The sequence below is a fragment of the Schistocerca nitens genome, chromosome 8 (genome assembly GCF_023898315.1).
Source record: "Schistocerca nitens isolate TAMUIC-IGC-003100 chromosome 8, iqSchNite1.1, whole genome shotgun sequence".
Taxonomy (NCBI): domain Eukaryota; kingdom Metazoa; phylum Arthropoda; class Insecta; order Orthoptera; family Acrididae; genus Schistocerca; species Schistocerca nitens.
In genome coordinates, this window is record NC_064621.1 from 286,094,998 (window position 1) to 286,383,355 (window position 288,358).

General features: G+C 43.3%; 1 protein-coding gene across 1 annotated transcript; it reads left to right on the top strand.

Moving 5' to 3' along the window:
• The first annotated feature begins 27,288 nt into the window (after window positions 1–27,288).
• On the top strand, window positions 27,289–210,914 carry LOC126199526 (uncharacterized). Its single transcript, XM_049936447.1, has 9 exons — window positions 27,289–27,504; window positions 37,555–37,688; window positions 58,170–58,447; window positions 94,888–95,105; window positions 111,383–111,661; window positions 138,970–139,199; window positions 175,615–175,838; window positions 201,857–202,001; window positions 209,593–210,914. The coding sequence occupies exons 1-9, from the start codon at window positions 27,289–27,291 to the stop codon at window positions 209,954–209,956; spliced, it is 2,088 nt and encodes a 695-aa protein (XP_049792404.1). The 3' UTR covers window positions 209,957–210,914.
• Window positions 210,915–288,358: the final 77,444 nt, after the last annotated feature.

The following is a 288,358-nucleotide window of genomic DNA, read 5'->3' on the forward strand; positions in this document are numbered from 1 at the left end:
CAGTCCCCTAGAGCTTAGAACTACTTAAACATAACTAACCTAAGGACATCACACACATCCATGCCCGAGGCAGGATTCGAACCTGAGACCGTAGTGGTCGCGTGGCTCCAGACTGTAGCGCCTAGAACCGCTCGACCACTCCGGCTGGCGTGCAGCAAGGAGGAGGTTCCCTGCTGTTTTGGGGTGGCATTATGTGAGGCCGACGTACGCCGCTGGTGGTCATGGAAGGCGCCGTAAAGTCTGTACGATACGTGAATGCCATCGTGCGACCGATAGTGCAATCATGTTGGCGGCATATTGGCGAGGTATTTGTCTTCATGGACGACAATTCGCGCCCCCATCGTGCACATCTCGTAAATGACTTCCTTCAGGGTAACGACATCGCTCGACTAGAGTGGCCAGCATGTTCTACAGACATGAACCCTATCGAACATGGCTGCGATAGATTGAAAAGGGCTGTTTATGGACGACGTGACCCACCAACCACTCTGAGAGATCAGCGCCGAATCACCATTGAGGAGTGGAACAATCTGGACCAACAGTGCCTTGATGAACCTGTGGATAGTACGCCACGACGAATACGGGCTTGCATCAATGCAAGAGGACGTGCTACTGGGTATTAGAGGTACCGCTGTGTACAGCAATCTAGACCACCACCTCTGAAGGTCTCGCTGTATGGTGGTACAACATGCCACGTGTGATTTTCATGAGCAATAAAAAGGGCGGAAATGATGTTTATGTTGATCTCTGTACCACTTTTCTGTACAGGTTCCGGAACTCTCGGAACCGAGGCGATGCAAAACTTTTTGTGATGTTGTAAGTAGGCTGTTTATGTTTTCTTATTGGCGGCGTTACGTGGTGCTCTGTATGAGAGTCGCTGGCTGTGCTGTGTGCAGTCTGTGGCTGGTTTGCATTGTTGTCTGCCATTGTAGTGTTGGGCTGTTGGCTGTTAACAGCGCGTAGCGTTGCGCAGTTGGAGGTGAGCCGTCAGCAGTGGTGGATGTGGGGAGAGAGATGGCAGAGTTTTGAAATTTGTAAGACTGGATGTCATGAACTGCTATATATATTATGACTATTAAGGTAAATACATTGTTTGTTCTCTATCAAAATCTTTCATTTGCTAACTATGCCTATCAGTAGTTAGTGCCTTCAGTAGTTTGAATCTTTTATTTAGCTGGCAGTAGTGGCGCTCGCTGTATTGCAGTAGCTTGAGTAACGAAGATTTTTGTGAGGTAAGTGATTTGTGAAAGGTATAGTTTAATGTTAGTCAGGGCCATTCTTTTGTAGGGATTAGTGAAAGTCAGATTGCGTTGCGCTATAAAAATAATGTATGTCAGTTTAAGCACAGTCATGTACAATTTTTCTAAGGGGACGTTTCATATCAGCACACTAATTAATTAATTTTTCTAAGGGGACGTTTCAATGTGTGTATGGACTAAAAACACACACATCGTCATATAGTGTACATAAATGGTAATTGTCGTTTTTCTATGTAGCAGAACAATTTGAGGCTTTTCCCCAGTTTAACATGGCGACTCTGGGATCACGTGGTCTTTGCTTCGTGTGGTAGGCTCTGCAATTTAGTATTGAGCTCACTGGGCAGGCCTGCCGCCAGAAGCTCATGGCGGCCGCTCTGCTGGCAGAGCAGCCACACTTTGGTAGTGCGGGAGCCGGCTGGTGTGAACCAGCGGTTCTAGGCGCTTCAGTCCAGAACCACGCTGCTGCTACGATCGCAGGTTCGAATCCTGCCTCGGGCATGGATGTGTGTGATGTCCTTAGGTTAGTTAGGTTTAAGTAGTTCTAAGTTCTGAGGGACTGATGACCTCAGAAGTTATGTCCCACAGCACTTAGAACGATTTGAACCATTTTGAACCAGGTGCGGAAAGTTCCTTTGCGTCCCATGCTTCTGCCTGGCGTCTCTGCCAGAAGAACTGCCGCGGTATCCCAGTGCTGTAGGGCCTTTACTAATTACTAGTATACAACAAAATACACAGCTTTCAGGTATGATGTAATTTAAGGTCTGTGCTCGACTTAAATGGTGTAACGGCTCGTTTATAGCATTTAGTCTCTTCTGGTTAAAAGTACTTATTTCATGCAGGATGTAGTGCCTCATGAAACCTGTAATAGTTTTTCCATAAGTTTAATTTTGCTGCACCCAGCACAGCCGTAACACATTATTGGTGGGCCTATGGACTTCCTGTCGCTCTAGGACTCATAAACAGTAAGACTGCATAATAGCGTATTCCAATAGAAGATGCAATTATCGTTAGTACGTAAACATCCAGTTACGTGGTAACTTGTGTAAATACGCAGTTTGTCAGCTGAGCATAGCGAGCGAGCTCATGCCTGGCTTCGTGAGGTACATGCCACGGCCTGTCTTTCTCGTGGGCCTCAGTGGAAAAATGAACGTTGTGGAGTCTTTCCGAACATGCGGAGCAATATCTAGTTGTTTGGTTGATTTGGGGGGAGGGGACCAAACAGCGGGGTTATCGATCCCATCGGATTAGGGCCGGACGGGGAAGGAAGTCGGCTGTGCCCTTTCAAAGGAACCATCCTGGCATTAGACTTAAGCGATTTAGGGAAATCACGGGAAACCTAAACCAGAATGGCCGGAGGCGGGTTTGAACCGTCGTCCTCTTGAATACGAGTCCACTGTGCTAACCACTGCGCCAGCTCGCTTGGTGGCAATGTCTAGTCTGTCAGACATTTTGAAAGCGCGTTTGAACGTAGACCAATGAAACGGAAGAACGCCATCTACGTCATATGACGCCATCCCTCTTCAGTACAGGATTGCGAGACACCATTTGTAAACATGCAGTTTCTAAGCATCAGAAAATTGAGGCTTTCACGTACACCTGTCGTCAGTTGTACGATTTATTATTGTAAAATGATAGGTAACGTTGTACTGGTGATAAAAAAATTGTTGTGATTTGCGTGCTGCGAGAGTATGTCGTTTCAAGGCAACGGCACGTTGAGAATCCATCGAAAACTCTTTGTTCCCGCACAGTTTATCTTTGACCATCCCTTAATAACATATCTACGATTAAGGCTTTCAGGAGAGGGTACGATGCAACGTATGGTCATACACTGAAGAGCCAAAGAAACTGGTACACCTGCCTAATATCGTGCGAGCACGCGGGAGTGCCGCAACATGACGTGGCAAGGACTCGACTAATGTCTGAAGTAGTGCTGGAGGGAAGTGACACCATAAATCCTGCAAGGCTGTCCATAAATACGTAAGAGTACGAGGGGGTAGAGATCTCTTCTGAACAGCACGTTGCCAGGCATCCCAGATATGCTTAATAATGTTCATGTCTCGGGAGTTTTATTTATGGATTCTTCCGTCGCTTCTTGATAGAACAATTCTATATTGAGGGTTGAATAACACTTAGGTGGTTTTTTGTTCTACTGATTTTTATTTGTATGGACTAGTTTTCGGCTTATTAGGCCATCTTAAGATAACTATTGGCTATTGTTTACAAGGAGCTTGTGTTCTTACGAACCAAACATTCTGGACCAAAATACGACGCACTAAATTACGATCTTTAGTCGGAATTCTCAAACGGGTCTTTTGCCTTTTTGTTCTGTAAAATTGTTCTTTAACATAATAAATCACATTTTATGGTTTGTCAGTACCATGTATGACAACAATTCGAACTATTTAGATTACACATTAGTACAAAATTACAATTTTTTTGGTATTTATTGCGAACAGTTGCACCGGACACTAATTGTTGGCCGGCCGGAGTGGCCGAGCGGTTCTAGGCGCTACAGTCCGGAACCGCGCGACCGCTACGGTGTGCTGTCCTTAGATTAGTTAGGTTTAATTAGTTCTAAGTTCTAGGGGACTCATGACCTCAGCGGTTAAGTCCCATAGTGCTCAGAGCCATTTGAACTAATTGTTGGTTGTAAAACAGCGATGTTGTCTTTGGTGGTTACATTTTGTTATTAGAAAAATTGTGCATTACTAAATACCAGATAGTACATTGTTACAGTTAGGAACGTAAACAGATAAGAGATATTACTTTATATTGGGGTGTGGATTTGTTTACTATTGGGACACTTTGTGGTTAGTAGCAGGTTTACTGTATTGTGTAAAGTTTAAGAGTGGTGATGTTCTCAGTTGCAATTGGTCATTTAGAATCAGCTGGAGATTTAGGGCTAAGTGTTTGTTAATTTCAAGTGCTTCTAGTAGGCTGAGTTTTCTGCCTTTGTTGGCTATATGTAGCACTTCTGTGTGTGTTACATATTTGTGTCCTTCTTTGAGCACATATTCAGCAAAGGTGGAGTCTGTTTTATTTAAACTCCAGCTGCGGTCAAGTTTAGTCATCCTTGTTGACATGGCCCGGCCCATTTGACCAATGTACAGTTTTTTGTCCTTGCTGTTGAATAGGAGATTAGCTGTAGTGCCCCTTACATCAAATTATGTTTTATAGTTTTGGGATTTCAGTGTTTTGCTAGTTTGTCTGATAGCTTACCTAGATATGGAATAGTACACCAGTTGGTTTTTGGTGTGGTTGTTATTGCAGAGGGGGCATAAACAGATAAACTAAGCAACAGTGGGGTATACAAAATAACCTGCACTGACTGCAATAAACTGTACATTGGTCAAACGGGCCGGGCCATATCAACAAGGCTTACTGTTTATGGCCTTCGGTTCCAAAAGCCCATATCGATGATGTTTCGTTGAATGGTTCGCACGCTGACACTTGTTGATGGCCCAGCATTGAAATCTGCAGCAGTTTGTGGAAGAGTTGCACTTCGGTCACGTTGAACGATTCTCTTCAGTCGTCGTTGGTCTCGTTCTTGCAGGATCTTTTTCAGACCGCAGCGATGTCGGAGATTTGATGTTTTACCGGATTTCTGACATTCACGGTGCACTCGTGAAATGGTCGTAGTGGAAAATCCCCACCTCATCGCTGTCGGGAAATGCTGTGTCCCATCGCTCGTGTGCCGACACGTTCAAACTCACTTAAATCTTCGTTCGAGTGTAGCAACAGAAATCGATCTGACAAGTGCGTCAGACGCACAAACCGCAGCGCCTCATTCTGCCTCTTTACATCTCTGTATTTGAATACGGATGCCTATACCAGTTTCTTTGGCGTTTCAATGTAAATCATTCATGGTCAGTGTAGCGTGAAGAGCAGAAGCGTACCCTTGTAAGGTAAGAGTTGGGTACATCGCTGGTTCGCGTCTCATTGTGTCAAAAAAGATTCTTTACTACCTTCGCGTTTTCCAGCAGGTTCTGGTATTTTCTGATTAGTTTATTCTGTAGTATCCGATGTTATGTCAATATAAGTGCGCTCTTTGTAAGGAGGGAATTACAGTTTTTTGAACTTTCTTTTTCAAGCTTTGTACTTCGCATGTTGTAAAGATTCAGCCACTGAATAGAAACAGTGGTCAAGTAAGAATGAGCTTGGGGTTTTACTTAAAAAGTGAGGATGATGAAGCCGGCCGGAGTGGCCGAGCGGTTCTAGGCGCTACAGTCTGGAGCCGCGCGACCGCTACGGTCGCAGGTTCGAATCCTGCCTCGGGCATGGATGTGTGTGATGTCCTTAGGTTAGTTAGGTTTAAGTAGTTCTAAGTTCTAGGGGACTGATGACCACTGCAGTTAAGTCCCATAGTGTTCAGAGCCATTTGAACCATTTTTTGAGGATGATGAAACAATATTTAACTTATGAGGACAGCTACTGCAAATTTGTGTCGCGCTGTTTGTAATGAAACTTTTGCAAGTTGATGTCACTGACTGTCATACTTTCCTTCCTACTTTATAACATGTTCATGGATATTGTAGTTTTATGCTACAGAAATACACTCCTGGAAATGGAAAAAAGAACACATTGACACCGGTGTGTCAGACCCACCATACTTGCTCCGTACACTGCGAGAGGGCTGTACAAGCAATGATCACACGCACGGCACAGCGGACACACCAGGAACCGCGGTGTTGGCCGTCGAATGGCGCTAGCTGCGCAGCATTTGTGCACCGCCGCCGTCAGTGTCAGCCAGTTTGCCGTGGCATACGGAGCTCCATCGCAGTCTTTAACACTGGTAGCATGCCGCGACAGCGTGGACGTGAACCGTATGTGCAGTTGACGGACTTTGACCGAGGGCGTATAGTGGGCATGCGGGAGGCCGGGTGGACGTACCGCCGAATTGCTCAACACGTGGGGCTTGAGGTCTCCACAGTACATCGATGTTGTCGCCAGTGGTCGGCGGAAGGTGCACGTGCCCGTCGACCTGGGACCGGACCGCAGCGACGCACGGATGCACGCCAAGACCGTAGGATCCTACGCAGTGCCGTAGGGGACCGCACCGCCACTTCCCAGCAAATTAGGGACACTGTTGCTCCTGGGGTATCGGCGAGGACCATTCGCAACCGTCTCCATGAAGCTGGGCTACGGTCCCGCACACCGTTAGGCCGTCTTCCGCTCACGCCCCAACATCGTGCAGCCCGCCTCCAGTGGTGTCGCGACAGGCGTGAATGGAGGGACGAATGGAGACGTGTCGTCTTCAGCGATGAGAGTCGCTTCTGCCTTGGTGCCAATGATGGTCGTATGCGTGTTTGGCGCCGTGCAGGTGAGCGCCACAATCAGGACTGCATACGACCGAGGCACACAGGGCCAACACCCGGCATCATGGTGTGGGGAGCGATCTCCTACACTGGCCGTACACCACTGGTGATCGTCGAGGGGACACTGAATAGTGCACGGTACATCCAAACCGTCATCGAACCCATCGTTCTACCATTCCTAGACCGGCAAGGGAACTTGCTGTTCCAACAGGACAATGCACGTCCGCATGTATCCCGTGCCACCCAACGTGCTCTAGAAGGTGTAAGTCAACTACCCTGGCCAGCAAGATCTCCGGATCTGTCCCCCATTGAGCATGTTTGGGACTGGATGAAGCGTCGTCTCACGCGGTCTGCACGTCCAGCACGAACGCTGGTCCAACTGAGGCGCCAGGTGGAAATGGCATGGCAAGCCGTTTCACAGGACTACATCCAGCATCTCTACGATCGTCTCCCTGCGAGAATAGCAGCCTGCATTGCTGCGAAAGGTGGATATACACTGTACTAGTGCCGACATTGTGCATGCTCTGTTGCCTGTGTGTATGTGCCTGTGGTTCTGTCAGTGTGATCATGTGATGTATCTGACCCCAGGAATGTGTCAATAAAGTTTCCCCTTCCTGGGACAATGAATTCACGGTGTTCTTATTTCAATTTCCAGGAGTGTAACATTATGATTGGCATATGGACAAGGAAAGAAATGTGCGTTTTAAGAGAGCTAACGTAAGAATTTTACTCCTGTCCATTTCGGAAACAGTGTGATTTGCGACTCAGATAAAGGCGACAACTGCTGCTGGAGTGCGCTTCGATCGTCACCTTGAGGCACAGGTGCTATGTGCTCAAGTCGCATCGTTTCTGAGCGTTCACTAACAAATTATGTAATCTAAGATAGAGGGAGGGAGGGGGGAGTAAGAAAAAGGAAAGGTAAGGAACTAATAATACCTGCTGCATCGGGACTTTATGCGGAATCAGCGGTGACGAGTGAAAATATGTGCCCGTCTGGGACTCGGGCATAGGATCTCCTGCTTACTAGGCAGCTGCGTTAACCATGCGGGTACGGATCCTTTACACATCCCATGAATGCGATCCCCCTCACCCGCTTTTCTCTCCCGTCCTTTACCACCCCAACCCACTGCCGCGCCTGTACTCCCGCATCCCACCCACTCTCCACCTTACCACCCTCCATACCCTTGCCCAAGGTGGCTTCCCCCAACTCCCCCTCCCGGATGATGCCCTCGTCCCCTCCATCTACCCCTCCTACCAGATTTGATCCTCCCCTTCCTCCTCATGAGTTTTTCCTGCAGGGTTCCCTCTTTCTCTTCTCTCCCTCCTAACTTCCTTCCCCCTCCTCTCTCCCTCTCCTTCCCGGCTCCTCGGGCTTCCACCCCAACCCTACCCTCTCCCCTCCCCCTCACTTCTTCTCTCCCACTGGCGTCCTCCCCACCTCCCTCCTACCCTCCGCTCTTCCCTGTGGCAGCCCCCCTTTTCTTCTTGCAATAGTGTGTTCAGTGCGTCGAAGATCATCATCAATGTTAGTGCAATTGTGTCTCTTCAGTGTCATTCATCGTTCGACAGTGCACAGATTGTGTCTTCTTGTATAGTTTCACTTGCTTATGCAATTCAGTGTCTTTCGTTCGAACGTCTACGCTATTATCATTATGTGTGTCACCTGTTTTATCATATTCATATTTTCTGTATATCTGTCTACATGTTATCTGTTCTCTGGTTTTTTATGGACAAAGAGCGTCGTAGATAGGCCGCTGCTGGCGTACCTTTTGTACAAGGTTTTAAAATAACAATAAAGGAAAAAAAAGGTAACCATGCACCACCCAGACACAGTGTTTATCGCAAAAGCGCGGACTGTCTCGGCATGCTCCCCTGCTGACTCACACCCCCACCTAGCGCCACCTGTCGGCAGTCCCCGCCCGTACCCTCCATGCTCTTATTTTAGATTCCCGCTCTAACTTGAACTTATATATGCATCCTCACTGAAGGTTGCGGATTAACTGCTGATAGACATGAATCGATGATACAAATTCATGGTGTCTGTCCTTTTGGACATGTCTGTAAAAACCACGCATTGATATAATTCACTAACACGTTGAATTCGACACTTTCTACATTGACGTTAGAATGCTACTTCTGCGTGCCGACTTCTTAACTAGCATACCTGCAACGATCGCATCACATTTTATCACGTGTTGTTCACATTTCACCTATTAGCTCCAAAGAATTTTCGAGTCCCTCTGGACTGGTATGACTCGTATGTAGGTGAAAATAACTTCCATCTACATCTATTTGGATACTATGCAAATCACATTAAAGTGCGTGGCAGAGAGTTCATCGACCCACCTTCACAATTCTCTGTTATTCCGGTCTCGTATAGTGCGCGGAAGAAACGAACACCTATATCTTTCCGTTGGAGCTCTGATTTCCCTTACTTTGTTATCGTGATCTTTTCTCCCTTTGTAGCCGGACGTTGTGACCGAACGGTTCTAGGCGCTTCAGTCCGGAACCGCGCTGCTGCTACGGTCGCAGGATTGAATCCTGCCTCGGGCATGGATGTGTGTGATGTCCTTAGGCTAGTTAGGTTTAAGTAGTTCTAAGTCTAGGGGACTGATGACCTCAGATGTTACGTCTCATGGTGCTTAAAACTATTTGAACCATTTCTTCCTTTGTAGGTCGGTGTCAACAAAATATTTTTGCATTCGGAGAGGAGAATTGGTGATTGAAATTTCGTGAGAAGATTCCGCCGCAACGAAAAACGCCTTCGTTTTAATGATGTCCACATCAAATGCAGTATCACGTCAGCGACACTTTCTCGCGATAACACAAAACGTGCTGCCCTTCTTTGAACTTTTTCGATATACTCCGTCAATCAAATCTGGTAAGGATCCCACACCGCGCAGCAGTATTCTAAAAGAGGACAGACAAGCGTAGTGTAGGCAGTCTCTTTAGTAGATATGTTACATTTTCTAAGTGTCCCGCCAATAAAACGCAGTCTTTTGTTAGCCCTCCCCATAACATTTTCTATGTGTTCTTTCCAATTTAAGTTGTTCGTAATTATAATTCCTAGGTATTTTGTTGAATTTACGTCTTTAGATTTGACTGTTTTATGGTGCAACCGAAGTTTAACGGATTAATTTTCAAAAAATGGTTCAAATGGCTCTGAGCACTATGGGACTCAACTGCTGAGGTCATTAGTCCCCTAGAACTTAGAACTAGTTAAACCTAACTAACCTAAGAACATCACAAACATCCATGCCCGAGGCAGGATTCGAACCTGCGACCGTAGCGGTCTTGCGGTTCCAGACTGCAGCGCCTTTAACCGCACGGCCACTTCGGCCGGCGGATTAATTTTAACACCAATGTGGATGACCTCACTCTTTTCGTTATTCAGGGTCAATCTTTTCTAAATCGTTTTGCAATTTGTTTTGATCTTCTGATGACCTTACTAGTTGATAAATGACAGCGTCATCTGCAGACAACCTAAGACGGCTGCTCAGATTGTCTCCCACATCGTTTATGTAGATAAGGAAGAGCGAATGGCCTGTAACACTACCTTGGCCAACGCCCGAAATCACATGTGTTTTACTCCATGACTTTCCGTCAGTTACGACGACCTGTGTCCTCTTTGACAGGAAATCACGAATCCAAACTGAGACGATATTCCATAAGCACGCAATTTCACCACAAGCCGCTTGTGTCGTACAGTGTCAAAAGCCTTCCGGATATCCAGAAATACGGAATCAATTTGAAATCCTTTGTCAATAGCACTCAATACTTCGTGCGGGTAATGAGCTAGTTGTGTTTCACAAGCACGATGTTTTCTTAATCCGTGTTGACTGTGTTACCGTTTTACTTCGAGGTAATTCATAATTTTGAACACAATATATGTTCCAAAATCCTGCACCATATCGAAGTTAATAATACGGGTCTGTAATTTAGTGGCTTACCCCTGCTACCTTACTTGAATATTGGTGTGACCTGTGCAGCTTTCCAGTCTTTGGGCATGGCTATTTCGTTGAGCGAACGGTTGGATATGATTACTAAATATGGAGCTACTGGATCAGCATACCCTGAAAGGAACCTAACTGGTATACAATCTGGGCCGGAAGACTTGCTTTTGTTAAGTGATTTAAATTGCTTCACTACTTCGTGGATATCTGCTTCTCGTACGTTACTCATGTTGGCAGATGTTCTTGTTTCGAACTCTGGAATATTTAGTTCGTCGTCTTTGATGAAGGGATTTTGGAAGGCTGTCTTTAATAACTCTGCTTTGGCGGCACTGTCTTCGATAGTATGTCCATTGCTATCACGCAGAGAAGACATTGCTTTTGCCTTGCCGATAGCATACTTCACATACGACCAGAATCTCTTTGGATGTACTGCCAGGTTTCGAGACAAAGTTTCGTTGTGGAAACTGTTATAAGCATCCCGCATTGAATTCCATCGGTATCATGTATCCCTTCCCCTCCAGATTAACTAGCGGGATTGCAGAAGGCATATGGAATTCTGTCATTTGCTTCTGATCCGAAATCCCGAAAATAGATTCTTTCTTAAAAGAATTTTCTTTCACAGATAAGAGTAATGTGAATGTTTGAACTATGCATTGTTGGGTCTCTGAGAATCCGCCTTGGGCCGAAGCAGGAAGTTGAAGGCTGAATGTTTGATGTGAGATTATTGGAGACTACGCGATTGGTCCATACTTCACTGAAGAAACTTTAGCGGATGAAAGACACGCACAATTTCTTACCGAAGTGCTACAGGCTCCACTACAGGGAGTACAGCTCGAAATACGTAAATGTCTGTGGTACCAGTAAGATGGATGCCCGACTAACTATGTTCTTGTGGCTAGCAAAGCACTCAACCAGCTCTTTCCTGGTCAATGGAGAATACGTTAAGGCCTATCACGTAGCCTCAAGTTTGCTTGGTTTGACGCCAATGGGTTTTTTCTTTTGGGTAAAGGAAATCAATGTTAAGTTCCGACGATGCAAGAAAATTTAAAACACCACGTCGTTGCAGCATCTGCAATAACATGGAAGAAATCTCTTCAGTGTGTTCATAAGTCCTTGAGCCAGAGACTGCAAACGTATATTATAGTAGACGGTGAATTTTTCAAACATCCCATGACAAAAACGGCATTTTAAGGAAGTGTTTATTACATTCTTTAGCGATTTCTTTTTTGTTGCTGCTGTTGATATAATTTTAACATAAATGTGTATCTTGACTTAAACTCAAAATGCGAATTTAGTATTTAACAATAATTTCACTTTTCCTGTTTTACACATCCACTGAAATTTTGACGTGCACCTTTCTTTCAAAGCTCTGACGCAAACAAGATCGGAACTGTTATCGTAGTTAATTGTTGTGTCATCCTTAGATGCCACGTCCTTCGTCTTGAAGTTGGTTTGTTGGGCCAACCACATGTTGTCAAATATGATTAGTATCAGTTTTAAATTAAATTTTACTCCACTATTACTTTTTCGTAAACAAACTCTTATAGCTGCGTCATGCTGGAGTGCTCTTTGAGGCTGGTGCAACAGTTGCTGGTATTTATTTGATTTGAGTATAACAACACAAATTCCTGCACAAGTCGGCAAGCGGTTTCATGTTCGAAAGACATAAAGCATAACTTCTAAATACTGTAATTTCTCCGAAACTGGTAAACCGATTTTGGGGAGCGAAACGCCATTGTATTCATCTCTTTTAGAAGCACCGACACCAGCAACATGAAATCCTACAGTTCCATCTGAAAAAGCAAAGTTCATATCGACATGTCTGAAATTAATATATTAGGGGCAGTCAAATGCAAAACGAACGCCCGCCACAATGGGACTATGCAATGGTTCCATTCAAAAGTAATCACCACACATGTTAAGACGTTGATCCCACTGGGATACGTGATGCTCAATTATTGTTGCGTAGAAAGTGGTCGGCTGCTGGTGGATCCACAACCGCATCCGCTCTTGTAGTTCCTCGTATGTTGCAGTGGTTCCCAACCAAATCGCTGAAACGTAGCCTTCGTTCGATTGACAGTGTGGGGGCGAGCTTTATCGTGTAACATGATGATTCAGCCCGAGGGCACGCGGCAAAGTCAACAGTGAAAACATCTCACATCTCCCCCCGCCAAAGATATCCAAAGTTGTTCATACAAGTTACGGTAAAGTCATGATGACATTTTTCGACTTCAGAGGCCCACGACTCGTTGAGTTCCTCTAGTGCAAAACAACAATCAAGGCACAGCGCTAAGAAGACACTTTGCAGAAACCGCGACGCGCTATAAAGTCAAAAGGTCCAGGAATTCTGTCGGACGGAATCATCCTGCTGCACGATAACGCCCGCGCCCACACAGTCATTCGGACGAAGGCTACGATTCAGCGATTTGGCAGGGAAACACTGCAACATCCTCTACACATCCTCTATCAGTGTGTAGTTTTCAAAGCTTTGGCTGTCTGAAGAAAGACACGCTTGGACGTCGGTTTCAGTCGGACGAGGAAGTGCGAGAGTGGCTGTGGTTGTGGGTCCGTTAGCGGCCGACCGCGTTCTGCGAAATAGAAACTGATCGTCTCTTCTCCCAGAGGGGTAACTGTCGTAACGCGTGTGGTGATTACTTTTGATTGGAACCATTCCATGGTTCCATTGTGGCGGGTTTTCGGTTTTCATTTGACTGCTCCTTATATTATTAGTATGTACCCATTGCGTGATAAGCTGAACGCCAATGACATTTCAAAGTTTGTCCCGCGTCATATTGATCATGTTAGTTCAAGTATTTCCACTATATTGATTAGTGGTTGCTGTTAACGGAACAGTTAGTGTTCTTAATAAACAATCCATGCCCAAAGTGGTCACAGGGTTTTGTCAAAATTTACGTAACTCGACGAAAACTTCCAGGAGAGATGTCGTGCCTTCGGAGGGAGGGGTCGTAGGTACAATCAATAGCAAGGATGTACTGGCCGAGATGTCGCTGCGTGGGACAGAGGGGACCACGTGGCATTGTGGCTCCCCCGTTGGCAGCCCCCAGGAATCCACGCAACGGAGACATGAGGCTCTCACCGAGATTACTCCCTAACAAATGGTCGTAAGTTACTCGTAGCTGAAAGTCTGCCTTAATTTTCCGACATTGCGTGTTGTTATCCGCAGCCCATTTCGACACGCAAACGTAACCGCTCCCTCAGTGCTTTCCCGTCTGGCTGCGTTAATTTCCGTCCGCGGTGATTAATTTGTGGTTTGCAAGACAAGCAAACGATGTTCCAGCATTTCTTAATTATCGATAGCAACGGGGTTCTGAGATATATTAAAAACAGAGTCTTTTAAGCAACAATGTTAGATTTATTAGGCATTTTGCTATCATGAAATATTCCTAGGCTGCCATTACAGCCATATCGCAATGTTTTGTGAATTTTCTGATTGCTCCTCTGCTTCTGTGTGCCTGATGAAAGCCTTTCTAGCGAGGCCATTGTGGAAGTTTGCGTGCCAAATATCCTCTGAGTGTCACTGTTTAGTTTCGGTGAATCTGATGATAACACAAGAAATGTAATTTAGTGTTTATCATTGCTGTTATTGTTGATGATGCCGAGAGAGAAGAGAGAGAATGAAACTCCTATTCCAGGACATGGCCTACCCGTCTCGAACAGCATCAGGTCAGCCACTAGCTTCACGTCTTTTCCCAACGGACGGATCGTGTGATACGTCACACACCCCCTTCCCCCACCCCTGGTTGCTGCATAACATTTTCAGTTTAGTGTGATGGTTTATGTTAACATTTTCATCTTTATTTTTCTCGCCAACTAACCTTAGTTATCGCCTAGCTGTTTCCAGCCACGCGTTGCTGTGGCTCAGTCTGATTAAATGGAAAACAAAGAAAAGGGAAAGCACACGCTTCTAATATGTGTGGCAGTTGGATATATGTCCTAATCTCCTTCTCTCTCACGTCTACGTCCATCTCCTTCGCCCTCTCTTTGTCCTTCTCTTCCTCCTTCCCTGTTTCTCATCAAACACTTCCTCCCCCTTCTCCTTGTCCATTTTCTCCTCCCCCATCTCCTCCTGCCCCTCCCTCTTTCCTCTCTATCACCTTCTCCCCCCTCTCTGTCCATTTTCTCCTCCCTTATCTCTCTCCATCTCCAGCTGCCCCTCTCTCTCCCCCTCTTTCTGTCCAGCACCTCCTTGCCCCCTTTGTATGTACATCTTCTCGTACTCCTCTCTCTCCATCCTCTCTTTCTCTCAGCCCAACTCCCCTTTCCGCTCTCTATCTCCGTTTCCTCCCACCCCTCTGTCCATATCATCTTCCCCGCACAGTCTAACCTTGAGCCTTGTTTGTTGTTAGTGTATATTCATTTTCTGCAGTAGTGTTCTAATCATAAGCCGATAAGTCGTAAACAGAACTTTCCTGAGTGCTAACAACGTTTCATTATTAAGTATTTTATATACATTTCTGTATCATATATATTACAAATATATGGTCTATGTTACCCCCAATGCTCATTAGAGTACTGCGAAAAATTTAAAATAAATCGGTCAAGAACTTTTCGAAACTTTTGGTAATAACGTTTCCCCTTTATATATTACGTTTTATTTATACATTACATATATCAAAAATAGGTATATAAAACCATGCACGTAATCGAATGCAGTGTTGTGTCATAATTTCATACTAATCGGTGAAGAACTTATGAAGATATAAGGTTCCGAACACACAAATATTTACATTTTTATTTACTCGTTTTAAATAAAGAAAGATGGTAATGTTCGTTTGTACAAAATCGTAATCTGATGAAGTTCTTTACCGACTGCTTTGAAATTTTAACACAACGTTGCATTCTATTGCGCACCTGTTTTTCTATACCTACTGGTAATAACGTTTCCCCTTTATATATTACGTTTTATTTATATATTACATACACTCCTGGAAATTGAAATAAGAACACCATGAATTCATTGTCCCAGGAAGGGGAAACTTTATTGACACATTCCTGGGGTCAGATACATCACATGATCACACTGACAGAACCACAGGCACATAGACACAGGCAACAGAGCATGCACAATGTCGGCACTAGTACAGTGTATATCCACCTTTCGCAGCAATGCAGGCTGCTATTCTCCCATGGAGACGATCGTAGAGATGCTGGATGTAGTCCTGTGGAACGGCTTGCCATGCCATTTCCACCTGGCGCCTCAGTTGGACCAGCGTTCGTGCTGGACGTGCAGACCGCGTGAGACGACGCTTCATCCAGTCCCAAACATGCTCAATGGGGGACAGATCCGGAGATCTTGCTGGCCAGGGAAGTTGACTTACACCTTCTAGAGCACGTTGGGTGGCACGGGATACATGCGGACGTGCATTGTCCTGTTGGAACAGCAAGTTCCCTTGCCGGTCTCGGAATGGTAGAACGATGGGTTCGATGACGGTTTGGATGTACCGTGCACTATTCCTGTGTCCCCTCGACGATCACCAGTGGTGTACGGCCAGTGTAGGAGATCGCTCCCCACACCATGATGCCGGGTGTTGGCCCTGTGTGCCTCGGTCGTATGCAGCCCTGATTGTGGCGCTCACCTGCACGGCGCCAAACACGCATACGACCATCATTGGCACCAAGGCAGAAGCGACTCTCATCGCTGAAGACGACACGTCTCCATTCCGTCCCTCCATTCACGCCTGTCGCGACACCACTGGAGGCGGGCTGCACGATGTTGGGGCGTGAGCGGAAGACGGCCTAACGGTGTGCGGGACCGTAGCCCAGCTTCATGGAGACGGTTGCGAATGGTCCTCGCCGATACCCCAGGAGCAACAGTGTCCCTAATTTGCTGGGAAGTGGCGGTGCGGTCCCCTACGGCACTGCGTAGGATCCTACGGTCTTGGCGTGCATCCGTGCGTCGCTGCGGTCCGGTCCCAGGTCGACGGGCACGTGCACCTTCCGCCGACCACTGGCGACAACATCGATGTACTGTGGAGACCTCACGCCCCACGTGTTGAGCAATTCGGCGGTACGTCCACCCGGCCTCCCGCATGCCCACTATACGCCCTCGCTCAAAGTCCGTCAACTGCACATACGGTTCACGTCCACGCTGTCGCGGCATGCTACCAGTGTTAAAGACTGCGATGGAGCTCCGTATGCCACGGCAAACTGGCTGACACTGACGGCGGCGGTGCACAAATGCTGCGCAGCTAGCGCCATTCGACGGCCAACACCGCGGTTCCTGGTGTGTCCGCTGTGCCGTGCGTGTGATCATTGCTTGTACAGCCCTCTCGCAGTGTCCGGAGCAAGTATGGTGGGTCTGACACACCGGTATCAATGTGTTCTTTTTTCCATTTCCAGGAGTGTAGATGTAGGTGTAGATATAACGCTCCGGATTTTATGAAAGTAGTTGTTTACGTAAAAATCGTTCTTAAATGTGGCCGTCGCTATGCTACGATCCTTTCATTTATTGTCTGCTCACAGACGCCATAGCACAATAACTAGTCCATATTTATGGTTGTTTGCTCTTATTTAAAATATCTCAGTTAATTAAAATTCTTGCCTAATGTGAAACAAGCGCAGTGGTTGGTTTGGTGGTGCTGCATTTATTCCGTTGGGGAATTAAGCTATAAATTAAAATAAAAACTCTTACATTATAGGTGGACAGCAAGATGGCGATGACCATTACAGGGGCTCCTTGGTTTGAAGAAGGACCCCAGGGGCGCAGCGATACCTTTGGGGGATGTAGTTGGTGGTTACAAAAAATGGTTCAAATGGCTCTGAGCACTATGGGACTCAACTGCTGTGGTTATCAGTCCCCTAGAACGTAGAACTACTTAAACCTAACTAACCTAAGGACATTACACACATCCATGCCCGAGGCAGGATTCGAACCTGCGACCGTAGCAGTCGCAAGGTTCCGGACTGCGCGCCTAGAACCGCGAGACCACCGCGGCCGGCCGTTGGTGGTTACAATGAGACAAATGGTTCAAATGGCTCTGAGCACTATGGGACTTAACATCTGCGGTCAACAGTCCCCTAGAACTTAGAACTACTTCAACCTAACTAACCTAAGGACATCACACGCTTCTGTGCCCGAGGCAAGATTCGAACCTGCGACCGTAGCAGTCGCGCGGTTCCGGACTGAAGCGCCTAGAACCGCTCGGCCACCGCGGCCGAGGATGAGACATGTAGTTACCTCAGAATTCGCTTTTAAGACAGACATAGCTTCTGTAGAAAGACCCGTATGGTGTGACAATGGAAGGTATTGCCTCCCATGAGAGTCCGTTGTTTTCTTGGTGGGCCTGAGTCTTTAAATAGGATCCAGTAGTGTCACTCAGCCTCACTTTTGTCGGTGTTCTGGAGCAGTCAACCCTAATGATCCTGATAGTGGAATTAAAATTTGTTTACTCAGTCCTGTCGCAGGTGCTAGCTATTTTACTCAGCCCTGTTGCGAAACTGAGTTAAAATGGAAAGTGATGTATGTATTTTTGGGTTTACTCTGTCTCTTTGTGCAGAATGTCCTCCGCAGTCGTCTATTTTATAAAATTCACTACTATCTGGACCAAGTAGTAGAAATCTGGATAAAATTGCTTATGTTCGTGCTAGCAGACTTCTTTTCAGTGTTAGAGACCTAAAGAAAGATGGAATCCTACTCGATTTTACATACTGACCTACAACATTTCTTCTTTCAACATCAATCTGTTTATTCTTCTTAGTACTTTCAAGCAATTATCATTAGATAAGTGTATTACAGTCGTATCACAAATGTTTGGATACAAATATCTTGCACGGCAAGAATATATATTGACAAGAAAAACGACAAAGTATCTGAGACAGAATGACAACATCTTTTGTTCTTGTTTCTATGTCGCTATTCTTACTGTGAGCGTCGTTCTTCCCTGGTCGTAACGCACCTGCAAGCCGCGACGTCTAAGAACAAGCTGAGCAGATGGACGCGCTAAAGCCTGGCGTCCCGTCTCACAGATATGCTGCATCCATGTAACTACACTCCTGGAAATTGAAATAAGAACACCGTGAATTCATTGTCCCAGGAAGGGGAAACTTTATTGACACATTCCTGGGGTCAGATACATCACATGATCACACTGACAGAACCACAGGCACATAGACACAGGCAACAGAGCATGCACAATGTCGGCAATAGTACAGTGTATATCCACCTTTCGCAGCAATGCAGGCTGCTATTCTCCCATGGAGACGATCGTAGAGATGCTGGATGTAGTCCTGTGGAACGGCTTGCCATGCCATTTCCACCTGGCGCCTCAGTTGGACCAGCGTTCGTGCTGGACGTGCAGACCGCGTGAGACGACGCTTCATCCAGTCCCAAACATGCTCAATGGGGGACAGATCCGGAGATCTTGCTGGCCAGGGTAGTTGACCTACACCTTCTAGAGCACGTTGGGTGGCACGGGATACATGCGGACGTGCATTGTCCTGTTGGAACAGCAAGTTCCCTTGCCGGTCTCGGAATGGTAGAACGATGGGTTCGATGACGGTTTGGATGTACCGTGCACTATTCCTGTGTCCCCTCGACGATCACCAGTGGTGTACGGCCAGTGTAGGAGATCGCTCCCCACACCATGATGCCGGGTGTTGGCCCTGTGTGCCTCGGTCGTATGCAGCCCTGATTGTGGCGCTCACCTGCACGGCGCCAAACATGCATACGACCATCATTGGCACCAAGGCAGAAGCGACTCTCATCGCTGAAGACGACACGTCTCCATTCCGTCCCTCCATTCACGCCTGTCGCGACACCACTGGAGGCGGGCTGCACGATGTTGGGGCGTGAGCGGAAGACGGCCTAACGGTGTGCGGGACCGTAGCCCAGCTTCATGGAGACGGTTGCGAATGGTCCTCGCCGATACCCCAGGAGCAACAGTGTCCCTAATTTGCTGGGAAGTGGCGGTGCGGTCCCCTACGGCACTGCGTAGGATCCTACGGTCTTGGCGTGCATCCGTGCGTCGCTGCGGTCCGGTCCCAGGTCGACGGGCACGTGCACCTTCCGCCGACCACTGGCGACAACATCGATGTACTGTGGAGACCTCACGCCCCACGTGTTGAGCAATTCGGCGGTACGTCCACCCGGCCTCCCGCATGCCCACTATACGCCCTCGCTCAAAGTCCGTCAACTGCACATACGGTTCACGTCCACGCTGTCGCGGCATGCTACCAGTGTTAAAGACTGCGATGGAGCTCCGTATGCCACGGCAAACTGGCTGACACTGACGGCGGCGGTGCACAAATGCTGCGCAGCTAGCGCCATTCGACGGCCAACACCGCGGTTCCTGGTGTGTCCGCTGTGCCGTGCGTGTGATCATTGCTTGTACAGCCCTCTCGCAGTGTCCGGAGCAAGTATGGTGGGTCTGACACACCGGTGTCAATGTGTTCTTTTTTCCATTTCCAGGAGTGTAGTATTACCCGAACAACAATAATAATGATGAACCATTTCTCCAACAATATGGAGTCCGAAACGTAACCACTAATAAAAACGTTAGTTAAATGTCACGATCATCTTTCATCGCCTATAAGGACCGAAAGCGAACCCCATCATTCTCCGAAAACTTACGCGTTACGCCTCAGTAGTCAGAGTCCATGACAGAAGAAATCGTGCAAGGCGCCATATTGACGAAGGTATTGCTGTAGTCCTTACGCACTTAATAGTTGTAGTTAGAGCCTTTGAAAGTCTGGCATGACGTTTCCTATCAGCGAGTCGTAAATGGTCCGCGTTATGCATGCGATCGAGTGACAACCACCGCCCGCTGAATGCGTAACACGGCGAGATGCTAGAGCAGGTAGGCTAGGTATCACGTCATCGAGCTCCACCATTGTTCCTCATTGGTAGTATTTCTCTCTATCGCTCGTCTCAACCCTATAGTGGCTGCCTGACTATCATTTTGTAACTTTTATTTTTAACTGATGCTTTATCACATGTGAAACCTGAAGGTGCATATTGATAGTGCATCATTACTTCCTGACTTTGGTGCTTAGTAATCGTTTTACTGTTTGTATGTAAATCTTAAATGTAGAATTAATACCGGCCGGGGTGGCCGAGCGGTTCTAGGCGCTACAGTCTGGAACCGCGAGACCGCTACGGTCGCAGGTTCGAATCCTGCCTCGGCCATGGATGTGTGTGATGTCCTTAGGTTAGTTAGGTTTAAGTAGTTCTAAGATCTAGGGGACTGATGACCTCAGATGTTAAGTCCCATAGTGCTCAGAGCCATCTGAATTTTGTAGAATTAATGAGGCAAATTCGGGCACATGCCCATGACAAGCTTTGATAATCGATATTAACTGCTTGATTTACGCCTGTAAGTACGAGGGCGCGATGAAAATTAATACGTGAAATTAATATGTGAAAACTTTTCATACCTTCTCAATAAAACAAAGGTTATCAACAGTCTACATCTTTATTCTTCATGTCTATATATTTATTTCTCAATACAGTCACCCTGGCGACGAACACTTTTTCCGACAGACCAGTTCCTCGCCGCGGTACCGTCACTGTAGAATGGTTGACTTTGTTGACAGGGCCACATCACCTGTGCTTCAGCTGCTTCATCAATATCAAAGTGAAGTCTTCGAAGGTGTTCTAAGTTTTGGAAAGGGCTGAAAATCGGTTGGGGGCCAAGTCGGGACTATATAGACTATAGAGGATAGTCGATAATAGTGAGTCCAAGGTGTCGGATTGTTTCAGGTGCAGCAGCGCTTGTCTGTGGTAACATTAGCATGCCGAAGGACAGGGTCCTCCATGTGTGTACAAACTCTTCCAATTCGAAACACGATTTCACCACGCTACTTCTCACGCAAAGACATTGTTTTCATGACCCACCGCCATTTTGCATACTACGATTCGGAGCCCTCTAGCGGCAGAGGGCTACAAATATGTAGACATAAAGAATAAAGATTTAGAATGCTAATATGGCTTCTTTTATTTAAAAAGCCTTAAGATTTTTCACATAAAAACTGGAAGAATTTATTTTTCAGCACGCCCTTGTACGATAAAGTCAGATACTTACAAGGAGACACTGTACATCAAATTCTTTGGGTTCCATTTGTTAGAGGATGCAGTAGTAAGGCGACTTGTACCAGCACTGTTTCCTTTGGCGAAACACGTGAAGGTAATCGAAATTCATCGGCAGATTAGTGAAGTTTATGGAGAAAACACTATGAGTAATAAAACGATAAGAAAATGCGTTATAGTTTATTAATGCGGTGACGATGAAGTACGGAATGGAAGGCCACCTATTATACTTACAGTTTTTGCCGAAAGTAGATGCAAATTTTTAATATATCTTGCTCCTTCGTAATTCGTCTTTATCTAATGAGTTTCCTCAAGTTTCTTGAAGTCTACTTTATAAGAGTATCAATATTGGAGATAATTACTTGTAAAAGTAGATTAAGGTTTAGGCTTAGAATTGCATGACCCTTTTCCGAAAAATGCGACATGAATTGTGAAACTAGATGTAAAAGGAATTAAACTGTAGTAATTGGTTTCGTGGGGTCAACAGCGTAGTCAAACGACTTACATAATTAACAATTAAAATTGAGTATTGTTAGGGAACAGACATTTTTAAAATGAAGTGGAATTTTACTTAATTACATAAATGACAGCTTTGGGGAAAATAGAGTTTGTTTCTACATTTTAGAATTAACTGCAACAGTTTGGTGTAATTTGTAGCATGAAATGTTTTCTATATTAGGTACTGTTCTGAAAATGTCGTAAATTATAAGTAGTAAGATTCACCATGATACTTTTAGCTTAGTTGGTTGGTTGGTTGTTTTGGGGAAGGAGACCAGACAGCGAGGTCATCGGTCTCATCGGATTAGGGAAGGACGTCGGCCGTGCCCTTTGAAAGGAACCATCTCGGCATTTGCCTGGAGCGATTTAGGGAAATCACGGAAAACCTAAATCAGGATGGCCGGACGCTGAATTGAACCGTCGTCCTCCCGAATGCGAGTCCAGTGTCTAACCACTGCGCCACCTCGCTCGGTTTTAGCTTAGTCGAAATATTATTGTAAGAAAGAGAATTTGGAAGTTTTGAAACTTCCCCTTTGTATGTAAAGAATGACAGTGCTCGAAAAACTCTTGCGTTATTTGATTTTTAAACAGCTGAGCAAAACTCAACGTACTCAGTGTTCTCTTTACTTATTCTGATCATCACTAAACTGACACACAATATTTTAGCGCAACGCAATCTGACTTTCAATAATCCCTACAAAAGAATGGCCCTGACTAACAATAAGCTATACCTCACAAAAATCTTCGTGACTCGAACTACTGCAATACAGCGAGCGCCGATACTGCCAGCTAAATAAAAGTTTCTAACTACTGAAGGCACTAGCTACTGATAGGCATAGTTCGCATATGAAAGATTTTGATAGAGAACAAACAATGTATTTACCTTAATAGCGGTCAAAAGTCATAAAATATATATAATTTTGTGACATCTAATTAAACAAATTTACTTTTTCTGACGGACACACGTCCAGATCGTCCGCTCATAGTAACCTCTCAAAACTCTGGCATCTCTCTCCCCACATCCACCACTGCTGGCGGCTCATCTCCAACTGCCCAACGCTACGGGCTGTTCACATCCAACTGCCCAGCACTACACAAGCGAATATTCCAACAATGAGTCCAACCAGCCACAGGCTGCACACAGCGCAGTCAGCGATTTTCATACAGAGCACTACATGGCGTTACCAACATGAAAACCTAAACAGCCTACTTACAGTTTTAAAGGTAGTTAGAAAATAGTTAGTTGCCCACACCATTATGGAACCATCACCAGCTTGCACACTGCCTCGTTGACAACTTGGGTCCATGACGTCTTGAGTCTGCGCCACACTCGAACACTACCATCAGCTCTTACCAGCTATCGGGACTCGTCTAAGGAGGCCACGATTTTCCAAAGTCTAGGGTCCAACCGATATGGTCACGAGCGCGTGAGAGGCGCTGCAGACGATGACGTGCTGTTAAGCAAAGGCAGTCGCATCGATCGCCTGGTGCCACAGCCCATTAACGCCATATTTTAACGCACTGTCGAAACAGATACGTTAGTCGTTCAGCCCCACATTGATTTCTGCAGTAATTTCACGCAGTGTTACTTGTCTGTTAGGACTGACAACTCTTCACAAGCGCCGCTACTCTCGGTCGTTTAAGTGAAGGCCGTCGGACACTGTACTGCCCGTGGTAAGAGATAATGCCTGAAATTTGGTATTCTCGGTACACTCTTGACACGGTGGATCCTAACGATTTCCGAAACGGAATGTCCCATTCATCTAGCTCCAAAGAGCATTCCGCATTCAAAGTGTGTTAATTTCCTTCGAGCGGCCATAATCACAGCGGAAACATTTTCACATGAATCATCTAAGTATAAATGACAGCCCTGCCAATGCACTGCCCGTTTATACTCTACGTACGCCATACTACCGCTGTTTGTATATGTTCATATCGTAATCCCATGACTTCTGTCAGCTCTCTGTATTTGACATACACCCAACAAAAAGTCTTGCATCACTTCGGTTCCGAGAGTTTCGGGATCTGTACAGAAAATTGGAACACCGATCAACATAAACATCATTTCTGCCCTTCTTATTGCTCATGAAAACCACAGATTGCATGTTGTACAACCATACAGCGACACCTTCAGAGGTGGTGGTCCAGACTGCTGTACACTCCGGTACCTCTAATACCCAGTAGCATGTCCGCTTGCAATGATGCAAGCCCATATTCGTCGTGGCATACTATCCACAAATTCATCAAGGCATTGTTGGTCCAGATTGTCCCACTCCTCAACGGCGATTCGGCGTAGATCCCTCATAGTGGTTGGTGGGTCACGTCGTCCATAAACAACCCTTTTTAGTCTATCCTAGGAATGTTCGATAGCGTTCATGTCTGGAGAACATGCTGGCCACCCTAGTCGTGAGATGTCGTTACCCTGAAGGAAATCATTCACAAGATGCGCACGACGGGGGCGCGAATTGTCGTCCATGAAGACGAATGCCTCGCCAATATGCTGCCGATATGGTTGCACTACCGATTGGACTATGGTATTCACGTATCGTATTGTCGTTACGGCGCCTTCCTTGAGCACCAGCAGCGTAAGTCGGCCCCACATAATTCCATCCCAAAACAGCTGGGAACCTCCATCTTGCTGCACTCGCTGGACAACGTGTCTAAGGCGTTCAACCTGTCCGGGTTTCCTCCAAACACGTCTCCGACGATTGTCTGGTTGAATGCATATGCGACACTCATCGCTGAAGAGAACATGATGCCTATCCTGAGCGGTCCATTGGGCATGTTGTTGGACCCGTCTGTACCGCGCTGCATGGTGTTGTCGTGGTTGCAAAGATGGACCTCGCCATGGACGTCGGGAGTGAGGTTGCGCATCATGCAGCCTACTGCGCACAGTTTGAGTCGTAACACAATGTCCTGTGGCTGCACGAAAAGCATTATTCAACGTGGTGGCGCTGCTGTCAGGGCTCTTCCGAGCCATAATCCATAGGTAGCGGTCATCCACTGAAGTCGTAGCCCTTGGGCAGCCTGAGCGAGGTATGTCATCGACAATTCCAGTCTCTCTGTATCTCCTCCACGTCCGAACAACATCGCTTTGGTTCACTTGGAGACGCCTGGACACTTCCGTTGTTGAGAGTCCTTCCTGGCCAAAGTAACAATGCGGACGCGATCGACCCGCGGTATTGACCGTCTAAACGTGGTTGAACTACAGACAACACGAGCCATGTACCTCCTTCCTGGTGGAATGACTGGAACTGATCGGCTGTCGGACTCACTCCGTCTAATAGGCGCTGCTCATGCATGGTTGTTTACATCTTTGGGCGGGTTTAGTGACATCTCTGAACAGTCAAAGGGACTGTGTCTGTGATACAATTTCCACGATCAACGTCTATGTTGAAGAGTTCTGGGAACAGGGGTGACTTAAAACTTTTTTTGATGTATGTATTATCATAGAGATATAGAAAGCCTAATAAAGTCTTTTTTAGACACATTACAAGTGCACTATATGTCCTCCCCTATTGATTCTGCAGATATCAAGTCAATAAGCAAGTTTTTCCGATCTACAGCGCAGTATGTCCCTGTCAGGTTGTTCAAAAGCAGCATGTCCTGTCAATTTGTTCAAAAGCACTGTTAGTGCGAGCTCACAGTTGCGGTAGGTTTGTTGGTAGTGGATACATGACCACTGTATCTTTCACAGTACCCCACTGACGGAAGTCACGCGGGATTAGGTCGGGAGAGAATCCAGGCCATGACATGAACGCATTTCAGGGGCATTCTGGAGAGCGACGGTTCAGACTGGCGCCTCAGGCCATCTTAATATAGGTTTTCCGTGATTTCTCTAAATCACTTAACACAAATGCCGAGCCGGCCGGTGTGGCCGAGCGGTTCCAGGCGCTTCAGTCTGGAACCGTGCGACCGTTACGGTCGTAGTTTCGAATCCTGCCTCGGGCATGGATGTGTGTGATGTCCTTAGGTGAGTTAGGTTTAAGTAGTTCTAAGTTCTAGGGGACTGATGACCTCAGATGTTAAGTCCCAAAGTCGTCAGAGTCATTTGAACCATTTGAACAAATGCCGAGATTGTTCCTTCGAAAGGGCACGGTCGCTTTCTTTCTCCATCATACCCTAATCCGAGCTTGTGCTCCGTCAGTAATGATCTCGTTGTCGACGGGACGTTAAACACTAATCTCTCCCCCCCTCCTCCTCCTCCTCAATTTCAAGCACAACATACACTTTCTGCTCACTGCTACACTCACGTGGTAGAAATCTGAAGTGCGGCTGCAACAATACCTATTTTTTGAGTTTATCTATATGAGTGTTTAGCTTTTTGACAATATGTCAATTAATTATAGGTACAATAACCTTATGAAGTCGCTTCAGTGTTCTACAGTAATCTTGTATAGTGCATTACCGTGAAGGTGGCACGTAACAGACGTCAAACTGGCATAAAGTGTGCTATCTTTTTTATGTATATGGTGTCTATTCTTTTAGACATGTCTAAGAGGGCAGACTCCATTTGTTCTTGATCCCACAGTTGCATTTATACATGACGAAATTGAAACTCCGATATTAGCCGCAATCAGATTAAATTCAATGGCAATCAGTGAAAATTTATGCCGGACTGGGGCTCGTAGCAAGATTTGTCACTTCACGCGAGTAATCGCTTTGGCTATCTGAGCATGCTTCACTCCAACCTAGTTTCCCTAACCTCTACACACTGCATATGTAGGGGTCCCCTGTTCACTACCCTCATTGCTCGCAGCCTCACGCTGATTCTTGCAAGAAGTCAGATGAAGAGTGAATGAGCATTAATGCCATCAAGGTGCATATGTTTGTTTATATGTGTGGTATCTCTTCCTCCACATATGATCATTCAGTGCAGATGCACTCTTCGTCAGACCTCTTGCGGTAATCAATGCGAGGGTAATGGACAGAAGAGGCTACATGTGTAGTGTGTGACATGTTGGGAAATTGGATTGCAGGTGAAGTGTGCTCAGATAGCCAAAGCGGTTATGGCGACCGCTCGTGTAAAGTGGGAAATTCGAGCTCGAGTACCAGTCTGACACAAATTTTCACGGCCACCATTGAATTTACTTCAGTGTCACATTGCGGTTAGTGACAGAAATTCAACTTCGTCGTCGTAAAGTGTACCACTTGAGAAGGGGAGTAGACGTGAGAGCAGAGTGGTGTCGTTCACAGAGGGCGAGGAGGGCGAGTGGCCGATGCGGCGCGCCTACCGGCTGGAGGACTTCCTGTGGACGGGGTCCGGCGACGGCGCGCTACCCCCGGGCCCCGGCCAGGGGCCTGGCGCCTCCGCCGCCCACGCACCCGCCACCACCACCGTGTTCCGCACCACCACCGTGCTCACGACCGTCTTCCCCACCAGCACGCCCACCCTCGTGGTCGTCGTCGTTACCAGCTCGCCAGTAGTTAGCCCGGTAAGTGTGCCAGCGAATATCTCCAGCCAGAAATTATGCATGATAATCTGTCACTTGACAACGATAACTGTTGCGCAGCATCGAACGCAAACACAGCAATTATTTATTATTGTGCGTCTCTTACACTACTGGCCATTACAATTGCTGCACCAAGAAGAAATGCAGATGATAAACGGGTATTCATTGCACAAATATATTATACTACAACTGACATGTGATTACATTTTCACGCAATTTGGGTGCATAGATCCTGAGAAATCAGTACCCAGAACAACCACCTCTGGCCGTAATAACGACCGTGATACGCCTGGGCATTCAGTCAAACAGAGCTTGGATGGCGTGTACAGGTACAGCTGCCCATGCAGCTTCAACACGATACAACAGTTCATCAAGAGTAGTGACTGGCGCATTGTGATGAGCCATTTGCTCGGCCACCATTGACCAGACGTTTCCAATTGGCGAGAGATCTGGAGAATGTGCTGTCCAGGGCAGCAGTCGAACATTTTCCGTATCCAGAAAGGCCCGTACAGGACCTGCAACACGCGGTCGTGCATTACCCTGCTGAAAGGTAGGGTTTCGCAGGAATCGAATGAAGGGTAGAGCGCCGACCGCGGTGGCCACGCGGTTCTAGGCGCTGCAGTCCGGAACCGCGCGACTGCTACGGTCGCGGGTTCGAATCCTGCCTTGGGCATGGATGTGTGTGATGTTCTTAGGTTAGTTAGGTTTAAGTAGTTCTAAGTTCTAGGGGACTGATGACCTCAGATGTTAAGTCCCATAGTGCTCAGAGCCATTTGAACCATTTTTGGAGGGTAGAGCCACGGGTAGTAACACATCTGAAATGTAACGTCCACTGTTCAAAGTGCCGTCAATGCGAAAAATAGGTGACCGAGACGTGTAACCAATGGCACCCCATACCATCACGCCGGGTGATACGCCAGTATGGCGATGACGAGTACACGCTTCCAATGTGCGTTCACCGCGATGTCGCCAAACGCCGATGAGACCATCATGATGCTGTAAACAGAACCTGGATTCATCCGAAAAAATGACGTTTTGCCATTCGTGCACCCAGGTTTGTCGTTGAGTATACCACCGCAGGCGCTCCTGTCTGTGATGCAGCGTCAAGGGTAACCGCAGCCATGGTCTCCGAGCTGATAGCCCATGCTGCTGCAAACGTCGTCGAATTGTTCGTGCAGATGGTTGTTGTCTTGCAAACGTCCCCATCTGTTGACTCAGGGAGCGAGACGTGCTGCACGATCGGTTACAGCCATGCGGATAAGATGCCTGTCATCTCGAGTACTAGTAATACGAGGGCGTTGGGATCCAGCACGGCATTCCGTATTACTCTCCTGAACCTACCGATTCCATATTCTGCTAACAGTCATTAGATCTCGACCAACGCGAGTAGCAACGTCGCGATACAATAAACCGCAATCGCCATAGGCTACAATCCGACCTTTATCAAAGTCGGAAACGTGATGGTACGCATTTCTCCTCCTTACACGAGGCATCACAACAACGTTTCACCAGGCAACGCCGGTCAACTGCTGTTTGTGTATGAGAAATCGGTTGGAAACTTTCCTCATGTCAGCACGTTGTAGGTGTCGCCACCGGCGCCAACCTTGTGTGAATGCTAATCATTAGCATCTTCATCTTCTTCCTGTCGGTTAAATTTCGCGTCTGTAGCACGTTATTTTCGTGGTGTAGCAATTTTAATGACCAGTAGTGTAGTTTATTTCATAATTCACTTAACTTGCCCAAGCAGCGTTATGTATCGATATTTGGGTTCTAAATGGTATTTAATTTGCAAAGAATCGTTACAGAGCTACATCTTTTCATGCTGGCACATGAAACATTGGAGCACTTGTTACAAGTACAATCAAGACGAAAATTTTCACTTCCCTTTGACAGATGTTCAATGTTCCCTCCATGGATGTATGCAGACATTCGAACAGTAGTCAAAAACATCCCATACTTTCACAAACATTTCAGGAGTTTCAGCATTCGTTGCTGTTAATATGAGAGGCTGCTGTTCATAATAGTTGCTGCGTGGTGGGGGTGGAGGGGAGGGGGCAAAAAAATTGAGTGTTTAAAAAACCCATACAAAAACGTTATACACCATGATATCAGGTGACCTAGGATGACAACTGCGGAGTACGATATCCATACACCTCTTAGGGTCGATCTATCATTAGGCAGCTCTCTGTTAAGGTATACTCTTATATGTGGGCGCCAGTAAGGTGGTGTTCATTCCTGCTGAAAAATGAAATATTCGGTATGTTGTCGCAATTCTGAACAAACTACACAAACCAAATCATTTTTATAACTGAAGCAACAAAGAAACTGTGCGTATTCAAATGCAGAGATATGTAAACAGGCAGAATACGACGCTGCGGTCGGCAACGCCTATATAGGACAACGTCTGGCGCAATTGTTAGATCGGTTACTGCCGCTACAATGACAGGTTATAAAGACCTAAGTGAATTTGAACGTGGCGTTATAGTCGGCGAACGAGCGATGGGACACAGCATCTTTGAGGTAGCGATGAAATGGGAATTTTCCCCATACGATCATTTCACGAGTGTACAGTGAATATCAAATCTCTCACATCCCTGCGACCGGAAAAAGATCCTGCTAGAACGGGTCCAACGACGACTAAGGAGAATCGTTCAGTGTGACAGAAATGCAACCCTTCCTCTCGTTGCTGCAGATTTCAGTGCTGGGCCATCAACAAGTGTCAGAGTGTGAACTATTCAATGGAACATCATCGATGCGGGCTTTCGGAGCCGAAGGCCCATTCGTGTACCCTTGATGACTGCAAGACACAAAGCTTTACACCTCGCATGGACGTGTACGGTATGGAGACAACATCATGAATCCATGGACTCTGCGTATCAGCAGGCAGCCGATCAAACTAGTGGAGGCTCTGTAATGGTGTAGGGCGTGTGCAGTTGGCGTGATATGGGACCCCTGAGGCGTCTAGATACGACTCTGACAGTGACACGTACGTAAGCACCTTGTCTGATCACCTGCATCCATTCATGTCCATTGTGCATTCCGACAGACATGGGCAATTCCAGTAGGACAATGCGACACCCCACACGTCAATTGGTACACAGTGGCTCCAGGAACACTCTTCTGAGTTTAAATGATTCCGCTCTCCACCAAGCTCCACAGACATGAACATTATTGAGCATATCTGGGATGCCTTGCAAGGCGCTGTTCGGAAGGGATCTCCGTCCTCTCGTACGGATTTAGGGATAGCCCTGCAAGATTCATTGTGTCAAGCCACTCAAGCACTATTTCAGACATTGGTTGAGTCTATGCCACATCGTGTTGTGGCACTTGTACGTGCTCGCGGGGGCCCTACACGATCTTAGGCAGGTATACCAATTTCTTTGGCTCTTCAGTGTATATATACTAGCCTTTCCCCTGCAGCTTTGCCCAGCTATACATTCGACATATATACTGAACTCACCTCTTCCTCCTCCTCTCTGTGTCCACCTCTTCCTCCCTCTGTCTACCTAATCCTAACACCTGTACCTATCTCTCTCTCCTCTCTCTCCTCTCTGTCTTCATCTCCTCTGCCCCTCTTTCTCTCTAACCCTTTCCCTGACCATATCTTCCTCGCCCTCCCTCTAACCATACTCTCCTTCCCCTCTCTCTTTCCATCTCCTCTTCCCCCTGTTTCTTTTCCATCTGCCCACTACCCCTCTACACCTTCCACTTGCCTAAGGCATCTCCCTCTCCTCCCCTGTCTCTGTTCATTTCCTCCTCTCTCTCATTCTGTCCATCCCTTCCTCTATCCCTCTCAATCTGTTCCCAACCATGCTTATCAGCACATGTATCCCCTTCAGTACACTTCAGTAAAGCAGACTGGTACTTTTCTCACAACTTGCTTGTCATGCAATGGCAGGCCACACATCAGGGGTTGAAAATCATTTATTTACCCCTGACACAAAGGTCGCCATACTAAGCAGGTCGATAGTACTCCAACACAACACGCTTTTCAAGCAGGGAAGCCTACATGTCAGGATATGTAAAATCATATCTTGTGCCTTACATGTAGGATGCCCTGCAAATCAGGTTGATTTGGCATTCTGATACTGTTCCCACACAACATACGTGTCATGCAAAGCAGCCTATATGCCAGAAGCTGGAAAAAAACACACTGCTATAGGGGTTAGGAGGTTATAAGCCCCATACTGCTGCTACTTGTGATACCTGCTGTTCCCATGCCACATTTTCTTGTAATCGATTGAGGGGTTTAGGAGAAGACCCTGGACATACACATATACATTCTGATATATATATATATATATATATATATATATATATATATATATATATATAATATGGTCTTTGCCTTCTATGGGTACAAACAAAAGGGGCAAGTAGAGGACAATCAAACAAGCAAATAATCATAATACAAATAGGTCTGGAATATATGATGAATGCACAAGTGCAGTTGTGCCACTGTTACAAAGCATTTCATGGCGTTCTTTATGGTGAAAGAATGCATGTGTGGTACATACATGATGATGCATCAGAACATTTTCACTTTGTTGTTTCAGAATATGTACCACAAATTTTCAGTAAGAAGTGTATCGACAATACCATCGCCTCCCAGCTTCCCTGAGTTTATATCATTCGTTTTTTTTGTACGTGGATATTTAAAATCTTTGGTATATTCCAGCCCTATTGAAAGTGTTGATGAATTCTGGGAACACATGGTGGGTGGTTGTCAAGGATATGGAACACGCTTGGTATTTTTTAACATCTACAGGCATCAATGAGGAAATGTGCTGAAACCTACCTGTGGAGCAATTGTTGTAATGTAATTGTTCTGAAGTGTATTTATAGAATAAAAATTCGCTTCAGTTGCCAGTAATTTTTAAATTTATTCCACGAACAATCTCTAAGCATAAAGCTTCATCTTCAGGGGACATGGGTACATAAATCTGTGGCAGTCGGTGGTCGGCATGTCTTGCTGTCCTGGTGGATGCTGTGGTTGCTGGTCCTACGCTCCCAGGCGTCAGTTTGACATGTATGTGATCCCCCATGATTGACTGGCCCGACCGCCAAACATTTATGTTCCCGTAATTATTTGGTGCCACCTGAAGATGAAGTTTCATGCTTCGAAAGCGCTCTTGGAATAAATCAAGAAATTACTGGCAAGTGAAGCAGATCTTTATTCTGTAAATAGTGTCCTCAGTTGCGGTTATTCACTTGACTAATTATTTTGTCGTGAAGTGTGTATCTGCAGTTTGACTCCTCAGGGTCTCTATTATAAAGTGTTCATGAACTCAGTCATAATGAATTGTATTCGGGAAATCACTGGTTTCTGGATCTACATCTACATCTATACACCGCAAGCCACCTAATGGCGTATGGCAGCGGGTATTTTTTGCGTCATTGTCACTCCGCCTTTTTCCTATCCCAGATGCGTACGGTTCGCGGGAGGAACGGTTACTGGCAAGCCTCCGTGTGGGCCACAATGTGTCTCATTTTATCTTCATGCTATTTTGGGGAGATATAATAGATAGAAGCAATACATTGGTTGACTGTTGTAGGAACACACCTGTCGGATCTTGAACTGTGAACCATAACGTGATGTACAACGCCTCTCTTGGCAGCGTCTGCCATTGGAGTTAGCTGAGCATCTCAGTTACGCTTTCGCGCTTACAAAATGAAACTGTAACGCAACAAGCTGCTATTCTTTGGATTTTCTCTACTTCCTCTATCAGTCCTATTTGTTACGGATGCCACACTGACGAGCAATATTCAAGTATTGGTCGAACAAGTAAGTGTTTTTTAAGATACTTTCTTTGTTGATGGACTACATTTCCTTTCTTTCGGTGAATCTGTCTGGCATATGCCTTACCCGCAAATAATTTTATGTGGTCTTTCCGTTTCAAATTGCTTCGTACGCATACATGTAGATATTTTATAGAAGTAACTGCTTGCAGTGATTGTTCTGCAATCGTGTAATCATACAATAAAGGGTCTTTATGTCTGTGTATACGGAATACGTTACATTTGTTTATGTTAAGGGCCAATTGCCACTCGCCGCACCAAGAGTTGACCCTCTGCATAACGTCCTACATTTCGCTGCTGTTTTCTAGTCCTGCGATTTCTCTGCATACAACAGCATCATCTGCGAAATGCCTCTTGGGACTTCCGACGTTATCTACGAAGTCATTTATGTATATTGTCAAAACTAATGGTCCTATAACACTACCTTGGGGCGGGCCTGAAGTTACTGTACGGTTGTAGACTTCTCTCCATTCAGAATGACGGCCTGTGTTCTGTTCGCTAGAAACACTTCAGTCTAATCTCTCAGTTGGTCTGATATTCCGTACGCACTATTTTGTTCATTAGATGGCAATGCGGAACTCCTTCGAAAGGCTTCCGGAAGTCAAGGAACACGTGAGTACTAGTTTCTGGGTCTCATACACGAAAAGAGCGAGCTGGGTTTCACTCGATCGTTATTTTAGAACTCATGTTGTTCCTGCAGTGGTACAGAGGATATTTTCGATCTCCAGAAATGTCATAATACGCGAGCACAAGACATGTTCCAAATTCTACAACAGATCGATGGTTATTAGGACTATTTGCTTGTTTTGTTATCCTCTAGGGGGTCCTTGATTTCAAAATTAAATATCTAGAAAACTAAGATCGATAGAAGAGGACACAAACGGTACGTTTATTGCGAAAACTGTAAGAAATTTTGGCAGAAGTTATACCGAAGTTTGGAAATAGTTCGAAATTCTGTTAATAAATGACGTTGTAATCGCAGTACCTTGTGATTGTAAATAATGCGCCGCAGCTCAGAGTGATCAGTGTTTCCGTTGAAACGTGAAAGGAGTCTAGCGTACCGAAGGAAGAGGTTGCATACATTCCGTTGAACAACGTGTATTTATGGTACTGGAATACCTGAGGTTTGAACACAGTCGTACAGCAACAAGGTACAGTTTTGAAACACGTATTAATGTTTCAAAAGTATCGGATGCAAAAACCGTGCGCAAGCCGTCGCCAAATGCCAACGAATCTAGCTGGAAATATCGGCCCCATGCAAACGGTAATTACTCTCGAATATGTCGCCACCGTGAGTGCGTTTCAGCAAAATCCAAGGAAAAGTATTGCAGCAGAGATTGATTTGAAGCGTTATATCGCGCATAAAATATTGAGCCAGAGCCAACACATGTCTTCATTAAAAATTCAAAGCCACAAGGCCATACCCAAGGAGCTGTGCGACAGAGGCCTGACTTTGCGAACCAGATTGTCACAATGATTGATAATGAAAGATTTGATGTTAGCTGCATCTCGTTCAGATAAACCACACTTGCACCTGAAAGGAGTCGTGAATAAACAACACTGGCGATTTTGGGGTTCCGGTAATCTCCATATGGGTGAAGCCAAACCACTGTATTCTCCCAAAGTTAATGTTTGGGCAGCGGTATGCAGCAGAGGGATTATTGGTTCCTTTTTCATGCGATAAACGATCATTAGTGAAAGTTACGTTGCGATTTTGGAGCAATTCATCGCCACATAGCTATCGTTGGAGGTTCGACCAGTCACCGGGTGTTTCATGGAAGATGGAGACAGACCACATCACACTGAACAGGTGTTTCCCTTTCCTGATGAATATTTCAGGAATAGAGTTAATGCGGTGAATTACTGCAAATTTACTTACGCAACGTTGCCACCACATTCAGCTGATGTGACTACTTTCGTGGGACACTACGCTGCACGAACTTGAATGGGCGAGCTGTATGGTATTTGAATCCATTTCCCTTGAGCCACTACAGGATGTTATGGAAAATTTGACTGTTCTTTTGCGCCACCTCTGTACTGCCAGTGGTGGACATGTGATATGACTGCAAAGACTACTTGCAGAGGACGAATTTAATCATGCACGCTGATGCTGTATGAGCTGCACAGCGAACAGCGCCCATCTGTTAGCAACTTTTCCAACTATTCCGGAACTTCTGTATAGCTTTGTATAAAATTTTTACAGCTTTAACAATAAAAATACCTTTCGTTGTACTCGTACATCGAATTCAGTTTTCGGGATACTTAATTTTGAACTCAGGGACTCCTTCGTTCGTCACTCTGTATAGTAGTCAAAAAGCCTGTATTTTGATTAGCAGCAGCAGAATTAACTGTTATAGAGATTGTAATTAGTTGCATTCATATCACTTCAATTATATTAACTCCATTTTATTTTTATCCATTTTTCGCTGAATACCCGGTTTTGCCTGGGCATGTATTAATTCCGATCTTCTATAGTCCACCTCCTCCTTCTCTTTCTCTGTGTCCATCTACTTCTCACACCCCATCCCCCCATCCCTGTCCATCTCCTCAACCCCCTCTCCCTGTCGAGTGCCTCCGCACCCTCCTCCTTGTCCGTCCGTCTCCTCCTACCTATCTCTCTGTCCATCTGCTCCTCCCCCTCTGTCCGTCTGCTCCTTCCTCCCTGTCCATCTGCTGTTCCTCCCTTCCTTGTACTTCCCCCTCACTCCTCTCTACGTCCATCTCCTCCTCCCTCACCTCCTCACACTGTCCATGTTCTCCCAATCTCGATGTTCATCTCCTCCTGCCTCCTCTCTCTGTGCCTCTCGTTCTTTTTTCATTTTCTGTCCACCTCTTCGTGACACATCTCTCTCTCTCTTTCCCTGTCTCTCTCCATCTCCTCCTCTCTGTCCATTCCCTCATCTCCTATCTTCTCCTTCCCCATCTCTGTCTGCCCATCTCCTCCTACCCCCACCTCAATGAAAGGCTGGTGGTTCTTAGTCATGTAACTGATATGTGTATCGAATTTGGTTGAAACTGTTCCAGAGATTTAGGATGTACTTATTGTCCATGGCTTTGCCCGCATATGCACATGTCAGCTATATTTAACATACACTTACCATATTTCATACGTATTTGGACACACATTTCACCTATATCTGTATGGCATTACTCGCTGCTGCTTCATTTTCACGCATTTCAGTATTCATGACATGGTATCTACTGAGCTATATGTCGTAGAATCATATTCTTCTGTTGGTACATTCATGTGTCATGAATACAGTTAATAGTAAAGATGTAATAAATTAAAAGGTCATGCTTTATGTGGTAGTTGTGTAGTGTGTGTTGAACGGGGACCTAGAAACGATGGAGAGGCTTCGTCCCCGCCGTAGCCCTCATAACAGGCTACAGCAGTCCACTCACACCACCGCCGCCCCACACCGAAACCAGAGTTATTGTGCCGTTCGGCCCCTAGTGGACCCCCCCCCCCCTCCCGGGAACGTCTCATACCAGACAAGGGTAACCCCAAATGTCTGCATGGTAGAGTAATTATGGTGTATGCATACGTGGAGACAGTGCAGCAATCGCCGACAAAGTGTAACTGAGGCAGAATATGAGGAACTAGCCCGCATTCCCCGAGGCAGATGGAAAACCGCATTAAAAACCATCCACAGGCTGGCCGGCACACTGGCCCTCGACACTAATCCGCCAGGCGGATTCGTGCCAGGGACTGGCATGCCTTCCCGCTCGGGAAGCAGCGCGTTAGACAGCGCGGCTAGCCGGGCGGGCTCATGCGGCAGTTACTGAGACAGAGTAGTCGGCTACACTGCTTTTTCACCCTCACCCACGGCTCTTTGATAAGTAGATGGTTTTTACCCCAACAGCGATTCTTTCCAGTCAACATGCGACACGTATACCAAGTGTGGTTGAAATCTGTTCATTGTTTAGGAGGAAATGTGGAACATACACACAATAATATACGCGAATATATACATTCATTTTTATTATGTGTATGGAAACAATTGTTATTGTCATTTCTGTAGTAACTAAGACGTAAAAGGTACGATTTGTGTAAAACCTTACTGTGATATAGACAGAGGGCCTGAATGCCCTGATGGGGTGAAGAAAGTGTTGAAACGCTTGTGGTGTGATCAGCCAGCGACGAGCATCCGCCCTACCCCGACGCTGGCGCCGGGCGGCCCCTCCAGCTCTGCGCCGCCGCCCCCGCCGCCTCCGCCGCCCGCGCCCACGGAGCCCGACCCCGGCTGGACTGCGGAGCAGCGCTACTGGCTGCTCACCGTGGTCAAGCAGCCCCCTGGCCGGCCGCCGCCCACGCTGCGGGAGCTGGAGGCGCGCCTCGCTCGCCTCTACCGCATCGCCTTCGACAGGTGACTTCACTTCTCTAGAGTCCTCTGGCCCCCACTGTATCTGCAGTCTTCCTCCCATTCAGTCGATTCTTGCCTCCCGTATGGAGGTGCTCACCACCTGGGCGCTGTGAGCTGGAGTATTATTGTCGTGAATGACTAATCCTTCCTTCTTCTTGAGTCATGCATTGTTTTCCGATGAATCTTTTACTTTGCGGAATGTGGGATGATAGGGAAGGATAAACGTATCAGTTTGAAGTAAGGAGCCCTGGTCCGGGAACGACCTAGTCGAAGCGAAAATTGTTCTGATGCCTTTGGCGATGTGGTCCCCAAGGATAGATGAATACTATTGTGCTTTCCACAATGACGAGATCACACATGGAATGCCGCGAAACATTCCCCAGACCCTAACGATCCGTCCTCTGGCCGACGACAGTTTGCTTTCAGACGTCCCACGCCGTACACGCCTTTAACGGCCATATGTGCGATGGAGCATGAAACGCGATTCACCTGAAAAGGTCACCTGTCGCCCCTTACTGGATTTCCAATTGCGGTATTCCAGCCTTCGTCGCCAATGAACAACAGACAGAATAGATGCACAAACCAGATGCCTGCTGCAGAGGCCCATATATAGCAAAGTTCGCAGAACGGTTGTAGAGGAGACACTGTTGGTAGCCACTTGGTTCATCTGGGCGTTCATTTACTGAACAGTTGCAGGTCTATTCGGCCATACACATCTGCCCAGCCGTCGGTCAGCCCTGTCATCTATGGCCCGTGGTGCGACACATTTGCCTCAGCGCCATTTTGCCATGCACGGGATACATTATCCATGGCAGCACGCGAACAGTTTAGAAACTTGGCCGTTTCGGGAATGCTTACCCATTTGACCGAAAGCCAGTGATCGTGCTCTTGCTCGTCAGATACATCATTCCGTTTCTGTATTACAACAACGACTGCACTATTTTCCGCGTCCCCCCGACACGCTTTATACACTCTTCACAGCTAATGCTGCCATCTGCAGTCTGTGAGTGGTTGTTGCACGCTGATACCGAACGTAGGCGGTGGTCACGTTAATGTGTCTGTGAATTCCTAAGGGACCAAACTGCTGAGGTCATGGGTCCCACTTAATGTGCCTGGTCTTATATATGTACCAGTAATGTTGTTGCTAAGATTGCACGGTAGGGAAAACCAATGAGCACTTAGATGTAGAGATTGATGGTGTACTATATACTGACATCAGCAGTCCTGGCGTACAGTGTCTGTGTTTACAAGTAGATGTACTGACGCCGATCGACCCTAACCAGAAGTAGTTGTACCCAATGACGGAACCTGTAGATAGGATTTTCGTATATGAGCAAGCAAATGAAAGCCGAAGAGAAGCGGAAAGTCTGTACAGTAGATCACACATTGTTCCCAAGAGTGTTCCAACAATTAAGTGAGACAGAGCAGTGCATGTGGTATCACAGAACAACGACAGAGGAGGACGACAAACTACATGGTCCCCCGACTTAGAAAATGCAGTGCTTGCTAAAGTGAATGACGCGCCTCCAATAAATAATGGATCAGTTGCACGTTAAATTAATTTTTCCGAATACTGCTTGGCGAGTGGTGCGGGAATTGCAGCTACACTCTTACGATCCACAGAAAGTGGATGCTTTGACTCCTGCTGCCTTCAGACCTCATGTCGTTTTCAGCCAATGGTTCTTGCAGCGTCTTCAAGTCTATCCTCACTTACATGCGTACCTACGTTTCACGGTTGAAGCCTGCTTCTCCAGAGACGAGATACTGCCTGTATGCACGCCACAGAAAACACTCTTGCAAGGTGCCACATGTCCAGGATGACAGCGGCTCGGGACACCTGTTTAACAAGTTCAAATAGCTGCCCAATGATGGAGCTGGGTGCTCGCCATAAAGATTCCAAAAGGTTTTAGATGAGAAAAAATTCCAGGCCAGGTTCCACCCGTCAAATGGCTGACTGCTATTGGCTCGAATTCAGATAGGAGTCTGAGCACCAGCAGTCCTCAGACCAGGCTGCCGCTTGTGCCCCCATGATAAACCCACTGGGAAGGTCAGTATGACTGCAGCAATAGCGAACCCCGAACAGCACATTGTCCCTACAATAAGCAGATTCTCCTAACGTATGCTGCGCACGCCCATGTATCGTCGTTCTGCGCCACATCGCTGCCTCTATTCGGAAGCACGTCTACCATTTACCCAGCAACGGGACTTGACCGCAAAGCGGCTGTTATTGGTATCGCACACGCGCGCCTCAGATATGACGTGCGCATTTCTCGCTTTAGTTTTTTGTATTCATATTGATATTTTGTGTAGTCTGCCTTCACTATTCAAGATTAAAACTTGATCATCTGCAAATAGCATCGTCATTACGTAATAGTGTTGGTTAAAATCGTATGTTTAATTCTGTAGTTTAAAAAGCAATGGGGGAAGGCTGCAACACTACCGAACTCATAAGTTACTATTCTCTGTTTTTTTCTCGTAATCCCCAATTCCATTGATTCTTATATTATCAGGTATGTTCTGGATTACCTGTATAAAACTTACTGACAAGCCTTTTCTACTTAAAATCTTCCATAATAATTGTCTATTTACTTTACTGAAGGCCATTATACGAGGTGCGACAATAAAGTACTGAGCCTGATGTGAAAACAAATGTTGCTTACCGTTTTAAAAAATGGTTCAAATGGCTCTGAGCACTATGCGACTTAACTTCTGAGGTCATTAGTCGCCTAGAACTAAGAACTAATTATACCTAACTAACCTAAGGACATCACACACATCCATGCCCGAGGCAGGATTCGAACCTGCGACCGGAGCGGTCGCGCGGTTCCAGACTGAAGCGCCTAGAACTGCTCGGCCACAACAGCCGGCACTGCGAGGACAATCCTCAATATTGCTGTGCCCGCTTTCATAACGTAACATGCTTGCGCACCGACTAACTGTACTGCGATCGATAGCAGGATCTCCACACACCTTTTTCAGTCTCTTGTGGATGTTTCCCACTGTCTCGTTTTCACAGCACAGGAATTTTATGAGAGAACGTTGTTTCTGAGTACAACGGCCTTGCCCCAGTGGATACACTGGTTCCCGTGAGATCACCGACGTTAAGCACTGTCGGGCGTGGCCGGCGCTTGGATGGGTGACCATCCAGCCGCCATGGGCTTTTGCCATTTTTCGGGGTGCACTCAGCCTCGTGATGTCAATTGAGGAGCTGCTCGACCGAATAGTAGCGGCTCCGGTCAAAGAACACCATCATAACGACCGGGAGAGCGGTGTGCTGACCACACGCCCTCCTTTCCGGCTCCAGACTGTAGCGCCTAGAACCGCACGGCCACTGAGGCCGGCGCTTACCTTTCTAGTCAAGTTTAGTGCTGTCTCCTTCAAAGTAGCTCCCTTCTGATTCCACACACTTTTTCCAGTGCTTCTTCCATTGATGGTAACATTTTTGGAACTCATCTTCTGTAATATCCTCCAAGACCCTCGTCACAACTTTATGGACATCTTGTTTGAAAATGGAGTCTCTTGACCGCCATTTTGACTCTTGGAAATAGAAAAAAGTCGCACGGAGCGATATCTGGTGAATAAGGTGGCTGTGGTAGTACTGAAATTTGTTTTGAGGCTAAAAATTGCTGTACTGACAGAGCAGTATAGGATGGCGCATTATCGTGATGCAGAATCCAATTATCAGCAATGTTGGCACGGACACAAAGAACTCTTTTACAAAGTCTTTCTTCTGCAATCATTTTCACAGATAATCTTCGATCAGATCGTACGAGTTCACATACCCTGGCCAAGTTGGCATCCATCCGTGAGGTTGATGTTCGTCCACTGTCGTCTTCATCTTCAACATTCGTTCTGCCTTCACTAAACATTTTATGCCAACAAAAACTTGAGTTCTTGACATAACCTCCTCTCCAAAAGCCTTCCGAAGCTTACCGTAAGTTGTCATCGCGTTTTCACCCAATTAAACGCTAAAAGAAATGACATACCATTGCGCAATGTTATGCGGTTCCATTTCCGTGACGAGAGACACAAACATGTATTAACATATTACAGCACAACTCATGACTGAGCAGTTGCATCGATGTGCCGCTTGGACTAGAAGCAGCTTACAGACCAAGGTCAAAGATATTGTGCCTAGGCAAGGCTGCAGTGTTGCCACGTCTTGCAAAGAAAATCAGTCTCATTACTTTATTGTCAAATGTCGTACCAGGGTTACCCAGAAAGTAATGCACCGCATTTTTTTTCAACAATTCTTTATTAAACACAGTGAGAATTACACACATGAAAGAATGGTGTTTTATCTACACACGTTATTTTTCCACGTAATCTCCATACCGTTCTATGGCCTTCCTCCAGTACGAAACAAGGGCGTGTATGCCGTGTCGGTACCAGTCCTTGCCGCAGAGCCAGTGCTTCACTGTGTGAATTTCCTTTGCTGACTGACAGATGCAGCGCCAACTGCCGAGACATAATGCTCCTGTCCTCGCGAATGACAAGGTCAGCTCGCTACATGTCAGGTCTGACAGCCGTGGATGGTCTCCTCGACCGCTGCAAATCGTGGAGCACCGCCGAATTGCCCTCCGTGCCCAGCAGCTATCTGTACTTCTGTCGACAACAGACTTAGCACGAGCGTTTGTGAATATTCCCCACAGTTTCTTTCTCTGCAGTGAGAAATTTAATGACCGCACGTTGTTTGTAACGTACATCACTTACAGACGCCATTTTGAAACCGCTCTGCAGCTACGCTATCTGTCGGAAGTGACGGAAACTTGGCGCACTCACTCAGGAGACTTCAAGTAATGCATATGTAACGTTTCGCATTCGTAGCATTGTTAGCATTGTTTTCGGCTGAGAAAAAAATGCGGTGCATTACTTTCTGGTCAACCCTCGTTTAATCTACGAAAAGGATGTGTGTTTCTTATAGTCATTGTGTTGTTCTACAATTCGTTGTAGTAGAAATGTAGTCTCTGTACAACATGTTTGTTTTCTGAATCCATTTTGTGCCTTCGGTTGAATGCACTCCAGTCTGGCCTTCAGTGTTTCAATTGCTATTCTAGCATATATTTTATACTCTATCTCTCTATAATTTTAGGGATTTGAACTCTCGCCATTCTAGAATATTTGTTTCATGAGTATTATCTTCTACTATTTTGGTATTGCCTTCCTTATGCACCAGAGATATAGAAATCTAAGGAACCCTGTTTTAAATCCTACCGAATAGTATTTTATCAAACTTCCTGGCAGATTAAAACTGTGTGCCCGACTGAGACTCGAACTCGGGACCTTTGTCTTTCGCGGGCAACTGCTCTACCAGATACTGGCAGAAGTAAAACTGTGAGTACCGGGCGTGAGTCGTGGTTCGGTAGCTCAGATGGTAGGGCAGTTGCCCGCGAAAGGCAAAGGTCCCGAGTTCGAGTCTCGGTCGGGCACACAGTTTTAATCTGCCAGGAAGTTTCATATCAGCGCACACTCATCTGCAGAGTGAAAATCTCATTCTGGAGTATTTTATCAGTTCGATGTTAACACTGTCACTTCTTGTTGCCTTTTGGTTTTTCTTTATCTGCGAGCATTGGTATTTATTGTGATCTGGTTTTTCTCATTTCGTCCAATCATTCATTGGTCCACATTTTATCGTAATAATGAAGTTAATCCTTGTTCTTCATTGCATTGTTGTCTGCCACATCCTTTTCCATATTATTCACCAGAGGTGGAAAAGCTAAGCAGGAAGTTGCATCAAAATGGGTGTTATAATTCTGCAGCCAAGATTGAAAACGATGTGCACAGGAGACAAACTCTTGCATGTAAAACACCTAGTAAAAATATGTTCCTATCAGAGCAAAAAAAGGCGAATAAGCTGCTGGTTATTATAAAACTCCAACTGAAAAGTGGAGTACCAGTACCCCGTTGTATCTTCCTCAGCTCCTTTGAAGATATTCCCAAAAATTTAGGCATGTGAACATAGAAACCCTCTTCTTAACACACAACTCAGATCTCTCTCCCAGCAGCTCCCCTAACTCTAACTCGCTCACACCCATCAGCCTATCGCTGTAAGTTGCTCATACCTGTCCGCTCCCACGTGCCAGTTCTCACTCTCTCAGCCGAACGCATTGTCGTTATCTCTTTGTGCCCCTCTAACAACTATGTGTCCGGCCTCACAGCCGAGTCTCCGTTCTGTCCTACTACTACTGTCTCCTCTCACTGACGCTGTATCCTTGCTCTCTCCTGCCGCTACAGTCTTATTCGTTCTTTCCCATTACTGCTGTCTCTTGTCACTGCCACTATCTCTGTCTTCCTCGTTGTCAATGTCAAAGAGTCTGTCTATCATTATCGCTGGCTCTCACCCACTTCCACGTTCTCCTTCTCTTCGTTCCTCTCTCACTGGCACTGTCGGCTCCTTCACTCTCTTTCTAGCACTGTTGTGTCGCTGTCAACTGTGTTAGACTGCCACTGTATTCCTCTCTTCCCCCCACACTACCATTGTCCTCTTCACACTTTCTGTACTATAACCATTGTCTGCTATCTTCAAATATTTACTGCTTTTTCGTCTCTTTCCCATTGTAACTGTCTCCTCTCTCAGCATAAGAAAAGTGAATATGTGCGCATGTCAAAAGTTTTGGGTGATTTAAGGATGCTGAGGAAGGAAGAATGAGGTAGCTGGTAACTCACGATCAGTCAGAGTCTTTTGAGAAACAGGAACATATTCGCCTTTTTTTGCGCTTCGATAGGGGCATTTTTCTGCTGTGTCCCATCCTTTCCCTGCTACAGCAAGGCAAGTCATTCATATGAAAAGAAGTTGACGGGTCAGTAAAATTTTGATTGTTTACTGATGTGAAATTGAAATAACCCAAAACTATATAATTCTACACCTCGGACCAGATGTTATGTACACAAAAACGTCGCATGTGTTTCAGTACTATAACAACGTGGTGTTCCCAGAACCCTTGTGATGATAAGGGAGACCCTTTACCGCATATTTCTTCGTGCTACGTCTCTTTATAAACTATGTTTTCGCCTCAGGCCGGATTTTACGTGCGTATTTTTACGTGTATAAGCAGAGGAGCTTTGAGACTCTGTATCTCTGAAACGGATAACGATATCGAGAAACTTTTCAAGATTATTCGAGATCGGGGTCTTAGGAACCCAGTAAAAATTATTTGCTGTGCATAGCTGTCTTGGAATTCGCGGCTCGGTTTTGGTACCCAGAAACCATGTTTTTCTGGTTTTCTCAGGAACCGTCCATAAATTGAGTGGTGCCTACATAAGCCCCGTAGCCGACCGGGGTGGCCGAGAGGTTCTAGACGCTTCAATCTGGAACCGTGAGACTGCTACGGTCGCGAGTTCGAATCCTGCCTCGGGCATGGATGTGTGTGATGTCCTTAGGTTAGTTAGGTTTAAGCAGTTCTAAGTTCTAGGGGACTGATGACCTCAGAAGTTAAGTCCCATAGTGCTCAGAGCCATTTGAACCATAAGCCCCTTAAGGCGCACCACAGACCACATATAATGCAAAAAGATCCAGGGAATGCGTAATATTCCAACTTTGACCTTGTACTGTAGGATAGTGACACTAAGACGATCCTTCCGTCGGGTACCCAAATGGTCCCTAGCCCAAGGGCTACCCTCGGAAAAATCCCGTTTTTATGCGCGGCGTTTTGGAACATATTATGTAGTGGATGCTGTCGCATGCGCTCCATAGAACACCTGAATAATGACGAACCTCTCGCCAAGTTGTATGGATGGACAATTTGTTGAAGTATCGTGTCCTAGTACTGCATAGCCCGAGAACAACCCTCGAGAGCTGCGAGAGGCGTCCGACATCTGTACACGATAATACCTCAAAATATGACTAACCACTGCGCTTAACCCATGGCTTGCGTGCTTGAGACGTTAGTTGGTACCTGGCTGCCCATCACTCTACTACTACGGTCATCAAGCGTAAGATAAATCCGACACTCGTCAATGAAGAGAAGCCTGACGCCATTCGTCCAGGTTCCATTCTCGCGGTTCCCTTGCCTGCCTTCTTCAAGCATCACGGTGCTGGGGGATCTATATTGTCATTCGTAACTGACGCCCAGAACCAATTAGAACGCGAGGAGACGGTTGCATACTTTCTAGAAAGACACAGCCCACACAGTTACATCCAAAAGCAGAGCACACTGTTCTGCTGCAGGCTCCTAGGGCTCTCTACAACCCTTAACTTGCAGGCAGTGGTTATCAGGTACTGGTGTTGACCACGGGCGACCACTGCGAGAATAACTTTCAATATTTTGTGTCTCATGATAGTGGTATCATATTTTAATAACGCCCATTTGGCAGGCAACTTCCAGTGCTGACAAAGCTTCTGAGCGACATGCACACTGTGTAGAAGTAAATATCCTCGGAGTAGTGAAGCAACTTAAATCACTTAATAAAAGCAAGTCTTCTGGTCTAGACTGTATACAAATTAGGTTTCTTTCGGATATGCTGATGCATTAGCTCCATACTTAACAATCATATACAACCGTTCGCTCGACGAAAGATCCGTACCCAAAGACTGGAAAGTTGCACAGGTCACACCAATATTCAAGAAAGGTAGTAGGGGTAATGATTATAAAGAATCCGCCTCGACTGCAAATAGAAACCGGATGTTGACCTAGGTTTCGGCGTGGATAACCACGCCTTCTTCGGAACACACTAAAACTACGAACTGCCTAAAGAGGCATGGTCCAACATTGACGCAGAACGCCCAAAAGGGCAAAAGACTCGCAGTGCTTAGCTCAAACGTCAGAAGCGTGCTTCCTCACTCCAGCCAACTTTGTTTTTTCGTTGTGGTTTTTTATTACAGAGGCCAACCGGCTCTCTGACCGAACACGCTGAGCTACCGTGCCGACTACGTTCGGTGGGCCGCGGGCTCTAAGGTAAACTGAGTTGGCGTCGACAGCAATGCTGTGAGATTGTCGGAAAGGAACGCGTATGCGCAAATTGAGAAATCGTCTTCTTCCATGTGATTGGCATAAAATATGTTACGAGAATGATCCGATGACCGGGTCAAAGGCGCAGGAAGTTAATGTAAGTATGTATAATGTCCTAGCTCGAGGACGATTTTATAGAACTATAGAACGTGGATAGGCTGAAACTATATATGTGCGTTCCGAAGAAGGTGTGGTTATCCGTGCCGAAATCTAGGTCAACATCCGTTTTCTATTTGCAATCGAGGCGGATTCTTTATAATCATTAAATTATTCACGATTGCTGACGCGCTACAGTGTTAAAAGTTCTCACGTAGGAGGAGTAATCCAGTAAATTACATGCCCATATCGTTAACGTCGATATGCAGCAGCATTTTAGAACATATATTGTGTTCGAACATTATGAATTACCTCGAAGAAAACGGTCTATTGACACACAGTCAACACGGGTATAGAAAACATCGTTCCTGTGAAACACAACTAGCTCTTTACTCGCATGAAGTGTTGAGTGCTATTGACAAGGGATTTCAGATCGATTCCGTATTTCTGGATTTCCGGAAGGCTTTTGACACTGTACCACACAAGCGGCTCTTAGTGAAATTGCGTGCTTATGGAATATCGTCTCAGTTATCTGACTGGATTTGTGATTTCCTGCCAGAGAGTAGTAATTGACGGAAAGTCATCGAGTAAAACAGAAGTGATTTCTGGCGTTCCCCAAGGTAGTGTTATAGGCCCCATAGACGATTGAAAGGAGGGACATTGTTACGATCTTCCGCGGTGAAACAACTTCGGAAGACCGAATTCAGTATTTCGGCCTTCCCTCTGTTATCTTCCGTTTCGGTGCCGGTCCGGTCGCTGAGAGAATGAACAGATGAAATCTGTAGTAATCGTCGATTAGGTGACTCCATAATACATAATGAGAATTCTCGTCCCTCTCTTTTGTCATTCCCAATTCAATTGTAAAGGCTTTTGGAGATAGATCGTTCGACTGCCTCTTTTTATGCAAACAGCCACTGGACCTGTGAATGTCTTTCATACTAAGAACAGCGAGGGGAAAATGGCGCTGAGATTACGATTCTGCCGAACTGAACGAAATTGTGTCGATCGGAATATGCCACACTGGCACACTGCTTGAGGTACTTCCGAGAAGGACGGAACAAAGCCGAGACAGACCGAGCTTCGGCCCGCCCGCAGCTTGCACACTCGGCACGTGAGCGCTTGGGACGGTGTGGCCGGCCCTAGTTTAATAGGAATGAGCACTGCAGGAGAAAGGGGACGGTACAGTGTGTTTCAAAAATGACCGGTATATTTGAAACGGCAATACAAACTAAACGAGCAGCGATAGAAATACACCGTTTGTTGCAATATGCTTGGGACAACAGTACATTTTCAGGCAGACAAACTTTCGAAATTACAGTAGTTACAATTTTCAACAACAGATGGCGCTGCGGTCTGGGAAACTCTATAGTACGATATTTTCCACATATCCACCATGCGTAGCAATAATATGGCGTAGTCTCTGAATGAAATTACCCGAAACCTTTGACAACGTATCTGGCGGAATGGCTTCACATGCAGATGAGATGTACTGCTTCAGCTGTTCAATTGTTTCTGGGTTCTGGCGGTACACCTGGTCTTTCAAGTGTCCCCACAGAAAGAAGTCACAGGGGTTCATGTCTGGCGAATAGGGAGGCCAATCCACGCCGCCTCCTGTATGTTTCGGATAGCCCAAAGCAATCACACGATCATCGAAATATTCATTCAGGAAATTAAAGACGTCGGCCGTGCGATGTGGCCGGGCACCATCTTGCATAAACCACGAGGTGTTCGCAGTGTCGTCTAAGGCAGTTTGTACCGCCACAAATTCACGAAGAATGTCCAGATAGCGTGATGCAGTAATCGTTTCGGATCTGAAAAATGGGCCAATGATTCCTTTGGAAGAAATGGCGGCCCAGACCAGTACTTTTTGAGGATGCAGGGACGATGGGACTGCAACATGGGGCTTTTCGGTTCCCCATATGCGCCAGTTCTGTTTATTGACGAAGCCGTCCAGGTAAAAATAAGCTTCGTCAGTAAACCAAATGCTGCCCACATGCATATCGCCGTCATCAATCCTGTGCACTATATCGTTAGCGAATGTCTCTCGTGCAGCAATGGTAGCGGCGCTGAGGGGTTGCCGCGTTTGAATTTTGTATGGTTAGAGGTGTAAACTCTGGCGCATGAGACGATACGTGGACGTTGGCGTCATTTGGACCGCAGCTGCAACACGGCGAACGGAAACCCGAGGCCGCTGTTGGATCACCTGCTGCACTAGCTGCGCGTTGCCCTCTGTGGTTGCCGTACGCGGTCGCCCTACCTTTCCAGCACGTTCATCCGTCACGTTCCCATTCCGTTGAAATTTTGCAAACAGATCCTTTATTGTATCGCTTTTCGGTCCTTGCTACATTAAACCTCCGTTGAAACTTTCGTCTTGTTGCAACAACACTGTGTTCTAGGCGGTGGAATTCCAACACCAGAAAAATCCTCTGTTCTAAGGAATAAACCATGTTGTCCACAGCACACTTGCACGTTGTGAACAGCACACGCTTACAGCAGAAAGACGACGTACAGAATGGCGCACCCACAGACTGCGTTGTCTTCTATATCTTTCACATCACTTGCAGCGCCATCTGTTGTTGAAAATTGTAACTACTGTAATTTCGAAAGTTTGTCCGTCTGAAAATGTACTGTTGCCCCAAGCATATTGCAACAAACGGTGTATTTCTATCGCTGCTCGTTTAGTTTTTATTGCCGTTTCAAATATACCGGTCATTTTTGAAACACCCTGTAACTCACACCGAATGCAGTTTTTCTCCTCTGCAATGGAGTGTGTGCTGAAATGAAACTTCTTGGGCAGATCAAAACAGTGTGCAGGAGTGCTACTCCGTGTGCAGGAGTGCTACTCTTTCAAAGTTCTCAGGAGAGCTTCTCTAAAGTTTGGAAAGTGGACGATGAAGACTGGCAGATGTGAAGCTGTGAGGACTGGTCGTCGTGGGATGCGCTTGGGTAGCTCAGTCGGTACAACGCTTGCCCGCTAAAGACAAAGGTCCTGAGTTAGACTCTCGGTCCGACATGCAATTTTGATCTGCCAGCACGATTCAACGGTAATGTAACTTGTGGCGCAAACCGGGCAATTTGGGAGCTTGCTGCTCTCATCATTGCCACGACATTTCATTCCGATCGCCATTAAAGCTGTCAGATAATACTGATGCCTTCTGAGAACTTTCCTACCAAGTGCTGCTTAAGCGTTTAAGTTATATGAAAGTGATAAAATTCGCTTACCCAATATTTTCCTCTCACTTTTAACTCTAACTCTACGCAGTAGTCTGTACACAAAATCATCCCTACAGGCCACATGTCGACTGGCCCTAGAATCTCAGTGCTACCTGTTTGAAGCCGGAACACGCCGCTAGTTACAAATAAATTTCTGATCACACTCACGAAAAAAAAAATCGCAGCACGAAAAAGGAGTTTTGTGACATAAACGAAAGTTGGTAGGCGTGTTTCTAGATCTGAAAGATGATTTCTGTTCATTCTTTTCGCCAGTCCCATAAGAACGACGCTAGTAGCGCCACTACGAGGATGCAAATCAGGTTTGCTTTAAATACACGCCATAACGCTGGTGAGCGTTAGTTACCTTTGAAATTGGACGTGCCCACTTGATGTTAGTAAAGAATTCCTTTAAAGCAACAAAGACAGCATCATCAATACCTCACTGAGTTTGAACGAGGTGCTATAATAGTGTTACAATAAGCTGGATGTTCCTTCTCTAATATTTCAGGAAGGGTTGGCAGGAATGTAGTCACTGTACATGATTGCTGGTTGCGGTGGTCACGGGAATGTACGGTCGCAACAAGACTGAACTCCGGGTCGCCATTTGGGACTACCGAGAGGGAAGACCATCGTGTTGCGTATATGACTCTTGCGCATCGCACTGTATCTGCATCAGCATTTGGCACCACCGTGACCAACAACTGTTACATCGGTTACTTTAAGGAGAGGCTCGAGCCAGACGCCCTTTAACGCGAATTCCACTGATCCCAACCCATGGCAATTTGCGACTACAATGGTGTCAAGCTAGAGCTCAATGGAGGGCAGGGTGGAGGTCCTTTGTGTTTTATTGGGGAAGCTGGTTCTGCTTCGGTGCCACTGATGCCCATGTGTTGATTAGAAGCAGACCAGTAAAGGGCCTGCAACCAACATGTGTGCATGCTAGACACACTGCACCTACACATGGAGTTGGCCGAAGTGGCCGTGCGGTTAAAGGCGCTGCAGTCTGGAACCGCAAGACCGCTACGGTCGCAGGTTCGAATCCTGCCTCGGGCATGGATGTTTGTGATGTCCTTAGGTTAGTTAGGTTTAACTAGTTCTAAGTTCTAGGGGACTAATGACCTCAGCAGTTGAGTCCCATAGTGCTCAGAGCCATTTGAGCCACACATGGAGTTATGGTCTGGAGCGCGATTCGTTAGACAACAGAAATCACTCTCCTGGTTATTCCACGTTCCCTGACTGCAGATTTGTACGTCAGTTTGGTGCCATTCTTGGGTCAGCATTCTAGGGAGTATTTTCCAACAGGATAACACTCCCCCAAGTACCGCTGTCGTTACGGAACACGCTCTACAGAGTGTCGACATGTTGCCTTGGCCTGCTCGACTATCAGATCTGTCTCCAATCGAACACATATGGGACAGCATCGGACGACAACTCCAGCGTCATCCACAGCCAGCATTAACCACACCTGTACTGAATCACCAAATGCAACGGGCATGGAACTCCATCCCACAAGCTGACAGCTTGCACCTGTACAACACAATGCAAGCACGTTTGCATGCTTGCATTCAACATTCTGGCGGTTACATCGGTTATTAATGTACCAACTTTTTCCGTTTCTAGTGGATTATTTCGCGCTTACACTAACATGTGATCTTGCCTTGTTAATCACTTAAATATGTTACCTAGACAAATACAGGATGTATCAAAAAGAATCATCCGATTTAAAAAAATCATAATTGTTTGGCGAAGGAGACCAGACAGCGAGGTCATCGGTCTCATCGGATTAGGGAAGGATGGGGGAGGAAGTCGGCCGTGCCCTTTCAGAGGAACCATCCCAGCATTTGCCTGGTGTGATTTAGGGAAATCACGGAAAACCTAAATCAGGATGGCCGGACGCGGGATTGAACCGTCGTCCTCCCGAATGCGAGTCCAGTGTCTAACCACTGCGCCACCTCGCTCGGTATATATGTTATTTGAGACATGTGCGTGAACAACGTACTGTTGGAAAGAGGAAACTCGCGAGTCTTACAAGATTCCCGTTGGGTAGCAGCAGTGGTTGCCCACTTCAGTTCTAGTAAAAATGGTGTCGGGACAACAGACAGCGTTTTCTGTTCTACATTTTGCGCAGTGCGGGTCAGTAATAACTGTTCAGCGTGACTTTCGTACAAGGTACGGTGTGGATCCTCCTACAGCACACAGCTGAACAATTACGAGAAAAGGGTTGTTTGTGTAAAGCCAAATCGCCGGTCCGTCCCCGAGGCTCTGACACAGACGTCGAATGCATCCGCCATAGTTTCACAAGGAGTCCGCAGAAATCCGTTCGGCGTGCAGCTCGACAGCTCAACATGTTCCCGACTTCCTTCTGGCGTGTGTTGCGTCGACATTTACACATGAAACCATACAAAATTCACCTACTGCAAGCTCTTCGTGAAGATGACAAACAACAACGTGTGGAGTTCTGTAATTTCGTTCTTGGCAAGATGGGGGATGACAGTTTTCTTCCATGCCTAGTGTTTAGTGACGAGGCGACACTCCATTTCAATGGACAGGTCAACCGTCATAATGTGAGAATATGGAATACGGAACAACTACATGAAGTTGTACAACGTGACAGGGACGCTCCAAAATTTAAGGTTTTTTTGTGCAGTTTCACGTGAGAAGGTGTACGGGCCATTTTTCTTTGCCGAGAACACTGTTGCAGGAAGTGCAAATCTCGATATGCTTGAGCACTTTCTTCTCCCACAGTTGGAGACTGATTCGAACTACTTCATTTACCAAAAGGATGAGGCACCGTCAAACTGGCATCTGGAAGTGCGGGAATTTTTAAATCAAAGGATTACTGATCGAGTGATCTGTCGCACAGGACTAAATGATTCAGCCTTGCGTTATTGACTCAAGACATTCTCGTTGAAGTGTGGGAACAATGAGAATACCATACTCGCTTCAGTGTGGGAAAAATTTGAGTACCGCATTTACATACACTTTATAATAGAAAGAATCTGGACATCTGGCTGAAAATGACTTACAAGTTCGTGGCGCCCTCCATCGGTAACGCTGGAATTCAGTATGGTTTTGGCCCACCCTTAGCCTTGGTGACAGCTTCCACTCTCGCAGGTATACGTTCAATCAGGCGCTGGAAGGTTTCTTGGCACTGTTCACGGAGTGCTGCTCGACGAGAGGTATCGATGTCGGTCGGTTAGTCCCGGCACGAAGTCGGCGTTCCAGCAATCCCGAGGTGTTCTATAGGATTCAGGTCAGGACTCAGTGCAAGACAGTCCATTACAGGGATGTTACTGTCATGCAACCACTCCGCCACAGGCCGTTCATTATGAACAGGTGCTCGATCGTGTTGAAAGATGCAGTCGCCATCCCCGAATTACTTTTCAGCAGTGGTAAGCAAGAAGGGGCTTAAAACATCAATGTAGGCCTGTGCTGTGATATTGCCACGCAAAACAGCAAGGGATGCAAGCCACCTCCATGAAAAACACGACCACACCATAACACCACCACCTCCGAATTTGACTGTTGGCACTACACACGCTGGCAGATGACGTTCACCAGGCATTCACCATACCCAGACCCTGCCATCGGATCGCCACGTTGTGTACCGTGATGCTCCACTCCACACTACGTTTTCCACGGTTCAATCATCCAATGTTTACGCTCCTTACACCAAGCGAGTCGTCATTTGGCATTTACTGCCGTGATGTGTGGCTTTTGAGCAGCCGCTGGACCATGAAATCCAAGTTTTCTCAGCTCCCGCATAACTGTGATAGTACTTGCAGTGGATCCTGATGCAGTTTGGAATACCTTTGTGATGGTCTGGACAGATGTCTGCCTATTATACATTACGACCCTCTTAAACTGTCGGCGGTCTCTGTCAGTCAATAGACGAGGTCGGCCTGTACGCTTTTGTGCTGTACGTGCCCCTTCACGTTTCCACTTCACTATCACATGGGAAACAGTGGACCTATGGATGTTTATGAGTGTGGGAATGTCGCGTACTGACGTATGACACAAGTGACACCCAATCACCTGACAACATTCGATGTCCGTGAGTTCAGTTCTGCTCTCTCGCGATGTCTAGCGACTACTGAGGTCGCTGATATGGAGTACGTGGCAGTAGGTGGCAGCAAAATGCACCTAATTTGAAAAACGTATGTTTTTGAGGGTGTCCGGATACTTCTGATCACTTAGTGTATGCCGTGCATCTCAAGATGGCGTATTGAACATCTATGAAAAGGTATAAAAAACCTTTTTGAGTTTCCCGTTCATCGAAAAACAAAATTCATTGTATATGTTTATTAGTTTCTGAACCGTAAAATTACTACTGGTTCACCTAAGGTTATTAATCTTCATCAGTACACAAAATGTAAAGTGGAAGTAGGTGCCAAGGAATAACTGGTGAAATTACACACCACTTTGAGTAACATTCTTTATTGAAATTTGGTGCAATACTTTACGATATATTTAAAAAAATAACAATCATTTAACAAATAAGTCACAATTTACGATAGGAAAGGACTTTTAAATTATTAAATTATTATAAAAAAATTCACGCCAGTAAAAGGCAAGTACAGGCAAGCAATTTAACGTATACAACGCGACGCTATATAATACAGGGTGATTCAAAAAGAATACCACAACTTTAAAAATGTGTATTTAATGAAAGAAACATAATATAACCTTCTGTTATACATCATTACAAAGAGTATTTAAAAAGGTTTTTTTTCACTCAAAAACAAGTTCAGAGATGTTCAATATGGCCCCCTCCAGACACACGAGCAATATCAACCCGATACTCCAACTCGTTCCACACTCTCTGTAGCATATCAGGCGTAACAGTTTGGATAGCTGCTGTTATTTCTCGTTTCAAATCATCAATGGTGGCTGGGAGAGGTGGCCGAAACACCATATCCTTAACATACCCCCATAAGAAAAAATCGCAGGGGGTAAGATCAGGGCTTCTTGGAGGCCAGTGATGAAGTGCTCTGTCACGGGTTGCCTGGCGGCCGATCCATCGCCTCGGGTAGTTGACGTACAGGTTTCATAACTAACCTTTTTCGTAGGACTCTCCATACAGTTGATTGTGGAATTTGCAGCTCTCTGCTAGCTCTGCGAGTCGATTTTCCTGGGCTGCGAACAAATGCTTGCTGGATGCGTGCTACATTTTCATCACTCGTTCTCGGCCGTCCAGAACTTTTCCCTTTGCACAAACACCCATTCTCTGTAAAATGTTTATACCAACGTTTAATACACCACCTATCAGGAGGTTTAACACCATACTTCGTTCGAAATGCACGCTGAACAACTGTCGTCGATTCACTTCTGCCGTACTCAATAACACAAAAAGCTTTCTGTTGAGCGGTCGCCATCTTAGCGTCAACTGACGCTGACGCCTAGTCAACAGCGCCTCAAGCGAACAAATGTACAACTAAATGAAACTTTATAGCTCCCTTAATTCGTCGACAGATAGTGCTTAGCTCTGCCTTTTGTCGTTGCAGAGTTTTAAATTCCTAAAGTTGTGGTATTCTTTTTGAATCACCCTGTATTTCCAGCTCAGCTAAATTACAGGTGAATTTCACTCCATTCATTAAATGGCGGAGAATCGAACTTGTCTGCAACATATAAAGACAATCCTGTTTACAAAAGTTTTCAAACTAGAAAAACCAAAATGCATGAGTCATGCACACGGGGGGACATTCACAGTTAATAACATTAACATTTCCAAAACATGTATAAAAAAACAAATTTTACAAATTTCTGCCAGTTAACTTACGACAAACACACACGCTCGCCAGGTAGGACTTACGAACTTTTACAACGTTCTCCTTTCAAGGCAACAATTTCTACCCGTAAAGAAATGACAAACTTTTGCATGGCAAGAAACCACACTAATAACCAACTACCTGTATAAAACACATAAGCACGTTGAGTAAAAGCCTTAAAAGGTATTGAATTGAAAAAACAAATAACAGTTTTTGCTGACTAGAAACAATATAAAAAATCCACTACGGCGTACATTAACCTTGCTTGATTATAGCAAAATTACATAAACACAAATTTACGTAAGTTACAGCTTCCAGATGAGCAGGAATTCGTTATGCAATTCACTAGTTCTCGCCTCGAGGCAAAAGGAATTTTTCTTCTTTCTCAGAGTACCTTTTACACGTGAGTCTAGTAATACTAGTTATGGCAGGCGAGAGAATGGATCAGGTCTTAGTGCCTTGCATTTGAAACAGTACAGTCATTGGTCCCTTAGACTTTCATAGACATGGCAGAGTCTAACAGTCGAATAAACCCGTAGGTAAGCTGGGAGGGGAAAGAAGCAATCCGAACCACAGATTTACTCTGACTCCTCCCCTTTCGTCCTCAAAAGTGGACAAACGGACCACCCTTTCTAATATTACCACTTTCCCGCGGGTTGGCAGAGGAGAATGAATGGCGGGAAACCCCCCCCCAAAAAAAAAAAAAAAATATGGCTGGCGGCTGGTATAATTAAAAAGGATAAGTAAATTGAATTCAGTTAAACTTCATCAAATCTGTTAACAATCAGTACTCAACTTCTGGTGCGTTACGAGTCCCAGGACTGAACCAAAGCACCACCTTAGGCGGCACGGTAGCTCAGCGTGTTCGGTCAGAGGGTAATGTGCCCTCTGTAATAAAAAAAACTGTGTTAACAGATCAACAACGAACTTAAATTGAAGTCTTACGACGTCCGCCCCGAGCAGATGCAACGAACTAAAGCGAACAAAATGAATATTTAAAAAAATAAACCTCCAAATGCTCTGCCGAGCCGCCCGCTGCCAGCCGTTTGAACGGACGGAGGAAGGCGCGCCGATTTTCAGAACCTCCTCGCCGGTCGACAGCATACGGCCGAATTACAAATTAGGCCGCTTCCGGCGCCACGCTCACGAAGATTCCTTTCGCGACGAGCAGTTAACGCCCCATACAACGGAGCCGCTGCTCGCGTCGCTTACGCTGATGCCGCGGTCTGCGTGCTGTCCTTGTAGCACCAGCAGAGAAGTGGCTTCTTGATGCCCCCGACTGCCAACTCTTCACGAGAGACCGTACAGCCAATTCTTAAACCCACGCGAACAGCCCACTTTTCCCCTTTCCCGCTATAGGGAGACACCGAAGCCTTCAATTGCGACAACGGCGCCACCGCCAGAAAACTGAGGGCGACTGCTTCACGGTACGCGCTGCGGTGTGCTTTTCAAAGCTGACTTTACTACGGCTCAGTTTCAGAAATAGAGACGTGGCGCCGGCCGGGGTGGCCAAGCGGTTAAAGGCGCTACAGTCTGGAACCGTGCGACCGCTACGTTCGCAGGTTCGAATCCTGCCTCGGGCATGGATGTGTGTGATGTCCTTAGGTTAGTTAGATTTAAGTAGTTCTAAGTTCTAGGGGACTGATGACCTTAGAAGTTAAGTCCCATAGTGCTCAGAGCCATTTGAACCATTTTAGAGACGTGGCAAATCGGATGATTCTTTTTGATGCACCCTGTATATTTCCGAACTTTCACTACTCTACATTTTTTGGTGTTGCGCTCTTTTTCATTTATATATATACTAAGATGGTATGAAATGAACACCCTTAGCTGCTTACAGGCGTTGACATACGTCAACGGGGACAGATGAAAATGTGTGCCCCAACCGGGACTCGAACCCTGGATCTCCTGCTTACATGACAGACGCTCTATCCATCTGAGCGACCGCTCATACGTTGAGAATGTGGGTTTCGCGAGAGGCGTGCCAGAGATAAATCCCTGCAGTCGCGCTATCCTCTGTGTCGTCGGTGGCTCAGCTGGCACGGTAGCTCAGCGTGTTCGGTCAGAGGGTTTAGCGACTCTCTGTAATACAAAACTGAGTAAACGGATCAACGAACAACCTGAACAATTCTCATCGGACGTCCGCCACGTACAAATTCAACGAACAATATAGATCAAAATGAGATCAAAAAAAAAAAAAAAGAAAGAAAAAAAGATGGATAGAGCGTCTGCCATGTAAGAAGGAGATCCTGGGTTCGAGTCGCAGTTGGGGCACACATTTTCATCTGTCCCCGTTGACGTATATCAGCGCCTGTAAGCAGCTAAGGGTGTTCATTTCATTGTAATTTCACTTTTTCATTGAGTGTATTTTTCCACTTCGTACCTCTGCTGTCGTAGATTCACAGAATACGTAACATGCGAAAGGGTTCGGCAGGTAAGTGGCGTGTGGCTGTGCGCAGGCAGCAGGAGCGGCACCTGGGCCTGGTGAACGCGTCGGCGGCGGCGGCGGCGCCGGCGCCGGCGGGTCGGCTGCGGCGGGCGCCGGCCGGGCCGGTGTCGGTGCGGCTGCTGGAGGCGGCGCCGCTGGCCGGCGACGACGCGCCGCTGCGCCTCGTGTACGCCGTCAGCGTGGGCGGCCGGCCCGTGCCCGCCGTCGCCGCCGCCTACGACATGCGGCTGCTCTCCGACGCCGAGGTGTCCGCCGAGCTGGGCATGCCCGTGCTCACCAAGGCTGAGCGTGAGTCCGCGCCCCGGCCACACCCCGCTGCCGCCGCTATTGTCCGCAGCCTGGCTTCTGCACTCACACACCGTGCCGCCCACGCTTCTCACGACGCTACGAGGAAAATGCTGTACGCTTCACCAACTGTCACGTCTCCTGATTCACTGAGTAGAAAGCAACTGGCACTATTGCATCTCAAATGTTCAAATGTGTGTGAAATCTTATGGGACTTAAGTGCTAAGGTCAGCAGTCCCTAAGCTTACACACTACTTAACCTAAATTATCCTAAGGACAAACACACACACCCATGCCCGAGGGAGGACTGGAACCTCCGACGGGACCAGCCGCGCAGTCCATGACTGCTGCGCCTTAGACCGCTCTACTAATCCCGCGCAGCCTATTAATTTTTTCTTTAGGGTCACCAGTTCTCTGAGTAGTTTGATATGCTCTCCAGTAGCACTTACACCCCACGTACTCAATTATTTACTGGATATATTCAAATCTTTGTCTTTACCTACAGTTTTCGCAACTCTAGAGCTGCCTCTTATCGGTCGCTGTGGCCGAGCGGTTCTAGGCGCTACAGTCTGGAACCGCGCGACCGCTACTTTCGCAGGTTCGAATCCTGCCTCGGGCATGGATGTGTGTGTGGTGTCCTTAGGTTAGTTAGGTTTAAGTACGAGGGTCACTCCAAAAGAAATGCACACTATTTTTGTAAAAATACAGTTTTCATTCTGCATGTGTGAAAGTTTTACAGTGTGTAGATACATCCTTCCCGCTTGTTTTCAGACTTATTTCAACCCGTTCTCGTTAGTGCCGCCGTCACAGCATGTCTTCAAGATGGCTGCTACACTTGCCGTTCGTCAGAAACACATCTTCAGCCCACAAGTGGCCCGTCGGGACCATTCGACCGCCGTGTCATCCTCAGTTGAGGATGCGGAAAGGAGGGCGTGTGGTCAGCACACCGCTCTCCCGGTCGTTATGATGGTGTTCTTTGACCGGAGCCGCTACTATTCGGTCGAGTAGCTCCTCAATTGACATCACGAGGCTGAGTGCACCCCGAAAAATGGTAAAAGCCCATGGTGGCTGGATGGTCACCCATCCAAGCGCCGGCCACGCCCGACAGTGCTTAACGTCGGTGATCTCACGGGAACCAGTGTATCCACATTTTTTTTAATTTTTTTTTTAGATCGAAATATAGTGGTTATCTTAAAAGTGATTTTGTTGATGGTTAAACCATCTCCAGAGTAGGCTACTAGGGAAACTCTTATTTGTGAACAAAAGCAACAATGGAGTTCTTGTGAAGTAACTTGTTTTGCACATGCGCTGCGAGCGAAAGCGGGCCACTCTTACCAATCGGAAATGTCACGAATCGCCTCTTCGAGGGTGGGTACGACCCCTACCTTCACGACCGAACATGTAAATTAATGAAACTTCCTGGCAGATTAAAACTGTGTGCCCGACCGAGACTCGAACTCGGGACCTTTGCCTTTCGCGGGCAACTGCTCTACCAACTTTTTTTTTCCCCAAAAAGAAAGAAAAAAAATGATTTTAAACCAAATCACAAATGTAAAGGAACAGGGATGGTGTTTTTTTTAATTTATTTATTTATTTTCAATAAAGATCACTCTGTTAAACGGAACATGTAGATCATTTCAACGTAGAGTATGTGCATTACATATTGAGTGGTGAGAGAAGCGTGAGGTTCATCATCAGCTGTCAAATGTGCACACCGACTGCACCCGGCACATCCCAACTGCGTGGGGGGTCAAGGAAGACTGCCTGAAGATAATTGGCAAAGGTTTTCCGATAGTGTGACCATCTATGAACCTCATTGTGGGCTTGCTGCAAGAAATACCAAAAGTCAAGTCGCGACTTGGCAGCATCCCCATAGAGGTACGCGATCGTCCAACCTTTGATCCAGATGATCGACTGTGATTTAGTCGCCGGAAAGTAGTCACTCCCCGGATGTAAGAAGGAAGCAGGGGTAATATGTTGCGGGGTCACACGGAGGTAGCAAGCCACCATCTTTCTTCCTAGGAGCCAGACGTCCTCCACCGCGATACAAGTGAAGCGGTGATGGTCGTCATCCACTTGGTGACATTTCGGGCATAGTGGAGTGTCCACTAGTCCAATTGCATGGAGCCGTTGGTTGGTGTTGAACTTGCCACAGGCGACAGAGAACCACAGTGCCCGAACGAAGGTAGGAAGGAATTTTTGGTGCACATGTCTCCAAATCTTCGGCCAATGCAACCTGGGGTGTTTGAGTTCAATGACATTACGACTTATCCGTCGTAGCAGCCAAACATAAAAATCCTTCGCGCATGGCGGTCTCGTGCGCGGAAGCTCGTTTCTGATATAACTAAGTTTCACGATAAATGTTGAGACATGCGCAAAATGTGGCGTAATGTTGCCCACCGCCACCGGAGGTGTGAGGGACGCTGGAACCAGGAGATCCAGTAGGCGGGATGTAAGAGAATCACGTCCGCTACGCCATTGCTTGTACATCGTGGCTAGAAGGAGCGCCGTCGCTCGGCAGTGAACATTCGTAAGTCCGAGTCCCCCCTTGTCCGTAGGGAGAGTGAGCGTTTCGTATCGCACCTTGAGGGGCGATCCAATCGTCACAAAATAGCCTAGTGCTGATTGAAGTCGACGTCCGAGCGTGAGTGGTAGGGGCAGGATCTGCGAAATATGCACCATTCGAGAAACCACATAAGTGTTCAGGTACTCGACTCGCTGCAAAGAATCAAGGCGCCGTAGGAGATGTTGTCGGACCATGGTACGTGTTGTCTGTAAAATACGTCGGTAGTTAACTGCTGCAGTATGTTTTACAGATGAGGTAAAGTCTATGCCGAGATAGCGGAATCGTTGCACATAAGGAAACGGACTGATTTCTTCCGGCGTAAGTCCCCTTCCAACCGGCATTGCCGCCGATTTGTTCATGTTCACTGCACTACCCGCCGTCACACTGTGGTCCAACAACAGTTCAAGGACCGTCTTCACCTCTTCCTCAGAACGAACGAGCAGCAGGAGGTCGTCCGCATAGGCACGACATTTGAAGGTGTAGCCCCGTAGTTCCATCCCAGAAAGAGAATTGGTGAGCCTCCCAATTAAAGGTTCCAACGCTATCGCGAACAGCAGCATCGAAAGAGGGCAGCCCTGGCGAATGGATCGTCGAATTTGAATGGGCCCTGCTATACGCCCATTAACCTGTACCAAGGATTGTGCGCCCCCATAAAACCTTGTAATGAGACCAGTAAAACGGTCTGGAAAACCCATTTGTTCCAGTACAGCATACAGATAGTTGTGGCGCACCTTATCAAAAGCACTGTCAAAATCAACCGCCACCATCGCCGCTTTAAGCCGGCACTCCTCCGCCAGCGCTATCACATCACGGCATTCGCCAGTAGCTGTTTGCACATTCACCGATCCACCCGGTGTCGTCTGTTCTGGAGATAGAACGCTACGAAGTAACATACGACATCGGGACGCTAGCAACCGTGCAAAGATCTTATAGTCGGCATTAAGCAGGGTGATGGGGCGATAATGTGTGACCGTAATTCCTGGCTTCGGTTTATGTACTGGCACCAGGAGGCCTTCCATAAAAGCCGGTGGAATAGGCGCATCGGAATTTAACATCTCGTTGTACATTTCCGTCCATCGCGGTGCCATTTCGTTGCGAAATTCTCGATAGAATTCAGCAGGAAGCCCATCAATGCCTGGGGACCGATTCAACGCACCTTGTGCGATCGCATCATGTACTTCCTCACAGCTAATGGCTTCCAGTAAGGTTCCCGCGGTTTCCACTGTCAGTGTACGGGAGACGGAAGTGGCTATACGGTCGAGGTCATCGACAGAGGCTGCTTCTTCCCGATAGATGTGTTGGTCACTGGGGCAAGGCCGTTGCCCTCAGAAACAACGTGCTGTCATAAAATTCCTGTGCTGTGAAAACGAGACAGTGGGAAACATCCACAAGAGATTGAAAAAGGTGTATGGAGATCCTGCTATCGATCGCAGTACAGTTAGTCGGTGCGCAAGCAGGTTACGTGATGAAAGCGGGCACAGCAATATTGAGGATTGTCCTCGAGTGCCGGCTGTTGTGGCCGAGCAGTTCTAGGCGCTTCAGTCTGGAACCGCGCGACCGCTACGGTCGCAGGTTCGAATCCTGCCTCGGCCATGGATATGTGTGATGTCCTTAGGTTAGTTAGGTTTAAGTAGTTCTAAGTTCTAGGAGACTGATGAACTCAGATGTTAAGTCCCATAGTGCTCAGAGCCATTTGAACCTTTTTTTTTTTCTTTCTCCAGACAATGTACAGAGAATTAACGAATTGGTTACTGCTGACAGACGCATCACAGTGAACGAATTGTCACGCTACTTTGAGATAGGGGAAGGAAGTGTTTGCAGAATACTGAAAGTGTTGACGCTAAAAAAGATTTGTGCCAGGTGGGTTCCCAGGATGTTGACAGTGGCTCACAAAGAAACAAGAAAAACGGTATACAGCGAACTTTTGGAACAGTACGAGAATGGTGGAGATGAATTTCTTGGAAGAATTGTAACAGGGGATGAAACATGGCTCCATCATTTTTCACCAGAGACGAAGAGGCAATCAATGGAGTAACATCATGCAGATTCACCAAAGAAAAAAAATTCTAAACCACACCTTCTGCTGGAAAAGCTACGGGTATGGCTACGGTGTTTCTCGATTCCGAAGGACTCTTGCTTGTGAACACCATGCCAAGTGGAACCACCATTAAATTCTGACGCATATGTGACGACACTGAAGAAACTTCAAGCTCGACTGAGTCGTGTTCGACCACATCGGCAAAAGCAGGACGTTTTGCTCTTGTACGACAATGCACGGCCACATGTCAGTCAAAAAACCGTGGAAGCCATCACAAAACTCGGATGGACAACACTGAAACACCCGCCTAACAGTCCTGACCTGGTTCCATGTGACTATCATCTCTTTGGGAAGCTGAAAGATTCTCTTCGTGGAACAAGGTTTGAAGATGATGACTCCCTTGTGCACGCTGCCAAACAGTGGCTCCAACAGGTTGATCCAGAATTTTACCGTGCGGGTATACAGTCGCTGGTTCGAAGGTGGCGTAAGGCAGTTCAGTGGGATGGAAATTATGTGGAGAAATGAAAATATTGTTCCTAAAGGATGTATTACACACTGTAAAACTTTCAAACATGTAGAATAAAAGATGGCTTTAAAAAAATAGTGTGCATTTCTTTTGGAGTGACCCTCGTAGTTCTAGGTTTAGGGCCCGATGACCTCAGATGTTAAGTCCCATAGTGCTTAGAGCCATTTGAAGCATTTTTTTACCGTGGAACGCTGATAACGCATTTCCTATCACCCTGTCCCGTTTTCTTGTCACTATTTTCCATATATTTCATTCCTTGCCGATTCTGGGGAGTACATTCTCAGATGTCACTAGCACACCAAATTTTCAACACGCTGCTATAGCACCCATTTCAAACGACTCTATTCTCTTCTTTACTCCGATGACAGTTTCGAAATAATGAGGACATTTTGCGGTAGTCGGTAATTTTCGCAGCAAAAAAGTCGAAGATTTTTCCCTGATTTTTTTTCCCAGGTTGGACGTATCTCTGCTTATCATTTGTGGTCGGTGGCGGTGCACTTCGTTGGACGTCGCAAAATAATGAGATGCTAATTGTATCCTGCAGTCGAATGTAAAAGCTATACCGATTTTACTCAAAAAACTATAAGAAAATATAGTAATGGTTCTTTGCATATTCTTTAATACGATAATTTCGTTAGAGAGGTTAGTTGAATCTGTACTGGACTGTTGTTCAAGAGCTAATATTTTGCCTTTAACTTCCAGTAGATCTGGACTAGTTAAAGCACCAAATACAGTACGAAGGATACTCCCTCCAAAATCAAACCAGGAACGTTTTCGCCTAGTTAAAGTTTTGTATGGCAAAGCTTATAAAAACAGTAAATCTCTTGAAACTTCCTGGAAGATTAAAACTGTGTGCCCGACCGAGACTCGAAATCGGGACCTTTGCCTTTCGCGGGCAAATGCTCTACCATCTTAGCTACCGAAGCACGACTCACGCCCCGTCCTCACAGCTTAACTTCTGCCAGTATCTCGTCTCCTACCTTCCAAGCTGTGAGGACCGGGCGTGAGTCGTGCTTCGGTAGCTCAGATGGTCGCCGACACGGTAGCTCAGCGTGTTCGGTCAGAGAGCCGGTTGGCCTCTGTAATTAAAAAAACTGAGTGAAGGGATCAACAAAACGAACTTGACTGGATGTCATGTGACGTCCGCAACTTGCCCGCGAAAGGCAAAGGTCCCGTGTTCGAGTCTCGGTCGGGCACACAGTTTTAATCTGCCAAGAAGTTTCATATCAGCGCACATTCCGTTGCAGAGTGAAAATCTCATTCTGGAGTAAATCTCTTGTTCATAATTAGCAAATGTAGACTCTATCTGCATTTTGGCTGTGATCCAGTTATTACACTAAGATGTACCCATTTCGAAAATTGTATCATTACCTTAACAGAACGAATTAGATAAATTTGCTTCTTACCGAATTGAACTGCTGCTGGATTTCACTCAGATTGTACTTGAGTACAAGTTTGGCATTACTTGTTGAAACTACCATATTTGATCGGGGTTCAAACAAAACACCTGTACTCTGTGGTACTATTACTACAGCATTAGTAGAATACGCTATCATAGCAAACATTAGAATAAAAATGAACATGGTTAATTAGTTCTAAATACTAGAGTTAACAATGAACATAAAATAAATGAGTTTCTTGTGATAACCTGTGGAATAAAAGCTTTAGTTCCACTTGTGCATTCGTGTAATAGCTTCAATACTAAATTTTCACAATACATTCACATAAGCACAAGGCTGAAATAAACACACGCATTGCACTCTCACACACTACACACGTTTACGCAGATTGTAGGGGTGTCTGGAACAGGATCGCTCGGAACGTGGCGGTGCCTCGGCCTCGAAGTCTGGACTGTGAACTCACGATTCTCGCTTCAAGGGTTTGAGAACAGCAGGTCTGCCTCTCGGTCGGTCCTCGTCATCTTGCAATGCTACAGGAAATCTACCCAGAAATGGCTTTACACGATTGACATGAATGACAATCGAACGAAAGGGCAATTGGAGCTTAAGAGTGACTGGCGACAACACCTCCAAGATGGTCCTTTCCAACAGTTCTGAAGCTTTTTGACTTGATTCTTCTTTAACACCACGTTGCTCAGATACACAAGATCTCCATCTCGATGCTGTGGCACTGCTGCTTGGCGGTCGTGTTATGTTGCTTGCTGAAGAAAGGATTGATGATTTCGCTGTTCCACTCCCCTCCATGCTTCATTTAGCTTGCATGCTAGGTCCCTTACGTGTTCATTGCTGATGCCGGCAGTCGATCGTGCAAAGTCCAAGGGCGAATGCATCTTTTTTCCGTAGACGATCTCATATGGACTTAGGCCAGTTGAGCAGTGCATTTTGCACTGTAACAACTTACCAAGTATGGTAAACAGACATCCCAATTGTGTTTGCTGCTCACATAATGGATAACCATTTTAATAAATGTTCTGTGGACTCTTCCATTTCCTTCAGAGTGTGCTGGTGTAGTCCTTAACTGAGTTATTTGCATGAGCTTACAAGTCGGTTTAAGTAATTCACTCATAGAATTCGTTCCTTGATCACTAATTATACTTAATGGTGATCCAAACTTAAGAATCCATTCTTTTGCAAAAACTTTAGTTTCAGCGCTCTGATCAGTATAGATATCATGAGAAGGTATCTAGAGAAATGATCTAACATTGTCAATATGTATTTGTTTCCATCTTTAGTCTTAGGCAACGGTCCTACGACAGTCTAGTCCCACTCGTTCAAATGGTTCACTTGTCTCTGGCAGTTCTTGCAATGGTGCTATACTTTTTCCTACATTATTCCGTCTGTTACAGGAATCACATTGTGAAACAAACTCGAAACCGTCAGCTTTGCGGCTAGGCCACCAAAACATTTGAGCTGTTTTAATGTTTGTTGCCTTTTTACGGCAATGTCCTGATAATGAATAATCATGTTGTTCCCTCATTATTTGCTCTTTCTGGAATAACTAGGCGGTTTCCTTTACTAGTGATTTTGTACAATAATCCATCTATTTCAACAAAACGTTGATCATTTCTCCATAATTTGCATTGTGGATCTTCTTCTTCAGCTGCCTTTAACTCTTCTTGTCGACTTATTGTAACACAAACACCGACTTTTCGACTCATTGCATCAGCATTCACATGTTGTTTACCAGGTCAGTTAATAAACTTAAATTGGTACTCACTCAGTCTTAATGCCCATCTTGTTAATCTGGAACTTGGATCCTCTAAGCTCAATAACCATTTAAGTGCGGCATGATCTGTAACAACTGCAAATTCTCTTCCTGTTAAAAAAATGGCTCTGAGCACTATGGGACTCAACTGCTGAGGTCATTAGTCCCCTAGAACTTAGAACTAGTTAAACCTAACTAACCTAACAACATCACAAACATCCATGCCCGAGGCAGGATTCGAACCTGCGACCGGAGCGGTCTTGCGGTTCCAGACTGCAGCGCCTTTAACCGCACGGCCACTTCGGCCGGCTCTCTTCCTGTTAAGAAACATCTTTTATGTGTTATACCAAAAAACAAAGCACAAAGCTCCTTCTCAGTAGTAGTATAATTACATTCTGCTTTGTTTAATTGTCTGGATGCAAATGAGATTGGATGTTCATGACCATCAACTTCTTGAGACAAGATTGTACCTATGGCAAAATTGGATGCATCTGTGGAAAGAATAAAAGGTTTACTGAAATCCGGGTATGCTAACACTGGGGCTGTGGTTAGAGCAGTTTTAAGTTCTTCTATTTCCTTTTTGCACTCTGTTGACCAATTAAATGTGGCTCATTTCTTCAGTAGCTGTGTCATTCAACGTGCTATTTTCGCATAACCGGCTATAAATCGTCTGTAGAAATTTGACAATCCCAAGAATGATTGTAGTTCTTTCAATTTATGTGGTTCAGGAAAATTCTTTACATCTTCAATTAATTTTGGATCAGGTCGAACACCTTCACTGGTTATAACATGACCAAGATAGTTAACTTTACTTTGTGCAAAATGACATTTATCTATTAATAAAGACAGGTTTGCGCTTCTTATACGCTCAAAAACAGCTTGTAGTCTCTCAGTGTGCTGCTTCATGTTTTCACCAAAAATTATTACATTATCAAGGTAAACAAGTGCTTGTGTTGGGGGTGAGCCCTCGTAAAACTGAATACATCAGGCGTTGAAATGTGGATGCTGTTACAAATGAAGTTTTTGCTTGATCATCTGGATGCACTGTTAACTGGTGATAACCACTTGTTAAATCACATACTGAAAAAATTCGACATCTGCCCAAGTAATCCAAGGTTTCCACTAAATTTGGTAAGGGGTAAATGGCGGGTGTGGTCACAGCATTCAAAGATCGGTAATCAACACAAAAACGGAACTGTGGTTCTCCAGAAATTGATTTCTTCTTTACAATTACAACAGGAGAATACCACGATGGGTCTGAAGGATCTCTTGGTTTTATAAGTCCGGCTTGTGATTGTTCTTTAACCGTGTCTTCTACCAACTCTCTTTGACTAAATGGTATTCGATAAGGTTTCCGTGTGATTGGGGCTGCATTCCCTGTATGAATACTATGCTGAACTAAATGAGTGACTGGTAAATTTGCACGTTCTCGGAATAAATTTGCATACTCCAACAAAACAGGTGCTAAAATCGTCTGTTCACCAGCTGTCAAATGTTCTGTCTTCTTCCAAATCTTGCGCTTTATTTCATTATTAACTTCGTCTTCTCGTTGCAGTTTTGCGGTACTGTTACCAAAATCTGTGTTTATAACTGCAGCGTTTGGAATCTGTTTTACGTCACTTTTACTCGACAGTTCTGCAACTTTCGTTCATGACAAAACAACATCCTCATTGCTCATATTCGTTATTGCAACCGGGGCTTTTGCGACATTCTGCTGCTCTCGCCATTCTAACGACACCTACACTTCTAGCAACATAACAATGCATTGAATCCAGTAACTTACTTTTCTCGGATCGCTCAATTAATAACAAAGTTCCTTCCTTGCATCGGGGTGACTTAACTTCAACGTAGATTGTCTTTCGTGCTCCCTTGGGAATTTGTTGAGGCTGATCAATCTGAACATCGACTCGGACGGTTTGAACTGATGCATCGTTTGGGCGGTCTATTCCCACGACGTCAGTATTGCTGCTTCTTTGAGTACGATCTGAAGAACAGTTTCCTAGGTTGTAGTTGCTACGACCTAGTCTGATCTTTCTTTCTGCGACAAATATCTCTGCCTCGTTAGCAGACAAGAAATCAAATCCAAATACATAGTCATAACGCGTTTCGTTATTTGAAACTACTTGCACCCTTGTTGTGTATTTATCTTTATCTTTATTTTCACCTTCATCTTGTCTTTGGGCAAGAATTAATTCTACTTCAACTTCTCCATAGTTAAGTAGTTTTCCTCCGTTTAACCCTCGCACTTTTAATAACGGCGGTTTCAGTTTATCCCGACTATCTATGCCACACCACATCAATGAGGTCTGTGCTCCTGTGTTAAAAAGTAGTTTGATGTTTCTTCCACGATACAAGCACCTACCACGAAGTCATTTTGTTCTGATTTTCACTGGAACGAATAGGAATCACTGTATCTGGTGAGTTGCGGACGGAGTGGTGGCCCGTACGTCCCCGTACTCGTTTAAAGCTCTGCCAGATGGTCTGTTGTTCGCATTACTTTTCTTCTTGTTGCGACAATCTCTCGAAACATGACCCTGCATCCCGCAATGATAGCAGATCCGATTCTCTTTACAATCCTTATGCTTGTGACCCAGCTGCCGGCCGTTGTGGCTACGCTACAGTCGCAGGTTCGACTCCTGCCTCGGGCATGGATGTTTGTGATGTCCTTAGGTTAGTCAGGTTTAAGTAGTTCTAAGTTCTAGGGGACTGATGACCTCAGGTGTTAAGTTCCATAGTGCTCAGACCCATTCGAACCATTTTGTGTCCCAGCTTATTGCATCTGTACCATTGTACTTTTGTGTTGAAAACTCTGCATTCTCGTTTCTGCATCTCATTCGGTCGTCTTAGGGCTTCAACGAAACCAACAGCTGATTCTACTGCTTCCTGAAACGTTTTACATCGTGCCAATCTAACAACTTTGCTTACTTGAACTCTGCGAACCCATGAATGAATGTGTCCAAGGCTCTCTGGTCGGCTTCGAACAACTGAATGCGATTTTCATTTTCATCTTCTACTAACTCGTACGTTTGAGCGTATATGTTTCGAATTCTGTTGGCAAACTCCTCGACAGATTCGTCTCGTCGCATTCGCAAACTTTGAAGCTGCTCTCTGTAAAATCTGATCGTGTTTTTACGTTTAAATCTCTGAACAACAACCATTCAAAAAAAAAATGGTTCAAATGGCTCTGAGCACTATGGGACTTAACATCTATGGTCATCAGTCCCCTAGAACTTAGAACTACTTCAACCTAACTAACAACAACCGTTCTAAACTCATTGTAATCTTCTGTTTTCAGGCAAGTAGGCTCCACGCTAATGAAATCTTGTGCTGCTCCCTGAGTTCTTAATTTGGCAACCACTAGCTTATCGGAATCTGTCCAGGATCCCAACAGGGCGGCACCTTCATTTTTACGAAAACACACTTTCACATCATCTTCGGGTTTCCCGCTAAACACCGGTACTGATGGCAATAATGAAATATTCTTTATTCTAGTTGTACCTGTACTGCATGATCTATCAAATGACAAGTATTTCGGAATGTTACGCTCGCTTCTTTCTGCTTTTAACTGCCGTATCTCGTCTCTCAGTTCATTAATAACAGTTTGTAGATCGCCAACGTTACTCTGACTGGATTGCGACATTTCCCAGGAGACGATACATTTAAACAGTGGGAAGGTTTCACATATTGTGAATATGTATTAGCATCAGTTACTTGTGACAAATGAAAATTTCTGCCTCACGAGGACTCAAACAAGATTTTCCCGCTTGTCACGAGGGGTCGCCTTAACCACACTTTTTTTTCCGGTGAAGAGAACAACCCGTCACTATTTATTTTGCACAATTGGTTCCTCGTGGTAAGCAAACAACAATAACATAATGATATACAAAACAGGAGAAGATCGCCCTCCCGGCAGGACAAACATAAAGGGCGCACACCCGCGACTGCATACGATTAGTTACAAGTTGATCTCCTTGTCCTGCAGGCGAGGTCCGTGCACGTCGTCTCGAAGAAAAATGACATGTGGTCGCTGTCATTGGTCCTGTTCTGAGAGTCAGACACTCACTATGAAGTTACCTTCTCATACCCCAGCACGGGGAGAGTTCAAGAAAGCAGTGCCTAAAAAATTGGCGTAATATTGCCGATATCGCGTTTGGTTCTGAAGACGAGTTAAACGCTTCTGCAGAAAAACCAGAAAATCAAGTTTGCTGTTGTGACCATCTCGGAAGAGGATATCGACATTCCATTGACCCACGCCACGACATTAGTCGTAGTTCTGGGGGAAAGTGACTCATCCGGAAACAAAAGTGGCTATGAGACTACTGTATATGGGGTCGTGTTAAGATGAAATGCAAGCATTTTTCTCATCAACTGCCACGTCTCCGCAGAATATCCGCACTCCAGGCGTTGCACATCAGTGTCAAAATGGAGAGTTGGCCATGTTAATAGTATGGAGCCTTTGCTACGTCATATGTTTCTTGCCCCCACCCCCCACCCTCCCCCGACCCCTCCATGAACCATGGACCTTGCCGTTGGTGTGGAGGCTTGCGGCCCACAGTGACACAGATAGCCGTACCATAGATGCAACCACAACGGAGGGGTATCTGTTGAGAGGCCAGATAAACGTGTCGTTCTTGAAGAGGGGCAGCAGCCTTTTCAGTAGTTGCTAGGACAACAACCTGGATGATTGACTGATCTGGCCTTGTAACATAAACCAAAATGGCCTTGCTGTGCTGGTACTGCGAATGGCAGAAAGCAAGGGGAAACTACAGCCGTAATTTTTCCCGGGGTCATGCAGCTCTACTGTATAATTAAATGATGATGGCTTCCTCTTGGGTAAAATATTCCGGAGGTAAAACAGTCCCCCATTCAAATGTCCTGGCGAGGACTATCCTGGAGGATGTCGTTATCAGGAGAAATAAAACTGGCGTTTTGCTGATCGGAGTGTGGAATGTCAGATCCTTTAATCGGCCAGGTAGATTAGAAAATTTAAAAAGGGAGATGGATAGGTTAAAGCTAGATATAGCGAGAATTAGTGAAGTTTGGTGCCAAGAGGAGCAAGACTTCTGCTCAGGCGAATACAGGGTTATAAATAAAAAATCAAGTAGTGGTAATGCAGGAGTAGGCTTAAAAATGAATAACAAAATAGGAACACGGATAAGCTGCTATGAACACCGCACTCAACACATTATTGTACCCCAGACAGACACAAAGCTCACACCCACCACAGTAGTACAAGTTTGTATGCAAACTAGCTTAACAGATGATGAGGAAATCGAAGAAATGTGTGATGAAATAAAATAAATTATTCAGACAGTTATGGGAAACGAAAATTTAATAGCCATGGTGGACTGGAATTCGATAGAAGGAAAAGGAGGCGAGGAAAATGTAGAAGATGAGTATGCGCTGGGGGAAAGGAACAAAAGAGGAAGCCGTGAGGTAGAATTTTGCACAGAGCATAATTTAATCTTAGCTCACACTTGGTTTGAGAATCATGAAGGAAGGTTGTGTAGGTGGAAGAGACCTGGAGACATCGGGAAGTTTCAGATTGATTATATAATGGTAAGACAGAAATTTTGGAACCATGTTTTAAATTGTAAGACTTTTCAGGAGCAGATGTGAACTCTGATGACAATTTATTGGTAATGAACTGCAAATTAAAACTGAAGAAACTGCAAAAAGGTGGGAATTTAAGGAGATGGGGCCTGGATAAACTGAAAGAACCAGAGGTTGTAGAAAGTTTCAGAGGAAACATTAGGGAACGACTGACAAGAACAGGCGAAAGGAATACAGTAGAAGAAGAATGGATAGCTTTGAGAGATGAAATAGTGAAGGCAGTAGATGATCAAGTAGGTAAAAAGACGAAGGCTAGTAGAAATCCTTGGGTAACACAAGAGATACTGAATTTAATCCATGAAAGGAGAAAATATGAAAATGCAATAAAGGAGGCATGCGACTGGAAGTGCAAAATGGCTAAGCAGGAATGGCTAGAGGACAAACGTAAGGATGTAGAAGCATCTATCACGAGGGGTAAGATAGATATTGCCTACAGGAAAATTAAAGAGACTCTTGGAGAATATCAAGAGCTCAAATGGAAAACCAGCCCTAAGCAAAGAAGGAAAGCAGAAAGGTAGCAGGAGAATATAGAGTGTCTATACAAGGGAGATATACTTGAAGGTAATATTATGGAAATGGAAGAGAACATAGATGAATATGAGATGGGAGATATGATACTGCATGAAGAATTTGACAAAGCCAGAAAGACCTAAGTCGAAACAAGGACCTGGGAGTAGGCAACATTCAGTTAGAGCTAGTGATAGCCTTGGGAGAGCCAGCCATAACGAAACTCTTCCACGTGGTGAGCAAGATGCATGAGACAGGTGAAATACCCACAGACTGCAAGAAGAATGTAGTAATTCCAATTACAAAGAAAGCAGGTGCTGACAGATGTGAAAATTACCGAACTGTCAGTTTAATAAGTCATTGTTGCAAAATACTAACACGAATCCTTTACAGAAGAATGAAAAAATTGGTAGGAGTCGACCTCGGGGAAGATCAGTTTGGATTCCGGAGAAATGTAGGTACACGTGAGGAAATACTGATCCTACGACTTCTCATAAAGGTAGATTAAGGGGAAAAAAAGCTACGTTTCTACCGCTTGTAGACTTTTTGAGGCTAATGGAATGTAATCGAATTAAACCAAGTGTAGCTGAGGGAATTAGATTAGGAAATGAGACACAGTAGTAGATGAGTTTTGCTATTTGGGAAACAAAATAACTGATCACGGTTGAAGTATAGAGGATATAAAATGTAGACTGACACTGGCAAGAAAAGCGTTTCTGAAAAAGAGAAATTTGTTTATATCGAGTACAGAATTAAGTGTCAGGAAGTCCTTTCTGAAAGTATTTGTATAGAGTGTAGCTATGTATGAAAGTGAAATATGGACGATAAGCAGTTTAGACAGAAGAGACTACAAGCTTTTGAAATGTGGTGCTACGGAAGAATGCTGAAAGTTAGATGGATACATCACGTAACTAATGAGGAGGTATTGAATAGAATTGGTGAAAAGAGAAATTTGTGGTACAACCTGACCAGAAGAAGGGATCGGTTGGTAGGACACTTTCTGAGGCATCAAGAGACCGCGAGTTTAGTACTGGTGGGAAGCTTGGGGAGGGGGGGGGGGATTGTAGAGGAGGGAGACCAAGAGATGAACACAGTAAGCAGATTGAGAAGGTTGTAGGTTGCAGTAGTTACTCGTAGATGTAGATTCTGGCACAGGATAGAGTAGCTTGGAGAGCTGCATAAAACCAGTCTTTCGACTGAAGACCACAGCAACAACACGTTCTTGGTTGGCCACTATATATAATGTCATCCGGGCGTCCGAGTCGAGAAAGGGCTGGTTATTGAAAGCCAGACCACGGACCAATCTATAGTAATTTGACGGTGTTCCACCATATTCCTGTAATGTCCTCTCATCTTCAGGCAGTAAACATCACATGCTGTAGGGGTTCCGAGGCACGGGAGATGGGCGTGGATGTAACTTAAGTTAACGAAAAAGTCTTGACGAGGGAAAGCGATGAGGAAATATGCCCCACTGCAATGGGCAGTTGTCGGGAGCGGGCAGCCAGATCTTTCCATGAGGGTGCCCGAAAAGCTGTGTCGATGTCGGGTCCACAACTTTATCACCGTGTTGACATACAGGGGGCCCCTCTGACTTGGACATTGACAGATATCGCTGGTGGGTATCAGACCCTTGCTGACGAAGTAGCCAAAGAGCGCCATCAACCAAAGCCCGTCTTCGACATTGGTATAATTGTGACGAAATGTGGTATTCTGGACGCTAGGTGAACATTGATATAAGAACCCTTTTAACCATATTTAATGTCAGGAGCAAGTTGACTCTGACGCTAGCGCATATCCCTTGAAGAAGGCGGGTGAGCCAATCACGGCATTCCGCCTGTTGTCGCGTATGAAGACAGTCCTCAAACATTTAAGCGTGTCTTGTAGTCGGAAAGGGGCCACATTCCCTTCCTGGAGACCCCTGCCTATTACCATTGCTCCTGACGTCGCTAAATTCATTAGCACTTCAGCTTTCCGAGCATGCATCCAGTGGTGGTCCAGACCTCTATATGTCAGGCAACCACAATCCTGATGTGGTGTCCGAAAGAACAGACACCATGCAAACTTCGTAGCTGTAAAACATGCTGAAGAGCCAAAGAAACTGGTATAGGCATGCGTGTTCAAATACAGAGTTCTGTAAACAGGCTGAATACGGCGCTGCGGTCCGCAACGCCTATATAAGACAACAAGTGTCTGGCGCAGTTGTTAGATCTGTTACTGCTGCTACAGTGGCAGCCTATCAAGATTTAAGTGAGTCTATACGTGGTGTTACAGTTGGCGTACGAGCGATGGAACACAGCATCTCCGAGGTAGCGATGAACTGGAGATTTTCCCGTACTACCATTTCACGAGTGTACCGTGAATATCAGGAATCAATCTAATCTCCCACTTCGCCGAGGCCGGAAAAAGATCCTGCAAGAACGGGACCAACAACGACTGAAGAGAATCGTTCAACATGACAGAAGTGCAACCCTTCCACAAATTGCTGCAGATTTCAATGCTGGGCCATCAACAAGTCTCAGCGTGCGAACCATTCAACCGCACATTATCGATATGGGTTTTCGGAGTACTCGTGTACCCTTGATGACTGCACGACACAAAGTCTTACGCATTGGCCCATCAACACCGACACTGGACTATTGATGACTGGAAACATGTTGCCTGGTCGGACAAGTCTCGTTTCAAATTGTATCGAGTGGATGGACGTACACGGGTATGGAGACAACCTCATGAATCCATGGATCCTGCATTTCGGCAGGGGATTGTTCAAGCTGGTGGAGGTTCTGTAATGGTGGGGGTCGTGTGCATTTGGAGTGATATAGGAACCCTGATACGTCAAGATACGACTCTGACAGGTGACGCATATGTCTGATCACCTGCAATCACTCATGTCCATTCTGCATTCCGACACACTTGGGCAATTCCAGCAGGACAGTGCGACATCCCACAGGTCCAGAATTGTTACAGAGTGGCTCCAGGAACACTCTTCTGCTTTTAAACACTTCCGATGGCTACCAAACTCCCCAGACATGAACATTATTGAGCATATCTGGGATTCCTTGCAACGTGTTGTTTAGAAGAGCTCTCTACCCCCTCGTCCTCTTACGGATTTATGAAAAGCCGTGCAGGAGCCATGGTGTCAGCCCTCAGCATTACTTCAGACATTAGTCGAGCCCTGCAGGAGTCATGGTGTCAGCCTTCAGCATTACTTCAGACATTAGTCGAGTCCATGCCACGTCCTGTTGTGACACTACTGCGTGCTCGTGGCGCTCCTACAAGATAATAGGCAGGTTTACCAGTTTCTTTGGCTTTTCAGTGTATTATGTAAGTTGGAGGAGGAGAGGGGAGGAAAGAAAGGAGAGGGAAGAAATTGTTGATATCAGCTGTAGGACTTTGTATGGCATCAGCGACGACGAGTGAAAATGTGTCAGACCGGGATTCGGGCCCAGGATCTCCTGTGCCTACTAGGCATTTGCATTAACCACTGCTCCACCCGCACACAGTGTTCATCGCAACTACACCGGACAGTGTCGGTACGCCCCTCGGCCGACCCACATAAAACTAACCATATAACTGATTGGCCTCGATGGGCAATGATTCACCACATTCAGTGCGGATGCACAATTACGTCCTACTTCCTGTGGGAATCTCATAGTTGCGAGCATGGGGGACGTGGACAGGAGCTGCAGATGGGTGGCTCTAGGTGGGAATGTGGGTAGGCCAAGAGGTGTGCCAAGGTAGCCATTGCAGTCGCGATAGCCACTGTGTCCGTATGGTGCAATGGTTAACACAGCTGCCCACTAAGCACGAGACACCAGGCTCGAATCCCGGTCTGACGCACTCTTTCATTTGTCGCCACTGATGCTGCACACACTATTGATACGGCTGGTATCAGTAATTCCTTTCCTTTCTGCCCCTCCTCTTTCATTTTACATAACAATCCAAATGCTTGCACGTTTGCGAGGTGCCGGGGCTAGCAGTGTATTTAACACTAAATTCTTCTAGAATCTACATATGTAAATGATGCTCTAAGCCCCCCCAATTCTAACTCCGACTTTTGCTGTTGCACAAGGATTAAAAAAAAAAATACGCGAACTGACTCTAATCAACCCTGCCAGTGGAGTAGAAGAGAGTTTGGCACCTGCAATAATTTAATTTGATAAATAAGTTAAATAGACGAAGGTTTCATTAACATAGTGAGGAATGATAGGGTTGCTCTACCGATTAACAGAATGAAAGTTCTGTCCAAAATAACAATATGATTTATTAATACTAAACACAAAATAATAAACAAAAACACATGAAACATTTACAATACATCAAATTGGCTCAAATTGGATACTCAAACAAACGCTGTGAATGTGAAATTGTCCCTAAACTAGATTGTGAGGATTATGACGAAGTGGTATGTGGAGCCAATTCCTTGCAACTCAAATCTTAAGAGAAAACACATAGCCAACCCAACATTAATTGCTGCTGCCCAAGACAGAACAAAGTTAGAAAAAGACGAACAGGCGCGCTCTGCTGAGCTCTGATTATCACCTAGGAAAATCCCTGTCTGCCGGTGCTGCGGACATACATTACCAATCTGTCTTCTTAACTGCAAGAACACGATTTGGCGTACCGGAGGCGATGGCTGGTTGCTTAGACGTCCTCGACCGAAAGGCGAGAGCCGACTACCCCTGAGCACCCGTACAGGCCGAACACAGAACATTCCCGCCCTCACGACAGTGGCTGTGGTTAAACGTTCCAATCAGCAACTCGAAAACCGGCGGAAAATTCCACTCCATTGCCGGAGCACTACCATTCCACCAATGGAGATTCTTGGCGCCAATTTCTGCGCTGATTTTGCTACGTCACGGAGTTATGCCATGAGCAAGCCAATCACAGTTACTATTTTGCAGAAAGCGCGGGAATTTTCCCGCCACAACTGCCTGGGTACACAAGTCATTCCCACGCCTCGCTGGTAGCCCGCCAGAGAGTGTTTTCGCTAAGTTTCTGCGAAGTAACGGAACCTCTAGCCCAGCCGCTGCTTCAGCCCCCTCCGGGCGTGTCTTTTGACAATGTCGGCGTCTGGAAAGCATTCACACCCATCGGCTTACCCTTTCGAAATCAGCAGAGCCCGCCTGTCACCGGACCACCCGGGTGACGAGAGACGCTGCGTGGGAAGTCCGCGTGTGAAGGAATAGCAACTTTCCACCGCATGCAATTAGAGAGGAGAATCGTAAGATAGAACTATGAGAGGGGGCTCATGCCACCTCTCACGTTCTTGAATGTAAGCATAGGAAGACCAATTTTATTTTTTGTATTGTCATTTTAGCGCCGTCAGGCGTGATTTTATTATTAATGGTGACAGTGTCTGTGGCTGTGCAGTAACTGAATTTATTACAACACAGTGTCCCTCAGACACGTGTGCATGTCTAATACATTTATGGCTTAAAAGATTATATAAAAAAATAACATTTGTCTTTCTATACATAGTTTCACGAATGTACAAGCATTTGAACTGAGACTGTGTGACATATGGTGGTTTCGACCAGCACTGGGGGCATGTTCAGACAACCGTAGTTGTTAAGGCGATCGCTCGTGTCAAGCGGGAAATTCGAGTCCAAGTCTCTCTCCGGCACAAGTTTTCATTTGTCACAAGTAGTTGACGCTAATACAAATTCACAATATGTGAATCCATTTCATGATTTCCACCGATGCAAATCGTTAAAGATAGTGTCTGTTCCTTCAGACATACCTGCATGTCTGAAGGACATTGGATTGTAATAAATGCTGTTACTGCATAAACACAGACACCGTCGCCATTGAAAACATTAAAACAGGACGCCAGCGCGACACCGCAAGCCGGCCGCTGTGGCCGAGCGGTTGTGGGCGCTTCAGTCCGGAACCGCGCTGCTGCTACGGTCGCAGGTTCGAATCCAGCTTTGGGCGTGGATGTGTGTGATGACCTTAGCTAGGTTTAAGTAGTTTTATGTCTAGGGGACTGATGACCTCAGATGTTAAGTCCCATAGTGCATAGAGCCATTTTTTTTTTTCGACACCGCAAGTTCCGGTCTCTATAGTACTCCCTGGCTCCTATACGTGGCACCATGGACGCCACCAGAAGACGTCGTGTTCGCATTACTGTCTGCATTCAACCGTTCCCTCGGCAAGTCCTTTTTAAGACGCCGCACACTGACCGCCGCTCCCAGATCTCGGAAAATTGCAGTCAGAATTCATCGTTACAGTACGATGCTACTAATCTTAACAGATAGCCAATGACTGTATTGTATTTTGTAACCGCTAACTAGTGAACCAGTATGTATGGAGGACAATTCAGAAGATGACCTATCACAGCAGTGTTGAAGGACTCATAGCATTCGTAGTGATGCACAAGCAATCTTTCAACTTGTGCATATTGTAAATAAATGCGTGAATATTTTATTTATTTCATATATGTATAATGTGTTAAGCTACCTCGTAAACTACGGCCATAACAAGTAGTACTTGGTTCATGATCATGAGGAAAATCGTAGCGGTTAGTAACGAACAATCTGGTGATGATTAATACCCAACTAGCGATTTGCGGCTGGTCCCGGAGGAGGTTCGAGTTCTCCCTCGGGCATGGGTGTGTGTGTGTTTGTCCTTAGAATAATTTAGATTAAGTAGTGTCTAAGATTAGGGACTGATGACCTTAGCAGTTAAGTCCCATAAGATTTCACAGAGATTTTGAACTAGCGATCGGGATAGAAGTAACACAACATCTACTACTGTTACAACTTCGACTTTAACGGTGCATGTAATTCCCATTCTCATCAATATTACCTGTATTAACTAGTTGGATAACCGGAATCCTATTTTAGATCGTACGTCACGCTAAAGACCTCAACTTCGATATCACTTCATGTTCAGTGTTTAACTGTATGACTGCTTTATTTGCTCTACTGTGTTAATTCCACTTTCCTGTCATCTCAGCATTACTACTGTCGTGACTCTCCCGCTTCCTACTACCAGTTTTTCCCTATCGACCGACATGCTGATATACGAGGGCTAGTCGGAATGTAAAGAACGATAGGTCGCGAAATGGAAACAATAGTGAAAATCAAAACTGTTTTATTTGCAACAGTTAGCTACAACTTCCAGCTACTTATCTTCATAGTTGCCGATCCGACTTAGACGTTTGTCGTAGCGCTGTACCAACCTTCCAATACCTTCGTTATAGAAGGCAGCCGCCAGTGCTTTCCGCCAATTCTCTACGCTGGCCTACAGCTCGTTGTCTGTGCCAAAATGTCTTCATAGCCAGCGGCTCATGTGAGCAGATCTGAAACGCAGAGGGAGACAATTACGGGCTGTATTGTGGGTAATCAAACATTTCCAATTGAAAACGATGCAGGAGCATCTTCATTGCCCCTGAAGAATGCAGCTGGGAATTGTCTTGAAGAAGAAATCATACGACAGTTATGTAATGTTGGCTGCATAGCTTCAGGCGAAATTTCTCACCAGGTCCTCGTACTTAGCGTGAGACACTATTGTTCTATGTATCTTTATGTGCTCCCTGTGTGCTCAGAACTAAAAAGAAAGACGTAATGCGATCGACGGGCATACTAGAGACACTGCCCAACACACCTGTGCAAAACTTCATACGGTTTTCACTGTGGTTTCCATTTCGCGACCGATCGTTCCTAAGTTTCCGAATAACCCTCGTATGTTACGTTGCTCTTTATGGCCAGTTAAATGGGTTACGAGTTCACTTTAAAACGAATTCACCAAAATTATTTATAACCCCCTCTAACTTACAAATCATTCGACAGGAAATTATAAGCCTTCCGTTGTTTACGTTGTTAACCTTCGTATTAACACCACAGTTTTAAATCCGTCTACTAAAGCCACACTAGCGCTCATCCGACTCTATTGTATCTATTGCTAGGAGTCCGGGTGATCAGTGTTTCGTAAAGATTGTTCTTTATGTGCGTTTGAGAAAGTGAACATCCTGACGAAGAAATAATTATCCATGATCTGTATCGTTACGACCTCCTACCAGACAGTAGGATAACAAGTCATTCCGCCCCAACTCCGTGAGCTCACCACTGTGCTTTCTGGGACCGGCCATCTCTGCGTTGCGGTGGTATACACATACTACCAGTACACTGCAAGACTATCTCAGAAGGGCTACACGAGTCGCTGTGTCCGATTATTGTGCGTTTAAAATTAGTTGCGACTTTTGACGTTTGGCTCACCGAAGGTGACATGACCCCGTTGGCCGGGTAACATCAACGGTGAGCCGGCTTTCCCATACAAGCCGCCAGCAGTTCGGTTGGTAAAGCGTGCCTGTTGCCACACCGTGGATAAACAGTACCACGTGGTGTCACGCATTAGAGGCAGCTACGTTGATTAGCTTACGTTGTAAAATGATATTTTCTGGCGTTGAAGCGTTCTTTAGTCGTCAGGTATTCGTTTTGGCGCTGCATTAACAATAACAGCGCAGCGCCGGGAAAGTCTAAGAAATTACATGGTTTGTTATGTACGTAATCTGTGAATGAAAAGGTATAATTTGGTAAAATACCCACTCTTAAGTTATTGCTCAGTGGAGTATGGGAGACGCCACGAGTCACGTTCCACTAATTCTTTTGAGCAGGTTTACATACTGAAATTATTATTTTTTTACCTGGTTATTACACATCAGGAAAAACAGATTTTAAACTGAAATTAATCCACGTTTTTTAAGATCTATGACTGTATTACAAAATTTATGAAACGATTTTACATCTTCAGTCACTTTAATTTAGCAATATTTATTTGCACGACACGTTTCAGCAGCACGCTCGCGTCATCAGGTGCCATACAGTTACACATACACAAATTTTTAATTATAGATTTTTTAAAACTGTGATAATGTCTGTTTGCTTAATGTGCTAATGAAGCAGTACACAGAAATTTGTCACTGTCCAGAAAGATTTATTTACAGGCGTCCGTAATTAAAGTTTTTATTTCAAAACGCTGTAGAAAGGGAACCACTGCTCGGAATGACGTCATATTTGAACAGCATATTTTTCACGTAGGTGGAAACATCATCGAAGAAAAAAGATTAAAGAAAATTTAACCAACAGATAAAGCTGTAAGTGACAGCATATGCACAGTAACAGACGCACGGCACACGGCACTTCCTCATTTTGAGTCCAAAACACCCAGCATGACTAGCTCCATGAAGGATCGCACGCTACTGGGAAAGCTCTTTTACAATTACGGTGGCCGGCCGCGGTGGTCTAGCGGTTCTAGGCGCTCAGTCCGGAACCGCGCGACTGCTACGGTCGCAGGTTCGAATCCTGCCTCGGGCATGGATGTGTGTGATGTCCTTAGGTTAGTTAGGTTTAAGTAGTTCTAAGTTCTAGGGGACTGATGACCACAGATGTTAAGTCCTATAGTGCTCAGAGCCATTTGAACCAACAATTACGGTGATACTGCGTCAGTAACCCCGCAGAAGTTCCGGACACGCAAGAGTGTGAAAAAAGGAATTGGTCCGATGTCTGCTAAGGGTCTGGAGAAAATGGTTACAAAATTCGAAAAGACGGATTCTTTTGAAGTGCTACGTAGCAGAGAGACGAAAACAGTTGATCCGACTTCTGTCGAAGACGTGGCCACAGCATTTCAGGGCGGTTAGAGCGGTGGTGTGCAAGCTTGCAGTGCACGGGGAATTACCCGAACGTCAGACATGCCTACGAGCACGGTATATAAAATCCTACGAAACATCTTGCATTGCTATCCAAACAAAACCACCCATATTCAGAAGTTGCTTATTGATGCCGTGCCAGCAAGACAAATGTTCGCTCCGGAATTTTTTGCTCGCTTGGAGGTAGACAATGAATGACCATAGAACATTCTGTGGACAGACGAAGCCCATTTCCATCTCCAAGGACATGTCAATACACAGAATTACAGAATATGGGCAACGGATAATCTGCACGCTCATCAACCGGTACCACTACATTCTGCAAAGGTGACTTTGTGCCGGCCGCTGTGGCCAAGCGATTCTAGGCGCTTAAGTCCGGAACCGCGCTGCTGCTATGGTTGCAGGTTCGAATCCTGCCTCGGGCATGGATGAGTGTGATGTCCTTAGGTTAGTTAGGTTTAGGTAGCTCTAAGTCTAGGGAACTGATGACCTCAGATGTTAAGTTCCATAGTGTTGTGCTGAGAGCCATTTGAAACGGCTCCTATTACCTGTACCACCAGTGGAGTGGTAAATGCTGTGAGCGTTTTTTTTTTTTTTCCGAACCAACGTTATTCCAACCCTTTAACATCGTGAGTGTGTATGTAAGATCATTTTTATGCAAGATGGCGCATCAGATGCGGTACGACCATGCCGTGATGGATGGGCTTACCTCACTAACAGTGCTACAATTGTGCCTACTGAACTTGTGCAGTCATGCACATTGAACAATACGGATGGTATAATGTGCAAGTCAAACCATAGCGTTCATATTGCCATTCATCTGTCATTTGTAGCCGACCCCATTTACGTTCAAACGCTTACAGCGACATCTAAAGGTAAAATTGTTGTTTTTTTTCATGACATTTACCCCTTCGTCGATAACATGCTGTTCAAATTTTACGTCATTATGAGCAGTGGTTCTCTTTCTATAGCGTTCTGAAACTGGAACTTTAATCTCGGACACATTGTACTTTTGTGTGCACCATTAAGAGTGTTGCATATTTAGATAACCTCAGTTATATCTCTACTTACGTTGTTGCTGAATAAATCCTTGTCCGGTACATACAGCACAAGAACAAACAACTCCGTCATTTCACACTTTCACATACTATTGTTTACATTTCGGATATTCGTAACTACTAAGATAAAACCTGCCATTTGCTAAGACGGCACGTACACTAAGAATACAGGCTGTGAAACACCTATTGAAAACAGCATAATGCCATAACGCGCCGTGCACAATAAATTTTGGTAAATAAAAATGGCTGAACCTGAAAAATTATTTTGTGCAAAGATTTTTGCCAATAACGTTTTGCTATAGCGAGAGATACTTTTTAAAGCAGGTGCCAGAAATAATTTTTCATTTAGCTGTGTGACAACAGTATGTGAGTGGTAATGTCTCCGTAACAGAGATGACGTGGTTGCAGGAAATGAGACAATATGCGCTATGCTGCAAGTCCAGGAAGCTTCCGCCTACTGTTGCACGTACCTCATGACACGGGACGCTGTCGGGGCTCGGAAGGAAAACGAGAAAGTCATAGCAATAAGAAATTTTTTTACGCAGAGCCAGCGGAAATTACTGGTAAAACATGCATCGTCAGTCCAAAAAGTTTCGAGACTGGATTAATAAAAAGCAGAAAAGATTAAGGTGGTGGTTTTACTGATCAGGTGTTCTACGTAGCCTCTCCGCACTAGAGTGCAACTCTCAGAAAATTTGTACAACCATGTGAACCTTTCAGAGAAGCTCTCTTTCGGATATTGTTCAACTCATGCGTCACACTGGCTTGAACGTCGGTTATGTCGTCAAAGCGTTTATCCTTCGTGTGTATTTTTGCTCTTTGCATTCTGGAGAATGTCTTGAACACTTGATTTAGGGATGTTGCTCCATTGCGATTTACGACAGTGCGATTTATGACGTGAGGCACCACGACGGCGCGTCCACTACTAAACACTGCCTCCTCACAACTGACTAGTAGAATGCACATCTCTTGTTTACTGTTGTCAGTTGAAGATGCCACCGTAGTTACTGCGTTAACGTCGCTTATACACCAGGAATAGAATCAATGACGGAACCTTTTGGAGTGGTAATACATTCAAGTCTAGTAGCAGCTACTTTGTGTGCGGATGTATGGCGCCTGATTCTGTTGTTAAGATATATATATATATATGCATTCTGCAGTAGGGTACTTCTTTCCTCTATGAATAGTGAGGCCGATTATTATCTTACTGTGCATTTTCAAATGATAATTGTATGTTCTGAATGATTTCAATAAATAAGATATACAGCCAACCGATTGCATAAGTGTATTGTAAAAAGCTGGACTAGGTTTCAGTACCAATTCTGTTCGCAGATTTTATGTGAAGCATATTCCCCCTTTCTAGCATATTGTAACAACTTGATAAACTACTACTATAGTATTTCCTTTATTCTCAACTAATATTTGTAATTAACATCTCTTTCAGTTTATGCTACCTGTTGTCGTAGTCATTTTTATAAATATTATTTTTATGTCTTTTATACAGCCTTTCTTTTATACCACACACAGTTCACTCTGTTTAAAACATCTAAATATGTATCATACTGGTGTCTTACTGTAACAGATGCGTATTTTATACGGTTGAGCGTTTATCTCGCTATTAGCGCTCAGTAAGTGGCGCACTCTACACCACGTTTACTTGGCATCGCAGTTAGTTGCCACACGTACGGTCCAAAGTCTTTTCTTTTAACAAGTTGTACCTGTGTTACAATTTTTACTGTTCCCATGTAGTCTACATTTTCTGCTGTGTGACTTGATCTTCTTAGATCATCATGTTTGTTTACAATTTTAACGTCATGTAATTTACGTAAGTACCAGTTTTATTCCATGTACGCCATTTCAGTGTCTAAAGTATTAAGTATTTTAGACGTTTATTTTGTAGTATGTTTAAGGTCTATGAATCCCTCCTCTCCCGTCGCATCCACCGTCATCTGCACCAGCATCATCTGCTTCCTATTGCCCATCGTGGCTTCCGTCCCTTCTTCTTTGCTAATGATCAACTCCTGAACCTCACCCATTTCCTATTCCAACAGCTCAACAACCGTAAATCCGCCACCTTTGTCTCCCTTCACATAGAGAAAGTATACGACCGTGTTCGGCATTCCGGTCTTCTGTTCGAGCTCCAGAGTCCCATCAACTATGTCCGCCTTATTGCATCCATCCTTTCCAATTGCCTATCCTATGTCCACAGTAACAACAACCATTCCCGTACCTTCCACCCACTGCATGAGTGCCGCAATGTTCCGTTCTCTCTCTCCTCCTTCAATTCTTGTACACTGCTGGTATGACGAAAACACCTGCTCCCATCCACCTCTTTCAGTATGCTGGTAACGCCACTTTCCTCGCCCTCTATCATACACTCCAGAAATCCTAACGATCCCTCCAAATCCACATCACTCACTTTAACCCCACCAAAACCCAGGCAATAATTACAGAACGCACTACCTGCACCTTCCGTCTCCATGACTTTTACCTCACCGTTTTTGACCGTCCCAGTTAACTAACACACTAAAATACCTTAGACTAACCTTCGACTGGCAAGTAACGTGGAAACTCCACCTACTAACCATCCAACAGAAAGCCCACAATAGTCAAAAACTACTAAATGTCTGAACACGATGACTGCACCCGTTCACTGTTCTTCACACGTACAAATCTCTAATCCGCCCCATTCTTTGCTACGCAAATGTTGCATGGATATCCGCCCGTCCCAAGTTCTATATGTCCCTCCAGACCCTCAAACGCCATCCTTTCCACCTCGCTTTCCGCATCCGTTTACCTTCCTCCACAAGGATCCGTTACCAACTCACCACGTTCCCGCCTCTCCTCACTCATATTGAACACCTCCGAACAATCTACACCATCCGCAAACTTGATTTCAATGATCCTATTCTTTTCTCTGTACCTTACAATCTTCATACACTGCCGCATCTTTACCAACACAGTCCACCGACCCTCCACTTACACACCATCCACATGCTCTCTCAAAGAAACCCCATCTCCCCCTCCCAGATGATGAAGTCCATCGCAACATTTACCCTTCATATCAGCTATAGGACCACCCCACCCAACACATCGTGTCAGGGCTTCCTCTGCCGCCCATCTCCACATATCTTTACCCTTTTCTTTCCCTTTATCATTTCTTCCCCCCCCCCCCAACAACTATTAGTGTCTCCAATTTCCCATTTACTCCACCCCCTCTCCTATCCCAACTGCCACTCTTATCCCATCGCTGCAAAGCATCAGCCCTCCATCCTTATAGCACCACATTCCTACCCTCTTCACCGACCAACATTTTCCCCATCAAAAACTGCGCTATCCCGTGGCAGGTCCTTTCAATTTCTAGTGACAGGAAAGTGCTTCTTTTACATATCACTGTTTCGGCAACATGTTTTAAATGTTCGCTTGTTGTACTTCATTTTACCTTTTATTATTACTGGTTTTAACTAACAGTGAATAAAGGCATCCAACGTTTATCTCAAAATTTCCATTTCCCTTTAAAAAGTTTTAAAATCAGTGTATATATCTGCGTTATCTGTTGTTTTTTTTGTCTACTTTAGCATTTTGTTATCCATTGCCTGAAGAGCGGGTTGCCTGTACCTCTCACAGCCCACCTCCCGCCCATATGGAGCGCTGGGGGGGGTTAGGAAATAACAATAAAAAAATGTTTAAAAGGTTATAGGTGACTTTCCTTGTGGATGTGATATCCTTAGTGGATTGAAACTTGTCAAGACTTTTAAATAGACTTATACAACGAGTTGACTGTATGTCTTATTTATTGAAAATTTGTTGTTGCTGCCGTCAGGCATGTTTAAAATTGTGACATTCTGTATGTGTTTTTAGTCGACACTCTCGGCTTCTGTATGTATCTGCGTGTGTGCCCTCTTCGTAAACGCAGATGTTGATGCGAGCTAATGTGCTGACACTCAACGTGAACATAGCATCCTCCATACAGTCCCGACTTGATCTTTTCCGCTTTTTATCTGTTTCCAAAACTTCAAGAACACATTCGAGGGCTTCACTTTGATAACGATGAAGCCGCGCAAGCGGAGGTGAGGTCATGGCTCAAACTTTCTACAGTGACGGTATGGTCAAACTGGTCCCTCGTTGGAAGGAATGTATTCGTCGCCAGGGTGACAATGTTGAGAAATAAATATGTAGACACGAAGAATAAAAAAGTAGGATGTTAATAAAGCTTGTTCTTTAAATCGCGCCGGCCGCGGTGGCCGTGCGGTTCCAGGCACTTCAGTCCGGAACCCCGTGACTGCTACGGTCGCAGGTTCGAATCCTGCCTCGGGCATGGATGTGTGTGATGTCCTTAGGTTAGTTAGGTTTAAGTAGTTCTAAGTTCTAGGGGACTGATGACCTCAGATGTTGAGTCCCATAGTGCTCAGAGCCATTTGAACCATCTTTAAATCGCTTTAAGAGTTTTCAGATAAAAAGATTCGGAGACATAACATTTCGGCACCCCCTTTTGGTTTCGAGGGTAATGCCCATTCTTTATTCCATTTATTTCTTGTTAGTCGTCTAAATTTTTGTAGAAAGTCGTCTACCGCTACTTTAGGATGCTTTTCTTCGCCAAACTATCTGCAGTTCCGCTTCCTTTTGTCCGACAGTGGTCTTTCAGCTAATACATTTTGACTCGCCATTTATTGTTTTGAATCCATCTCAATACAACAACTATTGTGTGTGCTATGGGATGATTCACTTTTCAGGTGTTGTTGATCTTTAGAAAGTCATGGAGTGATTTAGAATAATGGATTTTTCCAGAAATATATTGAATAGAAAGAAGAGCTTCCAGGATTTTGTTTAATTCAACTGTGCTGATTGTGTTGTCCTTTGCTACTTTAAATTTTTGTACCATATTGCCTTATATAATTCTCTCAATATTTGCTGCCTGCGCCATCTTCATTTTTGGATCCATCTATATAAATAAAGGTTGTACTATGAAAACCAGATACTAGTTCTTCTATGTCGAAAGAATTTGTTGGTTTTAGAGTCAATGACAGGTCTAGTTCTAAGATCGAATTGTTGCAGTGGTATTCGCGACAGAGAAATTTTGTTGAGGATATGGTTCATAGTATCCATGCGTGTATATGAAATGGACGGCATGCTCTTGATCATCCAATATCTTTCAGACAGGCGCCTAAATGAGGGGTTGTGTAAGTCTTCTACCACTTTGTCCTGAGAAAATTGCGCACATTTGGCAATAAATTTATGGCTGAGTTATTTCCTTCTCAACTGTAGTGGAGGGTTCATTGTCTTCAACAATAAGAGCGTTGGCTGGTGTAGATGCCATAGCTCCTTCACACCGAAAAGACAGGTGTATTGGAAACGCGGCGCGAATTATCAAACCGAACATGAGATCGAAATGGATGTATTTTCATCACGCATACTTTGAAACACCGCTTCTGAATATTAAAAGCGTTGCCGACCAACTAGGACTGAGACAAATATTGCGACCATCACGCGCGCAACAAAAACTACAGTGATATTTCATAAACCATTATCAGCAGGCAAATATTATTTTTCAGTGCTGCCTACACTTAATCAGCTGTTGCTGCACGACTGTCGATTCTCAGTCTGAAGCAATTGTAATGAATAATCTAAAAACCGAAAAAAAACTGTAAATACTATTGTTGTAAACGTAGAGGATTCTCATACAAGTTATATAAAATTATGCGATACGGGATGTCCACATGAAACCTCTCTGATATCCAAATCCAATTTTTTTTTAAATGTCTGTTAGACATAGATACCCGCCGTTTGCGGCATCATGTACAGTAACTCAAAAATTTCTGTACAGAAATTAGTACACTTTTACGCAGGATCCTTTTTTAATCCGTAAAATATCTGAACGATACTGTATCTTAACCCACATGCGCACAAGCATGTCGGGGGTGATGGGGGCTGTTACACCCACAATTCTACATCTACATCTACATACATACTCCGCAATCCACCATACGGTGCGTGGCGGAGGGTGCCTCATATCTCTCCCTGTTCGACTCCCAAACAGAACGAGGGAAAAATGACTGCCTATATGCCTCTGTACGGGCCCTAATCTCTCTTATCTTATCTTTGTGGTCTTTCCGCGGAATGTAAGTTGGCGGCAGTAAAATTGTACTGCAGTCAACCTCAAATGCTGGTTCTCTAAATTTCCTCATTAGCGATTCTTGAAAAGAACGCCTCCTTTCCTCTAGAGACTCCCACCCGAGTTCCTCAAGCATTTCCGTAACACTCGCGTGATGATCAAACCTACCAGTAACAAATCTAGCAGCCCGCCTCTGAATTGCTTTTATGTCCTCCCTCAATCCGACCTGATTGGGATCCCAAACGCTCGAGCAGTACTCAAGAATAGGTCGTATTAGTGTTTTATAAGGGGTCTCCTTCACAGATGAACCACATCTTCCCAAAATTATACCAACGAACCGAAGACGACTATCCGCCTTCTCCACAACTGCAATTACATGCTTGTCCCACTTCATATCGCTCTGCAATGTTACGACCAAGGGGATCAACAAGGTCAAGTACTGGCGAGGCATACACAATGTCTTTCACATAATCCCACAGGAAGAAATTAAGGCGGGTTGTGTCCGGTGATCGCGGTGCCAATTGGTTGGTCCAACATGTATTCACCGCTATGGAAATGTTTGGTCCAGGAAGCCACGAACATGTAAACTACAATCCGATGTTGCATCATCCTGCTAGAAGATCAGTATTAGCTCAAGGGGAACGAGCTGAGAGACAGCAAATTCGACAGGCAATTCGAAATAAATGGTTCCTGTTACTGTATTATCGATGATGAAAAATGATTCAACTATGCCTTGTTTCATCAGCACGCACCACATGTTCGTCATTTCTCTGTCTCTGATATTTTTACAAAAATTATGGAGGTTTTCCGAACTCCACATGCGAATGTTGTATCGATCGTCAGATAAAACGACATTTCCTAGGTAGTTAGGGGTTTTGCCAATCAGGTCCAAAATTTCCAAGTTTCGCTTCAATGCTTGTATTATTTGAACTTTGTAAGTATGCAAACGAAGTCATTACGCAACACCTTGCGAGCTGTTGAGCGAGGGATGTTTAACTCTCGTGATGATCGGTTAACTGACTTTGACAGGTTTCTTTGGAAGATCTCCCTGGTCTCTTCTACCATTCCATCAGATGTGCGTTTCCTTCAAGAACTCGACTGTTTACATTTCTAGTGGTTAACATCTTACCATACCAAGCATTAACAGTCTTAACGTCTGGTGGCTTCCTTTGAAAGTCGCGTCCGAAATCTCTTCAGGCAGCAAAGTGTGACTTTGTTTCTGCATACCATACCACACAGAGCGCTCTCTCCTGAAATATAGATATTTCTGGTACCACCTGAAACAGAACGAAAGGAATTCTTAAAAAAAAATCCACAGAAAGCTTTCTGAATTGTCTCACACGATGCCGCAAACAGCAACACTGCAAGTTTGTTCTTTTTATATACAGGGTGGGTCAGATGGGCCTTCCAATGTCGCTTTATGTAACGTGCAATGTTATATCTGGTCTTCAAAATCCAGGCACGAGATTTTGCCATTCCCTTGCTCGCTACGCGCAAGCTATTAGTCCTACAGAAAAAAATGGACAGGACCTTTTTGTTGAAAATTTAACATAGTTAAATTTAGTGCTGGAATACATTTTCGCTGAAGGCCACGGTTTTCGAGATATTTAATGTACAAAAGTGACCTTCAAACGAACCTCCATCCCCTCACTCATCCCTCACCAGTCAGGATTTCTAGTATGTTGTACGTGGCACTCCCTGCTACCAATGTACAAAAATTTTCGGCTACAGAAACTATTCCCGACTTTCGACCTATTTTTTCTTTATTGGTTGGGCTATTACATAGTCAGCATACTAGGCTGTTGCGTTAAAATTATTAATTTAAATGTCCCCGTGAGGACAATGAAAGAAAAATGACTTTTGTGAACGTTTCGCTAAAACTAATTACGTTGACAATTCGATCCAAACTTAGAAGCACAGCAGTTTCGCAGCCAGAAGACCTGATGAATACAACTATGTAATTGTTTATTTTATTCTGTTAAAATTCACAAAATTGTTGGGTAAAATTTACACAATAGTCAGTTTCACAATTTGTAAATACTCGAGTATTGACTGAAGATCAAGAAAGGTCGAATGTGGGAAATAACTCGTGCAGTTGCAAATTTGTGTACAGTGACAGAAAGAAGTGCATGAGCAACAAACTAGAAATCCTACCAGGTGGGGCTGAGTGTGTGAGTGGGGGTGCGTTTGAAGAGCACTTCTGTTCGTTTTTCTTGAATTACTCGAAAACCACTACCTGTAGCGAAATACTAGCAGGACACCCACGTTCGAATCCCGGCCTTGGTACAAATTTTAATTCATTGCTTCGACCTGTATATATTATCGTAGATGAAACGTAACCCAGTGTCATGTATAACTTTGCTGGGTGCATAAAACGACATCGGTAGGGCAACTGAATCACCCTGTATGCATGACCAGATTCAAGGAACTTTTCATCTAGTGTGTCAATACAATGATCAGCCAGAATGCTATGACCACCGACCTACTATCGATATAAATCCGTTCAGGCGATAGCCGCATCCTCCGGCGAGGAATGACTGCTAGTCAGACACACGCTCGGTGAATGTAGTATCAGTGAATAGAATAGGGAAGGCGTGCGATTTATCTGCGTCTGACCGAGGACAGGTTGTGGTCGTCCAGAGCTCGACACGAACATTTCTGAAACTGCACGACTTGTCAGGTGTTCGAGGAGTGCTGTGAAGAGTGTCTTCAACACGTGGCGAAGCCAAGACAATAAGAAACAAAAGGAAATATGTGTGTGAATTCCTAAGGGATCAAATTGCTGAGGTCATCGGTCCTTATACTTACAACTTAAACTAACTTAAAGTAATTTATGCTAAGAACAACACACACACCCATGCCCGGGTGAGGACTTGAACCTCCGGCGGGAGGGGCCGCGCAATCCGTGGCATTGCGCCTCAAACCGAGCGGCCACTCCGCGCGGCAAAAGACAATAATATAATACATTTATTGGAATACAAGTTCCATATTTATCTTTATTTATAAACAATAGAGAATTTCTTGTGGTCGTAATAGGTCTGCGTTCTTTTTTTAATTCTATTTGATTATTTTTTTTTATTTTCGTGAAATCTTTGTGCTTTTTGTTAAACGAGTAATAGTTTTGTTTGAGTGCACCCGACTGATTTTTTCCCAAAAGTTCGATTCTTGCTTATTTATTTACTTTCTCTCAGTATTATACGCAAGTCCAGACGTCGTGGAGCTGGGCGGCCACCCGTCATTACAGATATCGATGTAGGCCGGGCACATTGGTAAAACAGGATAGGCGGCGAACTGTGACGGAACTAACATCAAACTCTAATGCTGGTCAGAATACAAAGTCACCGAGCCCTCCTAACGATGGGCCTCCGCAGCCGACGGCTCATGCATTTGCAAATGCTAACACCACGACATCTGGAACTTTGACTGAAATGGATATGTGACCATCATCACTGGACGTTGGCTCAGTGGCAGAGCGTTGCATGATCAGATGAATCCCAATACCCCCTTCATCATGCCGATGGGAGGGCACGAATCCGTCGTCCTGCAGGGGAACAGTACCTTGACACCCGTACTGCGGGACAGAGACAAGCGGGCGGCGGCTCCACTATGCTCTGGGGACCATTCACGTGCGCATCCGTGGGCCCCGGCAGAGCTCGTACAAGACACCTTGATGACCGAGGAGTATCGTACACTGGTTGCAAACCATGTACACCCCTTCATGACGGTCATGTTTCCCTACAGGAGTGGCATTTTTCAACAAGATAATACGCCATATCACAAGGCCAGGAGTGTGATGGACTGGTTCGAAGAACGCAGTGGCGAGTTCCGGTTGGTGTGTGCCCCTCCCCCGCCCCCCTCTCAACTCGCCAGATCTGAACCCGATCGAACACATCTCGGATGTGATTGAACCTGGCTTCAGAGCTCATCGCCCCCCTCCCAGGAATTTACGGGAATTGTGCGTACAGATGCGGTGCAAACTCCCTCCACCGACCTACCAAGGCTCCATTGCTTCTTTGCCACGACGCGTCTCCGCTGTTATCCGTGCCAGAGGTGCACATACCGGCTATTAGGTAGTAGTCATAATGTCCTGGCATATCAGTGTATGTTGGGTTGGGTTGTTTGGGGGAAGAGACCAAACAGCAAGGTCATCGGTCTCATCGGATTCGGGAAGAACGGGGAAGGAAGTCGGCCGTGCCCTTTCAAAAGAACCATCCTGGCATTTGCCTGGAGCGATTTAGGGAAATCACGGAAAACCTAAATCAGGATGGCCGGACGCGGGATTGAACCGTCGTCCTCCCGAATGCGAGTCCAGTGTGCTAACCACTGCGCCACCTCGCTCGGTTCAGTGTATGTTGATTTTGCCTCGTGATGTACATCCAATATTTCAAATATGGCGTTTCTTGTTTCGACAACTGCTGCTGTCAATGCTTTGATGTCGGATATTTCACTGTTTCGGATATCTGACTAAGCTTGAGCCAGTTTCAAAAAAATGTTCAAATGTGTGTGAAATCTTATGGGACTTAACTGCTAAGGTCATCAGTCCCTAAGCTTGCACACTACTTAACCTAAATTATCCTAAGGACAAACACACACACCCATGCCCGAAGGAAGACTCACACTCCGCCGGGATCAGCCACACAGTCCATGACTGCAGCGCCCGAGACCGCTCGGCTAACAAAGCGCGGCGAGCCAGTTTCCTGTGAACACGTCCCTACGGTAGTTTCATTCCACACGAACATTTTGGTTATACACACCGCGATTGTAGGTCCACAATACTCTCCGAGGAAATATTTTCGTGGTAGTCAGGTGTGATGTGGCCAGAGATTTCAAACACTGCAGCAGCGTTTGAAGAAGTGTTTCCATCCAGTTTCTTTCTGTCCATTGCCCTTTACGCCTTTCCTAAATGAAACTCTTTAGAGTGAGACCAGATGCTATAGTAAATAGTGTTCACTGTTGCGTGCGATACCCAATAACTGGTTGTCGTCTCTAGAATACGACCTTCTCCTTCCGCCGGAAAATCACTGCATCATCGTGAGGTAGTGTCGCGATAGGCCATCGATAGATGAGATAAATAGGGTCGGCGACGTCGCGGGCCGTCGCCGCCCCCGCACCCCCTCCTACCTCTTGCCCACCCCCCTCCCCTGTGATCGATGCGGTGTACGTGCACGTGTAAGCGTGTGAGTGTACGTGGATGTACCGGCGTGTGCAGCGTTCCTGAAGCCGGCGGCGGAGCCGCTGGTGGGCGACACGTGGCTGCTGGCGGGGGCGGCGGCGGCGGCGGCGTGCCTGCTGCTGCTGTTCGCCGTGCTGCTCGCGCTCGGCATGGGCAAGCGCAAGCGCGGCAAGCGGCGCGTCGTCAGCGACGCGCAGGCGCCCGGTGCTGGCGGCGCAGACAACAGGGCCTTCGTGGACTCGGAGGGCGCGCAGGTGAGTGTCGCCGACTCTTCCGCTCCGACCAACGCGCCGGTTACTCCTCCACAACACCTCCATAGGTACGTCAGTGTTCCTTAACCTCTTAACTTGGTATTTTCAGTGGCTAATTTCGCCTATCGCACCACGTGCTCCGTTCACTCATTAACACCTTTCACAAAAGGGAACGTCGCCAAGCGTTAACTGAAGTGACAAAACTCATGGGGTAGCGATATGCACGTATATAGATGGCGGTAGTGTTGCGTACACAAGGTATAAAAAGGCAGTGCATTGGCGGAGCGGTCAATTACGCTTAGGTGATCCACGTGAAGAGGCTTCCGACCTGATTACAGCCGCAGACTTTTGTACCCGGAATGATAGTTGGAGCTAGACACATGGGACAGTACATTTCGGAAATCGTTAGGGAATTCAATATTTATAGACCCACAGTGTCAAAAGTGTGCCGAGAATTTCCGGTATCACCTCTCACCATGGACAACACAGCGGCCGTCGGTCTTCACTTAACGACCGAGAGCAGCGGCGTTTCGGTAGAGTTGTCAGTGCTAACAGACAAGAAACACCGCGTGAAATTACTGCAGAAATCAGTGTGGGACGTACGAAGAACGTATCCGTTAGCACAGTGTGGCGAAGTTTTTGCGTTAATGGGCTATGGCAGCAGACGACCGACGCGACTACCCTTGCTAACAGCACGGCGTCGCCTGCACGCCTCTCTTGGGCTCCTGATCATGTTACTTGGACTCTTGATGACTGGTTGGTTGGTTGGTTGGTTTGGGGAAGGAGACCAGACTGCGTGGTCATCGGTCTCATCGGATTAGGGAAGGATGGGGAAGGAAGTCGGCCGTGCCCTTTCAGAGGAACCATCCCGGCATTTGCCTGGACTGATTTAGGGAAATCACGGAAAACCTAAATCAGGATGGCCGGACGCGGGATTGAACCGTCGTCCTCCCGAATGCGAGTCCAGTGTCTAACCACTGCGCCACCTCGCTCGGTTGATGACTGGAAAACTGTGGTGTGATCAGATGAGTGCAGATTTCAGTTGCTAAGAACTGGTGGTAGGGTTCGAGTGTGGCTCAGACCGCACGAAGCCATCGACCGAAGTTGTCCTCAAGGTACTGTGAAGCTGGTAGTGGCTCCATAGCGGTGTGGGCTGCGTTTACAGGGAATGCAACGGGTCCAATGAACTGATCATTGGCTGTAAATGGTTATGTTCAACTACTTGGAGACCATTTACAGCCATTCGTGGACAGGATGTTCTCAAACAACGATGGAATTTTTACCGATGACAATCCCCCTTGCAACCGGGCCATACTTGTTGGCGATTGGTTTGAAGAACACTCTGGACATTTCGAGCGAATGATTTGCCCACCCAGATCGCCCGACGTGAATCCCATCGAACATTTTTGGGACATAGTGGAGAGGCGACTTCGCGCATGAAATTCTGCACGTCAACAGTTTCGCAGTTATGGACGCCTATAGAGGCAGCATGGCTCAATATTTCTGCAGGGGGCTTCCAACGACTTGTTGAGTGCATGCCACGTCGAGTTGCTGCACTATGCCGGGCAAAAGAAGGTCCGACACGATATTAGGAGGCATCCTATGACTTTCGTTACCTCAGTGTAAATAAACTATCGTGATGAAATATAGCGGGTGTGTAGAGGGGGCAAAATAATGCATAATGTGTTGCGTCGTTTTTGCCCAATTTCACTTTTAAAGGCTAAAACACATCCAGAAAGGAAATTGGCATATTAGGTTTAGACGCAATATATTCAAAACGATGATACATAAAAATTGTTTTTTAAGGTTATTCCACTCCATGAATCGGTACAGCAACCTTTTTTCATTATTGTACAAAGAAAGTCTCAATTGCAAAACTGTATTTATTACAGTAAAAGTAAAATTACGGCTGAGACTGTTTATTTATAAAAAAGGTTTCATTTAAAATTTGATATTTTATTAACCTTCTTGTAAACTATGTAATCAACGTTCGTAATAACTTGAAATGTTGTAAAATACCCCACCATCATTAATTAATTTTGAAAAACGAAAACTTTTGTTGCAACATATATTAAATATGTAATGACGCTGGTTTTTGAGCTACCATTTAGAAAAGTAAACTGTACACACGAGTATTTTCAACATACCTAATTAAAATATCTAAACTTTCATTATTATTCTAATTATTTATTTTACTTATATTTGCTGTATGTTTTAATTGTTTTTTTTTCGTTTTAAAATTGTAGTTTTTTTGCTTATCGTTTAACAGACGTGTATTTTGTTAATTGAAAATTATACATAGCTCATTATTGTGATAGAAAATAATTGCCATAATGGCAATCTGTAAGGAAATACTTAAGACATAACTTTTTTTACATCATTCATATAAAGTTAACGAAATTTCATCACATAATACGCACGATGGAGAACACAATATAAAACGAAATTCGCCAGAACTTCAACTTGTCACAGGTGATACTCTGAATATCCTGATTTGTATCAGTCATATTTCAATACGTTGGTAAGCCTTTGCGACAATAATTGATTATCTACTGGTGACTGCAGCTTGATTATATTGTTTCTCAAGTGGAGCCTGACAGCATAATTATCCAACAGAACTAGATCTGAAAATGTCCTCACGAAGTTCTTCCAATATCGAAAGCCGTACGCGACCCGTAGCTGTACCTGTGCCGTCGAGCTCTTCGGGATCACCAACTTCCTTGTCCTCAGGTACGATGCTCTAAACGATTTTTTCACTTTGACGACACCAAGAATCTAGCAATATTACAGATTTTTCTCCCTCACGGGAAAGAAAACTTCTGTCAGATATCTTTTGAGCTCGCCAGACGGTTACTTAACAAATTTCGATGCTGTCATGAGAACATTTGGGGCTTTAAAAAAGAGATTCTCGATTTCTCGTCCAAACTCACTTTTAAAACTATGAAAAGGTGGTCATTGTGAGCTTATATCCGGAACAAGACACCTGTTCATCCGGTGATCCCAAAGGGCCAAACGGTACAGATACAGCCGTGGGACGTACGCGGCTTTCGATGAACTTTGTAAGACGTTTTTGAAACATAGTTCTGCTGAATGACTATGCTGCCAGTCTCACTTTAGAAACAATATACTCAAGCTGCAGTCACAAGTACATAATCAATTCTCTTCGCCAAGGTTTACCAATGTGCTGAAATATGCCTGATACAAATGAGGATTTTTACAGGGGCACCTGCGATCCTTCTGAATTTTGTTTTTTATTGTGATCTCCGTCGTGTATATTATGCAAAGAAATTTCGTTCGAAAAATTTTGTTTTAACCATTTCTTTACAGATTAGCTTTGTTGTAATGATTTTGTATCATAATAATGAGTTACTAATTATTTTCAATCAACAAAATACATGTATATGAAATGGTAAAGAAAAAAATGGTAAAAAATGGTAAAGAAAAAATGGTAAAGAAAAAGAAAAATTGGACATAAAAATAAAATACGTACATCATTATTTTGCTCGCTCTACACAGCAGTAAAGTTTCGTCAAGACCATCTATTTACCCTTGGAATTGTTTCCTTATTAGCTGATTTTCATTTATACTCCTCAGTCCTTATGTAGCATATACGTTACATCGACTTTTATTACTTTTTTCTAGCTTAGGAAATAAACTAACCTCTCTACGCCTGGTTGTAGCATACACTGACTGATCAGTAGTATACGCACACGCCTCTGTAATGCAGAATTGATCGCTAGATGTCACAAGAGATAGAATGCTCAACATAAAGGACGCTGTAAGTATTTAATTGTGAGCAGAGAAGCTGTAAAAGCAGAATGAATCTGTCAGAAGAGCTTAACGGCTTCGAACGTGGACTAGTCATTGCACGTCACCCGAGTAACAAGTCCTTCATGGACATTTCAGCCCTTCTAAAGCTGCACAAGCCAGCTGTTGCTTATATGATTGTGAAGTGGAAACGCGATGGAACAACCACAGCTAAACCACACAGGCGTTTTGTCACGGTCCGCGCGGCTCCCCCCGTCGGATGTTCGAGTCCTCCCTCGGGCATGGGTGTGTGTGTTGTCCTTAGCGTAAGTTAGTTTAAGTAGTGTGTAAGCTTAGGGACCGATTACCTCAGCAGTTTGGTCCCATAAGACCTTACCACAAAGTTCCAAAGAATTACGACTAGGCAGACCTCTTCTATTGTGGTTGTAAAAAAATCGCATGAAATCAACGTAAGGGATCACTCGCGAGTTCCAAAATGCTACTGGTGCAGTCCAGCTGTTTTTTTCGTTTTTTCTTTTTTAAGTCATCAGTCTTCTGGTTGGTTTGATGCCGCCTGCCTATAATTCCTCTCCTCTGCCAATTTCTTCATCTCAGAGTAACATTTGCAACCTACGTTCTCAATTATTTGGTGGATGTATTTCAATCTCTGCCTCCCACTACAGTTTTTACCCTCTGCAGCTCCCTCTAGTACCATGGGAGTTTTCCCCTGATGTCCTAACAGATGTCCCTTCTTCTTGTCGGTGTTTTCCATGTATTCCTTTCCTCTCCCGATTATGCGCAGAACCTACTCATTCCTTACCTTATCATGACACGTAAATGCTTCAATTCTCTTCTGTTCTGCACTGCCATACAATGCTGTGCTCCAGACGTTTGTTTATATTCTATAGCCAATGCTAAGCGACAGTTGAGACGGTGTAAACAGCGAGGCCACTGGACAGTGGATGATTCGAAACAAATGATTTGGAGTGATGAAATTACGTTGTGGCAATCCGATGGAAGCATTTTGGTTTGGTGAATGCTTGGAGAACGTTTCCTGCCATCGAGTGTAGTGCCGAAATGATGCATGGAGGAGGTGGTGGTACAGCATGGAGGTGTTTTTCGCGGTCAGGGCGCGGCTCCCTTATTGCCATCAAGAAAACGCTTAATGAGGAAGGATATGAACACATTTTACCGCATTATGTACTGCGTACAGTAGAGGAATAGTTCGGTGACGTTCATTGTTTGTATAAGCATGACTATGCACTCTCTCATAACGCGGCACCTACGAGGCAATGGTTTGTGGACAATACATTCCTGAAATAAACTGTCTTAGCCAGAGTCCCGACTTGAACTCCTTGAAACACCTATGAGACGAGTCAGAACGTCTATTTCGCTCCAGATCCCAGCGTCCAACATTACTACCTTCTCTGGTTTCGACTTCTGAGGAAGAGTGGATTGCCAGGGTGTGTGCAGGGTGAACACACCCCATATTAGTGTCCGCTATAGCTGCCTCGCCAAAGGCCTTGCCGCAGTGGTAACAACGGCCCCCGTTAGATCACCGAAGTTAATTGCTGTCGGACGTGGCTAGCTGTTGAATTGGTGACCGTCCGGGTCTGCCAAGCGCTGTTGGTAAGTGGATTGCACTCAGCCCTTGTGAGGCCAATTGAGGAGCTACTTGACTGGGAAGTAGCGGCTCTGATCACGAAAACTGGTAACGGCCGTGAGAGCAGTTTGCAGACCACGCGCCCCTCCATATCCACATCCAGTGACGCCTATCGGCTGTTGACGACACAAGTCATCCGTACCGCTGTGTCTTCCGAGACCTGTTCTGACTGACAAGGGAACCTCCCCATCGCACCCCCCTCAGATTTAGCTATAAGTTGGTACAGTGGATAGGCCTTGAAAAACTGAACACAGATCAATCGAGAAAACAGGAAGAAGTTATGTACAACTATGAAAAAAAGGCAAAATATACAAACTGAGTAGTCCATGTGTAAGATAGGCAACATTAAGGAAGCGTGAGCTCAGGAGCACCGTTGTCCCGTGGTTAGCGTGAACAGCTACGGAACGAGAGGTCCTTGGTTCAAGTCTTTCCTCGTGTGAAAATTTTAATTATTTGTTTTCAGACAATTACTATCCGTCCCTCCGATGCGAAGTAACTGCGCCGTAGTATGGGGACGCTACACCTAAACAAGAAAACCTATATCGGGCAAGGTAGAAGAATCTTTTTACCCATTCGCCAAGTTAGGTGGGTCGACAACATGTTCCTGTCATGTGACACACATGCCGTCACCAGTGTCGTATATAATATATCAGACGTGTTTTCCTTTGGAGGAATCGGTTGACCTATGACCTTGCGATCAAATGTTTTCGGTTGCCATTGGAGAGGCACGTCCTTTCGTCTACTAATACCACGGTTTTGCGGTGCGGTCGCAAAACACATACACTAAACTTCTTACAGTGAACAGAGAAGTCAATGAACGAACGGACAGATCATAACTACGTGAAAATAAAGAAAGTAAAATTCTCATGCGAGGGGAGACTTGAACCAAGGACCTCTCGTTCCGCAGCTGCAGACGCTAACCTCGGGACCACGGTACTCCTGAGCTCAGGGTTCCTTTATGTTGCCTATCTTGCGCATGGACTACTCAGTTTGTATATTTTGCCTTTTTTTCATAGTTGCACATAACTTCTTCCTGTTTTCTCGATTGATCTGTGTTCAGTTTTTCAAGGCCTATCCACTGTGCCAACTTATAAGTAAATCTGAGGGGGGTGCGATGGGGAGGTTCCCTTGTGAGTACAGAGAGTATAATAGCTTTCTCGATATTTTTGATCGAACAGCGTATAATTTACACCATATTCTTTCTGTGCATCATCTCTTTTTTCTGCATCTTCCCAGCCGGTGGCTGTATCTGCTTGAAGAAAGCTATTTATCACAGCGTATTCGAGAAATAAATATAATTTATTTTTTAATAGTTCTGAAATAGAAAGTGTTTAGCATATGCTGTTATATGCTAATATACCTTACGCTATCGAGTAAATGATCGTTTCTTCCATCACAACATTACAGGGACACAATTTCTGTCCATGTAGGAATGGGTCTTCGTTCCGCAACGACCTATACTTTGATATTCCACTGGCATTGCTTTCATAATTTTGAAGTGTTTGCTACTGACTTTTCTGAGTACTGTTTAAGTTTTTCTTATTTTATAGCATAAGTAGATTCACTGTCATTGTCTTAAAATATTTGCGAATCACATCAACTTTTTAAATTTGGTATTTTAGCCGTATTTAGTACTAGAACAGTGCATTTACCACCAATATTAATTTTTCATTCATGAAGTCTAAGGTCGAGGCTGAGGAGTTAAGGACCAAAACTGAATTGGATTAGGGTCGAATATTACGTATCAATAAACAGAATGAAATGAAATTTTATTTTCACATAGTTACATGTTTTCTGTATGAAATGTTTTAAAACATGGAGCTACAAGGAGAGGAATTTCACATTCTGCATGCCAGTAACATATCTCTTTTCGAAGACTTCTTGTCGTGCGTACGCCACACCTCATTGATGGTCTTTTCGTCGTTGAGTTTGGCGCAAATACCGGAAAACTGCTGGCTATGAGACGGGTCGATTTTCTTGTTCGAAGTGGGCGTCCAAATGATGACCTATGTTGTGGTGAGAATACGCCCAACTGTTTCATGAGACTGATCAATAATTCCAAGATGCTTTTTTGGCTGCAGGTCGCCTGCACTGAAGCATGAAACGTCCAATAAATGGTGAAAAATCTCCTGATAATATTTTTTCTGTCTGCTCCTGTCCATTCGGTGGCTTTGAAATTGAGAATCGCTCCTATACATGTCTCCGTATTCTTGTCAGTATCCAAGACAACATTTGGCTTTTGCAAGGCGCCAGTCTTTTAATTTACATCTTAAAATGTCTCGTCATGGAACGTGCTGACCGTACGATATCTCTCTTGTCGTTCCACTTCATCAACATCTGCTTCTTTCTGGATGCCATTACATATTCGTCCTCCTCCAGTTTTTCATTTTTAATGAAGTCAGGGAAATACTTTCTGTTTTGCAGAAATGTGCCGACAACGTCAGCATTCTTACTCTTTAGTTTGTGAACCAAGTCTGGATTAGTGTATCAGTTACCGAGTTGAATAAAATAATCCTCGCCGAGCACATCGTAAGCCAGCCCCAAAACAATACGAGAACTTATTTACACTACAGAATAGACTGCCATAATTTTCGTCCTTACCAATATAAACATGAAAAACGTTATAACTGACCAAGAATAAATTATCTTGACTGACGAGAGATACCAACTAACAGACGAAGCTTCACTAGCATTATAACACCTGCCGTCCTCAAACTCGTCATTCCCATCGGCTACAAGCCACAGAATGCTGTGCACGGATGTATCCTTCAAAATCACTGTGAACGAGCAGGCCATGGACGGACACATCCATCGTGCCCACTTAAATATTGAACATGGCGACAGACGTGCAGCATTCGGCGAGCACACTATCCATGCTTGCCAAATGCTGAATAGGAGACATGCTCGCTTTGAACCAGGTATGCGCACATCGCCGTGTACCAAGTCAGTCTGGGAACAACGAATAATCGTCGTTCCGTAGCTCTACGGAAAGCAAAGGCATTCGTAACTGGTAATTTGCGCAGCTGCTTTTGTAGGACCGCCGTGTGGCAGTACGTTATGAAAGAAGAAGAAAACTAGTAGAAGATGGTGGACGGTGTTCCTTATTAAAGCTAAGAAACATAAATATTAACTGGTTAAAAGTAAATTTCTATTAACAACCTCTGTTTTAAAAACTTGTTCCATTTACTTTTTATGCATATTTGAGAATTCAGATCTAATCGCTGTTGTTGTTGTAGCTACAGAACAAGGATAACTATTCTTTTCTCTTTTATTTCAGAGCAATAGTTCGATCACAATAAATTGTTTTTTAACATTTTTGGACTCTGTTCATATTAACTAATCACACGGAGGTGCGGCGAAAGCATTTCTTTCTTCAAATCATATCTGAGTGAAATAGAACAGGAGCACTTTGCATCGAGCACTTTCTATCATGCACTGTATAGTGGCTTGCACAGATTTTGTCCATGGCTTCGCCCCTCTATATATACGTCAAATATACTGCATCCCTCCCTTTGTCCATCTCCTCCTTCTCCTTCTTTCTTTCCATTTCCTTCATCCTCTCTCTGCCCATCTCCTCCTTACCCTATCTCCTCCTCTTCCCTTTCTCTATACCCAGCCATGACCATCTACACACATACATCATGATGCAATCCACACAACAAACCAGTTATGCAAGGCAGCCTAGATATCAAGCATTACCCATCATTTTCACCGCCACCTCCACCTCCTCAATCTCCAACAGTCATGACTAGAAGCCATATACGATGGTTCCCCACACCATGACGCCAGGAGTGACTCCGCTGTGTCTCACGAAAACATTGGAAGAATGGCACCTCTGACCACGTCGCCGCCATAGTCAATGGTCATCTAGGGCAGTGCAGAACCGCATTTTGTCACAGGACACAAAGCGACGTCGTTCATCATCAGTCCACGCTTCCTCGTCATGGAACTTCTCCAAATGCACCCGCTTGTGTTGTGGTGTTAACGACCGCCTATGCATAGGACAGCAATTCCTCAGCTCGACTGTTGTTAGTCTCCGACCATTGTTGCAAGATGACTCAGAATTGGTGGCAGTCCATTACTTGTTCTCGAATGGCAGGTGCAGATGTGAAGAGTTTATAGTGTAACTGGTGAACAATACAGTGGTTCCCTCTTGTGATGGTCAGACATGGACAACCACAACTTTGATGACCAGTAGGGCAGGGCCATTCCCGTGCAGTCAAACGTCAGGCCAATTGACATCCGAATGCTGCACAAGTCCGGACAATGCACAATTTGACCATCCGGCCAGATGGAGACCTGCAGTGAGGACACTTTCAAACTACGTCAGGTGCTGATAATGCTGTCTCATACGAGTACGCGGCAATTCCGTGTCCTTCACAGTAATCATTCAAGCGCTGTTCGCACCCTTGTACACCCTACCAGGCCTGATGACGACACTAAACACACACTGATGTTCAAATGTGTGTGAAATCTTATGGGACTTAACTGCTAAGGTCATCAGTTCCTAAGCTTACACACTACTTAACCTAAATTATCCTAAGGACAAACACACACAGCTATGCCCGAGGGAGGACTCGAACCTCCGCCGGGACCAGCCGCACAGTCCATGCCTGCAGCGCCTGAGACCGCTCGGCGAATCCCGCGTGGCTAAACACACACTCTCCACCATGGTAGCCATTCTGCCGGACACAGAACATTGCAACTGTAATTACTCTGCGCAGCGGGATTAAAGGATCAGTTTTTCTAATCCCCGTAATTGTCTCCTTTTGCAACACTTAAGTCTGAAATGTGGCTCAACGGTGCCCTCAGACGTCCTGTGTAATAGTTCAACAGCGTGGCGCCCTGTGACGTCACCCTCGGGCTCGACAACGCTTCAGACAGCAAGGCGCAGTATAACCGCAGTATTTGCCCTGGTGTATGCAGTAGAACCATTAGGGTTTCAGACAGGAGGGCGTAAAAAGTGTAGACATCCTTTGCTGCTTCGTATCACGTTCCAGTTTCGTTTAATGGTTTGGAACGGTTCGTAGCGGTCCCACCCTGCACATCAGAGCAAAATTGCGATCGCATTACACTCCAGAGGGGTTAGATCATAGCCATTGGGGTGGTAGCGTCATGATGTCTGTCGAGAAGGGATGGATCGCCCAGGAAGTGTCACCAGTGTCAAAGGTCCTGTTGCTCACAGGACTGCGAATGTGTCGTGTGCGAATCAGCTTCTCAAGGAAATGGGTGGTTTCTTAAACGCACTGTATGCCATTCCTGAGGCATTTTCTTGTAGCTTCTGACCGGCGTTTGTCTAAAATATTTTCCTCTGCCGCTCATAAAGACACTGCGTGATTTCAACGCAGGGCGTCGCGGTTGTGATGTCCAGCGCAGAGACGTGAAGAGAAGGGGTGAAATGTGGCTAAGAGGGACTGTACTGTGACACGTCCAAGGTAGTGTCTGGCGATTCTGCAGAGGCGTCAAAAGACGGGGTGAAATGTTGGTGAGAGGGTGTGTGACGTCCTTCCCATCGTTTGACAAGTTCATGGTGCCGTTGGGCAGCAGTGTGGTGAACAATAATTTTATCTTGGAACTCTTCCATTTTGGTCCGTGTTTGCATAGAAAAACAATAATCTCAGAAACTGAGTCCGCCTTGAAGCATTACACCTTGTTATTCGTGTATTTCTTTATTCTCCCAAACTAGTTTCGGCGACAAATATCACCATTATCAGTGGGCTTTTTAAATCTAAAACCTACAGAAAATAGCGTGGTTACACAAACACAGTAGCACATTATTAAATTTCTACTATTCGTTTTTTGAAACATAGTGTTCAAAAATGGCTCTGAGCACTATGGGACTTAACATCTATGGTCATCAGTCCCCTAGAACTTAGAACTACTTAAACCTAACTAACCTAAGGACAGCACACAACACCCAGTCATCACGAGGCAGAGAAATATAGTGTTCTATGGATACTTTCATACTACTTTATTTATTGTATGTTACAGCATGTTTTAAGAATTATTGTCGCTGTTTGCGACATGTTTTCTGTGCGCTTTTTTTCTGTTGCCGTTTTTTACTCAGCGAACATCATGTCATCTGCAACCGTGTGTGCCGCGCGGGATTAGCCGAGCGGTCTCAGGCGCTGCAGTCATGGACTGTGCGGCTGGTCCCGGCATAGGTTCGAGTCCTCCCTCGGGCGTGGATGTGTGTGTTTGTCCTTAGGATAATTTAGGTTAAGTAGTGTGTAAGCTAGGGACTGATGACCTTAGCAGTTAAGTCCCATAAGATTTCACACGCATTTGAACATTTTTTTTGCAACCGTGTGAGCGGCTGTTAGTAAACAAAATACTTCATATATCAGAAATATACACTTGGGGTTGTGGTAGTGTTGTGGAATCCAATTATTTGGTGTGTACTGAGCTGTTACTTAGCTATTCGTGTACTCACGTTCGTTGGATGGTATGTAGCTGCTTTTATACAGAGAAAAACAAAACTTTCGCACTTTGTTTCTGATCAACCACTTCCCCATCACACACAGAGACATAAATAAGAAACAGAAGTCGTCGTAATTCGCGCTACAGTTTTCATAGCCTTTCTCGCCACATGTGATACACCTCTCGCAACACAAGCGAACAGCAAGATGGCGTAATATTCTTGGTCAGAAACAAACTGCAGAAGGTTTGTTTTTCTGTGTATAAAAGCAGCTACATACCATCCAACGAACGTGAGTACACGAACAGCTAAGTAACAGCTGAGTACACACTAAATAAAAATGGCTCTGAGCACTATGCGACTTAACTTCTGAGGTCATCAGGCGCCTAGAACTTAGAACTAATTAAACCTAACTAACCTAAGGAAATCACACACATCCATGCCCGAGGCAGGATTCGAACCTGCCACCGTAGCGGTAGCCCGGTTCCAGACTGTAGCGTCTAGAACCGCACGGCCACTCCGGCCGACCCACACTAAATAACTGAATTCCACAACACTACTACAACCCCTAGTCTATATTGCTGACATTCGAAGTTCACCTTTTAGTATTTTGCTTACTAACAGCCGCTCACACGGTTGCAGATGACGTGATGTTCGCTGAGTAAAAAACGGCAACAGAAAAAAAGCGCACGGCTGGAAAACCGAGAACGTTTTATTCATGTAAGCCGTCGCGAAAGACTCCGAGGATGAATAACAAGGTGTTTTGCGTCGAGGCGGACTTAATTTCTGATATTATTGCATTGTGGTGAAATTTGGTGTCAGTGTGACATCGTAAACCCACATCACAAGTCACATGAACTTCTGAGCTTTGATCTGTTTTTCACATCTTGCTATTTCAGACGAGTTTAATAACAATCTTTGCCAGCATCGTAGGCATGACGGGCTGTGCTGTGGGTATAATGTTTTGTGATGTAAATAGTAATTTTAACTTTGACGTGCCAATGCATCGCTCATTTCATGTTTTATGTATCTGAAAATTCAATGGGAAGAATTTGTGTGTAGCTGGCACAAGATGTTTCTAATAACTTTTATGGAGATCTGAAGCTGGTAACTTAGTTTTACCGAAACCGGTTATCCACGATAAAGTTTTTTGTTGTGACCTCGGCTAAGAAGTTTTTCTTCTCCTAAATAGGGGAAGTCAGGGTAAAATGACGTAGCAAGACTATGGACGAAACCAGTTGAGTGGTGGAACCTGCACTAAGCTGTACAAAAAGGTTGATAGACAACCTGTTCCTACATTCATGGTGACGAGCTGTCTGCTTTTGTCTTGGTACTGTGAACGAAAAACTTGTAGGTAATCCTCTAACTTTTTATTTAATTCACATACGAGTATATTCATTCATTAGTATTATAGGCAATTACATGTTTGAGAAAAGTACAAGTTATCTTTAAAGCTTACTTTTAGCTGTGTTTTGAGAGGTAGAAGGTACTGCTAGAGTACGCAGTAGTTGAACGTTTTTCGGATGAATCAAAGAAGGCATTTCAGGCTACTGTGACATAGAATGAAGGCTTTCGCGACCGGGTGACATGGCTGTTGATATACTTTCCGGGATGTGAGGTCGTGGTCCAAGAACTTTTCTGCTCCTTACGTTTCGTCCAGGACTGCGCTGGACTTCCTCAGAGGCGCTGCTCCGCTGAGTCTTGCCGAGTCTTGGACCACGACCTCACATCCCGGAAAGTATATCAACAGCTACTGTGACATACCATGTGGACTCTAGTTATATTCTGTGTGATCTTTGAAATTAATTATTACTTATTGTACGTATGTCTTTAAATTTAACATCAATAGCAGTAGGTCATTCTGTAATGAAATAAATTCAACGAAGCATTAAACATGAATTGATAAATGTGCGATGATATAAAAATTAATTTTTGTAGGCCAGATACAAGAACATGAATTTCCCCTTCCGATGGCAGGCAATGAAGTGAAGAAACCGCCAAGACAATCTTGGGATGCGATGTAGACGCAGCAGGCTATGGAAGCTGCTACCAGTGGAGGGGTAGCTGCGGGCGTCGAAACCATTCGGGCTTCCCCAGGGTACGCTTAGAAGACGAACTAGGAATACGAACAAAACTTTCAATGGTGTTCAGAAAGTATTGGGTATATTCCAACGAACTTTGAACACTGTGTTGCAGCTTGAACTGGTACAACATCTGAAACTATTTGGAGTTGAACTTGTTTGGTACGACAGTGAAAGAGGTGAGACAACTTGCATTCCAAATATCCGAGAAAAGCAAAGAGGTTACTTAGTTGTGGGAAAGACATATCGTAGGAAGAACACCTTTTTGGCGACAACAGTGCTGCTTCCGAAGATAGTCACTGTTTGCACTACTTGGACCTATACTCTCGTTCAAAACCCTGAGAATACTGGTTAAAGTATCAGCAGTGTAATTTGTGGGCACAAACTGAATGCGCAGGAGTAGCCCACAGAACAAAAAACTTTATTTGTGATGCTTTCAAATATATGAGATCGGTGATAATTACTTCTTCCAAAATGGAACTAATTTTGTTGCTTCATGGATATCTCTAACGTCGATCAGTTGTAGAATTTTGGAACACGTATTATGTTCGAGTATAATGACTTTTCTGGAGACTAGAAATTGTAGGAATCAGTATGGGTTTCGAAAAAGACGATCATGTGAAACCCAGCTCGCGCTATTCGTCCACGAGACTCAGAGGGCCATAGACACGGGTTCCCAGGTAGATGCCGTGTTTCTTGACTTCCACAAGGCGTTCCATACAGTTCCCCACAGTCGTTTAACGAACAAAGTAAGAGCATATGGACTATCAGACCAATTGTGTGATTGGATTGAAGAGTTCCTAGATAACAAAACGCAGCATGTCATTCTCAATGGAGAGAAGTCTTCCGAAGTAAGTGTGATTTCAGGTGTGCCGCAGGGGAGTGTCGTAGAATTGTTGCTATTCACAAAATACGTAATTGACCTTGTGGATAACATCGGATGTTCACTGAGGCTTTTTGCGGATGATGCTGTAGTATATCGAGAGGTTGTAACAATGGAAAATTGTATTGAAATACAGGAGGATCTGCAACGAATTGACGCATGGTGCAGGGAATGGCAACTGAATCTGAATGTAGACAAGTGTAATGTGCTGCGAATACATAGAAAGAAAGATCCTTCATCATTTAGGTAGAATATAGCAGGGCAGCAACTGGAAGCAGTTAATTCCATAAATTATCTGGGAGTAGACATTAGGAGTGATTTAAAATGGAATGATCATATAAATTTGATCGTCGGTAAAGCAGATACCAGACTGAGATTCATTGGAAGAATCCTAAGGAAATGCAATCCGAAAACGAAGGAAGTAGGTTACAGTACACTTGTTCGCCCACTGCTTGAATACTGCTCAGCAGTGTGGAATCCGTACCAGATAGGATTGATAGAAGAGATAGAGAAGATCCAACGGAGAGCAGCGCGCTTCGATACAGGATCATTTAGTAATCGCGAAAGCGTTACGGAGATGATAGATAAACTCCAGTGGAAGACTCTGCAGGAGAGACGCTCAGCAGCTCGGTACGGGCTTTTGTTGAAGTTTCGAGAACATACCTTCACCGAGGAGTCAAGCAGTATATTGCTCCCTCCTACGTATATCTCGCGAAGAAACCATGAGGATAAAATCAGAGAGATTAGAGCCCACACAGAGGCATACCGACAATTCTATGGCTGGTTCAAATGGCTCTGAGCACTATGGGACTTAACAGCTATGGTCATCAGTCCCCTAGAACTTAGAACTACTTAAACCTAACTAACCTAAGGACATCACACAACACCCAGCCATCACGAGGCAGAGAAAATCCCTGACCCCGCCGGGAATCGAACCCGGGAACCCGGGCGTGGGAAGCCGACAATTCTTCTTTCCGCGAACAACACGAGACTGGAATAGAAGGGAGAACCGATAGAGGTACTCAAGGTACCCTCCGCCACACACCGTCAGGTGGCTTGCGGAGTATGGATGTAGATGTAGATGTAGATTCAAATTCATAGTTCTACTTTCAGTCTTCACTTTTTGTACGACAGAACTGAGATGCTATTGAAGAATTTTTCCAGGAGTAGTGTTTTATTTGTTAAATACATATCAATTGAATATATCAAATATCTAATGTTTATCTGAATTTATTATCTTTTCTTACTCCTATGCCATTTTATCATGACATTCAATGGCGAAATCTAGAAGTGAAGGAGGCACAGTCCAGTTACAATTTTATTTAATAAAATGTTTTATGAAGTAATAATGACCTAAAAATAAAATGGTATTTCATTTTAGCCGGAATTCCCCTTCTTCATTGTGAATTGCAGAGTAATCATATACACGTAGGTGTAGATGTAGCCACCTGTTTTTGATTCGACCGCCGCCATACGGTCTACTGACAGCGCACGGAGGAGCGCGCTGAGGAGAGCGGCCGCCGGCGGCCTTCGCCGCGCCTGCCCGGGGTGGCGCCTCCCCCGGGTCCTCCGCCCCCAGTGGCCGCCTCCGTCCGCGAGGAGCAGACGCAGACTCCGCGCCGGCCCGCCAGTGGCTCCAGCGGCTCCAGCAGCGGCCCCTGCTCCTCTGCCAGGGCCTCGCTAGTCCGGCGCCGCGCACAGCCGGCGCACCACCACCGCAAGCACCGCCACCACCACGACCAGCACCACCGCCGGCGGCAGGCGCAGGTAGGCCACCACGCACTGCTAAAGGAAAGGCAGGATAACTACACTACTACCCACTAAAATTGCTACACCAGATGATAAACGGGTATTCATTGGACAAATATACTAGAACTGACATGTGATTACATTTTCACGCAATTTGGGTGCATAGATCCTGAGAAATCAGTACCCAGAACAACCACCTCTGGCCGTAATAACGGCCTTGATACGCCTGAGCATTGAGTCAAACACAGCTTGGATGGCGTGTGCAGGTACAGCTGCCCATGCAGCTTCAACACGATACCACAGTTCATCAAGAGTAGTGACTGGCGTATTGTGACGAGCCAGTTGCTTGGCCACCATTGACCAGACGTTTTCAGTTGGTGAGAGATCTGGCGAAAGTGCTGGCCAGGGCAGCAGTCGACCATTTTCTGTATCCAGAAAGACCCGTACAGGACCTGCAACATGCGGTCGTGCATTATCCTGCTGAAATGTATGGTTTCGCGGGGATCGGATGAAGGGTAGAGCCACGGGTCGTAACACATCTGAAATGTAACGTCCACTGTTCAGAGTGCCGTCAGTGCGAAGAGGAGGTGACCGACACGTGCAACCAATGGCAACCCATACCATCATGCCGGGTGATACGCCAGTATGGCGATGACGAATACACGCTTCCAATGTGCGTTCACCGCGATGTCGCCAAACACGGATGCGACCATCATGATGCTGTAAACAGAACCTGGATTCATCCGAAAAAAAATAACGTTTTGCCATTCATGCACCCAGGTTCGTCGTTGAGTACACCATCGCAGGCGCTCCTGTCTGTGATGCAGCGTCAAGGGTAACCGCAGCCATGGTCTCCGAGCTGATAGTCCATGCTGCTGCAAACGTCGAACTGTTCGTGCAGATGGTCGTTGTCTTGCAATCGTCCCCATCTGTTGACTCAGGGATCGAGACGCGGCTGCACGATCCGTTACAGCCATGCGGATAAGATGCCTGTCATCTCGACTGCTAGTGATACGAGGCCGTTGGGATCCAGCACGGCGTTCCGTATTACCCTCCTGAACCCACCGATTCCATATTCTGCTAACAGTCATTGGATCTCGACCAACGAGAGCAGCAGTGTCGCGATACAATAAACCGCAATCGCGATAGGCTACAATCCGACCCTTATCAAAGTCGAGAACGTGGTGGTACGCATTTCTCCTCCTTACACGAGGCATCACAACAACGTTTCACCAGGCAACGCCGGTCAACTGCTGTTTGTGTATGATAAATCGGTTGGAAACTTTCCTCATGTCAGCACGTTGTAGGTGTCGCCACCGGCGCCAACCTTGTGTGAATGCTCTGGAAACCTAATCATTTGCATATCACAGCATCTTCTTCCTGACGGTTAAATTTTGCCTCTGTAGCACGTCATCTTCGTGGTGTAGCAATTTTAATGGCCAGTAGTGTATTTCAGACGAGTTTAACAATAACACCTCTTTTAACTGCACGTTTTAATACATGTGAGCTCTCGTTAGCACATGACAAAGTCAAGACCTTTATTGTGTACCTTTTCATTGACATGTACAGGGGATAGGCAAAATAATGTGATCGCTTGTACTTGGTTGGGAGCGGTTTATTAGTGAGGGGTTGGACCCCCATTTGCTGGTAATACAGTTGCGATTCTTCTTGGAATACTGGCATATAATGATTGTATAGTCTCCCGTGGGATGTTATGCCACTCTTCGATCAGAACCTCGTATAATTCCTGTAGCGACGAGGGAGGTCTGTTCTCCAATACCGCCCACAAGGGTTCGATAATGTTCAAGACCGGGGACTGTGCTGGCCAGGAATGACGCTGCAGTTCAGTTGCATGCTTCTCATATCATGACTGTACTGTCCTGGCTGTGTGAATGGGATTATCGTCCTGAAATACGGCATCATTGCTGGGGAACAATATTTGAATCATGGGGTGCACCTGATCACCTAAAATGTTCTCGTAATCGTTGGCTGTAACACGCCTTTTGAGAGTAATGATGGGTCCAGTAGAATACCATGATATGGCTGGCCACACCATCACACTTCCACATCAATGCTTAACATTTGGAATCAAGCAGTCAGGATTGTAGGCTTCTTTTGGCGTTCTCCAGACGTAAACCCGGTCCGATGTTGGAAAAAACGAAAACGTTGACTCGTCAGACCATATGATGTGTTTCCACTAATCAGCCGTCCAGTATTTATGCTCCTGACACCATGTTTTACCCTTCTTTGCGTTGATTGTCGTCACTAATTATTTTGGTATAGCAGCTCCTCCATGAATAATCGCTTTATGGAGTTCTCGGCCGACAGTATCGATAGATACGGGGTCTCAAAGATAGCTGTTGAGCTCTGCAGTTACTTTAGCCGCCATAGTTTTGTGTTTTTTTGACACAACTCGTGTTAGTATGCGACGATCTCTATCATTTAGTTTTGATTTATGCCTACTATTACGTTTACACGATTATGTCTTTCCATGTTTTGCGTAGGCTGTCATGACTGTTGAAACAGTTGCTCTTGAAACATTTAATAAATTGGCTCTCTTGGTTACTGATGCTCCAGCTAATTGGGCCCCCAAAGTCTGCCCACCGTGGAACTCTGTTAGTTCTTTCATTGCACGTCGACCTCGGCCTCTGAATGCAAATACAAAGTGTGCACTACTCGTAAACAAGGTGCACTTATTTCTAGTCCGTACTGAACATGCACAGTCGAGCACGACATGTGCCTTACCTGCGTTGTTGACCGTCAAACACAGCCATCCTATTACTACCACTGTTCACATTATTTTGCCTATCCCCTATAGGTTTCTCATAGGCCCTGCACGGAGCCGAGCATTCGCGAAGTGTGGCGGACCAGGGGACTACTATGACGTCACAAGTTCGTTGTGGGGTTCGTACCTCTCGTGGGCCCCGAGGGGCTATAACACGACGGTCCCCCACGAACGAAACGGGTCTCGCTTGACTGCCACCTAGCACCAGATCATGTAGAACGAAAAGAATTAGCAGACACTTCATCTGCCCACGGAAATCAGCTCTGAACTCCTGTGAATCCGCGCATGCGCACTGGACGGCGCTACCGCACTCAGGGGTAGTAGGGGGTACTCCAGTTGTGTTTTCTGCTTGTTTTTGTTTTTATGTTTGAGATCTGTGGCCAGCAACTGACTTCACCTTTTCATACTGGAGCTTTTGAACATTTTTCAGAGAGTAAATATTCATAAATGCAGTAATTAAATAAAAGAAACATTTTTGGCCGGCAGAAATTCTTTTGTACGAGCTGTTGTGAAATCATTCTGTGGCGTTGTCCGAAGAAAGAGATCCCACATCAGAATCAGTACCTTACGACTGAACCACAAACAAGGACAATCGCTGTCGGACGCAGCAACAAATGAGAGACGTCGGCGTGCGCACACAGCCTCACGAGGTTACATACGCCACTACCGCTGCCTCGAGAATACTCAGGTGAGAGCGGAGTGCTGCTCAGCCCAGTCTCCAATCATCGTCTAACTTGAGATCCAGCAGCATGAGTTGTATTAGGAGTCAGCACCGTATCGAAGTTTATGGTCAACTGTAGTGTACACTGAGAAATGAAACTATCGTTCTATATTGCATCAAATGATAAAAGTTATAGCGTTCAACAACAGTAAGAAATACATTTTATCATCCTGTGGACATTGATTGTTTGCAAGTATTTTATTTTGTTCAAGTTTTAATAAAGTAACCTAATATCTTGTGTGTGTTGTAGTATCCACACGACGACGTTCTCCAGAAGTAAATCTAAGTTTGCTAGAACCCAATGCAGTTCTTGTGCGTATGTCATAAGAGTTTATTCGTTCAGCACAACACATATTTTTCACTGACCGCATCGTGTTCTACCTGCAGAAATTGAGCGGACTAAACAATCATTAAGCGTCCTAATCCAGTAGTCTAGTGAGGAAAGGTGTCTGCATGATCCTCATGACCCATTTTATCATAATGAGTTGCGTCGGCAGTAGTTTATTCCGAGTAAATATAACTTTAGGTGTGTGATTTTCGCTCTTTAATTGACGAAAGTTCAAGTTTAGTTTGATTTCATCTTTTGCTTTATTTCAACATGCCAGGAAGGAGAACACTGCAATAGTAAGCGGGAGAATCCGCTCACAAAATGAATAAATAAATCGTTTAGTGCTTATTTTCGACTATTTGACATTTCCTCCTACATTACAGTGTCAGTTGAGCGAATTCCTTCCTGTGTCATGGACAGTAGCTCGTCATAACAATAGACTTCCATTCTCGTGAAGTCCCGAAATTCCTGCGGACCTTCGGCCTCAGTTGATCGTTAATAGGGAATATATGTCCCTCCCTTCTTTCCTCCTCCCCAGTCACGGTCAGACCCAATAGGTGTGGTCTTTCGGCGTCGTCATCGTGCCGCCCTAATCCTAAGGATTACAGACATTGCCGGGGCATTAGCTCCAAAAACAAGCACGTCCTCCATGTGCAAACAGGCTGTGTAAACGTAAATTTAGATAAACATACGTTTGTCCAAATTAGTGTCATAATCCAGAATGAGATTTTCACTCTGCAGTGGAGTGTGCGCAGATATGAAACTTCCTGGCAGATTAAAACTGTGTGCCCGACCGAGACTCGAACTCGGGACCTTTGCCTTTCGCGGGCAAGTGCTCTACCATCTGAGCTACCGAAGCACGACTCACGCCCGGTACTCACAGCTTTACTTCTGCTAGTATCTCGTCTCCTACCTTCCAAACTTTACAGAAGCTCTCCTGCGAACCTTGCAGAACTAGCACTCCTGAAAGAAAGGATATAGCGGAGACATGGAGTGCTAGTTCTGCAAGGTTCGCAGGAGAGCTTCTGTAAAGTTTGTAAGGTAGGAGACGAGATACTGGCAGAAGTAAAGCTGTGAGTACCGGGCGTGAGTCGTGCTTCGGTAGCTCAGATGGTAGAGCACTTGCCCGCGAAAGGCAAAGGTCCCGAGTTCGAGCCTCAGTCGGGCACACAGTTTTAATCTGCCAGGAAGTTTCAGTGTCATAATGTTTGTATTGTTGTCGGGTGTCCAGCCGGGTGCAGTCGTTTTCGGGACACGATATTTCTACAACGTACCATGGCGTCATCTTCAGCTGATACCTGTAGATGAGTATCTGTACTACATCTCTCCTCCTTTTTACCCTTACTGCTGCCCCCTCCCTAACTCTTTCTCCACTGCCGGCAGCACGCCATGACGAGATTGGGGGTGACGGGGGTTGGGGGGGGGGGGGGGGGAGTGGGCGTTCGGCGCCGCCGGAAGCTGGGCACAAACTCTGGTCGTTCAGTATTCCTGTGGCCTGCGTCGGGCGCGGACATTGTTCTCGGCCGATGCTGTGCCTTTAGTTGGCTGAGCGCTGGGTCCCAAGCTTTTCTGAGCTTGAACTGAGTGTTTCTGTTGATCAGCCCGTCCGCCACTCGTATTTCAATAGATTCCTTCAGAACACAGCCCCGGAATCAGCTGTAGCCATGCAGTGTTCTGCAACCGTAGATTTTGTTGGTTGCTTAAGTTCGGTGTGTCTTCTGTATTCTTCCATTGTCCGCATAATCTCTGCGATGTACCCCTTACCGCACTTACATGGGATACGGTAAGTACCTGGTTTACGGTGTCCCAAGTCATCTTTCACCGTATGTAATAAACCATGCGTGTTCGGAGGTGAAAGGAGAACGCATTTAATGTCACGTCGAGCTAGTATTCTGACAATTTTGTTCGAGACTTTCTCGGCGTACGGCAGATACGCCATTGTGCTGTACCCTCGTCGTTTCCTTTCTGCTGGGCTTGTACTTTTTGCCTGAAAGCGCATCGGATTTGTTTCTCGTCGTAGCCGTTCTTCTCGAAAATGTGCTTAAAATGTCATGCTGCCTCGGAAGGCTTTCTTCGTCTGATATTACGCAGGCCTTGTGCACCACTGTACGTAGCACGCCCTCACACTGGGAAGAATTATGGCAACTGGGATACAGAGCAGTGTAGGTGGCTCGATTGTACACACTGTGAACTATAGTGCCTTCCGTTCTGCGCTTGACTAGGACGTCCAAAAAAAGGAGTTCTCCATTCTCTTCCACCTTCACAGTGAATTTGATTTTAGGCTGCAAAACCTCAGATGTTGGAGGAAGTCCTGAAGTCTTTCACTCCCATGCGGCCACCTAACAAATGTGTCATCATCATATCTGAAAAAGCAGATAGGCGTTAGAGCAGCTGTTTCCAGATATTTCTCTTCGAAGTCCTCCGTAAACAAGTTTGTCACAACTGATGACAGAGGGCACCCCCTGGCGACGCCGTCCGTTTGTCCATAGTAGTTGCCAATGAAGAGAACAAATATTGATGTGAGGACAAATTTGAAGAGATTTGTCATTGTCGGACTGAATTTCTCCCTCATAAACTTGAGCTTGAGGGAATCAGCAAGCTACAGTTTCGTGAAGAGCGATACGACATCAAACTTCACCATAAGGTCCTGGTGATGGAGGCCTAGTTCTTGCACCTGTTGAATGAAATGTACAGAGTTCATGATGTGGTGCCGACGTTTATCGACGTAGGGGCTTAATATTGCCGTTAGATATTTGGCCAGCTGGTACGTCGATTGGCCAGTGTTGCTTACAAAAGGACGTAGAGGAACATCCCGTTTGTGAACCTCCGGTAAGCCATAGAGCCTTGGTGGTGCTGCAGCTCGTGGTCGCAGCTTGCTGACGATTTCTATCAGCAGGGACTGGCGCAGAAGTTCAATAGTATTCTTCTTCACACTGTTGGTCGTGTGGTCTCCTGCCCACTCGTCTCTTATAGTGTACCTAAAGGATGCTGGTTTCTCAGATAGCTACACAACAATTCAAGCAAATCACATTAATGGTTTTTATTACAATAGATTGACATTACTTAACTTTGGGTCGTAAGCAATTGGAGACATCCAAATAATCAATGTCCTTCGCTATATACAGTGTGCATACAAGTAATTAATATAAGGCACAAGTCTCAGTGTAACAGTTAGGATGACGGCTCTTCTAGTGCTCTCTTCTAGCCCGGGTCTACTAGCGTGCGGCCGAAGCTGGCAGGAGCGGCGCTTATATTCTTTTCGGATAGATTCCGATGTGGTCCTAGTCAGCGTACTATTGGCTGACGTCGTCTCACAGCCCTCTCTGCTCTTGCGCTCTTCATCTTCGTGCCGTCACTTGTCGTTACGCCGGAACAGGTCGGGTCTCCCTTCAATTTTCTGTATGTCGGATCCTCGAGTAGGTCATACATTTTGCGACTGGACTCTGACAGCAGTTATAGTACAGTGACATTTCCTTTGTCCGCAGGTGGAATGACTAATTGAGGATCGTTCCGTACTTCTCGAATGGCAGCTCTTTCCACTTTCGTGATGTTCATCCTCAGTGAGCGCGTGGCATGTTTCCCGATGTATCTCTTCCGCATCGTCGTAAGGGAGGATGGAAATGACTTGTTCTATACCAATGACGACTGGCGTGCTGTTTCTTCGCATCGGGAATCTTGTTATTCCAATCACACTGCATCCCAGTGCGATCGAAGTTCTTCTTTCTGTCACCTATACTTGCTTCACACAGTCAAAGAGAAAGACTGGAAGACATGAAAGCTCAAAAAGCAGTGACTCCTTCATACAGTGGAAGTGAAATTATGTTCTACTACAATTTCTAAAGAACAAATATTTACCGCAAATTCCGAAAAAAAATATAATTCAAAATAGAAATATCAACACTCTATATTTCCATTTCGATATCGATATAGCAGGGAAACTGACCACAGACAAATATCGATGTTTATTGCCATAAGTATCGATATATCTATATTTTGACAGTATTCCTAATGCGGACCCATCTCATCGCAGTCCTATTAACAAATAAGTTAACGAAAACGACTGCACCTGGCTGGATACCCGACAACAGTACAAACAATTGATTCGCCGGGAAAGCGTAAGACCGCACATTAGTGTCATAATTTAAAACGAATAGTTGAACCCATAATTCAGATAAGTGACAACAGAATCGCTTGATATGTACATGAGAGAACCACTATTACTCATTAAATACGAGGTAGAGTCAGGTTTTAATACCTCCCATTTATTTAATCAGGACTGGAAACAGTTTGTTTTAAAATACATGTGTACGCGTGGACTCGATATGAATGCGTGACACAGATGACAGCACTGAACGGCACACACAACTCTGGTGGCAGCGGCGAGCATGAGGATTTCTTCTTTGTGTCACCTGTACTTGTTTCACATAGTCAAAGAGAAAGACTGGACGTCATGTAAGTTCAAAAAGTAGTGAAAATAAAATTATGTTCTACAACAGTTTCGAAATTCATCATCAGTTGAGTAATACATGTGGTGATGGTGTCATGGATGGGCCTAATGTAAGTTCGTGGGCGCGACAGTTCAAAGAAGGTAGAACGTCGTGTGACGACAAACGAAGACAACCTCGGCTTCGCACCAGGCTGCCTGATGACATGATCAAGTGAGTGGAGAAAGTTGTTTTGGATGACCGTCGAGTAAGTGTGGAACACATCGCCTCCAAAGATGGTGTTTCCGTTGCGTCTGTTTGCACAACCTTGCATGAAGACATGAAAATGAGAAAAGTGTCGTTCACGAGGGTGCGACGAATGCTGACGGACGACCACAAGGCTGCATGTATTGCGTGTTACCATGCAATGTTAGCGCGTGATGACGGCATCATCTATTGTGACAGTGGATGACACTTGAAGGCCGATTTTGAATCCTGAAACGAAGCGTCTGTCAGGTGCATGGACGCACACACACCACCACCATCAAAAAATTTTCAGGTAAAAGCCAGTGCTGAAAAAATGATGGTGCCTGTGTTCTGGGACAGTGATGGCGTAATCCTTACTTATTACGTTCCAAAGTGCAGTACGATGACAGACGGATCCTACCAAGATGTTTTCAAGAGCACGTTCCATTGCGTGGAAAACGGCCGGAAAAGGCTGTTCGAGGGCTGTTTCACCAAGGCAACGCACCAGCGCATCGTCGAATGCGACGCAGCAGTTTCTTTTTGACAACTTAGAAGTGATTTCTGTTGCTCCCTACTCACATGACCTAGCTCCTAGCGAATTTTGGCCGTTTCCAACGATGAAAGATTCTCTCAGTGGTAGCATATTCACCAGTCGTGCCGCTACTGCATCTGCGGTTATCCAGTGGTTATATGAGAGCCCTAAAGAAGCGTTAGGAGCGGCCGTGGAATCATGGCGGGAACATTTTGAAAATATGTACGGCTGCAGAGAGAGATTACGTTGAGAAGTGGCAGAAGTTTCACAGTTTTTGTGTGATAACCTCGCGAGCAAAATACAGGATGTGTTATTACTTTTATGCACCTTGTAGGCCGGCCGGAGTGGCCGAGAGGTTCTAGGCGCTACAGTCGGGAACCACGCGACCGTTACGGTCGCATGTTCGAATCCTGCCTCGGGCATGGATGTGTGTGCTGTCCTCAGGTTAGTTAGGTTTAAGTAGTTCTAAGTTCTAGGGGACTGATGACCTTAGCAGTTTAAGTCCCATAGTGCTCAGAGCCATTTGAACCATTTTGCACATTGTAGAAACCTTGAGCACAAACAATTTTTTTTTCGAATGAACGAGTTTACAAGAAATCACACGTTCAATTTTGGCGTTTCGCCCATTATTGTTGTCTAGTGAGCATGTGCGGATTCGTGTACTGAATATCCCGTACGTATCATGTAATCAGGCGACGTGAACAATCTGCAGTTCCAAACGTGTACACTTGGGGCGCTGCTGCAGAGATGTGCACCTTAGGTGCATCGTGTAATATGGGCTTAAAGTCCGTTCCTCATCACATTTCCTGAGTTCTGCCTGCAATTATATGGCTGAAATTTCCTGGTAGACTAAAACGGCGTGCCACACTTGGACTTGCATCCGGAGCCTTGCCGGGCAGTGGTCTTTAGGGCTTCATACCACAGATGAAACGGATAGCTGTTTAGCCGGATATCGGATTTCCGGCCGTCCTATAAGCTGGCTATCTGATGACCGAATATTCGGTCGAACATTGCCATACAGCATGTCGTAGAGTGTCATTTTAGGTGTTCTCGCGGTATCTGTAGCTTCTGATATATGGACCTATTTGCATAACAATACCAGCTTGCTGAGTTTCACAATTCATTGGTTGCTTCCTGTATTCCAGCTGAAACACGGTGTTTTTGCTAAGAAACCTCTTCTAGATCTTCACAGTGGAGAAAATATAACAAGGGAGCTCAATACTATCGGAGATCTCTGGTGTATTGGCCGTAAAAATACATTCCCCGCCAAGGAAACGGGCACAGACGGGCTGCATCAACTCACAAAATAAAAAGACTTAACCAGGAAAGAAACGTGAGTTGTGCTGCTCGTGTTCCTATCTCCTGCCTACGAAAAGAAGCATTTTATTCGGCCAGTGACTGCAAACGCACCCTGTGGCCAAAGTGTCATTTCTTTCAACTAGCATAATAAAAAAAAAAAAACGATTCGTACCGAAGAGGCGTCCATCATAGCTAATGTGGTTTATGTAGTGTAGTGGGTGCCAGATTGAGGAAACTACGAAGAAAAATGAAAGGAAAGTTGCTGTCTGATGTAAAATCTCTGTCTGGCCGAGGCAGATTGATAGAAACTGAAAGAGATCTTCTTCAGAGTTATCATGGACTGGCCATTAGACGAACTGCACCTCTGAATGATGGTACAGCAATGAGGAAAGCTGTAGGGGCCACCTACTTTCTTAAATTGTCCACAGATGACCACCCTATTCACGGACTTTGCCCTAAAGGAGCAGATTCTTGTTGTGGTTACCAAAAAAGCGAAAGAAAGTGGTCAAATTTACCATCATAAGGATTGTCTTCCTGAGCCTGTTATGAATGAAGTAAAACCATTTTTTGGAGACCTGAGTGACCCTGTTTTGCTTAGTAAATGGCTTCATGGGGGCACTCTGAATGCAAATGAAAATTTCAACCATTGCATATGGGAAATATTATCCAAGAATGTTTTTATTGGACTAAATACATGAAAAGTTGGTGTATTAGGTGCAGTGATATGTTTCAATGATGGAGTGATAGGAAGGTTAGAAGTCCTGACAAATTTGGGCATAAAATGTGGCTCTAATATGGAAGATCAATTGGTTGCATTTAACAGACAATGGGTGCATGAAGCTGAAAGATTCGCCCTTCAAGTTACCAAAGAAGCAAGAAGTGCTAAAAGGAATGCCAAGAGGAAGCTTGAAGATGAAGAAATGCTGCAGGATGAAGACTGTGCTTCAGGAATGTTCTGAGGTACAGTTTAATTGGTCTCATATCTTCATTCGCAATTTCCCGCAAGTTGTATTTTTCAAAATTCTGGTACAAGTATTTCCTAAAGTTTATAAAGCATTGCTCTAATCTTTTCCTGTAACTTGCAATAGTCCATACTTATGTAGTAGACCTAAGCTTTATTGCAGAATCGACTAAATTATAGAAAAAATAAGATTTTTACTAGGAAAAAAATTATAACAATTAATACGTAAGATGTGATATTTTTTATCCTTATAATATACATAACAGGTGGAATTAAATACGTCTAGTACCTCAGCCATCGTGTCATGCACATCTAGTAAAAATTTGGTCTCCTCCAAATATATAACATTGGATTAAGTGGTACGTCAGTTTGAGGAAGCATTTTGGAAAAAGAAGTATCAATTTCTTTGTAATTATTTAACAATCCTAAGCGGGTTCAAGAATATTCAAAATACTTCTAATTTGTTTAGAAAGTGTGCTGCATTACCTGATATCAACAAAGAATCTGTAAAACATATACATTATAAGCAGTGTCTGAAAGGATTAGGTGTTGATTTTTACATAATATTGAGCCGGAAAAGTACCCTGTAGCCTTAAACACTCATCACTCTTGGATTTCTGCAGCATTTAATGTGTCTCTGTAAAAAGTTTTCTTGAGTTTCGCGCAAAATTTAATAGAGACGCGTTGCTCCTCTAATTCTGCCATCTTGGAATTCGGAAACTGTGCGGCACAACGTTCTACTCAATACAGCACCGAACAATAACAAAGTTACACACGACAATGAAACTTCCGGCAGTCACACACTTAACACAGTCGCGTGCAGGGATGCCAACCGCATTTCACTGCAACACACCACTGGCGCGAAATTACGAATGTTCCGGAATTTTTTGAACAGATTTTGTATGCGATAAAGTACGTTCTTTCAGAGTGGTGGTAGTCAATGCAACATCATATTATGCATGAGCAAACTGATAAACACCGTATTCAATTTAAAATCGAAAATGGGATGAAAATTCATTTGACGTAACAAATAACTTGTACTAGCACGTATCCCAGATCGTTGTACAGCATTATGTAGTGTTCCTCTATCAGCAATTTACTGTTCAAGCCATCGATGGGCCCAGAATCTTCTTCGCGATTTTCTGTGTGTAGTTCGCGAGCCAAAAACCCGACAACTGCCGCTGGAGAGCGCTGAGAGCGCAAATCACGTTAACCAGCTCTCCCGTGTGCTGGCGGCAGTGTCTCTCGTAACGTCTTGTGTCCGGTCCGCGACCACGTCAACGTTAGATGCCTCGTCCCGTGTGACGTCGGCTTAAGGACTGCAGACCAACAGCCATGCCGTCTGTCACCTACAAGATACTGCAACAGCTCTCCGTAACAGAATAAGTACAAGATTACTTGAAGCAGTCCCGGCCGAACAAGCACCTTTCCGGCCAAAACGAAACTACACGGATCAAATTCCGGCACTCACCACTTTGATCGATGGAAAATTTCAATGAAAACTTAAAACAGCAGCTATATTCATTGACTTGCTAGAGGCCTATAATACAGTGTGGAGGAAAGGTATAATGTACAAGCTTCTTCACTTAATTCCTTGCAAACTAATCGCTTGCCTAATCGACAATATGCTAAACGACTGACTGTTCCGAATAGTCACGGAACCCACCATCAGCTCCACAACAAAACTAAAAAAACAGTCTACCACAGGTATCAGTTCCTGCTCCGCTATTCTTCAGCTTGTACTTTGCAAACATGCCAAAAACAAAATCAAGGAAGCTAGTTACGCTGACGACTGGGTACTTACAGTGAGGTGTACCTCGACTGAATAGTCAGAAGTAATCCTAACGGAGGACCTAGATGTAGTGAAAAAGTACTTTCGCAAAAGAAGACTCCAACCAAACGCCACCAAAGCGGAGTTTTCCTGCTTCCGGCTAAATAATAAACTGGTTGGAAGAAAACTCTATATTCAATTTTAAAAACGCAACACTGTTATCATAAAATATCAAATTGCCTGGAACGACCCCTTGATAGAAAGTTCTGTCTTTCAGAGAGAATCTAACAACGACAACCGAAAAATTGAAAACAAGAAGCATCATTCAAAATCTATGGGGTACAACGCGTGGAGCATCGGCATCCACACTACGTTCTACTGCTCTGGGTCTTGTCTTCTCAAACGCTGCACATTGTGCCCTAATTTGGCTAAAAAGTCCGTATGGACAAAAGATAGATGTCCAGCTAAATAACGCCATGAAAATGATTGCTGGCGTTATTAAATCAACACCTACAGAATGGCTGCCAGTACTACGCCACATTCCACCCCTTTAACTACAACCCAGGAATACTCTCACAAACGAGTACAAAAAGATCGTGGAAAAAAAAAATCTACCAAGCCATCGAGACGTCCGACTCCACTCTAGACGACCAGCATAAATAACATGGAGGGTTCCTGTGGAAGATGAGTTCACCATCACTAATGCATGGACTCAAAATGGAGTTCACTTCCCATGCAGATCATGGTCAGTGTTGAATAGGATTAGAACTCAACACATAATTTTTTTACGCAAATTGGGTAAGCAATCCTCTCTAGTTTGTAATTCATCAGGACCACGGACTATCAGACATATCACAGAAGAATGCCTCACAAGATCATACGATGGTAGACCAAAAGACTTCCTGCTGGTTACTCCAAAGTCGATAGATAACATAAATGATCTAGATCAGCAGCCCTAATCAAGTATTCATACGACCCGCGGTTCTCGGCCGTATTTTATAATAATATGGCTGTAGTAATCGTCTCTCATATTGCAGAATGCAATACGGGTACTGCACAATTGCTGTGTTTGTTACTAAACAAGAAGCCACCAGCTGACAAATTTGTGACTTTATTTGACGCGTTTCGGGTAGAACCCATCATGAAATTGTCTGCAAACCAGACATAGATAGCAAATAACAGAAAATGTAACAGTGCAGATAATGTGCAAGAGTAGGAAACTAAAAGTACCATCAAAATAAAGCAGCTGAAATATACTCCATGATCATCTTGATGTTCAGATGTACAAAGACAATATGAGACAAACAAAGCTGTCATGATAGACTGACTAGCCACAACGCAATAACCAGGAAGACAATTTAAGCCACCAGAGAGCGGTGATTAATACGATAGTAGCGCAACATAGCAACAAAAGCACAAAAAATGTCTTTTTTTTATAAGAAATGTAACATAAAAAATTAAACACTTGCAAAAGTTTACACAGTCTGAATAATAAAATGAACTAAGAATAGAAATTAGCATTTATATAAAAAAGACATATTTGTAAACACAGATAAACAGAGTAAATATTCCGTAACAGTTACATAAATTCATATCTTCACTCAAAACTAAATAAATAAAAGATGTGAAGGAAAACAATTTCAAAAGCTACGATGAAACAGAAGTAATAAAAGCAATCCTAAGACAGGTCAAGCCCTCAAACACACGCAAGATTATGTGAGGGAGATCGTGCAAGTGAAACTCATTAAAAATAAAATACATAACGTAATAATAAAAGATTATAGGGTCGCAAAGGAAAATTTCCATAAGTATTAGGCTAAGCGGTAACAAGAGCCTATTCGCACATAAGTATTAATTGTTATCAGTTAGATGTCAAGGATGTCGGTGACTCGAACCTTCAAGAAATACATGTGACAAAAGCGATAAGTATGGGAAACGACTGCACGGAGGTAGAGATATAAACATAGGGATAATACATGCGGGAATGCTTGGAATTATAGACCCAGTATTTCAATGAATAATTTCAAAAACACATGAGAATAGGAGACAGCTGTGCGTCCAAAATTAAAGATGGTTGCGCTATTGGTGTATAAAGATTTCTAATTTCTCTAATATTTCCAGATCACGCCCTTTTGGCTCAACATGGAGTATCCGAAGGGCCTCTGTTTCTGAGTGACATAAGGTGCACCGCCCCACACCCCACCCCAGTCTTACTTCCGTGATGGATGTCCACGAAGTGCAGAATTATTTTTATAAGTGTGCTCGTGAAACCCACTGACAAAGTTCCTACTAGTCTGACCCACGTAAATTGAATCACAAGAACCACATTTAATTTTGAAGACGCCTGGCCTATTGTACTATCATCTTTGTCATAAGCAGAATTTTGCAACTAAAGATCCAATTTTCTCACGTACGAAAATTAGTTTGCAATTTCACTTTCCCAAAAGTCCGTGCAATAGACTCACTGTGTGGTCCTGGATAAGAGATAGAAGCATAAAGTGATTTTTCTGAGGCTGCATTACACTGAAGACCTCTTCTACCGAAGACTTCTTTTTTTCCAATGTCACGCATAAAGGAATCGAAATAATCATTGGCACGGTTAACTGCATGATAATATCAATTTCCTTTCCCAAGCATTCAGTACTGAGACCCAACTAGAGTAATCTGCTGAACATAGAACAAAAATATCTACACTTGTGTGCCGGTGGATGATTAGAGTCGGCAACCAAGAAAATGAAATTGGACGAACTTGGAGTCTGCGATGTACATCGCGGAATCCAGACAGAATGTAAAATAGACTGATAGAAAGAAGATGTATTATTTAAGGATACTACTACAAAAATAAGTCAGTTTTATTTGTTTGACAGTTAACTAAATGAAACTTCCTGGCAGATTGGCAGATTAAAACCGTGTGCCGGACCGAGACTCGAACTCGGGACCTTTGCCTTTCGCGGGCAAGTGCTCTAGAGTGGTTTTTCTGAGGTTTTAATCTGCCAGGAAGTTTCATATCAGCGAACACTCCGCTGCAGAGTGAAAATCTCATTCTAGTTAACTAAATGTTGTATACGTTTCATCCTGGTAAAAAAAATGCGTTTTCAAAAACAAAACATTTTTTCCTTAGATAAATCGTGCTCTTTTTGGGGGGATATTGAGTGATATATGGTCTCGGTCAGTGGTAATAGTGTTAGTAAAGCAGGGAACCACAGCTATATGCCGCGCGCGGTAGTCGCACCGTGTCAGGGCCCCTTGCCACGGTTCGCCCCCCCCCCCCCCCCCCCCCCCCCCGCACGGAGGTTCGAGTCGGCCGTCGGGCATGGGTGTGTTCGTTGTCCTTAGCGTAAGTTAGTTTAAGTTAGATTAAGTAGTATGTAATCCTAGGGACCGATAACCTCAGCAGTTTGATCCCATAGGAACTTACCACAAATTTCCAATTTCCACTGTTATACGTCAAGAATGTATTATAGCCCTACTCCCTGCGCCTTCTTCGGCCAAAAATTCAGATTGTATTTCAAACCGCGGCCGTTCACGACGATAAATATGCAGGTGTTCTTCAAAGAACGACCAGTATCAATGTTTCCCTGGCCTGAACATTCACTTTACATGTCGCCAATCGAACGTGTTTGGAGTATGTCGGTCGGTAACATATTCGTCATGATTCTCCACCAACTACTGTTGAGGTTTAATGGGCTCACGTACAATGGAAATTCCTTTTTAACATCTCCAAGCCATCTTTGATCCTCGGCCACGAAGTTTAGAGGCTTTACTTACAGTATGTAGAGGCTTCGGTCCATACAGAATTCTAAAAGGTCGTGTATAGTTCCGTAAAGGTAGTCGTTTCTGTATTATTAAAAGCTAAAGCTGCGCTACTGATACTACACTTCTTCTAAACATTTGTGTACCTAAATTCTGTTATTAGTCACTTAGAGTAGACTTACACAACTTCGACTAACTTGGGCTCTTATTTGTCTGCGAAATCGGCTGTACCATATCAAAAAGCTTACAGTCTCCTCTGAGAACAGTCCGAGAACAGAAATTGCCTGCTCAAAACATAAGCACGTCAGAAAGAAAACTGTCACCTCCAGGATACACCAGCTAATACCGAGTAAAGCCTAGATAATGGCTCTATTTCGACGAGGAAGGTATTCCACAGATTTCTTCAGTTACAGCGTATACAGTTGAAGGTATTCATCGATTATTCAATTCCAATTTTTTAATCATTTAACTTGTCACTGGTCTGATGCGCCTCTCCCGTTCCAGGCTCTACATCTCGAAGTAGCACTTGCATCCTACGTCTTCAGTTACACTACTGGTCATTAAAATTGCTACATCACGAAGATGACGTGCTACGGACGCGAAATTTAACCGACGGGAAGAAGATGCTGTGATATGCAAATGATTAGCTTTCCAGAGCATTCACACAAGGCTGGCGCAGGTGGCGACACCTACAACGTGCTGACATGAGGAAAGTTTCAAACCGATTTATCATACACAAACAGCAGTTGACCGGCGTTGCCTGGTGAAACGATGTGATGCCTCGTGTAAGGAGGAGAAATGCGTACCATCACGTTCCCGACTTTGATAAAGGTCAGATTGTAGCCTATCGCGATTGCGGTTTATCGTATCGCGACATTGCTGCATCGCGTTGGTCGAGATCCAATGACTGTTAGCAGAATATGGAATCGGTGGGTTCAGGAGGGTAATACGGAATGCCGTGCTGGATCCCAACGGCCTCGTATCACTAGCACTCGAGATGACAGGCATCTTATTCGCATGGCTGTAACGGATCTTGCAGCCACGTCTCGATTCCTGAGTCAACAGATGGGGACGTTTGCAAGACAACAACCATCTGCACAAACAGTTCGACGACGCTTGCCGCAGCATGGACTATCAGCTCGGAGACCATGGCTGCGGTTATCCTTGAAGCTGCACCACAGACAGGAGCGCCTGCGATGGTGTACTCAACGACGAACCTGGGTGCATGAATGGCAAGACGTCATTTTTTCGGATGGATTCAGCCTCATGATGGTCGCATCCGTGTTTGGCGACATCACGGCGAACGCACATTGGAAGCGTGTATTCGTCATCGCCATACTGCCGTATCACCCAGCGTGATGGTATGGGGTGCCATTGGTTACACGTCTCGGTCACCTCTTGTTCGCATTGACGGCACTTTGAACAGTGGACGTTACATTTCAGATGTGTTACGACCCGTGGCTCTACCCTTCATTCGATCCCTGCGAAACCCTACATTTCAGCAGGATAATGCACAACCGCATGTTGCAGGTCCTGTACGGGCCTTTCTGTATACAGAAAATGTTCTACTGCTGCCCTGGCCAGCACATTCTCCAGATCTCTCATCAATTGGAAACGTCTAGTCAGTGGTGGCCGAGCAACTGAATCGTCACAGTACGCCAGTTACTACTCTTGATGAACTGTGGTATCGTATTGAAGCTGCATGGGCAGCTGTACCCGTACACGCCATCCAAGCTGTGTTTGACTCAATGCTCAGGCGTATCAAGGCCGTTATTACGGCCAGAGGTGGTTGTTCTGGGTACTGATTTCTCAGGATCTATGCACCCAAATTGCGTGAAAATGTAATCACGTGTCAGTTCTAGTGTAATATATTTGTCCAATGAATACCCGTTTATCATCTGCATTTCTTCTTGGTGTAGCAATTTTAATGGCCAGTAGTGTATTTGTTGGATGTATTCCAACAGCTTTTAACAATAACAATAACAATAACAACAACTCATGGAAGTTATTTCCTAAGGCCTTAACACGTGTCCCTTCTTCTTGTTGGTGTTTTCCATTTCTTTCTTTCATCGCCGAATCTGAGGAGAACCACCTCATCCCTTTCTTTTTCAGTTCACCTAATTTTCAATATCCTTCAGCACCACATCTCAAACGCTTCGATTCACTTCTTTTACCATTTCATACAATATATTAGATTAGATTAGATTAGTTTTTCGTTCCATAGATCCGTGCTGAGGAGATCCTCGTGGATGTGGAACATGTCATTTTTTTAAGCTGAAATAACAATACTAATAGTATGAATATATACAATAAATCATTTGTTCCTAATAAAAATTCGTCAATAGAGTAAAAGGAGTTGGCCACTAGTAAGTCTTTTAGGCTCCTTTTAAACTGATCTTTATTTGTAACTAAATTTTTTTATGTTTTGCTGGCAAATTATTGAAGATGATTGTTCCTGAGTAGTGGACCCCTTTTTGAACTAAAGTAAGTGCTTTTAAGTCCTTGTGCAGATCATTTTTGCTCCTGGTATTGTATGTATGAACTGAGCTGTTTGTTGGAAAAAGAGATATATTATTTAGGACAAATTTCGTTAAGGAGTAAATGTACTGAGAGGCAGTAGTTAGTATACCCAGTTCTTTGAAGAGGTTTCTACAGGATGTCCGTGAATTTGCTCCACAAATAATACGTATTACACGCTTTTGGACTCTGAAAACTTTTCTTTGACTTGAAGAGTTACCCCAAAATATTATACCATATAACATTATGGAATGAAAGTAGGCAAAGTATGCAAGCTTTTTCATTTTTATGTCGCCTATGTCAGCTAACACTCGAATTGCAAATACAGATTTGTTAAGGCGTTTTTGCAGTTCTGTGGTGTGCTCCTCCCAACTGAATTTATTATCAAGTTGTAATCCCAGGAATTTAATACTGTCAACCTCTTCTATCTGCTCTTCTTCATACTTGATGCATATGCTGGGTGGAAACCTCTTACAGGTTCTGAATTGCATATAGTGAGTCTTTTCGAAGTTTAATGTCAGTGAGTTGGCTTTAAACCATTTATTAATATCCATGAAAATATCATTAGCAGATCTTTCTAGAACTACACTCCACATAGTATTTATTGCAATACTTGTGTCATCTGCAAACAAAACGAACTCTGCTTCTGGCAGTGTAACTGATGAGAGATCATTAATGTACACAAGGAAAAGCAATGGCCCTAAGATGGATCGTTGTGGGACACCACATGTAATTTCTTCCCATTCTGATGATGACTGATGACTTAATTCACTAGCCCCTTGCACTGACACCCTTTGTTTCCTGTTAGCGAGGTATGACTCAAACCATTTTGCAGCACTGCCCATGACGCCATAGAATTCTAATTTATTTAAAAGGATGTTGTGGTTCACACAATCAAATGTCTTTGACAAATCACAGAAAATACCTGCTGCTTGTAATTTGTTATTTAATGAATTAAGTACATTTTCCCTGTAGGTGTAAACAGCCTTCTTGATATCAGAACCCTTCAGAAATCCAAACTGTGTTCTTGATAATATGTTATTTGTGATCAGATGGTTGAGAAGCTGCCTGTACATTACTTTTTCTAAAATTTCTGAGAATGCTGGCAAAAGTGAAATTGGTCTGTAGTTTGATGGTATCTCTTTATCCTCTTTGTTGAATAGCGGCTTAACATCTGCATATTTTAGCCATTCAGGAAATGCCCTAGTTCTGATTGACTGGTTACACGGGTAACTTAAAATTGTACTAAACTCACAAGAACTTTGTTGATATTTCATTGTATCCACTACAATGCTTTGTTTTTAAAGATTTTATTATGGAAGTTATTTCTTTTGGTGAAGATATTCAAGGGCATTATTTACTGATCCTGACAATCCCATTCTATCAGTAATGGATATAAAGTACTTGTTAAATAGATTTGCCACACTTTGAACATCGGTTACTAATGTGTCATCTACCCTTAATGCTATTTGCTCCTGTTCCTTTCTGGTTCTGCCAGTCTCCCCTTTCACTATATCCCATATTGTTTTTATTTTGTTCCCTGACGTTGCTATCTTCTTCTCGTAGTGTATTTGTTTAGATGTATGAATTACTTTTTTTAATATTTTACAGTATTCCTTGTATTTAGCTAAATCATCAGCATTGGAGCTATTCTTGGTCGACAGATAGCTTTTCCTTTTTGTCTTACAGAAAATCTTTATTCCTTGTGTAATCCATGGTTTTGTTATAGACTTCTGTTTAATTTGAGTAACTTTAAGAGGAAAACAGTTTTCAAACATGGCACTGACATTAAACTTCCTGGCAGATTAAAACTGTGTGCCCGACCGAGACTCGAACTCGGGACCTTTGCCTTTCGCGGGCAAGTGTTCTACCATCTGAGCTACCGAAGCACGACTCACGCCCAGTCCTCACAGCTTTAATTCTGCCAGTATCTCGTCTCCTACCTTCCGAGTTCGAGTCTCGGTCGGGCACACAGTTTTAATCTGCCAGTAAGTTTCATATCAGCGCACACTCCGCTGCAGAGTGAAAATCTCATTCTGGAAACATCCCCCAGGCTTTGGCTAAGCCATGTCTCCACAATATCCTTTCTTTCAGGAGTGCTAGTTCTGCAAGGTTCGCAGGAGAGCTTCTGTAAAGTTTGGAAGGTAGGAGACGAGATACTGACAGAAGTAAAGCTGTGAGGACCGGGCGTGAGTCGTGCTTCGGTAGCTCAGATGGTAGAGCACTTGCCCGCGAAAGGCAAAGGTCCCGAGTTCGAGTCTCGGTAGGCTACACAGTTTTAATCTGCCAGGAAGTTTCATATCAGCGCACACTCCGCTGCAGAGTGAAAAGCTCATCATGGTACTGACATTGTTCATGAATGTGTTATATTTTTCATTCATGTCATAAGCACTATAAACATCTTTCCAGTTCATATATTTGAGCAGTTTTCTAAAACACTCAATTTTTGATTGATTGACTACTCTCCTGTACTCAGATTTAGCAGTTTTGATAATCTGCTTAGAATTTACATCTAAAACAAGAAGCTGCATGTCATGATCTGATAGTCCATTTATTACAGGTTTTATGATATGATTTTGTCTATAAAAATGCTATCAGTGGCTGTCCTTGAGGATTTAGTGATCCTAGTTCCAAAGTTTACAGTGTGAGTTAAATTGAAAGACAACATTACTAACTGCAGTAAATGTTTACTGGAAGATTGCATTAGAAAATCTGTATTAAAGTCACCAGCAATCAAAATTTCTTTGTTTCTTCGTGTTAAATAACCCAAAATAGCTTCTAGATGATTTATGAATAGATTATAATTTCCTGCAGGTGCTCGGTAAATAGTTACTATTATATGGGATCTGTTATGGAACTCTACTTCTGTTGCACATGCTTCTAGATGCTGCTCTAAACAGAATTTATTAATGTGAATGTTCTTGAATTTATGGCAGTTTTTAATAAATATGACAACTCCTCCTCCATCCATATCTGCTCTGCAGAAGTAGGAAGCTAGCTTAAATCCTGAAGTGTCTAACATATTTATACCAGTGGTCACTTGATGTTCAGAGAGGCAGATTATGTCAATCTGGTTAGATGAATTCATTTCATCAATACAAATGAGTAGTTCATCAACTTTACTCCTGATTCCCGGAATGTTCTGGTATGATAAAGATAACTGCTTTGGCGATGATTAACTGGCAGTTTCTGATTACTTTCTGTTAAATATTGTTTAAATGGAGGAATCCGCGAACTACTACCATACAATTCTGTACTCTAAACGTACCTTCTCAGAAATATTTCCGTCAAATTAAAGAATATGTTTGTAGACTTCTTTTGGTCAGGCATGCCCTCTTTGCTTGTGTTAAATATGCTTTTTATGTCGTCCTTGCTTCTTCCGTCATTGTTACTTTGCTTCCAACGTAGCAAACTTGCTTAATCTCGTGCGCTTAGTGATCACCGATTTTGGTGTTAAGGTCCTCGGTATTCTCATTTTTTGCAACTTCTCTTTACTTTTGTCTTTCATCGGTTTACTCTCATTCCATATGCTGTACTCATTGGAGAGATCTTGTAATTCTTCTTCCCTTTCACCGACAGATAGCAATATCATCAGCAAATCTTATCACTGATATCCTTTCACCCCGAATTATAATCCCACTCGTGAACCTTTCTTTTACTTCCGTCATTGCATTTTCATTGTATAGACCGAACAGTAGGGACGAAAACAGCATCGCTATCTTACACCGTTTTTAATCCGAGCACTTCGTTATTGGTCTTCCGACATTATTGTTCCGTCTTGATTCTTGTACGTACTGTATATTACACGTCTTTCCATACAGATTACTCTTATTTTCCTCAGAAATTCGAACATCATGCGCCATTTCACATAGTCAAACGCTTTTTTTAGATCGACAGATCCTGTGACCGTGTCCTGTTTATTCTTCAGTCTTGTTTCCATTGTTAGAGCAACGCCAGGACTGCTTCTATAGTGCCTTTACCTTTCCTAAATCCAAACTGATTGTCGTCTAACAGTTTCTCAGTTTTCTTTTCCGTTGTTCTGTACATTATTCTTGTCAGCAACTTCCATCCATTAGCTGTGAAGCTGATTCTGTGATAGTTCTCGCTCTTATATGCTCTTTCTATCTTAGGAACTGAATGCATTATATTTTTCCGATCTCCTAGAGCTGTGTACGTTTTACCTCATGTTCTTCATACTCCCAGATAGCCTACATTCTACACGAGTAAGCTCGTGGAGTATTTGTGAAACTCGGATCGTGCGCGTGTAGATCTGTGAACACGACCATTGTCATCTTGCAAGATGGGAGTGTCCGAGGCAGACAGTCAGTATGTCTAGACAAAATTGTAACATTTGATCACCGAGAAAGTTGAAATAAACAGCCAGGTTGGTTTTCACAGTAACATGAATGATAATGTCCAAGTCATGATACTAAAAGTCCTCCCAAAACATCAAAGAATTTCCACCGTCCTAAACTAGACGCTCCACAAACCGCGCTTTACATGCCCCATTGGACCATGGTGAACTCGACGCTTTCCACCGTTTGAAAGAACAACAAATGTTGCAACTCACTGGACCACAGTACACGACTCCTGTCAGCTACTATCCAGTTCCTGTGTTGGTTGGGCTAGCGAAGACGTGCACCTTTACATGCATCCAGATGTCCATGGCAAGCAGTTCCCTGCATAGTGTTTGCTCGGAACTGGTTGAGATGGACCTGCATTCACTGGCCACACCAATCCCTGTCGAGTCTGACATTTGTCTCTGGTCTCTGGGTTTAGGAACTTTTTACGACCACTGTTCTTACGCAGTGTTACATGGCTGAGAGTGATGCACCATCCGTTGTAGACACATTGGACCGTCTGCTCTTCAATATTGGACAATAGCAAATCGAGCAACTTAAATCACGATATGATCCTTAGCCAGTCCAAACGCAATAGCTCGTTTCTGTCATGTCCTCACGTCGACCCATCGTACTGAGCTGATTCGACACTACCGACCAACACATACATGCTGCTTCACTACTATGATCTATGTCCACCGTGGATGACCACATGTTCTCCTGGTACTACACTTTACGACAAAAAAAGGTCACACCAAGAAGGAATTATCCTAATGGGGCGGAAATTTGTAGATGTGATGTACATGTACAGATAAACAAATGACAATAATTTCAGAAAAATTGGATAATTTATTCAAGAGAAAGAGCTTCACTAAATGAGAAAATCAATAACGCGTTCGTCCACCTCTGGCCGTCAATTATTCGGCTTGGCATTGATTAACAGAGTTGTAAGACGCCCACTTGAGGGATATTTTGCCAAATTCTGTCCAACTGGTGTGTTAGATAGTCAAAATCCCGAGCTGGTTGGTGGGCCCTGCCCATTATGCTCAAACGTTCTCAATTGGGGAGAGATCCGGCAGCCTCGCTGGCCAAGGTATGATTTGGCAAGTACAAAGACAAGCACTAGGAACGCTCACCTTGTGGGGGCAGACATTATCTTTCTGAAACGTAGCCGAGGATGGCTTGCCATGAAGGGCAACAAAACGGGGCGTATAATACTTTCGACCTACCGCTATGCTGTAAGGGTGCAGAGGCTGACACCAGAAGAGGTCCTGTTACGAAATGAAGTAGCACCTCAAACCATCACTCCTGGTTGTCAGGCCGTATGACGGCCGACAGTCCGGTTGGTATCCCGTAGCTGTCTGGGCAGTTCTAGAAACTTATCGGCCTGGCATAAAATTTACTGGAGTAGAAATGTCTTGAATGACAAGTCACACCTCCAACTGACCCTGATACCAGCGAAGATGTCTCCCGATACACATCAGACAGTGGTCGAATATCAGCTTGACTATCGCCCACACCATACGACCCGACAACCAGGCCATTTCTTTTCATGCCAGGTCCCCTTTGGTGGTCATCCGCGGCACTCTAACAGCACAACAATACGTAGACGATATTCTGCGCCCCGTTTTGTTCACCTTCATGGTAGGCCCACCTGGGGCTACAATCCTGAAAGATAAACCCCCAACATCACAGCGAGAATTTCTACTGCTTGCCTTCGTGCTTGCCAAATCCTAGCTTGGCCAGCAATGTAGCCGGATCTCTCCCCAGTTGAGAACGTTTAGAGCTTTATGGGCAGGTTCTTCCGACCCTCTCGGGATTTTGACTATCTAACGCACCAACTGGACAGAATGTTGCATGATATCCCTCAGGTGGACATCCAGCAACTACAAGGGTCACTCCAAAAGATATGCACACTATTTTTGTAAAAATACAGTTTTCATTCTGCATGTGTGAAAGTTTGACACCCTTCCCTCTTGTTTTCAAACTTAGTTCAACCTGTTCCCATGAGTGGCGTCGTCACAGCATGTCTTCAAGATGGCTGCTACACTTGACGGTCGTCATAAGCGACGTGCTGTCATAGAGTTCCTGCTGTGAAAACGAGACAATGGGAAACATCCACAAGAGGTTGAAAAAGGTGTATGGAGATGCTGCTGTCGATCGCAGTACAGTTAGTCGGTGGGGAAGCAGGTTACGTGATGAAAGTGGGCACGGCAATATTGAGGATTGTCTTCGCAGCGGCAGGCCTCGTACTGCACACACTCCAGACAATGTGCAGAGAGTTAACGAATTGGTGACTGCTGACAGACGCATCACAGTGGACGCATTGCCACGCTACATTGGGATAGGGGAAGGAAGTGTTTGCAGAATACTGAAAGTGTTGACGTTAAAAAAGGTTTGTGCCAGGTGGGTTCCCAGTATGTTGACAGTGGCTCACAAAGAAACAAGAAAAATGGTATGCAGCGAACTTTTGGAACAGTACGAGAATGGTGGAGATGAATTTCTTGGAAGAATTGTGACAGGTGATGAAACATGGCTCCATCATTTTTCACCAGCGACGAAGAGGCAGTCAATGGAGTGGCATGATGCAAATTCACCCAATAAAAAATAATTCAAAACCACACCTTCTGCTGGAAAAGTTATGGCTACGGTGTTTTTTGATTCCGAAGGACTCTTGCTTGTGGACATCATGCCAAGTGGAACCACCATTAAATTCTGATGCATATGTGACGACACTGAAGAAACTTCAAGCTCGACTGAGTCGTGTACGACCACATCGGCAAAAGCAGGATGTTTTGCTGTTGCACGACAATGCACGGCCACGTGTCAGTCAAAAAACCATGGAAGCGATCACAAAACTCAGATGGGCAGCACTGAAACACCCGCCTTACAATCCTGACCTGGCTCCATGTGACTATCATCTCTTTGGGAAGCTGAAATACTCTCTTCGTGGAACAAGGTTTGAAGATGATGACACCCTTGTGCACGCTGCCAAATAGTGGCTCCAACAGGTTGATCCAGAATTTTACCTTGCGGGTATACAGGCGCTGGTTCCAGGATGGCATAAGGCAATTGAGAGGGATGGAAATTATGTGGAGAAACGAAAATATTGTTCCTAAAGGATGTATCTACACACTGTAAAACTCTCAAACATGTAAAATAAAAGATGGATTTAAAAAAATAGTGTGCTTTTCTTTTGGAATGACCCTCGTATATAAAGAAATGCCAAGCCGAATAGCTGCTTCCATAAGGGACAGAGATGGAATAATGTTTTATTGACTTTCCCAATTTGTAAAGCTCTTCCTCTTGAACAAATCATTTAATTTTTCTGAAATTGTGACATTTGTTTGTCTGTACATATACATCATACCTACCAATTGCCGTCTCATTCGGATAATGTTTTGATGGTGCGTCGTCTTTTCTTGTCTTAAAGTGTAGTTTTCCTCCCTCCACCTCCCTCCCTACCCCGCCCTCAAATCGGCTATTCAAATCTATCAGTGCGCTCTTGTAAGGGAGTGACTAGCATTTTTTCCCGTGGGCTTGTGACCATCATCACGTCCACTGTAATCACACTAGACCTCTTGGATTCATCTCACGTCGTGTAACACGGAGACTACATTCGCGGTATTTTTACTGTCATCAACTGCAGGAGCAGCAGCAGCAGGCGGTAGAAGGAGCTGCAAAGAAGCGGCCACGCCCCGCCGCAACGAGTGTGGAGGAGCCGGAGGCGGAGGACATGGCGGACGATGGGGCTCACCCAGTGGGCGACGACGCGGCCGCAGACGTGCCGGAGGACCTGCCGGCGCAGCTCGTCAGGATCTCCAGCGCTGTCAGCCCCAACTCCTTCCTCTCCATGCCGTCCATTAAGGCTTTCCCCAGGTGAGTGTGCAGAATGTGGAGGTCTGTACAACGTCTAACAAGGAACAGACCAATCTGTGTATCATATATCGGAAGTTGGATGGAAAAGTTACCATACAATTAAGAAACCTATGACGAGTGTTGTAAAAGGCAGTATAAATGTGAGAATATTTGAATGATAACCAAACAGGATAAATTAATGAGAAGTGTCGCCTACCATCATCGACAGTACTACAGATCTTGCCCTCTGTCTGGAACTGCGCGCTGCGGAATTTCATTCCCCACCAGACGTCATGGACGTCGAAGACCCCTAGAGGTGTCTGCACCATCGCGCCGTAAGCAGTGGCGGCGCGCGCCTCTTGGCCCGCTTCTAGCGTGAGGGCGCCACAGTGGAACACGTGGTTCCAGCGGCCAATAGCGGCGTCCGGGTACTTAAGCGCCTGCCTCTCGTTCAGCCAGTGGGGTCTGGACCCCTCCACCATACTCCACACCTCTAAATCCCTCATCCACCCTATCCTCTGTTATGCCCATCCTGCCTGGATATCCGCCCCCCCTACCTTTTACAAATCCCTTCAGATCCTTGAACGCCATGCTCTCTGCCTCGCCTATCGCATCCGTCTCCCCTCCTAATCGCGGATCCTGTACGACCTAATTCCGTTCCCCCACCTCCTCCTTTTCCTCGTATGGATACGGATCCTCTACACCTCCCGTAAACTCGATCCTCCTCACCCACTTGTCTCCCCCATCCTCTTCCACCCCCGCCCGCTGCCGCGCCTGTATTCCCACTTCCCACCTGCTCTCCATCTCTCCACCCTCCTTAACCTCTCCCAAGGTGGCTTTCGCCAGCTTCCCCTCCCTGATGATGCCCTCCTCCCCTCCATGTACCCCTCCTACCAACTTTGATCCTCCCTCCCTCTTCCTGTGTTTGTTCCTTTGGGCATCCTCCCTCCCTTCTCTCCCCCTTTCCTCCCTCCTCCCTTTCTCTCCACTCCTCCCCTGGGCTTCCCCTACCCCCGTCCCTCTAATCCTCCTCCCATCTCCTCTGCCATTGGCATCTTTGCTCTCCCCTCTCCCTCCCCCTCACCCTTCTTCCCCTCTTGGCAGGTCCCCGGACTCGCACACGTTACGAGGACATTCGCGTGCCAGAGATCATCGCTATCCGTTTCTCGTGTGTGCCGTCGTGTTTTGTGTTTAGTGTTCACCGTCACGCTCCATCGTTCACATGTGCCATCGCTATCATCAGTGTTTGTGCGTCGTGTCAACAGTTTGTCGTGTGGCTTATCATCGAGTGTGAACGGCTTCATGTTTTTTATGTTACTGTGTCTACCGTTTTTTTTTTTTTACTCGCCGATTGTTCAAACTCATGTCTTCTCTGTTTTATCATTGTTAACTCTTGGGCTGAAGAGCGGCGTAATGTGCTGCTGCCAGCCTACCAGGTATCAAAATCACAATAAAGAAAAGAAAAAAAAAGTTCAGCCAGTCAGTCTAATCTCGCGTACGTCTGTGGACACATCGCCTCGCGTTAGACAGTTTACTTACTTTCTTGTTCTGTGTACCAGTGGACGTGGTTGTTAGGTCTCCTTGTGACTCTGTTGTTCGATCTCGTTGTTGTTCGTTCTCTCCTTCGTTGGTCGTGTCCATCCTCTCCTGTTGTGTTGTCGTTCGCGGGCCTCTCCGCGAGTCCCGCCGCTCTTTCCATCATTCAACCCCGCGACCGTCCCGGTCGCAGTTACAACACTCTGTACATACAGAGACTAACCTGGGCAAGTGGCATCCCGCAAAAAGCACAATCACAGGTTCGAAATTACAGCAAAGCACCCTCCGCCGAAGAAGATTCCACGACCGACTTCTGCACTGGGGACACAACTGTAGATGATGACAGGTTGGTGGAAAGAACTGTCAGAGACTCTTATTCAATCACTCCAGATTTCTCCAGCTTCCAGATCTGACTTCCAAAGGGACAAATAATTTATAACTGCGAGCAAGCCGCACTTCATCATTTCAAGGCGAAAAAAGACAGAGTCCGTTGTGCAGTCGATTAATGCTATGACACATTCCCATGCAACAATGCCAGTGATAAATATGAGAGGAATACTGTTTTCGCAGCTTCATATCGCTCTTCAGGGACCTCAAGACATATTAGGACCAAAAATTAAAAAAAAGACTGTCTAGTGGTAAAAATCTTACATTCGTCCAATTGTTGTTGTCGTTGTGGTCTTCAGTCCTGAGGCTGGTTTGATGCAGCTCTCCATGCTACCCTATCCTGTGCAAGCTTCTTCATCTCCAAATACCTACTGCAATCTACATCCTTCTGAATCTGCTTAGTGTATTCATCTCTTGGACTCCCTCTACGATTTATACGCTCCACGCCGCCATCAAATACTAAATTGGTCATCCCTTGACGCCTCAGCACATGTCCTACCAACCGATCCCTTCTTCTAATCAAGTTGTGCCACAAATTCCTCTTCCCTCCTATTCTATTCAGTACCTCCTCATTAGTTACGTGATGAATCCATCTAATCTTCAGCATTCTTCTGTAGCACCACATTTCGAAGGCCTCTATTCTCTTCTAGCCTAAACTATTTATCGTCAAGGTTTCACTTCCATACATGGCTACAACCCATACAAATACTTTCAGAAAAGACTTCCTGACACTTAAATCTATACTCGATGTTAACAAATTTCTTTTCTTCAGAAACGCTTTCCTTTCCGTTGCCAGTCTTTTTATATCCACTCTACTTCGACCACCATCAGTTATTTTGCTCCCCAAATAGCAGAACTCATCTACTATTTTAAGTGTCTCATTTCCTAATCTAATTCCCTCAGCATCACCTGATTTAATTCGACTACATTCCATTATCCTCGTTTTGCTTTTGTTGGTGTTCATCTTATGTACTCCTTTCAAGAAACTGTCCATTCCATTTAACTGCTCTTCCAAGTTCTTTGCTGTCTCTGAGAGAACTACAGTGTCTTTGGAAACCTCAAAGCTTTTATTTCTTCTCCGTGGATTTTAATTCTTACCCCAAATTTTTCCTTTACTGCTTGCTCAATATCAGATGGAATAACATTTGGGACAGGCTACAATCCTGTCTCATTCCATTCCCAACTACTGCTTCCCTTTCATGCCCCTCGACTCTTATAACTGCCATCTGGTTTCTATACCAATTGTAAATAGACTTTTTTTCGTTGTATTTTACCCCTGCCACCTTCAAAATCTGAAATTGAATATTCCCGGCAACACTGTCAAAAGCTTTCTCTCTGAGTCTACAAATGCTAGAAACGTAGGTTCGCCTTTCCTTAATCTATCTTCTAAGGTAAGTCGTAGGGTCAGTATTGCCTAACGTGTTTCAACATTTCTACGGAATCCAAATTGATCTTCCCTAAGGTCGGCTTCTACCAGTTTTTCCATTCGTCTGTAAGGAATTCGTGTTAGTATTTTGCAGCCGTGACTTATTAAACTGATAGTTCGGTAATTTTCACACCTGTCAATACCTACATTCTTTGGGATTCGAAGTTTTATTTTCTTCTTGAAGTCTGAGGGTAATTCGCCTGTCTCATACATCCTGCTCACCAGATGGTAGAGTTTTGTCAGGGCTGGCTCTCCCAAGGCTATCAGTAGTTCTAACGGAATGTTGTCTACTCCCGGAGCCTCGTTTCGACTCAGGTTTTTTTCAGTGCTCTGTCAAACTCGTCACGCATTATCCTATCTCCTGTTTCATCGCCATCTACGTCCTCTTCCATTTCCATAATATTGCCCTCTAGTACGTCGCCCTTGTATAGACCTTCTATATACTCCTTCCACCTTTTTCCATTCTTTGCTTAAGACTGGTTTTGCATCTGAGCTCTTTTCTCCAAAGGTCTCTCTAATTTTCCTGTAGTTGGTATCTATCTTACCCCTTGTGATATATGCCTCTACATCCTTACATTTGTCCTCTAGCCATCCCTGCTCAGCCATTTTCCACTTCCTATCGATCTCATTTTTGAGACGTTTGTGTTCCTTTTATATTTTCTCCTTTCCTCGATTAAATTCAATATCTCTGCTGTTACTCGAGGATTTCTACTAGCCCTCGTCTTTTTACCTAATTGATCCTCTGCTGCCTTCACTATTTCATCTCTCTAAGCTACCCATTCTTCTTCTACTATATTTCTTTTTCCGGTTCTTGTCAGTCGTTCCCATATGCTCTCTGTGAAACTCTCTGCAACCTCTGGTTCTTTCAGTTTATCCAGGTCCCATCTCCTTAAATTCCTAACTTTCTGCAGTTTCTTCAGTTTTAATCTACAGTTCATAACCAATAAATTGTGGTTAGAGTCCACATCTGACCCTGGAAATGTCTTACAGTTTAAAACCTGGTTCCTAAATCTCTGTCTTACCATTATATAATCTATCTGAAACCGTCCACTGTCTCCAGGCCTCTTCCACGTATACAACCTTATTTCATGATTCTTAAACCAAGTGCTAGGTATGATTAAGTTATGCTCTGTGCAAAATTCTACCAGGCGGCTTCCTCTTTCATTCCTTATCGCCATTCCATATTCACCTACTACTTTTCCTTCTCTTCCTTTTCCTACTATCGAATTCCAGTCCGACATCACTATTAAATTTTCGTCTCCCCTCACTATCTGAATGATTTCTTTTATCTCATCATACATTTCTTCATTGTCTTCGTCATCTCCGGAGCTAGTTGGTATATAAACTTGAACTACTGTGGTAGGAGTGGGCTTCGTGTCTATCTTGGCTATAATAATGCGTTCACTATGTTGTTCGTTGTAGCTTATCCGCGCCCCTATTTTTTAAATTCATTATTAAACCTGCTTCTGCATTACTCCTATTTGATTTTGTATTTATAACCCTGTATTCACCTTACCAAAAGTCGTGTTCCTCCTGCCATCAAACTTCGCTAATTCCGACTAAATCTAGCTTTAACCTATCCATTTCCCTTTTTATATTTTCTCACCTACCTACCCGATTAAGAGATATGACATTCCACGCTCCGATCCGTTGAACGTCAGTTTTCTTTCTCCTGATAACGACGTCCTCCTAGTAATCCCCGCCCGGAGATCCGAATGGGGGACTATTTTAACTCCGGAATATTTTACCCAAGAGGACGTCATCATCATTTAACCATACAGTAAAGCTGTATGCCCTCATGAAAAATTACGGCTGTAGTTTCCTCTTGCTTTCAGCCATTCACAGTACCAGCACAGCAAGGCCGTTTTCGTTATTGTTACAAGGCCAGATCAGTCAATCATCCAGACTGTTGCTCCTGGAACTACTGAAAAGGCTGCTGCCCCTCTTCAGGAACCACACGTTTGTCTGGCCTCTCAACAGACACCCCTCCGTTGTGGTTGCACCTACGGAACGGCTGCCTGTATCGCTGAGGCACGCAAGCCCCCTCCCCGACGGCAAGGTCCATGGTTCATTAAAGTCTGGAAAAATAGGAAATAATAATTTTTAACATTTTATTCAAAACTGTTTCTAACCAGCTGAAGAAATTAATTCTTTGTTTTCGTTGACTCTTGGCCTAACATAACGACACGTCTGTCTTTGAGAAGGATAGCGAAAGAACTGTTGATATAATTCAAATTCTACCTGTCGATATTAAATTATTTCGACTGTGGAAAGTATTTTTACGGAAATTGTCGAACAATGTAATTTACGATAGCTCTGTGTCAGTTGAGGTTTATCATGAGAACAGTGTTCTTAAATTTCAGTCATTTGTGCGTTATCGGTTTGCATCGGCACGTTTAGCGAATTGCTTCAAGTATGCCCGGTATGCAGCACATTAAGCAGAGCAACAACCAACGCCTTTTCTTACTCTGCCGCAGTTCTGTCTAAATAAAACCATAATTACTGTGAAGTGCCTGAAAGCATTAATTTTCATTTCGTCATTTGTGGCTTGTGTAAGGAAGATGTTTTTCTTCGTCATTCAAATGACACTTAACTGCATTATCTCGACTATTGGGAATAGCCAAGAAACTCTGCATTGATTTATTTTCCTCTGCTAGTCATCTATGTAACAATTGCGTCTGGAGCAGTACAGTTGTCGATATGAACTGCCTCTTATTCATAACATTAATGATACGTGATATTTTTTGTATGGTTTAGGTGTTTCAGACTCTCACGTATCACTCTGGATATTCGCACTACGTGGTGCTATGTTCTCTTATCAGGGCCGACAGCGCGCTAAGCAGGAAGAGCTGTAGAAAACCCCTGCCATAAGCGTTCTTCGTGCAACAAAAACGAGTAACCTCAACTATTTATAAAAAAAATACTTTCAGTGCGTCTTAACAGCTAAAATTTTGACAGTGCATTTCTTTCGTTGTATTCTTTCTGCATAAGAAATTGTAGGATGGGTTTCGACATGTCATATTGGACCATTCCCTTGTAAGAAAATGATAATTACCAGCTGAAGTTCAGAAAAACGTGTGGAAAAATACTACAGCTCTAGTTAGGTATGTATAAATGTTAAAGCTATCACACTGTAACAATCAGTAACACCTTTGCTGTTCAAACTGCGAACCCATCTTTTTATTCAGGTCGCAACAATTTTTCAAGTATCGGACCTCGTTTTGGTGACAGCATTGAATCAGCTCCGGTAAAACAACGTCTACGTGGTGAGAGCCAAAGTTATTGACGATAGAAATGCACATTCTTGTCACAGGTCACCAGACACCTTTTAGTGGACATTAACTGTGTCCATTCTTCGCCTTTATGACGGCTTCAACTCCGCTGTGGATACTTACAATGAGCTGTCTGACTGTGTTGGAATGGCAGCCCATTCTTCCTCAAGTGCCAAAGCCAGTGATGGTAGTCATGTTGGCTGCTATAATCGAGTAAAGTCGACGTGCTAACTCATCCCAAAGGTGTTCATGTTTATTTCTTCACTTACTGATTTCTTCAATCTCCACGGAATTGAATATGATTTATTACAATACGTCTCATGAGGAAACACCTCCAAATGGCACGTGAATCCCTTAATAATTCCTGGCCTTTCTTCAGACATCTGGATATATTTCTCCAAAAGATCTACCAATTGATCATTTTGTTCGTTTTACAATCCATCAGCTTCCTTTGCCTTTTCTTTCACTTGTTCTGCTATCCCGAGTATCTTGCTCTCCTTTACCTCTTCTGTACGTTTCATCTCTTTTCTTTTCTAATGAGCTTAATACCATGACCAGGACAGTAATTTCCAATGCTTCTTTCTTTCATGATCAGATCAACTTGTGCCATTTCCCCATTATCACAAAATCTGACTTTACCGGACGAGAAGTCTTCAACCTCATAGTCTCTAATCCGATGATACAATCTTCTATTAATTTTTGAATTACTAGGAACACGCATCTTATCACTGTATTTCGTATTCTTACATCTAGCAAAATTTGTATCCGGACTGGTTGCGAGCAGGTGCCTAAGGCTCCAATAATCTTACAGTTTCTTGTCGGCAACGTCGGTAACTGTGTCTTCTGGGATACTTGTTTAAATAAATTGTCAGAGATCGCATTTATCGAAGCTCCGGTATCCAAGATTACTCTGACAGGTACGTGTAATATTTCGGCACGGATCGCTGATATTGGCACTTTATTAGAAACTTGTTCCCCAGGATTTACATCTTCCGTTAACTCTCCAATGATCCTCATTCCATCGTTATACCTAAAACAGTTTACAGGTGATTCCTTGCCCCCATTACTCTTTTATCGACCGAACCTCCGGGGCGTAATCCGGTCGGATCCAGTTTAAATTGTCCGGTCTAGCTGGTCCGTTGTTGTCATCGGTTGCTTCGACTATGACCGGTGATTGTTCTCGCCGGGCTTGATTATTTGTTGGCTTTGGCCTCGCCTCGTTTTTGGTTTGTTACTTTGTCCTTGGTTTCTACGGTCATTATATACAGGATTGTACCTCCTTTCAAACCGCCTGTCTCTGTTTCTGTTCGGCTCATAATTTCTTCCGTTATTCTGCAGTTCCATACAGTTTGCTCCGTTGTTGTAACAATTATTCAAATTGGTTCGATGAAAATTATCCATTTGTCCTCCATTCATTCTTTCGTTATTACTGTTGTAACCTGACTGCCTATTTTTCATTTGCGGAGTATCTCTGTAAGTTCCTGTTTCGATAAGAGAAGGGTTCCGGGGTAAGTACTTCTTCAATCTCTCCTGAATGCCTCTTGACCAATATCTATTGAGGAATGCCTTCTCAAATTCTTCGTAGGTGTGACACTTGTCTATTACGTCAGATACCCACAGACTACCATCGCCTTGGATGTAACTTGATACATATTCGATTTTCTGTCGATCAGACCAAGCTCCTCTGAATCGTCTGATAAATCCGACAGGATTTAATGTCTTCTTTTCGGAAAAAATATTTGGAATTGCCTATGCTTTAGCATTTCCTCTTCCATGATAGATCTGGTGTAATCACTCATAGGTGACATACTTCCATACATCTGTTCGTTTGGGCTTGTGTCTGGGTACTGCTCATCACCCCCACATTTATACATCGAGCCTTCATTTCTACCCCTAGATCTCCACTCTGGGCTGGCTTCCTTTCTTTCTTCAGTAGCCGCTCCCCAAAGTTCTTCTATCCTTTGAATGCACGTTTGCAAATTCTGTGTAACTTCTCCTTTCCATCTTTGGAACTAGGTTCCTATCTGCTCGCGAACTTCCTTCAACTCTTGATCTATTTGGCGAGGTAACGGTAGGCCTTCACTCACTATATTCTCTACCGCTTCCTTGATACCTTTATTAACAGACAATAATCACTTGCTGTTTCTTATCCACTACCCAGTCGTGTAATTGTTGCATAAACTGCTGGGTGTTTTCTTGGAACTTTTGTTCCATTCGCCCTTCACATCCGGACGTTATTTCCTTTACTGCTGAGGCCAGGTTTTGTACCTCTACTTCTACCGTTTGTTGTCTCCGCCACACGATTTCAATTTTACTGTTTACTCTGTTTATTTCGATCGGAAATTGTTTGTGGGTTTGCTTCATACTATTTATTTCTTTCCTGTCTATTTGTCAAAGTACTCACATCACCTAGTAATTCAACAAAATCTTCCCTTGTGGGCAGTTCGTTTACTTTATTGGTTATACCCTTCAATTTCTTGGCTAACTCTGCCTGTTCTGTAACTACACTCCTGGAAATTGAAATAAGAACACCGTGAATTCATTGTCCCAGGAAGGGGAAACTTTATTGACACATTCCTGGGGTCAGATACATCACATGATCACACTGACAGAACCACAGGCACATAGACACAGGCAACAGAGCATGCACAATGTCGGCACTAGTACGGTGTATATCCACCTTTCGCAGCAATGCAGGCTGCTATTCTCCCATGGAGACGATCGTAGAGATGCTGGATGTAGTCCTGTGCAACGGCTTGCCATGCCATTTCCACCTGGCGCCTCAGTTGGATCAGCGTTCGTGCTGGACGTGCAGACCGCGTGAGAAGACGCTTCATCCAGTCCCAAACATGCTCAATGGGGGACAGATCCGGAGATCTTGCTGGCCAGGGTAGTTGACTTACACCTTCTAGAGCACGTTGGGTGGCACGGGATACATGCGGACGTGCGTTGTCCTGTTGGAACAGCACGTTCCCTTGCCGGTCTAGGAATGGTAGAACGATGGGTTCGATGACGGTTTGGATGTACCGTGCACTATTCAGTGTCCCCTCGACGATCACCAGTGGTGTACGGCCAGTGTAGGAGATCGCTCCCCACACCATGATGCCGGGTGTTGGCCCTGTGTGCCTCGGTCGTATGCAGTCCTGATTGTGGCGCTCACCTGCACGGCGCCAAACACGCATACGACCATCATTGGCACCAAGGCAGAAGCGACTCTCATCGCTGAAGACGACACGTCTCCATTCGTCCCTCCATTCACGCCTGTCGCGACACCACTGGAGGCGGGCTGCACGATGTTGGGGCGTGAGCGGAAGACGGCCTAACGGTGTGCGGGACCGTAGCCCAGCTTCATGGAGACGGTTGCGAATGGTCCTCGCCGATACCCCAGGAGCAACAGTGTCCCTAATTTGCTGGGAAGTGGCGGTGCGGTCCCCTACGGCATTGCGTAGGATCCTACGGTCTTGGCGTGCATCCGTGCGTCGCTGCGGTCCGGTCCCAGGTCGACGGGCACGTGCACCTTCCGCCGACCACTGGCGACAACATCGATGTACTGTGGAGACCTCACGCCCCACGTGTTGAGCAATTCGCCGGTACGTCCACCCGGCCTCCCGCATGCCCACTATACGCCCTCGCTCAAAGTCCGTCAACTGCACATACGGTTCACGTCCACGCTGTCGCGGCATGCTACCAGTGTTAGAGACTGCGATGGAGCTCCGTATGCCACGGCAAACTGGCTGACACTGACGGCGGCGGTGCACAAATGCTGCGCAGCTAGCGCCATTCGACGGCCAACACCGCGGTTCGTGGTGTGTCCGCTGTGCCGTGCGTGTGATCATTGCTTGTACAGCCCTCTCGCAGTGTCCGGAGTAAGTATGGTGGGTCTGACACACCGGTGTCAATGTGTTCTTTTTTCCATTTCCAGGAGTGTAAATTTCTCACAGTGGTGGTCACATTTGTTACTTTAGCCACTATGTTTGCCTGTTCCATAGCTATGGATTGTACATTTGCAGAAATAACCGCCTGCGCAGCTGAAATATTCGCTTGATCAGCAGACATATTATCTTGCTCAGCTAAAAGTTTCGTCTGAATAGCAGACATGTGAGACTGTTCTGAAGCTATACTAGCTACGCTATTCATCAAAAGTTTCGTTTGATTTAAGAGCTCAGCCGTAGGATCTTTGGATTCTCCTCGGCCAGCATCTACCGTTTGCCCTGGGTTTTGTTCAACACTGGGCTGCACATTCGCTTCCTGTTCCCTCTGCATTATAAACTGTGATCTGGTTTTAACCATAAGAATTCAGTTGTTCACTTTTCGTCTAATTACTTTACTCTGGACACAATTCAGCTTTGCCCCACGAAAATACACATCAGATTCTATATCCCTGAATATCTCTACATACACGGGCATGGATGTTTGTGATGTCCTTAGGTTAGTTAGGTTTAAGTAGTTCTAAGTTCTAGGGGACTGATGACCGCAGCAGTTAAGTCCCATAGTGCACAGAGCCATTTGAACCATTTATCTCTACATAGTTGTGAACACATCAACAAAAAAACACAAATCACTCTGCATATACTAAAACATATAATAACTAAATCTACAAATATTCCTCACCCAGTCGTTATCTACAAAGACCAGGCTAATGTGTGCAATGAGTTAGCATGTCATTCTTGTGGTTGCCTTTACTGCAGAGCAGAACCGCGCAAAGTTCATATGTCATGGACCCGCGTTGTCGTGGCTGTCTGGTGTCGGATGTAGTTCACATAGAACGATTCCATCAGTCATACATGAAATTATACCAAGCACAACATTAGTAGCCTACATACACATAACATAAAATACACATTGATCACAACAAATAACAATATGTACATATTTTTGCTGTTTAGTTTACATTTTGGTCAATGTGCCTATAAGTTATAAACAGTTCTGGTGGTTGGTTTTTATGTAGTAATGTTTTGAACTGTACTTACATATATGTTCATACATGTGCATATTCCAGGCCACTGAAGATGCCTTGCAGAAAATAAAGGCGAAACGCGTGTGGCACGAAAATTGTGTTTCATTCAGTTGCAGTCAGACGGTCCATAAAGTAAAAATTATCAATATACCGTAATGGTGTGTTTAGTGTCTCTGTTTGTATGTCTGTGAAGGGCAATATCAATTTCCAGAGCGGCGTCGACTACTCCCACTGCGTGCGTAATTTAGCACACGTAGAAAAGTTACTCTCGTGGTGTAGAAGCAGTTGCCGACTCCGACGGTCGTCTGTGAAATTCTTGAAACGTAAGAGAAAGAAAACTTATATAGGATCTCCTCGAACTGGGATACTGCCATATGATGATTGTCTGCCAGTGAAATGAGTTCGTTTTAGCAGAGAAAACTTTCGCTCTGCTTTTGACCGTGTTATTGAAACGGGTTCTACAACAAACATCGACTACCAAATGTTCGAAGCCCTATACGAGCTTTTCGTACATTACAGTTCATCACAGAATCCTTTGGTCAAAATTAAATACACAAAATTACCTTTGAAATGCACTAGACTTTATTGTGGCTGTTACTAAACTCCACATTAACGTTACATACCACTTATGAATCTCAAAAAACACAAATTATACAATATGGTGGCTAACAATGACTGTTTCACTGCACACACTTCATACACGTCCTCTCGTTATCCTGTCTCGCAACAAAGTCAGGTGACATACCGATTTTCTTACATTTCCACGCTCGCCGTGGAGCAACGCTAAGTCAAAAAATAAATATTTCGCTCGCGTAGGCGAAACGTGCCGCCTTGCAATATATGTTAACTTTGAACCAATAACAATAGGAAGGTCGTTGAACCTAAAGGGTATATTTTCGTCGTGTAGAGCTACCCGTACTTAATAAATATTCAAACACGCACTGAGAATATACAAGGGTATATTTTCGTCGTGTAGAGCTACCCGTACTTAATAAATATTCAAACACGCACTGAGAATATACTTGAACGGCTTATTGCTTTGTATTACAGAAAATTAAGCACGGCTGCTATAGGTAACTTGTAAACAACAAAATAGTAACCAAGGAACAGAATAAACATTAAAACAAAAGTTATAACTCCAAGGAGTAGGCAACAACGTTATTCAGCGCTCCAAACTTGGCTGTTTACGCCATTCACTTGTTGCCGTGCAGTCACTGAATTCGCGACACAACTGTATATATGGATGGCGCGAACGGAACTAACTTGTGCGGACACAGCAGTGGACGTGAGTAGCGCTCGCTACAGGAGCCCCCTTGGTGAAAGCGGAGCGTGGTGCGTCTTCTCTGAACCTGTCCGGGAAGTGGACATGTCGCCCGGAACGGGTGGTGCGTGCAGGCTGTGCATCGACCTGTTGTGGCGGCGGTGCTGGAAGTCAAGGTGATGCATCTATCAGGCGTTGAGCTCTTGACCATAAGGTGGATGATGCCTCCTTGAAAATGTAAACCGGCGTCACTCTGCTAAGAAGCACGGTGGCCTGTTTGCCATTTACTATGATGACCATCGTGTGTGTGTCTCTGCACAGGACGCGATGGGGTCCAGTATACGGTGGCTGCAGTGGTGGTTTGACGCAGTCTGTACGTAACATAACTTGCGAACAGCTTTCGAGATTGTTTTGCACAAAAGTTGTTGCTTGGAGGCCTTTATGGGTTTTATTTGGCTTACGTGTTCCGGTAACTTGCGAAGGAACTCTGGTTGGTCGTCCGTTTCTGACAGCAGGCATGTGACGACAAACTCCCCTGGTAGGCACAGAGTCTCGCCTTAAACCAATTCAGCTGCCGAGAACTCTGTATCTGGTTTGTATGTGACTCGTAGACCCAGCAGGACTATGGGTAGTTCAGACGTCCAAGATGTCCCATGGCACATTAGTGCAGCCTTCGGCGTTCGATGCCAATGTTCAAGCATGCCATTGCTGGCCGGATGATAATTGGTCGTTTTGTGATGGACGTAGCCACAAAACTTCGCCAACTGTGTGAACAAATCTGACTCGAACTGTCGGCCTCTGTCGGTGGTGATGGAGCGGACAGCCGAATCTCGCCAGCCAGGCTGATGTGAAAGCAGTGACTAGTGTTTCCGCAGAGACGTTGTCAGTAGGTACCGCTTCAGGCCATCGCATATACCCGTCAATCATTGTGAATATGTACCGCTGGCCATACGATGGAGGAAGTGGTCCTACCACACCAAGATGAACATAGGGGAAGCGTGAATAAATGTCCGGGAACTTTCCTATTGGGGGATGAATGTGGCGAGTGATTTTGCGAAGTTGGCAACGCTGGCAAGTTCTCGTCCATTCGCGGCAGTCTCTTTCTATTCCTGGCCACACGAACCTTTGAGACACTAGCTTGAATGTCGACCGGACTCCTGGGTGGCGAAGATTATGTAAGGACTCGAACACTGGCCTGCGAAATGCAACGGGAACGAAAGGGCGTGATCTGCCATGTGACACTTTACAGTACTATTTCATGTTCTCGCCAGGAATGTCGACTTGCTGTAACTTGAGTGCTGCAGTGTCGTCATGCAATATGGTGTGTAGCTCGAATCTTCTTGTTGCGCCCTTGATGTCCACAGGCTGTAAATCACTGGCCACTCGGGAGGCAGCTGACTGGCATCCACCACTAATGCCAGTGGAGCTTCGAGCTTGGGGTGCGCCAGCAGTGCTGCTTGTGCTAGGCTCTTTTTGGTTACTTCGAAAGCCGCATTCATCTCCTCGGCCTACTGCACAGGAGAATTGCTTTTAACCTTGGGACCACCCAGTTCTGCGTTCAACGGCATCTGTTGTTCGGCAGTGCGTAGTAAATGACTGCGGTAAAAATTGAGCATTCCTAAGTATCTGCGTAGCTCTTTTATTGTAGATGGCTTGGGTATTTGCAGTATGGCTTCAATCTTCTCAGTGAGTGGTAATGAGCCTGATGAAGATATTCGATGACCCAGGAAATCGACTTGATGTTAACCAAACACACATTTAGCTGTGTTTATCACCACGCCGTTCTTCTCGAAACACTCAAAAACTTCTCTCAGGTGCTGGCGATGTTGCTCCTTGGACGATGAATTCACTAACACATCGTCTAGACAAGCAAAACAAAGGTTCAACCCACGCAAGACCGAATCGATGGACCTCTGCCAGGTTTGAGCAGCATTACGCAGGCCGAAAGTCATAAACTTGCTTTCATACAACCCAAATGGCGTAATAATAGCGGTCTTTGGAATGTCCTCTGTTGCCACGGGAGTCCGGGTATACGCCTTTGCGCAGCCTATAACCCTGAATACAATGGCTCCATGCAGTGCGTGGCTATAGTCTTTTAGTAGTGGCACTGGGTAGCGATCAGGCACGGTCCGTGAGTCGAGCGCTCCGTAATCGCCACACGGGCGCCAGGCTCCTCCCTGTTTGGATACTAAATGCAGTGCAGATGACCGTGGACTACTTGAAGGTCGGATGATACCTTCTCGTAACATCGTGTTAAATTCTTTTTTAGCATTGGCGAGGCGTCCTGTAGCCAATCGTCACGGCGGCAAGACACAGGCGTCCCGTCCGTAGTTTTTATGTGGTGGACCGTATCGTGCAAAGCTTGCTGTGGCGCGCCTGGAGGCCTCGTTAAGTTCGGGAACTCATGCAGCAGCGAGCAATACTCCTCGTCTGCAACCTGTATAATCTTGATGCTGTTATGTTCTGGCATCACCATGGTACCCAGTGGTTGTAAGTCCGGTAACATTGTCTGTTAGGCAGGAATACGCTACATCCGGTAGAAGCTGATAGTGATCTAATGAATCGGTACCGATTATTCTTCGGCCACGCCTGCTACAGTAAAGTCCCAAGTGAATTAACGGCTGAGCCCCAAATTTAATTCTTCACGCCGCGTGCCATACGTCGCAATTGCTGAATTATTTAAATGCAGTTGGTGGCCTGCAACAGTGCAGTGACGCTCTAGGTCAGACCCTGTGTCTATTAAATACTTGCGGCCTGATACCCTGTCAGTAATGAATAGGCGCCGATATGTAGTTGAGCAGTCGGTGGCGCCTATGTCCGACGGCCGTTTGCATTTGGGTAGGCACAGGGGCTAGTGCACTTTTTAACCTGCTCATCGAATCTGTGATACCAACAAGTGGTCGGACCAGCATCTGATACAGACTGAGTCGAGGGACGGCTCCTAGATCGTTTGCGGCCACCTCCTCTGTAGCGACTAGGACCTCCTTGTGACAACAGTGTGCCAATCTGTGTACTCAGTGCATCAACTTTGGCAGACAGAGCATCGTAATATGCGCGTGAAACGAGAAGGGCCACGGAAGCGACACTACCAGACATTGTCACAGCACTAACCTGTTGGTCCGGAGCGATGGCATCTTGGATGCGGTCGGCCAGTTCCGCAGCAGCGTCCAGGGACACCTCTGTCTGCGATGCGACGATCGCCTTTACCTGCGGCGGCAGACAGGTGCTCCATAGCGTACACACAAGATTGTCGAGCACTGTTCCGATGTCCACCTTGCTGTGGAGGTGACGCAGGTACTGAGACGCTTTTCTGTCGCCTGTATCTTCCTGGGTCAGCACTTGTCTGATACGGTCTTCCTGCGATGCTGCAACTCTACAAATAAGCTCAGTCTTTAATCTTTCGTATGCATTCTCGGTCGGTGGTGCCGTGATTATTTTTTGAACTTCGGAAGCTCGAGATGACTCACTGTTAATGCAGACTTAGTCGCATTCGCTGTAATTCAGGCATAGTAAAAGCTGGCCTCAACATGAGCGAACCATAGAACTGGATTATGTGGCCAAAACGGTGAGAGGCGAACAGCCAGTCTCGATACTGCAGCCGATTCCATTGTGTAATCAGTTTTGTCGCGGGACCGTTTTTCTCAGCGCGAATCAAGTCGGGCTCACCATTGACGGGTATATTTTCGTCGTGTAGAGCTACCTGTACGTAATAAATATTCTGACACGCACTGAGAATATACTTGAACAGTTTATTACTTGGTATTACAGAAAAAGAAGCACAATTGCTATAGGTAACTTGTAACAACAAAACAGTAACCAAGGAACAGAATAGACATAAAAACAAAAGTTATAAATCCAAGGAGTAGGCAACAACGTTATTCAGCGCTCCAAGCGGCGGATTCAGACTTGGCGGTTTACGCCATTCATTTGTTGTCGTGCAGTCACTGAATTCGCGACACAACTGTAGCTGTGGATGGCGCGAGCGGAACTAACGTGTGCGGACACAGCAGTCGACGTGAGTAGCAGTCGCTATAAACCGTTCAGCTGATCGGTTCACGTCTCCTAATCGCTAGTACGGGTCAAGGGGTGTTATACAGTCCATGTGTAATGGGTCTGGAATCATACTAGCTCACACAACATCCAAATATTTTTACGATTGCAAATACAAGGGTTGGAACTTTAATAGTGACAACTATCTATTTACAGCTCCTACAAAATAGATACGTGTTTCAAAGTTTTACTGACCTTCCAAGTAATCACCAGCATTGAGTATAACCCGTTGTCAGCGATGTGGAAGTCGTAGGATATTCTTAGCACTGCCAGTCATGTTGACAGTTCGAGCGGCGCGGTCTATTGCCCGACGAATTTGTAGCAGTTCTGAAGCGAATGCCGTGAAGTTTTTCCCTCAGTTTAGAAATCGAGTTGAACTTACGAGGGCTTAAGTCAGGGGAGTGTAGTAGGTGGTAGCAGCCCCATCAGTGAAACAAATCAGTAACAGCTTGCATTCTATGTGAGTGAACATTGTACTGCAAAATGATGGTCAGGTCCTGCAGAAAGTGTCATCACTTCTGTCTCTATGCTGTTCATTTTTGGAACACAACCTGCGACCAGCTTCGAGACAGAAGTGATGACACTTTCTGCAGGAGCTACTGGTGGTATAGCACCTTATACATTACATGAAACAACTTCTTTTAACGCTATTGAGCCTCACAAAATTCCGAATTTCTTTTTTTCGTTAATTATTCGCAAACGAGGACCCACCAGGGTGAATGGCTGTAGAGTGTGATACCTTGGATCTTAACCTACATCACTATGCAGATAGTTTCAAAATGTCGATCGTACCCCTGGGGACTTCTCCTTATCAGAAATATATAAAAAAAGCATTATACAGAGGGGGCCCTACAGCCTTGCTCCAGTGGTAACACGGGTTCCCATCAGGTAACTAAAGTTAAGCGTTGTCAGTCTTGGCTAGCACTTGGATGGGTTCCTGTCCAAATCTGCTGAGTGCTGGGGTGCACTCAGCCCTTGTGAGGCCAGTTGAAGAGCTATTTGATAAAGTGATGGTACCACTAGTCACAGAAACTGACCAGCGGCTAGGAGAGCAGTGTGAAGATCACATGCATCATTTACTATTTATTTTACATTTTCTACTATTATAAACATAAACGACCAAGTACTGTTCCAAATGTTCGGTAGTAAGATTATGTCTTTGATCACTCAAAACATTTTTACAAGCAGAAAGGTACTGTTCTACATCAACTGAGGTAAATGGGCGCTATTTGAATTTGGACGCTATGTTGGCACTTATTGTTTGGCTCTCGATCTTCCACCATAATCGAGTCCATCAACATGAGGCGGCAAATATGAGGTAGCCAAGGAGGTGGAAACGTGGGTGCTACTATGCCAAGACTGCTAGGTAGCTACAACAGGAAAACACAATTAATTATCAGGAGTACAAAATAAAAAGCATTTATTACTTAACTTTGCTGTAGTCCATGATCAGTTGGTTGACAATTATAGAAGACGCGACTAGACTAAGCGTCTGTAGAATGACATAATTTACAAGTCACAAATCTTGCAGTGACGAATTAATCTCTTGTAATCTTGAATGTCGAATCCGGTGAACTGGAAGACTAACTTGGAACAGAGCTACAAAGACTTGATGGCAGCAATGACTGAGCTGCAGACAGTGACTAACATCGACGCTGGCTGACCACTGAGGCTCAGTCCGGAACCGCGCGACTGCTACGGTCGCAGGTTCGAATCCTGCCTCGGGCATGGATGTGTGTGATGTCCTTAGGTTAGTTAGGTTTAAGTAGTTCTAAGTTCTAGGGGACTGATGACCACAGCCGTTAAGTCCCATAGTGCTCAGAGCCATTTGAACCATTTTTTGACCACTGAGCGCGGCTACGAACTGTAGACTGGCACAACTGCACTACTCACCTGCTACACATGAAGTGGCCTAGCGGCGCCTCGCAGCGAGCGTAAGTACTGCGACTGGCTGTGTACTCTTTAGCTAACACAGCCGTTCTTCTGTTCCGTTTATCGAGAGAATCGCAACCGGCGGATCGGTCTCAGGCGGCGGCGTGGTCGTATGACTGACGACACCACATTGTTCCTGGTAAAAGTTTACCCGTCCCATTAATAATAAACTATCAATCTGGCACCAGGGTTCAAAGCCTGGGTTATTGTTGAAAATGTTTTCAGTGTTTTCTTTAAGTTTTCTTGGGAATATCTCCTGCAATGAGGAGTTCACTAGAATAATTTTATACATTAACTGAATATATTAATTCAACGCCAAACCTTGATTTTCAATGTTTTTTAATACTTGCAGGTATATGGGAACAATGAGAGCTAATCACAGCAATGCTTTTTTTTAATACCCGAATCATTAAGAGATTCCTTGCACTGGCAAACTGCCAAAGCCTCTGCACCATAAAAGTCGTTTACTACCCCTCTAATGGCTTCGAAATGTTCATTGCTTCGATCCACGTACCCCAACGAGTTACCACTGGTTCGGGAGGTAAAGGCAAATTTTGTAGTTTTTATTTATTCATCTGGTATATTTTGATTTAAGCAATATTTGCGTAGGAAGCGTTTGAGAATATGGTTTGTAAGTCTGAGAAGAGGAATATTGCTTGCAATGAATGCTTCACCTAGATCCATGTTAAACCGACTTTTTTGGTTACCTTTGAACAAATCCCCGCTTCTGCAACTTGCTGTTGTCATGAGCTATTGTCGTGGTCCTTTCTTCTGCATTCATGCGATATGAAGACTTGTCTTGACATACACGTCTATTTGAAACTTTTTTTTTTTTGCACGGAACGTTTTTCTCGCAAACTCGACAATATAAAACAATTTCGTCGTATGTAAATCTACCAGGATGGTCAGCTGTCCACGAAACGACATTTCTTTTTTTCAGGCGGCATGGCGCACAACACGTTACTTCCTACACGTAGTAAACACGTTAGCTGTGTACAAGTAAATAGAAAGCTACACTGAAACAATGGACGTGCGACTAAAAGCTTGCGTCGGTTAATTGAAGTGTCTGCCGATGCATACCTCTACATCCACAACGATACTCTGTAATCACATTCAAGTGCCTGGCAGAGGGTTCATCGTACCACCTTCACAATTCTCTATTATTCCAATCTCGTATAGCGCGCGAAAAGAATAAACACCTATATCTTTCCTTACGAGCTCTGATTTCCCTTATTTTATCGTGGTGATCGTTCCTTCCTATGTAGGTCGGTGTCAACAAAATATTTTCGCATTCGGAGGAGAAAGTTGGTGACTGGAATTTCGTGAGAAGATTCCGTCGCCTTTCTTTTAATGATGTCCAGTCCAAATCCTGTATCATTTCTGTAACACTCTCTCCCATATTTCGCGATAAAATACAAAACGTGCTGCTTTTCTTTCAACTTTTTCGATGTACTCCGTCAGTCCTGTCTGGTAAGGATCCCACACCACGCAGCTGTATTCTAAAAGAGTACGGACAAGCGTAGTGCAGGCAGTCTCCTTACTAGGTCTGTTAAATTTTCTAAGTGTCCTGCCAATAAAACGCAGTCTTTGGTTAGCCTTCCCCACAACGTTTTCTATGTGTTCCTTCCAATTTAAGTTGTTCGTAATTGTAATACCTAGGAATTTAGTTGAATTTACGGCTTTTAGATGAGACTGATTTATCGGGTAACCGAAGTTTAACGAGTTCCTTTTAGCACTCATGTGGGTTACCTCACAGTTTTCGTTAATTAGGTCAACTGCCGCTTTTCGCACAATTCAAATATCTTTTCTAAATCGTTTTGCAGTTCGTTTTGATCTTCTGATGACTTTATTAGTCGATAAACGACAGCGTCATCTGCAAACAACCGAAGGCGGCTGCTTAGATTGTCTCCAAAGTCGTTTATATAGATAAGGAACAGCAAAGGGCCTATAACACTACCTTGGGGAACGCCAGAAATCACTTCTGTTTTACTCGATTCGATGACTTTCCGTCAATTACTACGAACTGTGACCTCTCTGACAGGAAATCACAAATCCAGTCACATAACTGAGACGATATTCCATAAGCACGCAATTTCACTACGAGCTGCTTGTGGGTACAGTGTCAAAAGCCTTCCTGAAATCCATAAATACGGAATCGATCTGAAATCCCTTGTCAATAGCACTCAACACTTCATATGAATAAAGCGCTAGTTGTGTTTCACAGGAACGATGTTTTCTAAACTCGTGTTGACTGTGTGTCAATAGACCGTTTTCTTCGAGGTAATTCATAATGTTCGAACACAATATATGTTCCAGAATCCTGCCGCATATCGACGTTAACGATATGGGCCTTTAATTTAGTGGATTACTCCTACTACCTTTCTTGAATATTGGTGTGACCTGTGCAACTTTACAATCTTTGGGTACGGATCTTTCGTCGAGCGAACGGTTGTATATGATTGTTAAGTACGGAGCTAAAGCATCAGCATACTCCGAAAGGAACCTAACTGGTATACAGTCTGGACCAGGAGACTTGCTTTTATTAAGTGATTTAAGCTGCTTCACTACTCCGAGGATATTTACTTCTACGTTACGCATGTTGGCAGCTGTTCTCGATTCTAATTCTGGAATATTTATTTCGTCTTCTGTTGTAAAGGCGTTTCGGAAGGCTGTGTTCAGTAACTCTACTTTGGCAGCACTGTCTTCGATAGTATCTCCATTGCTATCGCGCAGAGAAGGCATTGATTGTTGTTTCTTGCCGCTAACATACTTCACATACGACCAGAATCTCTTTGGATTTTCTCCCAGGTTTCAAGACAAAGTTTCGTTGTGGAAACTGTTATAGGCATCTCGCATTGAAGTCTGCGCTAAACTTCGAGCTTCTGTGAAAGTTCGCCAGTCTTGCGGATTTTCCGTCTGTTTAAATTTGGCATGTTTGTTTCGTTGTTTCTGCAACAGTGTTCTAACCCGTTTTGTGTACCAAGGGGGATCAGCTACGTCGTTTGTTAATTTATTTGGTATAAATCTCTCAATTGCTCCCGATACTATTTCTTTGAATTTAAGCCAATCTGGTCTACACTTATATTATTAATTTGGAATGAGTGGGGATTGTCTCTTAGGAAGGCGTCAAGTGAATTTTCATCTGCTTTTTTGAATAGGTATATTTTTCACTTATTTTTCGAGGATTTGGGGATTACAGCATTCAATCTCGCTACGACAACCCTGTGTTCACTAATCCCTGAATCGGTTTGATGCTCGTTATTAACTCAGGACTATTTGTTGCTAATAGGTCAAGTGTGTTTTCACAACCGCTTACTATTCGCGTGGGCTCATGAACTAAATGCTCGAAATAATTTTCTGAGAATGCGTTTAGCACAATTTCGGATGATATTTTATGCGTACCTCCGTAATTAAACATGTATTTTCGCCAACATGTCGAGGGTAAATTAAAGTCACCACCAACTTTTATCGTATGAGTCGGGTATGTGTTTGAAATCAAACTCACGTTTTCTTTGAACCTTTCAGCAACTATATCATCTGAATTGGGAGGTCAGTAAAAGGATCCAATTATTATTTTATTCCGGTTGCCAACAATGACCTCTGCCCATACTAACTCACAGGAAGTTCAAAATGGCTGAAATGGCTCTGAGCACTATGGGACTCAACTTCTGAGGTCATTAGTCCCCTAGAACTTAGAACTACTTAAACCTAACTAACCTAAGGACATCACACACATCCATGCCCGAGGAAGGATTCGAACCTGCGACCGTAGCAGTCGCGCGGTTCCGGACTGAGCGCCTAGAACCGCCAGACCACCGCGGCCGGCTCACAGGAAGTATATACTTCAATTTCGCGACAAGATAAACTACTTCTGACAGCAACAAACACGCCACCGCAAACCGTGTTTAGCCTATCCTTTCGGAACACCGTTACGTTCTTCGCAAAAATTACGGCTGAGCTTATATCCGGCTTCAGCCAGCTTTCAGTGCCTACAACGATTTGAGCATCAGTGCTTTCTGTTAGCACTTGGAGCTCTGGTACTTTCCCAACACAGTTACGATAATTTACAACTGTTATACCAATGATTCCTGTATCTACGTTCTTCCTGTGTTCAGCCTGCACTCTTTGTGATTGAAGCTATCCTTGTGTTTTGCCGAGACCTCTCACCTAAAAAACCGCCCAGTCCACGCCACACAGCCCCTGCTACCCGTGAAGCAGCCTCCTGCGTATAGTGGACACCTGACCTATTCAGTGGAACCCGAAACCCAACCACCCTTTGGCGCAAGTCGAGGAATCTGCAGCCTACACGGTCGCAGAACCGTCTGAGCTTCTGATTCAGACCCTCCACTCGGCTCTGTACCAGAAGTCCACAATCGGTCCTGTCGACTATGCTGCAAATGGTCAGCTCTGCTGTCATCTTGTAAGCAAGACTGGCAGCCTTTACCACTTCTGTTAGCCGCTGGAAACCAGAGAGAATCTCTTATGATCCAAAGCGACATACATCATTGGTACCGACGTGAGCAACCACCTGCAGTTGGCTGCACCCTGTGCTCCTCATGGCGTCCGGGAGGACCCTTTCCACATCTGGAATGACTCCACCCGGTATGCACACGGAGGGCACATTGGTTTTTTTACCCTCCTTGTCAGCCAAGTCCCTAAGGGGTCTCATAACGCTCCTAACGTTGGAGCTCCCAACTACCAATAGTCCCACCCTCTGCGATTGCCCGGATCTTGCAGGCTGAGTGGTTTCCTCTGAAACAGGACAGGCGACAGCATCTGGCTCAGCGACAGTGTCAGCCACAGACAGCACCTGGAACTTGTTTGTCAGACAAACCGGAGAGGCCTCACGTGCGGCCGCCTGGGAAATCTTTCGCCGCCTGCTTCGCCCCGGGGCGACCTCCCACTCGACCACAGGTGAGGACCGATCGGAAGACTCGGGCGTGCTGGACGTCCGATGGATCACCACGACCGGCCCACAACAGTGGTGCCCATCCACTGCAGCCTCAATGTGTGTAACCGAAGCCATCACAGCCTGAAGCTGAGAGCGAAATGTCACCAACTCGGCTCGCATCCGCACACAACAATCGCAGTCCCTGTCCATACCAAAGACCGTGGAAAACTAAACTATGCAGATAAACGGACTATTCGGCACGCGCTGCGCAACTCTACTGCAGACCCTGTGTCTAGTAATACGCAGATATTCGAAAACTTAACTACCGAAGCACTGAGGTGAAACTAAATAATTTGCCCCTGATTATGAGCTTGTAATATGTCACAAAATCGGTTTCCTTTCCGACGCAAACGAAAACGCGACAACTGTGGCTATTATATATATTAAATTTACACGCAGAAACTCAAGAAACTAAACTGTTGAAGCACACAGATGATACAATAAAATTCGCTCCTGGTTAGGAACTCGTAAATGACACTTCCCAGTTGCTGCGCCTGTCTCGGTCGGCTACTGCTGCCTAACTGGCATAAGGTATGACAGCGGTGGGGCTTAATCGGGGGCGCGGCCGCAGGATCATTGACTCTGCCTGCCTGTTCCTGTTCCTCTTCTGTAATAATTTCGCTAGGCAGTGATCTCTCGGTTAGCGATTGCACGCCGTTCTAGGTCGCGGTCAACCTCTGAGACATCAAAACTAGGTCGAGCTAGAGACCGCCCGTCAAAATTTTTAAAATATTGTAAAATTAGAGCGAAAACATGCATCGTCACTGGTTTTTAGTTATAATATGCAATAACCGGTGGAAAGGAGCCAAATATGTAAATGCATATGCAACATGCAAATGATGACTGTGCCAGCTTTCTCACAACCACATTACTCTGGTCCAGTGGCTCGAAGAAAGGTCACATCTGTCTATAGAAAGGGTAGCAAAGGGATCCATAAAATCACCGTCCATTATCCTTGACATCAATTTCTTGTAAAATATTGACATATTCTGAGCTCAAAAGCAACGAGGTATCTCGAACAGAATGATGTCCTCAATGCCAAGCAGTTTGGATTTCGGAAACATTGTTCATATGAAACCCAAATCGTTCTTTCCTCAAACTGACATCCTGAAAACCATCTGTCAAGACAGACAGAAAAATGTAGCATTTCTTGACTTCTGAAAAGCATTTGACTCAGTGCACAAACACGCTTATTACCGAAAGTTGGATCGTGTGATGTATCAAGCTAAAGTTGTGACAGGATTGAGAGTTTCTTGGTAGGAAGGACACAACATGTTATCTTGGATGGAAAGTGCTAAGTGACTTCACGTGTGTCCCAGGGAAGCGTGTCTGTTCATGCTATATATTAATCGTGACAATACTAATAGTAAACTCAGACTTGTCGCAAGAGATGCAGTTATCAGCACTGAAACAGTGACTGAAAAAGCTGCACAAATATTCAGTCACATGTTAATAGGATTGCAAAATAGTACGGTTACTGGCAATTTGCTTTAGATGTTTTGAAATGTAAAATTGTGCACTTCACAAAACGAAAAAATGTAGTAAAGCATAACTATAATATCAACGAGTCACAACTGCAGTTGGTCAACTCATAAAAATACCAGTGTGAAACAATATCTGTGGATATGAAATGGAATGATCACATAGGCTCAGTTGTAGGTAAAGAAGTTTGGATTTCGGAAACATCGTTTGCTTGTAGAATATTAGGAAACTGCAACAGCCTGCAAAGGAGATTGCTTACAAAACAAAAAAAAACATTCCTGTGACCTAGTTTAGAACATTGCCCAAGTGTACTGGATCCATTCCAAATGGGGCCTACTGAACGTATACAGAGAATGGCAGCACGAATGGTCACAGGTTTGTTGAGTTAAGGGAGAGTGTCAAGAAAATGTCGATGAAACTGCCCTGGCAACTGGCAACTGTACTAAAATCTACTTTATACATTTTATAGTTTTTAAGAAATACTTTTTTAAATTTATTAACAAAAAATATTAAGTTTTTTCTGCAGAAAATATTTTTTGTGAACTTCCTAATGGGGTAATATTAATGATTGTAGTACCTGAGGTAACTTTTTTATGTTATGCAGTATCTCTGAAAATTTCATTCATTTATCTACGATAGTTTCTGATATAATGGGGCATATGTAGTGAAAATTCTAGTTTCCGGGAAATTGATTTTAAAGAAAAACTTTTGGAATTTGTTACTTACAGTTAATTAAAACTGTCCTGCTGCATATGATGGCCCTTCTTTGGCCTCTAGCAGGTCTTCCAGCTTCTTTTCCACCTTCCTGGATGTTTGTCTTGCCTTCTTGGCCATATTAGATGCAGACCTGTCTGCATCGGCTATCCTCATTTTATCGTAATGTTGCAGCCCAGTGATCATATTTTCACCAGGATTAATTCCCAGCTTTTTCAGTACCCAACACTTTCCAATATTACCACAACTGATTGTAATAACAGCATCATGAACTCCTAGTTTCATTGTATGCGTGCCTACAAATACAGTTTTAGGAAGGCGGTTCCAAATTATGCTGTTGAAACATTCATTTGGGTTCTGTGTCTGCCCATGCAGACATTTCCTTAGAAGGTCAGGATCAGCCAAGTCTCTGAAAATAGGTTTAATTGCTGTAATAACAGCAGCAGAAGAGAATGCTGGTGAGAATAAGATTCTCCAGTTGCCTGAGCCCTATTGTATTTGCACCACGAATTTTCTCCTGATGGACACAATCCATGTCATGGCTTATCATCAGTAGAGGACTTATGAAAGAATATGGCCCAAACATTTCTCTTCATTGTCTCCAGATTTTCTTTATTTCTCCTAACTGCCTGCCCATAGTATACCTGCACGTTTTCTATAACAACTACTCGCAATCACACTTGAACAAAATTAACCGCGTGTTTGAAAGCGTGTTGTTTCCAAACATCAGAAACAAAAGAATACCGACCGTTGCATTCCAAGGATAGCCCACACACTCGGGAGAAAAAAAATCCCTAACGTGCAATGTAGGGGATATAAAGATCTAAAATATATGCATAAAAGTGGGTAACAGAAAAGTGGGCGTGGCACATAAACACACGTGGTAGGAAAATGCTCTTTAATTGCTCGAAAAAAATTGTTTCAGCAAAATCCTTTTCAGAGTACTTACATAAAACCTTAATCTATCGAAATATGATGAAAACCAAAAATCGATTTTTTTCGACCTGAACCACGGTGTGGTCCCCTTAAAGACGCCATTATCAACACAGCTGAACGAGATCGTATAATAGGTGTACAGAAGCTTGATGTACCTTCTGCGAAATGCAGAAAGACTTGGCAGGAAACTAGCCATTGTACATGATTGCTGGCGGTGATGGTCACAAGAATGTACAATCGCAAGAACCCCGGCTCCGGACGGCCACGTGGCACTACCATCGTGTTCGGCGTGTGACGCGCATCGTACTGCATCTGCAGCAGCAATTTGAGCAGCTGCTGGCATCACAGTTACACAACGAACTGTTACAAATCGGTTACCTCAAGGACAGCTCCGAGCCAGACGCCCTGTATCATGCACTCCAATGATCGCAAACAACCACCATTTGCGACTTCAGTGGAGTCAAGCGAGAACTCATTGCTGGGCTGGGTGGAGGTCTGTTTCGTTTTATGCCGAAAGCTTGGTCTACCTTAGAGCCGGTGATGGTTGTGTGTTGATTAGAAGACTTGCAGCTAACCTGTCAACGTGCTGGAATCACCGTAGCTACACCTGGAGTTCTGGCCTTCGGTGCAATTTTGTATGACAGCAGAATTACTCTCGTGTTTATCCCATGCACCCTGACTGCAAATTTGTCGTCAGTCTGGGGATTCGACCTGTTGTGCTGCCATTCGTGAACAGCATTTCAGGGAGTGTTTTCCAATTGAATAACGCTCGCCCACATGTCGCTATTGTAACCTAACACGGTCTACAGAATGTCGACATATTGCCTAGGACAGCTCGATTACCGCATCTCTCTCCAATCGGGCGCATGTTGGACACCATCGGACGACAACGCCAGCGCGTCGTCCACAAATAGCCTTCCTGTATTGAGTGAAGAAGTGCAACTGGCATGGAACTCCATATCACAAACGAAAATTCAGCACCTGTACAACTCAATGCATGCACGCCTGCATGCTTGCATTCAAATTTTGGCGGTTACACCGGTTATTTAAGCACCACCGTTTCACATTTGCAATGGCTTATATCGCGCTTACAATTACCAGTGATCTTGCAATGTTAACAACTTAAATAGGTTGCCTAGACAAATGTATTCCCGAAATTTCATTACCGTACATTAATAATTTTTTTGTGTTCCGGTTTTTTCCGTCTCTGTATAACTGAATGCAAGTAGAAACAGATATTTACGGAAAAACTGTGCTTGACAATTAGCAATCTTTATAAGCTTTCGTAGATAAGAAATAACGTATAAACGTAATAAAGTCAACTCAAGTCTGGCTAAAATCTAGATGGCATCGAATATTTAATTACTTTAGAAAAGTTCCGAGGCGACTACATTAATTATAAGTGTGCACTGAAGTACTGAACTAATCGTTTCCTTTCCTGTTCCACTCGCAAATAAGACTAACTACACTCCTGGAAATAGAAATAAGAACACCGTGAATTCATTGTCCCAGGAAGTGGAAACTTTATTGACACATTCCTGGGGTCAGATACATCACATGATCACACTGACAGAACCACAGGTATAGACACAGGCAACAGAGCATGCACAATGTCGGCACTAGTACAGTGTATATCCACCTTTCGCAGCAATGCAGGCTGCTATTCTCCCATGGAGACGATCGTAGAGATGCTGGATGTAGTCCTGTGGAACGGCTTGCCATGCCATTTCCACCTGGCGCCTCAGTTGGACCAGCGTTCGTGCTGGACGTGCAGACCGCGTGAGACGACGCTTCATCCAGTCCCAAACATGCTCAATGGGGGACAGATCCGGAGATCTTGCTGGCCAGGGTAGTTGACTTACACCTTCTAGAGCACGTTGGGTGGCACGGGATACATGCGGACGTGCATTGTCCTGTTGGAACAGCAAGTTCCCTTGCCGGTCTAGGAATGGTAGAACGATGGGTTCGATGACGGTTTGGATGTACCGTGCACTATTCAGTGTCCCCTCGACGATCACCAGTGGTGTACGGCCAGTGTAGGAGATCGCTCCCCACACCATGATGCCGGGTGTTGGCCCTGTGTGCCTCGGTCGTATGCAGTCCTGATTGTGGCGCTCACCTGCACGGCGCCAAACACGCATACGACCATCATTGGTACCAAGGCAGAAGCGACTCTCATCGCTGAAGACGACACGTCTCCATTCGTCCCTCCATTCACGCCTGTCGCGACACCACTGGAGGCGGGCTGCACGATGTTGGGGCGTGAGCGGAAGACGGCCTAACGGTGTGCGGGACCGTAGCCCAGCTTCATGGAGACGGTTGCGAATGGTCCTCGCCGATACCCCAGGAGCAACAGTGTCCCTAATTTGCTGGGAAGTGGCGGTGCGGTCCCCTACGGCACTGCGTAGGATCCTACGGTCTTGGCGTGCATCCGTGCGTCGCTGCGGTCCGGTCCCAGGTCGACGGGCACGTGCACCTTCCGCCGACCACTGGCGACAACATCGATGTACTGTGGAGACCTCACGCCACACGTGTTGAGCAATTCGGCGGTACGTCCACCCGGCCTCCCGCATGCCCACTATACGCCCTCGCTCAAAGTCCGTCAACTGCACATACGGTTCACGTCCACGCTGTCGCGGCATGCTACCAGTGTTAAAGACTGCGATGGAGCTCCGTATGCCACGGCAAACTGGCTGACACTGGCGGCGGCGGTGCACAAATGCTGCGCAGCTAGCGCCATTCGACGGCCAACACCGCGGTTCCTGGTGTGTCCGCTGTGCCGTGCGTGTGATCATTGCTTGTACAGGCCTCTCGCAGTGTCCGGAGCAAGTATGGTGGGTCTGACACACCGGTGTCAATGTGTTCTTTTTTCCATTTCCAGGAGTGTATATGCCTCCGAATGGGCCCTAATTTCTCGTATCTTATCTTAGTAGTTCATATGTGCTATGTATATTGACGGCAGTAGATTCGTTCGGTAGTCCTCACATGCTCGTTTCATTTCGTATAACTTTGCAACGCTACGACCAGATATTTAAAGGATGTGACTGTGTCAAGCGGAACAATACAAATGTTTTCTACATTTAGCCTTAGCTGCCATTCATCCCAGCAACTAGAAACTGTGTCTAAGTCATCTTGTTTCCTCCTACAGTCACTCAACGACGACAGCTTACCGTACACCCCAGCATCATCAGCAAACAACCGCAGATTGCTGCCCCCTGTCCCCCAGATCATTTATGTATACGAAGAACAATAGCGTTCATATCAAACTTCCCTGGGGGACACCTAACGATACCCTTGTCTCTGAGGAACCCTCACCGTCGAGGACAGCATACAGGAATCTATAACTTAAAAAGTCTTCGAACCACTCACATGCCTGCGAACCCATTCCGTTAAGCTCGTACCTACGTTTACAGCCTGCAGTGGGGCACCGTGTTAAATGCTTTGCGGAAATATAGAAATATGGAATCTGCCTGTTGCCCTTCATCCATAGTTCACAATATATCACGTGAGAAAAGGGCAAGCCGAGTCTCGGACGGGAAATGCTTTCTGAAACTGTGCTGATTCGTGGACTTAAGCTTCTCGGTCTCAAGAATATTTATTATATTCGAAATGAGAATATGTTCAAGGATCCTGTAGCAACCGAAGTTAGAGATATTGGTCCGTAATTTTGCGGGTTCGTTCTTTTACCCTTCTTACATACAGGATTCACCTGCACATTTTTCCATTCACTTGGGACTTTGCGCTGGGCGAGAGGTTCGCAATAAATGCAAGCTAAGTGAGGGGCCAATGGTAGAATACTCTTTGTAAAACCGAATTAGGATTCCATCCGGGCCTGGTGGCTTACTTGCTTTCAAATCTTTCAATTGTTTCTCTACACCTGATTACTATGTTGCCCATATGGGAGTCTGTCCAATGACCAAACGATGGTAGGTTTATACAATTCTCCCACGTGAGCGATTTCTTCAACGCCAAATTTAAAACTTCGGCTTTCGTTTTGTTATCTTGAACTGCCACACCCGACTGGTGAACAACGAACTGAATGGCAGCCGTAGACTAGCTCAACAATTTTAAATACAACCGGAATTTTCTCGGGTTCTGTGCCATATCTTTTCCTCTAAGGTATGACTGTGGTACTTGTATAATTCGCGCATAGATCTTTTTACACACGCACGAATCTCTACTAACCTTTGCATGTCGTCATTTGTGCATTCTCTTTTGAACCGAGAGTGCATCAGCCTCTGCTTCATCAGCATTTTCCGAATTTCGTTATTAAACCATGGTGGGTCTTTTCCATCCTTAATCCACTTACTAGACACATTACTGGCCAGACCCGGATTTACAATCTGCTTAAACTTCGCCGATGAATCCTCTGCGTCCAACTTACTTGAACTAAGTGATGTCAATTCACTGTCTAAGTGAGATGCCAGGAACTGCTTATCTGCTCGAAAACGTTCTCCTAGCCTTCTTGACAGATTTACTAACTTTCGTAACCATAGTTGCTATAATGACATCATGATCGCTAATCCTCCTTTCTATACTGATGTTGTCGATAAGGTCTGGCCTGTTTGTGGCTGCAAGGTCTAAGATATTTCCACTGCATGTGGGCTGCCGAACTAGCTGTTCAAGAGAGTTTTCAGAAAACGCTTTCAAAAGCATTTCGCAGGACAGTCTGTCTATACCCCCAGCAATGAATCCTTAGACATCCGCCCTATACTCGGTAGGTTAAAGTCACCTCCAACTACTATTCTGTGATCTGGGTATTGATGCAATAATGACCGTAGACTTTCTTTGAATGACTCGAGTACTGTCACGGAGGAATCGGGTGGCCGGTAAGAACATCCAACAATTAACTTGGTTTCACCTACACCTTTTATACGGGACCAGATATCATTTTCACACTCAACTTTGACCTCAATAGAGACAATACTTTTGTCAGTTGCAGTGAACACTCCCCCTCCTATGGTTTCTAACCTGTCCTCCCGATATAAGTTCCAAGACTTGCTAAATATCTCAGAGCTTTCCACTTCGAGTTTTAGCCAGCTCTCGGTCCCAAGAATAATTTGAGCGCGAGAACTGTCCTGGAGGGCAGTAAATTCGGGAACTTTGTTACGAATACTTTGACAATGTTTACATGGTTGATGTATATTTTAATGGATTTAATAAATCTAACATTTACAGACGTAGCTTAATGATGAATTTTTAACCACTTTTGATCAACTTCGGCTTTTCTTCGAATATTATGCTCGTTATGAAAGTTCTCCTATAAGTACAACGTGCTATTTGTCATTGATAACAGGTGCATTTTTTTCATTTGAGTGTTCTTACGAAAACGACAATCTGCTTTAAACGTGTATATATGTAACTTTATGTTTCACTCATAATACGATTCTGCAACGTATGTGTTAAACTCAACTAGTGTGCAAACATCTGCTCAACTGCAGAACTTCAAGGCCACCTCGTAAAGCTTACAACGACATTTAGTTTCAGAAAATGGTAGTAGTACCATGTAGAAGCTTCCTGATGCCTCCGTCTTACCTCACCAAACATCAGACTCCCTATAAAAGGCCCATCTTTGCTTGTCTAGTAACGTACGTCTGCGGATATACCCCACGAGCAGCTACGGACAAGCGTAACTAGATCGGCAGAGACTCATCTTTTACTGAAGCCTGACGTTTGGTGAAGTAAGATGGCGGCGTCAGGAAGTTTGCGAACGATAGGCCTACCACTACGATTTCCTGAAACGAAATGACTTTGTAAACTTTATGAAGTGATCCAAACAAATTCTGCAGTTGAGCAAATATTTGTATACTAGTTGAGTTTAACACCTACATTGTAGAATCGTGAGTTGTGTTATGAGACATACATCAGACTACATGTATACCCTTTCAGAGCAGACTGTAAATTTCGTAAGAACACAAATGAATAAAGATACTTGTCATAGACCACAAATAGCACTTACTACTTACAGGAGCACTTTCATAACGACTATACTATTCGAAGAAAAGCCGAAGTTGATCTGATTAAAAGCACATCACTGAGCTACATCGGCTAATACTACATTGATTAATCCCCTTCAAATATAAGTGACCTATTTAAACACTGTCGGTTTTCAAATAAGACGAACTGTAATGTAAGTATTTATGCTTACATACAATACAAAAGCAAAAACACATAAGATGTTTCTTGCTACGCTTACATTGAGAATTTTTCCTTTCCTTCTGTCTGATGTACGAAAAATTACTGTCAAACATGATGCATGTATTTACCATTATGTCGAAACTCTAAAGGTAAAAAAGTTATATCAGTTCATCCTCATTTATTACGATTGTTTTATCAGTAATCAATCAGCTGTTTAAACGACCTTTGCGCTCGCCGCCATATTACGATTCTTCATTGACACCAATGATAGAGATAGGGGTGTAAATGTGAAAGAGTGTGGGTAATGTGGAAACGTCTAGTATCTGGCCGGCAGAATGCTGCAATGTAGCGGGGCAGCCAGAAATTGTTGCAATATTTCCTTTTTGTCACGGTACAGGGTTAGCAGTCAGTTGAGCAACAGACGCCTCGACAATGATGCGGTTTATGTTCGCGCATTTTCTAAACCTTTTCCGAGGTAAGTTTTGGTATTACATTTATCTACATACTTTGTAGTTATCTTTTCTTTACGTGCGATAGCTTATAAATGGAGGTGCATAGAAGGTTTTAGCAGTCGTTTGTCAACCTTAAATGGATAGTTGCTTAATGTAATCTACCGAAATTTAAAATGGCCATTGTGTAGGTAATGGGGAAGCATACATACGACGGCATTGTGGAAACGTTTCCACAATACCAACATCAAATACATTAATTCCAATATGTTTTGCGTCTGTTTCTGTATGCCACGAAAGCTAACTGATCGGAAACCAAGAGCTGAAGAAGTGGGATGCTGGAAACATGATTAAGGCTATAATAGCCTTAAGGGAAAAACAGATGGGGTTAAGAAGAGCAGTAAAAGCTTTCAGTGTACCTCAGACGACACTTCGAAGGTTTGTGCATAGTGATATGTCACCTGAAGAATGTGTTTCTTTGAGACTTGGACGTAAGCCTGTACTACCTAATGCTATTGAGAAACAGTTGGTACTGTATCTAATTCAAATGGACAATCGCTTCTATGTCCTTACCAGATTAGATGTCAAGACGAAGGTATATCAGCTAGCGGAAAGAAATAATACACTCCTGGAAATTGAAATAAGAACACCGTGAATTCATTGTCCCAGGAAGGGGAAACTTTATTGACACATTCCTGGGGTCAGATACATCACATGATCACACTGACAGAACCACAGGCACATAGACACAGGCAACAGAGCATGCACAATGTCGGCACTAGTACAGTGTATATCCACCTTTCGCAGCAATGCAGGCTGCTATTCTCCCATGGAGACGATCGTAGAGATGCTGGATGTAGTCCTGTGGAACGGCTTGCCATGCCATTTCCACCTGGCGCCTCAGTTGGACCAGCGTTCGTGCTGGACGTGCAGACCGCGTGAGACGACGCTTCATCCAGTCCCAAACATGCTCAATGGGGGACAGATCCGGAGATCTTGCTGGCCAGGGTAGTTGACTTACACCTTCTAGAGCACGTTGGGTGGCACGGGATACATGCGGACGTGCATTGTCCTGTTGGAACAGCAAGTTCCCTTGCCGGTCTAGGAATGGTAGAACGATGGGTTCGATGACGGTTTGGATGTACCGTGCACTATTCAGTGTCCCCTCGACGATCACCAGTGGTGTACGGCCAGTGTAGGAGATCGCTCCCCACACCATGATGCCGGGTGTTGGCCCTGTGTGCCTCGGTCGTAAGCAGTCCTGATTGTGGCGCTCACCTGCACGGCGCCAAACACGCATACGACCATCATTGGCACCAAGGCAGAAGCGACTCTCATCGCTGAAGACGACACGTCTCCATTCGTCCCTCCATTCAAGCCTGTCGCGACACCACTGGAGGCGGGCTGCACGATGTTGGGGCGTGAGCGGAAGACGGCCTAACGGTGTGCGGGACCGTAGCCCAGCTTCATGGAGACGGTTGCGAATGGTCCTCGCCGATACCCCAGGAGCAACAGTGTCCCTAATTTGCTGGGAAGTGGCGGTGCGGTCCCCTACGGCACTGCGTAGGATCCTACGGTCTTGGCGTGCATCCGTGCGTCGCTGCGGTCCGGTCCCAGGTCGACGGGCACGTGCACCTTCCGCCGACCACTGGCGACAACATCGATGTACTGTGGAGACCTCACGCCCCACGTGTTGAGCAATTCGGCGGTACGTCCACCCGGCCTCCCGCATGCCCACTATACGCCCTCGCTCAAAGTCCGTCAACTGCACATACGGTTCACGTCCACGCTGTCGCGGCATGCTACCAGTGTTAAAGACTGCGATGGAGCTCCGTATGCCACGGCAAACTGGCTGACACTGACGGCGGCGGTGCACAAATGCTGCGCAGCTAGCGCCATTCGACGGCCAACACCGCGGTTCCTGGTGTGTCCGCTGTGCCGTGCGTGTGATCATTGCTTGTACAGGCCTCTCGCAGTGTCCGGAGCAAGTATGGAGGGTCTGACACACCGGTGTCAATGTGTTCTTTTTTCCATTTCCAGGAGTGTATTAATCATCCTATTACTTCAAATGCTGCAGGTAGAGCTTTGTTTGACCTTTTTCTTAGACGACACAGAAATAAACTCACAATCCACAAACCTACGGGGACGTCATTCTCGAGAGCAAACGGGTTCAACAAAGAAGCTGTAGACAAGTTTTTTGATATTTTGGAAGCTGAGTACAGTAAACACTCCTTAAGTTACCTGAGGATTCAGACGAAGAGCCCAACGCACCAACTGTCTCTTCGGGCGAGTCAGATTTGGATCTCCCAGTTGGGGAAGAAAAACCTACTGAAGAAGATGCCATCTGTATTTTTTGTGGAGGCGCATTTTCCAGAGACGTTCGGGGAGAATTGTGGATTAAGTGTGTAGTGTGTGAGGAGTGGAGTCACTCTTTGTGTGCCAGAAATGGAGATATTAACATATGCGATTTTTGAAAGTGAACTTCGCTTATGAAGCATTTTTCTATTACAGTTCCGTTTAAAAATATTTTTGTGTAAGTTAAATTATTATAAAATAAAATAGTTCCTAAAATTTTTAATAGTTTTCGTTTGAAGTAGTCGTTTTCCCACAAATTTAAGGCGTTTCCACATTACCCGCACTTCTTGATAAATTAATGAGTTGTTGTGCAAGCAGAAAATGTTTTTTAATGTTTAACATATTTAGTTTTTGTGTTTCATAATATTACATTCATTGCTAAGCATTATGAATTAGCTTTGGCTAATTTTTGATACTGTTAGAGAAGTAAACATATCTTTTACACAGCAAAAACAAACTGGGTTTCCACATTTACACCCCTACCTCTACTTTATTCGGTATTGCCAGTCTAGTAATACATGTCTGTGCGAGCACCACAACGTCAGCAGCGAGGCTGCAGTGTAAACTGAAGAGATTTACATTCTCTACAGGGGTGCCAACATCCCGGAGCCGCTGGCGCGCGTCCTGGAGCCGGTGAGTGTGCGCCACCTGGACTGCGATGCGATGGGCGGCGTCGCCCCAGGGGCGGCTAGGCGCCTGGCCCGCCACGGCAGCACCGGCGGTGGCGACCCTGGCGTCGTGGGGCCGCTCGTCTGGCAGCTGCACTGCCGCCAGCTGCAGCAGCAGCAGCAGCACCAGCACGGTGAGCACGCGCCTCACCAATATGGCGGACACCTGTTGACGGTTAGCGTCTCTCTTGGATACGTTAGGAGACAACATTCCTAAAATGTCACCCATTCTACTCAGCTCCAGGTACCCAAAAACATGCGTGTTATGCAGACTGCAAGAGGACTAACGAAGAAGCCATTTGTGCTTTTTTCAGTGGCTGTCAATGTTGAACCGTTTTTTTTTTTTTTTTTTTTATAGACTTCAAAACACAATCTATTGCACTGCAAAGTAAACCAAGCACGAAAATCGCTAAGCTGATCTAAGGCTTATTTCCAGTCACTCGTTGACCAGTCTTGTGTGGCAGTAGAAGATATCAAAAGAGAAGCTGAAGTTTTAAATTTACCTTTAAGATATCGTTGACAAGGAGAATCGATAAGCCATCGCACAGACTGCTGTATGGACGACGTAGCCATTAGGCATCGCTGGTGTAGAGGAAAAAAAAAAGTCGCGAGGTCTACATGAAAACCCACTTTGGTTTTACAAAGAGTATTCTACCGTTGGCCCTTCACTTAATTTGCATTTATCGCGAATCTCTCGCCCAGTGCAAAGTGCAAAATTACCATAAAAAAGCGCATGTGAATGCTGTATATTAGATGATGACGATTATGAGGTCCCATACTCCGAGGAGCGTAGGGGACGATGGGGGAGAACCGCACCTCTGTACTAGGCAAGGTCCTAGTGGAGGTCATTTGCCATTGCCTTCCTCCGACCATAATGGGGATAAATTATGATGATGAAGGCGACACAACAACACCCAGTTATCTCGAGGCAGAGAAAATCCCTGACTCCACTGGGAATCGAACCCGTGACCCCGTGCGCGGAAAGCGAGAATGCTGCTGCAAGACCACGAGCTGTGGACTGTATATTAGAAGGGTGAAAGAAAAGACGCACAAAACCACAGACCGATATCCTTAACATCGATTTGCTGCTGAATCCTTGAACATATTGTGAGTTCGAATTCATCAAAATTTCCTCGAGACTGAATAACCTTCTGTCCACAAATGACCACGGCTTTAGAAAGCATCACTCTTGTGAAACTCAGCTAACATCGATTTGCTGCTGAATCCTTGAACGTATTGTGAGTTCGAATTCATCAAAATTTCCTCGAGACTGAATAACCTTCTGTCCGCAAATGACCACGGCTTTAGAAAGCATCACTCTTGTGAAACTCAGCTAACATCGATTTGCTGCTGAATCCTTGAACGTATTGTGAGTTCGAATTCATCAAAATTTCCTCGAGACTGAATAACCTTCTGTCCGCAAATGACCACGGCTTTAGAAGGCATCACTCTTGTGAAACTCAGCTTACCATTTTCACACATGATATACTGCAAAGTATGGATGAAGCGCAACAGGTAGATTCCATATTCCTACATTTCCTAAAACATGTGACATGGGTACCCCAATGCAGACTGTTAACAAAGGCGCAAGCATATGGAACAGGTTCCCAGATGCCTGAGCGCCTCGCAGGCTTCTTAAGTAACAGAAAACAGTATGTCGTACTTGATGGCAAGTGCTCGTAAGAAACGAGGGTATCGTCAGGGGTGCCCCAGGGAAGTGTGATAGGACTGCTGTTGTTCTCTATATACGTAAATGATCTGGCGGGCAAGGTGGGCAGCAATCTGTGGTTGTTTGCTGATGATGCCAGGGTGTACAGTAATGTGTCCTAGTGCTGTGCTGGGCTTTCTCAAAACTAAAACTTATCAAACACACCATAGACAATCGATATTATTAATTGTGGACAACATAGGGTGCAAGACCTCGAAAGTACTGAAGTAGACTTTCGGTGTCTAGTGGGTGCAGCGGTGGCGAGTTCAGTTTCCTATGACCACATCAAATTTTTATTTCGTAAGGCAGGCCTAGATCTAGAACAGGATTCAGTCAGTTTCAATGAGTCCACTGAGACACGACTTGATTAAATAAGTGGGTACAATCACAAGCAGCCTGCTGAAATCGCAAGACTTTCAAGATTTCATCAGAGACTTGTCAGTATTTTATTATCCCATATTCTGATCAAAATATACTTTTATATCATGGTGCATAGTCATCAAGGAAGGCAGTGTCTTTGTTTGGTAACACTGGATGCACCGCGTGACGTGGCTAATTGGATAAGGAGGACTGGGGTTCAAATTCTCATCCGGCCATCAAGATTTACGTTTTACAACAATAACGGAAATTCCGTGCTGAAACGCTACTTAAAATAATGGAAAGGCAACCACTCATTGACAATGGACTGACGTGTGGTTCCGAGAAACACGTAACAAGAAACAGCGCTCACACGAGCTTCTGAGCTCTTGCTCTTTCTCTAGCAAAAGTACACGAAGACACCAAAATAAATTATATCAGTCTCAGTGTGGGCACAGGAGTGTGTGTTTGTGTATCTGCATGGTTGTGTGTGTGAATGTGTGTACTTTTAGTAGATAAAATGCGAGAGCTCGAAAGCTAGTGTGAATATTGTTTCCAGTGACTGTTCCTACAGGGTGTTTCAAAAATGACCGGTATATTTGAAACGGCAATACAAACTAAACGAGCAGCGATAGAAATACACCGTTTGTTGCAATATGCTTGGTACAACAGTACATTTTCAGGCAGACAAACTTTCGAAGTTGCAGTAGTTACAATTGTCAACAACAGATGGCGCTGCGGTCTGGGAAACTCTATAGTACGATATTTTCCACATATCCACCATGCGTAGCAATAATATGGCGTAGTCTCTGAATGAAATTACCCGAAACCTTTGACAACGTGTCTGGCGGAATGGCTTCACATGCAGATGAGATGTACTGCTTCAGCTGTTCAATTGTTTCTGGATTCTGGCGGTACACCTGGTCTTTCAAGTGTCCCCACACAAAGAAGTCACAGGGGTTCATGTCTGGCGAATAGGGAGGCCAATCCACGCCGCCTCCTGTATGTTTCGGATAGCCCAAAGCAATCACACGATCATCGAAATATTCATTCAGGAAATTAAAGACGTCGGCCGTGCGATGTGGCCGGGCACCATCTTGCAGAACCCACGAGGTGTTCGCAGTGTCGTCTAAGGCAGTTTGTACCGCCACAAATTCACGAAGAATGTCCAGATAGCGTGATGCAGTAATCGTTTCGGATCTGAAAAATGGGCCAATGATTCCTTTGGAAGAAATGGCGGCCCAGACCAGTACTTTTTGAGGATGCAGAGACGATGGGACTGCAACATGGGGCTTTTCGGTTCCCCATATGCGCCAGTTCTGTTTATTGACGAAGCCGTCCAGATAAAAATAAGCTTCGTCAGTAAACCAAATGCTGCCCACATGCATATCGCCATCATCACTCCTGTGCACTATATCGTTTGCGAATGTCTCTCGTGCAGCAATGGTAGCGGCGCTGAGGGGTTGCCGCATTTGAATTTTGTATGGATAGAGGTGTAAACTCTGGCGCATGAGACGATACGTGGACGTTGGCGTCATTTGGACCGCAGCTGCAACACGGCGAACGGAAACCCGAGGCCGCTGTTGGATCACCTGCTGCACTAGCTGCGCGTTGCCCTCTGTGGTTGCCGTACGCGGTCGCCCTACCTTTCCAGCACGTTCATCCGTCATGTTCCCAGTTCGTTGAAATTTTGCAAACAGATCCTTTATTGTATCGCTTTTCGGTCCTTTGGTTACATTAAACCTCCGTTGAAAACTTCGTCTTGTTGCAAAAACACTGTGTTCTAGGCGGTGGAATTCCAACACCAGAAAAATCCTCTGTTCTAAGGAATAAACCATGTTGTCCACAGCACACTTGCACGTTGTGAACAGCACACGCTTACAGCAGAATGACGACGTACAGAATGGCGCACCCACAGACTGCGTTGTCTTCTATATCTTTCACATCACTTGCAGCGTCATCTGTTGTTGAAAATTGTAACTACTGTAATTTCGAAAGTTTGTCCGCCTGAAAATGTACTGTTGTCCCAAGCATATTGCAACAAACGGTGTATTTCTATCGCTGCTCGTTTAGTTTTTATTGCCGTTTCAAATATACCGGTCATTTTTGAAACACCCTGTATATTCCATGTACATGTCTGCTGTGGGTGAGTGGTTACCATTCAGTTGTTTTATTTAAGATATAAGTTTACTAGTTTCCCTAAATTTCATATGCCAAATGGTGTGATGGTTTCTTTGAAAAGAACATGAGCTACATATTCCCTTTTATGCACTTTTCCATTCTGAGCTACTCCTCCATCTCTCATCAGAAAGGAGGGTAGGTTCGAGTTTAAAGTACCAACTACCTTATGTCACTGTAGGCCAAGATCTAGCGTATGTTGATGAAGATGAGGCAGGAATTTTGCTATGTTTTCATGCAAGGAACTATTCTGGCTTTCATTGGAAGCTATTTAGAAAATCCATGGAAAACGTAGATCCAGGGCTTTGCAAGAGTGGTAACACCAGTTCCCATCAGATCACCAAATTTAAGCACTTGTGGGGCGGTGGTTGGGATATTTGTTAATATAAATGTTTTGTTTTTCCCGGCCGATGCACCATATGTGGGGCGGCGGGTGGAATAATTGTTATTAATTTTTTGTTTCTCCCCAACATATGTGGGGCGGCGGGTGGGATAATTGAATTATAAAATGTTTTGTTTTTCCCGGTCGATTAGCAACATACGTGGGGCAGAGGGTGGAATGATAGTTTTAAAATGTTCCTTTTATTTATTTATTGCTGTTGTTTGCTGTTCTCAACACTGGCTCTCTAACTACAATATTGGCAACCAGAAAGTGATAAGCAAAACGTGAAGCCTGTAATTAGAATTCCTAGTGCCCACTTTATCTGAGAAATACATTTATAGCTACAGCTTATAGCTCTGAGGAAGTAGGAGATTGTCTGGGATTCATAATTAAAAACCACTCTCTCTATAAAATGTTCACTATATTCTGAAAGTCACAGACCAAAAAGGATCCACACAATCCAACTACCAGAGCAGTTCAGAGTCTAATGCACTGATGCAACTATAACTGTTCAAATTAAATGTTTAAGTGAATGCTCGCCATAATTTGATGATAATGTTCATCAAACGCCATGCAAAATAATGGTAGAATGTCTGTCCCGCGGCAGCACGTGAAAAAAAGACATACGCAAACTGAAGATAGATCATTAAAGTCATCCCAGAATTAACACTTCACTCAAAAATGATTTCATGGTTACGCATATCCTGAGTAACTTATTACGGTATCCGAGGCTGTTTATAGCAATGATACCGACGCGACAGAACTCCCTGCACAGGTGGTGCGCTAATCAGCGTCTGGAGAGAACTGGGGCCTTTTCTCTCATGCAGCGTTCTTATATATAAAGCCGCGGTGCGGACGGCTAAGGGAACGCCTGCTCAAATCCGCTCTCCCTACTAGCCGCTGGGCTAGTAATGCACCACTTTAAGTTATCGAATAAATCATTGCTTCCTTTGCTGATGGCCGATGAAGATCTCAATTTAAATGTGCAATCAGCACACAGGTAAGTAATCATAATAAAAGTCTGACGTGGCTAAGTCAAATATTTTGGGCGAGACAATTAATTTAATTACACTACACGCAGTAGACGAGCTCTGAACTTGCCCTTTGGAGATACGCTATCGCTATAGTTTTATAGTTATTCAGTTGAAACTTGTCACATCTTTATGATTATAGCGGATCTCCCTTCTACTCAAATTTAAACATCCTAGCCTTATTTATTCGCCTACTTAATCTATCTTGCTTCCTTAATTTCTAAGACAAAAACCAGAAAATCGTGAATTTCAACTAAAATTTTAATTTGTGAGATCCAGAATACTGTTTCTACTAAATTATTGTGCAAAAGGAATCTAAATATAAATTTTTAAGTTTCTAGCTCTTTTCTGTTGCGCCAATGATTTTTACAGAAAAACGTCCAAATTTCGAAAATGGTTAAAGTTATTGAACTGATATTCAGCACATATTGATTTAGTATTACTCCTGACATGCTAGAAATGTTTCAGGTTATTTACTTGAGTTTTAAAGTATTGTGCAACATTTATGACGTCAGAGCTAGTTACAGCGGACTGGCTGGCACACGATGGAAAGACTGATATGAATTTTATACGGCATGAGTAGGCTGCTTCCCTACATCACCCACTACTTAATTTTTTTTATGTAAATTGAAAAAAATTAATTACAAAAAGGGAAGCAAGAGTACAGCTTAACTCCCTATGGAAATTAAAATTGAAATGTAAACATATAGAAATATTAAAAGAAAACTGATTACCTACTTCAATTATTTAAATTGCTGGCATGTTCACTGCCTCTTAAGCAACATTATCACTCAAAGTTTAAGCAAAATCAATGAAACACTTTGGCATACATATTGCCTTAGACAGACAAACACATAAAATATGTAAAATTATGAAAATCTTAAATCCATTAAATACATTTTTACATACACAAATTCAAAGAAAATAACACAGTTATTCATGATACATAAACAGATAATTATTTCTTAGTAGTCTTTTCTAAACCTGAAAGAAAATTTCACAAATCATGACAATTTCAGTTTTACACACGTGGTTGTAGCCGCTTTGGCTGGCGTTCTACACTTCCATTCACAAGGGTAGAGGAGGGATAGTTGCTATGGTGTGCGTCCTTCACGTTCACTCTAAATTACATGGGGAAAGGGGAGGGGTCACTGTGAGTTGTGTCCAAGTCACTCCACGCTTTCACACAGCTACCAGGCTGCCATTATCTGGTTTGTCCTGTAGAACAAACAAAACGAGTGCCTCAGACTCTGTTCACTTAATATCTAAGGGTGGGTCACAATGAAATGGGGATATATACATTTTATCTTTCAATATGTTACTGGAACAAAGTTAACAGAACTTTTTCACTTTTACTCTCGCAGTTACTTAACTGTCATAAAATCGGTAAACAAATGGCTCAAAACGCCGTTAGTCACATACTAGATAACATTTATGCTCAAGGCACACAATCATAAATTCTATTTAATCTCAATTTATTATTTCTGGGCCGGAAAACTGAACCAATGCTCGGTACATTCCTGACAAATCTGTATTTTATTTACTTAACTGACTCATCTTCGATTCCCTTATTCTTAGAGATAGTATGAGTATATTTGATTAGTAGTTGTCTTCTCAGCTTCTTTGTACATGTGAGTAACTTGTGGTAATAGTACAGCTCTGAGTGTTCAAAACACACTACGTTTAGTTGACTACTAAATCCACTTATTGGCCCTCTACTGCAGTGTCATTTCCACATCTGCAATTATGTACTTACTTCATCGAATTGTATTTATGCTAAGCTATAAATAATGTTTCACGTCTGCCATTATGTTACTCAATTATGTTGCTAGTGTATGTACTTATTTAACACTCACTCTATTAACATTTAACGCATAGGATAGCACATTTATTTCATATCTATAGTGTATTGCAGCTGATCAGTTTGCTCACGTGGCAATCCATTTCCACTCAATTGGACGCTGAAACCACAGGTAGTCTCTCTCGACCTATCACTAAAGTGCATTAAGTAATTATGTATGAGCGTAATGCTAAACTCCTTAAACCTATAGGACACCATGAGCTGCTCTGTTTCATCTAACATAAGGGTACCTATGGTCGCATTCACGCCTCCAACTCATAACCTCAATACGTGTAGGTGTGTCCTGTCACACACTACACCAAATAACGGCCAGCTCCAACCTTATAAATATAAATTATAAATATAAATTACTGTAAATAGCTCTCTTGACCTATCCAATATCATATGTACAGCTGTACAATACTATGATTGCCTGGATCAATAAAAAAAAAAAAAATATTTCAAGGACGTGTCCTTCACATCTCAACCACAAACACTGTTCAATTCTATTACACTGCCATTCCTTGCTACACAAGGTGAGTTCATTCTTACAACATATCTGCATATTTTTCATAACACTAAGCACTCTCTCTTACTATTTATAAGTTAGCTCTAATGCATACACTAGGTCTCTTTGCCACTTCAGATCCTACTTATAAACGAACTTGCATATCTTTTTTAAATATTATTGTGGGACCATTTCCAATAAAACAACACTTTGTACTTACAATATTACCAGGGTTCTATACATACTTGTTACTGAAATACATTTGTATCTTAATTACATCATACTTCTCTGTTGTTTATGTCACTGTTAGGTTTGTCAGATTAGGTATTTTCTTCACTAATTGGTGGATAGAATGGTTACAGAACTCATGGCTTGATAGCCATGATAGAAAATTTTTGTATTGAAAAGTAAGGAGTCGAAATTTTTGTAGATAGGAAAGATGAAGAATGAGTGAGATCTGAAATGGAAAGAAGATCTCACACAGCTGGGACTGCACAGCTGCCACACTGTGTAGAGGTTACAGAACAACCTCCTCCCTACAGAAAGCATTCACTACCTATGAACTTCTTTATGTCAATCACGTTCCTGAGACCTAATAGCTTTTTACTCTTAGGGTACTCTAGCCTATATGCATTGGCATGTGGTTTTCCTATGATCCTGAAAGGTCCTTGGTATTTACTAAGATTAACACCTTCGTCCCAATATCTCCTATTTTTCAGAACTCGTATAGGCAGCTCCCAAGTTTCATCATTAGTTACTACATGTTTGTCAATAAAAGATACCGTAATTACTCCGGTTGTCGGCAAGACCAATTTTAACTGGCTTCTTTCAAAGTCAACAACACTCTGATATTTTGACAAGAAATCTGTGCCAATTAAGACCTCAATACTGAGATTGTTTACAATTAAGCATGGATGATCAATTAAATTACCATTAATGTTAAAGGGCAGCAAAGCTTCTTGCTTTACCGTTTTTGACACCTTGCCAGTAGCACCAATTATTCTTAGTCCTGATACCCTCATTACTGTAAGCTTGTCTTTACCAGGTAATGCATCAAAGAAGGACTGAGATATTGCACTCACCTGACTTCCACTGTCTAAGAGACAATGTACATTGATACCCAACATATTCACTAGTATTATAGGGTGGCTTATTCTAGTTTGTATAGGTGGTTCCTCAAACTCATCCAATAGTTCCTTTTGGATTTGTCTCCAACTAAAGTGATCGACATCTGTCTTCATTACATTTAGGTCAAAGTGTGTAGGGGTTTCCTGAATTACATTTTCAGCTGCCTTTTCCAGTCGGTCTATTAATTTCAAATCGAAACACTGCATGACTTCATTACATTTAGTTTGCTGAACATGACCCAAATTACTGTAGTCTGAGCGATTCTGTGCCTCCAGACTGGGCATAACACTAGTTACAGCTAAACCACTTTCACTATTATCTTCGGGTTCCGTCTCAAGTGACAACTGGTCACAGCTACTGGGTTCATCGACCCCCAACAAGCTATCCTCTACATTCTCACTTACCTCCTGTCCTAAATCTATTAGTACAGTATCAACATCCTGCACAGGCACTTTAGATAAGAGTACATCATCCTCATCGTAAATATAAGCATGAATTTCTTCTGCTTCTTCACCTGACAATTCAGTATTTTGTAGCTCTTCCCTACCGTTACACTGCTGCGCCTTCTCTTTCTCTACCCACTTAGAAAGCGTCTCTAACATGGTATCTATTAAATATGAGTGATCTAATATTTCTGCTGTATCCTTAGATGCTACCGACCCCTCATCCACATATTCAGTATGAGTATTCTGATCTGTCTTACCAATTACTGTAATTACTGGCTTAGGAAAAGTAACCGCCTGGTGAGCGCCAGTGTCCTCATAGTCGGGAACTAATTTTCCTGCCTTGGCCTACTACTGTTTCCTTTATTTCCATTATAGTTAACTGGCACAGCATTGCTTTCCACACTGTTGTTTACCTGCATAATTTTGTTCGCAACAAAATTACTATCATTGGGATACTATTGTTGGTTCTGATAATTATTTCTCCAATTCCTACCTCTCTTATGATGCCGAATACCTACTGTTCTGATGTTTACATTGCCATTCTGCTCGTTCTTAAAATTACTACTAGTGTTATTAGCTTTTCTGTTATTACGTGCTTGCTCCTCATTGGCAGCCACACACTCTACACATTCCAAATATTCAATGAAACGATCCAGATTGTCTCTAGGGGCAGATATAATTCTAGTTTGCCAATACCGTGGCAGTTTGGTTTCAAGACCTAGTATTATCATTTCAGGTTTTAGCTTTTCGGCCAAATGTGACAAACGTGAGATCCATGATCTGGCAAACTCTTTAATAGATTCCTTGCCTACATTGAAGCGTTTTCCACTCCAAAATTCTCTCAATACTCCATTTTGCTTATTGCTAGACCAATACTCATTAATGAAAGCTGTTTTAAATTCCGCTAATGTTTTACACTTCAACATAACATCAGCTGACCAACGCATGGCTTCACCTGCTAAATGGCTTCTAATAAATGAGATTTTCTCTCGTTCAGACTAAGTTGGTGGAATCACATCTTTAAAATCGTTCCAGAAATCTAGTGGGTGGATATTTTTATCTGGATCGAACCGCAAGAACTGCCGACACCCGATAAAAGCGGCGTTTGCCGCTACAATTTGTTGCATACTACCATTACCAGAAGTTACTGAAGCTACTTTACTCTCAATGTTAGCAATGTTAGTACTGATATTTTCTACTTTCATTTCAACATTATCTACTCTTTGCACGATATGAGTAGTATCAGTTTTGATTGCATCTACGTCTGCTTGACATATATTTACTTTTATATTAACATCTTTAAACCTATCTGAGCACAGTTCAGATTCCGCCTCGATCTTTTCTGTTAACTTGTGCTCCAGCTTCGCATCTTCCATTTGGAAGTCTTTGCGAACCTCAGCAACTTCGGATTTTACTGTTTTATACATCTCAGATAACTGTTGAGCAACCTTTTTCTTAATGTCCTCATGATTGTAATAAATTTTATAATTCAAACTGTCCAGATCCTCTTTCAACTTATTGCAGCCAGTCTTGAAGGAAGTTTCCAATTCAGCTTTATTGGATTCTAATTTATTGTCCATTACCTCAAATCGTTTATTAAAATTAGTTTGGCTGGCCACAATCTCATACTTTAATTCAGCATTACTGGTAGCTATTGCTTGTAATATTACATTTAAATCAATAGCCCCAGTATCTTTGGGTTGCTCAATAGCTGGCTTTTTATCACACTCAGGTGACGAAAAACTAGCTCCAATACCAGAATCATCAATACTAAATGAAACTTCTGATTGATCAGTCATATCTAACTTATCCTTTTTAAACTCTACCACCTCTGATGACTGTTTCGTTTTTAACTCATCAGATAAACTATCATCCAATAAATTAACAATTTCTGATTTCTGCTTTACTACAAGGGTCTCTATTATTGAATCATTTCCCCTTTTCACACTACTGTCAGGAGACAATACTTCATATTTCACTTTAACATTACTATTTTCATGCATATTTACACTTGAACCATTGCGTAGATTTACAGTTCCCCCAACAGACATAGGTTCTGATTTAAGTTTAACCTCTGTTTCTTTTTGCGGTTCTATCGCCGACAGTCTTTTAGTGCAGGTTAGTAAAAATTTTAACAGCTTTTCACTTAACTTAGTTCCTTCTGCATGACGTATGGCGTTGCCGGCGCGGCGTACCAGGATTACTGATGCGACGTGGCGCGTTGAACTGCAGACGGCACTTCGACGGCTGCTGTGTGTTTGCGTGGCCTGCAACTGCAGGTGCGGCTCCGGTTGCTCCGGTGGACAACTGTGATGAGGCGAAACTGGCTTCTCGCGATGCCGGCAGTGCAGCTAGACTCAGCGCCAGCTCCGTCAATCCAGATGCGTTGTTAATCTAATTGCGTTGTCCACATGCACACGTAACACTATCACTGTTCTATTTCTCAGTTGCATGTCGCATTTCACTCCCGAATCCGAATAATTAAAAATCACTTTCACTTTTAATCAGTTTCTTTCCCGGCCGATGCACCATATGTGGGGCGGCGGGTGGAAATAATTGTTGTTATTAAATGTAGAATGTAGAAAGATGTTTCCTGGCCAATGCACCATATGTGGGGCTGCGGGTGGGATATTTGTTAATATAAATGTTATGTTTTTCCCGACTGATGCACCATTAGTGGGGCGGCGGGTGGAATAATTGTTATTAATGTTTTGTTTTTCCCGGCCAATTAGCAACATATGTGGGGCGGCGGGTGGAATAATTGAATTATAAAATGTTTTGTTTTTCCCAGCCGATTAGCAACATATGTGGGACGGCGGGTGGAATGATTGTTTTAAAATGTTCCTTTTATTTATTTATTGCTGTTGTTTGCCGTTCTCAGCACTGGCTCTCTGACTACAATATTGGCAACCAGAAAGTGATAAGCAAAACGTGAAGCCTGTAATTAGAATTCCTAGTGCCCACTTTATCTGAGAAATACATTTATAGCTACAGCTTATAGCTCTGAGGAAGTAGGAGATTGTCTGGGATTCATAATTAAAAACCATTCTCTCTAAAATGTTCACTATATTCTGAAAGTCACAGACCAAAAAGGATCCACACAATCCAACTACCAGAGCAGTTCAGAGTCTAATGCACTGATGCAACTATAACTGTTCAAATTAAATGTTTAAGTGAATGCTCACCATAATTTGATGATAATGTTCATCAAACGCCACGCTAAATAATGGTAGAATGTCTGTCCCGCGGCGGCACGTGAAAATACGACATACGCAAACTGAAGATAGATAATTACAGTCATCCCAGAATTAACACTTCACTCGAAAATGATTTCATGGTTACGCATATCCTGAGTAACTTATTACGGCATCCGAGGCTGTTTATAGCAATGATACCGATGCGACACAACTCCCGGCACAGGTGGTGCGCTAATCAGCATCTGGAGAGAACTGGGGCCTTTTCTCTCATGCAGCGTTCTTATATATAAAGCCGCGGTGCGGACGGCTAAGGGAATGCCTGATCAAATCTGCTCTCCCTACTAGCCGCTGGGCTAGTAATGCACCACTTTAAGTTATCGAATAAATCATTGCTTCCTTTGCTGATGGCCGATGAAGATCTCAATTTAAATGTGCAATCAGCACACAGGTAAGTAATCATAATAAAAGTCTGACATGGCTAAGTCAAATATTTTGGGCGAGACAATTAATTTAATTACACTACACGCAGTAGACGAGCTCTGAACTTGCCCTTTGGAGATACGCTATCGCTATAGTTTTATAGTTATTCAGTTGAAACTTGTCACATCTTTATGATTATAGCGGATCTCCCTTCTACTCAAATTTAAACATCCTAGCCTTATTTATTCGCCTACTTAATCTATCTTGCTTCCTTAATTTCTAAGACAAAAACCAGAAAATCGTGAATTTCAACTAAAATTTTAATGAACTGATATTCAACACATATTGATTTAGTATTACTCCTGACATGCTAGAAATGTTTCAGGTTATTTACTTGATTTTTAAAGTACTGCGCAACATTTATGATGTCAGAGCTAGTTACAGCGGACTGGCTGGCACACAATGGAAAGACTCATATGAATTTTATACGGCGTGAGTAGGCTGCTTCCCTACACACTGTCGAGCTGGGCTGGCACTTGGATGGGTCACCATCAGGTCTGCTGAGCACTGTTGGCAAGTGAGGTACACTCAGCCCTTGTAGGAGTAACTGAAGAACTACTTAATCAAGAAGTAATGGCTCCAGTCTTGTAAACTGACATACGCCCAGGAGAGCAGTGTGCTGGTCACACACCCCACCATATCTGTATGCAGTGATGCCTGTGGGCTGAGGGTGACACGACAGCCGGTCAGTACCACTGGGTCCTCTTGGCCTGTTTGGACGGAGTTTAGTTTAGTTTTTGGAAAACTTAGATCAGCATGTCCAAATGGTCATCTAAAGCCAACAGCTCCTGAATACATTTCCTGATCATTGCATCATCTTGCTCAGTAAAATGCCTACAAATCTGTAGTTATAGTTTGTCTTTCTTGACTGACGAAAAGAACAAAAAACTGTGATCATGATGCACACATTTTTACAAATCCATAAATCTAACTATGTCAGGAAGTCAGCTAGATGTATAAGCTTTTTAGGCATCCATTATACCTCAGTCTAACAATTTACTGAAAACAAAGTGAAGGATGACTGTTCACTTAGTATTAATGTCTTCCAGTCTTCATTTATTCATGTGTAACATCTCAACTGATTTCATGTCACTCTTATGCAATACCTGGTGGCCAGAAATGTTCTTTTGTGGGGATCAGATTCCTATATCAGCTGTATGATTCCTTGTCAGTGGGGGACTGATGACCTTAGCTGTTTAGTCCCCCTTAAACATCCCAACAACCAACCAACCAACCTTGTCAGTCTTGTTCATCACTCGACAACCCCACTTTCTGTGAACTAGTTTTCTCCTCTTACTTTGTCGATTCAATCTTGACGTAAGTCTGTACAAGACAGAAGTCAGATGGGTCTCCCATTCTGCCTCACTTATGCCTAACCAACTGCATTGGCACTGGCTCACTACTGACCTAACAGTTTTCACTGATAGTGCAAACAATGGTCATAACTACTGAACGATCAGTGTAACCATCTTACAAAGACATGTATGTGTTTCCATTTGTGGGTACTCTAATCTCTATCTCCATCTACATGATTACTCTGCAATTCGCAATTAAGTGCCTGGCAGAAGGTTCATCAAGCCACCTTCAAGCTATTTCTCTACCATTCCTTTCTCAAACAGCACACAGGAAAAATTATCATTTAAATTTTTATGTGTGAGCTCTGATTTCTGTTATTTTATTACGATGATGATTTCTCTCTATGTAGGTGGGTGCAAAGGAAATATTTTCACACTCTGTGGAGAAAGTTGGTGAGTTAAACTTCATGAGGAGAACGTGCCATTACAAAAAAATTGCCACCCCAATTAATGTATCATAACCATAGCACTCTCTCTCCTTTACTTCAAGATAACTGCCCTTCTTTGAACTTTTTTGATGTCCCCCTTCTATACTATCTGATGCACATCCCACATCATGCAACACTACTCCCCTAGAGGACAGACAGGCGTAGTGCAAGCAGCCTCTTCAGCAGACCTGGCATTTTTTATGAGTCCTGCCAATAAATTACAGTCTTTGGTTTGCGTTACCCACAGTATTATCTATATTCTCATTCCAGTTTAAGTTATTCATAATTGTTATCCCTAAACATTTAGCTGAATTTACAGCCTTTAGATTTGTGTAATTTATGATGTAACAGAAATTTAATGGATTCCTTTTAATAGTATGTGAGTGACTTTGCGCTTTTCATTATTTAGAGGCAATTTCCACTTTTCGCACCATACAGATATGTAGGATAAAAACCACTTTGCAATTGCTTTTGATTGTCTGATGACTTTACAGGATGGTAAATGACAGAATGATCTGAAAATGATCTGAGAGAGCTGTTCAGATTGTTTCCTAAATCATTTATGTAGATCAGGAACAGCAGAGGGCCTGTAATACTTTGTTGGTAAATGCCAGATATTACACTGTCCAGTCACATTAATGTGACCACCTATCAAAAGCCTGAAAAACCACCTCTTGCAGCGAGGACTGGTGTGAGACATGCAGGAAGAGTGCCAAGGGATCAACAGAGATGTGGGGAGATGTCAACTCCAGTGCCATGGCCAGCTGCACTATGCTTCATGGTTGAATATCAATGGCGTGAACAGTGCTCCCACAGATTCTCGATTGGAATTAAATCTGGGTCGTTTGGTGGCCAGGGAAGTACAGTAACCTCAGCGTGGTGCTCTTTGAGCCACGCACATACACTGTGAGCTCTGTGGCTTGTTGCATTGTGCTGCTGGTAGATGCCATTGTGCTGAGGAAAAACAAACTGCATTTGGGGGTGGACATGGTCCCCAAGGATAGATGCGTACATGTGTTGATCCATTGTGCCTTCCAGAATGATGAGATCACCCAGGGAATGCCAGGAAAAACATTCCCCAGACACTAAAACTCCCTTCTCTGAACTGGTTCTTTCTGACAATTGATACAGAGTGTATGCTTTCAGATGTTTCATGCCGAACATGCCATTGGCCTTCTGTCATGTTTAAAGGCCACTTGTCACCATTCACAGGACATACAGTTTCAGTACTGTCATGCAAATTCCAGCCTTCATTGCAGATGGAAAGCAGGCAGCGTGGGTGCAGGAACCAAGTTCCTGCTGCAGAGGCCCATGTGCAGCAACGTTCACTGAGCAGTCGTGCAGGAGACACTGTTGGTAGATGCTCGGTTTATCTGTGCAGTCAGTTGCTCAATGGTTGTATGCTCATTTGCCCATACACATCTCTGCAGCCATCATTCACCCCTGTTATCTGTAGCCCATGGTGCAATGTAGTTGCCTCAGTGCTAGTTTTGGGTAGTGCCATTATGCCACGGATGGAGTACTTTAACCAAGACAGCGCGCCAACAGTCTACAAACTTACCCATTTTGGAAATGCTTCCACCCTTGGCTCGATTGAAAGTGATCATGCCCTTTTGAGCGTCAGATAAATCACTCCATTTCTGCATTACTATAATCACTGCACTGTTTTCCACATCCCCACTACATGCTTTATACGTCCTCCATTACCACTAGCCGCCTGTGAGTAGTTATTGCATGTTGACGTCAAATGTAGGCGGTGGTCTCATTAATGTGACTGGACCACGTTTTTCTGTTTTACTTGATGACTTGCCATCATTTACTATGAACTATGGCCTTACTGACAGGAATCTAATCACACATCTGAGACGAAACTATAGCCGGGCAATTTAATTAGAAGTTGCTTATGATGAACAGTGTCAAAAGCCTTGTGGACATCTCAAAATATGAAATCACTTGGATATCCTCTGTCGATAGCACTAATTACTCAATGAAAGTAAAGAGTTAGGTGTATTCCACAAGAATTATATTTCTTGAATCCGTGTTTGCTGTTTGTCAATAAATAGTTTTCTTCAAGGTAATTCATGGTGGTTGAAAACAGTATATGTGTTTCGGTTTTCTTGTGACATATGCAACTTCCTAGTGTTAGGTAGGGATCTTTCATAGAGTTAGTGGTTGTGTAAGATTATTAAGTAAGGAGGTATTGTATCAGCATACTCTGAAAGGAACCTGACTAGTACACAGTCTGGTTCAAGGATATCTACTTGTACTCATGTTGGCAGCTGTTCTTGACTCAATTTCACAATTAACTAAAGGTAGTATAAGTACTGTACTGTAACAGATGCAAAAATCAAGGAACCAAAACTCATGAGAAAAACAGAGAGAAACTGAAGCAGAGTCATTAAACATAACCAAAGATGCTACTAAATAGTCTGTCACAAATGCACAAAGATAGCTGACACTTTTCATTACATGTCTGAATGCTTGTATCCCCACACCCCCTTCCTCTAGACTGGAGCTCTGGGGGATCAAAGGAAACTCATGCCAAATAATCCTGCCCAGTCCCATGTGGACCAGCACTGGTATCAGTGACTGAGGGGGCTCGTTGAGAGAAGTAGAGCCTGGTAGTCTGTGGGCATCTGTGGCAACTGACTCCATTGATGATGATGGCAGGAGGCAGGTGGGGCCATTGGAGTGGAGGCCTAACCAGCAGGGGAAGATCTAGAAGCAGGCTTGGTCAACAGAGAAGCTGCTGTTGTGCAGTGTCATTTGACTGAAGCAGGTATGTTGGTTTTACTCATTTGATGGGAACCCTGTATGGTTTGACGTTAATTAAGAGCATCATTATGTGAGCATCGCTTTCTAAGACTGGAAAGGAGGCAATGTAAGATGGTTGCAAGGGTGCTTTAATGGTATACGTATGGAGCCAGGTGTAGCTAGAGTGAGCAAGGTCTTTATGAACAAAATGGGTGGGTTCTGTCTCTGCTGAAATAGCCATAATTGTCATAGCTTCAGCCAGTGGGTAGAACTTTCAGTAGTGGTGAAAATATATTTGAATCCTTGCACTAGGAGTAGTGGCCCTACAAAGTCTATGAGACATGAGAAAAACGGCATATCAGTTCTCAAAAAGAATTGAGAGGGTTGTGGACATGGTATCTGACTTCAGCCAACTGACAACGTAAACAGGTTTTAACCCATAAATGACAACCATGTTATACCCTCAGACAAACATATCTGTCTGTTATCATCTGAATAGTTGTGTTGGCTCCAGAATGTGCGAGGGTGTGAATGGTGTCAAAAACCTGTTTCTACAACAGAAAGTTACAAAAGGTTGTGGTTGCCACTGAGAAACATCACACCAGGCAAGGAAGTTGCCCATAGGTAATTGTTTCCACTTCATTCCCGTCATTTATTTCGTAAGGAACTCGTGTAAATCCTCAACAGTTTCCTGTGCCATAGCTAGTTGGATTAGATCCACTCTTGGTGAGAGTACATTGATTCTCGAGAAATAGTCAGCAACCACATTATCAGCTCCTTACAGGTGAAGGAAATCAGTAGTGAATTGCGCAATGAGCTCCAGATGGTAAAAGGTTGGTTGGTTGGTTGTTTCGGGAAAGGAGACCAGACAGCGAGGTCATCGGTCTCATCGGATTAGGGAAGGACGGGGAAGGAAGTCGGCCGTGCCCTTTGAAAGGAACCATCCTGGCATTTGCCTGGAGCGATTTAGGGAAATCACGGAAAACCTAAATCAGGATGGCCGGACGCGGGATTGAACCGTCGTCCTCCCGAATGCGAGTCCAGTGTCTAACCACTGCGCCACCTCGCTCGGTCAAAACTGCCAAGGAGTGAAGGAATAGAGAAGTTTATTAAATGCCAAAGAAATGGTTTTGTGTCTGTAAAGACACCTGATTGCCATGGGGGACTGGAAAATGATTGTAGGTGAAGAACTGGAGGAAGGAATTGTTGGCAAATATTGACTAGGAAGAAGAAATGAAAGAGGAGATCGAGTTATCAAGTTCTGCTGGAGGAACCAATATGTTGTTGCAGACACATTTTTCCAACATCACAAACGAATAAGATACACATGGAAGGCCCCTGGAGACCTGAGGAGACAATAGATTGATTACATTCTAGTGAAAGCACATTTTAGGAATCAGATAAAAGATTGCAGGAGCTATCCATCTGCAGACATAGGCAGTGATCATAACCTGGTCCTCATGAAAAATTCACTGAGATTCGAACATTTGAAGAAGAGGCCAGTAAAACTTAAATGGGAACTAGAAAAACTGAAAACTGAGGGACTGGCAAAGTGCTACACTCATGAAACAGACAACCTAGCTAGGAATTTCCAACATGGTGGAGTAAATGAAGACTGGGATCAAATTAAATCTGGTATATACAAAGCAGCAGAAAAGATAGTTGGAAGAACTGAACCCAAAAACAAGAGGAAATGGATTACAGCAGATATTATCGAGCTTATAGAAGACAGGAGATTATACAAAAATATAACTGATGAACAAGGAAAGGCCGAATACAGAAGACTAAGGAATTTAGTTAATAGAGAAGATAGGAAAACAAAAGAAAATTTTCTTGAAGAAATGTGCAGAGAAGTGGAAGAAAATATGCAAAACGGAAGAACTGATTTAGCCTACAGAAGATCAAATCAATTTTTTAACAAACATAAAACAACATTCTCAGGCACAATAAAAAATAAAGAGGGGAAAATGCTGTTTGGTGAAGACATGGTGAAGAGATGGAAAGAGTACATAGAGGAGTTGTATGCCGGAACACCTCTTATGGAGGAAGTAATAGGAAGAGAGGAGCAAGTAGACGATGATGACAAGGGAGATGACATTCTGCAAGAAGAATTTGACAGAGCTCTAAAAGAACTATGGGACAACAAAGCAACGGGTATCGATAACATCCCAGCAGAACTAATAAAGAATGCTGGTGACAGCATGATAATGATGCTGCTTAAACTTATTAGGTCCATCTATAACACAGGAGAGATACGACAGACTTTCAGAAATGTATCATTGTTCCTATACCAAAGAAGGCAGCAGCTACAAAATGTGAACAGTACCGAACTCTAAGCCTAATATCACATGCATCAAAAATTCTCATAAAAATAGTTACGAAGAGAACTGAAGAGAAGGTGGAGGGTATCCTGAGTGGAGATCAGTTTGGTTTCAGAAGGGGATTGGGAACAAGAGAGGCAATTCTGGCAGCTAGACTCATTATCGAAAAGCAATTACAGAAAAATAAACCAAGTTATATTGCCTTTGTAGACATGGAAAGGGCATTTGATAACGTTATTTGGCAAGAGATGTTCAGAGTGCTGAGGAAAAGTGGAATAAAGTGCAAAGACATCCATGTGATACTCAGTTTCTATAAGAATGAGGTGGCAGTGATTAGGAACTGTCATCAAGAACAAGAAGCAAATATTAGAAAAGGGGTAAGGCAAGGATGTACTCTCTCTCCTCTTATATTCAATGCTTACATCCAGGAAGCTATAGACCAAGTTTGAGAAACTACTGAGGTGGGGATCAAAATTAATGGGCAGAAGATAGATATGCTACATTATGCAGATGATATTGCTATAGTCACGGAGACAAAAGAACAAAAGAAGATCTAGAGGAAGTCCTCAGAACAAAGGAAAAAATTCTATGCAATCAGTATGGAATGAGAATAAACAAGAAAAAGACTAAAGTGACGGTATGCAGTACAGGAGCAGAATATGAACCTCTGAGAATGAGAATTGGAAGAGAGGAGCTGGAAGTGATAGAGGAATTTACTTACCTTGGAAGCAAATCACAAGAGATGGCAGAAGCTGGAAAGAAATTGCGACCAGAATACAAAAGGCCAAAATTGCATTTAATTGGAGAAGGAACTTACTCACCAGCAACAACATCAGTCTGAAAATAAGGAAACGTATCATGAAAGGTTTCGTTTGGAGTGTGGCCCTATACGGATGTGAAACTTGGACAATTGGAAGAGAAGAGAGAAGATGGCTAGAGGCCCTGGAGATGTGGTGCTATAGAAGGATTATGAAGATCAGCTGGAGAGACAAAGTAACAAATGAAGAGGTGGTTATAAGAGTACAAGAAACCAGATCTCAGTGGAGGCACATCCAAACAAGAAGAGACAAACTTGTACGGCACATCCTATGACACAACATCATTGGAACAATAGCAGAAGGAGCTATTGAGGGAAGGAATTGGCGGGGGTGACCAAGGATATCATACATGCAACAGATCATGAATGATGTTGGATGTAACACATACGTGGAAATGAAGAGGAAGGCAGGCAGAAGAGAGGAATGGCGCTCTGCTGCAAACCAGCCTCAGGTTTGAACACTAAAAGAAGAAGAAAGAAGAAAAAGACAGTGAAGTAGCATGGCTCAGCTTGTGGTTGGAAATGTCTAATTACTTTGTAGACCACTAACACGTCATGGTGGTAGGCACCCTATTTAGTCTGTGTGTCAGACAACTTACAGGAAAAAAATTGAGGGTCTGCCTTGAACCTTTTACCTTCTGTTGCGGCACCACCCCTATAGCAGTCTGACTAGCATTGATGACCACAGCCAGTGATGTTGAAGACAGAGGGTGAACAAGAAGTTTTGCTCTTGCAAGGAGGATTTGACTTTTTTGGAAAGCAGTTGACATTTCAGGTGTCCATGCAAGAGAGTGTTGTCCTCATGAAGTGATGCTTGAAAGCACTGCTGTGAGTGGTGCTTGGACTGCTCATGTGAGGTGGCACCTGTAGAAATTAATGACACCTAGGAAATGCCACAATTGCTGATATGTTTCAGGAAGGGGAATCAACTGAAGCAAGTCAACTTTAGAGGGTAAGGGCTTAATACCTTCAATATTTACTTGATGTCCCAAAGAGTTCACTGCATGTCTGTGAAGCACACACTTCACACTTGTTGCTCTTTAATTTCACCCCATAATCAGAAAGTCTTTCAAAAATAGCCCATAGATGAATTTTGCACTCAGAACTAGATGCAGAAAATATCAACATGTTGCCAATGTAGGCAAAGCAGAAATTCCAGCCACAGAGGACCTAGTGAGTGAAATATTGTGCTGTTTGCATGGAATTCTTAAGGCCGAATGGTATCCACACATATTCAAAAAGGCCACAAGGTGTGATTATTACTGCCATTTGCACATCCACTGATGCTAATGGAATTTGATGATAAGCCTTCTGGAAGTCACTGACATTAAATATTTGAGTGCCCACAAGAACTACCATAAGACCATGTAAGTGGAGAACAGGATAGCAGCCCATATGGTGCATATATTTAGGGTGCGATAGTCCCCACACACACACCATGGACTGTCTTTGTTTTGAACTTCATGTAGAGGAGACACCCAAGGGCTTTCAGAACATCTGATAACCCCCAGAGCCAGAAATCCTTCAAACTCTTTATTTACAGCAGCATACTTACCAGGAGCTAACTGATGGGCCTTGTAAGTATCTGGCAACCTTGGCATAGTGGGAATATGACATGCTGTTTTATGTTGTACTTGGAATTGTGGTGTGGATTGGCATTTTGTTGCATAAAGTGTTTTACCAATAGTGACACCATCTCTGAGCACATAAGTGTCCTTGAGCCATAGCATGTTTGGTGGCACTAACGTGTAAGAATTCAGTGTCTGCAAGGATGTGTATTTTCTATTCTTCCATTATTGTAACTTTTGAAATTAGATTAGAGAAGGTAAGGAGTTCCTTTAACAGTGGTATTTTTGCACTTACCACTGAACAACTGAAGTTCTTTTGGGTGAGAGTGCAGTTATTGGTGACATGGAAGCTTGTTGTAGAGTTATTGCAAGACTATGTATGATTTCATTGTTCAAGTGAAATGTAGCCTTCCATATGGACACAGTTATAACAGCGGATATAATCCATCTGAGTATGGGTTCAGTGACATAAGAGTCTGGAAAGTCCCTCAAAAATTCTGTGAGAATCCCAAATTCGCAACTGCATATTGGTGACCAAATGTAGGGATTCTCAAATTGTTCACTGCTGTGGGCCATGATTTTATGGATTAACAGTTTTCCTTATATTGCAGGGAGGACACTGATGTCTGAGCCTGTGTCAGTTTAATGAAACAGCTTGTTACACATGTCCTCACAGCCCATGTGATGTAGGAACGCTGTGAAGAATAGACTGCCTGTCAGCTGTGTTTGAGACAGGTTTCCAGTACAAAGGACTATGTTTTTACCATATGGTGGCGTATGAGCAGAGGCAGAGTCATTTATAGTGGTGGGTAGGCACTGCTGAGTGGAGTGATCAGTTGTGCTTAATTTCAGTCACTGTCTCCATTTTAGTAATTGCATGGCATTGTGCATTTACATTCCAGTTGTCTGAAGCGTGGATGATACGAACACAGTTTTGTGCACTGGCTGACATTACCTCATACGCCACATTGTCTGGTAGGTTGAGTGCTGCTGGGATTGGCTCACGCTCCTCGGAATTGCCACTGGATAACACTGAAGCTGCATTGTAGCACTCACTTGTTTTGCAAGTGGAAACTGCTGCTCCTTTGCAGTAGTGGCCGTAATCTTACCCACGATGTCACGTTGTCCATATATAGGGCTCACTTGCATCATTTTGTAATAGAACATGACAATTTGATCTGCAGTCAGTAACTGCAGGTTAGTACGTAATGGAAATCAGTGCACTTTTCACCACAAAATGTAAATGGCTCACCCAAATCTGTTTGAATGTTGAATCAGAAACTCAGTTGTGGAAACCAGTGCTCTCAGGTGATACCAAAAAATGGAAGGAACCTTGTCATCAGTAGTTTCAGTTTGCAGTACTTGTTGAATGTAGATGTTCATAGGTTTGCACCCTCGGTGAAGCACACTGTTCTTGATGTGTGGATATTTATCCCCAAGAGCTGTCACAGTAGGTACAGCAGTGCAATGAATTTGCTAAGTGGCCTGGGAGGTGCAAAGCAGCATGGTGTTTAACTGTCAGTGAGCTGCTTAAAACATTAACATTGGTTGCAGAATAGTCTGCAGGTCTTCTAAAACACACGACAACTATCCATGTATCATAGTATGAGTCGGCAAGACTCACCGGAGGAGAAACACCCCTCTGAAGATGTCCAGCGCAGCTCTGGATGAAACGTTAGGAGCCGAAGAGTTTCATGGACCACGACCTTACATCCCGGAAGGTTTACCAAGAGATAAACTATCCATGTAGTTGGCTAAGTGATTTCACTCTTGATTTGCTTATCATATCCCATGGTAGGAGTCATCATTTGTGGGTACTATGATCCATAACTGAATAAATACACTGCAAGTACTATACATTTTATTACTGTATCAAAAATAAAGGAGTAAAAACTCAGGAGAAAAAATGGAGAGAAACTGAATCAATGTTGTTAAACATAACCAAAGCTGCTTTTAAGCAGCTTGCCACATGGCACAAAGATAGTCCACACTCTGATTACATGTTCAGATGTTTGCATCATCACACATTATTTGCATAACCATATCTTTTTCATTGGTGAATTGAAAGAAGGAAGAGCCACTAGTTGTACTGTAGTTTCTTCCAAGAATGTGAATTAGAAGTAACTATGTGCTTGGAATTTCCATCAAAGTCAAGATCATAAATCCTTAGTTTCTTGAGGAAAGCTTGTGAAATACTTTTCCTGTTAGTCTCCCTGATTCAGACTCACTCTAGTGATGATTGAACAAAATGTGCAACTTTACCATTGTACTATCAAGTTCATCATTACTTACTTATCTTTCATATTTTTACCTAGTACATTAATGCAAATATTATCTGACAATTGTACCTATGAAAGACACTCCCACAATGTGCATCCTCAGGACAGATTAATAATGAATTGGGTGTATGCTGTTTGAGGAGATTGTTGGCTAATATTTAAGACTTGCATTTAGGAGACATGTGATTCACAACCAAGTTCAGCTACTCTCTTAGTTTTCAATAGTTGCCCTAAGTTAGTGCACTCAAATTCCAATAAAATTCCTTAACATCGGCATGTTCACTTCCCTTCCCCATTCTGAGACAAAGTCATATAATCAGAACTGAAGTTTCATCATATCATGAACATGCAATTTGCTTCATAAACATTCATTGGTGGAATTATATGCGATTCACGAGAATATCATCTGTGGAAATCACTCTGAATTTTTGCAATTTTTGGCAACAACATTTATGTCTTTTTATTGTTGCTATTGTTTGTTGGTTTAATTCACCTTACACAGATGTTGCAGTCAGTATCATCTTCTCATTGATTTTTTCACATTTCACCCATTGTTACTCTGGGAATATTGGAGTTCATAATCCATTCAACACATTCAATTGTTTGTTTTACATATTCTGTGTCCTCTCCTTCATAACATGGGACATCCTACAACTCCCCACCCTTTCCTCTACTTTGCCTTTACCTTCCCATTTTCCTACACAAATAACCTGCAGACACAAATGTACGATGACAATGGTAAACTCACTCTGGTGGTCAGATAATACAGTTTTCTGCATTTCATCACTTCTCCTGTACTGAATCAGCCAGTTTTTCTGAATGGCTCACATGCTTTTAATGGAAAATGCCACATTAGACAACTTGTTGAACATAATTTTCGTCAGTTCACCTTTATTTCTACTCCAGCATAGGCACTTTTAGCCCATTGTTGCATAGCCACATGAATGATGATCCAAATGCACATATTTGAAGACACCAATGCCACATACTGACACTGTAAATTTCAGTGATATGGTATTGTCAGTTCATTTCTGACAGATGTTGCAGCCTTCACAGACAGCATTGTGCTGTATTAATTTTGATTACACGCTGTCTGCAGTTGCACAGTTCTTCTGCTGGGTGTACATTTTATTCTTAATTTATCTTTGTTTTGCAAGGGGTGCATGTTTTTAAAGGTGAAATGGAGGTCACGCTTGCTTGAAATTAATATGCCACTGAAGTCAAACTTATCTTGTTTCGAGCATCATAGCTTCCCAGATTACGTGGAACACCACAGACTCTGGAAAGGTAATCACTTAGATTCACATTCACATTCCAGGGGGCACAGAAGAAAATACAGATACAGAAGAAATTCCTGAAGAAATAACACAGCCAGAGACAACAGGTTCAAATGTAGGTCATATGAGGCGTCGTTTCCATGAGCTGTTGGATGATGCTTTTAGCCTCTTTGGAAGTCGCAGTGAAAGTCCTGGACTGGAAGATGGAACCAGCAGCCCTCCTATGTTGCACAGAGTCCATTCAGCAATTGTCAGGTGAGGATAGCAATCAAATTTGTTTCACTGAAAGCTTAATGCACCTACTAAATCACACTAGCTTATCACAGAAAGCACTATTGCTACCCATTTGTCTGCAAAAACCTGTGAGACAAAACGGCACAGAAAGTGGATGCATGCAAATATGTAAGTACAAAGCAAAATGTATATGTCATGTGACAGAAAATTTATGAGACTGTGTCAACATAACTTTTTTATTCATTATCATAATATACTGCACTGTTGTCTTCTTGCATGAATGGTACACTTGATCTCATCTCAATCTTTCCAGAAAAAGACTTCATTCAACTTCATTTAAAATATTTCAGTGTTGCTAATAATCTTGAAATCTCAACAATTTAAATAATTTTTTCTCTCATGGGAAAAGCAGGTAAATTTATAAAGGTCCTAAAAGAGGCCAAACAATTCATATAAAGAGAGCCATGTAAAGTACAAAATACGGACTCTAGTTTGAAATGCAAAACAAAAGTCATAAAATTATTGAATATAAGAATAACAGTTAACATCTTATGCAGCTGCTTTGCAACAGATGATCCGAGTTCAGTTTGCCAGAATTTCTTCCATGTTCTTTCATTCTTTCACATAAAAATAAAGTCAATAAGAAATAAACTGCCACAGTTACAACATCGCAATGTAACCCTTTGAAAAATTTTGTGTCCCAACCATTTTAAGGATGTACATGAATAACATTCCCAGTTGTGAGTTTACCTGTTCCAAGGCCAAGGGTGGAATCAGCTCTGGTTATTTGCTATCAGAATTGGTTTTAGTTTTTATGTTTTAACCTGTGACATTTTTTTGTCTACAGAAATCATTGGTTGGTCAAGAAGCCATTCAGAAAGTTACTTTTCATTATTACTGAACACATTACATGAATCATTCTTCAGGATACAAGATCTCACCTTGCCAGGTCAACTGCCTCCCACTGTATGATATTTACACAGCAATCTGATTTTTCAGGATTGCCAAACAGCATGGTTGGTGGAATCATGAAAGTTTTCACTACATCCTTTCTTCACTGCATATTCTGAGGGGTCAGTTACCTGATTCTTTTCTACAGGATTCAAATATTTATACATCTTGGAAGTCATTTTTGCAGCTGATGTATGTACTGTAGTATGTTATGAATGGGTCAAGAAGAGCTGAATGATGAAATTTACTAAAACAGTCTGAACTACTCAATGTTAGATAATAGAGTTTTTGTTGGCACTCTGTAGTGACAATCAAATTTCAATGATTTTTTGAAGTTTTTTCAAGGATCTGGTCAACTACTTCAGTTTTACCAATAAATCTGATTTGTTGAGGTCTGATTGAGCAAGAGCTGATTTTTTGTATGCGGGGCAGTGGTTTCTAGAACCAACAGTACAGGATGACATGATCCTCATCAGTTCTTCAGTACTGAATTGTGTATTATTTTCTGCAGTGTAGTTGGTCTATTTACTGTTACAGTTTACTATAGTGGACATCGACCTCTGTCATAAAAACATTGTTCCTCATGTCGCTTTTCTCTGGTAGCAGCAGTTTTCTCCAAATCAAGTGCTCCTGATTCACACTGGACACAATAACAAATTAACAGTTCAGTGCCTGTATGACCTTGAAGATGGAGTGTCCTATACATCCACAATATGGTGACTATGATGAAATATAACTGTGTTGGAGATTTAATATACAGAGCTTTATCAGGTATCTTCTGGGACAATCTTCTTAAAAACTGAACACTATCCACTAAGGAACTGTTTAAATTTAAGTTATCTTCTTCTGAGAGAAAAAGTATTAAAATTGTCTGAAATTTTGAGGGCTATAAGAGGCCAGCTCTTATTTACGTTTAATGCAGTTTCCTAATTGCTTTCATTTGTTTTGCCAGTCACATTTTAAGATATGTCACAGATAGTGATTATCTCACTGTTACAAAAACTTTTGAACACTTTTCTTAGAATTTTATAACCAAATTTGTAATGTAATTTCAGCAGTACTCTTTGATTTTAAGTGTGGTTTTCTTCTAGCTTTGCATTACAGTCTGATGCCACTTACAACACAAGATTTAAGAGGATTTAATCTACTTATATTCTAAAACAACAGATTTCATGTGACTCTTCAAACTTTCCTGGTGGATGTGTTGTAAATAGTCTTCTTCTCAGTCATACCTAGCCACCAGCAAGGTTGAACCACCTGAAGATGTCGGACAGTTGCTCCAAGGAAATATTGTGGAATTTGTGCTATGGGATCCGGCAGCAAAACCATGAAGACTATTTACAACAGATTTCACATTAGTCAGTGATTATGTATTTTTGACTTTTTGCTGTTGTTTATGTCATGCACTGATATTAGAAGCTAGTAGTTGAGGCTGTAAACTATATTAAACTATGATTCTGAAATGTGGATATATCTAAAAAAAATTTGTCAGTATCAGTGAATCTGATTCTCACAACATTGTTGTGGGTTTCTGAGGGGAATTAGATTATACAAAATAACAAAAAAAATCTTGAATAATTACCATTGAGGAAATAATAATTAAAATCAGTACAACAAATTTCAGTTTAGAAGTGAAAGAGCTTATAAAAGTAGCAAGACTTTTGTTGGGGCTATAACTATTACCTTTCCATAAATTTCTATTTTTAAAGCTGAAATTCCAAATACTGGTCACTGTATTGCCTAAGAAACCAATGTTTTATTTATACAGGGAGTCACAGGAGGACCAGTCAATATTCAAGTTTATGACAGGAATTATCATTTGAAGCAAAAATGTCTAGTAAACATGGTTTCTGAAATGAATATCCTAAGAGCTTGAACACTTCTTCATCTTTGATACTATGAAACAGATCTCTTCTACTGAAGGCTCTTTGCTTCACATATTTTGAGAGGTGGTAGTATGGACCAAAACAAGAAAAAAAAGTCTGGTAAACTTGAGCTTTAAAATACTCACCTTAAGAGCTATGAGAACTTGTTCATCTTTGCTGCTGTGAAACACATCTTGTCTACAAAACAAGTGTTCACACCCCTTAAGGCATGCATTTCAGAACCCTTGTTTACTAGAAAATTTTTTCTTACTTTGGTCCACACAATCTCCTTCCAAAATATGGAAAGCAAAGAGCTTGTAGTAGAAGACATTTGTTTCACAGTATGAAAGATGAAGAAATGGTTGTATCTCTTAAGGTATATATTTTAGGGCCCTTGTTTAGTAGATGTTTTTGCTCCAAATGATCATTCCTGTCATATCCCTGAATACTGACAATTCTTCCTGCGACACCTTTCTCAATTCAATTCAATTTCTTTATCCACGGATTAACAATGTATGTTGTATGGATGTAGGTAATACATAGCTATGGCTAGTTACAATAAAATTTCTTATTTTTAAGTTGTTTGCACCCTTACATAAAAATACAATCTTCTTACACCATTATACGTAAATAATTTTATTTTTTAACATTCAGCTATTCTTCAGTGTCATAAAAGCTATGCATTATTAAAAATTGTTTTAGCTCTACTCTGAATTTATGAAATTCTTTAATTTCGTTTATTGTATCAGGCAATGTACAAAAAACATATTGTTGCTTGATAATGTACACTTTCTGGTAAAGAGCTTTTCTGTGGTTGTCTCTGTGAAAGCGTCTCTGTTTCCTGTTGTTTAATTATGAACTTGATTTTCAGAGCTGAAAATTCCTGATGAGTTTTCAGAGAGCACATTCATTTATACATGTGTCAGCCAGGAGTGTCATCATTTCCCTACATGACTCTCTACACTGAACTTCTTTCATTACTTTAACAACACTTTTTTTTTTTTTTTTTTTTTTTTTTTTTTTTTTTTTTTTTTGAAAGTTTGTCTTGCCGTACTTTTATTCCCCAGAAGATCACACTATATCTAAGAAAGCATAAGCATAATAAGCACACAACAGTGATTCAACACTACAGCAGTCCCAAAGGATTCTTAGCACATGACAGCATTTACTTAGTGTTTTGTTCAGAAATTCTAGATGCTTCTTCCATCTCAAGTGATCATCCACCCACATGCCTAGACATTTTGTGGATGGAGCTTACGCGATAACATAGTTACCTAACTCAGCTTTTATGCTGCTTCTAGCTTAATTTCTAATATTACAGAAATTTACCCATATCGTCTTTTCCTTATTATTATGGCCAAAGCATTAACCCTAAACCATTTTCCTGCCTTATCTATTGTCTTAGAGACATTCTGCTGTAGGTCATCCTCCATATATTCTTTCATGAAAATGCCCATGTTGTTGGCAAACATCACTGTGTCTGCAGCACTCTGATGGTTTGGCAAATCATTTATATATACCAGGAACAACAGAGAGCCTAATACAGAGCCCTCACACACTCCATATCTAGTCTTTTGTAAGCTGCAAGGTGTTCCTTGCCTATGTAACATATTTGTACTCTCTGTTGTCTATCAGATTTAAACCATTTGAAAGCCATTACTTAAATCCCATAAAAATGTAATTTCATAAGCAGTAAATCGTGGCTGATTAGGTTAAATGCTTTGGATAAATCCAAGAATATCCCACAGCTTAGTTCAGTCCTATCCAAGACTGATGTTGCCATTGATTTGTTCTTCCTAAACCAATTTTGAGCACTGGTGAGTATTTTATTTTTATTCAGGAGATTGCCTAGCCCTTCATTCATTACTATTTCTAATACTTTAGAAAAAACTGTCTATTGTGACACTGGTCTATAATTGGTTTTAAGTCAACTCTACTATTCTTTTTGTAGAGTGACTTTATAATGGATAACTTTAGTTTTGATGGAAACAACTCTCTCCTGAAAGAATGTTAGCTAGCTGACCTAAGCTGAAACAAGGCCCCGGGAGTAGACAACATTCCATTAGAACTACTGATTGCTTTGGGAGAGCCAACCCTGACAAAACTCTTCCATCTGGTGAGCAAGATGTATGAGACAGGCGAAATACCCTCAGACTTCAAGAAGAATACAGTAATTCCAATCCCAAAGAAAGCAGGTGTTGACAGATGTGAAAATTACTGAACTATCAGTTTAATAAGTCACGACTGCAAAATACTAATGCGAATTCTTTACAGACGAATGGAAAAACTAGTAGAAGCTAACGTCGAGGAAGATCAGTTTGGATTCCGTAGAAATATCGGAACACATGAGGCAATACTGACCCTACGACTTATTTTAGAAAATAGATTAAGGAAAGGCAAACCTATGTTTCTAGCATTTGTACACTTAGAGAAAGCGTTTGACAATGTTGACTGGGATACTCTCTTTCAAATTTTGAAGGTGGCAGCGGTAAAATTCAGGGAGCGAAAGGCTATTTACAATTTGTACAGAAACAAGATGGCAATTATAAGAGTCGAGGAGCATGAAAGGGAAGCAGTGGTTGGGAAGGGAGTGAGACAGGGTGTAGCCTATCCCTGATGTTATTCAATCTGTATACTGAGCAAGCAGTAAAGGAAACAAAGAAAAATTTGAAGTAGGAATTAAAATCCATGGAGAAGAAATAACAACTTTGAGATTCGCTGATGACATTGTAATTCTGTCAGAGACAGCAAAGGACCTGGAAGAGTAGCTGAACGGACTGGTCAGTGTCTTGAAAGGAGGATATAAGATGAACATCAACAAAAGCAAAATGAGGATAATGGAATGTAGTCGAATTAAATCAGGTGATGCTGAGGGTATTAGATTAGGAAATGAGGTGCTTAAAGTAGTAAATGAGTTTTGCTGTTTGGGGAGCAAAATAACTGATGATGGTCAAAGTAGAGAGGATATAAAATGTAGACTGGCAATGACAAGGAAAGTGTTTCTGAAGAAGAGAAATTTGTTAACATTGAGTATAGATTTAAGTGTCAGGAAGTAGTTTCTGCAAGAATTTGTATGGAGTGTGGTCATGTATGGACGTGAAATGTGGGCGATAAATAGTTTAGAGAAAAAGAGGATAGAAGCTTTTGAAATGTGGTGCTACAGAAGAATGCTGAAGATTAGATGGGTAGATCACATAACTAATGAGGAGGTATTGAATAGAATTAGGGAGAAGAGAAATTTGTGGCACACCTTGACTAGAAGAAGGGATTGGTTGGTACGACATGTTCTGAGGCATCAAGGGATCACCAATTTAGTATTGGAGGGCAGCGTGGAGGGTAAAAATCGTAGAGGGAGACCAAGAGATGAATACACTAAGCAGATTCAGAAGGATGTAGGTAGCAGTAGATACTGGGAGATGAAGAAGTTTGCACAGGATAGAGTAGCATGGAGAGCTGCATCAAACCAGTCTCTGGACTGAAGACCACAACAACAACAACAACAACAGCTAGCTGAGAATCTAAACTGATGGAACTATGTTTGATTACCTTGTCTGGAATTCTGTTGATGCCACTAGACATTTTATTTTTTAATTTATTAATAGCATTTCTCACTTGAGATTCTGTTAATGGGCGTGGAAATATGGTCTTTAATGTTTTTAGCATTTAATTGGATGCAATGTTTTGTTGGCTACAGTTCATATAAACAAATAAAAAATTTAGTAATTTTTATTTTTTACTCCTATAATAATTTCTCTTCAGCATCCCTCCCCCAATTTGACAAATTTCAGTTAAGGTAACTTCTGTTGACGCTCATCTTTCACTTGAATGAGAGAAGTGTTCATTATAAACAAATCTGACACACATAAAGGCCTTCACATTCAAATTATACCCTCACATTGTAGCAATGCACTCCATAAAGAGCACTGTCATCCATAAAAAAGAATAAATAACCAGTCACACATATCATATGCCTGAATAAAAGCTCAGAGGATATTTGCTACTATACCTTCAAGCTGTTAAATAACCATTTCAGGTAATGTGGAGATGAGAATATGTGCCAGTGCTAACTCATAATCATAATGGTAGTCTATTGCTGTGATGATGTTTTGTGCATAAATATGATGCAAAGGCTGTATGCTGGATCCTCACTTTTCAGAAAGCAAAATATGGCCTCTTTTCTGGGCCACCATCTGTAATATTATTTTCAGCTTAGTGGGTTATGTAGTACGAACACATGTGCTCAGAGTTCACAACTCCATAACAACATTTTGGGTTAACATTCTGTACTCTGCTGATTTTTCTAAGACTTGATGCACTTCAGTTGCATTTTGCCAAATGTTTCATTACGTAAGATTATGAGTAAGATTACTGTCCTTGCGATTAGATGATTTTGGATAGTGTTATTGAATTCATAGTTATAAATTAGACTTTGGGGAACTCCAATGGTGTTTTCTACCTGATATCATGACCAACCAGTGTGCAGTGCCCCAGTAATTGATCATATGTTCAGTTCAGCTGGACAACCTTTTCCCTCTTCTTAAAGGAACATTATCAGTAGCATTGCAAGCTGTGCCAGACATGGCATTCTCCCCTGAATTTATCAGCATATCTTCACTGATTTTAACTGTCTATCTTACTGTTTTTTATCAGTATTATATTTTAATGGAATCTCAGACTATCACGGGAATTATGCACCCATTGACAACAGATATACTATAGAATTATTACTACTTTAAATTGTATTTTATTTAATTAGCAAACTCTGTGTAGTACTAAGTGTATGACTATCTTATCAGGCCAGTGGGTGGGCCACCGGGTGTATCTGCGCAGCGGCCACACACCACGGAGCTTCGACGACCTGCAACAGCATCTACACCTCTAACTGCAGCAGCCAGGCCACGTGGAGCTTGGGGAACAGTGGAACACTCTCCACTCTCAAGTGCAGGTCGTTCAAGGCCATTAAGTGCTGGTCCTTTCCACCGTCCACGTTTACCAACTGCTCCAGAGGTGGACTGTGCTCTAGTACTCTGTGATTCTCGGCTTGCACCCTCTGATCCTGCTGTACCTCTCATTGCTGCCATAAAGGAGGAGCTGCAGAAGTTTTCTGACAGTGCACAGCCACCTGTTACTCTTCCTGGAAGCACTTCATCTAAAACGTAACCCAAGGATCCTAGTATAGGATACATAGTCAAAGAGCAAAGAATTTCATGGTCGTATTTCTCCATGAGCCTGTTGCTACAGCTGAAATTATGTTACATTTGTTGGACATATGAACTAAAGTAATTTAAATACCACTTGATGGGAATGACATATGCTAGCCAAATACAGAGACATGGATTTCTTACATGAACTCAGTTGGCCCATCAAAATAATTTTACAGCATGAATATTGCAGAGTAAAGTGAGAAGATGGTATGTTTATAAATATGGTATATAACTGAAGCACACTTATTAATTTCATCCCACAAATCAGATTTGATAGGTAAACTTGAAAGGCCTTACAATTTAAACACCCTCAGATGCTGCAGTAATGCAGGCAGTTGCCAAATGTAAACAGATAAATCTTGTATATTGTTCTGACTTACATTAGTTAGTTTCAGTGTAGCTAGTACATTATTATCATGTCTCTTCAAATGTTTAGTAATGTTGATGATCTTGCTTTCATAGACAAAGAGGCATATTAGGTTTTTAAGGTACAATTGGTATGGAACTGTTGTTCAAGATATGGTATAAAATATGGACCAAAAGTAAATTATGACAAAATAAAGGATAAGGCACAAAAATTATTTTATATGATTCCATAAATGTTCTTTTTTTCACTTTTTGCCATAGACCCCCTCACACTTCTTACTTTATAACCCCGGTTCACAGGATTCACAACTAAAGGAATATGCTTTATTTCACATATTTTTACAATTCTTCATAATTTACAAATAATGTAAGTAATGGAAAGTAATTTTTGTTAGACAAGTTAACAGTTAGTGCACTGTTACATTTAGAGTCAGCCAAGCAACAGAGGACAAGATTTTTTTGTGTGTTTCAGCAGAAATACAAGATTGTGTCTTGCCATGAAGCAAAACAATTGCACCAAACTTTCAGACATGCTATCTGTTGCACTATGTAGGCTTAAATATACTGTTGTTACTTGAAAAAATAAGGCAAGTTTCTATGAAGAAGGGAAAAATAAATGCATGGTTTTTGATTACTACAGTTGATTCTTATTGATAAAATGTATTAATAAACCAGAATAATTGGCAAAAGATACACATATTGTCTCAATTTTAGGGCATTACACCACAGAGTTAACTCAGAGCCTCTTTGGAAAGACCCAAATCCTGTACCTCAGCATTACTTTCAATATAGCTTGAATTTCAATAAAAATGACAACTTCTAGCTCATCTATTGTATATTGTAGATTGCATTTTATAGACTTTTTCATTTAGAAGTTATATAAAAAAGGCATCTGGTGAAGACAGATATTAAGAAGGATTACCAAAATACCTCATTATATGTTGGGAAAATATTTACTGAACATCCTTTATCAAACAACCTGTCTTACAGCTCTTATGATGTGTGTGGGCTGTGGCTGTATCTTCCTAGAGCCACAGCCTTAAAAAGCATGAACATAAAAAAATTGTAACACACAACTAGAACACACGTCACCATTACTGTGGCGGCTCCTACTTCTTCAAAAAAGTAAGATCTAGCAATTGCTGATTTCAAAACAGTACACCAACCTTCAGTCTTATTACTGTGAAGAGACCTGTGACACACCTCATATAATTTTTCTGCAGAATAAAATGAGAAATTTCTTTTTTCACTGTATCATAACTGTGGGTTTCTCCATGGCGTTCAAAGTACCAAAGAAGCAAAAACTGAAATTTGAAACATTCACTCATGAATAAGTTGTGTCCAATAAATCTACATTCAAGTTGCATTCGAACACTCATTTTTTGTGCAGGTAAAAACCAACTCTCTTTCAAGAGCATGGTGCAACAAGCAGCAAGAGAGGATCATAGTTGGAAAATCAAAGGATGAATAAATGAATAAATAAATGAGATCTATTGTAGTGCCAGAGGCTCTCACTTCTCATTCTCTTAACATTTTGCAGATTCCAAATGAGGATTTGCTCTTTACGGTTGATCCAGTTAAGGGAAATGATCCACTCACTGTTTGAGTATTTTGTTATAATCAGAGACTGCCCCAATATACCCAACATAATCATGAATACACAATGTGCTGCACAGTAATAGTTGAATGCCTAATGTGAAAAAACGGCCCCCAACAAAAATGCAAAATTAATTTTTAAGTATGCTTGGGCTACAAATATGAACACACTGAACTCTTCACATGGAGTTGGAAGTTGAATTCGTTAGTCAGTGTCCTTTTGCCAGGTATCCTCCACTTCAGAAACATACCTACCTTATACACCATAATGTATGATAATATTATGTTATTACATGAGATTGCTGAACTTCCAGTTAGAAACTGAACTTCCAAAATTCCATGATAACTGTATTACACCATTTTCTAGTAGCTACTCTGCAGATTTTATCTTGGAGTAAATGACTTTAAACAAATTAAAAACATGTTGCACATCTGACCTATGATTGCAGTTATGGTAAGTCAAGACTTGAACACTTGGTCTCTTTGTGTGGAAGATTGGGGTGATACACTGTTCCCACAATTCCACATTGTACCATCTGAGACCAAGTAAATATTGTACATAATCATGTTCAATCCATAAATGAATCCCATGGCTACGAAATGTAATGAGCAGTGTTATAAGGTGATGTCAATTTTCTTTGAATAGCTTTTGTGTTTTGAAGTTACGTGGATACATTTTACATCTTTCTGTGTAGATCAGAAAAATGGAAATGTGTATTACTCTACTGCAGCTTACATCCCAAAATGCTTACCACATACCTACTGGTAGTGCTTCAGTTTCATTTACGAGCAAAAAGTGTGCTTCAATGAATATCTATATCTACACATTTTCTATAGCTCATGGTAAAGCAGATTAACAGGTCAGCAATTTCATGTGGTGTTTTCTTTGTCTTTAGAAATTTTACTTGGTGTGGAGCATTATTCAGTTCATAATGTTCCCAATAAATACAGGTGCTCTAGCACAGACAGTTTAAAAATAATAATGCCTGTAAGTTTTGTATCTGCTCAATATACAATTAAAGAATATGTGTTTGATATATTTTCTTCATGCTGTTTGAATAGACACACAATATACTGCCTGTGTAGTGAGTATTCTACACTGAAAGTTTTTGCAAACTACTAAAAATGTTGAGATACTGGTAATAATAGAGAAGTCAATGGTGTGAGAAGACAGCAGGATAAGATTAGACAAAAATCTTTTACACTCTGTTTCTGAATGACTGAAACCCTAGTTCTCCTAACTTTCACTTGTAACACCTTCCAGTTTTAACACTAGTTTGCAAATTTTAAAAAAATTCCATCTTAAAAGAAACTATAGTTTTGTTTTAGAGATGATTTTGTTTGCAGATGTTTAGTGTCTCATCTATCACAATAGCATGTTTAAAATTAGATTTCATTTTCTTCAAGATGTTTGTGAGTGAGGTGGATGTTAAGGAACAACAGCTCCAAATTATAAGAAGAATGAAATATTATTTCTTCCTATCTTTTCTCCATCTTTCTTATTATTTCTTCCTATCTTTTCTCCATCTTTCCTACTTCTCAGTCATATCCAGTTTGGGGCAAGGCTATATTTACGATAATCTTGATTTTATGTATAGAACCTGAAAGGAATGATACGCATGTGTGTATATATGTGTGTGTGTGTGTGTGTGTGTGTGTGTGTTTGTTTGTTTTCACAGAAAGAAGGGAAATCTATTACATGATCTATTAAGTGTACCTATGTGCCTGCACACCATCTATGTGCATAAGTCTGTCCTAATTTTTTGTTTATTTGTTTGTTGTTTTCATCCTGGAATTTCCATTATCACAAGACCATCTATAATCAATAAATTTAGCTGACAAAAAAGCTGAGGTAAACAATCTGAATCACTCACATGTTTTTATGTAATGGTATTGTGCGATGGAGAGGATGCCAGGAATAGGCTACATTTTACTGCAGCACTGCAGGATTCATTATCTATTGTAAAATGAAAAGTTTGAAAACTGCATATTGTTTTGAATAATTTACTTGTCACTGAGAAATGTATGCAAGTGACAGCATAACAGTTTCCTGGTAATAGATCATACTTGATCATTGCTATCAAAAGTGCCAGAAGCCACTGCATTATCACTTTTACATATTGTCATAGCTAGTTCAATAAAGGCTTCCAACGATTTCAGCTGTAATATTTCATAAGTAGTACTGTTTTGTCAAATTGTGAATAAGTGGTAGAACAACTGTTTATTGAACATATCAATGAAAATAATCAATTATTGAAAATGTAGTGTAACTGAATAAATAAAAAAATCAATTCACCGGGTGTGGAGGGGGGGGGGGGGGGGGGGGAAGACAGGAGAACACACACATATAAAGGTTAATAAAATCTGCAAGCCTTTGGAGCTAGTGGCTTTTTCTCCTGGCATAGGGGTTGAAAGTGAATGAAGAGGGATGAAGGAAATGTACTGGTGAGATTTAGGAAGCAGGGAGGGTTTGAATAAGTTGCCCAGAACCCAGATCAAGGGAGATATACAGGATGGGATCCTTCTCATCCCATCCAGTAAGTCTCTGCTGACCTGGGGTTCTGGGCGACTTTCTCAAACACTCCCTATTTCCTAAACCTCACCAGTCCTTTTTATCATACCTCTTCCTTTGTCTTCTGCGTTTTTGCGACAAGAAGGAGCCATTTGCTCTGAAAGGTTGTGTTTATGTTTATTGAAGGTGTTCTCTCCCTTAGTACACAGCACCTGCAACAACACCCTGTACCTTCAAATTTGTCATCTCCCAATAATTAATTATTATTTTTCACTAAATATCTTTTATTAAAGATGCAAAAATACACTACTACCAAACACATTAATCACTGTCAGTTTTGAGGTACCATGACCTTTTTTTTTCTTTTTTTTTTTACCTGAATAAAATCAGATTTGTATGGAAACATGTGAAACTGAATTCTGTCTCAAAATATTTGTAACTGTTATGTTTAATAAATAATGTTTCTTGGATGAAATTATTACATGTTTTTACATATCGATATTATTATGTTTACAGTTTTTTTACTATTCCACTATGATCAGCACCTTTCATAATTTGCAAACTGGAATCAATCATGTGTTTCTGAACTTAAGGTAAATGCAGGAATCATTGGTTGCTGTCATAGACAAGGTCCTAGTGGAGACTGTTTGCTGTTCCCTTCCTACAACTTGTTACTATTGTGTCAAATGTGTATATGTATTATGATGAATTCTGGTGCACTGTAGTGTTTTGTGTGTGTGTGTGTGTGTGTGTGTGTGTGTGTGTGTGTGTGTGTGTATTGTAATCCATGTGTAAGCAATGCAAGTAATGAAAATGGCAAAACCTGATGCTGACAAACAGCCTGCTCCCCTTTATTAACTCCAAGTGAACAATCAAGATTCCTGTTTCCATACAACATACTGCTCACATTAACAATGAGATGTGTCCCTACTCAGTGAGATACTTGATATAAGTTTGGTATTCAAACCAGGACAATGGTGCACCCTTTAATGATCAGGAATTGTATACAGTAGAGTCACGGTATTTCGAGGACCCAGTATTTTGTGGTTCCGTGTAATTAGAGGTAGTCTTAAAAAAATTAAAATTTTACATAGAACTAGAGTAAAAACCCATTTTCATACGTTGTCCACATGTATGTTTCAAACACATTCAAATGTGTTACATTTTGAACTTTCTTTCAATTTTATGTGTACAATACAGTTAAAACTGTTCCACTTAGGGTTTTCGTTCATAATATACAAAAATAATCTTGGTCTCAGACTGCTAATGCATTTCCATCACCAAACAGATACAATAGGTTTTGAGGAGTGTGGTTGTTCTTTCTTTATTTGTTTGGTTTGCACAACAAAAACAAAAAGGAAATACAATTTCACGACCTGCAAGAAAAAGCTGTATTCTTTAGAAATGAGTTAAAGGAAGATGAGGACAATTTTATTGCAAGTTCAGCATGGTTGTATAGGTGGAAGAAGCTATACAACATAAGGCAGCTTGAAATTTGCAGTGAAAAACTTTCTGCTGATTCTCAAATTGTTACACAATTTTGTGAGAAATTAAGAAAAATTATACAAGAAGCAAATCTTACTCCTGATCAACTGTGTAACTGTGATGAAACAGAGCTAAATCATAAAATGCTTCCATCTAAAATTGTAGCTGCAAAAGAAGAAAAGGCTGCCCTGGGCTACAAAAATTGGAGAGAGAGTTTAACAGTTCTTGCTTCATCGAAAGTAAGTGGAGACCGTAAACTGAAGCTGATGGTAATAGGGAAGTCTGCTAAGCCTAGAGCATTAAAAACTATCGCTGCTTATGCACTGCCTGTTACATTTCTCCTTCAAAAATCTGCTTGTATGGTCAAAAATATTTTTAAGAAGTGGTTTTTTGAATATTTTGTTCCACAGACCAAAAGATATGTAAAGAAATAGCACTTGTCTTCCAAAGCAATGCTTGACAGTGCTGGTTCACACCCTGATGAGGAAGAATTACAATGTGACAGTATATGCGCATTGTTCTTACCCCCTAATGTAATGAGTTTAATACAGCTTATGGACCAAGGTGTTTTACAATGCTTGAAAAAAAGGTATCATTGTTGTTTGCTACATATGCTTCTACAAATAACAAAAGGTGAAGGAACCATCAAAGAATTTCTAAAAAAAACACTATGATCAAATCTGTAGTGTGCTGGATAGTAGGTTTATTGTCTGAAATAAAGGCAGAGACTCCAAAAAAGTCATGGAACCAGATTTTAAAGGATGAAACAGATATCTACTGTACTGGCGAAGATGACCTCCCATTGGCAAACTGATGAAAAAGCTTGTTGGATGTGCCAAATTGAATGTAAGTGATGTTTCAAAATGGATGAACAGTGATGCACAGTTTGAAGTGACTAATCTTGCAATTTCTGAATTGGTTAACGAAACTGCTACAGACAGTGATGTTGAGGAATTGTCTGAAGAGATTGTACCAGTGACACTTACACCAAGGGTTTGGCAGTGCTAGATGTGGTATTGCATTACATAAAGCGACAAGTGGAAGCTACCCCAACTGACTCCATGCTTTTTTGAAGATGTCATGACAGTGCTGCTAAAAAATGAAGCTATTTTTGAAATCAAAGTACTATGCAAAACTTCTGTAAAATCTAACATATTTTTTCAACTTGGAAATATGTGCCCATATATGTACATACAACACAGGTATGTACTATATTGTTTTTTTTTAATCATTATCACGCTCATTAAACATTTTTTTTCTTGATTTGCCCACTGATTTAGTGATATTTCCATATTATCAGAGCTTTTTGTACTTCTCGGTAGCCTCAGCCCCAATTAGTTCAAATTATTGGGTCTCTTCTGTAAGTTCAAATTATTGGGGCTCTTCTGTACTGCTATATCCACTCCTCTTGGAGACCAAACTCTATAGAGAAGAAATCTGATCCACTTACAACCTCTAGGCTGAGCGCTAGAACATTATGATGAACTAATTATGTTGGCTGTGAGGCTTTCCATTTGACACTTAATACAAGCTTAGAATGAAGCATATGAACAAAACATGCCAAAAACTCAATGAAAATTCTCTTGAGGAAATTGTAAAACTATAGGAAGACAGGATGGTCATTTACCTACAGTGTGTAAAATTTTAAGTATTAACAAACTGTTGCCTCATCAGGAAAGAGGGGAAGGAGAGGGAAAGACGAAAGGATGTGGGTTTTAAGGGAGAGGATAAGGAGTCATTCCAATCCCGGGAGCGGAAAGACTTACCTTAGGGGGAAAAAAGGACAGGTATACACTCGCACACACACACATATCCATCCACACATACAGACACAAGCAGACATATTTCCTGCTTGTGTCTGTATGTGTGGATGGATATGTGTGTGTGTGCGAGTGTATACCTGTCCTTTTTTCCCCCTAAGGTAAGTCTTTCCGCTCCCGGGATTGGAATGACTCCTTATCCTCTCCCTTAAAACCCACATCCTTTCGTCTTTCCCTCTCCTTCCCCTCTTTCCTGATGAGGCAACAGTTTGTTGCGAAAGCTTGAATTTTGTGTGTATATTTGTGTTTGTTTGTGTGTCTATCGACCTGCCAGCGCTTTTGTTTGGTAAGTCTCATCATCTTTCTTTTTAGATATATTTTTTCCACGTGGAATGTTTCCCTCTATTATATTCATTTTAAGTATTAAGATATACACATCATAGCAGAAATGTCCACTTTTCTCCTGGAACTATTAGTTCCTTCCTCAGACAGGAAAGAGAGAGAGAGAGGTTTGGGAAGTTTAGGAGGAAGAGGCAGGTTACTCAGATCTCAGGTTGAGAGAGAGACCCAGATGCTATTCTCATAGCCTGTTGTACTCACAACATGCTGACAAATGTTATGACTCATTGATGTGCATATTCTATTAAACCTTAGACTTGTTCAGTATCGTAGATTTCAGGAAACTGGAGACCTAATCAAGACGCTAACAGTTTGCACCATCTTCTTTCAACCAGCCCTATGTGTCCAACTGCTAAGTGCACTCTCATCTTAAAAGATATCACTATCATCTAGAAAAAGTGCATTGTTGCTCTTATTACAGCCTCTCTGCAGGGAGATGACAATACTAGGACCGGTTTTACTCTACAGACACTATATATGTCTAATTTGTGGATAGTCAATGTGTAGCTTATCAAATTGAAAGCTTTTATGAGACCACAGGGGGTTCCTACAACTCCCCCTCCCTAATTTAATATTATGTTGACCTTTCAAAAAATGTATGTGTTAAATCCCTTTTAAAATAAATCAGTGGTTTAAATTTATGAATCAGACATTGAACTTGAGCTCATTGTGTTCAATAGCATGTTCAGTCCCTGGGTGATGAACTTTGCCTGTGGCCACAGCCTGGTGGTAGCCTTCCTTTCAGGTGGACAGCTTGTTGGCAGTCATGCCTACATAAAAGACTTTGCAGTATTCAGTTTATTCACCACTGACCACTTACAGTGAAATAGGTTTGAACATTAAATATACAATTAAGAATAAATCTTACAGTGAAGTTTTTACAATTTAATTTCATATGTTTTAGAAATATCCTATAAGTACTAATGTGAATCATGCTTATTTCAAATACTTCAGCTCTCTTGTAAAATGGGTGTTTGGGTAACCAATTATGCATCTTAGCTTTGAAAATATATAAGTAGCAGGAAGTTTATTAAAAAATTTTAATTTGTGTTATTTTGTGTGAGTCTGCAGTCTTTGTGAGTCTGTGTCTCCGTATACCAAGATTTGCCTCTGGCATTGTAAGGGTGTATCATCTCTCTAGTGTTGAACTCATTCGCGTGACATAAAGCAACACTGAGTATTTGTACAGATTAACAACAGTTAATATCTGGAGCTTGATAAAGAGGGGACAGCAGTGTTCCTGACTCAGCTGGAAGATCCCCATAGCAGTATGCTGCAGGATATAAGCGATTGAAATAGGCCAAAATATGCAACCTTCAGAAGGTCACCAGTGACTGCATCTGTAAATTTCCACATGAGATAGCTTACTCTTGTTATTCTCTTGCAGACGTGGCTAATATGTCCCTCACAGTTTAACTTCAAATCAATGTGGAAGCCTAACAACATTGCTGATTCACTTCCCATAGCTGTAGCCACACGCAGAAGTAGTTCCTGTGTTTTATCAGGATTGCATAGGAGTTCATTGGAAGAAAACTAGTTCATTGCTAGTCATAATTTTTCCTGTGTTGCTAGATGCTGTTCTTTCATGTCATGGTGGTACTGAGCAGTGTTGTGTCATCAGCACAACACACTATGGAATCTGCTCCTACATGATTAGGCAGATCGTTAACTGCAATGACAAACAGAAACGGACCTAGGACCGAACCATGTGGCACTTTAGTCCAAACTTCCTCTAGAAGTTATGGTACAGTTACTATAGAACATGACTGCTTTCACAGGGGGCCCTGCCTCTGACAGGGTAGTATATGCATGCAATAATTTGTTCTGTACTGGTACATCACACAAGTCTTGCACCTTCATCTTCCTCAGCATTAAGAGGTTGGGAATAGATGTAGCATAGGGATGGTCTAGAATCATTCTTAGATTGGATGGGCAGTGGAATTCTACTTTGGAAAAAGTCATGTTGAAAGTTAGTCAGTGCCCTACCAAAGAGTTTGATTAAGCTGTTCCAGTCCAGGCTGATACTGGGTAATGAGGGAGGTGCAAGACTTTAACTTAATTCCTCCACAGCCTCAATATCTTCTCTCCTATCGACTTCACCTGGTCTTTCCTTGTACAGCATGCCACTTTCTGTCCTATCCACTTCACATGGTTCTTCCGTGCCTATTGCACTACAAAACTGAATCTTGGCCTTAACCCCTCAGATGGTTCCATAAAATTCTCTGTTCATTTGAAGTCTCATAAATCACAACACTCACCAAATTCTCTCTTCCAGGCTTAGGTCAAAGCAACAAAGACACCAAGGATGGGATGTAAGTATAACCATAGAGGTTCAAGGGCAAGTACATAAAGAGTGGCTCCCTCCCCCATCACGTACACCTACACCCACTCAATCCTATTCCCAATTCAACAAAATGTTCCCACCCCAGCCACTCTTGCCCCACTTGAGTCAAACATGAAATAAATGAGAAAAACTAAAAAAAGAACCTATTTTACGGTATTTTAAATACCTGAGAAAGCAAGATACAATTTAAAAAATTTCCCCAATTCATCCACACATAAAACAGCTATTTGACCATGCATAATTGTACATAACAAATAATGCACAGTACACAAGGTACATTTTAATTAAACACACAACCAAACTGTTTCTTACAAGAACCTTTATTTAACCAGTAAGATAATCTCCTTGTGTTCAGAATAAATACATAAGAACTGGATAATGTCAAAGGAAGTGAAATAATATGTAGTACTGTACTGCAAGGCAAAACAAAATCTTCTTTCTTTCTGTTCCCTGGCCTTAATCCCATATCTTCACAGAGATGACTTGTGAATTTCTGGACTTGGCAATGATAGTGCTGTAGGTTAGCTGGATGCCTTTCCTGACACCTCTACCCCTCCCCCAAGGTTAGAATTTGTGCACACCATCTGTCTGCATCTAGTTTTACCTCATGAAAAAGTATGAGAATGTTTTCGAAATGTTTGCAAATCATGTAAATGAAGCAGGATGTGGATATGGTCCCTGTATTCACCTATTCAGATGCAATAGTGTAGCTACAGGTGCCACCCATATGATAACTAAGCAGTGTTACTTCTTTCTTAAGCTTGACATTCTGTTTAGGGCACACCGAGTAGGTAGAATTCTGAACCAAACTTATAGTCTGTCTGTCTATAGTGAGTTACCTTAATGGAGTTTGTGCAGAGAGGGGAAGATTACATCTACTCCCACATGAGGACTGCAGTGCGGGTGACAGTGTTTTGTGCAATACTGACAACTCAGTTTTCATCAGATCATTTGCTATGGTAGAAATACCTCACGGAACTACAACAATTGTGGAAGTGCATTTTAAAAATGCTCACATTTTACAATATGGCAGCAACAACAACACACATAGTTCACACACAATACTTCGTACTCCCATTACTGGAAAGCATTCTAGTAACTATGCTTCATATCGAGAAATATATCACTAAGATTGACAGCTGTGATACAAATCGTGAAGTACAGAAAATTCTATGGAGTAAAACTTCAGCTGTTATTTTGACAGTGTGTTATAAAAGGGCTGAAAGATATTTTGTAAAAAACTAAAACCAAGATAAGTTGACTGCATAGTTTAATAATTTGTAACAAAATATATTAGTAAGACATACATGACTGCCATTGCTTCAGGAACTGTGATGCATTTGAGAGTGAAAAATATAGCCACCAGTTGCACTTGGAAAGGAATTTATTCTTCGTCAGTTGCAGTTAGGATAAGCTATATATTTTCAAAGGTTACATAAAAAACATGACTTGCCAGTGCATGGGCAGTCACAAACATAAATCATAACAGAAGTGGTAATAATCACTTGATAATTAAGCACATTGTGCTAAGCTTGTGCATGCTAACAGTACCACTTCTGTTATAGTTCATGAATGTGATGTATGCTACCCAGGCACACACATCATAAATCACAACATATAACTTTTTAAAAAATGGATGGCTTATGCCAACCAAAACTGGTTGTAATATTACTATATTATTTATGGTATGTAATGTTATGCTTCCTAACACATGTAGCAAGAAGAATTTCATTTCATTCTGTGGAAATAATCATCTAGGTGAGCCAACTTTCTGCTGGGCTAAGTAAGTGAAATTTCCCAAGAAGCAGTCACCCTTTGTTGGAATACAGGTAGCCCTGATGAGAGGCCACAGTCTTGAAATTAGGATGAAGTATTGATGCACAAATATTTTTCTGGAAACTTGAAAGCATTAAGAAGTATCTGTTTGTCTCTGCCTTTCAGCACATGGGCTTCACAAAGTAACTTAAGCCATTTTCACAGAACATATGAACAACTAATGCTTATGTAGAATGCAACAGTCACTTGTTAACATGGGTAGTGTATTTATTTGTTAAAAATGTGTTTATTATGAAATGTATACCTACAATCCTACAGATAAATATATTTTGAATATGTGAGAACCTTACATTAATTGAGAATATTCTTTTTTTAAGCTACATGTACTAAAGCCTTAAAAATATAAATATGCCTTGAGGAGTTGGTACATCTAAAAGAAAAAGTGGATTTCAGGAGAAAAAAACAAAACAGGCCAAAACTGATGCACTTCAGAGCATGTCGGCAGCCATCTTCAAATACATTCAATAAACTAACAATAGCCAAAGTTCATCAAAAGAAACTGATTCTCACATTGATGGCAATGTATGCTACAGATAATACCAGCTTATCCCTGGAAGGCAACAGCAACAATACAGAAATAATAATAACCCATGAAGAAGAAAAAATACTGAAAATGACTGTGATAGAAGTGAGACGGCACCTATAAGAATAGAGGGGCACGAAATGGAAGCAATGTTTGAGGAGGAAGTAAGACATCATATCACTAATGTTATTAACCTGTACATTAAACACGCAGTAAAGGAAACAAAAGAAAACTTTGGCGTATTGTTTAAAATCCAGGGAGAAGAAATAAAAACCTTGAGATTTGCTGATGACATTGTAAATCTGTCAGAGACAGCAAAGGATTTGGAAGAACAGTTGAATGGAATGGACAGTGTCTTGAAAGGAGGATATAAGATTAACATCATCAGAAGCAAAACGAGGATAGTGGAATGTAGTTGAATTAAATCAGTTAATTCTGAGGGATTTAGATTAGGAAATGAGACACTTAAATTAGTATACGAGTTTTGCTATTTGGGTAGCAAAATAACGGAAGATGGTCAAAGTAGAGAGGACACAAAGTGTAGACTAGCAATGGCAAGGAAAGCGTTTCTGAAGAAGAGAAATTTATTAACATCAAGTATAGATTTAAGTATCAGGAAGTCTTTCCTGAAAGTAATTGTATTGAGTAGAGCCAGGTATGGATGTGAAACATGTATGATGAACAGTTTAGACAAGAAGAGAACAGAAGCTTTTGAAATGTGGTGCTACAGAAGAATGCTGAAGATTAGATGGGTAAATCACATAACTAATGAGGAGGCACTGAACAGAATTGGGGAGAAGTGGAATTTGTGGCACAACTTAACTAGAAGAAGGGATCGGTTGATAGGACACACTCTGAGCCATCAAGGGATCACCAATTTAGTATTGGAGGAAAGTGTGGAGGGTAAAAATTGTAGAGGGAGACCAAGAGACAAATATAGCAAGCAGGTTCAAAAGGATGTAGGTTGCAATAGCTACTGAGAGATGAAGAGGCTTGCACAGGATAGAGTAGCTTGGAGAGCTTTATGAAACCAGTCTTTGCACAGAAGACCACAACAACAACATTTTGGTGTGTACTGAATGACAGTGGGTCCATAATTGATAAATCATTTGCTTAAAATCTGATCAGTGAACTTCGAGTAACTGTAGCTGCCTATTCAGTGACTGTTAATTGTTTTTAAAATTCTGTACCTTTTCTGTCTACTGAGTGGATTCATAAGTAAAGTTGTTTAAAGGTCATTTAGTTAAAGAAACTGCTCAGTGAATTTTGCTAAATGTAGTTAATTGTTTTTAAAAATCTGTACTTTGGTGTATAGTGAATGGCTGGTGGCTCATAATTAATGTCAGTTGTTTTTAAGTTATTTTTCTCAAGTCTGCTCAGTCAGTTTTACTGTCAATTGTTTTTAAAACTCATTTCACTTTAATAAAAGCAAGATATGTAATAAAGATCCCATTATGTGGTGACCCCAATCCTTCCAGTAGGGTGAGCTGATCCCAGTTCTTCCCACCTGAATTCCTAGTTATCAACCACACCGTTTAATATTAAATACTTGAAATGTTTGTAGAAATGTTATTACTTTTTCTCTGATGTCTATTTTTATTGATATAATTGTGGCTGACACTTTATGAGATGCATCATACTGCAAAGATAACTTTGCTATGCTTGAATTCACTCTACCATTTTTTCTCAAATCATAACAGATCATTAGCATATTTAAGAGTGTTCATCTTTTGTAAGTCTTAAAGTCTTGCCAGTGTCGAGATTCACCCACTTAGGGCAGGAGAACTGCCGGCACATGTTCCATGACCATTAAGGTAAAACCTGCTGAGTAACTGGGTTAATCCAGCCTCTGTCACTGACTGGTCAGTCCTTACCAGTATAATTACCAGCCGCCATCCTGAGATTGAAACTCTTCCCTACAGATCAAAACTTAAATCTAAGTTTGAAGTATTTTCGTGAGCCAGTAATTTATCCAGAATATCCTTTAAGCTAGAGCATCCTGTTTTACTGATTTTAAGTGGTTTTATTCATGAAGCGACACCCCTGATATCCACCCTAGGTGCAACCCATGCGTGCTATGCCACTAGTCAGATGTAGGAAATAACCTGAAAACTACATCCAGATTGACTGGGACACTGGCCCTCATGGTTAATCCACCAGACAGATTCAATCCATGACTGGAGCACCTCCCAGAATCCTGAAATTCACATGGTTATTCTGTCAGGTCCAAGATAAAACAAAAATGAACAAATAATTTCAAAGAAGCCTGTAAGCTTTGATATTCACACAAAATTCGAAGGTGCTAATGAATTGGATTTCCTTATTGACCAGAATTCTTGTCTTATGTAAATGAGATACTCTGTAAAGCATTGTAAAGTACATGTTAGATCATACTTTCTACTGAACCACACATTAATGTCCACGCCTCCTCCATTCATGGATAAAGTGTGGAAGGAAAGTATGCTTCTGCAATAACTTTTCTTTAGTAGAAGTAGTCGTAGTATTATTAGTAGTAGCAGCAATGATTATTTTCACGATAAAGCTTTATCCATTTTTGTCAGTGAGTGTGAAAGACATTAGCTTGTGTTATTTCTTCTAAATCACCAGCACTAGAGGGAAGTCAAACTGTGAAAGCTTAATAACTAAAACAGACAGAGGCATGAAGCATATGGCAAGGAGACCACCTATAAATGCTTTGCTGCCATGGCAATCATTATGCCACTACTAGAAACAGAAGATGGGATACAGGCTGTCCTAGCCATGTTGCCATGTGCTTCTATGAAATGAGAGGCCTGTTGCTGTAGTGTCATCTTTTTAGATTTCTCTTACTTACAGTAGTTGTTCTGTGTTTACTGAATAAGGATGATGCTCAGCCTTGTACAACCACTCATGTAATGCTTTCGAGTGACAACATCATTACTTCCTTGAAGGAGCTTTTGTTTTCAAGGAACTGAATGACATGAAATTTGAAGAAAGGATGTCCAACCCCAGATTCACACCTACTTCAGGAAGATAAGTTGAAAACACTTACATTCAAAAGTCCATTCATGGTATGAGCAGCACAAGTGGTCATATTCTAGCACTGCAAAAGGAAAATTAGTCTGCTGACCATGGTTGTCTTTAGCACAAGTAAAACTGAATGATCCAGTGAGGTTTTTGACAATCTGAAGAATCTGTCTAAAGGTTTAGCGTGGCATTCGTCTTGTAAGGCTCATCTAATTAGTTTTATTTCATTTAAAGAGCTGTCCAAACAGATGTTTAGTATTTCAGAACTACTTAATGAACATCACAAGCTGATGAAAATCAGACACAACAAAGATCATGAAAATGCTAATTGATATCATAAGTCTTTTGTGTAAGCAGAAGCTAGCTTTCATAGATCATAATGAGACAGAAGATTACCTGAACCTCAGAAATTTCAGAGACATTCTTAAAACTGTGCTAATCAGAAAGGAACATTTGAAAACTCAACAATGGAAGTGTCCAGCATCTTGGAGTGAACCAAAGTGATGTTGTATGGACATGGAGGAGATACAGAGAGACAGGAACTGTCGATGACATGCCTCACTCAGGCCTCCCAAGGGCTACTACTGCAGTGGATGACTGCTACCTACAGATTATGGCTCAGAGGAACCCTGACAGCAACGTCACCACATCTTCTGAGCTAATAAACAAAAAATACACATACTTATTCACAGTCAGATATATTTTATTTATTTAATGAATGGCTACACCAATAACATTAGTATTTACAATTATCTGAAATTATAAGCTAATATCCACACCGTGTCTGTAGTCTATTGAAACCTCCATCATCATCAGGAACACTGTTGTATTGTCAGGGACAGTTTTCAGAGAACAGTTTTGAAATAAATGGTGACAGTCTGTGTTTCAGCGCCACTGTCACAACTTGGGGAAGTTACTGTTAGGTTGTGACAGATGACTACATTCTCTCACCACTGCAGCATGAAACTTGGGTGAAGGGCTGCATCACATGAAGTGGGGGGAGAGAAGCAAAGAAGCTGGGAGGGGGAAAAATGGGAGGCTGATGGATAGAGTACGGAAACAGAATAGAAATGTGTCAGAGTGAGTGGTAAGAGGAGAGGATCCAAATGGCACAAGCTGAGAAGCACCATTGAAGTCAAGTACATTGTGTTTCACTGCATTCTGTCACTTGGTGGTGAAACCTGGTCTTGGTCAAAGTCTGGCAATGGCCATTCATTTGGGAGGACATGGGGTTGGTTGCCATGCCAACATAAAAACCTGTGCAGAAGTTATAGCAGAATTGGCATATGCTTTCACAGAGAACCTTGTTGGTGTGTTTGTGGATATGGCACAGGGTATCTGTTTGCAGGCTAGGTTTGGAACACAGTACCTGTCTGTGAACATGACAGTAAGGTGTTTAGCACACTGGAGTTGATTTCAACTTTAGCTATTTCAAGCTTGGGTGGCGAAACTATGCAAGAGAAATTTTTGAGTTGAAGGGATGGCAGTGACAAAGTAAAGGTGTTGTGGATGGTTGGAGGGCTACTGTTGGCTTCCTCTGAATAGGTTGAACCTTTTTGGTGATAAGGTACAATATTTTATGGAAAGATATTGCCTGCTCATTCAGGCACTGGTCTCTTTTCCTGGAAGTCTGGTGTTTTTGTTGTCATCTAGAGACCTACCTATTGTTTGTGTTCATGGTGTTACCTCAGTCCTTAACTAATAATGTGGTATCTGTCTTTTGAAGGAACAGACATCATGCATTCTAATAATTAATAACAAGAAATCTCAAATACATAAGCCCTGTGGATATATTTAGCTTGTTATAAGGGGGTTATTTGTGTTGTTGCCCCAGATGATAATTAGACAAAATATTAGTCAGGATTTCTAAGCAGGGTCCTTGAGGTACGGCAATAAGTGAACACTGAGACGTAAGTTTAAACAGTTTTATTAACAAAGGCTGATTACAAAACACACAATGATGCACACCCATAATTACTGTGTCTGACATCCTAATTACGGCCATATCGAAAGGCTCCATGGTGAGCTAAGAAAAGAGACATATTCGCACCCAAGGCCACACTAGTTAATACGGTGAACTGCAGACGGCAGCCAGATGCTTACTCTCTGTGTGGAACTGCGGCCGGGCACACAAGTACTGACCAAGCAAATTGTCAGCATTCCAGATAAGTGGACTGGCTAGCGCGTGTTATGTACCGTACGGCTGCGTGCAACCTGTACACCCTTACATCACTCTCCCCAGAGAAAAAGAGCGACCATAGATGGCTCAAAACTACCTCCTGGGCATTATGAATCCATTTCGTCTTTTGTGGCATCAGAAGCCATTGCAACATGTATTTCATTTGCAGACACAGTAACGTTCGGTACGGAGGAGTGTGCCTTCAGGATGACAGTTCCATACATAACAAATGCTGTTGACAAAATACAAGTTAATAAAAGCAATATAAACACAATACTGATAATCGAGTATGCATTAGTATTACTGGATGACTCGAAGGACTTAATTCTATTTGCTGCTTCAATGAAGTTTAACTAATTATTCGAAGAAATCAAATTTTCATGGATATTCTTAATTAAATTATTGTGTTCAGAAAAACTTGATAAGGAATGCTTTCCATATGTTAATATGTATGAATCATTGTAATAAACAGATAACATTCTCGTTAATGGCAAATGTCCAGTTGCATGAAATGTAGTTGGCAATACACTAGACATATCAAACAGTTCACATGATAAATCACAATGTGTGGCATTGAGGATTAATCCACTGAGCCATATTCCCAACTTAATGTCCACACACTACATTCATAGTGCCCCTACCCACTACACTCATTACTCATGGCAGACAATCTTACCAAGGCCTGTAAGAGTTCGCCAGTGCACGTGCATCCAGCACAGAAGAAGAAGGTCAATGGCCCGTTCTTTCAGACACAACAGATACCATCTTCATATAGTTAAGGCTAACTGGCCATTGACCTTCTTCTTCTGTGCTGGATACACACACACTGCCCGAACTCTTTTGGAACTCGGTAAGATTCTCTGCCACGATTAATGAGTGTAGTGGGCAGGGGAACTATGAATGTAGTGTGTGGACATTAGGTAGGGAATGTGGGTCTGCCGGCCGCGGTGGTCTCGCGGTTCTAGACGCGCAGTCCGGAACCGCGCAACTGCTACGGTCGCAGGTTCGAATCCTGCCTCGGGCATGGATGTGTGTGATGTGCTTAGGTTAGTTAGGTTTAAGTAGTTCTAAGTTCTAGGGGACTGATGACCACAGCTGTTAAGTCCCATAGTGCTCAGAGCCATTTGAACCATTTGAATGTGGGTCTCACGGGGAGGGTGCAAGGGATAAATCCCTGTAGTCACACTATCCTCTGTGCCCTCGGTGGCTAAGATTGATAGAGCGTCTGCCATGTAAGCAGGGTTCAAGTTCCAGTTAGGGCACACATTTTCAACTGATACCATTGATATACATCAATGCCTGTCGACAGCTTAGGGAATTGATTTCATTATCATCTCATTTTAATAATTGTTCTGTGGACTCGCTCGACTCTTCCATTTCCATCAGGGTGTGCTGGTGTAGTCCTTAACTGAATTATTTGCATGAGCTTACAACTCATTTTAAGTAATTCACTCATAAAATTCGTTCCTTGATCACTAATTATACTTAATGGTGATCCACACTTAAGATTCCATTCTTTTACAAAAATTTTAGCTATAGTCTCAGCGCTCTGATCAGGTATTGGTATCATGAGAAGGTATCTAGAGAAATGATCTAATATTGTCAATAGGTATTTGTTTCCATCTTTAGTCTTAGGCAACGGTCCTACGACATCTAGTCCTACTCCTTCAAATGGTTCACTTGTCTCTGGCAGTTCTTGCAATGGTGCTCTACTTTTTCCTACATTATTCTGTCTGTTACAGGAACCACATTGTGAAACAAACACGAAACCATCAGCTTTGCGGCTCGGCCACCACAACATTTGAGCTATATTAATGTCTGTAGCTTTTTAGTGCAATATCCTGATAATAAAGAATAGTGTTCTCTCATGATTTGCTTTTTCAAGCTTTCTGGAATATATAGGCAGTTTCCTTTACGAGTGATTTTGTACAATAATCTATCTATTTCGACAAAACGTTGATCATTTTTCCATAATTTGCATTGTGGATCTTCTACTTGAGCTGTCTTTAGCTCTTCTTCTTGACTTATTGTAACACAAACATTGACTTTTCGACTCACTGCATCAGCTTTCACATGTTGTTTACCCGGTCTGTGAATAACCTTAACTTGGTTCTCACTCAGTCTTAATGCCCATCTTGTTAATCTGGAACTCAGATCCTTTAAGCTCAATAACCATTTAAGTGCGGCATGATCTGTAATAACTGTAAATTCTCTTCCTGTTAAGAAACATCTGTTATGTGTTATACCAAAAGCAAAGCACAAAGCTCCTTCTCAGTAGTAGTGTAATTAATTCTGTTTTGTTTAATTGTCTGGAAGCAGATGAGATTGGATGTTCATGACCTTCAACTTCTTGAGACAAGATTGCACCTATGGCAAAATTGGATGCATCTGTTGAAAGAAGAAAAGGTTTACTGAAATCATTATAGGCTAACACTGGGGCTGTGGTTAGAGCAGTTTTAAGTTCTTCCATTGCCATTTTGCACTCTGTTGAGCAATTAATGTGGCTCCTTTCTTCAGTAGCTGTGTCACTGGATGTGCTATGTTCGCTTAACAGGCTGTAAATAGTCTGTCAAAATTTGACAATCCCAAGAATGATTGTAGTGCTTTCAAATTTTGTGGCTCAGCAAAATTCTTTACATCTTCAATTAATTTTGGATCAGGTCAAACACCTTCACTGGTTATAACATGACCAATATAGTTAACTTTACTTTCAGCAAAATGACATTTATCCATTGATAAAAACAGCTTTGTGCTTTTGATATGCTTTAAAACAGCTTGTAGTCTTTCAGTATGCCACTTCATGTTTTCACCAAAAATTATTACATCATCCAGGAAAACAGGTGCTTGTATTGGCGTGAGCCCTTGTAAAACTTAATCCATCAGGCGTTGAAATGTAGCTGGAGCATTACATATTCCAAACGCTATATGAAGATACTTGTATACTCCTGTTACTGTTACAAATTAATTTTTTGCTGGATCATCTGGATGCACTGTTAACTGGTGAAAACCACTTACTAAATCACATACTGAAGAAATTTGACACCTGCCCACGTAATCCAAGGTTTCCACTAAATTTGGTAAGGGGTAAATATCGGGTGTGGTCATTGCATTCAAAGATTGGTAATCAACACAAAAACGGAAATGTGGTTCTCCAGAAATTGATTTCTTCTTTACAATTACAACAGGTGAACACCACGGTGGGTCTGAAGGATCTTTGGTTTTATAATTCTGGCTTCTAATTGTTAACCATGTGTTCTACCAACTGTCTTTGACCAAATGGTATTTGGTAGTGGTGGGCAGGAAATCGCGTATCTGTTAGAAATCGCAGTGACTGAGAAGTCACAGATATCACAGTAGCAACTTTACAGAATCTAACTGCGATTTCAGTCACAGTTAGCAGTCGCAAGTAGTATTTCACATTCAAAGACGTGAGCCATCTATTGGTCGAATTTAGCACTGCTTTCTGCGATTTCAGTGACAAGTCGCAACTAAGAGTCGCAAGTAGCAACTAGAAAGCGCGGTTAACAGTGCCATCTGTGGGTCAAAGTTCGTACTACGCCCATCTCTGCGGTACGCTATGGAGTCTAACTGCGATTTCCGTGACAAGTCGCAACTAAGAGTCGCAAGTAGCAACTAAAAAGCGCAGTTAACATACTTTTCCTAGTGTCATCTGTTGATCGACGTACGTACTTCGTTATGAGAGCCTTGTGCCTCACGAGATCGATGTGCTGTGTGTGCATATGAAGGGCTTATTTCAATAGTGGTACAAGTCCATTTTTGTTAATTTTGAGATATAGAGTCGTAAAGTTAAATGAGCGCTGAAAAATCTGCAGTTGAGATACCAGAAATATTCAAGCATATGGCTTCTTGCTAGAGATGAACCTTTATTTATGTTTGTTTGGATCACTAATTTCAGAAGCATTATAGACAGAAAAGTGGAGGTAATGGACTTGTACCACTATTGAAATAAGCCTTTCATATTATATGACGACATGCACATTCAGCATCAGTTATGGTTGGTCAACTACTGCTGTGACTCTGAATGTATTATATTAATAAGAAGCAACATTGCCGTTTTCTCCTGAAAATATCAAGTAACGTAACAAATGTGTTTGATTCTGCTTCCAATATGACAGTTTTGGTTAATACTCCACATGCCTACAGGACTTTGCAATGTTAACACAGCAGAACTCAGACATCTGTATAAGTGTAGAGAAATGAAAACAGTCATATGAATGCCTCACTTTTGTTCCGACACAGTTCAAGACTCGGGAGAAAAGTTTTACACCTGCTGTTCTACATGGCAACTTCACACACAAGAACTTTTTGCCGACACTACTACCACCTGCATAAGTAAGCTTTTCCTGTGTTACTTTCAAGTAATGCACTTAAGCTATTCCTGATTTAACTGGAAGATCTGTACTTCTCACTTTCATATCAACAGCCTCAAAATGCGTATTGTAGACTTCGGGATATGTTACAGGTCAGTGTCACACCAAGATTGTGGAGAAAGGGGGCGGGGGGGGGGGGGCGGCATGTCGCCCTCCAACAAGTGTTTACCAATAAGTAAGTGGCGGAAAATTATGGGTATAGGATGGCTTAACATGTGGAAAATGAGATTTTTATTATTCACTCACTGTATTTGACATTTATTATTCCTTTAAAATCGCACAACAACTTCAATAAAACACAGCTTAATCATTCACACACTTATTTCACAATTGTTTCACTTTTAAACTGCAAATCCTCTAAGAGCTGTCTTGAATCTTCACGAGTCTCTCCCAACAGCCTTGATGTGGATAGATACGTACAGCAACCAGTAATCAGAGTCAGAACTGTGTCTGCAAAAACACAAGGATTATTAAACAATTTTTGCTGTCATTAATTACTAGAAATATAATTGACAGAGTAGATTGCTAATATTTGCTATAATGAATATCACATTTGCAAGAACGATCTCACTGAAGTAATTAAGTCCATCGAAACGCTTAGAAACTAACCTCTCGTCTGACGAAAACGGTCTAAAGACGCAGTGGCAATTTCTTCAGATCTGTTGACAATGATATTTTGAGTTATCACTTTACTGAGTGACTGAAATGTAGTTCAGGTACCTGTGAACATAACAATATGTTAGAATTCATTTTCTAAATACGAACTATTACGGTACTGTACGGCTACTTACATATTAATTACACTATTAATATTTTCACAGTTGTTTCTTTAATACAAAATTAAAGCCAACGGAAGAAAAAACGTAAAACATACTTGCCAATGACAGGTTTGTTGCGATGCAATTTTCCGTGTTGACAGATGTAACTTTTTCATACAGTAGTAAGTCGCAGAAATCGCAGGAGTCACAGAAATCGCAGAAGTAGCAGAAGTCACAGAAATCGCAGAAGTAGCAGAAATCGCAGAAGTCACAGAAGTAGCAGAAATCGCAGAAGTAGCAGAAATCGCGGAAGTAGCAGAAATCGCAGAAATAGCAGTGGCGCAGGTATAGACGACCTATGTTCCTTAACTGCGACTCTTAACTGCGACAAATCGCAGTTAAGATAACAGATACTAAAAAGTAGCATTCACAGAAATCACTGATATCGGCAAATCGCAGTTTAGCCCATCACTAGTATTTGGTAAGGTTTCTGTGTGATTGGGGCTGCATTCCCTGTGTGAATATGATGCTGAACTAAATGAGCGACAGGTGTATTTGCACGTTCTCGGAATAAATCTGCATACACCAACAAAACAGGCGCTAAAATATTCTGTTTATCAGTTATCAATAACTTCGTCTCCTCTTTACAATATTGCAGTACTGTTACAAAAATCTGTGTTTATAGCTGCAGCATTTGTTACCTCATCTGGAATCTGTATTACATCACTTTTACTTACTCCTACACTGCTAGTAATATAACAATGCATTGTATTCAGTACCTCACTTTTCTCGGATCGCTCAAGTAATAAGAAAGTTCCTTCCTCGCATCGGGGTGACAACTACAACGTAGATTCTAGATTGTCTTTCCTACTCCCTTGGGAATTTGCTGAGGCTGATCAATTTGAACATCGACTCGGACGGTTTGAACTGATGCATCGTTTGGGCGGTCCATTCCCACGGTGTCAGTATTGCTGCTCCTTTGAGTATGATCTGAAGAACGATTTCTTAGGTTGTAGTTGCTATGGCCAAGTCTGATCTTTGCTTCTATGACAAATATCTCTGCCACGTTTGCGCACAAGAAATCAAATCCAAGTACACCGTTGTAATGCGTTTTGTTATTTGAAACTACTTGTACCCTTGCTATGTATTTATCTTTATATTCACCTTCATCTTGGCCTTGGCCAAGAATTAATTCTACGTAAGCTTCTCCATAGTTAGGTAGTTTTCCTCCGTTTAACCCTCGCCTTTTTAATAGCGGTGGTTTCAATTTATCCCGTTTATCTATGCAACACCACATTAGTGAGGTCTGTGCTCCAGTGTCAATAAGTAGTCTGATGTTTCTCCCACGATATACAGCACCTATCACGAAGTCATTTTCGGTCTGATCTTCACTGGAACTAACAAGAATCACTGCCTCTGGCAAGAGGCGGACGGAGTGGTGGCCTGTACGACCCCTTACGCGGTTAAAGATCTGGCAGGTTGTCTGTTGTTTGCATTACCATTCTTCTTGTTGCGACAATCTCTTGTGACGCAGCTTATTGCATCTATAGCATTGTATTGTTGTGTTGAAAAATCTGCGTTCTTGTTTCTGCATCTCATTCGGTCGTCTTAGCGCTTCAACGAAACCAGCAGCTGATTCTGCTGCTTCCTGAAACATTTTACATCGTGCCTATCAAACAGCTTTGCTTACTTCCTCTCCATGCAGCCCGTGATTGAATGTGTCCAAGGCTCTCTGGTCAGCTTCGAACGACTGAATGCGATTTTCATTTTCATCTTCTACTAACCGTACGATTGAGCGTTGATGTTTCGAATTCTCTTGCATTCAGTTTCACTCAGCAGTTTCAGAATTAAATTAAGAAGTTTCAACTTCTCAGTTATTTCAGTCCAAGTAAGTAAAATCATATTATAAAGTTTCATGGTTATAATAGAAAAACAAACACTTTGAATTATAATTAATCGTTTATTTACGTTCCATACTTAAACAAGAACATATTGATGCACTGACCAACTGAATATGTCTTTGCCTCTGTGAGCCATTGTTGTGCACTTCGCCATAGGCAAAATCAATGTAACACTGTCTTGTAATCACATGCACCTCTCTCAAGCTGACCACAACAATCTCTCAAGCTGGGTGTCCACAGCCATTAAATGAACGCATCTCCCTGCTACTAACCTTACATGCAAGTTAGCATTTGCACATGCTGAATATGCAAATGCTACTTACATGACTTTCAAGATGGTAACAAGTGAAGTTATTCGTTGGGAGAAGCTAGTGTCACCCAAACCTTACCAGTAAACTTCTGATGAAGCTCGCTTCTTCCTTACTTATACGAGGTGCACTGAAGTTCTAAGGCCTCCGATTTTTTTTCTCTGGACTGGAAAGAGATAGAAACATGCGCATTGTCTTAAAATGAGGCCGCGTTCATTGTCAATACGTCCCAGAGATGGCAGCACCGTACAGCAGATGGAATTTTACCGCCAGCGGCGAGAATGAGAACTGTTTTAAATACTTAAAATTGCGACGTTTTCCTTACTTGAACAGCGTGCAATCATTCGTTTTCTGAATTTGCGTGGTGTCAAACCAATTGAAATTCATTGACAGTTGAAGGAGACATGTGGTGATGGAGTTATGGATGTGTCGAAATTGTGTTCGTGGGTGCGACAGTTTAATGAAGGCAGAACATCGTGTGACAACAAACCGAATCAACCTTGGGCTCGCACAAGCCGGTCTGACGACATGATCGAGAAAGTGGAGAGAATTGTTTTGGGGGATTGCCGAATGACTGTTGAACAGATCGCATCCAGAGTTGGCATTTCTGTGGGTTCTGTGCACACAATCTTGCATGACGACCTGAAAATGCGAAAAGTGTCATCCAGGTGGGTGCCACGAATGCTGACGGACGACCACATGGCTGTCCATGTGGCATGTTGCCAAGCAATGTTGACGCGCAACGACAGCATGAATGGGACTTTCTTTTCGTCGGTTGTGACAATGGATGAGACGTGGATGCCATTTTTCAATCCAGAAACAAAGCGCCAGTCAGCTCAATGGAAGCACATAGATTCACTGCCACCAAAAAAATTTCGGGTAACCGCCAGTGCTGAAAAAATGATGGTGTCCATGTTCTGGGACAACAAGGGCGTAATCCTTACCCATTGCGTTCCAAAGGGCACTACGGTAACAGGTGCATCCTACGAAAATGTTTTGAAGAACAAATTCCTTCCTGCACTGCAACAAAAACGTCCGGAAAGGGCTGCGCGTGTGCTGTTTCACCAAGACAATGCACCCGCACATCGAGCTAACGTTACGCAACAGTTTCTTCGTGATAACAACTTTGAAGTGATTCCTCATGTTCCCTACTCACCTGACCTGGCTCCTAGTGACTTTTGGCTTTTCCCAACAATGAAAGACACTCTCCGTGGCCGCACATTCACCAGCCGTGCTGCTATTGCCTCAGCGATTTTCCAGTGGTCAAAACAGACTCCTAAAGAAGCCTTCGCCGCTGCCATGGAATCATGGCGTCAGCGTTGTGAAAAATGTGTACATCCGCAGGGGGATTACGGCGAGAAGTAACGCCAGTTTCATCGATTTCGGGTGAGTAGTTAATTAGAAAAAAAATCGGAGGCCTTAGAACTTGAATGCACCTCGTATTGTAGTTAATATGCGTGCACAGCTTTTATCCAAAGAGCTTATATTGATGTTGATGAAGGAAAAAGACAAACCGACAAATGTTGGTAATGAAAATGGGTATCCTGCAGGAATAGTTTGTAGACATCCAGTATGCTAATAATGGAGCTATCTACTGAGGATGGAAACCAATTTTGAATGTAAAATCAATTTTTAATTCCTTTCGAACCACATTTCTCGCTCTATACAAAAATCTGTGCGAGACGCAATGGTAGCTTATATTAAATTACAAGTAACTTTGCGAGATCTGGCAACTGGAGACACTATCATCACTGCCATACATGTATTGCATTCTGAAGAGCATTATTTATAATTTTTTATATTAATTACTTGGATTCTGTCTACAATACACTGAAGGTACATCAACAAGTAAGGTTTTGTCTCAACAGTTCTGCTCAATTTTTATTTTTATAGTTAGCCAAGAACCTCATAGGTTAAAGTGCTGCAACTTACATCTTCTTTATGGGTGCAGAACCTAACTTTGTAATCAAACTTTGTACTAGTGTACAGAACAGTCATTACTTAGTGATTGTGACCACATGAACACTATTATAGGATGATAATATGTAAGCCATCACCCATCTGAGTTAACAGTGATGGAAAGGTCTAAACAATACGAAGAAGGAAAATCATTATAAAAATGCGAAAATAAAGATCTAACAGAGTGCTGTCATGATGTACATCAAACGATTCCAGTTGATTAGAGGATTAAAGAACATTGCTTCGAATTTGTCTAGGCAAGTGTTATGAAAGTTATTGGCACCGGTATGTTTTTATCGATGTTTTCGCTAATGAGTAGTAATTAATGCTTCCTCATTTAAGTGAAACTGGCGGCCAGAAACGAGGTAATTTGATATTCTACTTCGCTTGAAATACATTAATTGCTTCTAAATGCTTTTTCAAAAAAGTGACGAAATTAACATGTGTAGATTTCTCACATCTGGTTTTGCAGTATGATTTGATGTAAGCCATCACCCAACACACGTTAAAAGAGCTGGGAATGAGTTCTAAAAGTGAAATTAAATACGAAAACTGTAACCAAATGAAGGAAGCTGATAAAGTAAATGCAAGGAAAAAGATGCGATATGAAATGGAATGGATAATGTCAAGCAATTTTCTCTGGTGGCAAAAATTGTGATTCTGGTACAACATAACCAATCTTTGCTATGTAGAATTTAACATATGACAAAGAATCGATATTTCGCTTGCAGTGATCGATTTGGAACAGATCGATTGGTCATAGTCAGTCTCGGTTTTACGAAAGGCACACCACATTAAATGAAATTCTGTCACAATCTTGTGTGCAAATTTTTATTTGCTGCTAGCTAATTAGCCCCTCCACGAGGGCCACAGACCACTTGAAGTATTGGAATAAGGGAGTAACTAGGCTGGGGCATTGCAACAGATCCCAGGAGGTTGGAGACCCTTGGCGCCTTAAAGAAAGAAACGAAAAACAGGGAAAAATTGTAAAATTATCAGTTAAGTGATATGTTATGTTATGTTAAAATAATGAAAGTCAGTTTTGCAAATCAATCTGAGATAGAGAAATGCAATTATTCAGTGAATGTTAGCTAGCAGATTATGCTATGTTCAGTACATCTATGTACTTGTAAATAAAAGCAGACATAACATGCAGCAATTTTGTATGTACTAGGATTTGCAATCTTTTAAATTTATTGAGACGTTGAATGAAGATACTTTTTACATTCAATATTAAAACTTATATCTGGTAGTGACCGGAAACAACTGAATATTAAAGTTGTACCCAATGTTTTGACTTATACTGAAACAACTGCTTCTGTCAGCCACTGTTCCAAGGGTTTTCTTAGAGTGAATAATTACCACTTGTGTCAGATAAGTGATACATAATAGTATAAGAGTTCTTGCAAAAATAATATTCACAGCTACAAATTACATATCACTGAAATGATGCACAGTATTAAACAACAATGACCATATTGTCAGGCCTGCTGTGCACCATATCATTTGATCAACAATGTTGACACCAAGAAGAATCAGCATATTAGCAGTTCTGATTCCATACAAAAGGTAGCCCACCTTATTTAACTACACATAAACAAAAACAATAATTTCACTTAGTGTTTCATGATGCTGGTAAGACACCTGTGGTTTAAATGGAAAATTAGTAATCTAATGATAATATAGCTTCATGTTTGAAGTTCATCTGTAATCGTTACAAATGCTTATAAAAATGTATTATTTCATATGATATACACATGTAAAGAGTATATTTTAAGACACAATGGAGACAAACTTGAATTGTCAAACAACGCTTATATGAGCGAATACAGGGATTACTTGCCACAGAAACTCAATATGAGAGTGTGTGATTTGTAGTATTCTGTTTTGCCCGCAATCAGAAGATTTATGAAATGTATGCTCCTCCAACACAAACTGCTGCAGACCTTGACTAAGAGTCTGAATGACTAGTGTGTAATATCAAGGTATCTTAAATATAATTTTGGTGTCAAGGATATCCATGTTTCTTAGCCATATGTGTTCACAGAAAGGTGCAGTAGCTTTGACACCTGTTGTTTACGAGTCACTAAAATGAGTACGGGCATGATACAACTAGCATATGACTGAATTTGGTGTTGGCAAAGCCAACGAATGTCACTGTCAAATAAAGTTTGCGATAAGAGAATGACCTGGACTTCAGATAAACACCAATTGTACCGTACTCATTTAAGTTGCTCGTCTTTTTTTTTTTTTTTTTCTACAAACTGGCGATGGCCAATCTTCTGATTGCTATTGTTACTCCACGTTTTTACAGTATTTCATGGTTTTCTTAAGATTTTACTGACTGGGGAAAACCATATTTGTATTGCTTGTCAGTCGTCTCATCCCTAAGGACGTCGTCACATGGGACGCGTTAGCTAATGTTGATGTGATGCTCAGCGAATTTTGTGACTTCACTTACTGCTATTTCACATTGAGGAGACATTTCATCATACGAAACATAAAATAAGTTCTAAGATATTTCGGCACCATGCCTACAAAGTAGAACAAATAAGAAGCAAGAACGCTCTTATGTCACAAGCAGAACAAGTGAGACATTATATTGTGTTTTTCATGTTTGTTAGGGGCCCATACTCGGTGGGTTTAATGAATACATGTTGTTTCTAAGCCCAAGAACATTTAATTTGTCGAGAACGCGTCGTTATAGATACGATTTGTAGTGATAAAGTGATGGGAAATGTCTTATTGGTGGTTCAAGAATTTTCTTATTTAGGTATTTTCACGTTATAGCTTGTTTGTTATGAAACTAAGCCATTTTAAGGCAATGGCACGCCGAAGGATCATAAAAACGTGTCGTTCTTGTCAAACTTTTGTTATGGTTAAATTTCAATTAATAACGTATTCACGATTAAAGCCTTTAGAATACTGTAAAATGAAATTCAAGGCTGAACATCGCAGAGCTTCAATGTAGTATAGTTGGTAGGAGTGGCACATCATGGAATAACAAGGTTTGTACCTAGAACGGTTTGTATCCTGCTGTATCCAATATTATTTTTTGTCATCTTCACGCTTTCTAAAGGGTTGTGGGACTTCATTATGAAAGCAATAGAAATAACTTCTGTAATGTTTGATGTTATGTGAATTTAAGTATGACATCTGTCAGGAGTGAGTTTGTTCGAAGTTGTGAACTTGTATGAGCCAATGTCCTTACTTATGACTTGTGTCTTTCCTTTTCATCTTATTACATGTTCATGGGTACTAATGTTTTTATTTATCTATACCAGAGGCAGAACAGCATGACCAGCATATGGACAAGGGATGAAATCTGCGTACTAATTTAGTTAACACAGGAATTTTACATGTGTCCATTTTCGTGAATAAATCGCGTTGTTTGCAAACTAATAAATCCAACAAATACCACTGGAGAGCGCTGAAAGCGCAAAATCACGTTAACCAGCTCATCCTCTGTGCTGATGGCGCTTTGACTTGAGATGTTGGATATCCTATCCGTGTGCCCATCAACATTAGCTGCCTCGTCACGTGATGATGGCCTCAGGCTAATCTACAGTTCACTAGACCTTGTGCACATGTGATATCATTTTGATGTCACATGAAGTTACACAATGAAGTGCCAAAGACGACAGAAGAGAATCGTTCAACGTGATGGAACTGCAACCCTTCCGCAAATTGCTGCAGATTTCAATGCTGGGCCATCAACAAGTGTCAGCGTGCGAAGCATTGAACGAAACATCATCGATATGGGCTTAAGGAGCCGAAAGCCCAATCGTGTACCCTTGATGACCGCACGACACTAATCTTTATACTTCACCTAGGCCCGCCAGTCCAGACCGTTGTCTGGAAACATATTGCCTGGTCGGACGAGTCTCGTTTCGAATTCTATTGAGCAGATGGATGTATACTGATATGGAGACAACCTCATAAATCCATGGACCCTGCATGTCAGCAGGGGACTGTCGAGCTGGTGGAGACTCTGTAATTGTGTAGGCGTGTGCAGCTGAAGTGATATGGGACCCCTGATACTTTTAGATACGACTCTGACAGGTGACACGCCCTGTCTGATCACCTTCATCCATTCTTGTCCATTGTGCATTTCGACAGACGTGGGAAATTCCTACGGAACAATGCGACACTTCAGAATTGTTACAGAGTGGCTCCAGGAGCACTCTTCTGACTTTAAACACTTCCTCTGGGCACCAAACTCCCCAGACATGAACATTATTGAGCATATCTGGGATGCCTTGCAGCGTGCTGATCAGAAGAAATCTACACCCTCTTATACTCTTAAAGACAGTCCTGCAGGATTCATAGTGTCAGCTCCCTCCAGCATTTCTTCAGACGTTAGTGGAGTCCATGCCACGTCATGTTGCGGCACTTCTGCATGCTCGCGGGAGCCCTACACGACTTTAGGCAGATGTACTAGTGTCCTTGGCTCTTCAGTGTGTTTGAAGACAGGAATTGCTATCGACTTTCATTAGTGTTCGATGTAGGGTGCTTGGGAAACACCATAATGGATTCCATAGTTCAGTATTTTAAACATAGCTGCACAACAGCAACGGTTCCACGTAATAAAATTATAAACAGCCGACCAGTTGCAATGGGTAAAGAAATCTTTACCTAGGTTTCAACAAATTTAAATTTGTCTTCTTCAGAAGGTGGCAATTTTACATTAGTATGGACTGATGTATCATCGCCGTTTTTACAAATGTCTGCATAGATCCATTTGTCCAAATTAAAATATAGCCCTAAAAATAGGGTTTGTCATGTAAATATAAATTAGTACATGGATGTTGCAGAGCTCACAAGCTCAGAGTCGCTTGTGAGCTCTGCAACATCCATGTACTAATTTATATTTACATGACAAACCCTATTTTTGGGGCTATATTTTAATTTGGACAAATGGATCTATGCAGACATTTGTAAAAACGGCGATGATACATCAGTCCATACTAATGTAAAATTGCCACCTTCTGAAGAAGACAAATTTAAATTTGTTGAAACCTAGGTAAAGATTTCTTTACCAATTGCAACTGGTCGGCTGTTTATAATTTGATTCCATAGTTGATAGTTTTCATATCGTAACTTGCGTATTATGAAAGTATGCCGTTGCAAGGCAATGGAACACTGAAGATTCATGAAAACATGTTTCTGGTGCAAACTGTTATAATTAAATGTATTGGTGGATAAAGCCATCATGATATCTAAGTTACGACATAAAGGCTGAAGTGTAAGTTCATTGTGGTGTAGTTGTTATAAGTGTGGGGTTAAAAAAATATCGAGTAACTCTTTTGCGTCCTGCCATGTCGGATTTATTTTTTCGCCTTCCCGTTTCTAAAAGGTGTTGGGACTTTCTATTTAACAGAAGTATGTTCTGTAATATACGATCTTATGTACATATAAGAGTGGTTTCAGTCTTAACACACACACACACACTCTCTCTCTCTCTCAAAAGTGAATTGCTCTTCTAAACAACTTACAAATTTGCATGAAGCACACAAATGCGAGACAGTATGAAAACATTGTAATCATCTGGTAGAACAAAAATAAAACGCACTTAACAGATTTCACTGTTATATGTGTGGTGTCTCATGAAGTACCAGTACAATAGTTTTTACTAGCATTTTACCAATATGGACCCCTTTTCAAGAGACCCTCATTGTGTTGGTGTTTTGAAACATAGGGAATAAGAGGAATGAGTTGCTGCTTTAATTTGCCTGCTAGAATAGCTACCTGTTGTTCCTAATTATAGACCAACTCCAGAAACTAGTTTTCACAGTTTGTACATATAAACCTATGTTGCTGAGAACATGAATAAACACTGCTGGATACATACATTATTAGATTCAATGCTGAATGGTTTCAGCTTGTTGTTTGCTATGAATCTGAAAGTCATCACACTTTCATGGTTCAAAATGGTTCAAATGGCTCTGAGCACTATGGGACTTAACATCAGAGGTCATCAGTCCCCTAGAACTTAGAACTACTTAAACCCAACTAACCTAAGGACATCATACACATCCATGCCCGAGGCAAGATTGGAACCTACGACTGTAGCGATCGCGCGGTTCCAGACTGAAGTGCCTAGTACTGCTCGGCCCACACTTTCATGGTTTATGAATAATAAAAATAGTTCATGTAATTTATTCATTAAGTTTCGGAATTAATTCCACCAAGCACTTCCATCTCTCTCTCTCTCTGAATCACTGCCCAGCCCACATGAATGTATAACTCCATACATTTAAAAACAATGTAACTTTGAGGACATGTACCCAGCAGTAAAGAAGAAGTGTTACCTCCAGTTCTCTATACTTGGGTTAAATGTCTTTGTTCTGAATAACATGTCCACCGCATGTCTTATGAACCAAACAAACACGAAGTCAGCAGACAGCCCTTTTCATCTTCAACACTATGCGTAAAGTCAAAATGACATCATGTGTGCATGAAGTGTCGTGAACTGTAGGCTAAGCCAGGTTTTCATGTGCAACAAAAGTGATGCCACAGCAGGTGGCTTGATGGCTGGTGTGGTAGTGACGCCATGTGCTGCTGTTTTCACATGTCCTGTCAAAATTGTGGTGACACTTTTTACAATATGGGGTTAGATGGGTTATTCGTATGTGTTATGAACATTGGAATCGTCATTTGGGTTATGATATTAGAACTGAGGCCAAAATCCAATAAGCAAAGGAGAAATCCCTAATAGTGGATCTGGAAATGGAATTCATACACAAATGACACAGTAGTGTCAAACAAAGTAACAGATGTAGCACTCGTAAATGAAGACCTGTACGTGAAACACTTTCAGATGATAAAGCTAATTTTGAGTACTGGAAAAGTAGTGTTTCGAGCGCTACTAAAAAATCCGATACTCACATTAAGAGGCAGCCTTATCTCAAGTAAAACTAGAAGTGATACTTCTGATATCTGATATATATTAATTACATCTTTCCAATATTTAGGCATATACTACATTGTCAACAGTACAATTACAAAGTTTTTGCGTGATGTGTTGGATGCCATTTATATTGCCCTACATAATCATTTAAAAACAAATATTTCCACTCTTGCAACCAAGATCAGTTAAATACAATGAAATATTAAGTTTATCCTATACCAAATTTTGGAGATACACTTCGTGCAAGTGCATTAAAAGACACTGTAATACAGTTGACTTCCTTAATTAAAAGCTACACTCAATCTAATGTAACACAGCTACTGGAAACCTTGTTGTTACTACTTTTCTCAAATACACTGGGCAAGTGTTTAAAGAGCACTGAAGTTTCCAGGATTAGTATCTATTATATGAATGCAATGCCAACACTGCATTAGTTTATACCAATTATAAAACAAAGTGAGCAGCTGCAGAATCACAAACCACATTTAACTAATTAAATAATACTTCCTCACTCATACACAAATTTTATCCATGCGTCATACAATAAAAAATCATATACTTTCATCACATAAATGAACCATTATGTGCTCACAACCGCAATGTCAAACCTGCACCTAACAAAGATGCAAAACCTGCAGCTCTTTCCACAGCCACAAATTTCTTACATGTGTATCAGCTGAACCACTGCCCTTACAAGCAAGTTAGGGCTCTAACACGCTAGAGTTGGAAGTGCTGGTTATGCGACTTTCAATATGGTGACAAGTGAAATTATTCATATAGGAATTTTATCTGAAGCACTTATAGCGATGTTATGAAAAAAACGGAGCTAAAAATGTTGGGTATAGAAATGGGCACCTCATAGTATCGTTTGTGAATGTACAATACACTAATAAGAGTCTTATCTGCTGAGAGGAGATATTGCTCGAGAATCATTTTCGAATGAGTAAAATACATTTTGAAATCTTTTTGATCTATTTCCAACTCTGTGCAAAAGCCTAATACATATATATGAGATGCCAGCTTACATTATATTACTTTGAAACGTTTTGCATCTTGTGCTATTACTATATAATATGTATTGCATTCCAAAGAGAATTGTTTCTTCATTTCTATGTTACCTTGAATACACTGAAGGTACATTGGAAAGTAAGATTTTTGGCCAAACTATTAGCTTTGTTTTTTTTTTCAGGGTTAGTCGAAGTTCTGATAGGTCACACATGCTGTAAACACGTGTTTGTTTTACTGGTATCACGATTTTGTAAGCAAGCTTTGTACTACTCTGCAGAACAGTTATTATTTAATGACAGCGCCAACACAGACATTGTTATATTTATGTAGAACTTTGAATATTGGCAAGAGTAGTTTTAAATCTCTAAAGCCACAAATAAATTTCCATTTCATTGTAATATTTACACTCAATGACTGAAACAAAAAATTATTATCATTACACTGAAACAAAAAATACATTTACAATGTTGACTGTTCAGCAGTAATTTTAACCTCGTCAAGTATATCCTCTCAAATACTATATTTTTGAATCCATTTCGTAGATAGTAGTACTCTATTACAGATAAACGATTTTAAGTAGTTGCGAATGCTAGAATGATGTTTCTATTGCACTGTTTAAAACCATTTTGCCACTTTAGGAAGTATTTATTTACTAATCTGAAGACTAAGCCCATTATTCCGGCATAACACGAATTTTTGACATTTATAAACATGCAATTCTAGATCTGTAGTGTCGAACAAACAAGAGCAGGCTGAGAGCAGTTCCACCTTTTGTAGTTGCTGAAGTTCATAGGTGATGGTGGAGGAAGAAAGTTAAACACCTTTCAACTTTTGTAACTTATGCATAAGTTGGCATGACAATGTAGTGTTTTCACATGTAAGTTTAGTTAGTGAGTGGTGGTGGGTAAGTAATTCAAGCATGTGGAAATCTGGCTTACCACTGTAGCATAATAAACCATGATTAAAACAACTCATTTTGTAGGGGTCCTGAAAGTGGTGTGTAATGGAAACAGCATATTTTCGTAATATAAAATTATAAATATGAAAACTGCCAAAGATGGTCAATTGGTAGCTGGAGAAGGAAAATGGCATCAAAAAATTAAACCACTTTTAACTTTTGTGGTGTGGCTAAAAATGATACCACTCAAGTGATCCAAGCTGTGCCTTCTTTCGACAATGACATGTCACAGACAGGTCGGACATATTTTATCATTTCAACAATCACTTGAGAATGGCCACAAAGCCAAAATCATAATTTTGTAAAATAAATGAGCAATTAGCAGTCAAATGGTGGAAATTTCCTTTTGTTTTGTTGTAGTCTTCAGTCTGCGGACTGGTTTGATGCAGCTCTCCATGCTACTCTATTCTGAAATTGGCCCTCCTGGAGGGGCTAATTAGCTAGCAGCAAATAAAAATTTGTACACAAGATTGTGACAGAATTTCAGTTAATGTGGTGTGCCTTTCGTAATTACAAGACTGACTGTGACCAATCGATCTGTTCCAAATCGATCACTGCAAGCGAAATCTCGATTCTTTTTCATATGTTAAATTCTACATAGCAAAAATTGGTTATGTTGTACCAGACTCACAATTTTTGCCACCAGGCAAAATTGCTTGACATTATCCATTCCATTTCATATTGCATCTTTTTGCTTGCATTTACTATATCAGCTTCCTTCATGTGGTTACAGTTTTCGTATTTAATTTCTCTTTTAGAACTCATTCCCAGCTCTTTTAACGTGTGTTGGAACTCAGATGGGTGATGGCTTACATCAAATCATACTGCAAAACCAGATGTGAGAAATCTGCACATGTTAATTTCGTCACTTTTTTGAAAAAGCATTTTGAAGCAATTAATGTATTTCAAGCGAAGCAGGATATCAAATTACCTCGTTTCTGGCCGCCAGTTTCACTTAAATGAAGAAGCATTAATTACTATTCATTAGCGAAAACATCGATAAAAACATAGCAGTACCAATAACTTTCATAACACTTGCCTAAACAAATTCGAAGCACTGTTCTTTAATCCTCTAATCAACTGGAATCGTTTGATGTACATCATGACAGGACTCTGTTAGATCTTTATTTTCGCATTTCTATAATGATTTTCCTTCTTCGTATTGTTTAGACCTTTCCATCACTGTTAACACAGTTCAATCAAAGTACCATAAACTCCATTTGCATGCAGTCAGAGCTGCCAATTTACGAGGCATCGTCAATGTCGTTTTGATGCACCGAACTGTATGTGTTATCAGCCATCAGCATAGTGTAAACTTGCACAATACTTAATTGGAATCATTAGATATGTTGTGATTCTGATGCAAGGCTTGTCTGACACCAGGGGAATGACATCATTAGTACCTAGAACAAAAGCAGCAGCAGCAGCTGAAGAAGGGGAGTATTTCGCAGTAGCACTTGTGTGAGGCTGTGTTTCCACAGGCAAGAATTATTTAAATGTGCAAGCCCACACCAAATATTTCATATATCACTTAACCTGTGGAACGCCCTACTTGCACACTGCCATGGCAAATTACACCTAAGATACGAAGTTTAAGAGATGTTTAACCTTTTTGCATGGTATCATTTGCTACACCATCACTTATGATCTTCAGCAACTGCCACTAGGTATATCTTCTCACATTTTGCTCTCATTTATTGTAAATTACGTATCTTGAATCTTTTGTTTATGTGTGTGAGTTTTTAGGGACATCACAACATAATGGGCTTAATCATCAACTAAGTAAATAACTCTAAAAATAGAAATGGAGCAGAAATGTTGAGACAAAACCTTACTTGTTTATGTACCCTCAGTGTATTGTAGACAGAAGCCAAGGAATTAATATAAAAAATTATAAATAGTGCTCTTCAGAATGCAATACATATATGGCAGTGATGATAGTGTCTCCAGTTGCCAGATCCCGCAAAGTTACTTGTAATTTAATATGAGCTACCATTGCATCTCGCACAGATTTTTGTATAGAGCGAGAAATGTGGTTCGAAAGGAATTAAAAATTGATTTTACATTCAAAAATGGTTTTCATCCTCAGTAGATAGCTCCATTATTAGCATACTGGATGTCTACAAACTATTCCTGCAGGATACCCATTTTCATTACCAACATTTGTCGGTTTGTCTTTTTCCTTCATCAACATCAATATAAGCTCTTTGGATAAAAGCTGTGCACGCATATTAACTACAATACGAGGTGCATTCAAGTTCTAAGGCCTCCGATTTTTTTTCTAATTAACAACTCACTCGAAATCGATGAAAATGGCGTTACTTCTCGCCGTAATCCCCCTGCGGATGTACACATTTTTCACAACGCTGACGCCATGATTCCATGGCAGCGGCGAAGGCTTCTTTATGAGTCTGTTTTGACCACTGGAAAATCGCTGAGGCAATAGCAGCACGGCTGGTGAATGTGCGGCCACGGAGAGTGTCTTTCATTGTTGGGAAAAGCCAAAAGTCACTAGGAGCCAGGTCAGGTGAGTAGGGAGCATGAGGAATCACTTCAAAGTTGTTATCACGAAGAAACTGTTGTGTAACGTTAGCTCGATGTGCGGGTGCGTTGTCTTGTTGAAACAGCACACGCGCAGCCCTTTCCGGACGTTTTTGTTGCAGTGCAGGAAGGAATTTGTTCTTCAAAACATTTTCGTAAGATGCACCTGTTACTGTAGTGCCCTTTGGAACGCAATGGGTAAGGATTACGCCCTTGTTGTCTCAGAACATGGACACCATCATTTTTTCAGCACTGGCGGTTACCCGAAATTTTTTGGTGGCGGTGAATCTGTGTGCTTCCATTGAGCTGACTGGCGCTTTGTTTCTGGATTGAAAAATGGCATCCACGTCTCATCCATTGTCACAACCGACGAAAAGAAAGTCCCATTCATGCTGTCGTTGCGCGTCAACATTGCTTGGCAACATGCCACACGGGCAGCCATGTGGTCGTCCGTCAGCATTCGTGGCACCCACCTGGATGACACTTTTCGCATTTTCAGGTCGTCATGCAAGATTGTGTGCACAGAACCCACAGAAATGCCAACTCTGGAGGCGATCTGTTCAACAGTCATTCAGCGATCCCCCAAAACAATTCTCACCACTTTCTCGATCATGTCGTCAGACCGACTTGTGCGAGCCCGAGGTTGTTTCGGTTTGTTGTCACACAATGTTCTGCCTTCATTACACTGTTGCACCCGCAATTGCAATTTCGACACATCCATAACTCCATCACCACATGTCTCCTTCAACTGTCAATGAATTTCAATTGGTTTGACACCACGCAAATTCAGAAAACGAATGATTGCATGCTGTTCAAGTAAGGAAAACGTCGCAATTTTAAGTATTTAAAACAGTTCTCATTCTCGCCGCTGGCGGTAAAATTCCATCTGCTGTACGGTGCTGCCATCTCTGGGACGTATTGACAATGAACGCGGCCTCATTTTAAGACAATGCGCATGTTTCTATCTCTTTCCAGTCCAGAGAAAAAAAATCGGAGGCCTTAGAACTTGAATGCACCTCGTATAAGTATGGAAGAAGCGAGCTTCATCAGAAGTTTACTGGTAGGGTTTGGGTGACACTAGCTTCTCCCAACGAATAACTTCACTTGTTACCATCTTGAAAGTCATGTAAGTAGCATTTGCATATTCAGCATGTGCAAATGCTAACTTGCATGGAAGATTAGTAGCAGGGAGATGCATTCATTTCATGGCTGTGGACACCCAGCTTGAGAGGTTGTTGTGGTCAGCTCGAGAGAGGTGCATGTGATTACAAGACGGTGTTACATTGATTTTGCCTATGGCGAATTGCACAACAATGGCTCACAAAGGCAAAGACATATTCAGTTGGTCAGTGCATCAATATGTTCTTGTTTAAGTATGGAACGTAAATAAACGATTAATTATAATTCAAAGTGTTTGTTTTTCTATTATAACCATGAAACTTTATAATATGATTTTACTTACTTGGACTGAAATAACTGAGAAGTTGAAACTTCTTAATTTAATTCTGAAACTGCTGAGTGAAACTGAATGCAAGAGAATTCGAAACATCAACGCTCAATCGTACGGTTAGTAGAAGATGAAAATGAAAATCGCATTCAGTTGTTCGAAGCTGACCAGAGAGCCTTGGACACATTCAATCACGGGCTGCACGGAGAGGAAGTAAGCAAAGCTGTTTGATAGGCACGATGTAAAATGTTTCAGGAAGCAGCAGAATCAGCTGCTGGTTTCGTTGAAGCGCTAAGACGACCGAATGAGATGGAGAAACAAGAACGCAGATTTTTCAACACAACAATACAATGCTATAGATGCAATAAGCTGCATCACAAGAGATTGTCGCAACAAGAAGAATGGTAATGCAAACAACAGACAACCTGCCAGATCTTTAACCACGTAAGGGGTCGTACAGGCCACCACTCCGTCCGCCTCTTGCCAGAGGCAGTGATTCTTGTTAGTTCCAGTGAAGATCAGACCGAAAATGACTTCGTGATAGGTGCTGTATATCGTGGGAGAAACATCAGACTACTTATTGACACAGGAGCACAGACCTCACTAATGTGGTGTTGCATAGATAAACGGGATAAATTGAAACCACCACTATTAAAAAGGCGAGGGTTAAACGGAGGAAAACTACCTAACTATGGAGAAGCTGACGTAGAATTAATTCTTGGCCAAGGCCAAGATGAAGGTAAATATAAAGATAAATACATAGCAAGGGTGCAAGTAGTTTCAAATAACGAAACGTGTTACGACGGTGTACTTGGATTTGATTTCTTGTGCGCAAACGTGGCAGAGATATTTGTCGTATAAGGAAAGATCAGACTTGGCCAAAGCAACTACAACCTTGGAAATCGTTCTTCAGATCATACTCAAAGGAGCAGCAATACTGACATCTTGGGAATGGACCGCCCAAACGATGCATCAGTTCAAACCGTCCGAGTCGATGTTCAAATTGATCAGCCTGAGTAAATTCCCAAGGGAGTAGGAAGGACAATCTAGAATCTACGTTTTAGTTGTCACCCCTATGCAAGGAAGGAACTTTCTTATTACTTGAGCGATCCGAGAAAAGTGAGGTACTGCATACAATGCATTGTTATATTACTAGCAGTGTAGGTGTAAGTAAAAGTGACGTAATGCAGATTCCAGATGAGGTAAGAAATGCTGCAGCTATAAAAACAGATTTTTGTAACAGTACTGCAATATTGTAACGAGGAGACGAAGTTAATAATGAACTAAAAGGCAAGATTTGGAAGCTGATAGAACATTTGACAACTGATGAACAGAAGATTTTAGCGCCTGTTTTGTTGGTGTATGCAGATTTATTCCGAGAACGTGCAAATACACCTGTCGCTCATTTAGTTCAGCATCATATTAACTACATCATAAGTAAGGAAGAAGCGAGTTTCAATAGAAGTTTACTGGTAAGGTTTGGGTGACACTAGCTTCTCCCAATGAATAACTTCACTTGTTACCATCTTGAAAGTCATGTAAGTAGCATTTGCATATTCAGCATGTGCAAATGCTAACTTGCATGGAAGATTAGTAGCAGGGAGAAGCATTCATTTCATGGCTGTGGACACCCAGCTTGAGAGTATGTTGTGGTCAGCTCGAGAGAGGTGCATGTGATTACAAGACGGTGTTACATTGATTTTGCCTATGGCGAATTGCACAACAATGGCTCACAAAGGCAAAGACATTTTCAGTTGGTCAGTGCATCAATATGTTCTTGTTTAAGTATGGAACGTAAATAAACGATTAATTATAATTCAAAGTGTTTGTTTTTCGATTATAAATGTGAAACTTTATAATATGATTTTACTTACTTGGACTGAAATAACTGAGAAGTTGAAACTTCTTAATTTAATTCTGAAACTGCCGACTGAAACTGAATGCAAGAGAACCTGCTTAAACTGCCGAGTGAAATTGAATGTACTGTCACTTTGCTTGACTTTATCATTTCATACGAATTATTATTGTCAAATATAACTCAAACTTATTCATTTATTACCCACAATATACAACAATATGCAATCTGACTGCACAAATAATTAACACAAAAGAATGGCCCTGAATTAGAAGAAATCCTAACAATAACCCATACATATCATAACTCACCTCACAGAAACTCTTGATTACACGAACTACAGCGATACAGCAAGCACCAATACAGCCAGCTAAATAAAAGATTCTAACTACTGTAGGCAAATGGTTAGCAAAGGACAGATTTTGTTGCAGAGCAAACAATGTATTTAGCAAATTTTAGCTTATGTGACATCCAGTTCAAAAAACTATATAATCGTCTGTGACATCCAGTTCCAAAAATTATATAATCATTAATTATGTTAAATCTGCATGACGGACAGGTCCAGACGGTCTGCTCACGCTAACACTTCAGACCTCTAATCTCTATCACTGCTAACTATAAATGTCCAACCTCCATCACTGCTGGCTATTCCCTTCTAACTTCCATCGTTGCTAGCTATTCATCTCCAACTGCCCTCACTGCTGGGTATTAATTTCTCACTGCCAGTCTGACCAGACACACTGAATCTCTTACAGAACGCACACAGAACTGTCAGAGTTATTAATGCAGTCAGTCGCGCTTCCAACATATAAACATGTAAATAGGCTACTTACAAACGTAAATATTACCATTCAGATGAAGATGAGAACTTGCACTCTGGACAGCAAACGCGTACAAGCCGTATGGTATGTAACACGCGCTCGCCAGCTGACTTATATGGAATGCTGACAATTTGCTTGGTCAGTACACGCGCGTTCCGCTGCAGTGCGATGCAGGAAGTAAGCGTCTGGCCGCCGTCCGCAGCATGCCGTATTAACTAGCGCTGCCTCGTGTGCGAATATGTCTCTTTTCTTAGCTCACCATGGAGCCCTTCGATACGACCCTAATTAGGATGTCAGACACAGTGATGATAAGTGCGAGTAGCATGCGTGTTTTATAATCAGCCTTTGTTAATAAAACACTTACTTCTCGGTGCTCGCGTATTGCTGTACCTCAAGGGCCCACTAGTTACAATCCTGACAAATATTTCGTCTAATTATCATCTGGGCAACAACACAAATAACCCCCTTATACAAGTGGTGTCAGAAGTGGGACAATTATGGAAAATCTACATTCCTGAAGAGGTGCAGCACAACGTGAACTTCGAGCAGCAGCAGCAGCATGAACATCTTCAACTACACAGGGACATCCAACGTTGGAATTCAGGTTGGTCTACTCCAGTATGGCTAGAATACGAAAGGCAGTGATGGATTTTTGTTTTACATTTGAGTGACTCATTGGCGTTAAATTAGATGAAATGTCGCAATCCAGTCAGACTAATGTTGTCGATCTACAAATTGTTATTAACGAACTGCAAGAAGAGATTCGGCAGCTAAAAGCAGAAAGAAGCGAACACAACATTCCGAAAGACTTGTCAAATGATAGTTCATACGGTCACGTTCAACTAAAATAAAGAATTTTTCATTATTGCCATCAGTACAAGTGTAGCTGGAAACCCGAAGATGTTGTGAAGCTGTTTTTTCGTAAACTTGAAGGTGCCGCCCTGTTAGGATCATGAACAGATTCCGATAAGCTAGTGGTTGCCAAATTAAGAAATCAGGGAACAGCACAAGATTTCAATAGCGTGCAGCCTAACTGTGTGAAAACAGAAGATTACAATGAGTTTAGAACGATTGTTGTTCAACAATTTAAACGTAAAAACGCAATCATATTTTACAGAGGGCAGCTTTACACTTTGCGAATGCGACGAGACGAATCTATCGAGCAGTTCGCCGACAGAATTCGAAACATCAACGCTCAATCGTACGAGTTAGTACAAGAAAACGAAAATCGCCTTCAGTCGTTCGAAGCTGACCAGAGAGCTTTGGACACATTCATTCATGGGCTGCATGGAGAGGAAGTAAGCAAAGCTGTTTGATTGGCACTATGTAAAACGTTTCAGGAAACAGTAGAATCAGCTGTTGGTTTCGTTGAAGCGCTAAGACGACCGAATGAGATGCAGAAACAAGAACGCAGAGTTTTCAACACAACAGTACAATGCCACAGATGCAATAAGCTGGGTCACAAGCGTAAGGATTGTAAAGAGAATCGAATCTGTTATCATTGCGGAATGCAGGGTCATGTTTCGAGATATTGTCGCAACAAGAAGAAAGGTAATGCAAACAACAGACAACCTGCCAGATCTTTAAACGAGTAAGGGGATCGTACAGGCCACCACACAGTCCGCTTCTTGCCAAAGGCAGTGGTTCCTGTTAGTTCCAATGAAAATCAGACCGCAAATGACTTCGTGATAGGTGCTGTATATCGTGGGAGAAACATCAGACTACTTATTGACACAGGAGCACAGACCTCATTAATGTGGTGTGGCATAGATAAACGGGATAAATTTAAACCACCGCTATTAAAAAAGCGAGGGTTAAGCAATACTGACATCGTGGGAATGGACCGCCCAAACGGTGCATCAGTTAAACCGTCCAAGTCGATGTTCAAATTGATCAGCCTCAGCAAATTCCCAAGGGAGGAGGAAAGACAATCTACGTTGAAGTTGTCACCCCGATTGAAGGAACGAACTTTGTTATTAATTGAGCGATCCAAGAAAAGTGAGTTACTGAATACAATGCATTGTTATATTGCTAGCAGCGTAAGTGTCGCTACAATGGTGAGACAGAATGTCGCAAAAGTCTCGGTTACAATAACGAATATGAGCAATGAGGATGTTGTTTTGCCACGAGGAACGAAAGTTGCTGAAGTGCCGAGCATAAGTAAAAGTGACGTAATACAGATTCCAGATGAGGTAACAAATGCTGCTGCTATAAACACAGATTTTTGTAACAGTACTGCAATATTGTAATGAGGAGACGAAGTTAATAATGAACCATAGCGCAAGATTTGGGAGAAGACAGAACATTTGACAACTGATGAACAGAAGATTTTAGCGCCTGTTTTGTTGGTGTATGCAGATTTATTCCGAGAACGTGCAAATACACCTGTCGCTCATTTAGTTCAGCATCATATTCACACAGGGAATGCAGCCCCAATCACACAGAAACCTTACCAAATACCATTTGGTCAAAGACAGTTGGTAGAACACATGGTTAACAATTAGAAGCCAGAATTATAAAACCAAAGATCCTTCAGACCCACCGTGGTGTTCACCTGTTGTAATTGTAAAGAAGAAATCAATTTCTGGAGAACCACATTTCCGTTTTTGTGTTGATTACCAATCTTTGAATGCAATGACCACACCCGATATTTACCCCTTACCAAATTTAGTGGAAACCTTGGATTACGTGGGCAGATGTCAAATTTCTTCAGTATGTGATTTAGTAAGTGGTTTTCACCAGTTAACAGTGCATCCAGATGATCCAGCAAAAAATTCATTTGTAACAGTAACAGGAGTATACAAGTATCTTCATATAGCGTTTGGAATTTGTAATGCTCCAGCTACATTTCAACGCCTGATGGATTAAGTTTTACAAGGGATCACGCCAATACAAGCACCTGTTTTCCTGGATGATGTAATAATTTTTGGTGAAAACATGAAGTGGCATACTGAAAGACCACAAGCTGTTTTAAAGCATATCAAAAGCACAAAGCTGTTTTTATCAATGGATAAATGTCATTTTGCTGAAAGTAAAGTTAACTATATTGGTCATGTTATAACCAGTGAAGGTGTTTGACCTGATCCAAAATTAATTGAAGATGTAAAGAATTTTGCTGAGCCACAAAATTTGAAAGCACTACAATCATTCTTGGGATTGTCAAATTTCGACAGACTATTTACAGCCTGTTAAGCGAACATAGCACATCCAGTGACACAGCTACTGAAGAAAGGAGCCACATTAATTGCTCAACAGAGTGCAAAATGGCAATGGAAGAACTTAAAACTGCTCTAACCACAGCCCCAGTGTTAGCCTATAATGATTTCAGTAAACCTTTTCTTCTTTCAACAGATGCATCCAATTTTGCCATAGGTGCAATCTTGTCTCAAGAAGTTGAAGGTCATGAACATCCAATCTCATCTGCTTCCAGACAATTAAACAAAACAGAATTAATTACACTACTACTGAGAAGGAGCTTTGTGCTTTGCTTTTGGTATAACACATAACAGATGTTTCTTAACAGGAAGAGAATTTACAGTTATTACAGATCATGCCGCACTTAAATGGTTATTGAGCTTAAAGGATCTGAGTTCCAGATTAACAAGATGGGCATTAAGACTGAGTGAGAACCAAGTTAAGGTTATTCACAGACCGGGTAAACAACATGTGAAAGCTGATGCAGTGAGTCGAAAAGTCAATGTTTGTGTTACAATAAGTCAAGAAGAAGAGTTAAAGACAGCTCAAGTAGAAGATCCACAATGCAAATTATGGAAAAATGATCAACGTTTTGTCGAAATAGATTATTGTACAAAATCACTCGTAAAGGAAACTGCCTATATATTCCAGAAAGCTTGAAAAAGCAAATCATGAGAGAACAACACTATTCTTTATTATCAGGATATTGCACTAAAAAGCTACAGACATTAATATAGCTCAAATGTTGTGGTGGCCGAGCCGCAAAGCTGACGGTTTCGAGTTTGTTTCACAATGTGGTTCCTGTAACAGACGGAATAATGTAGGAAAAAGTAGAGCACCATTGCAAGTACTGCCAGAGACAAGTGAACCATTTGAAGGAGTAGGACTAGATGTCGTAGGACCGTTGCCTAAGACTAAAGATGGAAACAAATACCTATTGACAATATTAGATCATTTCTCTAGATACCTTCTCATGATACCAATACCTGATCAGAGCGCTGAGACTATAGCTAAAATTTTTGTAAAAGAATGGAATCTTAAGTGTGGATCACCATTAAGTATAATTAGTGATCAAGGAACGAATTTTATGAGTGAATTACTTAAAATGAGTTGTAAGCTCATGCAAATAATTCAGTTAAGGACTACACCAGCACACCCTGATGGAAATGGAAGAGTCGAGCGAGTCCACAGAACAATTATTAAAATGAGATGATAATGAAATCAGTTCCCTAAGCTGTCGACAGGCGTTGATATATATCAATGGTATCAGTTGAAAATATGTGTCCCAACCAGAACTTGAACCCTGCTTACATGGCAGACGCTCTATCAATCTTAGCCACCGAGGGCACAGAGGATATTGTGACTACAGGGATTTATCCCTTGCACGCTCCCTGTGAGACCCACATTCCCTACCTAATGTCCACACACTACATTCATAGTTTCCCTGCCCACTACACTCATTAATCGTGGCAGAGAATCTTACTGAGTTCCAAAAGAGTTCGGGCAGTGTGTGTGTATCCAGCACAGAAGAAGGAGGTCAATGGCCAGTTAGCCTTAACTATATGAAGATGGTATCTGTTGTGTCTGAAAGAATGGGCCATTGACCTTCTTCTTCTGTGCCGGATGCACGTGCACTGGCGAACTCTTACAGGCCTTGGTAAGATTGTCTGCCATGAGTAATGAGTGTAGTGGGCAGGGGCACTATGATTGTAGTGTGTGGACATTAAGTTGGGAATGTGGCTCAGTGGATTAATCTTCAATGCCACACATTGTGATTTATCATGTGAACTGTTTGATATGTCTAGTGTATTGCCAACTACATTTCATGCAACTGGACATTTACCATTAACGAGAATGTTATCTGTTTATTACAATGATTCATACATATTAACATATGGAAAGCATTCCTTATCACGTTTTTCTGAACACAATAATTTAATTAAGGATATCCATGAAAATTTGATTTCTTCCAATAGTGAGTTAAACTTCATTGAAGCAGCAAATAGAATTAAGTTCTTCGAGTCATCCAGTAATATTAATGCATACTAGATTATCAGTATTGTGTTTATATTGCTTTTCTTAATTTGTCTTTTGTCAACAGCATTTGTTATGTATGGAACTGTCATCCTGAAGGCACACTCCTCCGTACCGAACGTTACTGTGTCTGCAAATGAAATACATGTTGCAATGCCTTCTGATGCTACAAATGGCAAAATAGATTCATAATGCCCAGGAGGTCGTTTTGACCCATCTATGGTCGCTCTTTTTCTCTGTGGAGAGTGATGTAAGGGTCTACAGGTTGCACACAGCCGTACGGTACATAAGACGCGCTATCCAGCGGACTTATCTTGAATGCTGACAATTTGCTTGGTCAGTACTCGTGTTCCCGGCCGCAGTGCAACACAGAGAGTAAGCATCTGGCCGCCGTCCGCAGCACGCCGTATTAACTAACGTGGCCTTGGACGCGAATATATCTTTTTTCTTGGCTCACCATGAAGCCGTTCGATAAGACTTTAATTAGGATGTCAGACACAGTGATGATAGGTGCGCATAGCATGCGTGTTTTATAATCAGCCTTTGTTAATAAAACTGTTTAAACTTACGTCTCAGTGCTCACGTATTGCCGTACCTCAAGGACCCACAGCTTAGAAATCCTGACTAATATTTTGTCTAATTATCATCTGGGGCAACAACACAAATAACCCCCTTATAACAAGCTAAATATATCCACAGGGGTTATGTATTTGAGATTTCTCGTTATTAATTATTAGAACGCATGATGTCTGTTCCTTCAAAAGACAGTTACCACATTATTAGTTAAGGACTGAGGTAACACCATGAACACAAACAATAGGTAGGTCTCTAGATGACAACAAAAACACCAGACTTCCAGGAAAAGAGACCAGTGCCTGAATGAGCAGGCAATACCTTTCCATAAAATATTTCACCTTACCACCAAAATACGTTGAACCTTTCCAGAGGAAGCCAACAGTAGCCCTCCAACCATCCACAACACCTTTACTTTGTCACTGCCATCCCTTCAACTCAAAAATTTCTCTTGCATAGTTTCGCCACCCAAGCTTGAAATATCTAAAGTTGAAATCAACTCCAGTGTGCTAAACACCTAACTGTCATGTTCACAGACAGGTACTGTGTTCCAAACCTAGCCTGCGAACAGATACCCTGTGACATATCCACAAACACACCAACAAGGTTCTCTGTGAAAGCAGTCAAGTCATATGCCAATTCTGCTATAACTTCTGCACAGGTTTTTATGTTGGCATGGCCACCAACCCTGTGTCCTCCCAAATGAATGGCTGTTGCCAGACTTTGAAGAACAGGTTTCACCACCAAGTGACAGAATGCAGTGGAACACAATGTACTTGACTTCAATGGCTGCTTCGCAGCTTGTTCCATTTGTATCCTCTCCCCCTACCACTCACTCTGACACATTTCTATCCTGTTTCCTTACTCTAGCCATCATCCTCCCATTTTTCCCCCTCCCAGCTTGTTTGCTTCTCTCCCCCTACTTGATGTGATGCGGCCTTTCGCCCAAGTTTCATGCTGCAGTGGTGAGAGAATGTAGTCATCTGCCACAACCTAACAGTAACTTCCACATGTGGTGACTGTGGCGCTGAAAAGCAGAGTGTCACCATTTATTTCAAAACTGTTCTCTTAAAACTGTCCCTGACGATACAACAGTTTTCCTGATGACGATGGAGGGTTCAATATACTACAGTCACTGTGTGGATATTAGTTTATAATTTCAGATAATTGTAAATACTAATTTTTATTGGTGTAGCCATTCATCAAATAAATAAAATATATCTGACTGTGAATAAGTATGTGTATTTTTTGTTTATTAGCTCAGAAGATGCACACTGTCTTTAAGTTCAACGAGATTTTCAGTCTTGTTCAGATGTCTGTCAAGTGCTCAGTTACTCAAGTGTGAAGTGAATGGTTATCATTACTCTTGCCATTATAGGTAATTCATTTTAGACCTTCCAGAATTTTATTATTGCTAAACCATTTTGTAGAATTACTTATCTTAAGAATCACCCATTGACAATATACATGACCTATTAGAACGGTATGAAACTTGGATGTAAGTGCAAGATATGAAGTCCAGTATGTAATGCTACTGTTTTATTTACATCTAACGTAAGTTAAGCTGCGAGCGTTACTGCATAAAAGTATCCTGTGCCTTAAAGGTCGATTCACACATGACGGAACATCAAATTATTCCACCATGTATTCCAAAATGTGCTCTTCAAACAGGCCATCAACAGAATGGAAATGCAATGTCGAAGTTTCTCAGAAAGAAATTTTTGTTATTGACATGGGTGGGAGAGAGGTGGACGATTTCATCATCTGCTAACATGGGAATTTAACGTAATTTCCGGTGCTCATTCTTGATATAGTAATGGAATTTATGCTTTGCAGTCTCCTTAATTTTTATTTTATTATGTTTTTGTGACACACTGCAAATGTTGCATGACGACTTGGATATTTTTTCATGACTATTTTCCACAAGAGAGGCCAACTATCTGAAATAGAAAAATAATTTCGGTTTTATAGTACCTGGACAGAGAGAAAGCTTACACTTCATATAAATAAGGACAAATACTGATGAAATGGTTTTTGTTAAATACATCGTTAAACTGTGAAAGGGTCAGCTCTATTGAATAAGAAAAAACAGTTCTTTTTGACAGTATTTAGTACTTAGAAGGAGAACATACATGGAGAAGGTAAAAAGGCTCTATATTACACTTAAATGTTGTTTTATGTATTTGTATATATATTTTTTTTCTAAAAATAAATGATGTTTTGAAATATTTGGACAACACTTTTCATATTGTTTCACTATCTCACGGTTTGCGTTACAAACATTATTAAGAAGATCCATTACGAAATTATGATGGCTGCCAACGAAGCCTCTGTACAGCCTCAATTATTAGGCCACAATACACTCTAAGCACTTCCATCCAGGAGACATCTGTATGAAACGTGAGATGGACCTTATAGACCATCTACATCTATGTGATTACTCTGTTATTCACAATTAAGTGCCTGGCAAAGGGTTCAATGAGCCACCTTCAAGCTGTCTCTCTACCGTTCCACTCTCAAATGGAACATGGGAAAAACGAGCCCTTAAATTTTTATCGTGATGATCATTTCTCTCTATGTAGGTGGGTGCCAACAGAATATTTTCGCAATCGGAGAAGAAAACTATGATTGAAATTTCATGAGAAGATCCCGTCGCAACGAAAAACGCTCTGCTTTAATGATTGCAACTCCAATTCATGTATCATGTCTATGGCACTATCTCCCCTATTTCGCGATAATACAAAACGAGCCGCCCTTCTTTAAACTTTTTCAATATCATCCATCAGTCCCTCCTGATATGGATCCCACACTTCACAGCAATACTTCAGAACAGGGCAGACAAGTATAATGTAAGCAGCCTCTTTAGTAGATCTGTTGCACCAGTGAATCACAGTTTTTGGTTTGCTCTTCCCACAATATTATCTACGTGATCGTTCAAATTTAGGTTATTTGTAATTGTAATCCCTAAGTATTTAGTCGAATTTACAGCCTTCAGATTCGTGTGACTTATCGCTTAACCGAAATTTAGCGGATTTCTTTTAATACTCATGTGAATATCTTCACACTTTTCTTTATTCAGGGTCAACTGCCTTTTCACACCACACAGATATCTCATATAACTCATTTTGCAATTCATTTTGGTCATCTGATGACTTTACAAGACGGTAAATGACAGCATGGTCTGCAAATCATCTAAGAGGGCGACTGGGATTGTCTCCTACGTCGTTAATATACATCAGGAACAATAGAGGGCCTATAACACTTCCTTGGAGAATGCTGGATATTACTTCTGTTTTACTCGATGACTTTCCATCTATTACTACAAACTGTGACCTTTCTGACAGTAAATCAGGAATCCAGTCGCACAACTGTGGTGATATTCCATAGGCAAACAGTTTGGTTAGAAGACGCTTGTGAGGAACAGTGTCGAAAGCCTTCTGAAAATCCAAAAATATGGAGTCAATTTGACATTTACTGTCGATAGCACTCATTACTTCATGAGTATAAAGAGCTAGTGGTGTTCCACAAGAATGATATTTTCTGAATCTGTGCTGACTATGCGTCAGTAAATCGTTTTCTTTGAGGTACTTCATAGTGTTCGAATACAGCGTATGTTCCAAAACCCTACTGCAAATCGACGTTAGTGATATGGGCCTATAATTCAGCGGATTACTCCTATTTCCCATTTTGGGTATTGGTGTGACTTATGCAACTTTCCAGTCTTTAGGTACGGAACTTTCTGTGATCGAGTGGTTTTATATAATTGCTAAATATGGAGCTATTTTATCAGCATATTCTGAGAGGAACCTGACTGGTACACAATGTGGACCGGAGGCCTTGCCTTTATTAAGGGGAGTATGTACGTCCTATACCCACAGTGTTAAATTTGCAATATTGATGACCCATCATCTCAGAATCTGTGACAGATATAGATATGAAATTTTTGGGATGTATAGAATCACTCCTTTTCTGATTACTGAACCAGAATCAAAATGTGCAGAGAAATAATTAGCTAGTTATGATTTTTGAAAAATGTTGTTCAATATTTTCTTTTAAAAGTCCACTTTTCTTCCTAAGTAAAAAACCATTAGAGGTAGATATGTTTTGGGAGGTTCAGGAGCTGCAGTATACTAAGTGGTAACATAGTGTAAAATTAGAGGTATGAATCTGTAGTAGTTTATGAGATAATGGGTCAAATAACTTTAAAAATGTCATTTCCGGCAAATCAAGTTCAAACATTTTATTTGATATTAACTTATGCATGGAGTCATGCCAGCTTCTAGAAACAGCCAGGCCCATAATCAGTATTATATGGATCCTGTTCTTGACTATCCTGCAAACCTAGAAGCTTCCTTCTTTTCCTGCCTCTTGCTTCTTTAGTCATTTCCTCTGCTGCACGCTGGGCTTTCATGATCGTAAGTCGATGCATTCGCTGAAGAGCTTGCAGTGTGTTGCCACCTGGAGTGATACCAAGTTCCTCCAGTACCCCAATTCTTCCCTTTATACCATCCTTAAACGTTATCACAGCATCACAAACACCCAAACATAGAGTTTTCCTTCCTACAAAGACATTTTTTGGTATGCAAGCCCAAACTACATTATTGAAAGACTCATTTGGGTTTTGTGTTCGACCATGGAGACATATTGAAAGGTCAGGATGAGCTAATCCTCTATATATTGGTTTAATAGCTTTCATCACTGCAGATGGTATGCTATTTTTGTGCCTAAATTGTTCCTCGCTACCCTCTGCCTGAGCTTTGTGGTACTTGCACCATGAATCAGCACCAGGTGGACAAAGAACATGCATAGGTTTATCATCAGTGGAAGATTTGTGGAAGAACGTAGCCCACACTGCTCGTTTCATCCCTTGTAGGTCATGTGTACTGTTTCTTATTGCCATTCCATAATAATGCTGGAGTTCATCAATGTTTCTGTCTGTAAGTCTTCATTTACCATTTAGGGTCTTTCCATCTGATAACTTCTCTTTTCCCTTTGTCTGCTTCAATTTAGGGAGACATGTTCCCATCCGTTTTTGAACCTGGCCCACACATTCAATCTTAACGATCTGCTAATTACCATAAGGTTGGCTTTCCACGACTGATTTGTATGCTTTTGAATCACCATCCCCCGAGTACTCAATGTAACACACACCTCTCTCCTGTTGTGAATGTCTGAACATAGAAACAACTGCAGTAGCCTCCATACCCCCACTAGTTCCCTCATAGTTCTTAGCACAATTTTGTTTATGGCTTTCTCTTGTTTCATCAACTGATTTACAGTGATGACAGTATTTAATTAGCACTTCAATGTCTAAAACTTTACGTGTGTCAACACCAGTGACAGTTGCAACTGCATTTTTTGATGTATGACCTCTCTTCTACCATGTGCCATCAACTGCCACAGATACGTCTGTTGTGTTATTTAATTCTACTGCTTCTTTAGCAGCAGCTCTCATAGAAGCAACAGCAACAAATTTGGCATATTCACCAATTACTTCTGTGTACTTACTTGATCTGGTTGGTGGGTTTGGCAAGTTCAGCGTTGCACATAATACTTCAGCTGCAGTCAATCCTTTCCTGATGCACCTCATTCCATACAGGAATCTAACATTGCTCTCAAACAAGTCATTCTTGCACTTTTCAGAAATCCAAAAGGATGTCCAGAGCCTGCAAACTTCGCACTGAATATCAAGTTTGTTAGCCAGTCCAGTCCTTGCAGATGAGGCCTCAGAGATGCTAATTTGCCCACCACAAATCTTACATGACACAGCATCTTGCAAAACGTGCCTAACACACTCAAATCTAAAAGAACATAACCTAAACTATTTTTATCTTTGCCAATAAATAAATCCTCATGGTCTCCAAGTTTCCTCTTCCTTATCACAGTTCTGTGAAAAATCAATTTCAGGATAAACACTGGATTCAGATTTTGTGATATGCTGATTTCCATGGAAACGTCGCTTCTTAAAACAACCCTTTCTTTTCGTCATTCTGAAAAGAGGTATAAGGGCGTATAATAACACACCAAACCACTATGTTTTCAGTTCAAAACTGATTCAACACGACAACCACAAAGTAAATAAAAAAATGCATGTGCTATACCGCCATTTCTGTTTACACAGTGCATCCAACCTCTTAACACAAACATTAACATGGTTTCAAGGAAAAAAATAGCTGAAAACCACAGCCTTCTGGATTGAATAGTTCAAGAGATAGAGATACTTACGCAAGTCAGTGCAGAACGACCGGATAATTTTACACACTTACTATTAACTTTGAAATGCTAAAAACTACACTTCCAATTGGAATTTTTCGACAAATAATGCATCAAATTATTTAGGAGAGATCAAATATTAATAAGAGATAATAATCCGAAAATGTCACTTTTTGACCACTTCCGCCATACATACTCCCCTTAAGTGATTTAACTGCTTTGTTACACCTAAGATATCTACTTTTATGTTTCTCATCTTGGCAGTTGTTCTAGATTGGAATTCAAGAATATTTATTTCGTATTCTTTAGTGAAGGAGTTTCGGAAAACCGTGTTTAATAACTTTGCTTTAGTGGCACTGTCATCAGTGACTTCACCTTTGTTAACGCGCAGTGAAGGTATTGACTGCGTCTCGCCACTGGTGTGCTTTATGTATGACCAGAATCTCTTTGGGTTTTCTGCCAGATTTCGAGACAGAATTTCGTTGTGGAAATTATTAAAAGCATCTCGCATTGATGCACATGCTATATTTCGAACTTCCGCAAAACTTCGCCAATCTTCGGAATTTTGGGTTCTTTTAAATTTGGCATGCTTTTTCGTTGCTTCTTCAACAGTGATCTGACCAGTTTTGTGTACCATGGGGGATCAGTACCTATTCTATGTGGTATATATCTCTCAATTTCCATCGATACTATCTCTCTGAAATTATTCCACATCTTTTCTACGCTTGCGTGGTCAAATCGGGAGGAGTGGAGACTGTCTCTTAAAGAGGCGTTAAGAGCATTTTTGTCAGCTTTTTTAAATAGATGTTCTTTGCGTTTCTTTTTGATTGTTGTGGGTCTTACGGTATTCAGCCTAGCAGCAACTGCCTTGTGGTCGCTAATCCCTGTATTCATCATGATGCTCCCTATTTGTCCAGGATTATTTGTTGCTAAGAGGTCAAGATTGCTTTCGCAAAATTTTACGCTTCGAGTGGGCTGACGAAGTAATTGTTCAAAATTATTTTCTGAGAAAGCATTCAGTACAATTTCGGATGACGTTTTATGCCTGCCGCCGGCTTTAAACGTATAATTTTTCCAGCATATCGAGGGTAGATTAAAGACACCACCAATTATAATTGTATGAATGGGGTACTTATTTGAAATGAGACTCAAGTTTTCTTTGAACTGTTCAGCAACTACATCTTCTGAGTTGGGGGTCGGTAAAACGACCCAATTAATAGTTTCGTCCGATTGTCAAGTATAACATGTACCCATACTATTTTGCAGGAACTATATACTTCAGTTTCAATACAAGGCAAACTACTACTGATGGCAATAAAAACCCTACCGCCAATTGTATTTAATCTACCCTTTCTGAACCCCGTTAGATCGTCAGAAAAAAATTCTGCTGAGCTTATTTCCCAGCTTTCTGTACCTATAAGTATTTGAACTTCAGTGCTTTCTATTAGGGCTTGGAGCTCTGGTCCTTGGTGTCTACATATAATTACTGCTCCACAAGGAACTGATCTCTCAGAGGAACAGCTACAGCTCTACAAGACAGCAGACGTAAACACATGCTGTTCAGTGGTTTAGTATTAACGCCTTGTAATGCAAGGTATCCGTTTTGTGTACATCTTAACTGAGTAGCTTTTGTTAACACCCCATGAACTTATTGTGGTGTGGACCAAGATTATCCTCCTTATTTGATCCGAACCATGGACCTTGCCGTTGGTGGGGAGGCTTGCATGCCTCAGCGACACAGATAACCATACCGCAGGTGCAACCACAATGGAGGGGTATGTGTTGAGAGGTCAGACAAATGTGTGGTTCCTGAAGAGGGGCAGCAGCCTTTTCAGTAGTTGCAGGGGCAACAGTCTGGATGATTGACTGATCTGGCCTTGTAACACTAACCAAAACGGCCTGGATGTGCTTGTACGCAAACGGCTGAAAGCGAGGGGAAACTACAGCCATAGTTTTTCCCGAGGGCATACAGCTTTACTGTATGGTTAAATGATGATGACGTCCTCTTGGGTAAAATATTCCGGAGGTAAAATAGTCCCCCATTCGGATCTCCAGGCGGGGACTACTCAAGAGGATGTCATTATCAGGAGAAACCGCCATTCTATGGATCGGAGCGTGGAATGTCAGATCCCTTAATCGGGCAGGTAGGTGAGAAAATATAAAAAGGGAAATAGATAGGTTAAAGTTAGATATAGTGGGAATTAGTGAAGTTCGGTGGCAGGAAGAACAAGACTTGTGGTCAGGTGAATACAGGGTTATAAATACAAAGTCAGATAGGGGTAACGCAGGAGTAGGTTTAATAATGAATAAAAAAATAGGAGTGCGGTTAAGCTACTACAAACAGCATAGTGATCGCATTATTGTGGCCAAGATAGACTCTAAGCCCACGCCTACTACAGTAGTACAAGTTTATATGCCAACTAGCTCGGCAGATGACGAAGAAATTAATGAAATGTATGATGAAGTAAAAGAAATTATTCAGGTAGTGATGGGAGACGAAAATTTAATAGTCATGGGTGACTGGAATTCGTCAGTAGGAAAAGGGAGAGAAGGAAATGTGGTAGGTGAATGTGGATTGGGGCTAAGAAATGAAAGAGGAAGCTGCCTGGTAGAGTTTTGCACAGTGAATAACTTAATCATAGCTACCACTTGGTTCAAGAATCATGAAAGGAGGTTGTATACATGGAAGAATCCTGGAGATACTAGAAGGTATCAGATAGATTATATAATGGTAAGACAGAGATTTAGGAACCAGGTTTTAAATTGTGAGACATTTCCAGGGGCAGATGTGGACTCTGACCACAATCTATTGGTTATGAACTGTAGATTAAAACTGAAGAAACTGCAAAAAGTTGGGAATTTAAGGAGATGGGACCTGGATAAACTGACTAAATCTGAGGTTGTACAGAGTTTCAGGGAGAGCATAGGGGAACAATTGACAGGAATGGGGGAAAAAAGTACAGTAGAACAAGAATGGGTAGCTCTGAGGGATGAAGTAGTGAAGGCAGCAGAGGATCAAGTAGGTAAAAAGACGAGGGCTAGAAGAAATCCTTGGGTAACGGAAGAGATACTGAATTTAATTGATAAAAGGAGAAAATACAAAAATGCAGTAAATGAAGCAGGCAAAAAGGAATACAAACGTCTCAAAAATGAGATCGACAGGAAGTGCAAAATGGCTAAGCAGGGATAGCTAGAGGACAAATGTAAGGATGTAGAGGCTTATCTCACTAGGGGTAAGATAGATACTGCCTACAGCAAAATTAAAGAGACCTTTGGAGAAAAGAGAACCACTTGTATGAATATCAAGAGCTCAGATGGAAACCCAGTTCTAAGCAAAGAAGGGAAAGCAGAAAGGTGGAAGGAGTATATAGAGGTGCATTTTCAACTTCTCGCGGCGTAATGAATAATCCATCAAATTTTGGGCATGCAGCCGTGCAAATAAAATTTCCTCTACTGATATTTCGGCCGCGTATCGTCCGACCGCCTTCAGAGCGAGTCATAAGACTGACGACAAGGTTTTTTTTTTCCTTTATTGTGATTTCATTCCCCTGCCCCATATGGGCTCAGCAAGTAGGCTATTAACAGGACTGGTGCGGAATGCTCCTGTCGCCTGTCGAACCCCACAGTGGTGAACGGGGTCCAGCAGTTGCAACGCTGAGGGCGACGCTGAGCCATACGCCACACTCCCATAATCCAGTCGGGACAGCACAAGGGCTTTGTAGAGCTGCAGCAGCGTGTTACAATCTGCACCCCAAGTTGTGTTGCTGAGGCAGCGGAGGGCATTCCGATGCTGCCAGCACTGAAACTTGGTTCAAATGGCTCTGAGCACTATGGGACTTAACAGCTGTGGTCATCAGTCCCCTAGAACTTAGAACTACTTAAACCTAACTAACCTAAGGACATCACACACATCCATGCCCGAGGCAGGATTCGAACCTGCGGCCGTAGCAGTCGCGCGGTTCCGGACTGCGCGCCTAGAACCGCGAGACCACCGCGGCCGGCCACTGACACTTGAGCTGACGAATATGTGGAAGCCAAGTAAGCCAGGCATCAAACAGCAATCCCAGAAAACGGTAAGTGTCAACAACCCTGAGCATAGCATTCTGAAGATAGAGCTCAGGGTGGGCATGGACAGTTCGACGCCGACAAAAGTGCATAACACAAATCTTCGCACGAGAAAACTGAAACCCATGGGCTAGGGCCCACGCCTGCGCCTTGCGTATGGCTACCTGCAACCGACGTTCTGCAACACCAATGGTGGAGGAGCTAAAAAAGATGCAGAAATCGTCAGCATATAACGTGGGTGAGACAGACGACCCTACTGCTGCTGCAAGGCCATTAATGGCCACAAGGAAAAGGGGCACGCTCAATACAGAGCCCTGTGGAACGCCGTTCTCCTGGATATGAAGTGAACTATGGGGTGTGCCAATTAAAACGCGGAATGTCCGAACAGATAAAAAATTCTGAATAAAAATGGGGAGAGAGCCCCGGAGACCCCACCCGTGCAACGTGGCGAGAATATGGTGCCGCCACGTCGTGTCATATGCTCTGGAGAGATCGAAAAAGACGGAGACGAGGTGTTGGCGCCTGGAAAAAGCAGTGCAGATTGCAGACTCAAGGAAGACTAAAGTATCGGCGGTGGAACGGCCCTGACGGAAGCCGCTCTGGCACTGAGCCAGAAGACCCCGAGACTCGAGCAGCCAACACAACCGTCGACTCACCATACGTTCCAGTAGCTTGCACAGAGTATTTGTCAAGCTGATGGGCCGATAGCTATCCACATTAAGCGGGTCCTTACCAGGCTTCAGCACCGGAATGATGGTACTTTCTCGCCACTGCGACGGAAAGACACCATCGCCCCATATGCGGTTGAAGATGGCAAGAACACATCGCTGACAGTCCGGGGACAGGTGTTTGAGCATCTGATTGTGGACGCCATCTGGCCCAGAGGCTGTATCGGGGCACTGTGCCAGGGCGCTCTGGAGTTCCCACAAACTAAATCGGGCGTTATACGTCTCAGGGTGGCGAGGAGCAAAATAAAGCCATATGCCTTCCTCCCGGCGTTTGAGCGCGCGAAACGCAGATGGGTAATTCCCCGACGCAGAGGCCCGAACATAGTGCTGTGCGAAATGCTCGGCGATTGCATCGGCATCGGTGGATACCGCCCCATTGATGGTAAGCCCTGGGACACCTGTAGAGTCCTGCAATCCAAAGATGCGCCGAATCTTCATCCATATCTGGGAGGGTGAAGTATGGGAACCAATGGTGGAAACATACCTCTCCCAGCACTCCTGTTTCCGCCTCTTGATGAGCCGCCGTGCCTGAGCACGGAGACGTTTGAAGAAAATGAGGTTCTCCAAAGACGGGTGCCGCTTATGTCGCTGAAGAGCCCGCCGACGTTCTTTAATGGCTTCAGCGACCTCCGGAGACCACCAAGGCACTGACTTTCGCCAGGGGGCACCCTAACGAACGAGGAATGGTACGTTCCGCAGCGGAAACAATCACTGCAGTCAGTGTCTCAACCGCCACATCGATGGTACGGTGGGGGAGAGATTCAACAGTGGCAGCAGAGGAGAACGTTTCCCAGTTTGCCTTGCTAAATGCCCATCTAGGCAGGCGTTCATGGGATCGACCCTGGGGTAGTGAAAGGAAGATGGGAAAATGGTCACTACCACACAAGTCGTCATGGACTCTCCAGTGGACCGATGGTACAAGCCCTGGGCTGCACAACGACAGATCTATGGCCGAGAACGTGCCATGCGCCACACTGAAATGCGTGACAGCGCCAGTGTTTAAGAGGCAGAGGTCGAGTTGGGAGATGAGATTCTCGACATCTCTGCCTCGGCCAGTAATCTTCGATCCACCCCACAGGGGATTGTGGGCGTTAAAATCCCCCAGGAGAAGAAAAGGCGTGGGAAGTTGGGCCACAAGTGCAGCCAATTCGGTCAGGGAGACTGTACCACCTGGAGGGAGATAGACACTGCAGACGGTTATGTCCTGGGTAGTCCTTACGCGGACAGCCACAGCTTCCAATGATGTGTGAAGGGGCACAGGAGCACTATATACAGAGGTAAGGACATACACGCAGGCTCCACCTGACACACTATTGTAAGTGCTATGGTTGCAGTAATAACCCCTGTATCCACGAAGGACAGGGGTCCGCATTGCTGGGAACCTGGTTTCCTGGAGGGCAATGCATAAAGCAGGTGTCATGCTTAGAAGCTGTCGTAGGTCAGGGAGATGGCTAAAATAACCGCCACAATTCCACTGGAGGATTGTACAAAGCGTGTCCTGTAGTGGCATTAAGGTACTGAAAAAGCAAATTACTTCACAGAGTCACATGCTGCCACCGACTGAGTGACTGACGTCGCAACTGCCATCGCTTCTGAGACGGCGAGATCGAGGTCATCAGGGGACGCAAAGAGCTCGACCTCATCCTCAGAGGCTGAGTTGACTGGAAGCGTTGGCGCGGGAACCACTGGGTCCTTAGGCTTCTTAGAGAGCTTCCTCTTCTCTCTCTTGTCTTTGGAAGGAGGGTTCGCATGCTGGGAGGGCTTTCCTGACGCATTATCAGGAACAGAGTAAGAGCGTGAAGCCCTTCGACCAGCAGCTGGTGGCTTCTTCAGCCACTGGCTAGTGTCTTGTGAGACACTGGGGAAGTCCTTGGAAGGGACTCCCCGAAGGGATCCCTTCCAAACAAGTGAGGCCGGAGGAGGCTGTTGCGTCTCTGGCTGAGCAGCCAGAGAGAGCTGTCGCTTCCCCGGCTGAGGAGCCGGAGAGGGCTGTCGCCGCTCCGGCTGAGAGGTGGGGACTGACGTCCCCCGTTGCTTGGGGCGCACTGCTCCCAAACTGGGTGTTTTGGAAGCAGTGGAAGAGAGAGTGGTCTGTCCCAGCGGTGGCGCAGACGTTACTTGATTTCTCTGTGGGCCAACGGAGAAGGGAGTCTGTGCAGGAGCTGGTGGCGGCAGTGTGACGGTAGCATAACTCCTCAACATAGGTGTGGGGTTGAGTCGTTCTAACTTCTTCTTTGCCTCTTGGTAAGTTAAACGGTCCAAGGTCTTAATTTCTTGTATCTTCCGCTCTCGTTGATAGACTGCACAGTCTGGTGAGCAGGGAGAATGATACTCCCCACAGTTAACGCAGGTGGGAGGCAGAGCACATGGAGCATTAGGATGCGGAGGTCGTCCACAATCACGACACGTGGGGCTGGCAGTGCACCTGGAGGACATGTGTCCGAATTTCCAGCACTGGAAGCATCGCATAGGGGGCGGGACATAGGGCTTGACATCGCACCAGTAGATCATGACCTTGACTTTCTCAGGCAAGCAGTCGCCCTCAAAGGCCAGGATGAAAGCACCGGTAGCAACCCTATTATCCTTTGGCCCCCTAAAGACACGACGGACAAAGTGTACACCTCGTCCTGCCAGGTTCTCACGTAGCTCGTCATCAGACTGTAGCAGAAGATCTTTATGAAAAATAATCCCCTGGACCAAATTTAAGGACTTATGGGGAGTGACAGTAACGGGGATGTCACCGAGCTTCTCACAGGCGAGTAATGTCTGGGACTGTGCAGATGAAGCTGCTTGTATCAGAATGGCCCCGCTCCTCAGTTTGGAAAGAGACGCCACTTCCCCAAACTTATCTTCGAGATTGTGCACAAAGAAAAGAGGCTTAGTCCCCAAAAACGAATCCCCATCAGTTCTGCTGCATACAAGGTATCGCGGCGAATACGGCTCCTGTCTGTCTGCAGCCCTACGTTACTCCCATGGCGTGGCTAGGGAAGGGAACGATTTCGGGTTATATGTCACAGTGTTAAATTCCACCTTACCACGCTTAGAGACATTGGCGGTCGGGCGACCACCAGATTGAGATTTCACCCGCTTCATTGTGGGGCATCCGCCCCGATGCCACCCAATCCGACCAGGGGCTCTCCCCACGGGCGCCACCCAGCCACAGCAAAGGCCACCTGGCAGGATGGCCGTTGCCAGGAGTCCAGATGCCCCAGAGAGACAGGCATCTACTCCTTGGCTTACGTGGGGAGGTGTCAGCTCAGGCATCGGCAGTACGATCCCTGTGTTGTCAGGGGGCTACAACCTAGAGGGTACATGACGACCCCTCCACAACGGGCTGGCTACCGTGCTGGATTTTGGGTGCCATGGGTAGTCCATAGTGATCGTGGGTGCAGATGGTGACGCACTAAGGGCGTTACTTACACAATCCATCAGCTGTGTATCCCCAAAGTGAGGGATGGAGGGTGCAGTTACGACGCCAAGACGATAAAGAGTGCCAAGGCCTTAGGGCACAGTGGACTGATGGTGCACCACGTAAGGTGTCCTTCCCCAAAAGGCTCTTACTTCTGTGGAATTTGGAAAAATGGAGGTCAAACCCTAATGGGGACCATCACATTAAGGCCGAAACGTTTGAGACTCCTTTTAGTCGCCTCTTACGACAGGCAGGAATACCACGGACCTATTCTAACCCCCAAACCCGCAGGGGGGGGAGGTTAGGGGAAGTGAGGATAACATCGGGGGTGGAGTTACTTTCTGGACAGGTGTGCTGTGGGAGAGGGACAAGGTCACCATGGAGGGTGGCAAGGAACTGATGCCACCGCCGAAGGGTGGCAGGGTCACGGCTGTGGATGTTGAGGTCAGCGGCGATCACATAGGTGGAGAAGGTACGGTCAACATGGGAAATGAAGTCAAAGGGGAGAGGAACTGCGGGGCGGATATAGATAGTGGCACAGGTGACTGTGAGGGAGGGAAAAAAGTAGGCTGAGGAGAAGGTGTTCGGTCGGGTCTTTGAGGAGGGGTTGTGGCCGGACAGGGAGATGCCTGAGGTGGCCTATAGCAACCCCACCTCGAGCTAGGGGAAGGGGATTGTCAGTGCGGTGAAGGAGATAAGGGGAGATGCGTACTACATGGTGGGGTTGGAGGAAGGTTTCATTTAGGATGAAGGAGTCAACCTGGTGCTGGGAGAGGGTATGCAGGAAGAGGTATTTGTTTGCAGGGAGGGAGCGAATGTAGAGATACAGGAGACGATACTGTTGACGCGCCATGAGGTTGGGGGTGGGAAGGGTGTGGGAAGGGAAGAGAGGGGCTTAAACGAGGGTGTCTAGGCAGGTGAAGGTAAAGTGGGCCTGGTTGTGGGAGTATGTGGCGTAGGTGTTTAAGTGGAAAACTGAGCGGGCGGCAAGGGAAATCTGCTGGAGTGTGTGGGGGCGCTGGAAGGGGTGGATGTTCTGCAGGACGACGGTGAGGAACCGAATGATGTCTTCTGCTGTAGGGGGAGGGCGGAGGGAATTGTTAGGGTGGATGGGTGGGTCAATGGGGCGAACGGGGACAGTGAGTTCAGGGTTGGCAGGAGGGGGCTTGGCTTTGGATTTGGAGGAATAGGTGGGGTGAGGTTCATTGCAGGTGTTGCAGGATGGGGGGGGGGGAGGCGAGGTTGGGACACTGTTTGAGGAAGTCGAATAACAGAGTCCACCTGAGAAGGCTGGTCCAATTGGCTATACTTGGTAATTTGTCTTTTTGTGTTTCTGGACATCTGTATCATCTGCATCTGAAGGTAGCAGCTGTTTCATCTCCATACTCCTGGGACTGGATCGATGGCATGACATGGGCTAAGTCTGACTGGGTTCGCAAAGTGGCCACAAAAAGACAGATTACCAAGTGCAGCCGATTGGACCAGCCTTCTCAGGTGGACTCTGTTATTCGACGCCCTGTCATAAATTTGACGGGTAAGGAATTGGACGAAGCTACGTTGTCTGTCTTAAGTAAAGGGCTAATTTTAGCCCCTACTCCAAAGACTTTGCCGATATCATCTTTCATCAGTGCCATTGAAGAAGCTGTCCGACCACTATCAGAGGATTCTGCAGAAGAAATCAGACGAGAAACCTGTCAAGCAATCACGAAGCATCGTCCACAAAGAAGCAACATTTCCAAGGAAGAAAGACGTGCGATACGAAATCTGCGTGAGGATACTGATACAGTCGTCCTGCGTGCTGATAAAGGTAATGCTACCGTCCTTTTGCCTCAGGAAGTCTACAAGGAAAAGATATGTGGTCTACTTAGTTCTGGTGCATACCGGAAGATTAACAAAGATCCTACTAACAAGGTGACAATAAGGACTACTGCTTTGCTGAACGCTTCATCACTACCAAAGGAAGTCATAAGAAGTTTAAAAGTACGAGGTGCAGTACCACCGAGATTTTATGGTCTTCCTAAAGTTCACAAGATGGGTAAGGATGAGCGTCTAGAGGACTTGTCTATGAGACCTATAACGAGCACTATTGGTTCACCAACATATTTTTCTGCCAAATATTTAGCTTCCTTATTAAAACCATTGGTAGGAAAATGTAGTCACCACATTCGTAATTCTATGGATTTTATTCAGAGACTTAGCAATGTCAGGCTAAATACACTCCTGGAAATTGAAATAAGAACACCGTGAATTCATTGTCCCAGGAAGGGGAAACTTTATTGACACATTCCTGGGGTCAGATACATCACATGATCACACTGACAGAACCACAGGCACATAGACACAGGCAACAGAGCATGCACAATGTCGGCACTAGTACAGTGTATATCCACCATTCGCAGCAATGCAGGCTGCTATTCTCCCATGGAGATGATCGTAGAGATGCTGGATGTAGTCCTGTGGAACGGCTTGCCATGCCATTTCCACCTGGCGCCTCAGTTGGACCAGCGTTCGTGCTGGACGTGGAGACCGCGTGAGACGACGCTTCATCCAGTCCCAAACATGCTCAATGGGGGACAGATCCGGAGATCTTGCTGGCCAGGGTAGTTGACTTACACCTTCTAGAGCACGTTGGGTGGCACGGGATACATGCGGACGTGCATTGTCCTGTTGGAACAGCAAGTTCCCTTGCCGGTCTAGGAATGGTAGAACGATGGGTTCGATGACGGTTTGGATGTACCGTGCACTATTCAGTGTCCCCTCGACGATCACCAGTGGTGTACGGCCAGTGTAGGAGATCGCTCCCCACACCATGATGCCGGGTGTTGGCCCTGTGTGCCTCGGTTGTATGCAGTCCTGATTGTGGCGCTCACCTGCACGGTGCCAAACACGCATACGACCATCATTGGCACCAAGGCAGAAGCGACTCTCATCGCTGAAGACGACACGTCTCCATTCGTCCCTCCATTCACGCCTGTCGCGACACCACTGGAGGCGGGCTGCACGATGTTGGGGCGTGAGCGGAAGACGGCCTAACGGTGTGCGGGACCGTAGCCCAGCTTCATGGAGACGGTTGCGAATGGTCCTCGCCGATACCCCAGGAGCAACAGTGTCCCTAATTTGCTGGGAAGTGGCGGTGCGGTCCCCTACGGCACTGCGTAGGATCCTACGGTCTTGGCGTGCATCCGTGCGTCGCTGCGGACCGGTCCCAGGTCGACGGGCACGTGCACCTTCCGCCGACCACTGGCGACAACATCGATGTACTGTGGAGACCTCACGCCCCACGTGTTGAGCAATTCGGCGGTACGTCCACCCGGCCTCCCGCATGCCCACTATACGCCCTCGCTCAAAGTCCGTCAACTGCACATACGTTTCACGTCCACGCTGTCGCGGCATGCTACCAGTGTTAAAGACTGCGATGGAGCTCCGTATGCCACGGCAAACTGGCTGACACTGACGGCGGCGGTGCACAAATGCTGCGCAGCTAGCGCCATTCGACGGCCAACACCGCGGTTCCTGGTGTGGCCGCTGTGCCGTGCGTGTGATCATTGCTTGTACAGCCCTCTCGCAGTGTCCGGAGCAAGTATGGTGGGTCTGACACACCGGTGTCAATGTGTTCTTTTTTCCATTTCCAGGAGTGTAGTATGGATGTGCTTGTTAGTTTTGACGTGGTATCATTATACACCAAGGTACCTTTAAAGGACACTTTATCTCTTATCAGCCAACATTTTGATAAGAACATTACGGCCTTATTTGAACATGTGCTTTTATCATCTTATTTTCAGTTTGATGGTGAATTTTATGAGCAAATTGACGGTGTTGCCATGGGAAGCCCCCTCTCCCCTCTGGTAGCTAATTTATTCATGGAAGACTTCGAGGACAAGGCACTGGACTCAGCATGTTTTAAACCTACGGTCTTCTGGAGGTACGTGGACGACACATTCGTGGTATAGCCCCATGGTATCGATGAATTACATCGATTTCTTGAGCATTTGAATTCCATCCATGCCAGCATTAAATTTACTATGGAAATAGAAAAAGACGGCTGCCTCCCCTTTCTGGATGTTGTCGTTCGCCGTAAAAGTGATGGCACATTATTGGAAATGGAAACCAACGCACACAAATCTACACTCCTGGAAATGGAAAAAAGAACACATTGACACCGGTGTGTCAGACCCACCATACTTGCTCCGGACACTGCGAGAGGGCTGTACAAGCAATGATCACACGCACGGCACAGCGGCCACACCAGGAACCGCGGTGTTGGCCGTCGAATGGCGCTAGCTGCGCAGCATTTGTGCACCGCCGCCGTCAGTGTCAGCCAGTTTGCCGTGGCATACGGAGCTCCATCGCAGTCTTTAACACTGGTAGCATGCCGCGACAGCGTGGACGTGAACCGTATATGCAGTTGACGGACTTTGAGCGAGGGCGTATAGTGGGCATGCGGGAGGCCGGGTGGACGTACCGCCGAATTGCTCAACACGTGGGGCGTGAGGTCTCCACAGTACATCGATGTTGTCGCCAGTGGTCGGCGGAAGGTGCACGTGCCCGTCGACCTGGGACCGGACCGCAGCGACGCACGGATGCACGCCAAGACCGTAGGATCCTACGCAGTGCCGTAGGGGACCGCACCGCCACTTCCCAGCAAATTAGGGACACTGTTGCTCCTGGGGTATCGGCGAGGACCATTCGCAACCGTCTCCATGAAGCTGGGCTACGGTCCCGCACACCGTTAGGCCGTCTTCCGCTCACGCCCCAACATCGTGCAGCCCGCCTCCAGTGGTGTCGCGACAGGCGTGAATGGAGGGATGAATGGAGACGTGTCGTCTTCAGCGATGAGAGTCGCTTCTGCCTTGGTGCCAATGATGGTCGTATGCGTGTTTGGCGCCGTGCAGGTGAGCGCCACAATCAGGACTGCATACAACCGAGGCACACAGGGCCAACACCCGGCATCATGGTGTGGGGAGCGATCTCCTACACTGGCCGTACACCACTGGTGATCGTCGAGGGGACACTGAATAGTGCACAGTACATCCAAACCGTCATCGAACCCATCGTTCTACCATTCCTAGACCGGCAAGGGAACTTGCTGTTCCAACAGGACAATGCACGTCCGCATGTATCCCGTGCCACCCAACGTGCTCTAGAAGGTGTAAGTCAACTACCCTGGCCAGCAAGATCTCCGGATCTGTCCCCCATTGAGCATGTTTGGGACTGGATGAAGCGTCGTCTCACGCGGTCTCCACGTCCAGCACGAACGCTGGTCCAACTGAGGCGCCAGGTGGAAATGGCATGGCAAGCCGTTCCACAGGACTACATCCAGCATCTCTACGATCGTCTCCATGGGGGAATAGCAGCCTGCATTGCTGCGAAAGGTGGATATACACTGTACTAGTGCCGACATTGTGCATGCTATGTTGCCTGTGTCTATGTGCCTGTGGTTCTGTCAGTGTGATCATGTGATGTATCTGACCCCAGGAATGTGTCAATAAAGTTTCCCCTTCCTGGGACAATGAATTCACGGTGTTCTTATTTCAATTTCCAGGAGTGTATATCTTCATGCCAGTAGCTGCCATCACCCTTCTCAGACCATGGGTGTCCTTAAGACCTTAGTGCATCGGGCGCACTGTATATCCGATGAAGACAATTTACAAGGAGAGCTAACATACCTCAAGAGCATTTTTAAATCGAATGGATATTCTCCGCAACAAATTCGTAGAGCATTCGATGCAAAACCTAAAAAGCAGGTATGTGATGGGGAAGAAGATAGTAATTTCTTCAGATCTTGGGCGTTTCTGCCCTATGTGGGTGCTCTTTCTTCAAAGATAGGCCGTATTCTTGAGAAACACTGTGTTAAGGTGATCTTCCGGCCCCCCACGAAGATTGCGGCTTTACTCGGCTCTGTGAAGGACGATTTACTGCTTCGTAAGGCGGGTGTGTACCAGATTCCTTGCGGAAATTGTGAGCAGTCATACATAGGCCAAACAACACGCACCGTTCTTGAGAGGTGTGTGGAGCACCGAAGATACACACGCTTATCACAACCAGACAAGTCAGCTGTGGCCGAACATTGTATTGATATGGGTCATTCCATGAATTACAGTGATGTGAAGATTTAAACATCCACCTCTTCTTTTTGGGAATCTGTATTCAAGTAGGTTTAGGAATTCGATTAGCCAACAATTTAATAAACAGAGATAATGGTTTTAATTAGGACAAAGCATGGAATCCGGCTCTTGGAGTAATTAAATTGCAGAGAAGTCGTCATCGTGTCACCGCCGCCGATCAAACATCGGTAAGCAAATCGAATGTCCGTACGCCTTCGCCACAGGCGGCGCATGTGTAAGTGTACATCTCTGCCGCCGACCAGCATCTGTGACCCGCATGCGCAGTACCGCCGCGGTGGAGCATATAAGGCCGCGCTTGGCACCTTGTCGTTAGTATTGTGACTTGCTCTGAACATGGCCAGACGATACGCAGCCGAAATATCAGTAGAGGAAATTTTATTTGCGCGGCTGCATGCCCGAAATTTAATGGAGTATATAGAGGGTCTATACAAGGGCGATGTACTTGAGGACAGTATTATGGAAATGGAAGAGGATGTAGATGAAGATGAAATGGGAGACATGATACTGCGTGAAGAGTTTGACAGAGCACTGAAAGACCTGAGTTGAAACAAGGCCCCGGGAGTAGACAACGTTCCATTAGAACTACTGATGGCCTTGGGAGGGCCAGTCATGACAAAACTCTACCATCTGGTGAACAAGGTGTATGAGACAGGTGAAATACCCTCAGACTTCAAGAAGAATATAATAATTCCAATCCCAAAGAAAGCAGGTGTTGACAGATGTGAAAATTACCGAACAATCAGTTTAATAAGCCACAGCTGCAAAATACTAACACGAATTCTTTACAGACGAATGGAAAAACTGGTAGAAGCCAACCTCGGGGAAGATCAGTTTGGATACCATGGAAATATTGGAACACGTGAGGCAATACTGACCTTACGACTTATCTTAGAAGAAAGATTAAGGAAAGGCAAACCTACGTTTCTAGCATTTGTAGACTTAGAGAAAGCTTTTTACAATGTTGACTGGAATACTCTCTTTCAAATTCTGAAGGTGACAGGGGTAAAATACAGGGAGAGAAAGGCTATTTACAATATGTACAGAAACCAGATGGCAGTTTTAAGAGTCGAGGGGCATGAAAGGGAAGCAGTGGTTTGGAAGGGAGTGAGACAGGTTTGTAGCCTCTCCCCCATGTTATTCAATCTGTATATTGAGCAAACAAAAGAAAAATTTTGAGCAGGTATTATACTCCATGGAGAAGAAATAAAAACTTTGAGGTTCGCCGACGACATTGTAATTCTGTCAGAGACAGCAAAGGACTTGGAAGAGCAGTTGAACAGAATGGACAGTGTCTTGAAAGGAGGATATAAGATGAACATCAACAAAAGCAAAATGAGGATAATGGAATGTAGTCGAATTAAGTCAGGTGATGCTCAGGGAATTAGATTAGGAAATGAGACACTTAAAGTAGTAAAGGAGTTTTGCTATTTGGGGAGCAAAATGACTGATGATGGTCGAAGTAGAGAAGATATAAAATGTAGACTGGCAATGGCAAGGAAAGCATTTCTGAATAATCGAGTATAGATTTAAGTGTCAGGAAGTCGTTTCTGAAAGTATTTGTATGGAGTGTAGCCACGTATGGAAGTGAAACATGGACGATAAATAGTTTGGACAAGAAGAGAATAGAAGCTTTCGAAATGTGGTGCTATAGAAGAATGCTGAAGATTAGATGGTTAGATCACATAACTAATGATGAAGTATTGAATAGAATTGGGGAGAAGAGTGTGCTCCCTGCCGCCGTTGGATCAGCAGCTGCCACCAGCAAGTCGTATACTCCTAGCTCACTTATATGTTGCATAGTTTCGTATAGGAGGTGTAATTTCGAGTTTTAGTTACTGTAATCGTAAATTCAGGCAGATTGTAGCACAGTCGTTAGGCATTTGTACAGGTCAGTTCATACATTCTTTGCGTGTTTCTCTTGCGTTATCTAGGCACGGACTCGTGTTTCAGTAACTGTTGTTCATCATCGATTAGAATGGACAGGGACTGTGATTGCTGTGTTCGGATGAGGGCTGAGTTGACATCCCTTCGCTCACAGTTGCAGGCGGCGCTGACTTCGGTCGCGCAGCTTGAAGCTGTTGCCAATGGTCAGCATTGTGGGGAGCCGGACTTGGGTATCACGGGGATGTCAACCTCGTCCCGTCTGTCCCCAGATCGGTCTGCCGCCGCGGTTGCCCCGGTTGCTGTCCGCAGTGGGGCTGAGCCCTCGCCTGTGGTTGATTGGGAGGTCGTTCCAAGACGTGGCAGGCAGCGAAAGACGTCCCCGGAGGCTGATCAGAATGCCTCCCCGGTGTGTCTGACAAACAGGTTTCAGGTACTGTCTCTGGCTGAGCCAGATGCAGCTGCCTGCCCTGTTTCAGAGGATGATTCTCAGCCTTCGAGGTCCGGGCAATCACATAGGGTGGGCTTATTGGTAGTTGGGAGCTCCAATGTTAGGCGCGTAATGGGGCCCCTTAGGGATATGGCGGCTAAGGAGGGGGAGAAATCCAGTGTGCACTCCGTGTGCATTCCGGGTGCAGTCATTCCTGATGTGGAAAGGGTACTTCCGGATGCCATGAAGAGCACAGGGTGCAGCCAGCTGCAGGTAGTGGCACATGTCGGCACTAATGACGTGTGTCGCTTTGGATCTGAGGAAATTCTCTCTGGATTCCAGCGGCTATCTGATTTGGTGAAGGCTGCCGGTCTTGCTTACGAGATGAAGGCAGAGCTCACCATCTGCAGCATCGATGACAGAACCGACTGCGGACCTTTGGTGCAGAGCCGGGTGGAGGGTCTGAATCAGAGGCTCAGACGGTTTTGCGACCGTGTTGGCTCTAGATTCCTTGACTTGCGCCACCGGGTGGTGGGGTTTCGGGTTCCGCTGAATAGGTCAGGAGTTCACTACACTCAGCTGGCGGCTACACGGGTAGCGGAGGCTGTGTGGCGTGGACTGGGCGGGGTGGGCTGCAATCTCAAAGGGTGCATGGCAAATACAGGACGTGCTTGGATCAAGGAACAGTCGGAATTGTAGTTGTAAATTGTTGTAGTTGTGTTGGGAAAGGCCCTGAGCTTCAAGCGCTAATAGAAAGCACAGAAGCTGAAATCGTTATAGATACAGAAAGCTGGCTAAAGCCTGAAATAAGTTCTGCAGAAATTTTTGCGAAGTCTCAGATGGTGTTCAGGAAAGATAGATTAGGCAGAATTGGTGGTGGAGTGTTTGTGTCTGTCAGTAGTGGTTCATCTTGTAGTGAAGTAGAAGTAGATACTCCGTGTGAATTGGTATGGGTGGAGGTTATACTTAACAGCCGAACTAAGTTAGTAATTGGCTCCTTCTACCGACCCCCAGACTCCGATGATAGAGTTGCTGAACAGTTCAGAGAAAATTTGAGTCTCGTAACAAATAAATACCCCACTCATACGGTTATAGTTGGTGGGGACTTCAACCTTCCCTCGATATGTTGGCAAAAATACTTGTTCAAAACCGGTGGTAGGCATAAAACATCTTCCGAGACTGTCCTAAATGCTTTTTCCGAAAATTATTTCGAGCAGTTAGTCCACGAACCCACGCGAATTGTAAGTGGTTGCGAAAACACACTTGACCTCTTAGCCACAAACAATCCAGAGCTAATAGAGAGCATCATGACTGATACAGGGATTAGTGATCACAAGGTCGTTGTAGCTAGGCTCAATACCGTTTCTTCCAAATCAACCAGAAACAAACGCAAAATAATTTTATTTAAAAAAAGCGGATAACGTGTCACTAGAAGCTTTCCTAAGAGAGAATCTCCATTCCTTCCGAACTGACTATGCAAATGTAGACGAGATGTGGCTGAAATTCAAAGATATAGTAGCAACAGCAATTGAGAGATTCATACCTCATAAATTTGTAAGAGATGGAACTGATCCCCCATGGTACACAAAACAGATCCGAACGCTGTTGCAGAGGCAACGGAAAAAGCATGCGAAGTTCAGAAGATCGCGAAATCCCGAAGATTGGCTAAAATTTACAGACGGGCGAAATTTGGCACGGACTTCAATGCAAGATTCCTTTAATAGGTTCCACAACGAAACATTGTCTCGAAATTTGGTAGAAAATCCGAAGAAATTCTGGTCGTATGTAAAGTACACAAGCGGCAAGACGCAGTCAATACCTTCGCTGCGCAGTGCCGATGGTACTGTTACCGACGATTGTGCCGCTAAAGCGGAGTTATTGAACACAGTTTTCCGAAATTCCTTCACCAGGGAAGACGAATGGAATATTCCAGAATTTGAAACACGAACAGCTGCTGGCATGAGTTTCTTAGAAGTAGATACCTTAGGGGTTGCGAAGCAACTCAAATCGCTTGAATCTTCAGGTCCAGATTGCATACCCATTAGGTTCCTTTCAGATTACGCTGATACAATAGCTCCCTACTTAGCAATCATATACAAGCGCTCGCTCACCGATAGATCTGTACCTACAGATTGGAAAATTGCGCAGGTCGCACCAGTGTTTAAGAAGGGTAGTAGGAGTAATCCATCGAACTACAGACCTATATCATTGACGTCGGTTTGCAGTAGGGTTTTGGAGCATATACTGTATTCAAACATAATGAATCACCTCGAGGGGAACGATCTATTGATACGTAATCAGCATGGTTTCAGGAAACATCGTTCTTGTGCAACGCAGCTAGCTCTTTATTCGCACGAAGTAATGGCCGCTATCGACAGGGGATCTCAAGTTGATTCCGTATTTCTAGATTTCCGGAAAGCTTTTGACACCGTTCCTCACAAGCGACTTCTAATCAAGCTGCGGGCCTATGGGGTATCGTCTCAGTTGTGCGACTGGATTCGTGATTTCCTGTCAGGAAGGTCGCAGTTCGTAGTAATAGACGGCAAATCATCGAGTAAAACTGAAGTGATATCAGGTGTTCCCCATGGAAGCGTCCTGGGACCTCTGCTGTTCCTGATCTATATAAATGACCTGGGTGACAATCTGAGCAGTTCTCTTAGGTTGTTCGCAGAAGATGCTGTAATTTACCGTCTAGTAAGGTCATCCGAAGACCAGTATCAGTTGCAAAGCGATTTAGAAAAGATTGCTGTATGGTGTGGCAGGTGGCAGTTGACGCTAAATAACGAGAAGTGTGAGGTGATTCACATGAGTTCCAAAAGAAATCCGTTGGAATTCGATTACTCGATAAATAGTACAATTCTCAAGTCTGTCAATTCAACTAAGTACCTGGGTGTAAAAATTACGAACAACTTCAGTTGGAAAGACCACATAGATAATAGTGTGGGGAAGGCGAGCCAAAGGTTGCGTTTCATTGGCAGGACACTTAGAAGATGCAACAAGTCCACTAAAGGGATGGCTTACACTACACTCGTTCGTCCTCTGTTAGAATATTGCTGCGTGGTGTGGGATCCTTACCAGGTGGGATTGACCGAGGACATCGAAAGGGTGCAAAAAAGGGCAGCTCGTTTTGTATTATCGCGTAATAGGGGAGAGAGTGTGGTAGATATGATACGCGAGTTGGGATGGAAGTCATTTAAGCAAAGACGTTTTTCGTCACGGCGAGATCTATTTACGAAATTTCAGTCACCAACTTTCTCTTCCGAATGCGAAAATATTTTGTTGAGCCCAACCTACATAGGTAGGAATGATCATCAAAATAAAATAAGAGAAATCAGAGCTCGAACAGAAAGGTTTAGGTGTTCGTTTTTCCCGCGCACTGTTCGGGAGTGCAATGGTAGGGAGATTGTATGATTGTGGTTCGATGAACCCTCTGCCAAGCACTTAAATGTGAATTGCAGAGTAATCATGTAGATGTAGATGTAGAAGAGGAGTTTGTGGCACAACTTGACAAAAAGAAGAGACCAGTTAGTAGGACATGTTCTGAGGCATCATGGGATCACAAATTTAGCATTGGAGGGCAGCGTGGAGGGCAAAAATCGTAGAGGGAGACCAAGAGATGAATACACTAAGCAGATTCAGAATGATGTAGGTTGCAGTAGGTACTGGAGGATGAAGAAGCTTTAACAGGATAGAGTAGCATGGAGAGCTGCATCAAACCAGTCTCAGGACTGAAGACCACAATAACAACAGTGATTATAGTATCCCAAACATGGTGATTGAAGATAAAAAATTCAAATCTTACAACATGAAGCTACTAAAACACGTATCGAAGCGAATCCAGGGAAGTTAAGTGTGTCACTCAACAATTAAGAGTTCAAAAATTAGTGTCGTTTATGAGAAACACAGTTTAACCAAGATCATAAATTAATGTCAACAAAAGAAACACATTTGCGTCAGAGAATGTGCAATCTATCAGTGGTTTCCCATAAATACTGTTTTGATCACTTTAAATTGAAACACGATGTGTTGATCTCTTCAGAAGAGACTGAACTCGAATTTTTCTAGAGAATCAGTAACTAGAAGCAGCAGACTGAAAGAAACATGTTACTTAATCATAAAAAAACCTTGAATCATACTTACTTCAGATACCGTCACTCGGCAGTTCTTTTTATGCCACCATTCAGGACATTATAAGTCAGTATACCTGGAAAGACGATATCGATTATGATGAGATGGAGGCATATGTCACTTAGAGGATAGGAGATGTACTGATAAATGTTTCAACGTTGTTTGCCAACAGAGTAGTGGCATGACAACCAGAATGCCATCTGTGTCTACCCTTTGACTGGGAATGTTCACAGCCAGAAGGCTCTGCGTGGTGCAGATGTGTGAAGCAAGCAGGCAACGATGCCATGGAAGTAATGGAACAAAACTTAATTTAGGACAGCCTGCATTATTGCCATTTTTATTCAAGATGTTGGCTGTCTCCCACCCCCTCACCCTGGGAGGTTAGGTGTGGCAATGTCACGCTATTGACATGGCCACCCCTGCTCCTGCAACTCCTTCGCTTCCCCTAGCCCACTCACACTCCCATCCCCTTGTTGCCCTCCCCCCCCCCCCCATCCATTTCTGGATTGGTAGGAAAAAGGCTCAATCTGTGCTGAGCTGGTGGAGAGGAAGGATGTAAAATAATTTCTTTATTTACATACTTTATTCGGTTTTGAGGGAGTCATCTGCTACTAGATTGTCCTAGAGCCACTTCCACTCTCCCCCACTTTCCACTGTCTGCCCGCCCCCACATTTTCCGATTGTGCATATGCGAGGGTTCACTTTGAAGTTTGAATACCGCTGACCTAGTTCACAACAGAGTGTGTTAGAAATGGATTTGTCCCGGCCCCCCTCAATACGAATGCAGTGTTCCTCCTTCTCCCTTTGGAAACTGGTGGGAAAACAGCTCAGTATGTGCTGAACTGCTGGAGAGGTAGGATCTAGGCAATGTGTTCAATGGAAGTGATTCTGATGTCGAACAGAGAGGACGCTCATAGGTGTACCTGTAAGCATTCAGCAGATGGCTGTGTCCATAGCCTTCTACAAGAGGAACAGAAGGAAGTGGTAACGGATAAGCATAAGGAGAATAGTTTTTTGCAAATAATGACGATGCAGCGGGACGGACTGGTATGGACTGAAGACTCATTTTTCAACTCATAGAGACCACTGCCCATTTTGGAGCTATTCATGTTTTTTTAAATGGCCAGTCACTCCACGTTACAAGAGACAACTTCATCCTATTCCAATGGCTAAGATGGTGTGACTGCTCACCTTGGTGTGTGGAGCTCGACTGTGTTAGTTCACAAAACTGCCACAGAGCGTGTTTTGTCCCCCCCCCCTTCCACTCCCCCTGGAAGTCAATAGGAATGCAACCCCTGTCCCTTCCCCATGCACCTGAAGGGATGTAAGGCTGATGCAGTAGCCCCACCAGTCTCAGTCAGCACAAGAAGAAGAAGAAGAACGAAGCACCAACAGCAAGTGATACCATCATCGTCAGGCATGCTGAAGAAGTAGAGAAACAGTACAAATTAAATGTCTTTCTGCAACCCTGTATCTTTGTTCAGCTTGTGTGTGTGTGTGTGTGTGTGGATGCTTAATGTGTCTTCTTCTGTGTTCCGTGAACTTTGGTGTGTTGGGTCTAACAGTAGCAGCATCAGCCTCTGGTATGTCAGGACCTGCAGCTTTGGCATCGGCTCCCAGGATATTGGAAGCTGCAACAGTGGTGGCAAGCTCCAGTTTGTCAGGACCCACAGCAGTGACGGTGACCTTCAGCATGTTGGAACCAATGGCAGCCTGGACCTCTTCCAATTAAATTGTAAATTTGTGTTAAGATCTTATGGGACCAAACTGCTTAGATCATCGGTCCCTAAGCTTATACACTACTTAATCTAACTTAAACTAACTTATGCTATGGACAACACACACACCCATGTCCAAGGGAGGCTCGAACCCCCATCAGAGAGAGTCGCGCAGAATGTGACAAGGCGCCTCAGACCGTGTGGCTACCCCCTCTTGCAATTCGTGGGATCCACCTGGTCAGCATGTTGAAGCGAACAGTGAGTTACTAAAGTTGGTGCCACTCATCGATTTGTGTAATGAAGGCACCCAGCATGTGTCTCAGCAGCATCAGAGCGCTTGGGGTCTCAAGTAGCATGGTGCAGGTCAGTATTGGGCTCTAAGTTATGCACCATCCCAGAACATTCCAGTGTTACTGGAAGAACAGAGTGTACGTACTATGGATGAGAAGGTGTTAATTGCTCCCAGTGCTCTACGGCTTTTCACTTAAACTTATAATTTGACACCTAGTGGTTCAAAGAGTTTAAATACTGGTGTAGAAGCAGCAGCAGATAGTGACAGGTGTGTTGTGATGGAAATCTAAAATGTTACCAACAGTGTAAAAGTGCTGTTTACTGAGTTGGAATGGGACAAATTGTATTGTGCAGAACGCTGCATCAGTCAACATAAGACTTTGGATTATTATCCATCTCGTTCTCCTCCTGATAGTTATTGTACTGGTCTGACACTGTCCATCACAGCAATGTATGATGATGCTATGCTCTGGATGAAATCAGGGACATATCCCTAAATCTACAACATTCCACTGTTATGAACTTATTTGGATTACGTATCTTGTCATCTCTTGTGTTGGAAAAACTGAACATCTAGTTGCCATGTATTCAAGATGCATACAATCATGTTGTGAAGTATCTATATGTGCATAGTGTGCATGTGGACGATTTGGAACAGTGTTTCAATTCATGTATCAATGCAGTGCCAAAGTCGACCTCGACAGA

Excerpts from the sequence above, each read along its gene's own strand:
- LOC126199526 (XM_049936447.1), top strand. The coding sequence starts at position 27,289 with ATGCGGCGCGCCTACCGGCTGGAGGACTTCCTGTGGACGGGGTCCGGC. Across the intron at positions 37,689-58,169 it reads TACCGCATCGCCTTCGACAG|GCAGCAGGAGCGGCACCTGG; the intron begins GTGACTTCACTT and ends GGCTGTGCGCAG. Across the intron at positions 111,662-138,969 it reads ACCGCCGGCGGCAGGCGCAG|GAGCAGCAGCAGCAGGCGGT; the intron begins GTAGGCCACCAC and ends CATCAACTGCAG.